This window comes from Podarcis muralis, chromosome 8 (genome assembly GCF_964188315.1).
Source record: "Podarcis muralis chromosome 8, rPodMur119.hap1.1, whole genome shotgun sequence".
NCBI lineage: Eukaryota > Metazoa > Chordata > Lepidosauria > Squamata > Lacertidae > Podarcis > Podarcis muralis.
The window spans coordinates 75,348,184-75,636,541 of NC_135662.1; the positions used below are offsets into that span (position 1 = coordinate 75,348,184).

Genomic DNA, 288,358 nt, shown 5'->3' on the forward strand with positions numbered 1-288,358 from the left:
TTGAACTGAGCTTGGAAACGTACTCTAATCACTACACCAAACTGGTGTACACCAAACTCGCATGCACACACTCCCACTAGATAGAGGTGACAGTGATTTCTCTCTCCATGTTCGGTTGGTAAGAAACAGACCTTGATCTGCAAAGCAGTTAACCTTAAAAGTTTCCATATTTCATGGCTGCCTTGCTGAAAACGTAGTGATTTCGTAACCCCCTACAAGACATGTATTCTGCTAGTAAAAATAATCCTTTTGATATTGAAAGGGGTTCTTTGGGGCTGTGCAAAACGATACTTTTGATGCTAAAGCCTAAATTCATGCGGCAACAAACTGCGGGGGGAAATGTGGCATATATTAGTGGAACGGAGAAGGAACGAGGTCCAAGGAAAACCAAGGATCCTTTGCTATTAAAACAATTGGTGAAAGAATGATGTAATTTCACTTACAAAATAACAGGGTGTTGGTGGGGATCAGGTGTCCCTGAGCTGACTTCCTATATGTAATCCTACCATGCAATTAATTTCCACATTCATGGAAAGGGCTGCGTTTTGGCAGACTTGGATTTCCCTGCTACTGTCAGCCAATTGTTCTGAGAGATCCAAACATGAAAGGCACAAGATGAATGAAGATCCTTTCCATTTAAGTTCCTCTCTTGTTTTTTAAGGGAGTTAGAACAGGATGGGAGTTGTAGCTTTGAATGACCTCTGCTCATTTTCCCTAACATTTCAAGCAAGCCAGCCAGCCAGCCGGTCTCTTAGGAAAATCCCATTATATCCACTGATACCAATCTGCTTATTCGAAGGAGACAGGCAAAATGTCCATCATTATGACAGGAGAGGAGACTGGTCCATTAGCAAGTGGGGGCACTGCCCCACCAGACTCAACTAGCCCCCAGCTGCCTGCTTCCTTGCTTCTAACCAGTCTAGGGGGCTGCTTGCCCTTGTACAAATCAGCAAAGAAGAAGTGAATGGAGACAGAACTAGAATTTATTGGCTCTTCCTGTCAGTGACTCTAGCTCCACCTACTGTTGGCCTCCCTTGCCTTCCATCCTATCAGCATCAGTATTTTATCCTTCAGATCTTCACAGCAGATTATTCTTTGAAGCAGAACTACTTGAAAATGTTTTCCAGATGGTGTTTAACTCTGAGTAGGCTTGTTGAGATGTATAAGATGGAATCAGATAAGTGCTGGGAATGCAAGGAGGTTGAGAGAACGTTTTTCATGTGTTAAAGGGTAAAAGGGTATTGGGAAATAATCCATAATGAATTAAGGGAAAATGTTTAAAAATACTTTCCCCAAAAAACCCAGAGTCCTTTTCGTTGGGGACAATTCAGATGGAAATTCCCAGGTGTCAAAAAAGGCTGTTTATGTATGCCACTACTGTGGCCTGTGTTTTGTTAGCCCAAAAATGGAAAACAAGTGAGTTTCCAACTAAAGAAGAATGGCAACTTAAGCTGATGGAATATGCGTAGCTTGCAGACCTAACATATAGAATAAGAGAGCAAGGAGAACATACATTTAGAGAAGATTGGAAAACGTTTGTTGAGTATATGGGGGGAATTGTGTACACTTGAAACTGTTGGCAGCGTTAAAATAAATTCAACAGTGTAAATAAGTTTTGATGGATGTAAGAACGGAATATTGAATGGTTTCGTTTATGTAAAATATGCAGGGATTTATGGTATGCAAAACGAATCAGGGAAGGGGAAGAAGGGAAGTCATTGATATTTTAAGGATGTTTAAATGGGTATTCAAAATTGTAAAACAGAAAATTTATATATATATATATATATAGTATTTCATCCTTCAGTTAAAATAGGATTGCTAATAAGAATATATTCCGCAAGCAACACTAATGTTGTATTTTAAACTGTTGTGACCTGTCCTTACTGGTTGTTGAGAGCAACTTCTGTCATAAAAGAGCACACTGAACTGTGAAACATATTGAAGAGGCGTTAAAGAACTGAGGTTAAAAGCATTTCAGTTTATTTCTAGAAGAAGGGGAAAAACCAGATCCTCTAAAATACAACCTGCGATTTATTGGCTGGTTCCTGAAAATCCTGCCAATGTGGTACATACCTTATTTGCTGAGTGGCCATTTGGAGCCCGAAACTCTGCTGTGACTGCACTGGGCTCTGTTTCAAATCTCTGTTAATCCTCTAATGAACCTTCATTAAAAGTGGACCGATATTAAATCAGTACTTGGATGTAAATTAAACAGGAGGAGGCACTGAAAGATCTAAATCTCTCTTTCTCTGGGATCAGTTCTAGCGTCTTTCTTGACAACAGCAACATCTTTTTAAAAAAGAAGAAGAAGAAGACAGAAGCATTTGGGAAACCACCCAAGAATTTTTCCCGCCCCCAAGCTTGGCATGGTTTCAGATGCCTTGGACAGGCTCATTCCCTGCTGCACTGCTGCAACTTTGTTTTGAAATGGTAGCCTGAACTTTTAGTTTTGTGGTGTTTCTTTTCACTTGGCGGGTGGGGGAAAAAGGGATCAGCACAAAGCAGATGTCAGGAACCGTGCAGATGCTTCCAAATCAAATAGGGGCATTCTGTACTGCAGTGAGGAGGAAGCTATGGGCCTCCAAACATCAATAAAAGAGGAAAACATTTCTCTATCCAGTTTATTAACACCATGCAGAACACTGGACTACAGCCCCCACCATCCCTAGCCATTGGCCATACTGGCTGGAGCTGATGGGAGATGGAGTCCAACAACTTCTAGAGGGCCACAGATTCCCACTTCCTACAGCATGGGAGCAAGGAGAAAACATCAGACTCGGGACTCAGCTGCACAGCTGCAAATGTAAGTGCATTATACGAATGTGACACTAGATGGTGATGGTGAGCTGATGGCAAATTCAATATAAGTTTGTTGTGTTGTTGTTTTTTTAAAAAAGCATTTTCACTGCATTTTTTATATATGTCTAGATTCCGCCTAAGGTTGGGCTCATAATGCATCATCCTCATTTATCTTCTTCGGCGACCAATCCTAGCAGAGGAAGTTTGTCCTCCATAAACACGGTTTTAATAGTGAGTCAAATACAAATACAAATACAAATACTTTTATTGGCATTATAATACTTATAATAATAATAATTTATTATTTATACCCCGCCCATCTGGCTGGGTTGGGGAAGCCACTCTGGGCGGCTTCCAAAAAAATATTAAAACATCAAACATTAAAAGCTTCCCTAAACAGGGCTGCCTTCAGATGTCTTCTAAAAGTCTGGTAGTTGTTGTTCTCTTTGACATCTGGTGGGAGGGCATTCCACAGGGAGGGCGCCACTACCGAGAAGGCCCTCTGCCTGGTTCCCTGTAACTTCCCTTCTCGCAATGAGGGAACAGCCAGAAGGCCCTTGGAGCTGAATCTCAGTGTCCGGGTAGAATGATGGGGGTGGAGACGCTCCTTCAGATATACTGGGCCGAGGCCGTTTAGGGCTTTAAAGGTCAGCACCAACATTTTGAATTGTGCTCGGAAACGTACTGGGAGCCAATGTAGGTCTTTCAAGACCGGTGTTACGTCGTCTTGGCAGCCGCACCCAGTCACCAGTCTAGCTGCCGCATTCTGGATTAGCTGTAGTTTCTGGGTCACCTTCAAAGGTAGCCCCACGTAGAGCGCATTGCAGTAGTCCAAGCGGGAGATAACCAGAGCATGCACCACTCTGGCGAGGCAGTCCACAGGCAGATAGGGTCTCAGCCTGCATACCAGATGGAGCTGGTAGACAGCCGCCCTGGACACAGAATTAACCTGCGCCTCCATGGACAGCTGTTAGTCCAAAATGACTCCAAGGCTGCACACCTGGTCCTTCAGGGGCACAGTTACCCCATTCAGGATCAGGGAGTCCTCCACACCTGCCAGCCTCCTGTCCCCAAAAAACAGTACTTCTGTCTTATCAGGATTCAACCTCAATCTGTCAATTACGAGTTAAAACATTTCAAAACACTAGGATAAATTTAAAAGGGACAGGAGTGAGGCTGTTGGGGATCACAAGGTACTCGACAGTTCTGCTTCACCCTGTCTATTCCCTAGAGGGATGATTCATTAAGAACCCTTTCAGGTAAGATGGAGATGAAAAAGGAAGCCACTGGGGCAGTAAAGTTCTTGTCCCTATCTGCTAGGAGGAACCTCATTTGGCTCTCTCTAGGAACTGTGGATCACAGGTCCAATATCTTACTCAGTGAGTCCATGACTGTGGAGGCCAATTCTGGATCCACATATCCTTCCACAGTGGGGACATAGGTTTCCGGGCAGGAGCTGATCACAGTGAGGGTTTGCCAATTGTGCCTTCCTCTTAGCATGTTTCTCCCTTTCGTCCTGAGTCTGAGCATCTTCAAAGTCCGCGACACTTTTCGTAAGGGCTGTTCTCCAATTGGAGAGCTTGCAGGCCAGTGTTTCCCAGTTGTCAGGGGTTTATACTACATTTTTAAAGATTTGTCTTAAGAGAATCTTTAGAACTCATTTGCTGACCACCCAGCATTGCGTTTTCCATTTTTAAGTTCAGAATAGAGTAGTTGCTTTGGAAGACGATAATCAGGCAACAACATGACCAGTCCAAAAAAGTTGATGTTGAAGAATCATTGCTTTGACACTGGTGATCTTTGCTTCTTCCAGCACACTGGCATTAGTTTGCCTTTCTTCCCAAGTGATGTGTAAAATTTTCAGAGACACTGTTGATGGAATCTTTCGAGGAGTTGAAGATGGCGTTCATAAGTGGTCCATGTTTCACAAGCATACAGTAAGGTTGGTAGTACAATAGCTTTGTAAACAAGCATTTTGGTTCGTTGTACATATATTTACACCTGGGTCTACTTTGGAGAGAGTTAAGAGTATTGCATCTCAACAGGGGCTTGTTCCCTACAGCAGTAGAGCATCATCTCCCTGCCTCTCTCCCAGCCAGCCAAGATGGTTCTGGCCTTCACAAAAGCTCATGGAGATCTGCCCACTTCCTTTCTTCTTCCCAAGATCCCCTGCTTCAGGTTGACATTTAGCATCCTTTTCATTTTAAAAGAAACATACACACACCAGAGCATCCCTTGTAGTTGCAAGGCTTACATAACAAAGCAGACAGTTAACAGTCCTGGCATACTGTTTACTTAACAAAGAAAATGGCACAGCCATTCTAACAGTCTCCTTTTTCTGCAGAAATCCCATCTCATAGCTATCAATTCAGAGCCTTGGAAGGAACCCCAAAAACCTGTTTAGTCCAAGCCCAAAGTTATTGCACCAGTAAAAGGAACTCTGGATGTTTCCCAGCCAGTAGTTGCCTTCTGAAAACCAACCTCCAAAACAGTTCCAGGAAATAAATAAATAGCTGGGAGACATAGCCAAAGATGTGTCTGCAGGACAGAGATAAGAGTCAAGTCCAAAATGTGGAGTGGCTGAATAAAATTGAATTATGGAGAGCGTACAAAATGGCCTTAAAGAGATGAACCAGTTGTCTTAACAATGGGATGTATGCAGAAAAGGAGGACTGATCTGCAACTGAAAGAGCATCTAACGTTGCCATCTTTTTGTATGAAAACAGGAGAAATCCTATAAGCCTAAACACCTGCTCAAATTTATTACCTCTTAGAAGTAATGCCTGAGCATCCCTCCCATTTATCACATTCCTAAAGATTATTCTCCATCAGCCATACACCATCATTTATTCTTTAATAGTGTTACCTGCTTCCTATATCCAAGGGCACTGCTACCTGGGTTTGGCTTCCTTTGCTAGGTAAAAGATCCCCGGATGATTAAGTCCAGTCAAAGGTGACTATGGAGTTGCGGTGCTCATCTCGCTTTCAGGCTGAGGGAGCCAATGTTTGTCCACAGACAGCTTTCCAGGTCATGTGGCCAGCATGACTAAACCGCTTCTGGCACAACAGAACACAGTGACGGAAACCAGAGTGCATGGAAATGCCGTTTATGTTCCTGCTGTGGTGGTACCTATTTATCTACTTGCACTGGCATGCTTTTAGAACTGCTAGGTTGGCAGGAGCTGGGACAGAGCAATGGGAGCTCACTCCATCGTGGGGATTCGAACCTCTGACCTTCTGATCAGCAAGCCCAAGAGATTCAGTGGTTTAGACCACAGCGCCACCTGCATCCCTTTGCTAATCTATTTAGAAGGGGCATTAACAGAGGCAAACATCATGTGCTGTCCTTCCAGGCAGCAAATCTAGAACTTCTACCTCCAGTGGAAGAAGGTCTCTCATGGCAAATGGGGCACTGCCCTACCAACCTCTGTCTGCCCTCAGCCAGCCCCCACCTTCCTGTCTTCTTACAACCAGTCCTTATTCTTGGTACTGCCCTTGCAGAAGTCAGCAGGGAGGAAGATGGGAACAGAGCTAGAATGAGTTGGTTCTGCCTGCCTGCCTCTTGTTGGTCTCTCTAATGTATTCCCTGTCTGTCCATATGGCACCAGTCACAACTGGCATCGAGGATTTGATTTACTTTTGCTGTTGCTGTTTTAGTCCCTGGCGAACTCCGTCTTAGATGCCATAATTTGCTCAGGGGGACCAGACACTGCACTAGGATACCTGTAGCATCTTCATAATTGAACCCAAGCAGCTTTGTTCTCTTCCTAGCTTGCCCCATCTCCTATTTCATATGTGTCATTTTGGAAAGAAGAATCAAATGCAGAATATGAGAAGCCACCATGTGGACACCTGCAATGTTAGTCTTCCTGCCTTTCGCCCTGCCAGACCCACCACCACCCACATCAGATCTGAACAGAGAAGCACCCTATGACCCAAGGTGTCCCCAGCTTTCAGCTAATTCTCAAATGGCTCTCTTTTTCTGCCTTTCTCCCCCAGGCTGTGCTGTTGCTTGAGTACATAGAGATGAGCCAAAACAGCCACATCCATTTTTGGTGCACCATATTTAGGTGACAACAATGGCAGTGGACAAAAAAAACAACAACAAAAAAACAGAGTACTTTTTGTTGGGTATAATTCAGATGGAAATTCCCAGGTGTTGTAAAAGGTTATTTACGTATGCCACTACAGAGGCCCATGTTTTGTTAGCCCAAAAATGGAAAACAAGCGAGGTCCCAACTAAAGAATAATGGCAACTGAAACTGATGGAATATGCGTAGCTTGCAGATCTAACATATAGAATAAGAGAACAAGAAGAACATATGTTTAAAGAAGATTGGAAAATGCTTATTGAATATATGGGTGGAAATTGTGTTCATTTAAAAACACATTAAGTGTAAACAAGTTTTGATGGATGTAACAATGGATTACTGGATGGTTTAGTTCATGTAAAATATGCAGGGATGTGTGGTATGCAAAATGAACCACGGAAAGAGAAGAAGGGAAGTCCTTGATTTAAGGTTGTTTAAATGAATATTCTAAATTGCAAAGCAGAAAATTTAATTTAAAAGTATATATATTTTTTAAAAAATGGCAGTGGAGGGTCTTTCTGGTCCTTTGGGCATGAGTGGATTGGGGGTGTTAAACTCGCAGGTAGTGGCAAAAGCTAACCAGCCTGCTGTCACTGGCCGCCACTGTTCCTCACAATCCTCCTTTCCAAGTGATGCTATAACTCACAATCACAAAACATCCTTCTGAGAGGGGTTCTGCAGGATGACATTCCCCAGCCTGCCAACCTATCTTAGAATGTCATGATGCAGTATCGCACAGAGGAGAGGGGGGTGGCAACCACCCACCACCAGGGGGAGCACATGTTGTAGGCTGTTTTGTTTTTTTAACTGAACATGTTATACTATTTAATTTAAACCACTTAGGCAATTGCTAAATGGGGGCTGGGAAGAAAGCAGATAACAGCTGTGAGTTTGATCTATTGGGATTCAATGGCAATTTATCGTCATTATGCCCCATTTATATTCCTGAGGATTGAACTGCTCAGAGCAGGGAGAGATAAGGAACCAAAATAAATAAAACACATGAGAAACACACAAACACTACCAAGTCTGGATTCAGAGGATCTAAACTTTCCCACAGATGGGAGGAATGCGGATCCAAGTTTTGTTTAACCTTCGTAAACAATTGAACACTTAGGGGTGCAATTTCATGTCCCCCCTTCCATGGCAAGGCGGAGAGGAAGAATTTAGGTTCAGCAAGGGCCAACATCCCTTGAATATAGATAAATCTGCAAAAGCAACAACAGTCCCCAAAATGGAAACTGCAATTATTTGTTGTGCTTAATTCTTGCTCCCTTATAACAACTCTGGCAACTTGCCTCACCCACAGAAGAGTCCCAACCAGGCCAGATTTAGGTTTGATGAGGCCCTAAGCTACTGAAGGTAATGGGGCCCTTTATATGTCCAGCTGTCCTTTGTCAACAACAAATTGTCACTGTTTTTTGTGTTGAATATATGCTATTTGGTAATTTATGGACCTAATAGGTATCTAAAGCCATTTGCACATAACAAATAGGAGCCTACACCACACAAAACACTGTTGCTGTATGTAGGTTTCTGTTTTTTATTATATTTTAGAAATGTACATCCAGGTTTCTTTTCCTTTAATTTTTTTGGGGACCCCCAAGAGAGTGGGGCCCTAAGCTATAGCTTGTTTAGCTTATACGTAATTCTGGCACTGGTCCCAACCATGTCGCCAAATGGCAGACCACATTTCTTATGTCCCCATATCCAGCGACTTTGTGGAAGCTGAAAGTATGAAATCAGTTCCTTTGCTGAACCTTGAGTTCAGGGATGCCAGCAGGATTTCCTGGGTCTGCTACATCCCCACCACCCTGCACAATTTATAGACAAGAGCTGTTGTATATCTACATATAACAAGCAAAAAAATACTGTATTTTTCGCTCCATAAGGCACACCAGACCATAAGGCGCACCTAGTTTTCAGAGAGGGAAATCAAGAAAAAAAAATATTTCCCCCCCAGCCCCAAAGAGCAAAGAAGACAAGACAGCGAGCGGGATCCATCCAGCCGGGAGAGGCTGCGCATGGCTATGGCAATTCCCCCACCTCCCGCAAAAGCCCACAAGAGCCACGCACCCTTTAAGGAGCGTGCGGCTCCTGCGGGCTTTTCTACGAGGAGGGAGAAGGGACTGACTGGCTGCGTCAGTCCCTTCTCCCTCCTGGGGAAAAGCCTGCAAGAGCCATGTGGAGCTTGTGTGCGGCTCTTGGGGGCTTTTCCTGCCTGCCTCCCCCCTGCATTCACTCCATAAGACACACACACATTTCCCCTTACTTTTTAGGAGGGAAAAAGTGCGTCTTATGGTGCGAAAAATACGGTACATTGAGTACTGTGCAGCTTCACAACTTTGGTGTCTCTCTCAGCCTCGCCTACCGCCCAGGGCTGTTCTGAAGATAAAAGGCAGGTGGGGAATACAATATCTACAGCCTTGAGCTCTTGGAAGGAAAATCAAGATAAAAATCTACAACAAACAATGCATGTGCATTTTCACAACTCAGGAAAATATACACACGCAACGTTTTGCAAACCTTGATAAACACCGAAAAAATCCTTGTGTTAATGTAAGGTCTAAAGGAATTTAACTTGCTGCGGCTCTAAGGTGTTTAATTACTTGATGGTTCTATTTCCTGATTCATTTCGTATTTTATACTCATTGTTGGAAAGAAGCCTTCTTTGTTTCAAGGTGCTGGCTGCCAGATAGAGACCAATAGATCATAATTTACCTTTCCGCAGAAATATTACAGAATTGCAGAAATTTTTGATTCTAAACACAAAAGGCCTCAGATGCTTGTTTCAAATGCTGTTATTTAAAACCTTTCTGAGCTGCTTGAATTGATGTGACATTTAAGCACTCTGTTTTAAAGGCAGAGAAGCCAAGTTATCCATTTGATTGCAATTCAAGGACAACGTACTCAGCTGGATCCAAATTAAACTTCCAAAGAATGTGATGGCCAAAAAACTGAACGAGAAAGGTACCCAAGGATGACAAGAGACTGTTGCTGGAATGACGGGGGAGGTGAGAGGCAGGGGACTAAGAAGGAAGGTAGAAAAGAATCAAAATTACTTTCAAACAATAAAAGCTAATAAACCATTGAAACCCACCCCTATGCTTATCTTGGGCACATTCATGCTTATCTTTAGCTCTGTCCAGCCTACAAATGCCAAAGTAACGAGAAGCAAAGGGCTTGGTGGCTGTTACGGAAGCCATCAATGTTGATCTGCTCTGTGGAAAGAATAGAAAAACCCTTTCATGTGGGCAAGGGATATTGGACATGATATACAATTGGCATCATGGGGAAAAATTATGGAGGGAAGATTTAAAATCTACAGCATGCTGTATGTTGAAAGAGAATTATATGAAAATGATGTTGGTACCTTGTTGTTGTTTAGTCATTTAGTCATGTCCGACTCTTCGTGACCCCATGGACCAGAGCACGCCAGGCACTCCTGTCTTCCACTGCCTCCCGCAGTTTGGTCAAACTCATGCTGGTAGCTTCGAAAACACTATCCAACCATCTCGTCCTCTGTCGTCCCCTTCTCCTTGTGCCCTCCATGTTTCCTAACATCCGGGTCTTTTCCAGGGAGTCTTCTCTTCTCATGAGGTGGCCAAAGTATTGGAGCCTCAGCTTCACGATCCGTCCTTCCAGTGAGCACTCAGGGCTGATTTCCTTAAGAATGGAGAGGTTTGTTCTTCTTGCAGTCCATGGGACTTTCAAGACTCTCCTCCAGCACCATAATTCAAAAGCATCAATTATTCGGCGATCAGCCTTCGATGTTGGTACCTAACTTCTACTAAATTAGCAAAAATGTATAGAACTGCTACAGATACATGTTGGAAGTGTAAAGAGAAAGAAGGCACATTTTACCACATGTGGTGGGCATGCAAGAAGACAAAAGTTACTGGGAAATGATTTACAATGAGTTGGAAAAAAATGATTTAAATTACTTTTGTGAAAAAACCTGAAGCTTTCTTACTAGGAATTTTAGGTCCAGAGACACCTAAAAATAAGAATAGACTATTTATGAATGCTACGACAGCTGCACAAATGCTATTTGCCCAAAGATGGAAGGAGGACAAACTACCTACAAAAGAAGAATGGCTGATAAAGATGATGGACTATGCCGAAACAGCGAAAATGACCGGGGAAATCAGAGATCAAGTGGACTACAAATTTAATAAAGAATGGGGAAATTTTATAAGTTACTTAAAAGAACACTGTAAACAATTAAATACATTATCAGGGTTTTTAAAAAACACTTGCAGCATAGCAAGAACCAATGTAAGAATTGAGTTTGAAGAAAATATGGAGAATATTATAACGATGCAGTTTAGAAAGAACTTCTAGGGGGACCATTGTTAAAAGTGAAAACGAATAAAAAAAATTAAAAGAAAAACTCTTTCATGGTCAATGGACTCAATGGCAGGACTTGGAATCTCAAATTTCAGCAGGCCATGTGTGACACCAAAATTCAGCGCCCCTCCATCTTTTGCATTCAGTTTCGAAAATCATAGTTGAAGTGTCCCCGGCAGCATCCACAAGGCTCCGCGCTTAGTGTGACCAAACTGGTTACACTCCCTTCGAGCATTTCTCTGCTGAAAATTGGGGTGTCCTGTGCCATAATTTTATTATTTATACCATCTGATTAGGTTGCTCCGGCCACGCTGGGCAGCTTCCAACATATATAAAGACTTGATAAAACATTGAACATTAAAGAAAACCTCCCCATACAGCGCTGCCTTCAGATGTCTTCTAAAGGTTATATAGTTACTTATCTCCTTGGATCGGGGATCACACAACCCTCCAACATTTCTCCAGTGAAAATAGGGACAGTCCTGGGTCAAACCAGAAACCGGAATGGCTTTTGTAAATCCGGGACTGTCCCTGGAAAATAGGGGCACTTGGAGGGTCTGTTAACTAAAGCCAGCCTACGTTCTGCCAACATCCCACAGGTATTACTCTTTCTGGAACCTCTCAGTCTGTTTAATAAGTCAGTTATTTTTTTCCTAGTTGAAAGAGGATTTCAAAAAGAAAGGGCAATTGGTGCTGACTCTTGTGAAATAACAGCATTATCCATATGGATATGTATTTAAGACGATGAGAATGTGTCACTTATCTACTTCCCTGAATAAGAACCTGGAAGTAGCAACAGAAGACTGCAGCAAGGTCTACCGCCTGTTGCAACAGAACAAAGATACTAAGGGTGAAGCCATAGCGATATCGGAAAAATACAAACTACCCACAACAAGGTGTGCATATTGCCGCACTTCACCAGTCTTCACTTTGTTAACTGTCTCCCACCACCACCACTGTTAATTAGGTACATATCATAATCTGGACTTTTCTGCATTGCATTTGCCTCTAATCTCACTGTTTACGATTATAAGCCAAGCCACCAGGTGCACTCAAACCTGGGACTCATGCTAAGACTTCATGCATCTGAGGAACTGGACTTAAATGACTAGCATTTAACGAATGCAACGAAACGGCTTTTTGAGGTGTGCTAATAACTTTCAGCAACTTATTACTGGGAGCCAGTCATGTTTTCAGCAGCATTGCAGCATGAGTTTTGTTTGCACGGTTCAATCCAAAATATAATTTGCAAAGACCACTCATTTACTCACAGCGGGGATCTCGATTTCCATTTCCTTAGAGCAGGGGTGGGCAACATAAGGCCCGGGGGCCGGATGCGGCCCAATGACCTTCTCAATCTGCATGTTTTTACATGAGTAGAATGTGTCCTTTTATTTAAAATGCATCTCTGGGTGATTTGTGGGGCCTGCCTGGTGTTTTTACATGAGTAGTATGTGTGCTTTTATTTATCTCTCGCTTGGACTACTGCAATGCACTCTATGTGGGGCTACCTTTGAAGGTGACCCAGAAACTACAACTAATCCAGAATGCGGCAGCTAGACAGGTGACTGGGTGCGGCCGCCGAGACCACATAACACTGGTCTTGAAAGACCTACATTGGCTCCCAGTACATTTCCGAGCACAGTTCAAAGTGTTGTGCTCACTTTTAAAGCCCTAAACGGCCTCGGTCCAGTATATCTGAAGGAGCATCTCCACCCCCATCGTTCTACCCGGACACTGAGGTCCAGCGCCGAGGTCCTTCTGGAGGTTCCCTCATTGCGAGAAGCCAAGTTACAGGGAACCAGGCAGAGAGCCTTCTCGGTAGTGGCACCCTCCCTGTGGAACGCCCTCCCACCAGATGTCAAAGAGAACAACAACTACCAGACTTTTAGAAGACATCTGAAGGCAGCCCTGTTCAGGGAAGCTTTTAATGTTTGATGGATTACTGTATTTTAATATTTTGTTGGAAGCTGCCCAGAGTGACTGGGGAAGCCCAGCCAGATGGGTGGGGTATAAATAATAGATGATGATGGTGATGTTGATGAAAATGCATCTCTGGGTTATTTGTGGGTCATAGGAATTCGTTCATTCCCCCCCCCCCCCAATAAAGTTCGGCCCACCACATGGTCTGAGAGACGGTGGACCGGCCCACGGCTGGAAAAGGTTGCTGACCCCTGCCTTAGAGCAACTTCTTAATAAATGAAAGAATGTCTCTTTTCTGGCTGGTTTCAGATGCAGGGAGGACCTGAATGGAATAGCCTGGAGCTTCTTGCATGTGTTTTGTGAACTTCAGAAGTCCGGGAACATGAGGATGCCTCTCATGCACTTTCCCTTGAACTTCTGTCACGCTGCTCCTCATATTTTAAGACCACGATTGCTTAGATTAAATGGGAACGCTGTGTTTATATCCATGCAGCGCAACGCTAAACAAAAAGCAAACTTGTAGAAAAGCACTTGGATTCAAAAGAGAAATAAAACAGGCCCTGAGCTTTGACTTCACTGCAGCACAAGTGAAACAGCTTTGAGTGCTCAGAAGCAGCTTGGCCCCTTCCATTTGAGCAAAAGCTCTTGGGCAAGTGGACCACTCCACACGTGGGCCACATATTTATCCTGCATCTCAGTTTGTACTTGCTTTCGTGTTTCTTTATGGAACCACCTTCTGATGGTGTCGGAGGACACAAGGCTAAGAGCCAACCTATACAGTCAGCAGAAATAAGTTGCAAATCTTTTCGTGAGCTGTGCCTATTCAGGTTTCAGAGGTGGGTGTTATAAGAATTTTAAGGTCTTATATACAGTGGTACCTCAGGTTACATACGCTTCAGGTTACACACTCCGCTAACCCAGAAATAGTGCTTCAGGTTAAGAACTTTGCTTCAGGATGAGAACAGAAATCGTGCTTCGGCGGCGCGGCGGCAGCAGGAGGCCCCATTAGCTAAAGTGGTCCTTCAGGTTAAGAACAGTTTCAGGGTAAGAACGGACCTCTGGAACGAATTAAGTACTTAACCTGAGATACCACTGTGTGTGTGTGTGTGTGTGTGTGTGTGTGTGTGTGTGTGTGTAATAGTTGTTCATTAATGTACCAAGCAAACACATACAAATGTGTAAACCACATGTCTGAAACTCACAGAAAGGTCCTGAAACCGTTGTCTCTCTCCCCAAAATGACCTCAAATATTTCTCTGCAAGGTCGAAGGAAATACGAAATCTCCCCATTGTCTCTTTCACAAATCCTGTCTTAAGGGCACATTTAAGACATGAATAGGATGTGAGCCTGTGACCTGTGACCAGGATTCAGGAATTGAGTAACAAAAGAGTGGTCAGGATGCCCAGGGGTTCCAATGAAGCAAACTAGCAGACAAGAGGGAAAAAAACACACTCAGATTTCTGTTGTAGTCCTCCCCTCCTGTGATGTATTTATGTATGATGTTTCTGGGGGTGGTCTGGAGTTTGAGGGTGGGCAATTTAAAAAGTCTATATAAGGGCGGGCTCACCTTTGTTCTGGGCTCCTCCTCATTCCTGCTTGTGGTGAGTGAGGACCCTGTTGCAACAGTTTAATAAAGATCAGGCTTAATAGCTGCGTGTTGAGGACCCCCAGGACACCCCCCAAATAAAGACACAGTTCACACAACATTTTTGTTTTGGTTTTTGGCATAATTTTGGCCACAACTTTATTGAATTACAGTATGTGAGTGGTTGCTTAGGCATTGGTTAGCGACTATCTGTTCCCACTTAGAGGTAGGAACAGAACTGACAACTGCAAGCCTGCGGAAGTCAGTAAGCGTTAATAATAATAATAATAATAATAATACATTTTATTTATATCTCGCCCTCCCCAGCCGAAGCCGGGCTCAGGGCGGCTAACAACAATAAAACAGTACAAAAGTACAGCATAAACAACATTCTAAAATCATTCATTATAAAATTAATTAATTCAAGCCACTGGCAACCATTGGGCCAGAGCTCCACGAAGATTGCCGAGGGAGGGAGTCAGGCTGTGCCCTGGCCAAAGGCCTGGTGGAACAGCTCTGTCTTGCAGGCCCTGTGGAAAGATGTCAAGTCCCGCAGGGCCCTGGTCTCTTGTGACAGAGTGTTCCACCAGATCCACCAAAAATATTTTTGGGGAGAGAATAGAGCTGGGTGCCAGGCTCTCACCTCTCCCCAAATGCTCTCAGGGGCTCTTGCGTGGCCCTAGTCCCTTGCCAGGGGTTTGGACAAAAGCATGGCGAGCCCTGGATTCCTTTAATGGAATACCCTTGCAGCAGCAGCATTGGAGGGGCAGGCACAGCCAACCATACCCCTCCACCAACCAAAATTAACCAATGCCTAACTGCAACCTTACAAGTTGTGACGATTTGCTACGCAGTAGGCAAAAACCAAATGGCACCAGCCAATCAGCCAAATGGACAAAATGCCTACCAGGCCCCTGCCCCAGAAGCAGACCACCCCATGACAGGCATAGCAAGGTCAGCATGAACAGCCCTAAATATAGGGAGGGTGGACGGGTGATCCAATGCACGCAGTGGAAAGAGGAAGCTCAATGCTGTGCGCAGGAATAAATAGTACCCCAATCAATCAATCAATCAACTTTGCAACATTAACTTCTCCCCAGCAAAAATTAGAGGTGCCCAATCAAATTTGTGGCCATCCATACTAAGCCAGTGTGGTGTAGTGGTTAAGAGCGGTAGCCTTGTAATCTGGTGAACCAGGTTCGTGTCTCCGCTCCTCCACATGCAGCTGCTGGGTGACCTTGGGCCAGTCACACTTCTCTGAAGTCTCTCAGCCCCACTCACCTCACAGAGTGTCTGTTGTGGGGGAGGAAGGGAAAGGAGAATGTTAGCCACTTTGAGACTCCTTCGGGTAGTGATAAAGTGGGATATTAAATCCAAACTCCTAAGCCGCCCAGCAACAGGGGGTGTCATGGTTGCTCCAACCGCAACACGTGCTCTCCATGAAGGAGAACCCGCTCTGCTTTGCTTCTCAATATTCTCTGGTTGGTCTCTGTTATTTTCTCCTACTGATAGAGATCCTACAAAATAACTCTATATGGGCTCTTGGGTACCCCATAAGGGAAAAGGAGCAGTTTTTTCTCATAACAACACCGAGCTCAGGCGAAAGGCTCAGAGCTTGCTCCATGCTACCACTTTCCAAACGCAAAGGGTTAAGGCAAAGTGACCCTCCTTTGTTGTCTTAATATATGGCAGATACTTGATATCCAGCTACTAGTATCGGCCAGTACTGCTGAAAGGCATAAAGGAACTTGGTTCCTGCAACAGGCGTTCACCCAATAAAGGCTATCATTTTACCCACTTTGTCCTCTAAAAGCCAATACTACTCACAGCTATCAAATGTCCCCACAAACATTAGGACAAACAGTGTGTGGAAGCCATAAAAGGAATGAAATATGTACATATGCATGCTCCTTCTGAAAGCATACGAGGACGGCAAAATAAAAAAATGTGATTTCTGAGCAGCTCGTTCAATACAGGTCCTGCTTAGGTGGAAAGTGTCTTAAAAAGTTATATTTATTCAATTATTCACGAATGTAACGAAAGAAAGGGAGCTGAGCTCTGAGAATATATTTCTAAAACCATGGGGGGGGGGTTCTAAAAAAATGTTTAGGGGGTACTCTCATTTTTGACTCAAGAAAATCACAATTTTTTGGTTCAAATTGGGGAAATAAATACAGTAAACGGACAAAAGTACAACAATTCACAAAATGTTTAGGGGTATGCACACCCCTGCGTCCCCCCGAAAAAAGCACTGCCTAAAATGTAAAATTATCTATCGGATAAAACTTGACAGAGGTGGAAAGTCAAACGTAAAAGAAAACAGGGAATATACTCGAGCTTTGCCAACTTGAGAGGAGGAGTCATTAAAAATTCATAGAGCAATCCCCAAACTGCCGACTTGAAAGACGTCTCATCGGGGATATCCTGTTGGGATTCCTTCTGTCTCTTTTAATCCCTCCTTACAGCCTACTTTCTCTGCAATGTGTTTTTTGCACCCACAATGATCGCCTTTTCTACCACTGAACTCCTGGTGTTTCTGTTCTTGCTGCTCCTTCCTCAAACCTCCAGTCTTTCCCTTTAGGTAAAAAAGGTAAAGGACCCCTGGACAGTTAAGTCCAGTCAAGGGCGACTATGGGGTTGCGGTGCTCATCTTGCTTTCAGGCCGAGGGAGCCGGTGTTTGTCCACAGACAGCTTTCTGGATCATGTGGCCAACATGACTAAACTGCTTCTGGCATAACGTAACACCATGACGGAAACCAGATCCCATGGAAATGCTGTTTATCTTCCCGCCAAATCTGTACCTATTTATCTACTTGCTCTGGCATGCTTTCGAACTGCTAGGTTGGCAGGAGCTGGGACAGAGCAACAGGAACTCACCCCGTTGTGCAGATTTGAACCACTGACCTTCCCATCAGCCACCCAGAGTGGCTGGGGAAACCCAGACAGATGGGCACGGTATAAATAATAGATCATCATCATCATCATCATCATCATCATCATCATCATCAGGGCTTCCTGGGAGAAGCATCCCAGGAAGCTGTGCCCTTTGTCTTGCTCCCGTTCCTTAATTCCCACTGTCTTTTGGATGACATCCTTAAGTCCATTCATAAAGTTTGGTTGGGCCCTTAAGTTCCTTCAGAATTGCCCCTCAAGGCTTAGAAGTAAGCCTGGAACAAGAATTTGGAATCTGAGCAATTTAGAATTGTATTGACTTAAATTACGCTGATCCTGCAGTTAATGTTCAATCTTTCCTTTATCTCATTCAGTCTTGCAAACAATCCTGTGAGCAAATCCTTTGCATACCCGGCTCCTTGCCCAGTGCAAGGCTGCCAACTTATCAGGGAGTTGAGAAACTACTCCTGTGCCATTAACGATCACTTAGGAAGCAGGAACTGGAAGGTGCCTTCGAAAAAAAAGGCAGCGAATGAAACTTTATCCTATTTGTATATCTAGCTGGTTTTAAAAATGGAGGTGGAGGAGAAGATCCAATCGAATCCAAATAACTGAATTCAAAATTGAGAGAGAGAGAGGAAGGAAGGAAGGAAGGAAGGAAGGAAGGAAGGAAGGAAGGAAGGAAGGAAGGAAGGAAGGAAGGAAGGGTTCCCAAATGCATGTTTGGTTTAAAGTGGGATTTAGGTCTAAAAAGGTTGACGTCCACCCATCACCTTGCTTGAATGGACAGAGCTCTTTAAAACACACCTTCTATGCAGCTGTAGAGTGTCGGAGAAAAACTAGGAAGGTTTTCATCTTGTGTTCTTGAACTTGTCACTGTCACCATCAAATCACAGGATTTCTCATGGACTGTTTGACAATCCTGCAGCACAGGAACAGACCCCAGGGGCTTGCGCCATTAAAATAAGATTCCCAGGCAGTTCCTCAGCAGATGCCTCAGTGTGCAAAGGATTCCCTGGAGGTAGAAAGCTTGTAAAATGCCATTCTACAGAATATATATATATATTTTCTAAAGCTAATTCAGATAAAAATTGTGTTACCCACCACCCCAGTGGGAGATTCCAGGCGTTCCAAGCGCTTACCTAAGGTACATGTTTCCTTTTGGAAATGAGACACAATGGAGACTAATGGAATTTCCATGATACATGGATTATTTACACATATATACAGTCGTACCTTGGTAGTTGAACACCTTAGTTGTCAAACAAATTGACTCTCGAATGTCTCAAACCCAGAAGTGAGTGTTCCAGTTTGCCAACGTTTTTTGGAAGCCGAACATCTGACGCAGCTTCCATGGCTTTCATTTGGCTGCAGGAAGCTTCTGCAGACTCCCACAATGGATTAAATTCGAGAACCAAGGTACGACTGTACAGCCTGCATTGGAGGGGTTCACAGCAAAAAGGTCTTATTTCTCCCATAGCCACAGACTTGGATTCAAGCAGAAATCCAGCATGGTGCACTCTTGCGCTCTCTCTCTCTCTCGCTCTCTCTCTCTCTCTCTCTCGTTCTCTCTCTCTCCTTGCTGCTTTCCTTCTAGGCCACATCACTGCTCCCCAAAAACTAAACTTGGGCTTTATATGTTGAGGAAGGAGGCCCCACCCATTTCCCATCTTGCACCATGTCCCTTCATCCCCCTAAATAGTTCATTGCCCAGGTTCATCACCTCACCAGTAGGCTAGCCTGGTCATCCCAAGAATTAGAAGCCTTTGTTAAATTCCAACACCTGCTAGATCCAGGGATTAGAACAGTCTGGCACCCAGCTTAACATCCCAAATTCACAACAGTTGTAAACAGAGCTGCCACCATTTCAGGCTGAGAACATACATTTTAAAGAGCTGTAGCACATGCTGACACTCTGTGAATGATAGATATATCAATGCAGGGCCAGCCCAAGACCCTTTGGCGCCTGAGGCAAACCACCAAATGGTGCTCCCCCCTCACCTACACCAGGATCTGCTACCCCACAATGTGGGGAAAACCAGGAAGCCAGCTAATGCCTCTCCATAGCTCCATCCTTATTTCAGACATCATCATATACTAGTATATTGTGAGGTTTAACCGGTGGTGTTGAAAACCAAATATCACCCAGCCTTACTGTTTGCCTCTACATAGTTCCATCCTTATTTCAGACATCGTGATATATCACCGCATCACAATGTTTAGCTGGTGATATATCACAATGTTGAAAACCAGATATCTCCCAACCCTAATGCCAGCACAGTGGAGGAATTTGCTTCTAGAAGGAGGAGGAGGAGGAGGAGGAGGAGGAGGAGGAGGAGGAGGAGGAGGAGGAGGAGAGTTTGGATTTGATATCCTGCTTTATCACCACACTAAGGAGTTTTAGTGCAGTGGGACACGGGTGGCACTGTGGGTTAAACCACAGAGCCTAGGAGTTGCCGATCAGAAGGTCGGCGGTTCGAATCCCCGCAACGGGGTGAGCTCCCATTGCTCGGTCCCTGCTCCTGCCAACCTAGCAGTTCGAAAGCACGTCAAAGTGCAAGTAGATAAATAGGTACCGCTCCAGCAGGAAAGTAAACAGCGTTTCCATGCGCTGCTCTGGTTTGCCAGAAGCGGCTTAGTCATGCTGGCCACATGGCCAGCTATATAAGCGAGATGAGCACCGCAACCCTAGAGTCTGCCACAACTGGACCTAATGGTCAGGGGTCCCTTTACCTTAAGGACTCTCAAAGAGACTAACAATCTCCTTTCCCTTCCTCCCCCACAACACTCTATGAGGTGAGTGAGGCTGAGAGACTTCAAAGAAGTGTGACTAGCCCAAGGTCACCCAGCAGCTGCATGTGGAGGGGTGGGGAAGCGAATCCAGTTCACCAGATTACAAGTCCACCGCTCTTAACCACTACACCACTCTGGCTCTAGTTCACAACTTCTTCTTTATTTTTATTTTTACCTTACTGTGGAAAAACAAAGCAGGTGTACATTTTAATTAATAATTCTGAATGACGGTCCACTACCACAATGGCAGAAATTCTACCTTAAGGCAGGCTGGGAAGCTAGATGGTTAAGTAGGCATGAAATTTAATTTAGAGGAATGGAACAACAATTCAGGGTAGCTGGCTAGTTTTCCCTACTGAGCTGCGCCTGACTGCAATAGAGATAGTACAAACTTATTTTTCTAAATGGCCTGGAGAGAAAGCCGTTTAAATAATCAGAAACAAGGATAAATGGCAGCTCTAAAAGAATAGCAACTGTTAAACTATGAAATAGTAATAGTATTATTATTGACCTACATGAGGCTACTTTGACAGCCCAGGGCCAGTTTATGCAACCAACAGGATGAATCATAAAGCTTTTCCTGGACCATACCATTTCCAGGTTCAGCTATATGTGTATGTGGACTGTTCCATTTTTGAATGCTTCTCTATCGAAACAAAAGCAATATATTTATTATTTTTAAAAGTACATATCAGGGACAAGGGTTCAGCTTAACTTCCCAATTGTATGTTAAACACTAGCTATTTTATCAAGAATTAACCTTAAAAAAGGTAAAGGAAAATGATTGCTGGACAGCTAAGTCCAGTCAAAGGCGACTATGGAGTTGCGGCGCTCATCTCGCTTTCAGGCTGAGGGAGCTGGCGTTTGTCCACAGGCAGCTTTCCAGGTCATGTGGCCAGCATTGCTAAACTGCTTTTCGCACAATGGAACACCATGACGGAAACCAGAGCACATGGAAACACCGTTTACCTTCCCACCACAGCGGTACCAATTTATCTACTTGCACTGGTGTGCTTTCGAACTGCTAGGTTGGCAGGAACTGGGACAGAGCAACGGGAGCTCACCCCGTCACAGGGATTCGAACCGCTGACCTTCTGATAAGCAAGCCCAAGAGGCTCAGTGGTGTAGCCCGCAGCGCCACCTGCATCCATTCACCTAAGCAGCTAGCCTGCTAATGGGAGGCAATTGGACAAGAGCATGTGACAGTGACACCTCAGCTGAATCATTTGCACTGGTTGCCCATATGCTACCAGGCCATAAGAACATAGCACAGTTTGCTGGATCAGGTCAAAGGCTCATCTAATCTAGCATCCTGTTCTCACAGTGGCCAAGCAGATGCCTTTGGGAAACCTGCAAGCAGGATTCAAGCACAAGAGCATTCGCCCCTCCTGTGGTTTCCATCAACTGGTATTCAGCAGCACAGGAGACAACTCCTAGTGGTTGAGGTCCCTTCGACACCCCCCCCCCCCCAAATTGACGTGGCCGGGGGCAGGAGGGCCAACTTGGCCTTACGACCATGGGCACCTGAGGCCGTGGGTGCCAGGCAATGTGCATCAAAACGTATGGGTGCCTGGCCCCTTCATGGGGAATTTTGTATGTGCTCAGGCACCCAAGGCCCCAGGGAGTTGGCACCTATGCTGGGGGGGGGGGGGCAATGTCAATGAGCATTGCCATTCTAATGTGTGTGTGCATCACGTCGCGTCTGGGGATCAATTATGTGAGGCGAGGCTTACCTGTCCCCCTCAATATTTTATCTAGGTTGGCATTTTATTTTATTTTATTCCCCCTCAATATTTTATCTAGGTTCAGAAGCATTGCTGCCTATGGTTCATCCTCAGACACTCGACTTAATTAGCTTTTGACACTTGGTTTAATTAGTTAAGTCAGGTAAGTCAGGTTCCTCAGAGTGGGTGGGGTACCTTGGCTTAATTAAAGGATTAGAAGGGTCTAGCACACAGCCTAATATACCCAGCTTAATACATAGGGATCTGGTTATTTCCTGGTTTTAACACCCCAGTCCTTAATTAAATTCTAACACCTACTGGACTTGGGAATTTAGGGTGTCTTGCACCCACACATATGGGACGCGGGTGGTGCTGTGGGTAAAAGCCTCAGCGCCTAGGGCTTGCCTATCGAAAGGTCGTGGTTCGAATCCCAGCGGCGGGGTGCGGTCCCGTTGCTCAGTCCCAGCGCCTGCCAACCTAGCAGTTCGAAAGCACCCCCGGGTGCAAGTAGATAAATAGGGACAGCTTACTAGCGGGAAGGTAAACGGCGTTTCCGTGTGCGGCTCTGGCTCGCCAAAGCAGCGATGTCACGCTGGCCACGTGACCCGGAAGTTTCTCCGGACAGCGCTGGCCCCCGGCCTCTTGAGTGAGATGGGCGCACAACCCTAGAGTCTGTCAAGACTGGCCCGTACGGGCAGAGGTACCTTTACCTTTACCTTGCACCCACACATTCCTAACACTATGTAGAACAGCGTTTCTGAAACTTAGGTCTCCAGCTGTTTTTGGACTGAAATTCCCATCATCCCTGACCACTGGTCCTGCTAGCTAGGGATAATGGGAGCATCATTCAAAAACAGCCAGAGGCCCAAGTTTTGGGAAACACTGATGTAGAACAATGTTCACAGGACAGCAATCAGCTTTTTGCATTTGGAAAAGAAGTGTTCATTAACTACAGTTTTGCTTTGCTCCAATCTATTTCCCTTTTGGAGAACAGTAAATTCAGGACCTTATCTGAGGGGATAAACGTACAGCCTTTTATACACCGGCCAATAATCTAATCATGGGAAATGCTGATGTGCCCTTTATTTCTGCTCGTTTCAGCTCTTGCTCAGCTGACTGGAAAATACTCTGGTGCTTTAACATATTACAAAACGTGTAGCTATTTAAGCACCACAGTCTCAGCTGCTAATGTGTCAGTGTGAACTCACTGGGCCAAATGCAGCCGTGATGCAACTCTATCAACAGCCATGGAATTGGCCACATTATCTTGCAATGTATATCAGATCAGCAGTTCAAGGCCCAAGTATTAGGCAAATCACGCTCTCCTCAGGCATGGTGAAGGATATTCTTCCATCACCAGTGTTGAAGTAATTCCATTGCCAGTCCAGTCAAATTGTGTATATGAGATGAAGAGGGTGTTGGAAATGCAAGAGCAGACATCATTCGGTTCGTCACTTAACAGTTAATTCTCTTGTGTTAAAATCAACTAGCCCAAGAAGGAGATGAGCGGAGCTTTGCAAACAGGCATAGTGCCATGATATTTACTCAGAATGTGTTTTGATTGGTTGTGCAGTTGTGAGAGAGTTTTTCTCTCTTATGTTTAGTTGAATGTCTTCCTGCTATGTACAAGGCCTGACCTAAGCAAAAGGAAACGTCTCTGTTCTATTCTCCTCAAATTATACCATTTTTTTTCAGTTTCCTCAATAAAATGTTTCCAAGACTCTCTGCCCTCCATCTGCATTATTTAAGTGGTTTTGCTAACAGAGCAAACCATCTTGTCTTTCATCTCAGGCAGCAAAAGGTCCTGCTGCAGTTATCTAAAATCATGTTTAATACCCCTGACAAAGAAATACAGTGGTACCTCGGGTTACAGATGCTTCAGGTTACAGATGCTTCAGGTTACAGTCTCTGCTAACCCAGAAATAGTACCTTGGGTTAAGAACTTTGCTTCAGGATGAGAACAGAAATCGTGCAGCGGCAGAGTGGCGGTAGCGGGAGGCCCCATTAGCTAAAGTGGTACCTCAGGTTAAGAACAGTTTCAGGTTAAGAACGGACCTCCAGAACGAATTAAGTTCTTAACCAGAGGTACCACTGTATAGTAGAAACATTCAGATTTTAAAAGAAAGAAACATATTTTTGGTTGCACAAGATATAAATCTGTATTGTTATGACGATAATATTAAAAGTAAAACAGGATGAGCACTTGTGGGGAGGAGGATGTTGGGTTCTGCTTCACTTCTGCCAGATGCAAAGGCAGAAACTCTTTTTTTTTCTGACACAGACACTTTCTTTTTAGTTGCATTATTATGCTATCAACCTGTGTGGGCATAGACAGGAATACTTAAAGAAAAAAGCCATACCCAACACTCTCTAACTTCCAATTAAATTTGAAACACCAGCCAACTTCAAAGAGAACACTTTTTTGCCATCAGTAGTTCAATATAGACAGCCGTTGCTCCCGTTTGGAATGCTGACATCTCTGCAAAGGAATGAAGAGGGACTCACATTTGACTGCAATCTGCTGTGACAGATACATTTTTTTTCATTAACCCCCCAAACCTCATGAAATTCCTGACACTTTGCTGGTGGTAATTGCCTACATGTGTGCATTCGTTTCATATTCAGTTGCAAACTGTTGTACTGGAAAAGAAGATTTCAAGGAACTGTGTGCAAATCTACATGTATCAGGATTATTATTATTATTATTATTATTATTATTATTATTATTAATTGAATTTATATATCGCCTGGCACCCGGAGGGGTGGTTCACAGAAAAGATCAGAATATATAAAATAAAAACAATAACCCAATAACACACACACCCAAAAAAGAGCCGTATTTTTAAAGGGTATAGGATTGGCAAGAAAGCTAGTTCCACAATAAGGATGCCAAATTTTGCTTGAAAAGGGTATATTGTCCCCACCCATTCCTGGGATGCTAAGGGGGAGCAGAGCTGGGAGGTGGAAACTGGCAGGTCAGAAGCAAAGCCAAGGCAGAACCAAATGGATCAAAGATGGAAGTAGGTGGGATAAGGATGGGGCATGGTGAAACATGGAGTTTACTGGGTGCAGGGATAGCCCTAGTACTGATTTCCTAACACCTTTTAGGCAAGGAGAGTGCTACGACCTGTTCTTTCAAAATTCGCACCACCCTGAATTTTGGAGTGCAGTTCTGCAACCGAGTAAAATATGCAGAAATTCACTCGCAAGGATAAAGTGTGCATATCAATATTGATAGTATCTAACACCGAGTAAATTGGCAAAAATGTATAAATCTAAATCAAATAAGTGTTGGAAATGTAAAGAGAAAGAAGGCTCTTCAGGTTACAGACGCTTCAAGTTACAGACTCGGGTTAAGAACTTTGCTTCAGGATGAGAACAGAAATTGTGCAGCGGCGGAGCGGCGGCAGCAGCAGGCCCCATTAGCTAAAGTGGTGTCTCAGGTTAAGAACAGTTTCAGGTTAAGAACGGACCTCCGCAATGAATTAAGTTCTTAACCTGAGGTACCACTGTATAATGAATTGAAAAGGATGCTTAAAATAACTTTTGTAAAAAAAACACCCCAAAAAGAAGCTTTTCTTTTGGGAGTTATAGGGACAGAACTTCCTAAACGGTACCAAAACTATACCTAAACTGTATAGAAGCTTATTCATGTATGCTACTACAGCAGCAAGAATGTTAATTGCCCCAAAATGGAAAGAAGAAGTCCCAGCAAAGGAAGAATGGATACAAAAACTTATGGAATATGCAGAAATGGTGAAACTTGCTAGAAAAATAAGAAATCATGTGATGCCTCGTTTAGGATCTTCTCCCACATGAACCTGTCCACCAGTTAAGTAAGTCCTGCTTTAGAAGCCCTTCTTTGGGTGTCCTCACTTCTGAGGTTATACAGGTGGCCCCCAAATTGTGGGCTTCTTTCTTAGACATGCCCACTTGGTGCCAACGTTTGGCAAGGGCAAGACTATGGGAAGGAGGCACAGGGCCCTGCCTCAGCAAATGTGTTGTTGTTGTTGTTTAGTCATTTAGTTGTGTCCGACTCTTCGTGACCCCATGGATCAGAGCATGCCAGGCACTCCTGTCTTCCATTGCCTCCCACAGTTTGGTCAAACTCATGCTGGTAGCTTCAATAACACTATCCAACCATCTCGTCCTCTGTCGTCCTCTTCTCCTTGTGCCCTCCATCTTTCCCAACATCAGGGTCTTTTCCAGGGAGTCTTCTCTTCTCATGAGGTGGCCAAAGTATTGGAGCCTCAGCTTCAGGATCTGTCCTTCCAGTGAGCACTCAGGGCTGATTTCCTTAAGAATGGAGAGGTTTGTTCTTCTTGCAGTCCATGGGACTCTCAAGAGTCTCCTCCAACACCATAATTCAGCAAATGTACCAGCTCCCAAATGCACCAGAGGTGGCTTACCACATTTTGAAGCAAGTGAAATCACGGACATTGGCAAATGTGAATGCTACCACCACTGGCAACGAAATTACCTAACTGCACCACAACCTATTCCGCTTTCACGGCAATCCCAGACCAAATCCATCCTATTCTCTCACATCCTGGATGCCTTTGAGTCAGATTCGAGACCCCTTTAAATTGCTTGCTGCGTTTTATCACTATCTTTGGTTGTATAAGCTGGTTTTATTGCATTCTGCTGCTGCTTTTATGATTTAATTACTGTATTGTAGTTATATATGTCGTGTGTTTAACTCTGCTTCTTGTAAGTCACCTTGAGGCGATGTGCAATAAAAGAGGGATATAAATCATATCAATCAATAAATAGACCAATACATGAACAGAGACTTAAGCATTGCTGGATTTGAACTAGGAAATGTTGATAGCTAATACGCATTTGCTGCCAGCATATAAGAAGACCTATCTAGGAAAATGAGATGTTTCTGAGGGCACCTCCAGACTGTCACTAAGTTGAAAGAGGAATTCAAGCAAATACTGGAACTTTAGGGGAGGAATTCAACATTGTGCTAAATTAATCTCCTAGTTGAACTCCGCAGCCATTATTCTTGCTCTTATGCTAGCGCAACAGCCCTTGTGCTGGCCGTCAGAGAACTCTGAACCCAGACCTAGGTTTCCAAAATTAGAGTGGATTAAAGTGCTCTGTTGTAGTGCAAAAAATTCCACTTTTTAAAAATTGGCTCTCCATCCCCTGGTTGCCCAGGAATTATAAAGACAAGGAAGCATTTCTTACCGTCCTTTTTTATTTCAGTATTTACTGAGAGAGGTCATAGAACCTAGCCTCTTGGATAATGGCATTGTCCTGAGTGAACATCCACCCCTCCATCTCTCCCACTTCCTCATTCGTCATTCTCATCACCTCTTCCACAGGTGCTGCTATGTGTCCTCTGTCTTTGAGCTCTTTGCTCTCCTACTTTTAAGGCTCGCCTGATTCTGGGGGGTGGAGGGTCTGGAATGCTTTCTAATGACATTGTGTCAGCCAGGTGTTGCTCTGGTTCTCCCATTATTTCCCAACTTTCCCCCTCATCTGCCTCTGAGCTGTGACTTCCCACAAACCCCTGTTGTAAATCTATACTGTCTTCCTCTTCCTCCTCCCTGGAAGGGTCCAGATGTGGAGGTGGTCTCCACCATTTCTCCTCTGCCTAGCCCTTGACACTTGGTTATTGATTTATTGACAAACAAACAAAAAAGCACCCAAAGGTTATGCAAATTGCTCTTCTTTATTTCATTTCATTTTTAATTTGTATGCCACCTTTCTATATGGCTAAACACAAGTGGGTTGAACAAATGCCTGATTAGAAGACATGTAAACATCCCGTAAGCAAATCAGAATGAAGGCTCAATAAGGACCAGATACTGCCTTGAAGCATAAACTTTGTTCTAGCAAATCAGGATGCATGTGGGATAAATAAGGATGGATGCAAAGTGAGCTGCTCCCTATGGAGAAAGCAAAAGTGTTTGCCCCATGAATCTGTGCAGCTAAGGGATGACTCTTGGCTGTGATTCAAATGTCTACTAGGTAATGCCGTCCTCTCCAAAGGGTGGAGCTGGAGATATTTCTAGGTGCGATGAGTAACAGAATGACTCTGACGGCCCGCTCGAGAACTGGAGCCAGTGCTGGGAAGCCGAGTCACTAAACTATGTGCCTCATGACTGGCTTGGGCTGTCTGTATGAGTCACCTGACCTCGACATGAGAGCCTGCCAAGGCTGGATTATTTTTTAAAACAAAAAGAAGAAAAATCTGGCTTTATCGTTCCCTCGGGTTTTACATTGCTGAGCTGCCATTCTAGAAAAGGACAACGGTACTAACAAAAACCACCTTCTTGGGTGGGGTAATGTCAATGGGCTCATTCTGGGTGCTCAGATAACATGGCATCAATGCCTTTGTGGCTAAATAAGCAAAGTGCCAATGTGCTAACCATTTACAGAGCTTTTGTAACTAGTCATTAGACGAATCGTCAGCCTTTGTTTTCACACTTAATCCGTAAAACCACTTATTTTATCGCACCCAGCGACGCAGGGGAAGCCAGAGCAAATGAATCAATAACACCGAGCTGAATTATGACAGTAAAAATTCCACCGCTATCAGGAAATGGCTTTGCTCTGGCCCAGCAGGTTATTACCAGCAATGTATCACTTGTTTTAATGGGGAGCTAGGCTTACAGCACACCCAGAGACTGTTCCAAAGCTCTTTGAATTATGGGGGGAGGCTGGTTCATCTTCCAGGAAAGAGACACATGGTGGCATTAGCTGTCTATTGACACTAAACTGAGAAACGCCAAATGTTAAACAGACACTAGGGCTCTTCCAGAAAACCTTGAAGTAGGCTTGGAGGGTGTTGTTTGAAAAGGGAGGAAAGAAAAACCTTGGCAACAAGGGGGAATACACATAGCATAGTCGCAGCAGCTCCTTTTTGCGAAAGAATTCTCTAGTCGTGAGCCAACCTGAACCACCAGCGGTTTTTTAGTACTGTCACCAAAAATTACGATTAGAATTTGAAGCAAATGCAGAGAGAGGTCTCCACAAGTCTAAAATGTCTGGCTGTTCTTACTTTCCTTGTTGGGAAGAATTGCAGCTATAAAAATGAATGTATTGCCAAAGATGTTATTTTTGTTTCAGACCCTACAGATCGTGGACAGAGTGGAATGTTTTGGAAAGTGGCAGAAGGATATTTCTAAGTTTGTCTGGCAGGGCAAAAAGCCCCGAATAAAATTTAAAATACTAACCGATGCAAAAGAAAGAGGGGGGTTTGCCCTGCCAGATTTAAGGTTATATTATGAAGCTGCGGCTTTCTGCTGGATGAAAGATTGGTTATTACTTGAGAACACTGATGTCCTAGATCTGGAAGGGTTTAATAATGCATTTGGATGGCATGCATATCTGTGGTACGACAAGGTAAAGGTTCATAAAATGTTTAAAAACCATATTGTCAGGAAAGCAATATTTATGGTCTGGACAAAATACAAGAACTTACTAGAAGGTAAGACCCCGAGGTGGTTATCACCAGCGGAGGCCAAGGTCCGAAAGAGACCCAATATGGAGGCTGGCTGGCCTAAATATTGGGAAATAATAGAAAAAATTGGAGACAACTGGAGGCTGCAGAGCTTTGAAAAACTAAAGAATAAGGTGCAAGATTGGCTTCATTATGCTCAAATCCAAGAGGTTTTTAAGTTGGATAAAAAAATAGGATTCCAGGTGGAAAAATCGAAATTAGAGACAGAACTGTTGGAACCTAAGACTAAGGTACTTTCGAGAATGTATAACTTGCTGCTTAAATGGAACACTCAGGACGAGACAGTGAAATCAGCCATGATAAAATGGGCCCAGGATATTGGGTACAACATTATGTTTGAAGACTGGGAAAGGTTATGGACCACTGGAATAAAATTCACGGCATGTAGTGCCCTGAAAGAAAACATTATGAAAATGATATATAGGTGGTACATGACCCCAGTCAAACTTGCTAAGATATATCATCTGTCTGATAACAAATGTTGGAAATGTAAGGAGGCTGAAGGGACATTCTTTCACCTCTGGTGGACTTGTCCAAAAGTGAAGGCCTTCTGGGAAATGATATATAATGAGCTAAAAAAGGTATTTAGGTGTACCTTTCCCAAGAAACCAGAGGCCTTCCTACTGGGCATTGTCGGCCAGAAGGTGTTAAAGAAGGATAGAACATTTTTTATGTATGCAACTACAGCAGCAAGAATACTTATTGCAAAACACTGGAAGACACAAGATCTACCTACGCTGGAAGAGTGGCAGATGCAATTGATGGACTACATGGAACTGGCTGAAATGACTGGCAGAATCCGAGACTTGGGAGAAGAGGCGGTGGAGGAGGACTGGAAAAAATTTAAGGACTATTTACAAAAATACTATAAGTTGTATGAATGTTAAAAACTGCACGATTTGGAAGTTTTGGCTCCAGCGATTAGATTTTTGAAACAGGAAATTAAGTTAAAAGCAAGAAAAGGATGAAATTTAAAGTATTACTAAGGGTGATTAAAGGTACAAGTAACTGACAAAGAGTATTTTAAATTTAAAACATTTGAAAGGTACAAATTAAGATGTGAAAAAAGGTAATAATTTGCTGACATTTCTATGGTAAAGAATGCATGGTAGGGGAGATGTGAGGAAGTCCGATTGGTTATGTAAAAATATTTCTGAAATTGGAATTTTTTTCTTTTTTCTTTATTTGTTTTCTTTACTTCTTCTTTGTGAACTTTATACTCTTGTTTGTGTATTTGAAAATGTAATAAAAAATATTTAAAAAATAAATAAATAAAATGTCTGGCTGTTCTTGTTGGAATCCATCAAAGATATTGCGCTCAGGCTGAATGTTCAGGAACTCATGGTTTAGTAATACAGTCATACCTCGAGATGAATACACTTCAGGTTGAGCACTTTCGGGTTGCACTCCACCGCGACCTGGAAGTAACGGAACATGTTACTTCCAGGTTTCGCTGCCTGTGCATGTTCAGACGCTCAAAATGATGTCATGTGCATGCGCAGAAGCGGCAAAACGTGACCCACACACGCGCAGTCGCATATTATGTTCGCTTCAGGATGCGAACAGGGCTCCGGAACGGATTCCGTTCGCATCCAGAGGTACCACTGTACTCATTCTATTTATTTATTTATATTTATTTATTTATTTATTTATTTATTTATTTATTTTAATCCTTTATATGTCATCATGTCATTCAGTATTCTTTTCAGAATACAGTGGTACCTCGGGTTACATATGCTTCAGGTTACAGACGCTTCAGGTTACAGACTCCACTAATCCAGAAATAGTACCTCGGGTTAAGAACTTTGCTTCAGGATGAGAACAGAAATCGTGCTCCGGCGGTGCAGCAGCAGCAGGAGGAGGCCCCATTAGCTAAAGTGGTGCTTCAGGTTAAGAACAGTTTCAGGTTAAGAACGGACCTCCAGAACGAATTAAGTACTTAACCCGAGGTACCACTGCATTGGACATAATGCTAAACTATCAATTGTTCTCCCTTCTGCACTGCCAGGAGCAGTTTAAACAAGCCAGTTTAACAAGCCATTGGGTGGAGTTGTTTTTAACCTAAATGTCGTTCATGTTAACCACAGTTTGTCAGTTCATATGAAACAACAAACGGTGGTTAAGCAAAAGTTCCCAAATCCTTCCAGGCTCCTTCTCACAGAAAAAAACCTGGTTCACTTTGGGGCTACTGGGACACAGCCCTCCCCAAGAGAATGGCAAGCAATTAAAAAAAAATCCTCCCAAATCTCAAAGCCACACGCTCTTTCTCCCCCCCCCCCCATTTTATCCTTCTGTTTGAACTCAGAGAAGCCCTGAAAACATTTTGTTCCATCTCCTGTTCTCTGGCCACCAAGAAAACTATTGTTACAGATCTGGTGTAACAGAGTTTGGAGGTGCAAGGGCACCCATAACTGCTAGAGCTAGTGAACGTTAGAAATCAATAAATGGTAGAATTTAGATAATATTTGGAGCATGGAGGAAAGGTGCCAAACCAGTGAAAAATACAGGCCCAACTATTCCTCCTGTTCAAGAGATTGTGGATAGTGATGCCTTTAAGAACACAAGGAGAACTAAGTGCTGGGCCATTGAAGAACAATTGACTATGCAGATGCTGTACTCACCCGCAGCTGTGTGTTAGTTAGCAGAAGACAATAGTAGAGTTGAGACAGGGAGGTTGCCAGGGTAAAGGGGTGGGCATGTTGTCACACAGGTTATTTTGAGATTTAGAGGTTGGGGAAGAAAGGGGAAAACTGGATGAGCTGGTGTGAAGGCCAGAACCATTTTGGTGGGGTGGCTGAAGGCAGGCTGGGAGAGAGGCACAGAGACATCTGAGAATCCACTAGATGCAATATGGGGACAATGGGCTGCGAATGGGCACTGTTCAACCCGTACTGTCACCTCTTCTCCTTTGATGTGTGTCATTTCCTTCTGATCAGTAATGGACTGGCATGGTGGGGCTGAGCCATTCTCTTGACATCCTTTCAGCTGAATTCCAGCTGCATGCTGGAATGGAGAGGAAAGTGGGGAGGTTGGTGCAGTGAAAACACTGGCAGGAGTGCCAGATTGTCTCCACTTGCTTGTTTGCACTGCACCAGCCACACCACCATCTGACCTCACCTTCTCTGTCCTAGTATGCCATAGTGACTAAGCCAGAGGGAGGTCAGGTAAGTGGTGCAGCCCCTCTGCCACTGCTTGTAGTCTCACTGTTTGTTGTTGTTTAGTCGTTTAGTTGTGTCCGACTCTTTGTGACCCCACGCCAGGCACTCCTGTCTTCCACTGCCTCCCGCAGTTTAGTCAAACTCATGCTGGTAGCTTCGAGAACACTGTCCAACCATCTCGTCCACTGACGTCCCCTTCTCCTTGTGCCCTCCATCTTTTCCAACATCAGGGTCTTTTCCAGGGAGTCTTCTCTTCTCATGAGGTGGCCAAAGTATTGGAGCCTCAGCTTCATGATCTGTCCTTCCAGTGAGCTCTCAGGGCTGATTTCCTTAAGAATGGAGAAGTTTGATCTTCTTGCAGTCCATGGCACTCTCAAGAGTCTCCTCCAACACCATAATTCAGAAGCATCAATTCTTTGGCGATCAGCCTTTTTTATAGTCCAGCTCTCACTTCCATACATCACTACTGGGAAAACCATAGCTTTAACTATACAGACCTTTGTTGGCAAGGTGATGTCTCTGCCCCTTCATGGATCACTGCCTTGCCGCGGTGAAGGGGCTTGAATAACTCAGAGAAGCTATGAGTTATGCCGTGCAAGGCCACCCAAGATGGACAGGTCATAGTGGAGAGTTTTGACCAAATGTGATCCACCTGGCAAGCCACTCCAGTATCCCTGCCAAGAAAACTCCATGGACAAAGACAACAGTTTCACTGTTTACAGCACACAATTCCCTGAAATTATGCATACCTGAAACTCAGAATTGCACTGTCTGCATCTGATGAACTGTAGTCCAAGAAAGCTTATGCCCTAATACATTCATTGATTTTTAAGGTGCTGTGACATTGGATATATGTCTTAATGTTTAAAATAATTTAAAATGCACACATACACACATCCACATTCCCCCACACAATATAAGAACAGGGTTAGAAAATGCATGGAATCCTTTCTTTGCTGCCATGTTTTGTTTGCTGGGGGAAAGATGTTGCCATGCAGTCATAGCTACAACAAAAGAAGTTCGATTTTTCCATTGTTGTCTATTGTCAGCACTAGACTTTGGAACACGTACCGTAAGAATTGTGCAGTGTTTAACTAAAAGCCTGCTGCTATACCCTCTTGTCTCTTTCATGTGCATCATGTATTAAGTTTGCAGCGGCAAGTATTTATAGTTTGTGCAACAGGATAAACCATTTACAGGCTTCACACATGCAAGGCGCTTTATCAGATTTAATGCAAATTGTGGCTTGCGCATACAGACCAAGAATAAACATTTTAGAGAATTGGGGATTTTTTCCCTAAACTTTCACATTTTGCCTATATATTCTAACATCCTTATATGGCAAACATCAAGCAGCTTCTTGTTCACGGCCTCACAAATAACTGTTTTGTTCTTCTCGGATTTGATACGGCTCTGCAAGCACGTTTACAGATGGCACAATCAGGAGGTGTTGCTCAATAGCGCTTAGACTGAGCAAGCAATTCAGGCTTCTTGTTTGAAAAAGATAAAAGTTTGTATTCTTTAGCCAAAGGGAGGCACAGCTACAATTACGCCGTTCTTATGCACCCTGCACAAACAATATGCAGCTAAATATCTAGCATTACAGATACCATTTCACAGATACCAAGGACCCTATCTTGTTCATAAAAATTCTTTTATAAGCAAGGGCCAATGCACACAATCAGAAATCCACCCTCAGCACACAGTGATTTGAAGAGAAAGCCGTGGGTGAAACGGCAAAGCAAACTTCTGAGTGCTGGAGTGTTGGGTTTGGATGGCAGGCCTCTGATCAAGGCCAGAGAGGCTGATCTTCAAGCCTGGTACAGACAGTCCCTCAAAGAGCATGGTTGCGAATCATTTAGAGATTTAAAAGTCAACGCCAGAGCTTTGAATTGATCCTAGAAATCAATAGGTAGCCAATATATCTCGTAGACGTAGAGCAGGGGGTCAGCAAACTTTTTCAGCAGGGGGCCGGTCCACTGTCCCTCAGACCTTGAGGGGGGCCAGACCATATTTTTGGGGGGGAATATGAATGAATTCCTATGCCCCACAAATAACCCAGAGATGCATTTTAAATAAAAGGACACATTCTACTCATGTAAAAACACGCTGATTCCCGCACTGTCCATGGGCCTGATTTAGAAGGTGAGTGGGCCGGATCTGGCCCCCAGGCCTTAGTTTGCCTACCCATGATGTAGAATATTGGTGTCATACAGTGGTGCCTGGTGCCCATTGGCACTGATAGGACGGAAAGCAGGGAGGCAAACAGTAGGTGGAGCCAGAGTAAGAAACCAAATGGAGGCTGTCTAAGGGCAGGCTGAGCTTGGTGAAGCAGTGCCCCATTTGTCTCAATGTATCGGCCTCTTGTAATATGTTGTGAATCTCTGGCTCCCCAAGCATTCTGCAGCTACATTCTATACCAGTTCAAGTTTCCAAATTGTCTTTAAAGGCAGCCCCACACAGAGGGCATTGCAGTAGCCTAATCTGGCTGTAACCACAGTCTGTGTAACTGAGGCAAGGTTCACTTTCTCTTGATAGGATCGCAGCTGGCAAACCAGACTGAGCTGGTTAAAGCTGGGGTGGCGATGTTTAAAAGTACCTTTCAAATGCACACACGCACACAAAACAGAGTCCATTTTGTTGAGGATAATTCAGAGGGAAATTCCCAGGTGTCAAAAAAGACTATTTATGTATGCTGCTACTGCAGCCCATGTTTTGTTAGCCCCAAAATGGAATGCGAGCGAGGTCCCAATCAAAGAAGAATGGCAACTTAAGCCAATGGAATACACACAGCTTGCAGATTTAACATATGGAATAAGAGAAGAAGAAGAATGTACGTTTAAAGAAGACTGGAAAATGTTTACTGAATATATGAGTGGAAATTGTGTTTATTTAAAAACTCTGGTAGCATTAAAATAAATTCAACAGTGTAAATAAGTTTTGATAGATGTAACAATGGATTACCGAATGATTTAGTTCATGTAAAATATTCAGGGATGTATGGTATGCAAAATGAACCAGGGAAAGAGAAGAAGGGAAGTCATGGGTTTAAGGTTGTTTAAATGAATATTTTGAAATGTAAATTAGAAGATTTAATAATAAGATAGAATAGATACTCCTATCTGTGCCTACGCAGAAAACATAAGAGTACAAAATGCCTCTCCAGCTGTGCTTTAGCCATTTTAAGATGGCGTGGTTGTTAACTATAGTTATCTGATTCGATGAGATTGTAAATGCTTGTATGCATTACTATGTGTTTAAATTTGATTGGCTGGTAACTGAATTCAAGAGAGTTCTCTAGTAGTTCTCATGTGATCGGCTAATGTAGTCACATGGGAGGCATCCAGTGAAGGAGAGACTCCGTTTTATGTGAAACAAGATGACTGTGTTTTACAATCCACTGTGAACACTGCTAAATTGAATAGAGTGTTGAATTTCACTCAGCTTACTTCAACAGTGGTTTGTAACAAGCACGCACAAAGAAATCAATTCTGTATATCAGGTTAGATCTGGGTGTCCAATGTTAAGCCCTCCATACGTTGTTGGACTACAGCTCTCACCAGTCGCAGCCAGCATGGCCAAAGGTCAGGAATGATGGGAGCTGGAGTCTAGGAACATCTGGCTATCCCTGGGTTAGATTATCTCAGTGGCGCCTTTTTAATGCTAGCTTAAAATGACAGGGATCACTCAAAGTATGCAATTGAGCAAGGCTTCAACAGGATGATAGTTAAGACTATTGCCAAGTTACATTCTCTCGACTAATAGAGTAATGCAGACTAAGGAGGAGGAGGAAATTGACAGGCAGGGCCATCCTCTGGATTGGTTGTAAGTATGAAGGCTGGCAGGCAGGGGCTGGCTGAAGGCAGATGGAGGTTGGTGGGGCCCTAGTGGACTAGCCTTGTATGTTCTTTAGTATGTAGTAAGGCCATCTGGCTGGAAGGAATCTCTGGGGAAAGTAAAGAATGCCACCCAGCAAACGACTTTGTGGACCCCATGTTTTTGAGATTGCCAAGATAAATAGTGGTGGTGCCAGCTGACCTCAAGGTCAAGGCATGTGACCAGAATTCCCCTTGCATGGCAAACCACTTTTAGTTGGCGCAACATCATCATCCTAGAAAAGCCACCCTCTCTCCAGCCACCTGCCACATACAACCAGGAATACAGGTAGTGCTGTGGTCTAAACCACTGGGCCTCTTGGGCTTGCCGATCAGAAGGTTGGTGATTTGAATCCCCTCAATGGGGTGAGCTCCCATTGCTCTGTCCCAGCTTCTGCCAACCTAGCAGTTTGAAAGCACGCTAGTGCAAGTAGATAAATAGGTACCAAAGCGGCGGGAAGGTAAACGGCATTTCCATGTGCTCTGGTTTCCGTCGTGGTTTCCCATTGTGCCAGAAGTAGTTTAGTCATGACCCGGAGAGCTGTCTGTGGACAAACGCTGTCTCCCTTGTCCTAAAAAGCGAGATGAGTGCCGCAAACCCATAGTCGCCTTTGACTGGACTTAACCGTCCAGGGGTCCTTTACCTTTACCTTTTTACATACAACCTGTTCCAGCCACAGTCAGATGAGATGCTACTGCATGCTGCTGCCCAGGTGACTGCTGCAGTGGACAACCCAGAATTCCTTGCACATTTGTATATAAGAATGCAAAAATTCTTACAGCAAGTGCAGAGGTCCTTGATTCTCATATATGTTTGAGAATTATTTTGTGCCTGGCAGTGCAATAACTTGCAGCAACCCAGGGAGCGCAGCCATGGCAACTTCTAATTTCCAACAACAATATTGGCACTCCTTTTTTGGGTGGGAAACCTGACTCCCTTTCTCTCTCTCTCTGTCTTCAGACTTGGTCAGCCATTACCTCCCAGGGACTATTTCCTGGTAAAGTGGCAATGCAAATATGCAATGCAAGATGTGTTCAACAAAAGGGGTGGTGGAATGTGCTACATAACCTTTTCCCAGTGCTATTTTTTTTAGAAAAAGGTGAGGCAGAAGTAACCATGAACCTTGTTCTCTTAGAATAGAAATGGTACCCACCTGAGATGTGTCGGAACTAAGTTCCGGTGAGTTCCAGCTGGGGGGAAAGCGCTGCATTTACCACATAATGCTCTTTTCTGTTTAGAATGAATACCTTATTCTGCCTAGTAGGGCTGCTACCACTTCTCTGAGGGGAGGTGGGAGACTATTACCATATGAATATGCTAATAAGTGAAAAAAGTACAAATTGAATAGCACTGTGGACGAGCGAGCATAACGCTTTTACACAGAAATGTATTCCAAAATAAACTACACTGGCTCCTAAACATTTTACTGCCTGAAGCACAGCTCAAATTGTGTGCCCCGTTCCTCTTGCTAGGGCCAACATTTTAAAAAGTCTTCCTGTACCATTCAGAAACCAAGTCTGAATTTTGCCCATCATCCCTTCAGAACCATGAGGTTCTGCTTCACATCAAGGTTGGCCCTGAAATACTAGCCAAGCCTGTAAATCCAGAGCGCATTGTAACACTGCGGTCAAAACATACATGCAGTTTTCTAAATGAAAGTACAGGGAATATCACTCAAAGCCAGGCAGGGGAAAGCGCACTAGTCTGTATAAATCTGACCAGAGGAAAATGGAAGTGTTCCTTGCCAGCCTACTTTGACCCACAAAGGGAACAGAAGGCCTGTAGGTCAAAGCTCTCTCAGAATGCCCAACCCAGGTCTTTATAAGGTACAGGATAGGTGAGATAGCAAGAGGGGCGTTGTGATTGTTGACTTCAGAATAACCTTTAAGCATGTTTAGAGCCACCACACGGAGACAGGAAGAGGAAATGTGGCTGTCTTGAAACTGCCAATTCAGGCTCGTAACTGGCCGTTATTTCCTGAAACGATTTCCCTATTTTTAGTGAAAGAAATAAACTTCTCACATAATTTCTCTTTGCTGAGGGAAATGACCCCTCAGTCTGCCGAAGCAAGCGAGCAAAAGCTTCTTTTGTCATACCCTCACCCAGAAGTTTTCAACCTTTTTTGAGTCCGCGGCTCCCTTGACCAACTACATTCTTTCTGCGGCACCCCTGTGGGGCTCAGGAGCCCAGTTATGTCACCCCTTGCCCGCAGAGCTGACAGCCTCTCACCCTTTTCCAAACACCTTCCCTTGTGGAGTGTTCCCTCAGCCTCCTCTCCCCTCTCCTTGGGAGTCCTCTGGGCAGCTTCTGCTGCTGCCCCCCCCCCCACCTGCCCCAAATAAAGATGCTTCCTCGCATTGCCCCATAGGGGCCTGGGAAGAGGATGCCCCCAGCCTTAGTGCCCAATGGAGACTGACCAAAGGTGAATGTGAGGCCAGCATCTTACCTTGGGAGGCAGCAGGGGCAGCAGCAGTCACTGCCCGGGACCCGCATGGCGGAAAGGCTCCGCTTCAGCACCGGGCACTCAGCTCCCAGGCAGGCCTTGCACACAGCAAGCACAAGAAAGACCAGCCTGCTTGCCCGGCCTCCCACTTATCTGTCCATTCCCAACAGCAAGGGCTGGTCGACTGGCTAGCTGGGCTCCTTCACCTGTTTGCTTGCTTACTCCGAGGCCACCTCAGATCCTGGCAACCAGCACCCCCTGGTCAGCCCCAGAGGCACCATTCGCCTGCGGAGCACATTGTAGCCAGGGCTGCTGCAACAAACAAGCCTTTGGGAGGCAGAGACACGAGAGGGCATCAGAGGAGGGAGGGAGGGAAGGAAAGAGGGACAGAGGCCAGTGTTGCCCACGGTATGGAAGTGGTGCAGATCAGGAAGATTCCCCTCCTTTCTCTCATTTATCCATGAGCACCATGAGTCTAGGGTTGTCATATTTCAAGAGGTAAAAATTTGGACAGAAAGTGGCTGAGGTTTCTTTAGGGAAGTTGTAGAGCTTTTTTTTTGGGGGGGGGAGTTTTGAGAACTCAGAAATCCCCCCTGGACACTAATTCCAGATAGCCAACTCTAAAAACGTACACCCAGTGTTTGTCATAAATGTGTGTGTGACTTTAGCGCTTTAAATCAGCCCTGAATGCTCACTGGAAGGACAGATCCTGAAGCTGAGGCTCCAATACTTTGGCCACCTCATGAGAAGAGAAGACTCCCTGGAAAAGACCCTGATGTTGGGAAAGATGGAGGGCACAAGGAGAAGGGGACGACAGAGGACGAGATGGTTGGACAGTGTTCTCGAAGCTACCAGCATGAGTTTGACCAAACTGCGGGAGGCAGTGGAAGACAGGAGTGCCCGGCGTGCTCTGGTCCATGGGGTCACGAAGAGTCGGACATGACTAAACGACTAAACAACAACAAAAGTGCACTGTTCCCACTTTAATTATGCTCATTTCCTGCCACCTTGTAATGTTCTCTGTTTAATGATGAGCAGGTCAGAGAAGTTGAAGAAGTGCAGAAAGAAGAACTGCCATGGTAGATCTGCAACAAAACATGGCTCTCCCATGCTGGTCTCTGCAGCCACGGGCACTGTAACTCTCCAATGGTTTGGCTTCAACCACAAAGGTGCACACTTGAGACAGACGGATGCCAACCAGTTTTATTAAAGAACTAGGCACACCAAGAATTTTCTATTTTAGCCACTTTCTCACGCTGGTGTCTAACCCTGCCTTCTATTTGGGCTTCCTAAAATGGATATTTGAGGTGCCCTTATAGGTATACTCACATTCAACCGTACACACTTCTCCTATCTTTCTGCTCATGCCTTTTCTTTAAAGAAACAGAGGTAATGTTAATTCAGAACAAAAGTGTCCCTGTTTGTGGATAGAGTGCCTTTCCCAAGTTTCATTTTGCATGCTTGGGAATAAAGAGCACAGCTCCTTTGTTTGGCAAACAGTGAGATGCCCACATAGGTTTAGAGTCTACAGTGGTACCTTAGTTCTCAAACGCCTTGGTACTCAAACACCGAAAACCCGGAAGTAAGTGTTCTGGTTTTCGAACGTTTTTCAGAAGCTGAATGTCCGATGTGGCTGTCAGCTATTGTTTCTGGGGCGCCTGCACCAATCAGAAGCCACGCCTTGGTTTTCGAACTTTTCGGAAGTCAAACAGACTTCCGGAACAGATTAAGTTTGGCGCTTTTGTTTTTGCAATTTATTTTGCGTTTTTGTTTTTGTGGCTTTTTCGGTTAATTTGTTTTTGTGACAGTGTGGTACTCAGTTCAGCTACTGATTGATTGATTGATTGATTGATTGTGTGACTGCAGAAATGGATAAAAGCCCCCCATCCAAACAATGACTATCATCAGTGCAGGTAAGGGGAAAAAATAATTTTATTTTTATCATCTACAATGCTGTCTTATTTATTTTATAGTACAGTACAGTACATTGATTATTGCTTTCATTTTATGGATCACCAGTTTCATTGGATGGTAAAATTCATGTTAAATTGCTGCTTTAGGAGTTGTCTTTAAAAGTCTGGAAAGGATTAATCCATTTTGCATTACTTTCTATGGGAAAGCGTGCGTGGTTTTGGAATGCTTTGGTTTTGGAATGGACTTCCGGAACGGATTAAGTTTGAAAACCAAGGTACCACTATACATATTTAGAAATTATGCCCTTTAAAGAAATTATGTCAAGGAGTAAAGTGGGTCTTTTGCGCACAAAGCACAAGTTCTTTCGCTTTCTGGCAGAAATTTGGAATGATGACGAAACTCCAGGTCAGCTTTCGTTCGAGCTTTTTGGTTGGCCTTAAATAAAAAGCAGGCTGTTAGAAGCTGCGGTTCCTGTTCTCCAGTGTGAAACTATTGGCTCTGTCTCAGTGTTGGCCACACATAAACAAAATGCTGACGCACAACTAGTTCTTCAAAAACATAGGCAGAGATGTGCATTAAATCATATATTGAAATGTGCATGCCACAGTAATGGGTGTGCCAATCAGAAGCCCCCTCAGACGTTCAAATTCCAAAAGAACATTCAAAAACAGGAACAGTCACTTCTGGGTTTTGATTGTTCGGTAGCCAAAATGTTCGAGAACTAGGCTATTCGAAAAGCAAGGTACGGCTGTAACATACTTTTGCAGTCTAGCATGTAGCCACAATTGTTTCCATTTCAAATTAAAAAGGTAATAAATAAGGTTTTCACTTCTTCTTCTTCTTCTTCTTCTTCTTCTTCTTCTTCTTCTTCTTCTTCTTCTTCTTCTTCTTCTTCTTCTTCGTGTGGGAATTTGAGCTCGGGTGTGTGTGTGTTTGTGTGTTTCTTTTCCTTTGCCCAGAAGAGCACAAAACAAAAAAGCACACACAGCACAGATTGCTCAGCAGTCAGCAGTGTCCAGGAGGAAGGGATTTTCCGGGGCATTTTTGCACAGTTCATCATGGCAAGTTGGCAAACAGCCGTGCCAGTTCTGTCCAATCAGCATATGCACTTCTTTAAAAAGAGTCTTCCTCCTCATTATTGCCCAGGCTTGCATTGTGAAAGTTCATAGCTCCATGCCAAACCTCATTGTCCCAAGGCTCACTTTCTCCCTAGCAACTACTAACGGGCAAGTTTAAAATTGCCAACTGGAATTTCAAGCAATATTTATTCTGTAAAGGCATGGAGGGAGCTGCAGCAGCAAATGTTTCTGGTTTGGCATTCGATCAATATAGGGTACAAAGCAAATATGTGTAGTTTGTCCTAATGCGATTAGAATTAAAACAAGCCAACCCTCATGATTTGCACTTCTTTTTTCAGATAAAGTTTTCAATGATGTTGGGAAAAGACGTTATTGGCAAGGACAGGGCTAAATAAAACTGTTTCACACATGCACATTATATCTCAGCTTCTCAAAACTGGGTGACTTTCAGCTGAATGTGGAAACTGTCTCCATGGAAAAGTCTTGTATTTAATTTGGCATCAGACAATTTTATTTATCATGTTTCTGCTGGACCCTTCCTCAATTCAGCAGAAGGCAGCAAATATGGGGTACCTTCTCAACAACCTACAAAATAATTTTGAGAGAGTGCAATTGGTCCAAGGCGGCCCAATTAGCTTGATACCTGAGCGAGGTCTCCTAAGTGCATCTCTGTCAAAGATGTGAATGGTCCTATGGAAGTTTTTCCTATGCTAAATGTAGCCTAGGAGGCTTGACTGGTTGGGTCCTGAGTTTGGTTAATGTATCATTGTGCAAGTTGCTGGTCCCCACTGCCTTGAAAGAGGTGGCAATACACCCACTCCTCAAGAAGCCTCTCTGAGCCCACTGAACTCAGAATAACTAAGTAAAGATTTTTTAGGACCCCTGGATGGATAAGCCCAATTGAATTTGACTGTGGGGTGGGGCGCTCATCTCCGCTTTTAGGCCAAGAGAGCCGGCATTTGTCCACAGACAGCTTTCCAGGTCATGTGACTAAACCGCTTCTGGCGCAATGGGACACCTGACGAGTGCCAGAGTGCACGGAAATGCCATTTACCATCCTGCCACAGCAGTACCAGTTTATCTACTTGCACTGGTGTGCTTTTCAACTGCTAGGTTGACAGAAGCTGGGACACAGCAACAGGAGCTCACCGCCATCGCGTGGATTTGAACCGCCAACCTTCCGATCGGCAAGCCCAAGAGGGTCAGTGTTTGGGACCACAGCACCACCCCTTCAGAATAACTACTGAGCAGTCATAGATGCCCCTTTTTATTGGGAAGGTGTTAGAAAGATTTGTGACAGAACAGCTACAGGCGTTCTTGGATGAGCTGGATTATCTAGACCCTGGCTCAGGTTTGGGCCTGGTCATGAGACCATGGCAGCCCTTTAACAAGAGCAGGACATGAGGAGTGTGGACTTGCTCCTTCTTCCTGAACTGTATGGTTTTGGATACTATTGACCATGGTACAGTGGTACCTCAGGTTACAGACGCTTCAGGTTACAGACTCCGCTAACCCAGAAATGGTACCTCAGGTTAAGAACTTTACCTGAGGTTGAGAACAGGAATCACACGCCAGTGGTGCAGTGGCAGCGGGAGGCCCCATTAGCTAAAGTGGTATCTCAGGTTAAGAACAGTTTCAGGTTAAGAACGGACCTCCAGAACAAATTAAGTTCTTAACCCGAGGTACTACTGTATCTTCCTTGGCTGACACTTGGCTGGAATGAGTACTAAGGGCACAGTGTTATAGTGGATACCTATGGAACTGAGTCTAAAGAATACTGTTAGGAGAGCGTTTTTTTATCCCTCTGGCAGTTATGCCATTGAGTGCCATTGCTATTTTATCCCCATGAAGCTGTTGGGAGTGGTCATAGGGAGATTGGGGGCAAGATGTCATCAGTATTTATTTCTCTGGTTGAAGCTGTTGAGAGTATTTATTTCTCTGGTTGAAGCTGTTGAGCCAAAACATCAGGAGGGAACCAGGTTGCAAAAGCTGAAGTGGAGCATGCACACCTTTAAAACTTTCATAGAATCTTAGAGTTGGAAGGGACCCCAATGGTCATCTAGTCCAACCCCCTGCAATGCAGGAATCCCAGCTTAAGCATCCATGACAGATGACCACAGAACCTCTGTTTTAAAACCTGCAAGGAAGGAGAGTCCACCACCTCTCGTGGGAGTCTGCTGAACAGCTCTTACTGTCAGAAAGTTCTTCCGAATACAGTCATACCTCGGGTTAAATGTGCTTCAGGTTGAGGGTTTTCAAGTTATGCTCCACGGTGACTCAGAAGTTACTTCTGGGATTCGCTGCTTGCACATGCGCAGATGCTCAAAATGACGTCACGCGCATGCGCGGAAGCGGCAGAACGTGACCTGTGCATCCGCAGACGCGCAGACGCATCTTACGTTCTACTCAGGATGTGAACGGGGCTAAGGAATGGATCCTGTTTGCATCCAGAGGTACCACTGTATTACTCCGAATCTCCTTTTTTTCCAACTTGAAGCCAGTGTTTTGAGTCCAACCCTCCTGAACAGGAGAAAAGAAGCATGCTCCCTCCTCTATGTTACAGTCCTTAAGATATTTGAAGATGGCCATCATATCTCCTCTCAGTTTCCTCTTTTCCAGGCTAAATATCCTTCAAGCACTCCTCATAAGGCTTCGTTTTCAGACCCCTATTCATCATTTTGTTGTATCCATTACCAATATACAGACAATTTCCACTCAAGTTCCATGAAGAATGATGGCAAAATATTGAAATACAGTGGTACCTCAGGTTACATATGCTTCAGGCTACATACGCTTCAGGTTACAGACTCCGCTAACCCAAAATAGTGCTTCAGGTTAAGAACTTTGCTTCAGGATAAGAACGGAAATCAGGCTCCGGCGGTGCGGCGGCAGCAGGAGGCCCCAATAGCTTGAGTGGTGCTTCAGGTTAAGAACAGTTTCAGGTTAAGAACAGACCTCCGGAACGAATTAAGTACTTAACCCGAGGTACCACTGTAACAGCATTCAATACTACAAAGCCCTGCCCGAAAGGTTATTTGGGTCTAATGAGCGCTTAAACTGCTCTTTTATATCCTAGCAAGTGAGAGCTACTACAGTTCATTTTTTCCAAACAAGAAAATGCTAGCTTGGTAATACTTTCTTTTATTGCAGAAAGAAAGAGAGGGAAAATGAGGTGCAGCTGACAAAGTTGGATAATCTGACAGAGCAGCAGGGCTTAAAACAACAATGTGTTTAGCTCACAGACATGTGATATCTTTTGAAATCTGTTCAGGGACTTGTCCGTTTGTTGTACGCTGTTTTAGAATCCAGGGTTATCAGAAAATAAAAGCACTGCTCTTTTAACCTCGTGCTGTTCTGCATCAGCATAAGAGTCTTTAACCTCTGCCATGTGCACTGTGGTAACATCTGAGTTGGGTAGAGAGCAAAACCTCTCTGGATTCAGCTGCAAAGCTCAACCACATTAGAAAGGCAGGCAAGCAAAGCCTAATCCACTCACTTTAGGGGTGTTCTACCTACGCGGGTAGCGCTGTGGGTTAAACCACTGAGCCTAGGGCTTGCTGATCAGAAGGTCAGTGGTTTGAATCCCCATGACGGGGTGAGCTCCCGTTGCTCGGTCCCTGCTCCTGCCAACCCAGCAGTTCGAAAGCACGTCAAAGTGCAAGTAGATAAATAGGTACCGCTCCTGCGGGAAGGTAAATGGCATTTCCGTGCGCTGCTCTGGTTTGCCAGAAGCAGCTTAGTCATGCTGGCCACATGACCCGGAAGCTGTACGCTGGCTCCCTCGGCCAATAAAGCGAGATGAGCGCCGCAATCCCAGAGTCGTCCGCGACTGGACCTAATGGTCAGGGGTCCCTTTATCTTTACCTTTTTAGGGCAAGGGACGCAGGTGGCGCTGTGGTCTAAACCACTGAGCCTTGGGCTTGCCAATCGGCGGATCAAATCCCTGCGACGGGGTGAGCTCCCATTGCTCGGTCCCAGCTCCTGTCCACCTAGCTGTTCAAAAGCACATCAAAAAGTGCAAGTAGATTAATAAGTACCGCTCCGGCAGAAAGGTAAATGGCATTTTCGTGTGCTGCTCTGGTGTTGGTGTTCCATTGCGCCAGAAGTGGCTTAGTCATGCTGGCCACATGACCCGGTAAAATGTCTGCGGGGCGGACAAATGCCGGCTCCCTCGGCCTGTAAAGCGAGATGAGTGCCGCAACCCCAGAGTCGTTCACAACTGGACTTAACTGTCAGGGGTCCTTTTACCTTTTTAGGGCAACCTTTGCACATTGTCTAGCCTGCCAAGGAACCACTGCATATTTTAGAGCATTTTTGGGTGCACATGGAGCATAAGGTGCTGATCCAAGCCCATTGGACCCCACAATCACTGCAAATGTTACAGAAAATGGCTTCTAGAGAAAGCTGTCGATACGTTCAATTGCTGACGTGCGTTTCTGAAGATCAATAGCAACAAGCTATTTCAGGGACATTTGTCCCTTGTTACTCTTTCTTCAGGTGAGAAATCCTCTATAAGCTTCTCAGGAACCTTCAGGTTCCAAAACATTTTGAAAAATACTAGTGTGGTTCAAAACCTTATTTGCTATATTTTGAGCAGCTAGTTGATGATTCTGCTTAACCGTATATGTTCCATCACTTAACATACTTGTTTCATTTGTTTGATCTTCCTTACTTTGGATATTATTTTGTGGCTTTGCCATAAATCCATCTGTTTTGCACTCCTGTCTCCCCACCCATTATTGTGAAAACCATTTTGCAGTGGAAGATGTCTGTGCCTTTCGTAGTGCCAATTGTGATTTTGGTACACTGTGGCTAGACTCTTGATGAGGACAGACTATTGCCAGGGTGAAGATAAAAGATCACTGGATGGTTATGTCCAGTCAAAGGCAACTATGGGGAACCGGCATTTGTCCACAAACAGCTTTCCAGGTCATGTGGCCAGCATGACTAAACTGCTTCTGGCACAACGGAACACCGTGACGGAAACCAGAGCACATGGAAACACAGTTTACCTTCCCGCCACAGCAGTACCTATTTATCTACTTGCACTGGCGTGCTTTCGAACTGCTAGGTTGGCAGGAGCTGGGACAGAGCAATGGGAGCTCACCCCATCATGGGGATCCAAACCGCCAACATTCTGATCAGCAAGCCCAAGAGGTTCAGTGGTTTAGACCACAGCACCACCCACGTCCCACACCTATTGTCAGGACATTACTCCAGTACTCAGAATCTTGCACTGGCTGTCCACATGCTATTGGTCCACGTTCAAGGTTCTTGTATTAATTGATATGATACTTAACAATTTGGGTTGAAGATACTTCAAGGACCACCTGCTCCCTTATATCCCTGCCTGTTAACTGAGATCTTTGGGGAAGTCACTGTTAGTGATCCCCTATGGCTCAGATGCATAGCTTGTATTCACCAAGAGCCAGGAATTCAGCACTGTGGGTCTAATTTTATGGAACTTCTTTCCTGTTGAAGTCAAACAATGAAGAGCTTTTTCCCCAGCGGGCATTTTAGTTGAATTGCAATTTTAAAGTTTTCACTGATTTTAATTTTCACTGTACAGTGGGACCTCGGGATGCGAACAGAATCCATTCCAGAGCCCCGTTCGCATCCCAAACAGAACGTCTGTGCCTGCACGGGTCTGTGCATGTGCGGGTCGCGTTTCACCGCTTCCACGCATGTGCGTGACGTCATTTTGACCATCTGCGCATGCTTGAGCGGCGAAACGCAGAAGTAACACACTCCGTTACTTCCAGGTCGCCGCGGAGCGCAACCCGAAAGCGCTCAACCTGAAGCGTATTTATCCCGAGGTATGAATGTATGAGTTACTTGCTTGCAGATTATTATAATTAAATGGTATATAAATTCTCCAAACAAACAAACAAAAGAATATGCATGCAGACTTTAAAAAATACTTCTGTCAATACCTCAGGTTTCCAGTGGCATAGTGTGGGAGGGGCCACAGGGGCGGTTGCCCCAGACGCAAAATTGTTAGGGGTGCAAAATTTGAACACCTGGTGCTGCCACAATTCCATTGCTGGTTTCTATTGAAAATTGTTTCTCCATACGAACCAGGAAGCAACCTCTTAAGACAACAGAATGATTCTTCTTTTCTTATCTCTACGGCTACAATCTCCTGGGTGACATGGACGTTGTTAGGCAGTTGAATGCACATGCATACTCCATCCATTTCCCTCCCCACCCATCCCGCCTTGCCCTAGGCCCTGGCAACCCATGCTACGTCACTGCAGGTTTCTTACTGTAATGGGGTAAAAACATAATTGTTGTTGTTTAGTTGTTTAGTCGTGTCCGACTCTTCGTGACCCCATGGACCAGAGCACACCAGGCATTCCTGTCTTCCACTGCCTCCCGCAGTTTGGTCAAACTCATGTTGGTAGCTTCGAGAACACTGTCCATTTCATCCTCTGTCATCCCCTTTTCCTTGTGCCCTCAATCTTTCCCAACCTCAGGGTCTTTTCCAGGGAATCTTCTCTTCTCATGAGGTGGCCAAAGTATTGGAGCCTCAGCTTTAGGATCTGTCCTTCCAGTGAGCACTCAGGGCTGATTTCCTTCAGAATGGATAGGTTTGATCTTCTTGCAGTCCATGGGACTCTCAAGAGTCTCCTCCAGCACCATAATTCAAATGCATCAATCTGGTAGTAGGAGGTATATTGCCTCTGAGTATGGAAATGCCATTGCTAACATAGCTGATAGTTCCTGGAAGATGACAAGGGTTGAAACTAAGGTAAGTTGTTTTTTTCATGGGTCCTAACTTTGTCTGGGGTCATTTTAGCCTTTTTGAGAAGGCTTATAATGGCTAAGCAACTGACCAGCAAATCAGGAAGTCAAGGATTCAATTATTACCTGTGCCATGAACTCACATAGGTGGCATTAGGTAAGCTGCTATCTCATCATCTCAGTTGTTCCCCCTATGTGTAATAAGAAACTAATACTGATGTGATGTGATGCATCTTGAACCCTCTAAAGCTCTACATGAATGCTAAGAATTGTTTAGAAAAGCTAGAAATCACATCTGCATAATTGTAAATTTATAAGTGCCCACACTGTTTTGGTCCAAAGATTAAACAAATCCAAAACTAGTATTCAATGACTGGTACACATGCAAGTGGATTAACACTGGAGTGCCAGTCGGAATGGAAAGCAAACAAGATTTCTATGTAGACCAGACATAGTCTTTGATAGGATTGCTTCAGAGGGAGTGTCTCCATTTTGAGGCTCCCATAAGCATCCACATTACAAGGTCATGGTGGCCAGATTCATCTGTAGAGGGCAGCTTGCCATGCACGAATGGTATACACTGTCAAAGAAGTGCAAGAAAGCTAGTTGTGATGTTCCCTTCCCTGAGTTTTCCCTGTGTCTTGGAGGCAGTCATGTCTAGGCCGATCCATTTAGCACTTTTTAAATGGCTAACTTCCTATGAAGCATGCATTTAAAAAAAGAAAAGAACTAAAAGAAGCTGTGTTGGCTCAACATCAAGGAGCTGTAGCAGAATACAAAGGGAATTAGTCCAAGGTTTGATAGGTCACACAATCTCTTTTCATTCTTAGTGCTTTTAGTGCTTCATCCTTCAAAGTCCTTTCTTCCTAGTTTTCCTGGACATGCATGTGTTTTTGGGGGTGGGAGCATGGCAGTATTATTATTATTATTATTATTATTATATTATTATTATTATTATTATTATTATTATTATTATTATTATTATTATTATTATTATTATTCCTGGCTGCCCAGGAAGACTCCCTGAGTGAGTGCTGGAGGGCCCTGCTCTTGCCACTTACCATCTGGCCTGGGGCGGGGCCTGGGGCCTCATAAGGACTGCGTGCGGCTTGCGGCCTGCTGCCCAGGAAGACTCCCTGAGTGAGTGCTTGAGGGCCCTGCTCCTTCCTGCCACTTACCATCTGGCCTGGGGCGGGGCCTGGGGCCTCATAAGGACTGCGTGCGGCTTGCGGCCTGCTGCCCAGGAAGACTCCCTGAGTGAGTGCTTGAGGGCCCTGCTCCTTCCTGCCACTTACCATCTGGCCTGGGGCGGGGCCTGGGGCCTCATAAGGACGGCTTGCGGCCTGCTGCCCAGGAAGACTCCCTGAGTGAGTGCTTGAGGGCCCTGCTCCTTCCTGCCACTTACCATCTGGCCCAGGGCGGGGCCTGACAGGCCTCACCAGGACAGTTGTTACTGCCGGAGAGGCACAGAGTGTTTTTAAAATGTGTTTTTTTTGTTGTTGTTTTTTAATTCTTTGGATTTTTTGTATGTGCGGGGTGGGGGTGGGATGGATGTTGGTTGGGCTTGGGGAATTATTTTATTTTTTATTATTATTTTGATGTTTTTGTAATTTTTACATTTTTCGTTTGTATTGTTTTATTGGTTTTGTTTGTTTGTTTAAGGTGTTATTTTGTTTTTAGGGGGAGGGTTCAGGGCTGCCGGGGAGTGGGCCCCAGCCCATAAAATGGCTGGGGCATGTTCCACAGGGCGGGATGCACTGGGACAACCGATCTCAGTGATCACGGGTAGGAGGAGGAGTTACGCTAAGACCAGACCCTATCATTACAGAGGAGGCAGGTTTAGTCGTTGTCTGAGGACTATCCCTGCCTCCGGGTCTGGTCCTGACCGGATGGATACTAGAATCAGCAAGGGATACCCACATGACCTGAAGGTGCTGCTGTGCAATGCCAGGTCAATGATTCATAAGACCACTGCCATCCATGACTTGATCATGGATGGAGGATTTGACCTGGCATGTATAACAGAGACCTGGTTGGTTGAAGCAGATGGGCCTGTCCTTGCCACTGCTTGTCCACCAGGTTTCTCTTACGCACAGCAACCCAGGTCATGTGGGCGGGGAGGGGGGGTTGCAGTGATTTTTAGGAAGTCATTAGTTTGCACCAGGCGTCCTGTTGGGAAGACCCAGTTTTCTGAGTGCATGTTCTGGAAGTTGGGCAATAGGGGCAGTACAGGATTCCTTTTGGTGTACCGACCTCCCCGCTGCACCAAGGATTCCCTGCCCGAGCTGCTTCAGGTCGTGGCGGATGTTCTCCTGGAGACACCTAGCTTGGTCGTCCTAGGGGATTTTAACATCCATGCCGACACGACCTTACAAGGGGCCGCTCGGGACTTCGTGGAAAGCATGGCCTCCATGGGGCTGTCCCTGAATAAGTCTGGCCCAACCCATAGCCGTGGACATGCCTTGGACCTGGTGTTTACCTCTATGGATGTTGGTGATCTGACACTAAGTAAAAGCGAAACGAAAGAAGTGCCATGGTCAGATCACTTCCTGGTGCAACTGGACTTCTCTGCGACCCATCCCCTCTGCAGGGAGGTGGGACCAATTCGGATGGTCCGCCCCCGCCACTTAATGGATCCAAATGGTTTCCAGAGAGTGGTAGGGGATGCTTTATCCCATGTTGATGGCCTTTCAGCTGATTCCCTGGTGGCCCGCTGGAATGTGGAGTTAACCAGGGCTATTGACTGTTTGGCTCCGAAGCGCCCTCTCCGATTGCATGGAGCCCGGACAGCCCCGTGGTTTTCCACGGATCTGAGGGCAATGAAACAATCGTTGAGACGGCTAGAGCGCCGGTGGCGGAGAACTCATTCCGAATCTGACCGGACACAGGTTAGAGCTCAACGTCGAGCCTACCAAGTGGCGATAGCGACGGCGAAGAAGAATTTCTTCACCGCCTCTATTGCATCTGCAGAAAACAGCAGCAGGAGACTTTTTCAGGTGGTTCACAATTTAGCGGAACCACCTGCAACATCGGGGCCCAGTACGGGCCACATGTTCTCCTGCAATGATTTTGCAAAGTTTTTTGCAGATAAAATCGCTCAGATTCGGGAAGAAGTAGACTCCACCGTGGGAGCAGGGCCAGGGCGGGAGAGTGCTAGAGTTCTGTCTAGTCAAGTTGAGTGGGATCAATTCCAATCTGTTACCTCCGAGGATGTGGACAGGCTGCTTGGACGAGTGAAACCAACCACCTGTCTCCTGGATCCTTGCCCATCCTGGCTTATAAAAGCTAGCCGGGAAGGACTGGGCAATGGGCTTCGTGGGGTGGTGAATGCTTCCCTCCGTGAGGGAGCCTTCCCAGACCCGCTGAAAGAGGCGGTTATTAAACCGCTTCTTAAAAAACCATCTTTAGATGCGGCCACGATGGCCAACTATCGCCCAGTCTCAAATCTTCCATTCCTGGGCAAGGTGATTGAGCGAGCGGTTGCCGAACAACTCCAGGCACGCCTGGAAGAAGCGGACCATTTGGATCCCTTCCAGTCGGGATTCAGGCCTCATCATGGGACTGAAACTGCCTTGGTCGCACTGGTTGATGATCTCCGGCGGGCTAGGGACAAAGGTGAGAGCTGTTTCCTAGTTCTGCTGGATCTCTCAGCGGCGTTTGATACCATCGACCATAGCATCCTTCTGGACCGTCTTGAGGGGCTGGGAGCTGGGGGCACTGTTATACAGTGGTTCCGCTCCTTCCTCCTGGGCCGTGTTCAGAAAGTGGTGGTGGGGGATGAGTGTTCAGACCCCTGGGCTCTCACTTGTGGGGTGCCTCAGGGTTCTGTCCTCTCCCCCATGCTTTTCAACATTTACATGCAGCCGCTGGGAGAGATCATCAGGAGGTTTGGGCTGGGTGTTCATCAGTATGCGGATGATACCCAGCTCTACCTCTCTTTTAAATCAGAACCAGTGAAGGTGGTGAAGGTCCTGTGTGAGTGTCTGGAGGCGGTTGGAGGATGGATGGCGGCTAACAGATTGAGGTTGAATCCTGACAAGACAGAAGTACTGTTTTTGGGGGACAGGAGGCGGGCAGGTGTGGAGGATTCCCTGGTCCTGAATGGGGTAACTGTGCCCCTGAAGGACCAGGTGCGCAGCCTGGGAGTCATTTTGGACTCACAGCTGTCCATGGAGGCACAGGTCAAATCCGTGTCCAGGGCAGCTGTTTACCAGCTCCATCTGGTACGTAGGCTGAGACCCTATCTGCCTGCGGACTGTCTCGCCAGAGTGGTGCATGCTCTGGTTATCTCCCGCTTGGACTACTGCAATGCACTCTACGTGGGGCTACCTTTGAAGGTGACTCGGAAACTACAACTAATCCAGAATGCGGCAGCTAGACTGGTGACTGGGAGCGGCCGCCGAGACCATATAACACCGGTCTTGAAAGACTTGCATTGGCTCCCAGTACGTTTCCGAGCACAATTCAAAGTGTTGGTGCTGACCTTTAAAGCCCTAAACGGCCTCGGTCCAGTATACCTGAAGGAGCGTCTCCACCCCCATCATTCTGCCCGGACGCTGAGGTCCAGCGCCGAGGGCCTTCTGGCGGTTCCCTCATTGCGAGAAGCAAAGCTACAGGGAACCAGGCAGAGGGCCTTCTCGGTAGTGGCGCCCACCCTGTGGAACGCCCTTCCAGCAGATGTCAAAGTGATAAATAACTACCTGACATTCAAGAGACATCTTAAGGCAGCCCTGTTCAGGGAAGTTTTTAACATGTGATATTTTATTGTATTTTTGGTTTTTATGGAAGCCGCCCAGAGTGGCTGGGGAGGCCCAGCCAGATGGGCGGGGTATAAATAATAAATTATTATTATTATTATTATTATTATTATTATTATTATTATTATTCCCCTCTCATCTGGCTAGGTTTCCCCAGCACTCTGGGCGGCTTCCAGCACATATAAAAACATAATAAAGATTCAAACATTAAAAACTTCCCAATACAGGGCTGCCTTCAGATGTTTTCTAAAAGTTGTGTAGTTCTTTATCTACTTGACATACGATGGGAAGGCGTTCCACAGGCTACCACTAAGAAGGCCCTCTGCCTGGTTCCCTGTAGTTTCACTTCTCGCAATGAGGGCTAAAAGGCCCTTGGAGGTGGACATTGGGCATATAAACAAGCGTCCCATCCCTCCTCAACATTGGGCATATAAACAAGCGTCCCATCCCTCCTCCATTTCTAGGATATCTCTGATGCCAAAGGAGAAACTTATCCCTCTTTCCATTTTATGTGTCATTGTGTAATTTCCCCATCAGGCATGTCATCTTGGAGGAGCCTGGTGTCCACAGCAACCAACTTCTATTATCCAATGACCATCCCTGCATTCAGCCAGTACCCATACCTGAGTTGGAGTTTTTAATTTAAAAAACATGTTCTTGCCCTGTCCCAGCTAGCACAATTACTGCAGTTCATTGGAAACAGGGGCTTTCCTAGGGTCACTGGGACACCAATTAGATGGTCCTCATTACATCATGTGCAAGTCTATCTCCCTCTTTCTTCTCACCATCGCCTATCCCCCCACATAATAGAGGTGTGCATCAGTTTCAGACAAATCCTGAATTCTGAGACGAAGTGTGGTGCCTCAAATGGATTTTTGCCTTGTTGGGTTGCTAATCAGGATTTATATGAGGCAGCAAGAGAGGGAACATGGAGATCTGAAGCAGTCTGTGGAGCTTTGTTGTCTCCAATTTGTAGTTTTCTTACCTAGGAGCACCTATCTCACATCTGCCGTTTTGAGACCAACAGCCCACAAAACACTAAGGGGGCAGAGTAAAGTGGTTCCTTTTCCACCCAGCTCAAAACTGGAATGGCTGTCGCTGTGGGGAAAAACCAATGCAGCTGTTTTTTGAAATTTGACAAGATTTATACACCCTCAGAAGGGGCGACCTTGTCTGCAAAGTTCATCAAACTCTGCCCCAAAATAGAGAGAGAAAAAATCAAACTTCAAAGGTGCCCAGCACAAAAACCTCTAAACACATTTGTCTGTAATGTAAAAGGTAAAGGGACCCCTGACCGTTAGGTCCAGTCATGACCGACTCTGGGGTTGTGGCGCTCATCTTGCTTTATTGGCTGAGGGAGCCGGCGTACAGCTTCCAGGTCATGTGGCCAGCATGACTAAGCTGCTTCTGGCGAACCAGAGCAGCGCACGGAAACGCCGTTTACCTTCCCGCCAGAGCGGTACCTATTTATCTACTTGCACTTTGATGTGCCTTCAAGCTGCTAAGTTGGCAGGAGCAGGGACCGAGCAATGGGAGCTCACCCCGTCGCAGGGATTCGAACCGCCGACCTTCTGATCGGCAAGTCCTAGGCTCTGTGGTTTAAGCCACAGCACCACCCGCGTCCCAGTGTCTATAATGTAGTAGCCTTTATTCACCCTGGAAAGACTGGGGTGCCTGCAAATTTCATCCACTTTTGTCAAAAAAGTTGCTGCCAAAAAATAGTGAAGTAGGGGGGCAGGGATTATGAAGCAGATTTATACAGATGGACCCTGAGCTGAATCAGACAGCTCACAAGGCACTTCTAACTAAAGTAGGCAGTTTTCTGAAGCACTGAACTAGGGTTCTGACTAAATTATGTTGGTGGTGCACACCCATACCAATTAGCACATTTAAAAGTCATTTTAAAAAATTGCATTGTTACTGTTATACAATTGTTTTGGTTATTTCAGAGTCTATGTGCTCAGTCTATGCATTTCTGGTGTATGTATCTCTGCAAATGATTTTTAAAAGGCTTTCTCCAGCTACAATGAAGGCCAAAGTCTGTATTCCTTACCCTCTTCTATACAGGGCTCCTGCTCACTGAGTGGACCCTGCCTTTTTAGCTAATGCGAGCATCGTTCATACAAAAAGACCTTCCACTTAGGATATAGTTTTATCTATGTAGCAAGCATGGTTTAGTTAGCCGAAGCAGATGTAGTCTTGTGATCTGCTTTGTTCAAACCATTCAGGTTATCTGCAAACAAGATGCAATGGCAAATCTCAACATCTCATTGTCTTCAGAAAGCCCAAGTGCTGGTAAGGAATTCAAGTAGGTACAGATCAATAAACCCCCTCAAGGCCTTCCTCACTGATAAATTGCTCAGAATGAAGGAGCATATCAAATCTGGAAGATTTATAGCATCCAGCGGCAATTTCCTGTTCCAACCAGCAATCTTGCTGCTACATGGAGCACCGAGCCAGTCGCTGACTTATAGGGTTGCTGGTTCAAGATCCACTATGGCTTGGCAGCCTGGTATTCTCTCATCCTTTCACATTAGTTGGTTTTTTTAAAAACGTGTTTTATAAAAGTTCAACAGCTTCTCTGTGCATGGGGACTCATATGATTTTCTTCAACTAGGGCAAGTACCAATAGGTGAGCAAAATGCAGCAACAGACACCCCCCAACCACATATCTGCATCTATTTTACAGTAGCATTGGTTGTAGATCTGTGGATTAAGTTCAGCTTTTCCAAGATGCTGCTATGGAACAGGACACAAATCGTGGACATCTGTACCACGGGAAATGACGGTTTCTCAGTTCCACCTACAAGTATCTAGAACAGTATAATCAGGAAAGATGTATGGGTTGTATCTTCAGATATAGCCTTCTAGGACCCAGCCTTACCTGGAAAAGTATGGGTTACAGCCATGGTTCTGACTCCAGGCAGGGATGCCCAACACTGAGTTGTAGCACAGGAACTAGAATGTGAACCACTGACAAGCAACACCTTGAGAGGAAGGGACTCTGTAGGACACCCCCTTGCACCTCCCCCCCCCCTTTGAAATTGTGTGAGAGTGAACACACAGAATGTGTGCATGTATGTCAAGAGTGGCCCCGCCTACCACCAGCAACAGCCACAGCTGCCCATGCCCGCTGCCATGTACCCACCTAGCACCTGCCCAATGCCACACGTGGCTCTGGGTGGCAAAGATGCTGCTGATTCCTGTCCTATGGCAACAGGGATTGAGTCGTTTCTTCTGAGGGGTAAGAGCAGAGGCACCAAGTTGCGCCCAACATTGGGGAGGCTCATAATGCGTGCAGTGTGTGCTGCCACACTTGGCACAATGTTGTGTGACTGCTGCAGATGCTGCAAAGACCAGGGCAACATCTTGCAAGGTTGCACGGCATCTCCCAAGGTGGTGGAAGACAGCAGGAAAAAAAGTAAGAGAGAGGGAGGAGGGAGGGGCAGGTGGGCGAGGAAGGGCTCTGCCTCTCCTGCCCCTTCAAGGTTGAGCAGACTAGGCCCTATCCCAACAGACTTTGGGAAGGCGGAAGACACCTTAGCCCTACAGAGCTGGCACCTATGGGTAAAAGGTAAAGGTAAAGGACTGGACCATTAGGTCCAGTCGTGGCCGACTCTGGGGTTGTGGCGCTCATCTCACTTTATTGGCCGAGGGAGCCGGCGTGCAGCTTCCAGGTCATGTGGCCAGCATGACTAAGCCACCTCTGGTGAACCAGAGCAGCGCACGGAAACGCCGTTTACCTTCCCGCTGGAGTGGTACCTATTTATCTACTTTGACGTGCTTTCTAACTGCTAGGTGGGCAGGAGCTGGGACCGAGCAACGGGAACTCACTCCATCGCGGGGATGCGAACCGCCGGCCTTCTGATCGGCAAGCCCTAGGCTCTGTGGTTTAACCCACAGCGCCACCTGCGTTCCTGGCACCTATGGGTAGGAGTCACCAGACACTCCCTTCCCAAAGTGAGTTTCCACCCAAACAAGCAGCTGGACAGGTCTTCAAAACCAAACTGAATAAGAAGATCTGTAGTCTTCAGGGACAGTTGAGGCTCAAACAAAAGGAGCTGCTAAAGGCCATGTTATGGCACTTCATGTCTAACTGGAACAAAAGCATAAAGCGAGTGGGAACCAGAAAACTTCCTACTTATCCTAAAGGAACACCTACAGGCCTGTGACATTCTCCAGGAGATTGCTGAAGAGCTATGTTGAGGCTGGTTGGTGAAACACCCCATGGCAACAGCTTTAAACAAAACACTAACAATTGATTTCTATTCGTTAAAACAAACATACCGTTTGTTTATTTCATTGTATGCTTCCTTGAAAGGCATGGACTCTTCCCCAGGTGCTTTTTCAAAAGAGTTGCTGAGGAATGAGTGCCATGCTCGATCATTTTGCACCACAATAAACTTCCAAGTTAGCTTTGTGCATACAGCTACTCTGGGAAGAAAAAGGTGCTCGCCTGAGAGGGGTCAGAACTGAGATCTGGCGAGTTCCTGTTGAAAAAAGGCCCTGGTTACCTTGGTTTACAACCACAATCCGTTCCGGAGATCCATTCGTAAGCCAAAACAGGTCGTAAACCAAGGCGCACTTTTGCCAATGGGGCTCCAAAAAAATTGTTCGTAAACCAAAAAAATTGTTCGTAATCCAAAAAAAAAAAAGGGTCATAATCCAAAAAAAGTTAACAAACAGAGACACGCACTTCTGGGTTTGATGTGTTCGTAACCCAAAATGTATGCAAACCAGACTGTTCGCAAACCAAGGTACCACTGTATGTTGATGTGGCAACTGCTTTCCTGAAGGGTATATGGAATCAGTACTGGGCTCCACAAAGGTGGATAAACTGAAGTTCAATCCGGGTTATGTCTGAGCAATATAGTAGATGACTCGCTGAACTGGCTAGCTGGAGAAGTGGCCATTTGGCCGGGATTGCACTCTCCCCTGTGGAACAGGCTCATGGTTTGGAGGCACTCTTGGACTTAGCATTACAGCCAGATTTAGAGTCTCTGATGGAAGCTGTGGCCATTTATTAACTTCAGCTGATTTGCCAGCTACAACTTTTGCTGGAAAACAATGACCTGGCTACAATCCGACATGCTCTAGTAACCTCTAGACAGCACAACTGGAATGCATCCTTTATAGGACTGCCTTTGGAAAGAGTTCAGAACTTTCCACCAGTATAGAATGCTGTCACCTGATTCTTCAAGGGTGTGCTGGAATGAACACACCTCACCAGTTCTGATATGCCTGCACTGGTTATCCGAGTCCAGTAGTAAGTGCTAGTTTAGACCCTTAAAGCCCTACACAGCCTGGGTTCTGGTTATCGGGGAAATGCTTCTCCCTTCAGATATCTTCTAAAGGTTGTATAGTTATTTACCTCCTTGGCTTGGGGAGGTCACATAACTCCATACCCTCCAACATTTCCCTGATGAACATAGGGACGTCCTACCATACCAACATTTCTCTGGTGAAAATAGGGATGTCCTAAGGAAAAGCGGGACATTCCAAGATAAATTCAGAAACCAGGACTGTCTCTGGAAAATGGACATTTGGAGGGTCTGCTACTTCAGCAATTGCCCCTCCATGGGAAACCAGAGGCCTAATTGCCCCCAAGTAGCTATACTGTGTCTTTGCCTTGCTTTCTTCTCTGCCCTGTGATTGGTTATTGCTTATTTCTGTCACTATAGACATTTCCCTTTCTTGTTAGTGGATTATGTCCATTTGACAAAGCACCTAGAATATGTGACTCGCAGAGAACTCCTTGTTCTATCTGCTCTTGCTTTGTTTCATAGCTACATTTCTTTCCCTACTTCTTTGGCCCCACTGATCCTACCACCAACTTGTCTCCACATCCACCAGCACAGCCTTTCGCAAAACTGACCTCAGCTTGCGACTCTGAATTTACTGTAGCCCTTGGTTTGAAAACGGAGAGATCCAAATCTCTCCACTTTCCCCTCTGCTAGGCTCTGTGGACTCCAGTTAACCCCAGCCAGCAGAGTCAAATATCAGGGATGATGGCAGGGGGAGCCATCTTTGAAAAGAGTGGGGCTCACATTTAAACTACCATGGACAGCTCCAAATATTTCTCACTACGGTTCAAGCAAGGAGAGTTAATCTGAATAAATTTGCAACCACTAACACCTTAAATGTTTTTAAATTATTTAACTTTTATTACTGTTGCACCATTTATACAATTACATATAATTTCAATGCATCCATTGTACATTTTGCTTTTTCGTTTGTTTTTGTTTTGTTTTTTTCCCCAATGAGTGGTGTATTGGTGTCTGTGACACAGAATGGAAGAGAAACTGGAACTGCAATGAACGCAGAATTTTTTTTTTCATTTTCACTGACCAATAAACAGAACTACAGGTGCACCCAACCACGGACATGCAATAAACTCGTCATGAGAAATCTAGGTAGGCTAAGTAGGATGAGAATGCGTATTTTTTTTTTGTTTTTTTGTTTTTTTTGTTTTGTTTTTTTAACTCCCAAAAATATTTGGAGAGGAAGAAGAATCAGAGGATTGGCATTGAGAGAAAAAATGTGGACAGCTGTGTGAGTTTCGTCTGAAAGCTGCCGTTCATCCACTGCATAAAAAATACAAAATGATAAAGGCTGTAAATTAAAAAATAAAAAATAAAATACAAACCGCAGGAAATACTGCTTTCATAAAGATCTGATTGGTGTGGCACTGACCCCAACTGGGCCGAATCTTCAATTACATCATCACTCCCAAACCCCCCCATTAGAGAAAAAGAAGAAAGGAAAAGACCCAAAGATTGGTGGAGTGCGTTTACGAAGCAGTTCACGTACAAAAAAAAAAAAAAAAGAGGTACTGCATTTTCGGACATCTGGGTTGCCTTATTTGAACTACTGATTGAAATACAGGACTTTGCAAAGTTGGCAGAAAGTATATTAGATATTTCCCCCACAAAAATACTATTTGGATCCCCACCCCAGCCCGTCCTCTGCCAGAACCAGCACCCCAACCCCCTCCCTTTCAACTTGATGGGACAATCTGTTTTTTTCCTTTTTTATTTTTCCTGGGCAATACATATTGTTATTTCAGATCTGAAATGAGTTAGTAGAGCTGGGGGGGGGGGGGGGAAGAAAGAGAGAGAGAGAGAAAGAGAGAGGTAATAATAATAAAAATACACAGGTTGTTTAAAGTGGTTAATTTGTCGTCGTTGCTGCTGCTGCTGCTGCTGCCGTTTCGTTTCCCAATAGGCTGTCCAAATTTAATCTTTCACTGCTATGGTTTGATCCGAATTAGTTGCCGGGGCTTCAGATGGTTTTGCTTCCTCTGGCGGGGCCGCAGGCTCCGAGGCCTTAGGAGTAGAACTAGGTGCTTCTGTTGTTGCCGGGGTCTCCTTGGAAGAAGGCGCAGCCTCGCTGCTGCTAGGTTTTGAGTCTGAAGCTGGGGCCACTTCACTTTTAGTTTCTTGGGGGGCTGTGGGTACTGCAGGAGCCTCAGTCTTTTTGACTTCCCCTTCCTCCTTGCCCTTGTCATCTACTTTACTAGTAGCTGTGGCTTCTGAAGGCTGGGAAGCTTTTGCATCGCTGCTGGGCTCAGAAGGTTTCGGCGCGTCGCTGCTGGCTGGAGGAGGAGCGGCAGGGCTGGGCTCCTCCGCTTTGGGCGCCTGCTGCTCGTTGTTCTTCGGAGGCTCAGCCTTGGCATCGACGGCAGCCTCAGGCTTCTCCGGCTCAGGTTTCTTGGGCTCTTCCTGGCTCGGGGCAGCCGTCTCTTTCTCCCCTTCTTTCTCTTCCGCCTTCTTGGCCTCCTTGTCTCCCTGCTTATCCTCCTGGTTGTTCTCCTTCACTTCTGCCGTCTCCGTTGTGGTGGCCTGGCTCTGCTCGTTCTCCTTCAGAGCCTCGCCTTCCTCCACGGCCGCCCCCTCAGCCTTCTTGTCCTTGTCTTTGGCCTTTTCGTCATTCACATTGTAGCCCTTCTTCTTCTTGCTCAGTTTGCCTCCCATGTTGGAGCCCTGGGGACAAGGAAAGAGAAAGAGGGTTACCCAGAAAGAAGGCCACCTTGTTTTGAGCCAGGGTCAAAACACAAAACACTCATGAGCTGGCTTTTTTCTCACACCAGCATTGGAATTCGTTGCAGAGAGGGGAATGATGAGCAGTTTACATCACCACAGACTGTGGGCATAACTGGTACCTACATTCCAAATTTATGTTTGTTTTCTACTGGTCTAACTTGTCATGGCTTTCCTTAAATAAGGTTGTAGTTTAAGGACAGCTGATCACTCTCTCTTGGAGCCCCATCCTGCACCCCACATAACAGTGCTATAGTTCCCTGGATTCCTCAGGAGAAAGGAAACAATAGTTACACCATTTTGAGTCTATAGTACAGTGGTACCTCAGTGGTACAGTCTATAGTACAGTGGTACCTCAGTGGTACCTCAGACGCTTCAGGTTACAGATGCTTCAGGTTACAGACTCCACTAGGCCAGAAATAGTACCTCGGGTTAAGAACTTTACCTCAGGTTGAGAACAGGAATTGCATGCCACTGGCGCAGCGGCAGTGGGAAGCCCCATTAGCTAAAGTGGTACCTCAGGTTAAGAACAGTTTCAGGTTAAGAACGGACCTCCAGAATGAATTACGTTCTTAACCCGAGGTACCACTGTACACGTACACGCACAGTAAATAAGGAACTTGTTATAATTAATATTTCACCAGGGGAGAAACACCTAACAGTATCTCTAGAAAGCATTCCTGACCCTGCTTCTCCTAGGCGCAGGCATGACCTGAGAATCAGCCAGCACATGGATGATGTAGAATAGGAGGGACTGAGGGGGTGGCACTTTACTTGGAGCAACGCCATTATCTACGAGAGACCGCATTCCTTCGTCTCTCTTGGTGAATATTAAATAAACTACTGGTAAGAACTCTTATTATTTATCTACTTCTTGGCATCCCACCGTGAGAGGGATAGGATTCCCTGAAGCCTTGACAGGTATAAAAGGTAAAAAGGTAAAGGGACCAGTTGTGACCGACTCTGGGGTTGCGCGCTCATCTCGCTTTATTGGCCGAGGGAGCCGGCGTACAGCTTCCGGGTCATGTGGCTTGCATGACTAAGCTGCTTCTGGCGAACCAGAGCAGCGCACAGAAACACCGTTTACCTTCCTGACGGAGAGGTACCTATTTATCTACTTGCACTTTGATGTGCTTTTGAACTGCTAGGTTGGCAGGAGCTTGTCAGGTATAAATGTATACAATGGAGCATAGGAAGAAAGCCACTGGTTCATCTAGCAAAGTGCTTCCCAAACTTGGATCTCCAGTTGTTTTTTGGACTACAGTTCCCAACATCCCTAACTAGCTGTGACATACCAAGGATTGCACCCAAAACCTTCTGCATGCAAACCTTCTGAGCTACAGCCCCTGACCATATGTGCAAACATCATTAAGCAGATGGCACTTTGCATAAATATGTCCAACCTCCCCACCCTCAATAAATTCCTAACATTTATATCCCACCTTCCTTCTATTATGGAACCCAAGGTGGCAGGTGGGTTGTCACTCACCAGGCACTGACCACACCCAGACTTGCAAGACGGTGGCCTCATGTGCCTTCAGACCATTCCCTGGGACTAATTTCATTATCTACCTTCTCTTTACCTGCCCTCAAAATTCCTACAGATATTCAACCTGAGCAGAACCTGTTGCAAATTTCACTCCAGGCAAATTTTGGAGGAGCCAGAATCCAGAACGCCTTAGAAGACAAAGGTTTGATTAATACAGTGGTACCTCAGGTTACAGACGCTTCAGGTTACAGACTCCGCTAACCCAGAAATAGTACCTCAGGTTAAGAACTTTGCTTCAGGGTGAGAACAGAAATTGGGCGGCAGCGGTGCGACGGCAGCGGGAGGCCCCATTAGCTAAAGTGGTACCTCAGGTTAAGAACAGTTTCAGGTTAAGAACAGACCTCCAGAACGAACTAAGTTCTTAACCAAGGTACCACTGTATAGCCTTCTGCTCCTTCATATAACTGTTCATAGCATAGATCAGAACCACCCAAAGTCCCAATTCTGTCTCTAATAAGACTTTGAACAGTAATACCTTGGCATAGGTGGCTAGTTTAGAAAGCAAGAAAAATGGGAATCTGCAATAGAAGGCACGCCTCTTCTTCCTTTTTCTAACACTCACAGTTGTGGCTGGGAGACTCTGCATTAAAATCTACACATAGCTACAAGCCAAGGCAATGCATATAGTGTCCGAAGCGAGATGTAGCCGAATATCTCTGCCTCTCAGAACATTTTTTTATAGTGGAATCTCATTTTTTGAACGTAATCCATTCTGGAAGACAGTTCAGCTTCCGAAATGTTCGAAAAGCGAGGATCAATGGGCTGGCTGCAAAGTCAATGGGGGGAAATGAAAAACGCGCCTCAGAAGTCATTTGACTTCCGAGGCACATTCAAAAATGGAAGCAATTACTTCTGGGTTTTTGGCGTTCGGGTTCTGAATTGTTCAGCTTCTGAGACGCTCGAAAACCAAGGTTCCGCTGTATTGTTATTTTTAAACACTTACATATTTTCCTTACAAATGAAACGGTGGGTAACATTTTTACCCACCATTATTTAACATTTGATAGGACTGCTTTGTAAACCAGACCCAGGATCTATCAGTGGTATAACTATCTCAAATAATCTCCATCCTATAAAGTAGGCATTCCATAATTCTGAACCTGATATTTCTAGAAAACATAGTCAACCCTTTCATTTAGAAGAATCTGGTTTGGCAAGTCCATGTCCGCATTTGAACACCTAAGGCTTTGTAAATCATGATTTATAAATTCACGCAAGCATCATTCATCCATGGCTACATAAACCACTTACGTTTATGAGCCTGGGACATGTGTCTGACATGGGCAAGGCTGGTTTATACATGGTTATTCTTCGCTGGGACTCCTGTGACACAAGCTTGTGGCCCTCAACTGCAGTGAGATTTCTGAGCCCAAGAAGACGCCTTGGACTCACAGCCCACACTGTGAGTACAATAATCTGTATGCCTTGATTGAACAGGAGAGATTTTGATGCACTGGTGCTCACTGTGAAACAGTTCATAATAAGTGGTAATTTGGCTCCTCTGAAGTTATGAGGTTAGGGGGAGAGCTTCCAAAATGGGCTTCCCACATGCCCACAAGAAAGGGCACCCACCACACTTGGGTCAGCAGCACAGTTACTGGAGTCTAGTAACAATGCAGCCACCCCAGTTCTCACAACTTGCCCATGTAGGTCACAGTGCACTTATTATATAAAGAAAATGGGAGTTTTCATGCCCATCCAGTCACATTGCACTTCAGAGCAGTTTTGCAAATCAGCAGGGAACAAAGATTTTGAACAATAGCGAGAGCTATATTTGCTTGCAGATAGCCAATCCCCAATTAAGCCTCTATTTGTTTGCCCGGCTATGCTTGGATAAAACAAGTGTGCTTTTGTTTGATGTGCCTCTTCCACTTTTTTTCAAAGTCTTTTGCTTTTGACATGGCCAGCAAAATGCCTGCCATCAGGATGGGGGTGGGGAGAAGAAGGCCAAGTAGATGATGATGATGTTGATGATGAGGCTGGGAGGTTGGCTAAGTATCATGAGAAAAGGCTTTGCCACCCCTGCATTGATGACCTCAATGAAGTGCAGCACTTGATTCTTGCCCATAGGAGTGAATGGGAAGCATGCATTCATTTCAACAAGAGGAGGGTTCAAAATAGTCCCGTCACTAACTGTCTATAGCACAATTCAACCATCAATCACAGCACACCCCTTACAGGGAAACCATAAAGTCAGATGATAGGGTATGCAGCATGTGTTTCTATTTCTCTGGTTCCATGTTGTGCACACTTGGAGCTCACAAGGAAGAACAGAGGGGAACCAGGGAAAATGGGACTTTCCACAAGCAGCCTAGCCTACACATAGGGGAGCTTAAGCACATATTTAGCTTTTCTCTGCAAAGAACCCAACATCAGACTCCATTGCAACAAGTGGTCGGTGTGTGTATATACACAGACCCTCCAAATCCTTATTTTCCAGGGATAGTCTCAGATTTACAGAAGCTGTCTCGGTCTCTGATTTGATACCAGAATGTCCCGCTTTTCCTTATCACGTCCCTATTTTCATCGGAGAAATGTTGGAAGGTGTGGAGTTCTGCGACCTCCAAGCCAAGGAGATAAGTGACTAAACAACCCTTAGAAGACATCTGAAGGCAGCCATGTATAGGGAAGGATTCTTTTAAAAAATATTTGATGATTTATTACATTTTTATGTATGTTGACAGCCATCCAGGGTGGATGGGGCAACCCAGTCAGATGGGTGAGGTAGAAATCTTATGACTATTTCAAATGGGATAGGGTACCATATGTTGAGATTCCTGCATTGCAGGGGGTTGGACTAGATGCCCCTCAGTGTCCCTTCCAACTCTACAATTCTATTATTCTATTATTATTCCAAGCTGTTCCACCAGCCCAGTGTTCCTTCCCCAGTGTTACTTGCAAAACTAGGTTTTCCATACAGGCTTCTAGAGACACAAAATATTCAAGGTGTTCCCTGAAGTAGTGAAAGTAAATGAGAGAGATTTCTTAACTTAAATGTTACGATCCCCAAACAAAAGCTCAACAGATGATTGTAATGCAACAGTAGAGCGATGCTTTCATTATAATGAAATAAAGCATCACAAAATAATGAGCAAGCTTTTAAGTTCTTAGAGCTCTTCTTTGGGTTGGTTGTTTAAGGGAAAAATAAAAAGGGCTGCCAGTTTGTTTTGTAACATAAGAAAATTAATAATAATAATAATAATAATAATAATAATAATGGGATGGGGAAGAAAAAAATTGCTAGGTGTGATGCAATAGCCTGCAGCTTATGACGACCTGTATCTATTGCCCCATGGGGCCAATGGAAACTAGGAAGAATTTCCATGGGTGAAAATGATGTGGTCAAAGTGTTGACCCCACTCCCATTGTGCCTGATTTGTTAGGCATTAAAAAAAACTTCTCAGAACTTTTCATGAATTGTGCCACAAGGCTTTGCATGGACTCTGACGATGCTGGGAGCAAAAAAATAAAAAATAAAAAATTAGGCACAAAGAAGAAATGGCTGCTTAGCCTTTGTAAACATAAATGGTGTCTCTAGCACTAATCAGAATGCGTGGATATTTAAGGCCAGGGGCGTATCATGGGGGGGGGGGCGGGACTGCCAGGGAACATTTTTCTGGGGGACACTGGCAGGGTGGCGTGAGAAGACAAAAGGGTGCAGCCTTACAGTGCAATCCTAATAATTGCCCGGTGATTAGGATTTAAGGGAAGGGAGGGTATACTAACCCCTGTGCCAGTACAATGTTTACTTATTTTGGGGCGACGCAGGTGGCGCTGTGGTCAAAACCACCAAGAATCTTTGGCCTGCCAATCACAGGGTCAGACATTTGAATCCCTGTGACGGAGTGAGCTCCCGCTGCTCTGTCCCAGCTCCTGCCAACTTAGCAGTTCGAAAGCATACCAGCGCGAGTAGATAAATAGGTACCGCTGTAGTGGGAGGGTAAACGGCATTTCTGTGCACTGTGGCACTCGTCACTGTGTCCCGTTGCACTAGAAGTGGTTGAGTCATGCTGGCCACATGACCCAGAAAACCTGTCTATGGATAAATTCTGGTTCCCTTGGCCTGAAAGCGGAGAGGAGCACCGCAAAGTCAAATTTGACTGGACTTTACCATCCAGGGGTCCTTTACCTTTTACCTTATTTATTAATAATGTTTAAAATGCTCCCTTCACCCGAAGGTCTCAGTTTGGAAAGCACATACAAATTAAAACACATTTAACAATGAGAAGCTAAAGCAAAATATTGCAGCACTAGCATTCTTTATTGGAAAACCACAAGGCAGTTAAACCGCAGAGCAGTGGCAGAAAAGACATTCTCATTGCTTCATGAAGTGCGCCCCTTCCCAAAGACCTGGACCAAAAGACCCAAAGTCGTGGCTCTTCACCTGCCAACAAATTCAAAGAAAAGTTGTGGCAAAATTCACCCCAAGATAGGAGATTGTTTCAAAGGCCCAGAACTGTTCTCCTATGGATTCCTGCACCATAGAGCTCATTAAGCACAGGGACCACCGGAAAGACATCAGAAGAAATATTGAGGATTGGGAGCACTTCTATATCAGGAACTTGGGATATAAATGGTCCTGTCTAGGATTTAGGGCCAGAGGCCTAGACAATGGCAAGAGAACAGCCAGGACAGCATCAAATGCAGAAGGTCATGGAAAGCGAAAGTCAACTACCGTATTTCATACCCTCCAACGCTTTTCTGATGAAAATAGGGACATCGTACTGCATATCCTCCACCATTTCTCCAATGAAAATAGAGATGTCCCCGCCAACATTTCTCCGATGAAAATAGGGACAGCCTATTCCATACCCTCCAACATTTATTCGATGGAAATAGAGACATGCTGCCATAACCCCCAACATTTCTCTGATGGAAACAGAGACATCCTAAGGAAAAATGGGACATTCTGGGATCAAATCAGAAACCAGGACATCTTCCAAAATGAGATCGTCCTCTGTAAAACAGGGACACTTGAGGGGCGGGGGCTGATATTTGTCTACATCTGGCCAACAGATCAGACAGGCAGTTGAAGCGTGTGTCAGAATGGGAGGGCAGAAATCCACTCTGGTCCCCCAAGGAGCAGGCAAAGCCCACATATGAAGGAGGTTCTCCGAGTGGTGTGCCTATCTGGGCAATATTTCTGACAAGCTGTTCAGTGTGTGAGAAAGGAAGGCTGTAGAGGAAGCGGCAGCCTCTTCTTGGCACTTACAAGTCACCTCACAAGTCTCACTTAGCAGCTTCAATATGTGATGAAGCCTTCAGATGGGGCACCTGACCCACCAGCGTCCTGGTGCAAAGCGTGGGATTTCTTGGCACTCGTCAGCTCAAGTGACAAGAAGCTGCAGTTCTCATAAGTAGTCAAGTGGCCAAATATAACCGAACAAAAGTCTGATAGGGAAGGGTGGAAATGCCACTACAGGAGAAACAAGAAGTGTCATCTGAACCTCTTGTCAGCAGCCGCTGTGTCTGAAACTGGAAAATTATGAAAGTTTCTTCCCCTTGGCAAGAAACCTTGACTCCTTGACTTCCTTTTTTCTTCTTCTCCTCTCTTCCATAGCGGTCTTGTCAGACCACATTGCTCCATATCCTCTTCCACTGTTTCACTAAGCATTACTCCGGTCTCCCTCTCCGTTTCACCCTGTTCACCATTTTCATCTGCTTTCCAAAATAATCAGTTGCTTCTACGCTTGCCCTGAAGCAGTCTCAGTTCTCTCAGTTTCTGTTCTTCCTCGCTTATGGCTCCAGTTCTTCAGGAAAACATTCATTTGGGAGTATCGGCTTCCCTTCTAGTAGTGAGTCTTCCTCGGTGGGAAGAATCTTATCTATATCTCTGAAAATTCTCTGGAATGCTACCTTTGCACCCTTTCTGTTCCTGATGCTGCAGTATTCTCTTCTTACCTTAAATCACAAGGTTTGCCTGTGGGTCTGACAATCGGTTCTCCTTTTCTCAGGGGCAATGAGCTTGATTACACAGCTTGATTCATATAAGTGGGGACCATAGATTTTTCTGCAGCTACTCTGCCCAACCTTGGTCGCACTTCTGTAGATGTGTCCCCACTGTTTGTGGTACTTCTAGTGTGCTGAGTTTATAGACAACTCTGTCATTTCAAAATACGTAAAATAGAACATTACTCAACCCTCAAGATTTCTACACCAGGTTGCCCACCAAAGGACAGGTGGATAAGCACATCTTAAAGTGATGTGCTGGCTTCCAACCCTCTTTTTGCCTCTCCTGACAACATCACCATCATATTATTATTATTATTATTATTATTATTATTATTATTATTATTATTAGCCTCCTATCTGAACGAGTTGCTCCAGACAATCTGGGCGGCTCCCAACAAAGTCTTAAAAGCACAATAAAACACCCCCTGTGAAGATAGCTCAATTGCTGATAACACCAAGGTTGCAGGTTCGATCCCCATATGGGACAGCTGCATAGCCCTGCATTTCAGGGGGTTGGGCTAGATGATCTCCGAGGTCCCTTCCAACTCTACAATTCTATGATTCTCTAATCAAACATTAAAAACTTCCCTACATTTGCTGCTTTTATGCCACAAGTCAACTGTGTCCTATAACTTGTTCAATCTGAACAGCAGGGTCCATGGAGAGCTTCAGGGTGGAGGAGTGGCAGGGAAACTAAGATGCACAATATTGCTCCTCTGCAGTCCATCACTCCCTATAGAAGAGAGGTGAGGCAACTTTTTCAGCTCAAAAGCCACATTCCCTCACGGGAAACCCTTCAGGAGTCAGATGTCTGTCTGTGGAAGTGGCCAGAGGCAAAACTGGTTGCAGCAATGGGTGTGATGCTGACCTTTGTACAACAGACCAAATTCCAGCCATCCAAAAGTCAAGAGGTTTATATACTTCTACTCACATCACTCAATCCTCCATCCAAGTACAGTATGCTTACTGTATACTTGTGAAACGTGGGCCACTTATAAACACCATCTCCAACTCCTTGAAAGATTCCATCAACGGTGTCTCCAAAAATGTTTACACATCACTTGGGAAGACAGGCAAACTAATGCCAGTGTACTGGAAGAAGCAAAGATCACCACTGTCGAAGCAATGATTCTTCAACATCAACTTCGTTGGACTGGTCATGTTGTTCGGATGCCTGATTATCGTCTTCCAAAGCAACTACTCTATTCCGAACTTAAAAATGGAAAGTGTAATGTTGGTGGTCAACAAAAGAGGTTTAAAGACTCTCTCAGGGCAAATCTTAAAAAAATAATCGTATAAACACCGACAACTGGGAAACACTAGCCTGCGAGCGCTCCAATTGGAGAACAGCCTTTACCAAAGGTGTCATAGGCTTTGAAGACGCTCAAACTCAGGACAAAAAGGAGAAACGTGCTAAGAGGAAGGCACGCTTAGCAAACCCTCACCGTGATCAACTCCCGCCCAGAAACCTACGTCCCTACTGTGGAAGGACGTGTGGATCCAGAATTGGCCTCCACAGTCACTTACAGGCTCACTGTTAAGATTGTGTTCATAGAAGACAAACCTCAATCCTCCATCTACTGTAGGTAAAGAAGAGGCATTATTCCAATTCAAACACACACTCCAAGCCAGCCCAAAGCACTCAGGCAAGGCTCAGAGCAGGGCTGGTAAGCGATGTAGACCACATCCGATTCAGCCAGTTCTATTGTGCCTTGTTCTGTGTAGAGCAGCAGTGTTTCTGGAAACTTACCCTGACGGAATTCAAATGTAACAATAAACCATGGTTTGTTGTTCAGGAGACAGGTAGGCGTAAGCTTTAGGTCTTAATGTTCCTTCTTCCTTTTACCCCTTCTTCTACATGGGAAGAGGAGAGATTAGAAGCTTCTGCTTAGTTAGTGGGCAAACCATAGTTTGCCCACAAAGTAGGATTCTAAGTCAAAACTGTGGTTTGAGCAAACCATAGTTTGCTACGTTTGGATGCAAGAGCAAACGTAGAAAGTGGAAGCTTCTAATCTCTTTGCAAAAGAAGCACATGAACCTTAGACTTGTCCTCATGGCAAACCACTGCTTGTCTTTACCTCTGAATTCAGCCTATGCTAATTTCTTTGCATTTGTATTCTAATAGGAAGAAACACCCCCCCCCCCCGTGCATTAGTGTGATAAAATTCATTGCTGAAACTGCAAAGCTGGCCTCTGTACTTCATCCTAATGTTATCCTGGAGGAATTTGACATAAATGGTTCTCTGGGCTTAAGCAGAATTGCTGTGCTTTGCAGAAAACTACTCCAAGCAATAAGACATTTCACAGAACGGTCTGGGCCTTTAACACAGAAAGTTTACAATTGCAGGATGTCCCCAGTGATTTCCTAATGAGATAAGGGTTTGTTTCCCATAACCATCTGGAAACATATGTTGCATTTTATGATCCAGATGCTGCATCTAATAAAGTTTGCACCAAGGGATGTTGCCATTTGTGGGGCCACATTTCCCAAGTAAGATGGATATATTTTTTTTGCCGCAGCAGGATAGCAATGGGAGAAAATGACATATAATTCCCTATAGCAGTATAAAGGGTCAAAAAGTGCAGTGGGGTAACTGCAAGCTTCTCAGTTCCATGAAGAGTCCTAATCAGATAATTACACTACTGGGAAAACACATTTTAACCCTAAAGAGTTCATAATACTAGGAGTCACGCCACCTATCAATCCATCGTGCTGCTTACCAAAATAAAGCAATTAGGCAGAACTCAGTGCGTCACCCTGAAAGAACATAAATTGGAACTGGGTGTTGAATCCCACATCCTTAGAACCTCTTCCCCTCTCATTCCCCTCCTCTCTCTTACAGAGTTGAGTTTCTAGCTCTTAAGCCTATGAAAGTACCCTTGGAAATGTCTAGGCAATGGGAACAGAGCTATACTAGATATTTAAGCCCATTGCCCTTCTCCAGGAATTGTACCAACGGTCAGCCATATTGGGCTTATAGATAAACTGATAGATACAAACACAGATTTTGCTTCATTTGCATATTTTGAAGATTGCAAAAATGGCATCACCATGGCATCCATTTCTGGTTTAGGGTCAGACTATACACAGCTCTTCTATGAGACAGCAGAAGATACAGGGTTGGAGACCGTCTTCACTCTCTCCTGCTGGAGCATCCCTAGAGTGGAACTCCTCCTAGAGGACATGTTCTTCAGCAGAGAGAAGAAGCAACTTTTGCCAAGGCCCCCTTCCCCAAAAGCAATCTATGGATGGAAGGAGTCATTCCATCCATGGAAGGCTAAGTCTAGATCCAAACCACAAAGTCCTCATATGCACACTCCTTATGTCATTCTTATTAGAACATCGTTAACTGCCACCTCACAGGTCCCATGCATAAAAAGCAACATTAATCCTGAAAGACTGGGAAACGATGGGATGAGAAAGTAGGATTTGATGGGATACAACAGATGAATTTGATGGACTAACATTAGGACAAAGCGGCAGCTGCATGGATGTTATTAACCCAGAGATGGAAAGAAGATCCCTGCCAGAGAAGAATGGCAGATCAAGTTGATGGACTATGCCAAAATGACTACAGTGACTGGAAGAATGAGAAATCAGGAGGACCAAAATTTTAATAAGGAATGGGGGGTAATTTATAACTTTTATTAAAGACCATTTCAAACAGTTAAAATTGTTACTAGGATTGGAATATCACTTGTAATTTAATGGTGAATTTTGGATACAGTGGAGAGAGAAAAGATTTGGATTATTATAAAAGATGAAGGAAATGATTAGCAATAGGACCCACAAAGGGGAGGAGGGAAGTCCAAGAGAATATTGTTTTTATGTTGTATGTTGGACATGTGACTATAAAATTTTAATCTGAAAAACCAAATAAATAAATTTACTAAAAAACAAACAAACAATAGGACAAAGGAGAGGGAATTAGCCCTAGTCAAGCCATACAGTGGTGATCAGCTATCCAAGCATAACAACAGAACAGCTATCAAACTGGAAACTGCTGCCAGCTTCTGATATTCCTGACAGCTGGCCAAATTGGCTAGGGATGATGGGAGTTGCAGTCCAACAAAATCTTGAGGGCTGCGGGTTCCCCACACCTAGCTAAGCATTTCAAAACAAGCCAGGATATCAAGTCAACTTCAAACGATGGCGTCTATTAAAATATTCACAACAGGTTATAACAGTATTTGTTTTTTCCCAAAATGGGCTCAGATCATAACAAAAACAGCAAATATAGAAAGCAACAACAGATAGGATACAGTGGTAAGCAGCCCAAATTAGACATACTGTACATATATAGGCGGGACGCAGGTGGCGCTGTGGGTAAAAGCCTCAGCGCCTAGGGCTTGCCGATCGAAAGGTCGGCGGTTCGAATGCCCGTGGCACCCGGGTGCGCTCCCATTGCTCGGTCCCAGCACCTGCCAACCTAGCAGTTCGAAAGCACCCCCGGGTGCAAGTAGATAAATAGGGAGCGCTTACTAGCGGGAAGTTAAACGGTGTTTCCGTGTGCGGCTCTGGCTTGCCAGAGCAGCTTTGTCACGCTGGCCACGTGACCCAGAAGTGTCTCCGGACAGCGCTGGCCCCCGGCCTCTTGAGTGAGATGGGCACACAACCCTAGAGTCTGTCAAGACTGGCCCGTACCGGCAGGGGTACCTTTACCTTTATCTTACATATATAGGATTGTAGAAAGGAATGAATGAACACTCTTTCCCAGGGTTCAGCCCATTCCCAGTGCACCAGCCCATGTGGAAACAACCTACTCAGAAGTTGCTCCCTGCACCAGTGCTGATGTTCCCAGAAATTGGGGCAAACTGGGAGAAGACATCCTAGGGAGCACTCTGTCATCATGCCCTGTGGCTTGTAGCTGCACAGGATGTGAAGTGAGTTGACAAGCGGCTCTGTTTCACTTTGCTGGGCTGGTTTTTGAAGGAGCGCTCTCCTTCCCTTGTACAGTGGTACCTCTGGTTACGTACTTAATTCATTCCAGAGGTCCATTCTTAACCTGAAACTGTTCTTAACCTGAAGCACCACTTTAGCTAATGGGGCCTCCAGCTGTTGCCACGCCCCCGCCATGGGATTTCTTTTCTCATCCTGAAGCAAAGTTCTTAACCCGAGGTTCTATTTCTGGGTTAGTGGAGTCTGTAACCTGAAGCGTATGTAACCTGAAGCGTATGTAACCCGAGGTACCACTGTAGTTCCCAAGATTCTGTAGTCTGGCTGACATTCATCACCCCAGGCTAGAGCGAAAAGTCTACAAACTCAATGTTTGTTTCAACTTTGAACTCAGGCTATGGTCATTCTCCCCTTGTTCGCTCGAGACCTTTCCCACCAAATAAAGAGAGATCTGGTGCATGAGTGAAGCTTGACATTACATGGAAAATATGAACATATTGGTACTAACTGGGAGCTATAAATAGAGGAATGGGGAAATAATACTGGTTCAACAGGACAAAGATGAGCCAAAGTTAAGTCCCCATCCATTTCGATGGAAAAGCTAATCACGTGTTTAACCGACGTTCCACTGGTATCAAAAGGGACTTTTAAATGGATTTACTTTGGCTGGCTCAGGTCCAGTGTTTGGAAACGAGGCATCAACAATCCCCCAGCAATCCCTATCGCTGCTTTGCTTGGAAGTTCAAGCCCAAATTCTGAAAATGGATATCCAGCTGTGCTTTAAGAATGTTTATATGCCCACAGAAGTAAATACTATTTAAAAGGCGCTTGTTTACAGGGAACATTTGAATAGGAGTGGTGGAGCAGGAGGAAGTTCAAACCAGCTTAAAGCATCCCGAGCTAGCACAACATAACACGAGTTAGGAAATAGGGTGCTGAAGCTCTACTGTAAACAGAAATGTTTCAGCTACATTGGCCCGTCTCTTTTCCTCACGTGGGTCTCTTCTTAAGGCCACCCCATGCTTGTTCTGAGAGGAGAGTTTACTTTGAAACTCAAAAAAGTTTCAACTTCACAGTCTGAATTACTAGATTCTCACCAGTTCAAAGCCACGTTGCTGTAAACATGCCATGCAAGATTTAATTTTGTTTGAAGCTGAGTTCCCATCTCGGTTTCAAAACAACAGATACTTTCTGCGGCTTTAAGCAACGTTGGTAGTTTCCATGCATTTCTTCCCACAGTCTTAAAAAAAACCAACACCCTTTTCCCCCCTAGTCCATCCTACTGGGGGTCTCTGTATTGATCAATGAATTCCAGAGTGGTAGATAAATACAGTGGTACCTCGCAAGACGAATGCCTCGCAAGACAAAAAAACTCGCTAGACGAAAGGGTTTTTTGAGCTGCTTCGCAAGACGATTTTCCCTATGGGCTTGCTTTGCAAGACAGAAACGTCTTGCAAGTTTGTTTCCTTTTTCTTAACACCGTTAACACAGTTGCGACTTGACTTCGAGGAGCAACTCATAGAACGCCGTGTGGTAGCCTTTTTTGAGGTTTTTAAACACTTTGGTGATTTTTGAAGCTTTTCCAAAACTTTCCCGACACCGTGCTTCGCAAGACGAAAAAAATCGCAAGACGACAAAACTCGCGGGACGAATTAATTTCGTCTTGCGAGGCACCACTAATAACTAGAATACAAGAAAAGGAGGGGTGAGGAGGTCGATGAAATAAGGTTATGACAGTTAAGGTTTTGGGAATAATGGATTTGTTTTTAAATTTTTGCAGTTTATTTTTCTTTTGGGATTTTTGATGTGTTATGTGTTTTGCTTTTGCTTTTTGTTTTTGAACTTTACTGAGTTGTAATGTTCGACTGTTGTTTGTTTTTCTATTGTTGTTACTTTATTTATTTTTCTTTTTTCTTTCTTTTTCTTCTTGTCTTTTTTCTAATTTCAAAATTCTTAATAAATATCATTTTTTTAAAAAAGAGTTGCGACATTTTGGTTGCAGCAGGGCTTACGTGCCTTCCCAGAGTGCACGGCGTGCATGTCATGACATTACTCAGCACGGTGATGGTCATGCCACCTCTGCATGAACAAAGATGTTGGCGACCCCATTTGCCTTCCGTGCTGTCAGAACTGACCCGATGCTGCTCAGCCAATGGGACCACTTAATTGTATCTCTGCTCTGCTGATTGGATGGCTGATGGCCCCTCCCACACTCGTTCACTTTGGTTATCTTCATGATGAGGAACACACAAAGCTCAGGATCTGTATTTGGGATGGGAAGCCTCCTTTTTTTAGCACACGGGTCGCATTCCCGTTCCCTTGGATTGTTTTGGTTCTTATTTTTATTTTGTATTTTGTTTTTCAATATTGTGATTTTATGTTGTAGCTGCCTTGAGAACAGACAGACAGACAGACAGACAGACAGACAGACAGACAGACATAAATATTCTGAGCAATCTTTTGGGAAGGGGGCACATACTAGAAATGGATGGGGCTAAAGCATAGCTGTCAACTTTTCCCTTTTCTTGTGAGGAATCCTATTCAGAATAAGGGAATTTCCCTTTAAAAACAGGAAACGTTGACAGCTATGGGCTAAAGGCAAAAGTGAGTGGATACATTAATGCACATTTTACCTTTGCACAGCAGGCTAGTTTTTACACACACACACACACACACACACATTCCAGCCATGGAAGGACATGTCGATCCAGAATTGGCCTCCAGAGTCACTTACGGACTAACTGTTAAAACCGTGTTTGTGGAAGACAAACACTCAGCTTTGAGGGATCGGCAAAGAAGAAATAGAATCCAGGATTGGGGTTCCATCACCCAGAAGTGTAGACTGGGCTTCCCCATCCAATTGGAAAGCTGGGACCCAAACCAATCAGGGTGTCAAAACAGAGGAAGAGGAGATGCCTTTACTGCCTCATAACCTTCCTGTGCTGGCTTGAAGCACTGATACCTCTGTCCCAAAGAGATCAGGGTTAACTGTGGGCTGTTAATTGGGACCTCCTCCTTCCCTCCTAACAGCAGATCTTAAAAAAGGGGAGAGAATTTCACTAAACCTAGGACTGCAGAAGTGTATTCTCTAAATTCCATCCCACTGTTGATTGGGCAAGTGTCTCAGAAATGCAGAACACCCCCCCAAAAAATGCTCCAAATCATGCAAGCCCAGCAATTCCTTCTAATACTTTTTACCCCTACTGGCAAAAAAAATGACTGGAAGGCTCAGGAATCAAGAAGATCAAAATTTCAACAAAGAATGGGGGGAACTTAGAATCTATCTTTGAGATCACTGTAAACAGATGAAAACATTTAGCTGGATTGCAACAGCATTTGTAATGTAGCAAGTACTATGGAGTTAATGGAGTTATATAAAACATGGAATATTGAAAAAGATGCAGTAAGAAAGGTGTAATAAAAGGACCCATGGAGGGGAAGGTGGGAAGTCAAGAGATTCGGAAGAATATTTTAACTGTTGATGAGCATGGTTGTATTGTTATAATTTAATATTTGTAAAATTAAATAAAAATTATTTCAATAATAATAATACTTTTTGCGCCCGTCCTGCAGTGGACTATGGAATACTGGTCAGTGTCATAGGTATTTTATGGTGGTATTGTTTATTGCCTGGCTGTTCCAGTATGACAAACACCAGGGTCAGATAAGCTCTGATTAGAAGAGCATGTTTATGCTTGTTATAACAGCGCCCAGATAAGAGTGCTAGAACAGAGTAATGGATCCCAAGAGTCAAGGGTTGAGGAGAAAAATCAGCATAGCTTCACACTTAAAGAAGCTCAGAGTGAATCGCCCACCACCTGGCTACCTGCCTATTGTCAAAGCTAGGCTTATCATCTGTCTCTGACTGATCTTGTAGCTCACATAATGTGAGAAGGGATACCGGCACCTTGAGATCAAAGCGCCCCCAGGGCAAACCCAGTGATAAAAGAGCTGTGCGTTCCTGAAATCAGAGTCATCACATTCACAAATTACTCTCTCAGACTGATGGGCCACTTTGATGAAGGAATAGTGGGCTTGGTGCAAACTCGCTTTCCAAACTCACCCAATACCTCAGCAGTGTGGTCTGGCCATTCCTCAGCAAATGAACCACCAAGGGAAGATAAATTTTCAGATGTGCTGGAAGATTTCAGATGTGCTGGAAGCTTTTCCTTTGCCCTGAAATAATCTTTGCATGTATCCCATACTCATGCATTCCTCCTTAGAACTGCACGGTCCTTTGAAGTACTTCAGGGTCCAGGGTTCCCTGGCAAGAGAGAATGACTCCTAAAACCACCCATATTCTGCATGTAGGTAGATTCTTTTTTTGTGATAGGAAGTAAGGAAGCAGAGCTCACACAGAGATGGAATTATGGGATGTGGAGCATTGTTGCTTCTCGCCTGACTATTGTTTAAAAAGGTAAAAGGTAAAGGACCCCTGGACGGTTAAGTCCAGTCAAAGGCGACTATGGGGTTGCGGCGCTCATTTCGCTTTCAGGCCAAGGGAGTTGGCGTTTGTCCACAGACAGCTTTCCGGGTCGTGTGGCCAGCATGACTAAACCGCTTCTGGCGCAACGGAACACCGTGACGGAAAGCAGAGCGCGCGGAAATGTCGTTTACCTTCCTGCCACAGTGGTACCTATTTATCTACTTGCACTGGCGTGCTTTAGAACTGCAAGGTTGGCAGGAGCTGGGGCAGAACAACGGGAGCTCACTCCATCGCGGGGATTTGAATCGCCGACCTTCTGATCGGCAAGCCCAAGAGGCTCAGTGGTTTAGACCACAGCGCCACCCACGTACCTACACTTGACTATTGAGCAGCAGGTGGCATGATAAGATGCTGGTCCAGGCACAGTCTGAGATTTGCTGCGCCTGTTCTTATGTTTTCATAGAAAAAGTTATGGAGGACAAATGCGTTGGTGGCTAAGTTCAGTTTGGTTATATGCTACCTTGAGAATCATAGGCTGCGGGGAACATCAGTGGGAGCTTCATGCCTTACTTGTGACCTTCCCACAAGCATCCAACTGGCTGTTGGATCTCATTTTATGTTATTATTTTCTTAAGAAAGCAAGTTGCACCAACAGCCATGCCAGTGCAAATACATCAAACCTGGCAGCTAAAATCATGCTTTTTAAAATTTGTATTTTTATTAAATATCTTGAATTACAAAAGTACATACTGTAGAGTGTCTCAGTTTTCTGTTCATAGAATCCTTTCTACAGATCAGCTATCTCCAATGTGAGACACTAATGTTATAGATAAAGGTTGGGAAAGAAGAGAGGTAGTGGGGAGAGAGAGAGAGAAGATTAGGAGAGTAAACTTTCATATTTTTACATAGTGTATGTGCAAGGTTTTTGTGCCAACATCATGTGCCTAGGTTCTCTTTCTATTCACTTATTAGTTTTCGTTGGTGGTGAGAGAAGTGACCTTTTCATTTCAGAGTAAAAATCTTCACAAACACACAAAAAGATGTCAAATAGCCATACCTATATCATGCTCTCCAACAATTCTCTAATGAAAATAGGGACATCCTATTCAATAAGAATAAGAAGAATTTTATACCTCACCCATCTGACTGGGATGCCACTCTGGGCGGCTTCCAACATATTAAAAAACACAATGAAACATTAAACATTTTATTAAAAAAACATTCCCTATAGTACAGAGCTGCCTTCAGACGGCTCAGGGGTCAGATACCTCCATACCCTCCAACATTTCTCCGATGAAAATAGGGACATCCTACCTTTCCTTCCAACATTTCTCCGATGAAAATAGAGGCATCATAAGGAAAAGTGGGACATTCTAGGATCAAATCAGAAATCGGGACAGCTTCTGTAAAGCTGGAATACTTGGAGAGTCTGCGATATTCGGAAAACTAAGTGTTTTTTAAACCAACAGAGCTGGGGTTTTTAAATAGTAACTATTCTGGCAGTATTACAAACTGTCTGGCCTTGCTGAAGAGGTCTGGTTATGCAATGCCCTTTCAGCTAGGCAGCACACTATTTGAACAAGGTGTTGGAAACTTTCATCTAGTTAAGAGCTATCACTCTGTGTTGCTCTTTGAAACCAGCAAAACTGCAAAAGGCTTTCATTTACACAACATGGTGTTATCACCAGCCTTGCAGAGATGGTGTTGTGACTAGCTACACCAAAGTACATGTTTGAAATTGGAGGCACCGACTTATACCAGCCACACAGAAACCAAAATATTTCCCTTTAAGACCATAACGTCTCAAAGGCTACAATTCAGAGTAATGTAAAAGTAATTAAGCTTCGCGGAATCACAGGACTTACAAACAAGAGTTAAGCACATGAATCTCGTGTATTTATTTTGGACCCCAGCTCAGTTCTTTCCTGTATTGCGACTCCAAAGGGACAGTACACACATGGTGAACATCTCAGCATAAAATCCATTGCACCTAAATGCAAATAACAGCACAGTCCTATGCATGTCTGCTCAGACATAAATTCTATTGCGTTGGAGAGGACTTACTCCAAGGTTAGTGTGCACAGCAGATTTAGCAGCCTTCCAGGTGTTTTGTACCACAACTCCTATCAGCTGCTGGCTGGTATGTTACATGTGAATTGACCCTCAGCCTAGTCTACTGGAGACTGCTCAGAAACCCCACCTAAGCCTCTTTGGGCTTCTAAAAAAACCTGAATATAATGAGCAAAGAACCTGGGGAGGAGCAGAGCAGAATTTGCCCCGCCTACTCGTTTGCTGCTTACTTTTGGAACAGGCTTGTCCCTTTATTCCGTGGGAAATTTCATGGTCATAAAATGGCCCTCTGGGCTGTTCTATCTGGCCCCAAGCCATGTTCCCTCCCCCATTTTGCTTGCTGGAATGTGCCCTGGAACGTTGATAATGACTCTATCTTGTCTGGGTGGATGATAGAGAGGGATGTTTGAGGGTGTGCAGAAACTGGCCTGCTATACAAAGGTAAAATTTGCATTCATTGCACTGCCCACTTTTGCCTCGGGCCCTATCCACCGCCTCTCTTGTGGGCCAGAAGCTTCCCACCCTTTGTTTAGTAGGAACAGAGAGAGTGAAAACTGTGTTTAATAAAAGTCCCTTCTGTCCATTTCCAGTCTCTGCCTGCACTGCCAGATTATTGAACAGCCACTGCATGCGGTGCAACGATAGCACTGTCTATAATAGAAGCCTACAATACTTTCTTTGTGGAAATGTGCTAGGGTGGAAATAAGCTATTTGTCAATTTTTTTACCCCATGCCCTGTTGGTAGGATTTCAGACATTTTAGGTCTCCATTGTGAACCTGGGTATTGTCCATTCATGCTGAGTTTTTGTGTACACAGGAAGCTCGCAACGCTTCCAGATTTCTGTTGCATTTCATTTTCAGCCGTGCATGTTCTCTGATGACAACTTATCCCCACTTTCCCCCCTTCTGGATTGTGGTCGAAACCATTGCCTACTGCTTAAACCCACAAAAGAAAAGAGCAAGTTCCTTACAGGGCAAAGGAACCAAGCCAGAGTCCCCTGCTTGCACTGAAGGCAGCGACTCAGAAGATCAAATTCCTCTATTCTGTTCTGCTTTCCCACACATTAGATTAAGGTTCATAGTCATCCATGGGCTTAAGACATTTCGGGGATGAGGTATTGAATATCAAGCTTATTAAGCGGCTTAAAAACACACCTGGGCAGGAGAAGATGACTTGCGTGTCAAAAGAAGACCGTTAAATTATATAATATCTTCTACGATGGTTGCAATAATCAGTGGGACAGGTGGTCTGTGGGTGACAGCAACAGCCCAGTCATGTACATGACGTGCTGGCAACCACAGAGCACCAGGCTGAAGCAGAGTACTTCCCTTTCCCTTCCAGTCTAAACAAGGCCGGTTTCACAACCCATTTCTGAAGCTCATATGATGCTGTGTGCCTTTTCACCACCTCTCGAGTTTCGACATCTCAGAATCGTCTTTTTACCAGCTCGTTTGGGCAATGAACTGCTCATGTCAGTACGTGGTTTATGTGGTGCATGTGAAAAGAATGCACTCACGGAAGTGTCAAGAACACGTTGTACCGAGGCAGTGGGAGAAGCCATTCAACAAAGGCTGCTGCCAGAACGCCAGCAAGTATCCTTGCCTAATGTTATGCAGGCCACCACCCAGTGCAAAAAGACTACTTACAAAAGCAGTATGGTTGTCTGCGCATGTGCACATGTGTGTGCAAATGAGCTGCAGGAAAGCCCATCTGAACTGGATTCGAGTCTAGTTTTACTGGCGATTGTAATCCTAACCCCTCTTGCCTGGGAGGAAACCCCACTGTATTCATTGGGATTTATTTATGAGTAGGAATGGTTAGAATTGCACTGTAAAATGTCATGCTGTGGATCATGGAGCAATGCAGGTGTGATGTATAAATCAACAAAGGCTTGTGGTTAACAGTGATGCTAGCCATAGGGTATATCTAAATCAGGGAGAAGGGAAGAGTTTTTGGATTTGATATCCCACCTTTCACTCCCTTTAAGGAGTCTCAAAGCGGCTAACATTCTCCTTTCCCTTCCTCCCCCACAACAAATACTCTGTGAGGTGAGTGAGGCTGAGAGACTTCAAAGAAGTGTGACTGGCCCAAGGTCACCCAGCAGCTGCATGCGGAGGAATGGGGAAGTGAACCCGGTTCACCAGATTACAAGACTACCGCTCTTAACCACTACACCACACAGGCCCTCCAGGGAAGGAATGCCCTGACTTGGAAAGTTGGAAGTTTAGTTTTTGAAGGTGCAAGATCAGTATTATATTGGCAAGATATAGGGAGGGTGTTTTCGGATATCTCACCCCTTGCCCATGGAAGCCTTGCAAGTGGCTACAGGAAAGGGCCTGTGAGCAACATCATAGCATGATGTTTATGTAATCTTGCTATATTTATAGTATTGAAATGTGGGGGGGGGGGTTTGTATGCTATTATATTTGCTATTGGTTTGCTATGTTATTATGAAATTGTTTTCGTTGCGTTTGTTTGAAATGCATTCCTGTTTTCTTTGTTGTAAGCTACGTTAAAGGTCAGTGCAGGTGCTGACCTTTAAAACCCTAAATGGCCTTGGCCCAGTATACCTGAAGGAGCGTCTCCACCCCTATCGTTCAGCCCAGACACTGAGGTCCAGCTCTGAGGGCCTTCTTGGCCCTCAGAGAAGTGAGATTATAGGGAACCAGGCAGAGGGCCTTCTTGGTAGTGGCGCCCGCCCTGTGGAACGCCCTCCCATCAGATGTCAAGGAAATAAACAACTATCTGACTTTGAGAAGACATCTGAAGGCAGCCCTGTTTAGGGAAGTTTTTAATGTTTGATCTTTTATCGTGTTTTTAATATTCTGTTGGGAGCCACCCAGAGTGGCTGGGGAAACCCAGCCAGAAGGGTGGGGTATTATTATTATTATTATTATTATTATTATTACTACTACTACTACTACTACTACACATTTTGTGTGTGTGGAAAAGCTGCATACAAATGAATGAATGAAGATATGTAGAAGGCTAGATCCAGACTGCCATTTCTCTATCATACAAAATTTCACGATTTTATCTGTTTGCCCCATTAGGGACACAAACTTTCAAAAGGTTGCTTGGTTGCAAGCAAGTGCAAATGGATGAGACTTTTTAGAAGGCTGCACATGTTTTTCACTACTTAACAAAACCAGAAGATGAAAGGAGGGTGGAAATCTGGATATTATAAATCTGGAAAAATCTGGTAGAAGACAAGGAGACCAACAGACAGAGGGAGAACATGAGAAATGGGACCATAAAGAGTCAAGTTGTTCATGAGAATTGGATGGATGGTCTGTTTTTTATGCATTTCCTTCATTCCTGTATGTGGGATGGTCCTCCAGATATTGCTAGACTACAACTCCCATCATCCCTGACCATTCACTGGCCATGCTGACTGGGGCTGATAGGAATTGTGGTCCAAGTCATGCAAGGTTATAAAAGCTTTCTGGGAGATGATATATAATGAAATGAAATAAATGTTTAAAATACAGCGGTACCTTGGGTTACAGACGCTTCAGGTTACAGACGTTTCAGGTTACAGACTCCACTAACACAGAAATAGTACCTCGGGTTAAGAACTTTGCTTCAGGATGAGAACAGAAATTGTGCTCTGGCGACACGGCAGCAGCGGGAGGCCCCATTAGCTAAAGTGGTACCTCAGGTTAAGAACAGTTTCAGGTTAAGAACGGACCTCCAGAACGAATTAAGTTCTTAACCCAAGGTACCACTGTAACTTTTGTTTAAAAAAACAGAAGCTTTTCTATTAGGAATTATAGGTACCGACATTTCAAAGGAACGGAAAAGACTTTTTATGTATGTGACAACAGCCGCTCGGATGCTACTAGCCCAGAAATGAAAAGAAGAAAGAGCCCCTACTAGACAGAAATGGCAAGCCGAGCTGATGAAAACATTAGCAGGATTTTAATCCCATTTGTAATGTAACAAATACTATGGATAACATGGATGGATACAAAATATAGACTATGTAATAATATGCAGTTGTAAAAGTTGACAATAGGACCCATGAAGGAGATGGGGGCAAGTCTAAAGATTCAGAGCAGTCTCTATATATGGATATACATTTGGATTGTTATAAATTTTTATTTGTAAAATCAAATAAAAATGATTTCTTTAAAAAAAAGGGAACTGTGGTCCAAGCCACATATGGAGAGCTACAGGTTCCCCAACCCTGAACTAGGCTATACAGTGGTACCTTGGGTTAAGTACTTAATTCGTTCCAGAGGTCCGTTCTTAACCTGAAACTGTTCTTAACCTGAGGTACCACTTTAGCTAATGGGGCCTCCTGCTGCTGCCGGAGCACAATTTCTGTTCTCATCCTGAAGCAAAGTTCTTAACCCGAGGTACTATTTCTGGGTTAGCGGAGTCTGTAACCTGAAGTGTCTGTAACCTGAAGTGTATGTAACCAGAGGTACCACTGTATTGGCAAGTGATCTCAACTGCAGAGAGAAACACATTGATTTCTGAGCACATCTGTTTTATCGTTGCCGACAGCCATAAACGCATTCATTCATCCCTTGTTGTTTTAAAGAGATTGCTGTATTAAGTTTAATGGTCACGTGGTGACATAAAACCAATGGAAAAGAATAAGTATCGGGTGATGGTCAAATCAGGCACACACTTCCAAGAAAAAGTCACATGCACTTCCTCCTTATGTTTGTTGGAATGGTGTAACTCAACAGAATTATTATACACTCCCTGGATAGAATGTCAGAGCGACCTAAAGGAACCTGGGTATTCATTCCCATTCATGTGAATAGAAATTGGACATTATTCCTCTCCTATGTGATTCTTTTTCAACAACGAAAAAAGCTCAGCCATAAAATTAAACGCATAGCTTTCAGACTGGGAAGTTAATTTATCAGACACAGCTCAGTTGCTCTAGAATTCAGCACAAAATAGATTTCTGTTTTCAGGTCACTTGAACCTCATTTGGTCTTCTTTTTCTTTCTGCTTAGCTTTCAACTGGCATTTATCAGCAGCTCATGAATCACAAATATGCAAAAATGTGAATACTAACTAGAGGGGATTTGTTATTTTCAGTCTTTCATTGGTTCCAGTTCTTTTGGTGTGTGAAGATATCACCACAATGTAACCTGATGTGCTGGAAGAACAAATTCCACGGACTCTGCGTGTGGAAGGGACACTTTCCATTCTCGTGAACACATCTATAGAGATTTGAGAAGCTCAATTCAAATTCCATATGAGGTGTGGTTAACCACAATGCTACACACACCAGGATCAATTCAGGCAGTCATTGTCATAAAACGATTCTCTTTTTCAGTTAAGTTCAAAATGGAACCCATATGCAACTAGATAATTTGAAGGACCCACCATACATACATTCAGATCAGCAACCCGAATTACACCAGTGCGGCGTAATGGTTAAAGCAGGGGTCAGCAACCTGCAGCCCATGGGCCACAAGCAGCCCATGGGGGTCTTTTAAATAGCCCACGAGCCGCCCCTGAACCAAGCCACCCGCTTGGCAAGTCCCCCCCGCACTGCACTAAACCGGCACAGCACAGAGCGGGGACTCACTTCCGCAGCACCAGAAATCACATCTGTGTGGATGCAGATGCCGGAAATCACATCTGCGCAGACGCGATCCAGCCCATGGAGCGATCTCCGTGGGAGTGAACGGGCCCAGGCGAGGTAAACCTTGCTGCCCCCTGGGTTAATGTGTTGGATCAGGACCTAGGAGAACAGGGTTCGAATCCCGACTGTGTGACCTTGTGCCAATCACCATCTCTTAGCCTAACCTACCTCACAGGGTTGCAGGAAGGATGAAATGGGGTAGAGGAGAACCATATTAACCACCTTGAGCTCCTTGGGAGATAGAGGTGACATATAAACGTAGCAAATATATATAAATAACCTGAGCTAAAAATTGAGTCTGCTGAACACCTACAGGCCTGAGATCTGCCCAGTTCACTAGACTAGGATTCCGCTGGATCTACAGGATGTAGCAGATGCAAAAATCACGTGCAACGAATGCTTAGGGACAGTCACCCAATCACATTAGAAAAAGTGCTCAGTGAAAGTGCATGGAGTAAACATTAGAATTACAAGCTCATTGCTGTGTCCTAATGAAGGAAGCAGAGGGAGAAAATTGCAAGGTGCAAGAGTTCTGTGTTAATCAAACAAGGAGTCTTGTTTGCAAGGTATGTTTGCAAACATGTGTATCACAGACATCTATTTGTCGGGAAGCCAGAAACAGCATTGTACTAACAGTGGCAAAACTGGTTTTCCCACTCGCACATAAGATATGCCCAGCACAAAAAGAGAAAGATATGTGAATTTATGGTGCAATGAGGCTTTTCACGGGACTGCCTGGGGGCACGGGGGGTATTTATTTGTTGAAATGCATTGTTTGAGTAATTGTAGGTCTGAAACCTTTTGAAAATTGGACTGGAAGGGCAAAGGTTAACACAAACCCAAAACTTGACCTCTTCTTGCTGGGTTGAGAAGGAACCATCTGAAAAAGCCTCTAAAATGAGGGAAGTCTGCTTTTCAAGTGGCTTTGTTTTTTCCTAAAATTTATTTGATTGACTATGTGTTTAATTACAGCAATCTCTTCTCATAAATGACAGGGGGGTGATTTTGAGCACCCTTCTCACTGGGGATATTTGGGGTAGCAAACCCAGGTCTGTCTGTGTGCAACAAAGCTTATGCGCTGCAATTAAGCTATGGTTCCTTCATTTTGCTCTTTTTATTTTCCCCCCATTCACAAAAGCAATCTTCAGAAATCACCAAGGCACTTTCCTCTGGCAAATGTACTAGTTAACAGAAGAATTTCTACCTTTTTCCTTTCAATCCAGTCCACAAAGGAAGGGTGGGAAAGAAAAAAATGGACCAACTGGACTCCCTGTGCTCTGACTAATTTGAGCTAGGCCAACTCTGTGCCCCAATCTGTCATGGTCAGAAACCACAAAAATGCCATTCCAATCTTAGTGCTTCCCTTCTCATTTCCTTATCTGATTTTGGTGGGCTTACTTCCATGTGTTTACTGCCATTTCGGACAGGAAAAAATAAATCTTGCACTGGCATCAGTACAGTTCTTCTATGGAATTTATTTATTTTTTAAAGCACCCCATAGTGGCCTTGAAAGATTAGAAGGTTTATGCACTCCTGTTGTTTTTAATAAGACTTCTGTTGAAAGAGGATTAACTTTAAATATAGAAACCAGGCACAGACTTGGGCTTGAAGGGTGAAGCTGTCAGTTTGGGGCTGACTTTGCTGAGGGAAAAGTTCAGTTTTGCTGCTGACTTCAACAAGTACAAGACTGAAGTTCAGAAGGCACACAACCGAGGAGCTTTTCACAATCCGCTGATCCCGCCAACGGCACGTTTCACTTACTAACTGCCTTGCCAATTGCAAGGCGGCTCTTTTAAAATGAGATTCAGAGGCAATAGAAACAGAGTGGGAAGATGAAAGATTTTACTCTAAACAGCAAGCATTACAGTGGTACCTCGGGTTACATAAGCTTCAGGTTACATACCCTTCAGGTTACAGACTCTGCTAACCCAGAAATAGTACTTCAGGTTAAGAACTTTGCTTCAGGATGAGAACAGAAATTGTGCTCTTGTGGCGTGGCAGCAGCAGGAGGCCCCATTAGCTAAAGTGGTGCTTCAGGTTAAGAACAGTTTCAGGTTAAGTACGGACCTCTGGAACGAATTAAGTACTTAACCCGAGGTACCACTGTTTATACATTACCAAGCATGCACTTTGACCTGCCACTTGGAAGCCCTCAAGAAGTGGCGAAGGGACTCCACCAAGTAGCCTCAGTTTGCACAGCACTGTGATCGATGAGTCTGGGCACAAGCTTCTGAAAAACTATGCCCAACACCATCCGTTTTATAGAGAACGCTATATAGCTAGCCTGTGGCTTGCCTGACTGGCGACAGATTATTCATTAGCCACCCTCTCCCAATGCCTTACTTTCTCCAAACAATGTCCAACATCAAAGAAGGTACCCAGTACTATCGCTTCCTTCCAACAGATTAGAACATTAAAGGCTGTTCTCAGGGATCAAAGAATTTAACAAGAGAAAGGGAGGGGGAAGGAACAGGGGTCAGGAAGGATAACCATGTTAGAGAACTATCTCCTCGAAATACAAACATCTTCCGGATAGATTGCCCACACACTAACTTTTTCTCAATCATCCTCTTAGTAGATCAACTAGGCAGGTCCTTAAATATTCCCATTTTGCAGATTTGGAGCTGAGGTTTAGAAATATTGGATTGCACAAGGCCACCTAGTTAATCTAGGGTGGGGCAGTGTTAGTCCTTTTGTCTCGCTGAATTCCTGGGCCTTTAATTACCACGCAGAACTTCAGGAAGAAAACACAATTCTGATCCCTTTTGTCCATGTCAAGGAACATTTCTCTGCTCTGCGATATGTTTACCTGTTAAAAGGTAAAGGGCCCCCTGACCATTAGGTCCAGTCGTGGCCGACTCAGGGGTTGCGGCACTCATCTCGCTCTACTGGCCAAGGGAGCTGGCGTACAGCTTCCGGGTCATGTGGCCAGCATGACAAAACCACTTCTGGCAACCAGAGCAGCGCACAGAAACGCCATTTACCTCCCCGCCAGAGCAGTACCTATTTATCTACTTGCACTGCGTGCTTTTGAACAGTCAGCTGTTAAAGGCACAGGAGTCATACCAAAAGCAGGATTATTGTAAGAACCCGCAGTTTCATAAGAGTATATATATTTAAAGTAGATACAGTGGTACCTCGGGTTACATACGATTCAGCTTACAGATGCTTCAGGTTACACACTCCACTAACCTAGAAATAGTACCTCGGGTTAAGAACTTTGCTTCAGGATGAGAACAGAAATCGTGCTCCGGCGGTGCGGCGGCAGCAGGAGGCCCCATTAGCTAACGTGGTACCTCAGGTTAAGAACAGTTTCAGGTTAAGAACGGACCTCCAGAACGAATTAAGTACTTAACCAGAGGTACCACTGTATATAATTTTCTGTTTTGCAATTTAAAATACTCATTTAAACATCCTTAAAATATCAATGACTTCCCTTCTTCTCTTTCCATGGTTCATTTTGCAGATCCTAAATCCCTGCATATTCAGTATTCCATTATTACATCCATCAAAACTTATTTATACTGTTGAATTTATCTTAATGCTGCCACTGTTTTCAGGTGTACATAATTTACCCTCCATATATTCAATAAACATTTTCCAATATATATATATATATATGCATGACTTGGGACCCATCATGGGACTCACATGAGGTCTAGTGGCTTAGCCCCAATTGCCTCAGAGACCCTCAAAGTGGGAATACCAAGAATGATGGAGGAGGGGGGAGGAAAAATGGATCATGCTATTTCTGATTATGTGTACAAATTTTCTTGAATGCAATTATATTGTGCAAATATTTGGAAACCAACTTGAGAGCCTCAAGGAACAACAAAGTGGGACAGAAGTATGCTAAATAAATGCTATAAATATCTTTGGCGAACAGGAAGCATTTCTTGAACGCTGGCCTTTCACCTTGGTTTGGAACTTGTAGGTTGAAGGCAAAAAAAATGGTCTTCATTCTCTGAGCAAATACCACTGCCAGAAGACTGGAATGACTGGAATGTATTCCAAAAAACCAGCACCCTGGGGAGCTGTCCCTAAACTGGCAATGGTAGATGTTTAAGAACAGAATATAGCATCGCCCACATTCCAAGCATTCAGGTGCCAAAGCATTAAGTTATAGCCCACATTAAGCTATTGTAGCCTGAGGTGAAGGAACTCTCAAAGAATCCCAGGAATATTTGGGAGGGAAGAAAAGGAGATCAAAAAGAGAGAGGTGGCAAATTGGCTTTTCTTGACACATTTTTAACTAGAATAAGCTAAGTCACAGTCTGAGAATCCTTTGCAGGAGCAGTGCTTTTGAACAGAAGATCCAGTACCACCCTGTTAAAGAGTTTTCCCTAAGCTTGAAATAAGTTGTTTGTCCTGTGCTTTGGGGCAGAGGGCAGAATCTTTTGACAGAATCTTCTTTTGGTCTGGAATGTCATTTCCTTTCTGTTGAGATTGACTGCATGCTAGCTAAAGGCAAGGCTACTTAAAGTGGTATGATACTGCTTTGAACATTAAGTGTTACCTTTGTCTTTTATTTAGCCCTGCTGCAACAGGGATTCTCATTCTTTTCCCAACTCCTCCTAACAACAGCATTGTGAAGTAAACCACTGCAATAGATTCAGCTGCTGCCGTGTGTACTCTGTTTACAAGACGTAGGAGTGACGTAGATGAATAGGGACGGAGGGGGGAGTATCCCTTAATTGGGAGCACCGCCATTTCTAGGGGACGTGTTCTTTATTCTCTTGCTGTGATTATTAAAGATTATAACTGGTAGGGCGTTCCTTTCGTTTGATCTCTTATCTACTGCCATGGGGAAAGGAAACAGATTCCCCAAAGCCTGACATGGTACCAGATTCAATCCCAGGAATCTCCCGTAAAACGATATTGGATAGCAGGTCTGTAAAAGGATCCTGGAGAGCCACTGCCAGTCAGTGTGGCAGCTAGACCATCAGGCCCACAAGGTGACTGCTAGGGTCATCCACACACCCCAATGCATCATTGTGAGGAAGAGAACTTTAATTTGTGGTGAGGCATTGAAGTGATTGCCTGAGCCACCACTGCTTTGCAAACTGGTGGTGCTGCAGGCAAGCTCTGTGGCCACCTCAGCCACCCAGTGGCATAGCGTGGGTTGCCATCACCCAGGGCAAAGCAAGCATCATTGCCATTGCCCACAGACAGGCTGGAACGAAAGGGCAAAAACTCGGTGGCCTACCCAAGTGGCTGATGCATGAGCATCAAGCACGGCAGATGGGAGATTGGTCGGGAGCAGGTATCTTTCTAAAATAATTTTTATTTGGTTTTACATATTCAAAATCATAATCCTACCATAACATATCCACAGCTGGAAGATTCCTCCGAAACTCTGGAATTCCCACCTTCCCCTCCATGGGTTCTGTTGTTAAACCTTTTCTACTGCAACTTTTTTCAAAAATCCCAAGTTTTTTTATAACTCCATTATATCCAAAGTTCTCATTACATTACAAGTAATGTCCTGCTAGTGTTTTCAACTGCTTTAAGGTAACTTAGAAATTTTCCACATTCCTTATTAAAGTTTTGGTCCTCCTGGTTTCTGAGCTCTCCAGTCCGTTTTGCCATTTCAGCATAGTCCAACAACTTCATTTTCTGCTCCCTTGGAATTTCAGCACCCACAATTCCTAATAGAAAAGCCTCTGGCTTCTAAAATAAGTTATTTTAAACATTTATTTTTTTCAGTTCAGGAAGCAGGTATCTTTCGAAAGCCCGTGCAGAGGGTGCCCTAGCAAGCAGCCATTGCCCAAATCCATTCCTCAGTCTGCCAATGAACACTGAGAGATTTTCTGTGTGATGGAGAGGGCACGCTATTTTTTATTACTTTTTAATAATAATAATAATAATAATAATAATAATAATAATAATAATGTGCCTCTAAGACTTTTACACTCAGGGCCCACCCACACTATGCCACTGCAACCACTTAAGAGGTTTTCTTACAAGGAAGCAGCAGATACATTTTGTCCAATAAATAGCATAGTGCAGTTTTGCCCTGAACTTGGGTCTCCCGTTGTTGTTGGACTACAACCCTCATCATTCCCTAGCTAGCAGGACCAGTGGACATGGATGATGGGAATTCCAGTCCAAAAACAGTTGGAGACCCAAGTTTGGAAAACTCTACATCACACTGGCCCTGCACTGTTTATGGCCAGGGGGTGAATGAGTGGTTTTAATGTGGGATCAACAGTTAAAAGAAAAGTCCATATTTAAATCTAAGTTACAATCTTGCCAGTGCAAGTTTCCATTACAAACTGATAGAAACAAAACATGATTCCAGGCTAATGTTTTTGGAATAAGAATACAAAGCAGAAAACCCAAAATAAATAACGCCACGTTACTGGTTTTGCTCCTCAGGATATCAAGTCTTCCTACATTTTTATTCTTTTTGTTCATGGGCATTAAAGCACTTGCGTGTTAAAACAACATTTCCCCCACAGTCTATCTGCACCGATTCAACAAGGCAGGATGTCGGTGAACTAAAATTAAGCATTTCGGCTATGCATGTTTAAGATGATCGAAAAGTTGCAAAGTAAACTGGCAGCTGGAGTTTACACTCCGTAGAGAAAGAGGAAATAAAAGGGAAAGTGTTTTCCATAAAAGGACATTTTATAAACCACTTGACTGCCCACATACACACACGTGCACACGGTAGCCAGGCTCAGCCACAGCTCATTATTTCAAATGTCTCTCTCCCCCACCCCCTCACTGAGGCTGGGAGAACATCATGGTGACTTAGCAGCAGCAGCTGTGAAGATTGCTCTCACACCCGTTTCCATGTGCAGCTCCTTTACTGTGCACTAGGTAAAAAGGTAAAGGACCCCGGACGGTTAAGTCCAGTCAAAGGCGACTATGGGGTTGCGGCGCTTATCTCACTTTCAGGCTGAGGGAGCCGGTGTTTGTCCACAGACAGCTTTCCAAGTCATGTGGCCAGCATGACTAAACCGTTTCTGGCGCAATGGGACACTGTGATGGAAACCAGAACACATGGAAACCCCGTTTACCTTCCTGCCGCAATGGTACCTATTTATCTACTTGCACTGGCGTGCTTTCGAACTGCTAGGTTGGCAGGAGCTGGGACAGAGCAACAGGAGTGTGGATTTGAACCGCCGGCCTTCTGATTGGCAAGCCCAAGAGGCTCAGTGGTTCTGACCACAGCGCCACCCGCATCCTTGAACTAGAATCAACTGTGCACTAGAATGCATGCGCTCAGCATATCTTATCTGCCAACACGAGCCACAAGAGCAAATAGGAAATTGTTGTCATTAGCTGTGTCTTGCTCTTCCTGCTAGCCTCACCCAGATGCCTCGATGTTTGAAAGCTAAACATTGGCAACCCTAATGACAAGCTCCTGCAAATTATAAAATGCCAACTGAGGGTGAATGGGAAAATCTGTAAGAGGCAAGGCTAGCTCCACAACTCAAAACACCCAAGAAGGGTACCAGGGTGTTCAGTACCTTGAAAACTCAGGCTCACTCACACATTAATTGATTGGTTGGTTGGTTGGTTGGTTGGCTGGCTGGCTGGTTGATTTTGTATGCCACCCTATACCCAGAGGTCTCAGGGCGGTTCACAGAATAAAATCATAATCCATAAAATCAAAATAAGAACAATAACCCAATAACACTACCCCCAAAAGAGCCACATTTTAAAAGCGCAATAGATGTCCATCAGGTCAACCAAAGGCCTGGTTAAAAAGGAACGTTTTGCCTGTCGCCTAAAGGTGTATAATGAAGGCGCCAGGCGAACTGCCCTGGGGAGAGCATTCCACAGACAGGGAGCCACTGCAGAGAAGGCCCTGTTCTCGTGTTGCCACCCTCCAGGCCTCTCAAGGAGGAGGCACACAAAGTAGGGCATCAGAAGATGATCTCAGGGTCTGGGTAGGTTCATATGGAAAGAGGTGGTCCTTGAGGTATTGCGCTCCTGAGCCATTGCTCCATATGTTCTCCAGCTGCCACTAAATGTGGTCCTAGACCACTCGATGAGTGTTACCCCTGTGAACCAAATGCTCACATACATCTGCCCAATCCTTCTGAAAACTGGCAAAATGGCTAAGCAGCAGGAAAAGAAACAGAAAGCCACATGTTTTAGAAGAGATTCCTGATATCCCGTATGTAGCAATTTGCACAGCTAGAATTGGCCAAGTACAATGGGCTTGCATGCAACAGTCGCCAACACACACACCCTTCAGCAAAGCGCATGCTGCCTGGGGCACCTGAGATGCTTGGACCACACTGGAGCTGCCACATGAAGAGCAATTAATGGTCCATGGTTACAATGGTCCAGCCATTGGCCCAGCAACCAGCCTGGCTGATGTAGGCCACAGCTGCTGGAAGCTTCTGCCTTGTTGTCTTCTGGGGTTTAAAAGGTGGTGGCATTATTGCAGAATGTGCCAGGGGTTTCCTAAACTTAGAAAAGTGCAAGGCAAGGAGCACTCCTCCATATCTCTCCAAGAGCACGCAGGAGGCAGATGCAAGGAAGAAGAGAAGAATGGCGATAACGCACAATTTCATTGCCCTGGCAAAACGTGAACTAGGACCCTAAGGGTGGCGACAACACTTTCCTTCCTCACTTTTCCACAACATTCCCGCCCCACTCTGAGCTGGTAGCAGGGGGACCAATGTCATGTGCTTAAACATCAGGGAAGGTGCCTGAAATATACTCGGAATCGAGTGTGAATTTCATGCTCTTTATTCAGCTCGTAGTAGCAATGAATGCAATTTTCCCCAAAACGTCTAGCTATATATATATTATTTACACAATGGGTCCTGCGTGATTGGCTAATTCCAGGCTGCTCCTGTAGGCCAATCAGGTTGCGGATTCACCTCCTCCAGAAGCCTGATTAGCTGCTCCTGCAGGCCAATCAGGTCGCTGATTCACTTCATCCAGGAGCCTGATTGGGTGGCTCTGGCGGACCAATCAGATTGCTGCATTCTGGATCCTATTGTTCTAGGATTCAGCTCAGTACATAACAGTGCCACACATCTCAAGCAAACTGGCCTGTGCAGTAGGATTCCATCACTATTGATTGAAAAATTCACAATTTGGGCAGTGTTCATAACTAATTGCTCTTTCAATGTTTCCATGGTTGGAGTAGAGAGAGCTTTGTTTTCCTTCTCCCTGTTGGAGTTCCTCGGGGCTCTGTTGATGCCCCTTTACAATGTACATTGTACCCAAGTAGCCTCATCCCACCCCATGGCTTTCAGTTCCACACAGAACTTTTTTCCAGCCAGAACTCACTGGAACTCCGTTCTAGCACTTCTCAGTGGGCAACATAATAAGAGAACAAGGGGAGTGTTCATGGTGAGTTCTGGCACCTTTTTCTAGGAAAAATGCACTGGTTCCACCCATATGCTCAGAATATTCTCCCTTCCTCTTGCCCCCAATCTGCAACTTCCTCTGCTGTTTCCATACTTTGTGACCATCTCAAAGCGCCAGATATGTCCAAGACCAAACATCTCATCAATCATTCCAATGATGATCACTGTTCACCTCTGTGGGTCACAGTAAAGTTCTTCCCATTTTGAAGCTACTAGTTTGCCTTGTGAGTTTATTATTGACATTTTGCTATCATTTCACAGTATTGTATTCCGAATTTTTACACCAATGATTTCCCCCGTGCAAAACAAAAAAAGGTTAGTTAATATTTTAAAACACATTGATTCCCCCCCAATATAAATATACACAACTCAAGGTTCTGGCACACAGATATGCTTGCCAGACATAACAGTATCCAGGCCGTAGCTGATAGATTTAGAAACACAGTAGGCAGCGACATAAAACAGATCTCCACTGTTTGGAGTTCTGGGTTGCTTGCTACCGAATCTGCAGAGCAGGTCATTGACCCACAACCCATAGGAACCAAGTGCCTCACAAACAAAGAGTGTCACAAGGACTGTGTGAACAGTGTAGTCTAGAATTAATTTCTGAATTGGGGAACTCAGCTGATGCAAAGTGGGAGAGCTTCCTTGAGGGAAGAAACTTTAAATCACTGTTGCTAGAACTTTTAGCCACATTGGGCGTCGAGCCTAGGGGGCGCCACAACTAAGACAGAAATTGGGAGGTGAGGGAGCACCAAATTTTGGCCTTGCATGGAATTTGAAAGACCAAAGTCTTTCCCTACTGTCAAACAAACCACCAGTAAATTCTTCTGTGAAAGAACCACTGAGATCAATGGCAGCTCGGCAGGTCAGGCAAGAAAATTCTATTTGAGATCAGTTATACATGCTGTGGTCTAAACCACAGAGCCTAGGACTTGCCGATCAGAAGGTCGGCAGTTTGAATCCCAGCAACGGCGTGAGCTCCCGTTGCTCAGTCTCTGCTCCTGCCAACCTAGCAGTTTGAAAGCACATCAAAGTGCAAGTAGATAAATAGGTACCACTCCGGCAGGAAGATAAATGGAGTTTCCGTGTGCTGTTCTGGTTCACCAGAAGCAGCTTAGTCATGCTGGCCACATGACCCAGAAGCTGTACGCCGGCTCCCTCGGCCAATAAAGGGAGATGAGCCCACAACCCCAGAGTCGGTCATGACTGGACCTAATGCTCAGAGGTCCCCTTACCTTTTTATATGTGGTGGACTTGTAAAAGGGTAAGAGAGTATTGGGAAATGGTATATAATGAACTGGGGTGGGATGTTTAAAAGTACCTTTCCAAAAAACCCCAGAGTCCTTTATGTTGGGGATAATTCAGAGGGGAACTCCCAGGTGTTAAAAAAGACTATGTGTGCTACTACGGCAGCCCGTGTTTTGTCAGTCCCAAAATGGAAAACAAGCGAGGTTCCAACCAAAGAAGAATGGCAACTTAAACTAATGGAATATGTGCAGCTTGCAGATTTAACATATAGACTAAATGAACAAGAAGAACATACGTTCAAAGAAGACTGGAAAATGTTTACTGAGTATATGGGTGAAAATTGTGTTTGTTTAAAAACGTTGGCAGCGTTAAGATAAATTCAACAGTGTAAATAAGATTTGATGGATGTAACATTGGATTACCGAATGGTTTACTTCATGGGTAAGCAAACTAAGGCCCGGGGCCGTATGCTGCCCAATCGCCTTCTAAATCTGGCCCACGGACAGTCCAGGAATCAGCGTGTTTTTACATGAGTAGAATGTGTCCTTTTATTTAAAATGCATCTCTGGGTTATTTGTGGGGCATAGGAATTCATTCATTATTATTTTTTCAAAATATAGTCTGCCCCCCCCACAAGGTCTGAGGTACAGTGGACCGGCCCCCTGCTGAAAAAGTTTGCTGACCCCTGGTTTAGTTCATGTAAAACATGTCTGCACCATCCCCAAGATTAGATTATGGTGCGAATCATGGTTGCAGTTATGATTCTAGGGATAGAAAAGCCTATTACTCTTGAGTTATGTATGTTATCTGATTTCATTCCGCTGTGACATTTTGTACAAATAAATCACTGTTAATTCTGCCGACTGGTCAGACCAGGTAACTGCCATTCTTTTTCCATATGGAAAATCAGCTCCCCGCCCCCACACACAAACACAAAGATTGTTAGCGTGTGCAACATTCTTCAGACAATGCTTCAACACAGTTTAAGGAAAGTTGAGCGACCGAAATGAATTTTACAGGGAGGATGAGTTTTATAGAGGGAAATGTCTTTCTACTCCTCTAATTGGGTAGACACATCAGCCCTTGTTAGAGTACCTCATTAAATCATTTGTTGTTTATTGAGGCATGCACTGGAAGATTTCATTGGCTGGCTTTCAAGGGTCACTGAGAAACCTTTTCCCATTGAAATCAGAAATTAAGTTGTCTTTCAATGACTTTTTGATAAACATCATTTGCATTTAACCCATGTTGGATGCATGTTTTATTGAGATTTGTGGTGTTGTCTTCCAAGAAAGCTGAACATAGCTTCTCGTATCTTTGTCAATAAGTAGCTATTAAAGTCTTAGTTACTTTGGATAGAAAATTAAAATAATTTGTTTAAGATTGCCATATTTTCTTACTGCCTTTGCTCCTCTGCCTTCAACAGTGGCTCAATCCACCAACATATTAACACGTGCCAACTCTCATCGCCAAACTGCGAAAAACTTAACTTCACGATTCCTGCTGAACTAGCTTTAATTAAGACCCCCTTCAACCAAAACACTCAACATCTCTAGCAAGTTTGTTAAAGGCTCAAGGTGCATGGCAGATTATATTTTCTGGTCATTCATCAATTCTATGCTCGCTGATAAAAAAAGTTTTCCTACATCAATTGCAGTAACGGCAATTGGATCCTGGTTCAAAGCTTCTTAAAAATCCGTCCATTGCCATTGAAGGACATTAGGTCCCCTCCATCAATATTTCACATAACACCAAAATAATGGACATATTCTACTCCAAACCTACCTTTTGGGACATCCCTGAGCTGGGTTATCATTTCAAGGCTTGCATCAGCTGCCTTCACCCAAAGGAATTACTTCATGGGATTATCATATCAGTTACAGGCAGGTGGCTGGTAAGTATCTGATCATGAGGGGTGCTAATCAACAAAGAAGGGAGGGCATCTCCATAATATTTTTTAACCCCTGGTCCAAGTTGTCAGATTAGGTAAAGGGACCCCTGACCATTAGGTCCAGTCGTGGCCGACTCTGGGGTTGCGACGCTCATCTCGCTTTATTGGCCGAGGGAGGCATTATTGTTTAGATTTAGGGTTCAATGATTCTTCGTAACAGAATTACTACAACTCTGTGTGTGGTGTTTTCTTTTTGATTGTGGTATATATTATTGTTTTTATACTGTAAATCACCCTATGATCTTTGGATGAAGGGTGGTATAGACCAGGGGTCAGCAACCTAAGGCCCATGGGCCACAAGCAGCCCATGGGGATCGTTTAACCAGCCCATGGACCCCTGCCACCCGCTAGGTTGAATCCCGTGCGCCGCACTAAACCAGCGCGGAGCAGAGCGGGGACTGCCTTCCGTGACGCTGGCTGGCTTCCCATTGGCTACAGGAAGCTCCTGCAGCCAATGGGAAGCTGTGCACGCTTCCTCCACAATGGAAATAGCGTTTGCACATGTGTGCGTGCACGCACACTCTAGCCAACCACAGCGTCTGCGGGACCATGAACTGGCCCAAGCCACAAAAACTTTGCCAACCCCTGGTATAGTAGACTGTTGTTGTAGTTGTTGTTGTTTTAAAAGATAAAGGACCCCTGGACAGTTAAGTCCAGTCAAAGGCAACTATGGGGTTGTGGTGCTCATCTCGCTTTCAGGCCGAGGGAGCAGGCGTTTGTCCGCAGACAGCTTTCCAGGTCATGTGGCCAGCATAACTAAACAGCTTCAGGTGGAATGGAACACATGATGGAAACCAGAGTGCACAGAAATGCTGTTTACCTTCCTGCCACAGCAGTACCTATTTATCTACTTGCACTGGCATGCTTTCAAACTGCTAGGTTGGCAGGAGCTGGGACAGAGCAATGGGAGCTCACCCCGTTGCGGGGATTCAAACCGCCAACCTTCTGATTGGCAAGCCCAAGAGGCTCAGTGGTTTAGACGACAGTGCCACCTGCATCCCTTTTACCTATTATTATTACAGCTGTGATGTCTGTTGTAGTGACCAAGGATAAAAACCATGAACTGCAGTTTCTCCATTTTCTTTGTAAGTTAATGCCTTGGCCTCTGTGATGAATTGGATGGTAATTTCTCAAGGACTAAACTAAGCATCTTAAATAAGTACTGTAAGCAGATGAAGAGATGTCTAGTTCTCACCAGAAGCTTACTCAACAATCCCAGCTGGATTCGGTGCAGCCACATTCCCCTACTCTTCCAAATTTCAATCAGTTTGAACAACAAAAACTGACTGTTCAAAATACTGATGCTTTCATTGCCTAAAAGAATAATGAAATTGAACAAGATGATGGATGTCCAATGCAGTTTATCTTGCAAACAGACTGACCGCTTCTGTAAGTCCCATAAAACACAACCTAAAACTAACTTCTGAATCAACATGCAAAGGATTGTGCTGTGAAACAGAAGAAGTGGGACTTAAAATGTTACTGGTGTATCTCCTCCCTATTTACAGGAGTGTTCCTGCTCAGAGTTCCAGCCACCCATTCTTTCCAAGCAGAGCATTCCCACCCACTAGGAATGAAAGTTTTAACTCCACTGTTTCCTTGCATATCTGCATTTCTGGTCAGGTGTGCAAGTTCGCTGAAATTATTCTTGTTGCCTGGAAGGATGATACACAACAGGTTCCCAAGGGCCCATATGCACACTCGCGTAAATTAGCACTCAGTAAATACTTCTCTCTAATCACCCTCTGATAGTCCCTATGCTTTTTTGCAGCTAGAATTCACCATAGCTTAGTTCTGGCACCTCTCAGGTGGACACCATTGTCACTACAGTGGTACCTCGCTTTAAGTACTTAATTCGTTCCGTAGGTCCGTTCTTAACCTGAAACTGTTCTTAACCTGAAGCACCACTTTAGCTAATGGGGCCTCCTGCTGCTGCTGCGCCGGCGGAGCACAATTTCCGTTCTCATCCTGAAGCAAAGTTCTTAACCCGAGGCAATATTTCTGGGTTAGCAGAGTCTGTAACCTGAAGCGTATGTAACCTGAAGCGTATGTAACCTGAAGGTACCACTGTATAAGAGAACAAGGTTCTTATCCACCACCTCTTTTTTTCTAGAAAAATAGCACTGCAGCCTTCTTAACCTGGTATCCTCCATAAAGTTTGAGCTACAATTTCCATTATATCTGGTCTTTGACCAGGGATGTTTTGGAGCTGATGGGAGCTATACATAGGGTATGTCATTTTAGAGCATGGGTAGGCAAACGAAGGCCTGGGGGCTGGATGTGTCCCAATCGCCTTCTAAATCCGGCCCGCAGATAGTCCGGGAATCAGTGTGTTTTTACATGAGTAGAATTTGTCCTTTCATTTAAAATGCATCTCTGGGTTATTTATGGGGCATAGGAATTTGTTCATTTTCCCCCTCCAAACTATAGTCTGCCCCCCCCCCCCAAGGTCTGAGGGACAGTGGACCGGTCCCCTGCTGAAAAAGTTTGCTGACCCCTGTTTTAAAGGGTGAAACTTAATTTTTGCTAATTTCTTTAGTGAGGGGTCTAAAAAAAATTTGGGGTGTGTGTGAGGAAATCACTGTTATTTTTGTGATTGGACAACATTTAGCTTGGTAAGTCTACGCTTGGTGAAAAAGCACTTAAACTTCTTTCAGAAAACCAAAGAATTTTAATTTTACCTTCTGAAAATGTCAGGCAGTGCTAAATAGTAAATAATTATGATTGTAATTATACATAATATAACTGAAAATACTTGGCAATCATTTTTAATGATTTCTATGCAGTTTTGCACACAAGAAAAACTAATGTATATTCATTTAACCAAAATATATTTTGAATTCCCAAGTCATGCTGCAACTTTTTAACCCCCTCATTTTTGTAATTTGAAAGTTGAAAAAATCAGTATGCCCTAGAGCTATAGACCCAAACATCTAGAGTGCATCAAACAGGGGGAGGTTGTCCTACAAAAATCAACCCAGCAAACTTAGGTTTGAATCTAGAGCAAGCTTGACTTCTCCATTACCATTTTGCCTCCATATTTTCAGAATCTATACACCTTCATTTTAGGATTGTCTAAAGCCATTTCGATACAGTACATATAAAATTAAGACTATAAATATTTAAAATATTTAAAACAACCCACTAAGAGAGGCCATGACCATTACCTACACAGCACTGACGAGAATGATGTTAAGAGAAAAGTGGCTAGTTTTTCATTACTTTCTGGAAAAAAGCTTCCCTTATTAATTTCTTCTCAATTGTGTCATCATACAGTCTTACACGATTTATGTCGGCCCATCCACCACATGATCATTGCTTGGGTGAGATCACCTATGTGACTATTCCAGGAAAAGATAAAACAGCCAGAAGACAAAATAATAACAAACAAGTTTTTTAAAAAGGAAATATCTGTACAATCTTAAGTACCGGGAAGCAAACAAATTTCAACCCACCGAAACTGCTAGTGAAAATTGAAACTGGAGAATATTCAGTGCGGCTATCATTTCTAGCACCTGAAGACGAAAAGCAAACTGAAACAGTGCCAAGTCATGTTATTCCACAAATCAGGCCAGAAGTCAGTAAAAATGACTGCTCTAAAAACATACTGCAAATTGCCAATATGTAGGCAGCGGTGGGCCTGAAGGTTAAATAAATGCCACGTCTACTTCAGGGACAAAAGTAAGACAGGTTAAGCCAGTTGTATAATATCCACAGAAAGGACTGCTCCGAAACGAGGGAGTTATCATTTGAACAGTCCACCTGCACAGAAAACTGGGCCAGACAGAGGTGTTTGCATTGCCAAACGTTCAGCTTATTCAAACAACTTAGAACGCAGGTGAGCAATTTCCCTCCTGCACCAAGTTCAGCCTTGCAAAGCAACTGTGATCACTATTAAGTTTGGCCAGCCATGTGCTTCAAACGTTTGTATATACTGTAGCTTGGTTTTAAACAGTCTTGCTTCTCCACTGACTTCTCACATGAATACATTTCTTCCGGAGAGCAGATAAGAATAGGTGTGTTGCTATTGCTGCCATTTAAATTATATATACAATAGTACCTCGGGTTACATACGCTTCAGGTTACAGACTCCGCTAACACAGAAATAGTGCTTCAGGTTAAGAACTTTGCTTCAGGATGAGAACAGAAATCGTGCTCCGGCGGCGTGGCAGCAGCAGGAGGCCCCATTAGCTAAAGTGGTGCTTCAGGTTAAGAACAGTTTCAGGTTAAGAACGGATCTCCGGAACAAATTAAGTACTTAACCACAGGTACCACTGTACAGTGGTACCTCTAGATGCGAACGGGATCTGTGCTGGAGCCCAGTTCGCATATAGAAGCAAACGTAACCAGCGACAACACGTCTGCGCATACACGCATCGCTTTCTGCCGCTTCTGCGCATGACGTCATTTTGAGCGTCTGCACATGCGGAAGTGGCGAAACCGAGAAGTAACGCGTTCCGTTACTTCCGGGTTGCCACAGAGTGCAACTCGAATGCGCTCATCCCAAAGCACATTCAACCCGAGGTAGACTGTACTGTAATCAAAATTATTAAAAGTGTAGACTGGGTTCAACAACCAGGCCTTTCTTACTGAGGTCAAAGATTTGGGAATAAGCAGGAAGGCTTAAGAAACCATCTCCATAAAAAACTAATCCCCATACAGTGGTACCTTGTTTCTTCAACTTAATCCGTTCCGGGAGTCTGTTCGACTCTCGAAATGGTTCAAAAACCAAGGTGCGGCTTCTGATTGGCTGCAGGAGCTTCCTGTACTCAGTCAGAAACTGTGGAAGCCATGTCGGACATTTGGTTTCCAAAAAACTTTCACAAACCAGCACACTCACTTCCGGGTTTGCAGCGTTCAGGAGCCGATTTGTTCGAGAGCCAAGCTGTTTGGGAACCAAGGTACCACTGTATATAGAAATCGATAGTGTTGGGTGTGCCTAGATTTTTTCCACACATCCTTTATAATACAAATCTTAATAGGAGTTAACTGATTTGTTACTGAATCCCTTGACCCAGACTTACTATGAACATTTGGTTTTTCCTGCCAAGATCTGCTAACCACTTGCCATAGCTGACATTGGTGGGAAGTGAGCCTCCTTAAGGAGGTGCAGATATTTGCCAAGGGAGACATCTTGTTCTTGACCCAGTCCAAGTTATGCATTACAGAAAATACAGGATTAGCTTTCTGTCTGTCCACCCATCGCAATATTTACAGCTGCCCAACCTGACTTTTGCTGAGACAATGCCCTAAGAAATTAAAAGGTTTGTTAAGTATGCACTCTTGCTTCCTATAGTAGGCTAGATCCATAACTGTCCTTCCGTCAATAAGGTGGATATAACCAGCTCCACATTTCCGTGTGCTGCTCTGGTTGCCAGAAGTGGCTTAGTCATGCTGGCCACATGACCCAGAAGCTGTACGCTGGCTCCCTTAGACAATAAAGCGAGATGAGCGCCGCAACCCCAGAGTCGGGCACCACTGGAGCTAATGGTCAGGGGTCCCTTTACCTTTACCTTTTAACCAGCTCCATGGGGCTGCAGGTACTAGAACCATCAAAGGATTGGCTTTTTCATGCACTCTGTCCCACCTCATCTTTTTCTAAGATGGATTTTCTTAGAATTTTCTAAGACAGAAGAGCCTTTCTGAGAACATGCAGTGGTACCTCGGGTTAAGTACTTAATTCGTTCCAGAGGTCCGTTCTTAACCTGAAACTGTTCTTAACATGAAGCACCACTTTAGCTAATGGGGCCTCCCACTGCACCGCCGGAGCACTATTTCTGTTCTCATCCTGAAGCAAAGTTCTTAACCTGAAGCACTATTTCTGGGTTAGCGGAGTCTGTAACCTGAAGCGTATGTAACCCGAGGTACCACTGTAATAGGAAGGAAGGAAGGAAGGAAGGAAGGAAGGAAGGAAGGAAGGAAGGAGAAGAAGAAGAAGAAGAAGAAGAAGAAGAAGAAGAAGAAGAAGAAGAAGAAGGCTTTAAAGGTCAGCACCACCACTTTGAATTGTGCTTGGAAACGTCCTGGGAGCCAATGTAGGTCTTTCAGGACTGGTGTTATGTGGTCCCGGCGGCCACTCCCAGTCACCAGTCTAGCTGCCGCATTCTGGATTAGTTGTAGTTTCCGGGTCACCTCAAAGGTAGCTCCCATTCATATCAAAAAGGGCTTGTGCAGAATCGTTTCAAGTATGTCGTGCCATTCATCACCCTTTCCTAGATATTCAAAAATGGCCCAGAGAAGGAAAGAAGATAAAATCCCTACCAGAGAAGAAGGGCAGATCCAGTTGATGGACTATGCCGAAATGGCTAAAACAACCAGAAGAATCAGAAATCAGGAAGACCAAAATTGTAATGAGGAATGAGGAAAATTTATAACTTGTCTTTAAGACCATTGTAAACAGTTAAAATCGTTAGTACACTTGGAATATCACTTGTAGTTTAATGGTGAATTTTGGATACAATGGAGAGATAAAAGATTTGGATTATTATAAAAGATGCAGGAGGAAATGATTAACAATAGGACCCACAAAGAGGAGGAGGAAAGTCCAAGAATCTTGTTTTTATGTTGTATGTTGGACATGTGACTGTAAATTTTTAATCTGAAAAACCAAATAAATATTTATTTTTTTAAAAAATAGATATTCAAAAATTTGAAAGAATCTACAGCATTTCTTCCTATTCTATTTGCCAGCATCCTTTCCCCTCCCACGTCTACATATGCATTCATCATATGTAGGATGATGTCAAATCAAACCCTTTACAGCAGCCACCACTGCTTACTGTAGGTGCTGAGCAAATTCCAGCTTTCGGGAGCTCTCCAACTGCAGCAAATATGATTACATGCTTACCTTACCTGGGGGCAAGATTTATCCTGCCTCCCTTTAGCTTCTTTCAGTCTCTCAAAAGCAGAAAAGAAAACATTCACCATGAAATGGTCATTACATTGTCACCCGATCAAACGGAGAGGATATATCCTAATTGGGCATGATGAAAGTGTCAAGCAGTTCAAAAGCACCTGAAAAATAGGTGAGCTTGTGCTATTAAAATCTGAGCCAGCAAAGCATCCAAAACGGACTTTAATGAATGTGCAGTCTTGCAAAGCCATGGCTTGGCAGAGAAAGCCTCCCGTCCCTAATGTGATGGCTGTTTCTGCAAGGCAGGCAAGTTTGTAAAGTGCTTTGACAGCCATTGTAGTGCGGTTAATTTGCAATTGTCCTGCAATTGGCTTACAATTTACTACGAAAATCACACAGGTGCTACTGTTCTGTAATGAAACCTGCCAATCTCTGCCAATATCTATGTTAAGGGGAGGAGAGGGAGACTGCCCTGTCCAAAAGGTGAATTGGCTGCTTGCCCTGAAAAGTCTATACAGTGGTACCTTGGGTTAAGAACTTAATTCGTTCCGGAGGTCCGTTCTTAACCTGAAACTGTTCTTAACCTGAAGCACCATTTTAGCTAATGGGGCCTCCTGCTGCTGCTGCACTGCCGGAGCACGATTTCTGTTCTCATCCTAAAGCAAAGTTCTCAACCCGAGGTAATATTTCTGGGTTAGCAGAGTTTGTAACCTGAAGCCTATGTAACCTGAAGCGTATGTAACCCGAGGTACCACTGTACTTGGGTTACTAGGAACTGTGGGGTGCTTAATTCTCTCTTAAATATTAAGCTACATGTGCCTTGAGTATAGATCTAATATATATACAAGGGAACCAAAAACATGGCATTGACACCTTGCAAAAATTATTCATAATTCTATATGTATATCCTTTTTCCTTCAGTGAGATTAGGATGATGTCAACAAACCTAATTGCGTGATACCTGCCCACAGACTGTCTCGCCAGAGTGGTGCATGCTCTGGTTATCTCCCGCTTGGACTACTGCAAGGCGCTCTACATGGGCTACCTTTGAAGATGACCTGGAAACTACAACTAATCCAGAATACAGCAGCTAGACTGGGAGAGCAGCAGGAGGAGGAAGCACCAGGCGAGTGACAGCTGATGGACACAGTATCTTTAGAAAGCATCCCAGACCCTCAACACATACCTTGCATAGTGGGTATGTGTGTGTGCAATTGCACTGAATAGATATATATCGCTTCTGATGGGGGGGGGGGATTTGAATCAATGTCAGGGACAGTGTTGAGGAGGGCTGCACTGAGGAGGAATGGTGGGAGCCCCCTCCCCCTGCTCTGGATCCTGAATCTTCCCAGGAGCAGGAGGACAGTATAGATTTGGACCAGTGGTTTGCAGAGGGGCATAGTTCAGAAGGTAGAAGCTGGGAAATACTGGATGAGGAACAGCTAGCAGAAGAAACGCCAGAAGAGATAGAGTTAACAGATTCACAGTCTCTAGACAGGATTCCTCCGCTCAGCCCAAGGTCAAGAAGAGCTCAGAAAGTGTCAGAACAGAGAGCACAGAGGGTACAAATTTAGATTACATGACATAGATTAATAGGGACGGAGTGGGGAGTGACCCTTAATTGGGAGCACCGCCATTTCTAGGAGATGTGCTCTTTGGTCTCTCACTCTGGTTATTAAAGTTTCTAACTGGTAAGACATTCCTTTCTTTGATCTTCTTATCTACTGCCACGGGGGAAGGAAGCCAATTCCCCGAAGCCTGACAATCGGTTCATTTCGGTCACTGACCAGAGTGCTGATGGGGGGGGGGGGAGGATCTGGTCTACCACATGGATCCCGTTCCCCACCCCTGCTATGAAGACAAACCTATAAGAAGCTATTTCCAGTTTGCTGCCCTTTAACGGTACTCCAAAATCTGCAACTGTGGTTGCGCATATCTCACCCACGCTTAATGGGTTTTTCACTAACATCTAGACATACCAGTAAATAGGGATAGGTATCCAAAGTTCTCACTCTTGTGTGTCTTAGAAGCAGGTGGGATCTATCTGTATTGGTCAACTAAAAGTTGTGTGCCTGAAAATTCTTTGAGGCACTTGACATGTTTTACTAAAAATGAAGGCATATTTCTCTGGGCTAACTCTGGTGGCTGTGGTTGGTTGAAGCACATCTAAATGGGGCAGGATTTACTGGACAAGAAGAAGCTGACACAACCAAATATAGGTGATAAATGTGTCTCTGCTTAGTGATTTATCACATGGATATCTATCACCTCTCACAGGTATTGATCATGCTTTGGCTCCATTGTACTCCAAACAAAACAAAAAAATGCCATGTTCAACAACACAGAGAGGAGTAAAATAGAATGTTGTCTATGAATGGTTTATCGGAATCTTTCTTAGAAAAGAGGATGTGTGCTAAACTGCCCTTTCCCCTTGTGCCCCTCTATTCAGTGAGAATTATCCAGTCAATGTTAAGCCAATTAAGTCTGATTGATTTCAATGGGGAGTTAAGCATGTGCTTATCTCCTTTTATTCAGATGCGGGCAAAGCTGTGGAAGTGCTGAATCGATGTCTGAAATCAGTACCAGACTGGCTGAGAGCCAACAAACGGAAGCTCAGTCAAGGCAAGATGGAGGCATTACTGGTGCAACCTGCTTCGGAGGAGCTTGAAGTGCTCCTCCCCAATCAGGTTCACCACCTAGAAGTTGTGTCTGTTTATTTAAAGGTAAAGGTACCCCTGACCATTAGGTCCAGTCGTGGCAGACTCTGGGGTTGCGCCGCTCATCTTGCTTTATTGGCTGTGGGAGCTGGCGTACAGCTTCCGGGTCATGTGGCCAGCATGACTAAGCTGCTTCTGGCGAACCAGAACAGCACACGGAAACGCCGTTTACCTTCCCACCAGAGCGGTACCTATTTATCTATTTGCACTTTGACGTGCTTTCGAACTGCTAGGTTGGCAGGAGCTGGGACCAAGCAATGAGAGCTCACCCCATCACGGGGATTTGAACCGCCGACCTTCCGATCAGCAAACCCTAGGCTCAGTGGTTTATACCACAGCACCACCCATGTCCCTTCTGTTTATTTAGGACATCAATAATAACAATTATAAACTGCTTGCTCACAAAAGAAGTCTCCAAGTCCAATTGTATCCAGCTCTGGCCTTGTCTTTTGAGACCCATATAGCATCCATGACACAAAGTACTTTTCACCAACTTAAGATGGTACCCCAATTCCAGGGACAGCCTAAATGACGATAGCCTGGCCACAACTGTCCATACTCTGGTAGCAACCCAGAGCTTGTACCAGATCCTGCCAAAGCTTAGCAGTTCTAATTCCATTTATTTGCTAAGTTAGAAGTTTTCAATCTTTTTAGGTCCACGACTCCCTTGACCAACTACATTCTTTCTGCAGCAGTCCTGTGGGCCTCTCACCCTTTTCCAAACACACTTGCTTGTGGAGTGGTCCCTCAGCCTCCTCTCCTCTCTCCTTGGGAGTCCTCCGGGCACCCACAGCTGCTGCCCCTGGTCTCTTGAGTTGCCCCCCACAAGGGCGTGGGAAGCACCACCTGGCCAGCCCCATAGGCACCATTCACCTGGGAAGCTTGTAGCTGCTGCAACCAGCAGCTGTGCAAGCCTTTGTGAGGCAGAGACGTGAGAGGGCATCAGAGGAGGGAGGGAAGAAAAGAGGGACAGACGTCAGTGTTGCCCGCTGCACCCCTGACCATCATTCAAGGCACACCAGGGTGCCACGGCACACTGGTTGAAAACCACTGTGCTATGGGATTGCCGACATAAATGAAGTCCACCTAACACTTTAAAGGCACTATATAAATAAGGGACACTATCAACTACTGGGGATTGAAAGTCACTAACTTATGCTTTGCAGCTGCAAACTCTAAACCCAAACTTGGATGCAATTTTAAATGACCTAGCTCTATTTAGATTAGACAACTTGCATGGAGTGGCACTTAATCCATATTTCAAGGGCAGGCAGTCCCCCTTTGTACAAACCAATTTAACAGCGAAACTGATTCCGGAGAAGACACAACAGCCTTCTGTTGCAAGCAGATGACTGCACAGTTTGCCGGGTTCAGGAGTCCTAACAAGGCCTTGGACGCAAATCAGTATGCCCCGAAGGCCATTCCTCCCTTTAGCGAGCTATCTGACAGTTATGTCTGTGCCCTGTTGTACAGCATTCTTAGCTTCAAAACTATTTAGGCCTCCAATTTTTTTAATATGATGGCTTGAAATCTGCTTGGTCCCAGTATCTGTTTCTGGAGCAAGTAGTTTCATCTGCCCGGAATTAAATGTTGCACTCCACTTTACCAATTGCTCCATCTGTGCAAGCACCTCAGCTTGCCTGACGGAAGCATCTCCCCTTCATCGTCCCAATATCTCAGTTATGTCTGGAGATACAGGCAGCTGCGGAGAGCAGTCATGGCTGCAGAGGCAGATATAGGGCAGCGTGACTGATTCTCCTGCTCAGGGCACAGGAGTCAAGTGCTTTTTTCAGGAGTAGTAAGTGCTTGTTTCAGGAAGGAGGCACAATGACTCGTCCTTCCCAAAGCCTAGTTACTGCTTGCCCAGCTTTGGGAAGGAGTTAGGAAGGCTATAAAGGTTAAAAAGGTAAAGGTAAAGGACCCCTGGATGGTTAAGCCCAGTCAAAGGTGACTATGGGGTTGCGGCACTCATCTCACTTTCAGGCCAAAGGAGCTGGCATTTGTCCACAGACAGCTTTCCGGGGCATGTGGCCAGCATGACTAAACTGCTTCTGGTGCAATGGGACACTGTGATGGAAGCCAGAGCACGTGGAAATGCCGTTTACCTTCCCACCGCAGCGGGACCTATTTATCTACTTGCACTGGCGTGCTTTCGAACTGCTAGGTTGGCAGGAGCTAGGACCGAACAACGGAAGCTCACTCCGTCACGGGGATTCAAACCACCGACCTTCCGATCAGCAAGCCCTAGGTTCTGTGGTTTAGACCACACCACCACCTGTGTCCCTATATATATATATATATATATATATATATATATATATATATACACACACACACACACACACACACACAATAGGGTTGCCATATTTCAAACACTTAAAATCCAGAAAGAAAAGTTATTTGGGGGGCCAAATTGTTGAGCTTTGCCCAAGGAGTTATTTTAAGGGGAAATCGGCAAAATCAGCACTGCCAACATGGGCTGCCATATGTCCAGAATGTCCTGGACATTTGACCGATTTCTGCCAGGACACTGCTGACAAATGCGGGAAATGTATGGTGTGTCATTCACAGCCTTTGTCAGCCAACGGGAACTAGGTGGTTTTGTTTGGCTGTGATACCTAGGTAACAATACCATCAGAAAGGAAGGCAGAAGAGAAGTGTTAACATCGCACGGCACTTTCAGACAATCCCCACCATCCCCAGAGAATGGCCTTCGACTCAGCACAGCCTCAGGGATAAGACCAAGAGGACAGTGCGCCTTAATGGACTCTGTCAATGCAGCACATTGTCTTGGCCAGGTTCAGAGCCTCCACACAAGAAGCCCTGCAGTTCAGTTGCCATCACTATCAATAATTTGTTTAGAAATCAGTTTGTCAGAGAGACCAACTCGTCTGGAGAAGTACATGACAGCTGAACTCCCAGTGACCTGGTAATTATTCAAATGCCTGTGAAAAGCTACTGTGCCTCACATTTTCTGGAGACTTGCTGGAGTCTTTTATTCAAGGTTCTATGAATAGAATTCCCAGAGCACATTTGAGCGCACCAGAGCACATCTCCATCCCTGGCCAAACAATACTGAATGTAGCTTCTGAAATCATCTTATGATCGTGGTGGGATAGAGATTTGGGGTTAAGTCTCTCTATGATTTTTCTTAATATCCTTTAATCCATTGGTCTTCATTGGAGGGAGTTGGAGACCCCAAAGTGGGACACGATGGAACATACCAGTGACTTGAGTGCAGTTTTCTCTCTCAGGTTATACAATGAGGAGAGAAAGGCAGGCATATGTGGCAGGGAACAAAAGAGAAGCTGATCTCATGCTGTAAAAGGTAAAGGTACCCCTGACCGTTAGGTCCAGTCGCGGACTCTGAGGTTGCATGGTCATCTCGCTCTATAGGCCGAGGGAGCTGGTATTTGTCCGCAGACAGCTTCTGGGTCATGTGGCCAGCATGACTAAGCCACTTCTGGTGAACCAGAGCAATACACAGAAACACCGTTTAGCTTCCTGCCAGAACGGTACCTATTTATCTACTTGCACTTTGATGGGCTTTTGAACTGCTAGGTTGGCAGGAGCAGGGACTGAACAATGGGAGCTCACCCCGTCACGGGGATTTGAACTGCCGACCTTCTGATCGGCAAGCCCTAGGCTCTGTGGTTTAGACCACAGTGCCACCCACGTCCCTTCTCATGCTGTAGGTTGGGGTTAAAGCTGGCTTCTGGGTGTGAAAAACGTGAGGACATTCTCAATGTTCCTCCACCTTAGCCTCCCAGGAAGGCAAAGGACTACATCTCAAGAACACTACTCATCAGATGGAGGGTCAATTGACACAGCCATTGTGACTTGCAGGGATATATTTCCAGCTTGTTGTGCTTGCATTCCTCCATTTGCCTTTGGCAAAGCAGCCGTCTGCACGCTCTCCATTTTGCAGTGATTGCTAGCATTCCCAATATTGTAGGAAAAACTCCACGGGAGTTTACTGCTGATCTATGCTTATGATACAGCAATAACATGGCCAATTTACCCTGGATAAAAACGAACACAATGCTGCTATGCCAGAACTGTGTGAACTGGCCCAGAAGTACAACAGCCAACCCTGTTTGTCTCAGGTTAGACCCAGGTGATCCAAATGCATTTCCCCCCCCCCCCTCTTATGCCTCTGCATCTTATTTGAGGACAAAGCCAGGCTCTTTTGAGCAAGGGTGCATGGCCTGGGGGGAAAAGAACAAACTCCCGTCAACACCTCAAAAAGAGAGGTTATTTCCCAGCTTTCTTCCTCATCTGCCTCTGAGCTGTGATCTCCCTCAAACCCCTGTTGTTATTCTGAACTGTCTTCTCTGGAAGGGTCAGGCTGGGGAAGTAGTCTCCACCATTTCTCCTCTGCCCAGTCCCTGACACTTATGCACCCCAAAGTACATTCCTTTCCGCCTTGGGGTTGGTTGTTCCTCCATTGAACTGCAGAGTACGGAAGTTGAAAGGCAAGGAGACTTGACCTTAAGCAGCTACCTTCCTGTTCCTGTTCCTGTATGCTACAAGCTGCAATTTGCCAGCCATGTCGCAGCACGTTAAACCCCACAGTACCCCACCTCCTTTGATGACATTGGGCAGGTGTGTGCTGTTGCATGCTAAGAAGAAGTCTCCCTCTCCCCTATGCTCATGCCTTCTTCCTGAACAGGGTACATTCAGTGCCTATGAAACTGATCAAACCATTGTGAGGGCATTGCCCAATGCAAGCAAGATGTTCTAAGACTTACCGTAAGTACAGACATGCATCAAAATGTTTTATCTTTAAAATCTATATTGCATTGGTCACGGGCCATGACAAGCACATGTCAAAACTACTGAATGTTCTTGCATTTCCCTATGTTTGTGGCAACAGAAGCTTTAAAGAATCATGGTCAATTGGGGGGGGGGGGGTTAAATGTTAGAGCATGGGTCAGCAACCTTTTTCAGCCATAGGCCAGTCCACCGTCCCTCATACCATTTGGTGGGCTGGACTATATTTTTTTTTTGGGGGGGGGATATGAACGAATTCCTATGCCCCACAAATAATCCAGAGATGCCTTTTAAATAAAGGACACATTCCCATCCACGGGCCGGATAGAGAAGGCGATTGGGCTGCATCCAGCCCCCGGGCCTTAGGTTGTCTACCCCTGCGTTAGAGTATGGTTTAGGAATACAATGGCAAGATACCAAGTTGGCGAAAATGTTAAGTCTCAGTCCCATCTGAACAGCAAACATCTTTGAAAAGCATCGGACAGAGGTATGCATCAATATCATCACCTTTGTAAAATAGATATGACCCATGGCTTGAATGTTTTGTTGTGGGTTTCTGCTGCAATTGTCAGCCTTCCATTTGCAGTTTTGTCTCGATGTGGCAACTAATCAAGGTGAAAAGAGCTGATGGACACACTTACCTGAGATGTGAGGATGACTCTGTGTATAGAACACTGCTTTTTGACAGATAGAATGAAGGGAGAGCATGGCAGCGGGGAGTGGCAAACGAAAAAGATTTGTCAACCCAAAAAGCATACCCAATGTTTGGGAGGGCAGGGTTCAACTCTGCTGTGGTCCACTTTGCCAGTGCATTCCCTACAGAGAAGAAGAGCCTTGCAGCCAGCAGAATTGAACCCTCCACTCATCAGCTGATGAGCTGTGGGTTTCATCCTGCTCAGTTTGGCTGCATGCACCTGTTCCCTGCTGGTAGGCTCAAAAAGCTGTGCAAGCTGTTTGAAAGCCCTTTCGCAAACACTCTGCTGAGCTTTGAAGTCCTAGTGGTCGGGGCTTCAAAGCACAGCATCACCTGAAGTCACTGTGATGCCAGGTGATTGACAGGCGGCCCTCCAGGTGTGGGGAGATGAGTGTCCGACCACTAACCAGAAAATATTCTGTACCCCCGCTTTGGAAAGCCATTGACGACTTTGTTAGTTAGTGAACCTATACCTCATTGCCCAGGTCGTGAAAACGATAATGAGCCACTTCATTTGCAGCTGTTTTCGTTTTTTGCCTGCATTGATGCATTTTGAAGATGTCGTAGGATGTTTTCATTATTATATCCATATCTGTATCTATTTTGTTTTATTGATGTCTTGCTTCTCTACTGTTGTGGTTCCACCAGGGGCCAGGTGGTGAAGAACAGGTTAGAAACAAACAAATAAATCTTATGATTTGTAACTAGGCTAAATACGGCCTCATTCAACAAATCTTTGGAGAGGGGATAGAATATATTTGAAAATCCTTGCAGACTTAAAGAAAAAGAGTGAAAAGGGATCGAAAAGAAATCCTTACCTGTCTTCTCTCTGTCTACACTCTGGTCTATATTACCTCTGTGGGTGTGTTTTTAGCAACTCCCATGTGAGACAGGATATACGGACAGGTAAAAATACTCTTCTCTAAGGAGCATTAGTTGAAGTTTGGGGTGCTTGCTTACTGGAATTCAACAGAAATTCCTTCCTGCTCTCTGTCTGTGGTCTGATCATGGAAGCCATTTTTCTCTTATGTAAGCTGATCTGAGAGGGATGTTTTGAGCACAGTATTTCCTGCTCCTGTGCCGATGACTTGTGCTAAATGACCCATGAGGCCCTTGCAAGTTATAATTCTCTACATGCGCAGGAATCGGAGAGAAAGTGAAGAAATTATTTATGTTCTTGGGGAGGATCAGTTACCGTATTTTTCGCTCTATAACACGCAGATTTTTTCTCCTAAAAAGGAAGGGGAAATGTCTGTGCGTGTTATGCAGCGAATGTGTGGTCCCTGGAGCCGAAAAATGAGGCAAAAATCAAACCGCGCTTCAGGGAGAAGGGAGCTCCGTGAGAGAGGAAGTGGTGGCTTTCCTGCATTCTGCCTCAGGGTCTTACTGCCCACCCTGCTCTGTTTCGTTACTGTGTTTGCTCAAACGGAACAAAGAGCAGGGAAAGCCCCTCCCCTCCAGGCAAGTAGAGGGGAGAGCAGAGCGTCCCTCGTTCTATCCTCTCCCTGCTCCGGAGGGAACAATGTTTGTGAAGGGAAGAGAGATTACAGGTTCGGCTTAAAATTCTGATTTGACTTCCTGCTTTTTGTTTTTGGAGACACACAGCATTCAAATATGCTTTCTTCCATTTAAAAGGATGAAATCCTTAAACAGTGTTTTGCCTGTAAATTCATGCGATCTGGAAGATTACAGTGTCTGTACCTCTTAAGGGATGGCAAAGCTTAGGTTTCGCTGCTAAATAGTTCTTAATGCAGTTAAAATGCTTTCTTCTGTCATGCTGGTGGGAGGGAGAGGGAGAGAGAGAGAGCGCAGGCTGGCTGGCTTGTGTGGGTGGGTGGGGGAAAACTTTTGCCTTCCTTTCCTCACGTTATAGCCCTCCTGCATTCTTAGCCTTCTGTGTTTTTCCTTCCCTCCCCACTTAAAATGTGGTTACAAAGCATGGATCCACATGGATCCTCAGGATCTTTGCATTGGGTCACCCCAAATTCACCATCAGAGCACACAGCATGTCCATGGCTACAGCCTGCCCCCCCAAAATCACACACCCATTGTTGCCTGGGGCTGCAATGGTGCAAAAACGTGGTTACAAAGCATGGATCCACATGGATCCTCAGGATCTTTGCATTGGGTCAGCCAAAATTCACCATCAGAGCACATAGCATGTCCATGGCTACAGCCTGTCCCCCCCCCCAAAAAAAAATCATGCACCCACTGTTGCCTGGGGCTGCAATGGTGCAAAAACGTGGTTACAAAGCATGGATCCACATGGATCCTCAGGATCTTTGCATTGGGTCAGCCAAAATTCACCATCAGAGCACATAGCATGTCCATGGCTACAGCCTGTCCCCCCCCCCAAAAAAAAATCATGCACCCACTGTTGCCTGGGGCTGCAATGGTGCAAAAACGTGGTTACAAAGCATGGATCCACATGGATCCTCAGGATCTTTGCATTGGGTCAGCCAAAATTCACCATCAGAGCACATAGCATGTCCATGGCTACAGCCTGTCCCCCCCCAAAAAAATCATGCACCCACTGTTGCCTGGGGCTGCAATGGTGCAAAAACGTGGTTAAAAAGTATGGGTCCACATGGATCCTCAGGATCTTTGCATTGGGTCAGCCAAAATTCACCATCAGAGCACATAGCATGTCCATGGCTACAGCCTGCCCCCCAAAAAAAATCACGCACCCACTGTTGCCTGGGGCTGCAATGGTGCAAAAACGTGGTTACAAAGCATGGATCCACAGGGATTCTCAGGATTTTTGCATTGGGTCACCCCAAATTCACCATCAGATCACATGTCTGTGGCCACAGCATGAAGCACAAAAATGATACGTCCACTGTTTCATTCAGAATATTTTTTCCCTTGTTTTCCTCCTCTAAAAACGATGTGCGTGTTATGGTCAGGTGCGTGTTATAGAGCGAAAAATACGGTAAGTCCTGCTGAATTAGAGCACATCCATTCTTTTGAGACACTTTCTCCCTCTGTCTTCCAAAACAAAGGATTGGTGCGGTCTGGGAGTGCACTGAGAGCTGTGACCATGTTTATATCCTTTTCATTTACAAGAACAATAAAAAAACGTTCTTAGCAACCCTAATATGGTTTTCTTAAGAATGTGCTGCGAAAAGGAATCCTACACGGAATACTTCAAAACAAACATATTTTCTTTCTTTCTTTCTTTCTTTCTTTCTTTCTTTCTTTCTTTCGTTCTTTCTCTGTCTCTGTGCCTGTCTCTCTCTTGTCCACACATTATTATCCTATTATCCTCATTGGCTTGGATTTTTATTTTTATTCTTATTTATACCCCGCCCATCTGGCTGGGTTTCCCCAATCACTCTGGGCGGCTCCCAACAGAATATTAGGTAAAGGTAAAGGTACCCCTGCCCGTACGGGCCAGTCTTGACAGACTCTAGGGTTGTGCGCCCATCTCATTCAAGAGGCCGGGGGCCAGCGCTGTCCAGAGACACTTCCGGGTCACATGGCCAGCGTGACATCGCTGCTCTGGCGAGCCAGAGCCGCACACGGAAACGCCGTTTACCTTCCCGCTAGTAAGCGGTCCCTATTTATCTACTTGCACCTGGGAGTGCTTTCGAACTGCTAGGTTGGCAGGCGCTGGGACCGAACAATGGGAGCGCACCCCGCCGCGGGGATTCAAACCGCCGACCTTTCGATCGGCAAGCCCTAGGCGCTGAAGCTTTTGCCCACAGTGCCACCCGCGTCCCATAACAGAATATTAAAAACACGTTAAACATCAAACATTAAAATTTTTCCTAAACAGGGATGCCTTCAGATGTCTTCTCAAAGTCAAAAAAAAATAAAAAAAAAATCCTTCCAGTAGCACCTTAGAGACCAACTAAGTTTGTTATTGGTATGAGCTTTCAGATACACTGAAACAGAAGTCACCAGACCCTTATATATAGTGAGAGGGTGCGGAGGGGTATTACTCAGAAGGGTGGTGGGAATGGGTGATTGGCTGATAGGTGTGGTAAACCTGTTGACGACTGTCAAGACTGCAATTGGTCTTACAGGAAAAAGCAAGGGGTGAGATGGCTAAAAATAGCTTTACCATGTATAATGAGATAAGAATTCAATGTCTCTATTCAGACCAGGTCTCTCCATGGTTTTAAGTTTGGTAACAAGCTGCAATTCAGCAACTTCTCTTTCCAGTCTATTTCTGAAATTCTTTTGTAATAAGACAGCTAATTTGAGATCTTGTATAGAATGTCCTGGGAGATTGAAGTGTTCTCCTACTGGTTTCTCTGTCTTGTGATTCCTCGTGTATCTGAAGAAGTGTGCATGCACACGAAAGCTCATACCAAGAACAAACTTAGTTGGTCTCTAAGGTGCTACTAGAAGGATTTTTTTAATTTTGTTTCGACTACGGCAGACCAACACGGCTACCTACCTGTTTCTCAAAGTCAGATAGTTGTTTATTTCCTTGACATCTGATGGGAGGGCGTTCCACAGGGCAGGCAACACCACTGAAAGGCCCTCTGCCTGGTTCCCTGTAACCTCACTTCTCACAGTGAGGGAACCGCCAGAAGGCCCTAGGAGCTGGACCTCAGTGTCTGGGCTGAACGATGGGGGTGGAGACACTCCTTCAGGTATACTAGGCTGAGGCCGTTTAGGGCTTTAAAGGTCAGCACCAACACTTTGAATTGTGCTTGGAGATGTACTCAGAGGCAATGTAGGTCTTTCAGGATCTTAAGTAGCTCATCTGTTCACACAAGCGGGGGGTGATTTCCACTAAGTCTCCATCCTCTTACAAGGTATCACCCACCACTTACAAGGGTCCCCCAGCTCCTAGGAAGAGAGACTTGTGGTCGGTGGGAGATGTATGAACAAGGAACTGAAGAGGGAAGGCAGGAAGGCTTCATTCTGTGAATGTAATCTCTTGCTGCATCTGCAGTTATGATCCAAACCCTCACCTTTCTTATGCAGAAATGCTGATGTAAGGAGCTGCCTAATAATAAGTTACATTATTGGTTGGTTAAGCCCTGTCCGGTCACCTCTGACTGCCTGAAAGGTTCTTTACCAGCCCCACTGCCAAATATCCTTTCAACTGGGATTGACCCTAGTGCCTTCTATATTTAAAGCCCAGAGGCATATCACAGGCATAAGTCTGTAGCATCTCTGTTTCACTGGTGCATAGGAGTATGGGGAATGTGATTGGTTAACTCATGTGCACTGGTTGTTAGCACATTTTGGATTCCTAGCTTGAACTGACTGACCACCTTTCTGCAAAAGGCTGGAAGCAGAGAATCCTACATCTGCAAGTGGCCCACCTATTTTATAAATATTCCCGTCCTATAGACACCTGCAGTAAACAAATCCCTGGCTGGAATCCAAAGAACTCATTTGTGTGCATCTCAGGCCTGTGGATTTGTCATTTTTATTCTTTCTGACCAAATTCTGCTGCACCATATACGAAACTCCCCTCAGGTTTCATAAAAGGCTTGCTATTCTGTTCAAGGACCTAAACCCCCAAATGAGTCCTAGGACTCTGGATGCAAATTTCTGACTTGGGTGCTGCCAAAAGAGCACAGCCAGCTGGCTTTGCCCCACCCTGTCCCCTCATCCATACAAAACAAACGTTTACTCTGCTGTGCAAAGAAAGAAGAGAGCCTAGAGGGATTTGATGCAAATATACTGACATAATTCATTTCCCAGCAGAGTCTCACCATCCCAAGAATTGTCATGCACTTACCAGGGCACAATAAGTGTGGATTCAGCTGCAATCCACACACTACACCCAAAGCTTTTTATTATTCCATGGATATCCCATCTTTCCTCCAAGGAAGGAGGAATGCCTATCCCCCTCTCCATTTTATCCTCGCAACAACTTCGTCAGACTGTAGGCAAGGCTGAGGTACTGTGACCATCTCAGGATCACCAAGGGAGCTTCATGACTGAGTGACTATTTGAACTCTGATCTCACAGATCCTAACACAACAACCTAACCACACTGTCTGAACGCTGTATGGATCCTCTGAGTTCACATTCTCAACAACAAACCACAGTAACATGGAGAACAAGTTCCTGTGAAGATGGGTTTGAAGCAGGAATTGGGGAGGCTCAGCTGACAGAAAATGTGGCTTTATGTTTAACTTTGCGGAGGTAGAGTCTGATGAGGAACTCAGACTTAAGTGAGACACTTGAGAGATGGATAAAGTGCCATTAGATAAAAGTAGCTGGATAGATGACAGAAAACTAGTATTACAAAAAAAGGTTTAAAAAAAAAAAGTAAAGGATCCCGGCATGGTTAAGTCCAGTCAAAGGTGACTATGGGGTTGCAGTGCTCATCTCGCTTTCAGGCCGAGGGAGCTGGCGTTTGTCCACAGACAGCTTTCCGGGTCATGTGGCCAGCATGACTAAACTGCTTCTGGCACAATGGGACACCGTGATGGAAACCAGAGCGTGTGGAAACGCCGTTTACCTTCCCACCACAGCAGTACCTATTTATCTACTTGCACTGGTGTGCTTTCGAACTGCTAGGTTGGCAGGAGCTGGGACAGAGCAATGGGAGCTCACGCATTGCGGGAATTCGAACCACCGACCTTCTGATCGGCAAGCCCAAGAGGCTCAGATGGCCTCTAATGAGGTGTGGCAGGGCACAAGAACTGTATAAAGGGAGCTGAGAAATGTAGCTGGAAAGTAAGAGAATAGAGTGTCAGAGGAAAACTACACCACAACACGTATCATTTATATTCCAGTTTCATGGCTTGCTCCAAAGACTCTTGGGAAAATATAGCAACTCATCTCTTGAGAACTGCACTTCCCAGGATTGCTTTGGGTGGGGAATGACCATTAAAAAAAGTTTTAAGTATGTAATTCAGATATCTTGTTTAGTGAAAGGATGCTGAGCTTCAAACAGAAGGGAAGTAGTGCCGAAGCATTAAGAAGTACAGTGGTACCTCGGGTTACATACGCTTCAGGTTACAGACTCCGCTAACCCAGAAATAGTACCTCGGGTTAAGAACTTTGCTTCAGGATGAGAACAGAAATTGTGCTCCAGCGGCGCAGCAGCAGCAGGAGGCCCCATTAGCTAAAAGTGGTGCTTCAGGTTTAGAACAGTTTCAGGTTAAGGACGGACCTCCGGAACGAATTAAGTACTTAACCCGAGGTACCACTGTAAATGAAGGAGATAGATGAAAGGAGAGAGGACAAGCCAGGAGGAGACCACATCCATCAAGACAAAAGATCGCCAAGACACAAGCAGGAAGTTTAGCAAAAGCAGAAGACAAGTGGAGCAGATCTTTGGAGAAGTTGAAAAGCAGCAGCAGCAGAATTTGGCAGACGTCTGCAAGAGGTTGCAGTGAAAAGAGGAGTACATGCTATGTGCTATGGGGAGGAAGGAGATAAAATGTCAGGTAAAAGGCAGAACTCCCTGGTCACAATGCTAGATATAGGATGACAGCAAGACATCCACTGGGGGGGGAGGGCAAGAGAAAAGAAGAGGAAATAGATTATAGAGGAAGGCCATCTGTACAGCTGGGCATTCATAAATATGTGGGTTGCTGATTCCATGTGCATTCGTGAACCTTGATCGCTTTCAGTTTTATGCCTCCACAATCTATCTCAAGTGTTTTCTATCCACACCAGTACGTGGTGCCCGGTGGGGGTTTTTTGTGCTGCATGTTGCTCTCCCTTCTCTTAAAATGGTAGTTCCCCAATCAGCACAAGTTTCAGAGAAACCTGAGATCCACTGTGGGCATACACACAGACTTGAGTGGTTTAAACCAATTTATTGGTCCAGGTTTTCCTGATCTGGTGTGTGGTGTCGCTCAGGAAGACCCCAGTTAAAAATCTCACAGCACTTTAGTAGGATTGGAATATCACTTGTAGCTTAAGGTTGATTCTGACCATAATGGAAGAGGCAAAGGGATTGGGATTATCATAAAAAGATATAAAAGGAAAGGATTAATAATAGGACCCACAAAGGGGAGGATGGAAGTCCAGGAGATTGGACTTTGTATGATTTATGTTTGTTATATCTCTGTAAAATTTTAATTTGGAAAACCAAATAAAGAAATTTTAGAAAAAATCTCACAGTAGCCATAGACTCACAAGATGGCCTCCGATGAGCCAATGTCCCTCAGCCTCAGCACCCAGCTTAAGGGACAACCTAAATGCATATTTTGTGCTCTCGGTGTGTTTCACTTATCTGGAATGTAATACAGAAGCACCTACACCTTTCGCTTATCATGTTAATAATAATAATAATAATAATAATAATAATAATAATAATAATAATGTATTTATATCCCGCCCTCCCCAGCCAAAGCCAGGCTCAGAGCGGCTAACAACAGTAAAAGTAACACAGTTTACATAAAATCACAATCAATTAATTGAAATGCATTCTAAAATCAGTTCATTCTAAAATCAATTCTAAATCAAATTAATGGCAACCATTGGGCTAGAGTTCTATGAGGATTACCAAAGGAGGGGGTCAGACTGTGCCTTGGCCAAAGGCCTGGTGGAACAACTCTGTCTTGCAGGCCCTGTGGAAAGATGTCAAGTCCCGCAGGGCCCTAGTCTCTTGTGACAGAGCGTTCCACCTGTTCAGAGCCACAGCCGAAAAAGCCCTGGCTCTAGTTGAGGCCAGCCTAACCTCTCTGTAGCCTGGGACCTTCAAGATGTTTTTGTTTGAAGGCCGTAAGGTTCTCTGTGGGACACACCAGGACATTGACACCACATGTTGTTCCTTTTAAAAATGGATTCCTTGCCTGAAGAGGCCTTCCAAGAGTTTCACCACAGAAGCTTAACCTCTACAACCATGCACCAGTGGAGCATCAAACCACCTTCTAGACTTGCCAGGAGAAGTGCCAGCAGCTTGTCAGGAGAAGGGCACATTGCCAAATCCTCTCCTGTCATCAGTCACCTGAAGGGACACAGCATGAAGCCTTCTCATGATTTCCATATATTTATACACTCCGGTGTCGTTGTTGAGCCTTGCGTAAAAGCATGGGAAAACAACTAGTGCCGTGGCACACACACAGTCAGGATGTGTGTAGTTTGGCCAACTGGGCAGCAGGGAATCTGGCATCTGCTACAACATTCTGTGGAGAACCCGTGCTGTTTTCTTTCTCAAGGCATTGTGGCTTTTTGAAGAGGACACGGAAAAACACATGGTCGCTGTGAAGAAATGGTTCAAAAGACACAAGGAGCTCTGGGCAGACTGTCTAGATCCGATATGAATTTCTCCCAGGAGGTAGAACACACATGGCATGTCAAAAATGTACAGCTACACATAAAAATGTCAACAGGAAAAACCATTTGTTTGTTAAGCCATGTGCCAGATAGATGTTTTCAGCACAGAGCCAGGACTAGCCCTGAGTCCCTGCTGAGTGCACAGTGGTTGGAAACCCAGATCTGCAAACACATCATATGTAAAAAAAAGACACCAAGTCTCTGCTTTCCCATTGCTGCTTCTCCTTCCTTCCTCTTTGCATTTGACTGTATCAGGGCATTCCCCCCAAACCTAAATTAGGTGACAACTTGACTTTTGCACTCAAAATACCACCTTGCAACTAATTAAGTGCATGCATGCAAATGATTTTAATTTGCATACGCCTTCTTTTCTCTATACAGGAGTGTAAAATGTAGATTCCCCCACCACCATATAAAGTACATTGAGCTCCATACATGCTTCCAGATCCAAAACTTGATTTTTGTGCCGAGTTCTCAGAAGACCAGGATAGAAGGAACAGAAGCTATATTACTTTCTTCTTGTTGCATGCCCCAGTATAACCAACAGTCAATTAATTAATGAGTCATGCAAAGAAATAAGCTTCTTAGAGAGGAAGCAAAATCTTGTTCCTTGGGCTTTTTAAATAAATGGTTGCACTGGGGCTTGCATTGCAAGTTTTATTTCCCAGCATTCTAGCTGCTACACAGTAAGTCTCCTATTCCGGCATCTTCCCATTTTTTGATCACAGCTCTATACAGTCCAGTATATTCCATGAAGTCAAGCAGATTCTTCTGTGGGTGCCTGATTTTTACTGCACCATAAGCATTCTCTGATTGCAAAATGAGAACCCCTTTGCAAAACAGTCACCAAAAGCCAGCACTGCATACCTCGCAGTTAGGAACAGCAAACTCCTCCGAAATCCTTGTCTCTCCCCTCAATGCCCAATTTAACCAGCAGAGCCTAATTTCACCTGCTATCCATGTGCTGTATGTAACTAGAGACAAAGGCACAGATTTTAGTGTGCACACACTCAGGGAGAGAGGGAGAGAAATCTGTAGCAAGTCTGCGAATACAGTGGTACCTCAGGTTACATACGCTTCAGGTTACAGACTCCGCTAACCCAGAAATAGTACCTCGGGTTAAGAACTTTGCTTCAGGATGAGAACAGAAATCTCACAGCAGCAGCGCAGCAGCAGCAGAAGGCCCCATTAGCTAAAGTGGTGCTTCAGGTTAAGAACAATTTTCAGGTTAAGAACAGACCTCCAGAACGAATTAAGTACATAACCAGAGGTACCACTGTACAAGCAAGGGGTGGAGAATGAAGCTAAACTGCAGGATCTAAGATTTACAATAAGCCACATTTGCTTGGGAGTGGGACATGAGGGAGGGATTGCCCAAGAATATTAGTTGGCAGAGAGCAAGCCATGGGGTCCATGCAATATTTAAGAATGTGTTATCTGTCTTTGCATAAAGAAGAAACACCCTCCATAATACGGCTTCCTTCCAAGTGTTTGTTGTGGGCATCCATTTGTGCATTTGGGAGTGAAGTCAAACTGTTGGAAGGTTGCAGTGCCTGCTGCGGTTGTAGAGACTGATACGGGAGAGACATGTTCTGTTGCAGCTGGAGCAGGTGAAGGTGTCCGGTTGTGCTGCTGCTGAAGCACCATGGCGTTTCTTCTCTCTGCGCTCCTCCCAGTGGTCTTTCCTCCTCTGGTCACTGTTGTGGATACAGGACCTGACCATCTGTCTCCAGGCACTGTGGTCATCTGCAAGGGATTCCCACAGGGTTGGATTGATGCTGCCAGCCTTCGTGTCACATTTGCTGAAATCTTTGTAATGTGGAGTTGGTCTGCCGACATACCCGAAGCAAACTGCCCATGGAGCAATACTTTGGGGGTCCTGACATCTTCCATTCTGCGGACATGACCAAGTGAGCATAGACATTGATGGGACAGAAGTGCAAACACGCAGAGAATGTGGGATTGAGAGGACACACTTCTGTTTGAGGCTCTGTCCTGCCATGTGATGCCCAAAATCTTCCTGATGGCATTGCTCCTGGTGGTTGCAAGCTGCCCAAGACTCACTTCCATAAAGCAGTGTGCTAAACACACATGCCTAGTAGACCTTCAACATGATATTGGACATTAGCATCACATTCTCCCATACTCCCATACGCCTTCTTCTGAATCAGCATCGAGGGAGAGGCTGCAGCTTACGGTGGAACCCAGGGAGACAAAATTGTCTACCACCTCAAGTGTGTGGTCACAAATGCTGATGTCTGGAGTGCTGGTGATGTCCTGACCCAAGACGTTGGTCTTCGTAAGCCTGATGGTAACACCGAACTCCCTGCAGGCTTGGGGAACAACCAATGAGTCTGTGTAGAGCTTCCTATGAGCTTGGATTACCGCAATGCACTCTACGTGGGGCTACCTTTGAAGGTGACCCAGAAACTACAGCTAATCCAGAATGCGGCAGCAAGACTGGTGACTGGGAGTGGCCGCCGAGACCACATAACACCGGTCTTGAAAGTCCTACATTGGCTCCCAGTACATTTTCAAGCACAATTCAAAGTGTTGGTGCTGACCTTTAAAGCCCTAAATGGCCTCGGCCCATTATAACTTAAGGAGCGACTCCACCCCCATAGTTCAGCCCAGACACTGAGGTCCAGCACCGAGAGCCTTCTGGCGGTTCCCTCACTGTGAGATGTGAGGTTACAGGGAACCAGGCAGAGGGCCTTCTGGGTAGTGGTGACCGCCTTGTGGAACGCCCTCCCATCAGATGTCAAGGAAATAAACAACTATCTGACTTTGAGAACACATCTGAAGGCAGCCCTGCTTAGGGAAGTTTTTAATGTTTGATGTTTTATCGTGTTTTTAATATTCTGTTGGGAGCCGCCCAGAGTGGTTGGGGAAACCCAGCCAGATGGGTGGGGTATAAATAATAAATTATGATTATGATTACTATCATCTGCAAACTGAATCTCTCAGATAAGGACCATCACACTTGCCTTGCTGTGGAGACATACTAAGTTGAACAGACCCCCCACTACTCCTTGAATGGATGTACACACTGTCTTCAGTAAAGTTGAAGCCATATGAGAGTAACAGGGAGAAGAATATGTCAAAGAGAGTTGCTGCAGGAACACAGCCCTGTTTCACACAGCTCTTTGTAGGGAAAGCGTCTGTGGATGAGCTGTCCTATTGGACGGCCATGCATGTTCTTGTGAAAGGACACCATCATCTTGTGATGCTTAGGTGGGTATCTCTTTTGGCTAATGAATACTTTTCGGCCTTCCAAATACTGCTAGACCCAAAATTGGCATTCAGCTACAGTAGGTGATCTCTATCAGCACCACCACAGTGCCCAAGAACCAGGAATCCCATATAATCCATTGCATTTGAAGGAGGATGTAGAGGATCTTCATCTTTTCTGGTACGGTGCTTTGTAGCTTCCTGTCATTGTGTGTGTGTGTGTGTGTGTGTAGGGGGACCTTTCCATCATTTAAGCTCCCATCTGCAGTTTTAATCCACATGGCTTCCATCTTTTTAAGAACTGTGCATAATTAAGCCAAAAGTAAGAAATTTCCAGCTACACTGATTTCAGTGGGAAAGATTTAATTTCATCTATCTCGACAGGATAGATAAATAAAATGTCCTGGCTGTGACCATTCATAGCAAGTAAGTTCAAACATTTACTTTTTTTTGTTCACACATATTTGGGGCGTGAGGGATAAGCATTCCTTATGTCAGCTTGTGAGATGTTGGGGAAAGAATGGAAAAGTTTCGTATTTGAAAAAAGCAGAAAAACTGGAAGGCAAAAGACACTGTGGAAATAGGAAGTTTCTATTTTCTTCTTAGTTTCATTCATTTGACAGGTGCAGATTGTAGTGAAACAATCACCTCTCTCTTTAAATAAGATGTCAAGATGCTATCCGTATCCAGAGAGCAAGAAAATTGTGGCACATGTGATACTGAAACGCTGCAGGGGAGAGATCCATCGTACGAGTGCTTTCCATTCTCCACAGGCATTTTTTCATACGGTATCTTGAAACCACTTCTTAATGCATTAAGCCTCCATTACACGTTGCATATGGTTTCTATTTTCAAATCTCCAATGCTTTTAGGAATTTGTTCCTTGACTTCATTCATTGGTGCCTGGCTGCAATTAGCGTTGATTGACAAGAAGAAGGCCAGCCGTTTCTCTCCCCCTTACCCCACTTCCCAAATTTTCTGTTTCCTGACTCAGCTCAACAACTTAATCCAAAACATTCATCTTTTAGAAGGGATTGTTGTCTGGCAGGAAGACATCTTCTCTAGCGTTTTTCCTGTTTGGGCACTTTTATTTTTTCTTCACAAGATGGAGCCAGAACCAGAGAGAAAAGGAAAACAACGAAGCATATGTGATGTCTCTATGAAAAAACAATTTGTATTATTCATCATCGTCAGGTGGAACCAGATATTTAAAGAGGGTGCAAATCTATTGTCGATTTGACTGCATAGGATGTTTAAAGATTTGTATTAGCGCATGGTTTTCCGTTAAGTGCTTCTTTTTGCACCATTAACAGTGGCGTTGCATTACTTTCCAGGTGCTGTGCCGTAAATGACACACACAGCAGCAAATTGAATATGGAAAGCAGCTAGGAACAATTAATCCTACTGCAGCAATTCCTACATTTGTGTGCCACAAGAGAACTGCTGGCATGCCACATGAAATAAATTAATGGCTTCTTTCAGCCCCAAGTACCCGCCCACGGCTGCCTCAGCGCATCATTCGCTGCTTGCACTGGCCTGGCCACTTTCCCATTGGTTCTGCTGGTGCAAGGTAATTCAGCCACATCTTTACATTGGTTGTGACTGGATCGTTTTATCACACCAAAACGGAGACTGGGCAGAAGGCCCTGACTTCAGAAGAAGCTGCTCACTGTATCTCTGCCCTGGTCCAGTCGAGAACAGTGGCTCAGGGCTTTTCCACGCTTACTTTTTGGCCCACTCTTTCCAGACAAAGGTCCTTACTTTAACGCTCCGCACCCAAGCGTAATTTTTCTTTTTCTTTTGCCCCGAAATTTCCCCCACGAAAACTCACTCTCTCCAGCTGAATTGGAGCAAATGTCAATTCGGGTTTTGCAGAGATTGACGTTTGTTCCAATTGAGCTTTTAAAGAGCAGGTTTGCTAAGGGAAGATAAGCCTTCATCTTGCAGACTCTCAATGTAAAACTTTGCAAATGTTCAGAGTGAAATGTGCCTCCTACAAAGGTGGATTTAGAGGAGTTTGAGTAGTTTGCCTGCACTGGACGCCAAGACGAGAGGGAGCTGCAGGGGGGCACCGCAAAAATGACTTAGAAAAGAAAGCAAGAGAAAGGGAGGTACCAAATTTTGGCATCGCACAGGGGACTGCTGAAATTTGAATGCCCATAGTCTGCCACTGCCTCCAGTTTCAATTCAGACTAAAATGTGACTTGGTTGTCAGAAGCTTGGGAAACACTTGCTTGCCGGCATGCAAGTAGTACATTACGTTGACCATGGGTGGAATTATAAACTGCAAACATACCTGTGTAACCAATGTTCACTTTCCAGAGCAGAAAATCAGCTTTGGGAGTGTTCGAAATCAGTGTTGGAAACTCCCATTGTTCTAGGGGCATTTTGTGACAGGGAATTCCATTGGCGTGAGAGGTTTCTGAGCTCTGGGCGCAGTACTGTGCCTAAGATTTCAGATTAAAACTGCAGAGTGGAAGGAAAGGAGGTCCTTTTCCTGCCTCCCCACTTCCAGCTGCTCTCTGAAGACTGGAGAAGAGACCATCTTAAGAATATTAGGGGTGTGGGCAAGGGGAGGACAATACCATGTTAAAAATGAACATAATATTTTAGCTGCAGTTCATTCATGTTCAGCTTTGTATTCTTGTTATTAAAAAACCATGCCTAGACATTGCATTGTTGTGCCCATAACCTAGGTTTAAGGTGCCATTTAGCTCCTAGCTTCCATATCTCAGTTTCTAACAATGCGCTTTATAATTATTTTCTGCTTTCACCTTATAACTGTAAGAACACCAGCAACCTCTTTACATTGCAAGTCTGCAGGTGGGACTTGCTTTTAACATCATCCTTGTACAGTGCCTACATTTTCAAGACATTTTGTAGACCCTACATTATGATTACTGCCACAGCCACCAAGTGAGATTCACGGGTGGAAGGCTACACAAATGTTATTGGCCCAGAGATGGAAAGAAGATAAATTTCCTACCAGAGAAGAATGGCAAGATGAAGCTGATGGACTATCCAGCGGTTCTCAACCTGTGGGTCCACAGATGTTGTTGGACTACAACTCCCATCATCCCTGAGCTCTGGCCTTGCCAGCTAGGGGTGATGGGAGTTGCAGTTCAACAACATCTGGGGACCCACAGGTTGAGAAAGGCTGGACTATGGCTAAAATGACAGAAAGAATCAGAAATCGGGAAGACCAAAATTTTAATAAGGAATGGGGGAAATATAGAACTTATCTTAAAGACCATTGTAAACAGTTAAAATCGTTAGTAGGATTGGAATACTACTTGTAGTTAAGGGTAAATTCTGGATACAATGGAGCTGTAAAAGATTTGGATCATCATATAAGATGCGGGAGGAAAGGATTAATAATAGGACCCACAAAGGAGAGGATGGAAGTCCAGGAGATTCCTTAGAATCTTGTTTTTATGATTTATGTTTGATATATCTCAGTAAATTTTTAATTTGAAAAACCAAATAAATAAAAATTGAAAAAAGAGATTCGTGGGTGGGGATGGAGTCTGAGGAACTATTCTCCAGAACCACCGAGGAGGCTGTTTCCTGCCACTAAAAAAAAAGTTTATCTAAATCAACTCCTTCTCCAACACCATTATCTTACCCTTACTGTTCTGCTCAATTCTGGCTTCCCTCAATATTCTTCTGGACTGTGAGTGGACATTTTGCCACATGCAGAGGAGCAATACAGGTAACCAAGCTAACTTAAGAAAAGACAACGTGGTCTCTACGAAGTATCAGGTCAACATAGAATCACAGTTCCAGAACCACCTAGGCTCTAACCATAATATCCAGCCCAACACACCATACCCATCAACTGTCCCGGGCATCCAGTTTTGGGGGACCGTTCTCTCATGCAGGTCACCTGACTCGCATGGAAGTGCAGCCCTGGAAGATGGCCGTCCTGGTTTTCCAGTGGGACGTGTTGGAGGCTATGCACACTGGTCAGGGGTCCCTGCATTTATCTCTTAAATGAGGGGTAGAAGACATGCTAATTAATCCAGAAGGCGGCAGCTGGACTGGTGACTGGGAATGGCTGCCAAGACCATATAACACCAGTCCTGAAAGACCTACAATGGCTCCCAGTACGTTTCCGAGCACAATTCAAAGTGTTGGTGCTGACCTTTAAAGCCCTAAATGGCCTCAGTCCTGTATACCTGAAGGAGCATCTCCACCCCCATCGTTCAGCCCGGACACTGAGGTCCAGCTCTGAGGGCCTTCTGGCGGTTCCCTCACTGCGAGATGTGAGGTTACAGGGAACCAGGCACAGGGCCTTCACGGTAGTGGCGCACGCCCTGTGGAACGCCCTCCCAGCAGATTTCAAGGAAATAAACAACTATCTGACTTTGAGAAGACATCTGAAGGCAACCCTGTTTAGGGGAGAGTTTAATGTTTGATACTTTATCGTTGTTTTTAATATTCTGCTGGGAGTCGCCCAGAGCAGCTGAGGAAACCCAGCCAGATGGGCGACTCTAAATATGATGATGATGATGATGACTTCTCACCCAGTCTTCGTGCTGTGGCATACATAGGCATTTACTGCATGGAGTGCCACTGTCTTCATACTCTGGCAGCTACTACTGGTAGTGTGAGGCTCCACTATGGTGATAGTCTATGCTATAAATGATACAGAAAGGGAAAGACCAGGTGTCAGTTTTCCCCATGGCACCTGCAATATGTTCCAACCTCAAGGCAAGGCTTATTTTCCCTATTTACTGGTAGCAGTAATGTAGGTCTCTTGTCCTGATGGGGATTAGGGGGAAAGAGGACCACTTTAGTCATTCTGTTACTGGTTGAAGATCAAGGTGCGGAGGTATGAAACATAAGGCCATGCTCAGGAGGAACTTCTAAATGCATCAAGCTCTGCGTAAGTGTGTGTAAGCTACCTAGCGCTATTACTCAGTGACAGGACAAAGGAACTCTGCACATGCCCAGTAGCACTGTATTGTTATTTCATATTATTGCTATTTAGACAGAGTGTGGGCCCTAGAAATTGTTCCTTGCCAAGAACAGAAAACCGCCTGCACCACTTACAGATACGACCTAGGACCCTCGTACCTACAGGACCGCCTCTCCTGGTATGTCCCGCGGAGGACCTTACGGTCTTCAAACAAAAACACCATGGAGGTTCCGGGCCACAGAGAGGATAGGCTGACCTCAACCAGAGCCATGGCTTTTTCAGCTGTGGCTCCGATCTGGTGGAACGCTCTGTCACAAGAGACTAGGGCCCTGCGGGACTTGACATCCTTCCGCAAGGCCTGCAAGACAGAGCTGTTCTACCAGGCCTTTGGCCAAGGCACAGTCTGACCTCCTTCGGTAATCCTCATAGAACTCCAGCCCAATGGTTGCCATTAATTTGATTTGAATTGATTCTAGAATGAATTGATTTTAGAATGCTGTATTATTTTACTGTTGTTAGCCGCTCTGAGCCCAGCTTTGGCTGGGGAGGGCGGGATATAAATATTTATTATATTATTATTATTAATTCACTAGTTAGGTAAAGGACTAGATAAATTAGCTCATAGTCATATACATGTATTAGCCAGGCTACAAGCATCTCATGGGTCAGTTAAAATTCACTAGCACTACCTAAAGCCTATAATCAGGGCTGATCTCTATGTTAGCTACAGACAGGCTTATCTCTATGTTAGCTACAGACAACTCAGTATTGCAAGACTCCATACACTACTCCATTTACTGATTCAGCAGGCAAACTCTGGCACTGGTTAGGCTCACCTCGGGCTCTGAATTGCACCCTTGCCACTCTGTGGGTCTCCCTTCCATTTTGCCACCCCCAGCAGCATCCACACCTGGGAACCTTTATTCCTCTAGATGCTGATGAACTCCAACTCTCATCGGCCCCACCAAGCTTGGCCAACAGCCAAGGATGATGGGAGTTGTATCTCAGCAACATGTGTAAGGCAAAATGTTCCCCACACCTGTCTGTACCCTTTCCCCCTCTTCCCAATGTCTACACTTGGCTGTAGCACTGCCAGCGAGAGACTCCATGTGCCTTCTCCATTTTGTCTACTCTGAAGTTCTTGGGCCTTCTCTTTACAACTCTTCCCTCAGCTTCTCTCCTTGCCACTGCTTGCTTCCTTATTTTCAGTAGCCAACACACCCACACGTGACCTCTGCTCCAACTTCTTCCTAGCTTCTCCTACCAGGGGCTGTTCCTCGTACCACCGAGACAAATTGCATTGCTCCATTTTAGTAGGATCATTTATCCTCCCCTCAGCTGTAACCCCTGAAAAGGGAAAATATACTTCCTCTCGTTTCTGGGGAACAACAGAAAATACCTCCAAGTTTTCATGGGAGAAGGAAGGGCTGGATTTCCTTAATTAAATCCTGTTTGTGAACAAGTCCCAGAGCAAGCATGAAGCACCTAAGAACCTCCCCATTCTGCTGTGGTTCCTCTGCTAGTGGTGACCAGGAGTTCCCCTTGGCATATTGGCCTGCCTCCAACAGAAAACAGGACCGGAAGATCTTGTCACGCCTTGCAGAGACGATGGGCAGCCAGGTGATTTCCACCCCCAATTTTTTTAAAAAAACAAACAAACCACCACCTCATTTATGTAAGGCAAACCAAGCCCTTCCCCACAACAACCACCACCACCACACACACATTAGATAAAGTCTCCTGCACCACCTCTGGTTTGTGAGTGATTTCTTTTCATTCCCACTCTAAATTGCTGAAAAAAGCTGGGCCAAAAATCCTGGCCCTGCTCTAGTCAATGGCCTCAGATTCCTCTTCTTTCTGTTCCTGCTGGTGCCTTGGGAGCTCATTCATTTCTAGCCCTACCTGGGGATACCAAGAGCTTGAAGCTGGGGGCTTCTGCATGCAAAGCAAATGTTCTCTATCTTTACATGCACTTGCGAGTTGTGCATCCTATATCCTGGTTGCAAAACAGAACATAGTCTCATCATGTCAAATGTTCTTTTGGGAACGGGAGGGCAAAGGACAAGGAAGAAGTGTGGGATGTAACATAAGCAGTCAAATACAACATTTCCTGTTTGCCTAGAGTGGACATGCAGGGAATGTCGGTCCAACCAGTTGAACTTCCTGTTACACCTGGTCTGGAACATCCTCCCTTTTCATGTGATCAGGTAAGGTGGGCATGACCCTTCCAGACCCCACAAAAGGTCCGTTCACGCAGCCACCTTCCTGTTTTTATGCCTTTTCTTCTCTTGGACTACACAGCAGCATGTGGGATGAATTCCCATATGGGATGAACTAAAACCCTCTTCTGTAACCCTAAGCTAAAGCCTGCCTTCAGGGCTCCAACTGTGAACTGAATGTGAGTAAACTTAGTACTTTTAAAAGAAGACTGTTGTGTTTTTATTCTTTTAGGAGGGAATCAAAGGGGTCTTACCAGGAATAGTAGAACTTAAGAGATTCTAACGAATCTGCAACTAGCTTCCTGCTGTGTAAAGAGGGGAATGTACTCTGCTGTGTGAATAAACTCACTGGTGTGAGTTAGGAAGGATAATATTTAATCAATATATCCTCTCCTACTACCCACAACATTCCAACAAGAAGTGCAGACATGGCTGTGTGGGTGGCAAAAGGAAAGAGGAAATAAGAGATTTAGGAGAACGAGAAGTTCTACCCCCTTCCCTACATTTAGTTTCTGATCTTTCAGGTGGCATGGTTTGGACACACTTTTCTTGGAAACCATGTGGGCTAGGAATCTTTTCAAAACAAAGAAGTGAAAGCCCTGTGCTCTCGCTCGGTGAAATTTTGCACATCAGAATCACATCTGTAGAATTAAGGGTCTACTAGAATAAGGCAATTAGCAGCCCAATACCCAAGCAAGCTTACTTGGAAGCAAATCTCATTGATTTATGTGGGTTTATGTCCATGATTACTTGGAAGTGTGCCCTACTGACATTTATTTGGAAGTAAGCTCATTTGAACTCAGTAGAACTTACTTCTAAGGCATGAGATCAGGCCATGTTACTTCTCCAGATGACACTTATCAACAATTGTTCCTCAGGAGGTCTTGTTTAGTACTGGCTCTTAACTGTTAAAAATGACCATAAGAACTTCATCAGTCAACTTGCACCCAATCCTACATATTATGTAGAAGCAAGTTCCACTGATTTCAGTGAGATATACTTCTGGTTGCTATGTTAAGGATGCAAGCACCAACCACTTACTCAAAAGTAACATAGCTAAAAAGGTAAAGAGAATTTATGATGCGAGAGGAGGAATCCATTTTATATTGTGGGTTTCAGCAATTGCTTATTAATAAAACAAACCTACTTCTGTTTTCTGTGGAAAAGATGTTTTTAGAAGTCCAACTGATGACACAAATTACTTGGTCAGCAGATCAAAATGTCAGCTGCAACAAGGGATTGCAAGAAAGACAGATGAATACAGGTTGCTTTAGAAAATACAAATTTTATTTGTAGCTTCCGGTTGCAGTTACTAACGCTGCCATTTTTGCAGATGGCCATGATTTCACAGAACACATGGGCATGGTGCAGTTTTGGAACAATGCTATATTTCAGGACAGTTTTAACAAAAACTGAAATATTTCTTATCTTCTACTCTCTTTTGATACATGGGGAGGAGGGGAACAAGAAAGGCTATGAACAATATTGCAAGCAGAAGATTCGGCAAGTTTGGGCAGTGTTGGTAAACAGCATGCAGAGCAGTGTTGTGTGATGTGCTTCCCCAACAGTTATTTCACTAACAAATTTCCTGAGTTACCCAATCAGCTGTTTTGACAAGTTAACATGTGGGGAGCTGCTGGCTTCCTGTCAGCAGTTTTACTTGACTGGGGAAAGCAGCTTTCACCATTAATATGCAGCCACTAATAGGTGACAAAAAAACAAGTGGTAGTGGTGACTTCTTTCCTTCGATTCATGCTCCTCCTCTCCATCTAAAACTTCACTTTCTGTTTTCTTCTCCAAACCAGCTGTGGCGTTCAGTAAAACAAAGGGAAATAATCCTACCCACATTCTATATGTCTGACCAACTATTGATCAGTTATTGGGTCAATACACTAGGCATTCCAAAAGCACAAATTTTTACTGATGTTTGTTTGTTTAGGTGACTGATTAACCTGCAGTGAGGGGTGTGTGTGTGTGTGTGTGTGTATACTACTACAGCTGTTGTTAAAATATACCATGCTACTGTTTGTACTCTAATAAATCTGGGAATCTTGTACCAGCCTTTAGCAAAGTCCCCTCCCCTCTTCCCCACTCTGAGACTGTGGTTCTCAGATATATTCTGTCACTTGGTGTGTTTTTTTAATGTCCTGTGGGCAAGGCAATAAACTGTTGATGGACTGACTCTGTGGCCTGTGGACAGACATTACCCAATCAGCATTCCAAGATATCTCAAAATCCAGTGTTTGGCCGGATCAACAGTTCAAATACATATATTTTTTTAGTTGGGCCTAGAAGTAGCAATTCAGATGTGACAGTTCCTCTGTGTTGGCAAATTCTTGATTAGATCTGTGCCTGGGTAAAGCTGCAAATCCAACCAGTCCATCACTGTGGTTTCCTCTAGACTAACTAGCCAAGGTTGAGCCTGGTCATTTGCATCAGCCTCCCATGTGAACAAGACAATGTTAACACACATAGGCGTATGGTAAACTTGTCGTCTCAATTCCCACATTGTGCGCAGATGTTTGAACCTCCCAAACTGCTGTGTCTAAGCAAATGGTGCTTCTGCAAATCCTTCCCCCAGCTCTTATAAATGGAAGAATTTGAGTATGGTAACAAGGTTTTCACCAGGAACCAAAATCTGAGTGTGGGCTCACTACTAAACTAATTCATCCATATTATCCTGCCAAAGTGCTGCCTGTGGAGGGTTTTGCCACACTTCAATTGCAGATGTGGGGGCGGGGGGGATGGGTATCTGGATCCAATGTACAGTACATCTTGGTAAATCCCATTCCTTGAAATGAATGGAGAGAAAGTTGGAAAGAAGAGAACTAAATGAAGAAAACAGGACTGTACAGGAAAAAATGCGAGAGAGGAGGAGAGTGTCTCCCTCTAGGTCAGTGTTTCCCAACCTTTTTTGGGCAAAGGCACACTTGTTTCATGAAAAAAATCTCGAGGCACACCACCATGCCAGATAGGGAAAGGTCACTTTTTACTTATGTAAAAAAAAAATAGTAACAGTATAGAAGGTAATGGTAGATGACTGTTAGGGTCTCCCCCCAAATGCAGAATTCTATTAATATCTTCCTTAGCGAGCCGCGTTAACCCCTGTAATGCTTTCTATAGAGTAAGCATAGGGGACACTGGGGGATGTGGAACCAAGGGGGCAGTGGGCCAAAAGAGTTCGGGATCTACTGCTTTAAACAGAAATAAGAGCCAGTGGGTTCTTCCTTTTTTAAAGTATCGTTTCAGCGGGGACAGCAGTCCGGATTTCAAGCGTCTGAGCAAAGAAGAGAGAGAGGGGAAAAAAGAGAGAGAGATTGATTTGTGGCTGCGCAAAGGGGGGAGGAGCCCAGGAGTAAAAGTAGGAAGGACGAAGGGAGGGGAAAGGAAAGTTAATAGAAGGAAAGGCGGGTGGGAGAGAAAGAGAAAGAAAGAGGGAAGGAAGGGGGGAAGAGAAGTGGAAAGGAGGGAGACCGAGGCGGGGGAGAAGCGTCTGGAGAGTTGCTCCGAAGTTTGGGGGGCCGCGGGGGTGGGCGCGCGTCCCAGGAGGCGGAGGCCAGCCCGGGCTGGGAGCCGCGCCGCGGCCCGGGGGCGGTAGGCAGACCGCGGCTCCTAGGATGTGGAAAGGGGACAGCGGCGCAGGGGGAGGAGACTCGCACGGCTAGGGCAGCGCGCAGGGGGAGGGGAGCGGGACGGAGGCGGGCGAGGGGGGCCGCGATCCCGCGCGCCGCGAACATGGCCTCCTTCCCCACGGGCCCCGCCGAGCCCCCCGGCCGGGGAGGGCGGCGCGCCCCCGCCGCCGGAGGAGAGCAGAGGCAGGAGGAGGAGGACGAAGGCGCTGCCGAGGAGGCGCGCCAACTTCTGCCAACTTCAGCGCCCGCCCCGTCGCCGCAGGCTCCTCCCGGCCGAGTCACGTGGCCAGCGTGACGAAGCTGCTCTGGTGAGCCAGCAGCAGCGCAGCACACGGAAACGGTCCCTATTTATCTACTTGCACATAAGGGTGCTTTCGAACTGCTAGGTTGGCAGAAGCTGGGACTGAACGACTGGAGCTTGCCCCACCGCGGGGATTCGAACCGCCAACCATGCGATCGGCAACCCCTGGGTGCTGAGGTTTTGCCCACAGCGCCACCCGCGTCCCTAGTGCTGCATGGTACAGCATAATTTATCATCTCCCCACTTCTGATATAAATGATATACAGAGGATGTAATTGTACTAAAGTTACATGAAGAGAACTTTTAAAATAAGGTTGTCTACAACTGCTTGTCGTCCCCCCCCCCTGCACTGGATCAGGGGTAGGGAACCAAGCTTCTTCTGCCTAATTTTATGCTGATAGGGGAAGTCTGGAGAGAAAGTTGAAAAAGAAACAGGGGGGGGGGGCAGTCAAGACAGACAGAATGGTGGAAAGCAGGGAAGCCTCTCAAGTCCATCACATCTGACCTCTGGCAAGAGCAATCTGTTCCTCTCCAGGCAGAGAAAAGAGATGGCCTGGCATTTATAGCTAAATAAAAAAGATAAAAAATGTAACTTATTGATTAGTGTCAAAAGGATGTTAAAGATATCCTCCTGGGCCAGGTGAGGGGGACGTTGGCTTTGCCTCTTGGCGGTTTGAGAAGCATCCCTGACCTTTGCGGGTGTCCACACACTTCCACGTCGCGCTCCTGGGATCGTGTGGGGACTAAGAGACGGCCGGAGGGGGATCTGGCGAGCCCCTGGGCACGATCACCCTCGATTACGGGGAGCAGGGGGCTCTTCTGAGGGGAAAGCGGAGCGCAAGGGGGGGGAGCGCGCTCCCCGCCAGAACCGAAAGGAAGAGCCGGTTCGGGGCGGGGGGGAGCCAGAGCAGCGGCTGCCCCCCTCCCGGCTCCCACGGGACCTTCCGCCTGAGGGAAACCCTTTTCCCGCCCCCGGAGAGCCTCGCGCGCGGGGTCCAGAGGGGGGAGGGGGAGAGAGGCAGAGAGCAGAGGGCGCGCACCCCCCCAGCCACGCATGCGCGCCTCAGCCGCGCCTGCTGGGCGGTCCTTTCCCCTGGGCTCCGCCCCTCGCGACACAGGGCCGCCCGTCGCAGCGTCGTCCCGCGGGGCTGGCGCCGGGCGCGGCCACGGATAGAGCGAGCGAGGAGCGAGAGCGCGCCCGCCCTCGGCTGGCTGACTGGCTGGGCCGGCGCGGCGAGGGGCAGAGGCGAGAGGCTGCGCGCGGATCTGCCAACTTCGGCGCCCGCCCCGTCGCCGCAGGCTCCTCCCGGCCGAGAGCCAGAGGACGGCGGCAGAGCAGGAGGAGGAGGATCGGGTTTGGCGACGGCTGCTGCGTCCTCTCCAAGCGCGGGGCTGGCCTCCGCCGCGCCCGATCCTCTCGCCTCTCGCCGCCCGACTCGCCCGCCTCCCTCCCACGGCACACCAGGCAAGGTCTCACGGCACACCAGTGTGCCGCGGAACACCGGTTGGGAAACACTGCTCTAGGTGGAGGAATTTGGCAGACAGTGTCAGCCGGGTGTGCTTCCTATAGCGACAGATTCTTCACAGTATCATTAAACACGGACTTTAATTGAACTAGGTACACGGAAGTTGCCTAATTGTCCTCTTCTAATGGATTGGCCTCATTAGTGCAGTTCATTTGGTACCCCCAAAATGTTTGCAGAAAAAATGGCCAGCCTAGCAGATAAGAGACAGGGCATGGAGAAACGCATTGAAATGGTTGCCCCTATTTCCTCAGCACAGTTCTTTGAAGGCCATTTTGCAAGATACTAGACAGTGAAGATTTTCCAGAGCCTACACCCCAGCATGGCCATTTCTTTACCCTCCCCCCCCCCATTCATCTAGATTAGAAGCATTTTTTTCACTGCTACATTGGAAAAAGGAGTTGTGATAGTATGGCTGGACTGATGCACAATCTTAACAGCGAACAGAGATCACCACCGCTTAATATTAAGCAGAATTTCATTCACATGGGTTTGTAAAATTGATGCTGAGTCTACAATCTCCCTCTCCCTCTGCCCCTTTAAATCCACTGGAGCATTTAACAAGGTGCTTATGCAAGATGGATCTGCTGGCAAAAAAAAAAAGGATTCCCTCCAATGCTGTCCTACAGGTCTGGGGAGATCCTTATCTCAAGATGCCTGCCTTTGTTCTGCCAATTCTGATAAGTGCCTGACTAACGATGGAGAGAGACTTGCCTCGTCCGTCTTCCCCACCCTGCTCTGCTACGCATGCGCGAGGCGAAGACAAAGGAATAGGTAATTACAAGAGAGTTTCATTCATTTTCCCTGCAGTATCGCCAAAAGAGGAGCCCAGCTGGGAGGTTTTCTCACCCAACGCAGACCCGGTGTCGTAGACGACGTGTGAATGCGCTGACCTCGGGGACGGCTACTTTAAAAGGCATCCCCAAAAAAAGAAAGCGTGGTACCCGGGAGCCTCATCTCCGGGAGCCACTAAGATGCGCTCGTTTTCATGTGCCATGATTCGGTGGCTAACGCAGCAGAGGGGTGGAGAACGGAGAGAAACTGCAGGATCTCTGATTTACAAGAAATCACATTCGCTTGGGGGTGGGGAGAGGATGCCGCGAGGGGGCTTGCTATGCATATTCATGGCGGAGCGACGGGGATCCATGCAGTATTCCTAAACTCCATGGAGATGGTGTGGATCTTTGCATTGAAGCAAAAAAAATCCCCAAACCAAGACACAAACGCTTCTGGTCTTGCAGGCTTTTCATTTAAGCAGGGTGGGAGATTAAAATGTTTGTGGCCACTGCTATCATATCCCCCCCACCCCGCCCCCTCCTCGTCTGTCTTTCTTTTTCACCCCACACTGGTGACCAATAATAAAACCAGAAGCTCTTTTCTTCAGGATCGCTTAAGAAAGAACAATCACACAGTGTAATACCCCAGGATGGTTTTAAAATAAAAAATTGGCAGGCATCCACTTTACACCTCGCCCGCCCTCTGCTAAGTGAAGATTGAAGGGGTGATTTTTTAAAAAGGAGGAGGAGGGGAAACACGTTTAGCCAAAATACACACGCACAGATCGTTTAGGAGTTTTCTCCAAAGTGCTCCACAGGTAATATAACTGCGAAAAACCATCCTTTCAAGCCCAAGCTGAGGCTCTCATGCCATGTTATCTCGCATTTACGCTCTTCCCCCCCTCCTTCCTCTCCCCCCTCCCCTGCATGATCTTAACATGGATGTACGCCCCCCTCCCCAATATGCCTTCTTCGAGATATCCATGCTATGCAGTCCATATTTATTTATTTATTTATTTATTTATTTATTTATTTATTTATACTGTACATATAGATAGATATATATTAAAAAGATGGGGAAAGAAATCTGTAACATCCCCTCCAAAAAAAAAAAGTGGCTTTAAAAAAATTAAAGAGAAAAAGAACCCCAAACCCTCCATCCCGATTCCCCACATCCATCCCTTTCTCCATCATGCCCGTGGACGTCTCCATGCAAAGATTTCAAGACATAGGCACTGACTTAAATTTCTCCCTTTCATAGAAACCCAGGCATGTGGGCTACCTAGATTTTGCTTCTCCCTCTTTTAAATATATATATAGCTCAGAAAATCTCCCAATACACATACACACACACACATTTAAAATTTCGAGAGAACAAGCGGTTTTCATTTTTGGAGGCGGGGGCGTTTGTTTCAACAGCGATAAGAACCGGATCGACCAGCTGGCTGCCGCGTAAAAAAACACAGAGGGGGGAAACAAGAAAATCCAAATTGTCTCCAGCCTCTCGGATGGCTCTTACCTCGTTCCTTTGCTCCTCTGTCCCCTTTGGCGCGGCTGCGAGGCTGGGGTCACAAAGAGAGAGAGAGAGAGCGGAGTCCCGGCTCGCCCTGGCGCCCGCTGAGTCTCGCCGGAGATCTCCCTCGCTCGCTGGCTGGGAGTGTAGTGGCTGGAGCTGTGGCTGCTTGGAGTAACGCCGGCGCCGCCGCTACTGCTGCCGCTGCATTTCTCCCCCTCCCTCCCGCTTCTCTCGGTGACAGTCTGTGGGCAGTTCAAAAGCCACACATGCACACGCACGCACGCGCGCACAGACACGCGCACCGGGTTTGGTTCCTCTCTCTCTCCTCACCCCCTCCGCGCGCGCGCGCACCCACCCACCCACCACTCCCTTACCTTTTTTTTTTTCTTCTCTCCCCCCCCCCCAATTATTTCACCCAAAGCTCATCAGCTTCAAGAGATGCCTCCTTTCGCCCTTAGGGGGCGGTCCCGAGCCAAGGTTTTAAATATCCGCTTTGCGCGTTTCAAGACGGAGTCTTGTTTTGGAAGGCGCGTAAACATGCCCACCGAGCTTCCAACCCCCACGTGAAAGGATGGATCCCGCGGTGGGGAGGAACAGCAAGGGCAGATCTCTCTGCTGGTGGATTCTGACTCCTTTCCTAAGAGATCTTGCAAGCCTTCAGAGGTGCTTTTTACTTCGCTTCCCCTGCCTCTTTATATATTACTAATATTATTGTGGTTTTTACGCACGGGGCGGAGCGCAAGCGGTCGTCGTTGTTGGCATTCTGGCACCGCGCGGCTGGATGGGGAATGGGAGAGACGCGCGCCAGCAGAACGGGCTTCTTCTGCGCGCTCTGGGCTTCCTCGAAGGAACGGCAGCTTGTGGCCAAGGGATGGCAAACGCGGATGGCGAAGGGATGAGGAGAGGACCACCCCGGGGAGGCTTCCGCGCAGGAGTGCGCGGCGTGCTGCGTTGGGTTGCAGGAGGGCCGGAATGCTTGCATTTAAAAGTGCCACCTGCTTGGGACATCGAGGAAAACCTTCCTCTGGTGATGGGACGATTGTGAGACAACGGAGAGAAGGAGAGGGCTGCGTTTTAATCTCGAAAGCATGGAGGCAACTGTACTCGAAAGAGTGTGGGAAAAGGATGCTTAGGAACTGGAGTATGGACATGTTGTAAGGGCAAGCAGGATACTTCGCCATGCACGAAAGATGTGTACGAACTGTCTGAGATATAAGCAACCGCTTATTAAACTAGCTACAAATTGTCTCCAAATGTTCTGCAAGCTGGCGACCGCCCCCTCCTTCAGTGAGCAACGTGAAGGCAACGATTTTGTGTTTTTTCCTATCACAGAGCAAGCAGTGCGTGCGTTTAGCATGCTGCTAAACAGAGATTTTTTTTTAATTGGCGTGGGGTTTGTATTTGTAGTTCTGTAGCGCCCTCTGCTATTTAAATGACTGCATAGCAGGGCATACTTTTAATGATTATTTTTTAAAGTTAAAATAATGGGGCATTAAACTTTGCATATTTTATTGAAGAATATTCAGAAATGAAAGTGAAGCCGTCCACAAAGTATATGCCAATCTGAAAAATTTCTTAGAATAAGCAGATCTATTGCCGCATGACACTGGCTAAACAACTTCAAACAATTGCAACATAAAGATACAAGCCAAAATCTTCTTTTTCAAAATATTTTTAGAAAATATGTATATATGGCAATGTATTGTTGCTTTTGGTTCGTTATGAAAAGTACAATACAAAATTGTGCCTGCAAATTGAAGAGCAGGAATTCTATACAAATGAATTTAATTAACTTGAAGTTGATAAAAGTAATTTGTACTAAGAATTTTGTCTAAGGCACCTGTTTCATTGCTGATATATATTACACCAAAGCATGGTTTCATGCATGGCACCAAAAACACTTGCATTTCCTTCATCTGTAATGTGAATGTAAAATTGCCTAGAATGTATATTGAATTTTAAATGGCATTTCCCCCTCTCTCCTGCACTGATTTTCACACATATCCACAGCAACAATATGAGAGGCTCAAAAGTGCTTTGTTTGCTCAGCATGTTTGCTCAGAAGCAAGTTCCATTTAGTTCAATGAGATATACTCCCTAGTCAGTGTGCTTAGCAGCCTATTCCTGTTTTACTAGAAGAAAGTCCTATTGTGTTCAACGGGACTTACTCCCAGGTAAGGTTTGCAGCATCAGTAATGTGCGCAACACACCCTAGCGTAATTTCTTCTGAAATCAGTGGAAATTACTCCAGTGGCTTCTGCCAGTGGGCTAGGATGAAAGTTTGCAACTTTCATGGATCGAGTATATATTATACTGGATCCAACTTTCATGGATCCAGTATAAAAAAGATAAGGCACTGAGGAAGGAGACAAAACACTGCATAGCAACTACATCAGAATGGTAAATGGGTCCTTTCAAATTCAAAGACTTAATATTCACCTATTCTGTTCTATACCATAAAGCTTATCAGGAATGTCCATCCAGTATTTACTTAAGCTTTGGTAAACGGAATTAGTGTAGAAAGCTTAACAGGTGATCAAAAATACAGACTATTGGACCTCCTTCCCAAGACTTCTGGTAAAGGGGGAAAAATGATATGTAAAATTCATTGTTTCGGTGTACAGAGCTGCATGGCTGCAGAAGCAACAAGCCTGTTAAAATTATTTACATATAAATCACCACCAACCATATTAGAACATACGGAAGTAGCTTGTACGATCGAGAAGAAAAAATGCACTGGAGAATGCAGCTCTGTTTTCTTGGAGAGAGCAATAGAAAAAACTATTAATTTCTCATTTGTAGTAAGCATGCTAGACAAATTCCGGCTGCCGAGAGCTATGCCAATAAAGCAATGTTCACCTAGTGTGGTATCTAATTTCTTCTGAAATTATGAGTCGGCGTTCTGAAGAAATGCACACAAGCAAAGTTGCTCCATTGATATATCCCCATTCAAATATCCAGTGAATCCGACTCTTTATTTTAGAGTTTGCCATGCCACATCATTCCCCAAAACGCACACGTACTAAGTAACTGGCTCTGTTTTCCTGATGGAGACAGCAAGCCCAGCAGACAGCGTGATTGGAATATAGATCTACTCATTGCTATGGAAACAAGAGACAAAGCCTGCATGAGGATTAAGAAATGCAAATCCACTAGAATGTGGTTTGTGCTTTTCTATTAAGCTGTCCCTGCACAGGCTATAAAAGACCTGTAATATATTTATGTACGACTAAGTGACTGGTATGAATTGATAAAACCGTTAACTCCAGTATTCAAATTATTGTAAATCAGTGCTAAATGTCATTTATTTGTTTCTCCTTGACACCAATGTACAGTTAACTACCTTGTAAAAATCAATTCAGAAGTGTCCTAAGCATGAATAGCTAACACATTTATGCATTAGCCTTCTAAATATATTTGTGAAAAGATTTTTCTGCAGCCATAGCTACTACATTTCCACTGAGAAAGCAGTATTTCCCCCTTGGAAAGCTGGCAGCATTTTGACGTGTTTCCTGGACTCTAGACTATGCTACCCCTATTTATCCAGAGTGCTTTGAGGAGTGTGGTCTATGGCTGCAATCCTATACTACTTACCTTTCCTGAGCAAGGTTCTGGAGCAAGTGGTTGCAGACCAGATCCAGGTGCTTTGGGAAGAAACTGATTTTCTGGATCCATTTCAATCGGTATAGGCCCGGTTTTGGCACAGAAATTGCTTTGGCCGTCCTGTATGACGACCTCTGTCGAGAGAGAGACAAGGGAAACCTGTCCCTGTCAATTCTTCTCGACCTCTCAGTGGCTTTTGATACCCTCAACCATGTTATCCTTCTGGAGTGACTCTCAGAACTAAGTGTGGGTGGCACTACTTTGCAGTGGTTCCAGTCCTACTTGGATGGTAGCTCCCAGAGGGTGTTACTTGGGGAGTGCTTTTCATCCCCTTGGAACCTTCAATGAGGGGTTCCGCAGGACTCAATTCTATCCCCCATGTTGTTTAAAAGATGTTGTTGGACTCCAACCCCCATAAGGACCAGACAGCATAGGTGATGGTCAGGGATTATAGGAGTTAAGAGTCTAACAGCAACTGGAAGACCACAGATTCCCCTGAAGGTCTAATCTAGATTTGCATTTGAGTCAAAATTAGGTGTGCTAATAAGAGCATACTATTCCATGTCAAGAGATGGTACCGGCCCATAGCTAACCTCATAAGTAGAGCTCCAGACAAAGCATAGGATAATCCACCTAAGGTTATCAGGACAGTGGTGTCTCGGGCTACCATAGGAATAACACAGGTCAGCCTGAGCTGTTTCATTTGAAAAGGGTGATGCAGGGAACAGCAGCTTATGAACACTTCTCCATGTGTTTCGTGCTCTTGGTAGCACTTGTGTCAACAGAGTCTGCCCCAAGTAAGAAACCTTTTTCTTGCAGATGCCTTGAAAGCACAACTTAGGTGCTCCTTTATTACTTCAGAGAATTCTACAAGGCAGAAATGCAGAGTCCTGTTCTTTGATCTCTGTTAAGGCTGAATTGTTTCTTGTGTGGTATTTGTGGAAACATCATTGTAAGAGGTCTGAGTTATTCTTCCCCAGAATGTGTAGTTTCATTCATTCTCACCGGGCGCAAACCGTCAGCTTCTCTCAGTTGTTCATGTTTGGGTGCCACCACATTTGCGGCACGGTCGTGCTCTTCAACGGTCCCGACCCCTTCTTTCACGCTCTCCATGGCCAGCTTGACAGGTATTGGTGGATCCGGCATGGGTTTGAAAAAGGAGATATTTGGCAGGTTCAGGGCAAGGGGAGCCGAAACGGGAGCTTCCAGGACTGGCATTGCCTCGGCAAGGTCTCCCTCGCACTCCTCCTGTAATCATATCAAATATACCACATAGTCAGGATGAAAAGTCCAGTGAAACAATAACTTTCCAAGAACCACCCTTTCCCTTCTTATTCCAGGTGCTGCTACTGGATGTGCCTTGATTGGTATTGATTGAGGGCCCTCTCGGTGGCAGTTCCCCACCTGTCAAATGCACTCCCTGGTGCAATGGGAACATGGTCACCCAGTGAGTTTTAGAACTCAGTGTGGATTGGAACCCTGGTCTCCCCTGGCCTAACACTCAACTGCATCACACTCACTCACTTGTGACCCCACAAAAGGAGGGCATTTTCAGCCCAATATTTAACTCTGGGGTAAATAGCAACCCTGGGGAGGCAGCTGTCAACGTTTCCCTTTTTTTGAGGGATATTCCCTTATTCCGAATAGGATTCTTCGCAAGAAAAGGGAAAAGTTGACAGCTATGGGCAGATCAGAACTGGGGGGGGGGGAGGGGTTGAAACCCCTCTAAGCAACATCATGTGTGAACATCCCCTCTTAATTGCGGCTCTTTAGTTAAAAAGCAACTGTGGAAGGGCACATCATGTGCTGACAGTGCAGCCCTGTGTGTGCCTCTTTTTTCAGACTTCTTGGGTTCAAGGGGGCTTACTCTCAGGTAAGTTGGCATAGTAGAGGATGGGGAGGGAGCACCAGGCTGCACCACAATTACCTGAATACCCTGGGCAAGAGCTGCAGCTTCACTACCTTCCTTTTCATCTGCACCCACTAGCTGCTCCTTGGCATCAGACACCTCAGTTGTTACTTTTTCTAAGAGAAACACAATTTTCTCCGTTTCTGCGGAGGTCTGAATCCATATCGGCTGAAGAGCTGTCAGGGGCGCCTTGGTGACCTGGTCAAACTCCTCCAAGTAGTATTCCACTTGAAATCCATTGAGTAAAAACTTGAAATTGCTTGAGTACTCAAGAACGTTCTCTCTCAGTCTCTGTTCATAATACTGAGCTTGCAACAGATACGGCAGATAATGAAAACAGATACAAATTTCCATAAAATCTACCTGTTTCAACATAACCAGAGACATGGGCTCCTTGGTGACATGGTGAGACTCCTCCAAGTAGTATTCCACTTGAATTCCATTGAGTAAAAACTTGAAATTGCTTGAGTACTCAAGAACGTTCTCTCTCAGTCTCTGTTCATAATACTGAGCTTGCAACAGATATGGCAGATAATGAAAACAGATACAAATTTCCTTAAAATCTACCTGTTTCAACATAACCAGAGACATGGGCTCCTTGGTGACGTGGTCAGACTCCTCCAAGTAGTATTCCACTAGAAATCCATTGAGTAAAAACTTGAAATTGCTTGAGTACTCAATAACATTCTCTCTCAGTCTCCTGTACTCTACACCCTGCTGTTTGAAAGTTGCCATTAGCAGCACTGGCTCTGAGAGGGCACCCAACCCTTCCTCGCCGATATTTTCAAGCAAGACTAGGGTTCCAAACTGGATGGCGTTCTCCAAAGTCCTTACGTAAGTGGAGTCAGACACCTTGATAATGGAAAGATTATAGCTTGCTGCTTCCGTGCCCCTATCCTCTTTTCCTCCCAAGCTCATCTTTTCAGCCCTTTCCAGCTTATTAGAGTATTCCTCAATACTGTTTTCAAGTTCTTTCTTCCGGTTATTAAGTGATTCAAGTTCATCGTTCAGGTCCCGGAGGCGGTCAATTACTTTCTTTAGTTCGTCTCTGTCCGAATTGAGCTTCTGCATCAGTAGAGTGTGCAACCCTTCCTCTTTCCTGAGTAGTGGATGTTTTGGGGCCACCACCTTTGCCACCCGGTCGTACACTTCCATGGATCCAACTCCTTTGCACATTCCTTTGCAGGCAGATGATACAGTTGGCTCTATGAAAGATGGCTGAAAGTCCACATGGCTGAAAGTCCACAACTTCTCTCTACTTCTCTTCATTACAGCTGGGAGGAAATTCTCTTTGTCAGAAGTCTTCAAGGAGTCGAGGAATTTCAGGTCCCTTGCAACCATTTTGGAACTACCTGAAATTTGAAATAAATACATATATATTAAAATGTTGTCAAAATATAAATATCTCATTTTAAAAATCTGGAAGACTTTCAACCTTGCTGTTCTTTCCCCTGTAATAGTTTTGGGAGCATCCAGGTGATTCTTAAGCCAAAGGAAATGGATAAGGTCATAAAATGACACTTGTATCTATGGTTCATTTTATTGCATTGAATGCAGGGGGAGGGGCTGATGCCCATTGGACTTGTAGGGCAGAATACGGGAGAGTCAACAGTAGTGGGGAGTTGGAGCCAATGACAGGCAGAGTGAACTAATTCTGGCTTTGTCCTCAGCCTGCTGAGTTCTAGAACAGCAACACTGCAGCTAAGGAGGAGCAGGAGCAGATGGGGGCTGGCTAAGGACAGGCTTAGCTTGGTAGGGCACTTCCCCACTTGCCCTAATGCACTAAGTCTACTGGTTCAATGTCTTAATGTATGATATAAAGGGATACAATGACAATGCTCAATATCAGCAAAGAAGCACCTGACAACCCCTCCCAATAGAGGATTAAAAAAATAAATTACCGCTTCCAGTTGAATCAGGTTTTCTTTCTGGCTTTTTTCCCACGTTTTCCATGCCCAACTTGGCAGGTCCTGGTGGAACGTTTATGCAGTTGACAAATGAGGTGTTTGTCAGCTGCAGGGTATGGAGAGCTGAAAACGGACCTTCCAGGGCGGGCATTCGCTCCACCAGGTCGCTCTCGCACTCCTCCTGTAATGACATCAAATATATTCTCAGTAGGGATTTGATAGCCCTGGTCTCCCCCGGCCTAACACGCTAACTGCATCACACTCACTCTCTTGTGACCCCACCCACAAAAGGGGCAATGGTGGAGCTTCATGCTCTGTACCGGGGGGCAGAAAGAAGGCGGGGCGGGGTGTGCATCCTGGGGGCGGGAAGCGCTGCCTGTGGGGGTGGGGTGCCCAGCGCGGGGGCAGCTGCAATGGCACCCTGCCAGGATCATGCTGCCGGGGATGGTGTGCTCCCCCTGCACTCCTCTTCCTCTGCCAGTGAAAGGGGGGGCATTTTTAGAAATTTTTAGAAATAAATGCAAATGTTTTACCTTTAAAGATAAAGGGTAAAGGGACCCCTGACTGTTAAGTCCAGTCGCAGACGACTCTCGGGTTGGGGCGCTCAACTCGCTATACTAGTTGAGAGAGCCAGCGTCCAGCTTCCGGGAACGTGGCCAGCATGACTAAGCCGCTTCTGGCAAACCAGAGCAGCATACAGAAACGCCATTTTCCCTCCCACCAGAGCGGTACCTATTTATCTACTTGCACTTAGATATGCTTTTGAACTGCTAGGTTGGCAGGAGCAGGGACCAAGCAATGGGAGCTCACCCCGTCATGGGGATTCAAACTGCCGACCTTCGTATCGGCAAGCCCTATGCTAGTCACATGTTTTTCTTACCTCAGCATGTTTGGTGCCAGAAATTGACACCAAGAGAATTATCCAGAAAATCGACATCGTAATCTATGAAAAAAGAAAAGCAGATGAATATTGTTTTTAGACAGCTTTTAAATCCCAGAACACTTTCCCTCCCAGGCTGTTCACCTAACAACTTACCTATTTGCAGCTCATTTGCTGAAATGCCCTCTGTGCACCAGATAACCCCAATATAAACTTAACGTTGGATTGTGATGTAATCTGGCACCCCTGTCTTGAATTATTATGCCAAGATGGGAAAAGTTAAAATTGTCATTGCTAGGCAAAATTTCAGTGATAAAAATGAATGCTTTGCCTAGAATGATATTTTTATTTCAAATAATACCTCTTGTGACTGATTCACTATTTAAAGAATGGCAAAAGGGGTTTATCTAAGTGTTGTGGCAATGAAAAAAACCACAAGTTAAAATGAAATTACTGCAAGATGTAAAGCAAAGGGGAGGATTGGAACTGCCTGATTAGAAATTGTATTTTGCCACCTATTGCTTAGCGTGGATGAAGGAGTGAGTGATCCTAAGAAATAGGGGGATTTTGGAATTAGAGGGTCATGATTTAAGGTTTGGGTGACATGGATATCAGTGGTATGACAAGGTCAAAGTGAATGTGGACTTTCAAAATCATTTTGTTAGATGCACTATATTGAGAATCTGGAGTAGAGATAAACCTAGGTTGTAGGTGAAGATACCCCTATGGAGTTCAGTGCAAGACCATTTCATATGGAAACAGGTGACAGGTAAAGAGAAATGGTTAGCCTAGGGAGGCCAGATGACTTCACCTATTACAACTTTCCTTTTTATAGGTTTATTAGATTTGTGCATTGCTTCCCACTAAGAAAGTGTCAATGCTATGTACAGCTCTTCTTCTGGTTTGTGCCAGAGCATTCCTACATCCCACTCTTCCTGAATTCTGGGTGAACTAGAATAATTCCAGAACAAAAATTCCAGAACAGCAGCACATGTCCTTTACTACAGTTTTACGTTTCCCCAGTTCATTCTTTTGCATACACATACCAGTGTGCTCTGCACTTTTAGCATGACGCAGCACAACATGGGCTTCCTCTGTGACATTTCCATATCTTTCTAGGGCACAAATGAGATGGGAGAACTAACGCAGTTGCTCCCTCAGTCTTAGGGCGCAACAAGGTGGAGGTGGGCGAGCGGGAAGATGAAGCTCACAGGATCCTTATCAAACAAAGCAATATACAGTGTCATCATGGAAAGAGTGAGATGGATGGGGGATGTCTTAGCCATGACCCTGCAATGATGGCAAAGAAATTCCAAACAAGTCTGAACTGGCCCCATGAATAAGTCGTCAGCCTGAAAGTTGGAAAAGGGTAAATGGCTTTCAAATGCAGCCAAAGTGACATTATTACCAATAGGAACAGTTTGCTATCAGTCAATATGCAGAGTCAGACCAATACATTTTGCTGCCTGAAGCAAAAAGCAAAAACAAAACGGTGCCTCTTCAATCCCATTCCACGTACAGCAGCCAATTGAGCTGGCAGCTGAGTCTTACAATGGGGCAGACAAACTCCAGACAAAGCATGGAATAACCCACCTAAGGTTATCAGGACAGTGGTGTCTCGGGCTGCCATAGGAATAACACAGGTCAGCCTGAGCTGTTTCATTTGAATAGGGTGATGCGGGGAACAGCAGCTTATGAACACTTCTCCAATTGTTTTGTGCTCTTGGTAGCACTTGTGTCAACAGGGTCTGGCTCAAGTAAGAAACCTTTTTCTTGCAGATGTCTTGAAAGCACAACTTAGGTGCTCCTTTATCCCTTCAGAATATTCTACAAGGCAGAAATGCAGAGTCCTGTTCTTTGATCTTCGTTTAAGGCTGAATAGTTTCTTGTGTGGTACTTGTGGAAACATCATTGTAAGAGGCCTGAGTTACTCTTCCCCAGAAGAAGAAGAGTTTGGATTTGATATCCCGCCTTTCACTCCCCTTCAGGAGTCTCAAAGCGGCTAAGATTCTCCTTTCCCTTCCTCCCCCACAACAAACACTCTGTGAGGTGAGTGGGGCTGAGAGACTTCAAAGACTGGCCCAAGGTCACCCAGCAGCTGCATGTGGAGGAGCGGAGACGCGAACCCGGTTCCCCAGATTACGAGACTACCGCTCTTAACCACTACACCACACTGGCTCTCAGAATGTCAGTCATTGCACACGTCCTCTAAAATGTGTCCAGCCCATTCACTGCATGAGAGATATGTTGTCCCCCTTTGAATCTCCATCTTTTGAGTTCTGGCCTTAAAGGAACTAAAAGGTTGAATACTGCAAAGCATATCCATAAGACAAATGAGCTGGTGCAATAGGGTATTGTATGGCCTAATTAGCCGAGCCAATATTACTATCTGGTTATGGCAAAAGCTAAGGGGTGGAACAAATATTCTGACATGCAGCCCATGTTTCATATTTGACTCATCCTCTTCTTTCTTCTATATCCAATCCAGTCATTTCTTCCTGTCCAACTGACTATAATAATAGCTTTCCCCTTTCAAGTTGTGCCTTACATATCCTACTGTTTTTTTGCTGCTGTTGCTGTCTGTCCCATAGAAAATAAACAAAAGAGTGTGTGCGTCTGTGTGTGTGTGTGTGTGTGTGTGTGTGTGTCCTGACTAATCAAACAGCAACATAAAACAAAATAGGGGAAAAAATAAAATAAAAGTAGCAGACTCAAATAAACTTTGTGATCCATCAATATATGCCCAAAATCTAATAGCTGTGTTCCCCTCACAGAGCTGCAAGCTCCAGAGTTCCCTAGGAAGAGAAACTAACCTCTCAGCATCCTTAATAAACTCCAGTTCCCAGGATTTTAGAGGGGGGATTCATGACTGTGTAAATAGGTATCATATTGCTTTAAATGTATGGTGCAGATGGGGCCTAAAACCACCAGAAGATTAATATCTGGGGCAGAGAGAGGAAGGCAGAGGGCAAGGAAGACCTTACACAGGAATGGATGAAGTCACAGAATCAAAGAATCATAGAGCTAGAATGGAATAGAGGGTCATCTAGTTCAACAGCCTGCAGTGCAGGGGCTCAAAGCCATGACCCTTACCTTAAAATAAAAGCCATGGTAGGAACTGGGGAAAGCCAGAAGCGAAGTTGAATGAAATGACAAAGCAAAGAGTTGGGCTCAACCCAAGAAAGCAAACTGGGAGCACAGTAAAGAGGACTTCCAGACCAGCGTTAGTCTTGGGTGGGATTCAGCCACATCCCAGCAAATCCCGGTTGTGCAGTCAAGGTGATTGGGAGGCCTTGAACAACAAACCCACTCCTCCCAAAAGAATGGACTTTTTACAAAATATTCCCCCTCTGGGGAAAGCTGATAGTTTTCCAGGACTTCTGCAGCTTTACAATATGCAATTGGAAAGAACAGAGAGCTGGAGAAGCTTGTCCTTGTCATCCAGTAATCTCCTTCCATAGTTAGATTCACCTAGGAATAGAAACAACGCATTGGAATGAAATGGTAAGGTGTTTATAGAGCATGCAGAGATACCTTCTGATTAAAACAGAAGACTAAATAAGACTCTGCTCACAAGGTGACCGGAGCCCTAATACAGTGGGCACAGGGGGGAACTGGAAACTACAGTGGGACACTTTTAATAAGCAGCCAGATGTTAGCTGGCCTTGCGTTACTAGGGATGATGGAGGTTTGTCACAAATCCCAATATACTATGGGGTTTGTGAGGGCGTTTTGTGACAGGCTGAGGTGGGGTTTGTGATGGCCCTTTGTGAGTGGGCTGAGGCGGGGTTTGTGATGGCCCTTTGTGAGTGAGCTGAGGCGGGGTTTGTGATGGCCCTTTGTGAGAGGGCTCAGGTGGGGTTTGTGATGGCCCTTTGTGAGTGTGCTGAGGTGGGGTTTGTGATGGCCCTTTGTGAGTCTGCTGAGGTGGCGTTTGTGATGGTGCTTTGTGAGTGGGCTGAGGTGGGATTTCTGATGGCCCTTTGTGAGTGGGCTCAGGTGGGGTTTGTGACTCAAACCCTTAGGATGAGTCCCCAGTAGCATTTCATCTTTCAGCCTTGTAGATGTTAGCATTTATGGAAGTGGACAATAGCCCTTTAAAGAACACAGCAAGCTCCTCCGCAAAGGCAGGGCTAATTGCAGGGCAGGGTTTGCCAACCTCAACCTCTTTGCTGAGACAACATCCACCCATTAACCACAATCAAGAGAAAACTGCAGCCACTGGAGGTCACAGGACCTGTCCATGGTCCTGATAGGGCTTGCCTAAATCTGGGTGTATTTTTATTTTTATTTATTTCTTAAGATCTATACACCACTTGATTGCAAGAAAAGCTCAATGCAGCTTACAAAAAGAGTAAAACCATAAAATCATCTAAAAAAAGGAAACAACTATTGAAAACATTGAAAAATAAATAAGATCAACGATGGGCAGGGAGCAAATTAAAATGTATGTCAAGATTCTACATTTATGGATGTTTTTAGCAGGCTCCAAAAAGAGTAGAATGAAGGTACCTGCTTGGGAGTTCCAACTGAAAATATCAATTTCTGGGAAGAGATATTTACCTAATATTGCCTTAAAAAAAAAAAAAAGCCTGCTGCCACTTTCTCTGTGACCCCAGAGCCCCAGGGGATCAGAACTTTCATTGCACCCCTTTCCTGATCAGCATAAGAGGATGTCTGGAGCCCAGGAAACAGGATTTGTACAGCATTTATGTAGACTGATTAATAGATACTGAATTCTTGCCTGAACTTGTCATGAGTACTCTCAGGTACTATGACCTCTTCACCATTTTTTTCCTGAAGCAGACATCCAGCTGGTTGAGAGATGGCAGTTCTGCAGCACAACCCAAGTCCCATCCACGATAGCCTGATTAATCATCTTTGCTGCGATTGTTCCTTGGCCCTGGCCAAGTGAAGTAGTCTGGATGCTTTCCAAGCTGAAATCATCAAGCCTAGGGTCAAATATTTAAATACAAATTGTTTTAATAAATGTGCAGGGTTTTAGTGTCAGGAGCGCTATTCAAGAAACCCAAACCGAATCTTCTCATTTTTTTTTTATTTTTTTAAATATTTTTATTGAGTTTCTTTTCTTAGGTTCATATACACAAGATAGAAATAAGAAAGTACAAGAAACAAATACAAAGAAAAATAATAGAAAAAAAGGTTATTTCAATCCAACTTTCAATAGTTTTTTCAATATTCCAAAAGGACTTCCCCACATCCTCCAGACTCTGCGTTCTTTGCAATAAAAGTTTCAGCAAATTGTTACCTTGTTTCTTAACTTACTGTATCTTTCAGTTATTATGTTCCCAAATTCACAATCTCGTATCCCAACTTTGTTCATTTAAAATTAACATAATAAAGTTGATTCATATTACTACCTCTTTTTTCTTGTCTTAATTTCCAGTTTACCTAAACAAGTTGCTAAAGCAAAAATTTCCTAATCGTGCATATTTCTTAACATTCATACAACTTATAATGTTTTTGCAAATAGTCCTTAATTTTTTTCCAGTCCTCTTCCATTGATTCCTCACCCAGATCTCGGATTCTGCCAGTCATTTCAGCCCCGAATCTTCTCATTTAAAGTAACTGTCACCTTTAGAAGACATCTGAAGGCAGCCGTGTAAAGAGAAGCTTTTTAATATGCAATGTTTTATTATGTTTTTAGATATGTTGGAAGCTGCTCATGGTGCCACACAGTCAAATGGGTGGGGTACAAAGAAAATTATTATTATTATTATTATTATTATTATTATTATTAAAGTGCTTTTTTGAGGACTTTCAGGCAAGCTGCTGTTGGAAAGACTTCTGCACACAACATACAGCTAAATTAAGGAATGTCAGTAGGAAGCTACTTTATTTATACAGAGTCAGAACATGGGTTCATCTAGCCCAGTTAGGGTAACACGGACTGGCAACAGCTCTCCACGGCTTAAGGCAGATTTCTCTCCAAGCCTTACCTGGAGATGCCAGCAACTGAACCTGTGAACCTCTCCATGAAAAGGGTACCATGAACTGTGGTCTTTCTCTGATGAGTTCCCTTGGCTGCATTTTGTGTGCTGGAGAACAGGCCCTGGGGCAGAAGGGAAGGTTGGACCTACAGATGAATCTGACCCCGGAGATGCTGTCTCTGGGGATCCCAGTTTGGGAGTCTCATAAGAGCATAATAAGAACCAATGGCCCACCTAGTCCCGAATCCTGCTCTCATAATGCTCAACCAGATGCCTGTGGGCAACTTGCAAGTAAGTCTTGAACACAGCAGCACTGTTGCAACTGGCATTGAGAAGCATTACTGCCACTGGCCATGGAATCTCTGGCTCAAGTTTAGAATGGGGGACCCAGGTCTGGGTCCAGCACCTCATTGAGAGCCAGTGTGGTGTAGTGGTTAAGAGCAGTGGACTCGTGATCTGGTGAACCGGGTTCGCTTCCCCGCTCCTCCACATGCAACTGTTGGGTGACCTTAGGCTAGTCACACTTCTCTGAAGTCGCTCAGCCTCACTCACCTCACAGTGTTTGTTGTGGGAGAGGAAGGGAAAGGAGATTGTTTGCTGCTTTAAGACTCCTTAGGGTAGTAATAAAGTGGGATATCAAATCCAGACTCCTCCTCCTCATCTGCTTGCACTGCCATTTTTTTTTTTAAAAAAAGGGCTGTGCACTCCTCCTCTGGGTCAGAGTTTGAGCTGCTGCTCAGGGTGTGGGTAGTGAAAGATGCAGATTATAGCCTTGTTCAACTGGAAAGGCAGTATCATAAAAGAAGGATTTCATGTTGGGTATTTAAGAAACCAACATGCCATGGGATCAGCACCTGGCAACAGAACAAAAATAAGAGGTGGGGGGTTTGATATTTATCTTCACCATGTTGTCTGTGATGAAGAGTTGGGTGGCTGGGATGATTTTATCTTGTCTCAGGCATTGGAGGATGACCATGCGGTCAAGACCTGTGACCAGATTCCATTCACCAGGAAACTCTTCTTCATGAGGTTTGGCAGAACCATAAATCGTTTTCCACTCCACAACATTGGACTCCACATGATGCAACAGCCCATGCAAGTTTTTCAGCCCTGAGGAATGCACAATTTCAGCCCATGATTTGTCAGACAACCACTCTGGGGCAGGATTCGCATCCGGGTTCTTGAGCGCAACCTTACCTGTCAGTAGGAAACGCCAGACCTCACCATCAATCTCATCTCCTCCTTTCACGATCCCTATAGTCAGAAGGAAGGAGAAAAGAAGCTTGACCTTCTCAAACGGGGATCGGCAGTCATTGTAGATGCTGATTGTGAAATGTTCAATTATGAAGTCAATCCTTTCTTCCAAAATGTCGCTTTTCCTGCTATTGGCAAGAGACTGGAAATAGCAGTTAATAAACCATATCAGGGAATATTGATACATTGGTTCCATGTCAGCCAGATCAGACACGCAGAAGACTATTGCAAAATGAATGGGCACTGGCTTGTACCCAAATTCAGGTGGTAGCTATTTCCATTTCAGTAATAGTGGCAATTTCTTGCTTTTCAGAGATTTCTTCAGACAACTCTTTGGAGGAAGAGATGATTTTAATAGCTGTTTCATCTTCTTAGAGATTTCCTTCTGACTTGGAAAGAACTTCCAGGATTTCGTCTTCAATCTCCTCCAGCTGTTTCTTGTTTGCTGCACTTTCTACAATCAGCTTGTTCTTCTATTTCAGCTCAGGCTTTTCCTGAAGCTGAACTTTATGGTGACGATGGTGCCCTTGTTGAAGAAATAAAAGCAAGTGTAGCTTTCACAGGTGCAAATGGGTATGGTGGCAGAGCAACACTCCTCTGATGACCCAGGAGAAATTGCGCAGGTTGAAGACGTAGTGAGATTTTGAAGGAATCAGGAGAAGGTTTTCCACAGCCATTGTTTTGCCAATCCTTTGAAAAGGAGCAAAAAAAGTTAAATGTAACCCTGACCTTTCTTTCCAACGTACCCCACCCCTAGGTTCTCTTCTCCCACTTTGCCATGGTGAAGAGTTGCAGACATCACGAGGGATGAGCAAATCCGTTAATTTCGGTTTCTCATTTTCCCAATTTTATGTTCAGTTCTGCTGATTTCCACACCGGTTTGCAATACGCACCCCCCCGCCCCCCCAAAAAAAATCATTAGCATTTGAGTGCTAATTTCCCCCAACATACACATTTTTGTATGTATTTGCCTAATATATCCATTTTTGCAAGCCATTTCCCCCAACATAATTCATTTCTGCATGTTATTTTCAGAAATATATGCATTTTGTGCACTGATTACCTTAGTAATAATATGAAAATAATAATAAATTTTATTTATTTATATTTTATTTATACTCTGCCCTCCCAGGCCAAGACCGGGCTCACGGCGGCTAGCACCAGGTATAAAAACAATTGATTAAAATACAACTTAAAAAACAAGATTAAAATGCAACATTAAATTGCAGCCTCATTTCAGTAGAAACTCAAATCAAAAACTTTTTTGGGAATGAAAACGTCAAGTGTTCACCAAGGCTAACTATCCAGACTGGTCCTACATGAGCCAGAAAAAAGCCAGGGAAGTCCCCAAATAGGAGTTCCATCACAGGAGGAGAGGGGGGGGGAGAAAGAGGGGGAGGGGATCAAGATGATTCCAAGCCAAAGGCCAGGTGGAACAACTCTGTCTTAAAGGCCCTGCAGAAAGAAATCAGGTCCTGCAGGGCCCTGGTCTCATGAGACAAAGCGTTCCACCAGGCCAGAGCCAGTGTAGTATATGCATTGTGTGACCAGTCAGCAACAGCCCCAGCCACCAGGGATCATAAGGAAGGAATAAAGACTCTGACGTTATGTGGAATTAAAATTAGGCCACAACTTTATTAAACTTCCGAATGTAGGAAGACCTTGGCTTAGGCCTTGGGCGTGTATCCCTCCCAGCCCCCCAGCTGGGGGGAACTGGGGCTCATCAGAGTAAATGGGATATGGGGGTGCTCTGCGAGATGTACCATATTTTTCGTTCTATTGGAGGCAGTTTTTCCCCTCCAAAAATTGAGGGGAAATGTGTGTGCGTCCTATGGAGCGAATGCAGGCTTGTGCCATAGCCACATGCAACCCCTCTGGCAGGGAGAGGCTGCACGCGGCTATGGCTTCTTTAGCCCTGCACAGCGTCTCCCGGCAAGGAGAGGCTGCACGGGGCTAAAGGGGAAGCCAAAACAGCGAGCGGGATCCATCCCGCTCGCTGCCTTGCCCTCTTCCATAGCTGCTCGCAACCCCTCCGGCAAGGAGAGGCTGCACGGGGCTATGGATTCTTTAGCCCCACGCAGCCTCTCCCAGGAGGTAGAGGTTGCACGGGGCTAAAGGCGAAGCCAAAACAGTGAGCGGGATCCATCCCGCTCGCTGCCTTGGCTTGTTCCACAGCTGCGCGCAACCCCTCTGGCAGGGAGAGGTTGTGTGCAGCAAGTACGCTGCTCTTTGGGGCTGGGGGGGGGGAATATTTTTTTTCCTGATTCCCCCCCCCCCTAAAAACTGGGTGCGCCCTATGGTCCGGTGCGCCCTATGGTGCGAAAAATACGGTAAGTGTAGCAGGGCAGCCAAGCCCATATCCCCGCATGCAAGGTAGTTCACTGATGACCTTTCGGTGTATGGCCAGTGACACCCATATCTATAACCCCTTTAAGAGGGGGACCCTGGAATCGCCGCCGCAAAGGGGTGAGTCACCACTTCACGCCCTGCCCCCCACCATATAGGGAAGAAAAGACACAAGGATTCCACCCAAGGCCATAACTGCCACCCAAGACCACGAACTTGCAGTCTTGATGCCAAGGCCACCTACATCCGGAAAACCATTCAACTTACCTCCAACCACTCCATCAGGCCATGCCTGATGTCGCACAACAAGAGCTCCCTCAAAGGGCACTCCTGTGAACTGGTAATGAGTTAAAGGGTGGCCGGATGCATGAACAAGGAACTGGCCAGGCTCCTCAGGGGCGGGCTCTCATAAATTAACACGTGTCTGCCACAGGGCAAGGCCCAGGCTGCGAGACTAGAGCAGGCCAGAAACAAAGAGAGAATGAAATGACATGAATGCTAGCAAGCCAATGCACAGGGCTATAAATGGCAGGTAGACAAATCCAATTTGCAAGGGGGACCCCAGAGGTCATCCAGACCAACCCCCGGTCCTCCCAGCAAGAAACTTGGGCATGGTCAGCCAATTGGTGTTAAAGAAGGACAGAACTTTCTTTTTGTACACCACAACAGCAGCGAGAATACTTATTGCAAAGTATTGGAAGACACAAGATCTACCCACCCTGGAAGAATGGCAGATGAAGGTGATGGACTATATGGAACTGGCGGAAATGACTGGCAGAATCCGAGACCAGGGAGAAGAGTCGGTGGAAGAAGATTGGAAGAAATTTAAAGACTATTTACAGAAATACTGCAAAATTAAAGAGTGTTAAAATGATGTTGGATTGAAGCATGGGGGTTTCTAGCTGTAATGCTATAAAGGAATATGAAAAAATGGATCATTAATAGGTAAAAATTTAATGCTATAATATTTTAAGATTAAAGACTAGGTTAAATAAAGAGGGAAAGGATTTGCTGAACTAATAAAATGAACTGGAATACAAAAAAGGGAGGTGTGAGGAGGTCCGGGAAACAAGCAAATGAAAGTTAAGTAATGGAAAGTGGATTGTTTTTAATCATTTTTATTTTGTATCTTTCTTTTTTCTGTTTTCATTTTGTAATAATTTGAAAATCTTAATAAATATCTTTTTTTAAAAAAGGGACAGCAGCGGGACATGGCGCTGGGATAAGGGACTGTCCCGCCAAATAAGGGACACTTGACAGCTATGGTCAGTGCAGACAACACTAAGTTAGATGGACCAACAACAGCTTTCTATTTTGCTAACCATGGAGGTTTTTTATCAGCCTCCTGATCCTAAATCAAGTGTCATTTCAGATAATAAACACACAACAGTATAGGATTCTATAGCAAGAGCAGTGGCAGTGGTAGATAGTGGCTAGATGTTGTTGGGGAAAATGCATTATGGAAGGAGTTGATGTGGTCTGGAATCCTAGGATGTCACCACAGCAGGCAGTTCTTTTCAGTTAGGTCTGTTATCAAGTGCAGAGAGTGAGAGAGGGAGTTTTACTATGTGCCTCAGAATAAGTTTGTAAAATCTCATGTCTGCCAGTTTCGTGTGTGTGTGTGTGTGTGTGTGTGTGTGTGTGTGTGTGTTTTCAGTACTTTTTCTGCGGGACGCAGGGGTACTCATACCCCTAAACATTTTGTGAATCAAACAGAAGAAACTAAAAATTTTAAACATTTTATTTTCTTCTCTAGCACGGTGAATCCTCCATTCTGTTGCTACCCCCGATGGCGGTCTCATTTCCTGAGTCTCAGACTGAACAAGCATTTAATGTGTGAAGTAGAAGTTGGAATCTAGCATGAGGTAGTACATGTTCCTTGTACTTTTGTCCATTTATTGTATTTAGTTTCCCCAATTTCAAGTATAAAATGGTGATTTCCTTGAGTCAAAATGAGAGTACCCCTAAACATTTTTCCACCCAGAAAAAAGCACTGTATGTTTTATCGTACCAAAGAAAGTTATGTGTTATGTTTAAACTCCTGGGGCAGCTTCTGCACATACAAATACCACGACATGTGCTCTCTTGAAGAGAAGCACATTTCTCAGAATAGTGGCCTCAGAATACTGGTCTCAAATCTCAAATCTAAAGTTTGATCATCAAAGGCACTGATGGAAACAATGGCCAGGTGCCTTGTGAAACGCCCTGTGAGACACAAAGGAAGGCAGAGTAAGTCTCAATGCAGCTTTGCCATTCCTTCTGGTGACCCCAGGCAGATAGTTGAAACTGCTGGTGAAGGTGGCAAGGTCATAGCTGTCAACTTTCAGATTTGAAAATAAGGGATCAGCAGCCTCACCTGTCCCGGGGACAGTCTACGGGATATCTAACAATCCGGGATAGCAGCGGGAAGCAGCGGGAAACAGCAGGAAAAGGTGCTGGAATAAGGGAATTTCCCGCAAAAAAAAAAAGGGGAAGGTTGACAGCTATGGGCAAGGTCACGTCTACACCATACATTTAAGGTACTATTATGCCACTTTAAATTGCATGGGCTTCTTCTGCCAAAGAATCCTGGGAACTGTAGTTTGTTAAAGGTGCTGAAAGTTGTTAGGAGAGCTACCATTTTTAGGCTGATATTGCTTTAAGACTGATTGACACGCAACTACCTGAGTCTGAAAGTAGAAGGGGAAAGATGTTGGGCACCCTCACCTTCTAATATGAGTGCTCTTGATAAGGTTTCCAGTCAGGGTGACCCCCTCCTTCCTCCATGTTTTCCACCTCCCCACCCCAATTAATTATTCCCTGGGTAATGAGCATGTCCAGTTCTTATGGCACCAGCTTTTGTGTTTGTACATTTCCCCCATTGCCTTTAGATTTTCTTCTTTCTCCATGGCTCTTTCTTAGCTACAAGTCTAACATTCACCTGTTGAGTTTGCTATTAAAGGGAAAGATGGTGCCCCTTTGCAGCCCTTCTCAACCTTGGGTCCCCAGATGTTGTAGGTCTACAACTCCCACCATCCCTGACCACTGGTCCTTCTAGTTAGGGATGATGGGAGTTGTAGTCCAACAACATTGGGGACCCAAGGTTGAGAAAGGCTGTCCTATTACATTTAATCTGACATCATGCCGGTAATATCATTCCTTCCACCTCCCGGAGGCCCCTTTGCTGAAAGGAACAGAACATCAACAATAGCAAGCCTTGAGGTGTCCTTCTTGTCATACCAGTGGCGGTGATCAATCCATTGCCTAAGGAATTCTATAGAAGGCTAGGCTCCATATACCTCCTTGACAGACATATTTAAGTCATCTAGGAAGAATATTGATGCATTTATCTTCCAAAGACAAAAAATAACTCCCTCTACCCCTCTCCCTCTCCCCATCAACACAAGCAAGCAAAGAAAGGGAGAGGATGAGAATGAGAATGAGAATGAGTTAGAGTGTTAGGCCAGGGGAGACCAGGGTTATCAAATCCCCACTGAGTTCTAAAACTTACACCTTCCCGTTGCACCAGGGAGTGCATTTGACAGGTGGGGAACTGCCACCGAGAGGGCCCTCAATCAATTCCAATCAAGGCACATCCAGTGGCAGCACCTGGAATAAGAAAGGAAAGGGTGGTTCTTGGAAAGTTATCGTTTCACTGGACTGTTCATCCTGACAATGTGGTATATTTGATATGATTACAGGAGGAGTGCGAGGGAGACCTTGCCGAGGCAATGCCAGCCCTGGACTCTCCCCTTCCGGCTCTCCATACCCTGAAGCTGACAAATACCTCATTTGTCAAATCCCTACAGGATCCACCAGGACCTGTCAAGCTGGTCATGGAGAGTGTGAAAGAAAAGCCAGAAAGAAAGCCTGAACCAAGTGGAAAGGGGGGATGTTTTTCAGCCAACTGGGATTGGGAACAGCCATCCTTTATAGGCTGGGGGCAGACCGGAGTGAAGCCCCGTCCACTTAGCCTGGCTGTATTGGCCACCAAATGGATGGTGGAAAAGCCTGCCAATCCAAGTGGCCGACATAGGAATTCCCCAGCTGACGGCCATCTTGTCACAGCGTTGCTTCCTGGGGGTCAGAGCCTGCCACGATAGGCCACAATAGCTGCCCAGCCCGTGTCTGGGTAAGCTGCCATTCTCTCTGGCCACCTCCTTGTTAGTATTTTGTGGGAGGGATTGCAGTGTACACTGGAGATTTAGGTTGGCGCAGTTAAAGTGGATTAAAGTGCTCTGTCATCCAGCTTGCTCCTTAAAGTCCAGATATAATCTGACTTCTGCATAAGCTTTGTGCAAGCAAATCAAGATGCATGCCCAATAAGTGGCTTGTCGGGTGGAGCTCACTGATCCAGTTGTTGACGATGCCTTCTGTCTAAGAGCAATCTTCATCTGCTCTTCTTTTTTAAATAGATGACCATGTCCATTCTGTGGCTCCTTGGTCTTTTCCTATTCGCTGTGGTGCGGACCATGGTTGGCCCCACCAACTCTTGATTCCAGGTGTAGGTTGGATTTGGCTTAGGCATTGGAGGGCTGGCACATGATAGAGTCTGTGTAACAATAGCAGCAACTCCCCATCCCACACACCACTTTCAAATTACACTGCAAAAGTAAAGAAAAAGTAAAGCAAACTGTAGGGAAGGCCAGGGATGGATTTTCTGTGAAAACAAATTCCTAGGTGGAAAAACTGCAGTCAGAGGCAGGGATGGAAGGCTCTGTCAGTTTCAGTTCTCTTTCAGTTAGTCTAAGGCTATCAGAGAGTTCCTATGACTTTCCAGTTTTGTTGAATATGAACTCTCATCATTCTATTATAATTATTTTTTTAAATATATATATTTTATTCAGATTGTTGCATTTATGACCTTTTTATTGACATGCAATATTTTATGATTTGTTGCATACAACCCTAGTAAAAGAGAATTATATGAAAATGATGTATTGGTGGTATCTGGTTAAATTAGCAAAAATGTATAGAACAGGATCTAATAAGTGTTGGAAATGTAAAGAAGCAGGGTATACAAGATGCCATGCTAACAAAGTGATAATTACTCCTTGGCTATGAGACATAAATGAGAGCTATTACATGACCATCCACGTCTTAGGACAAGCTTACAAGAGATAGACCCTTCTTGGTGGTGAGGCCAAGATGGCAGAACCATTGGTTCCAAAATGGTTACATTTTTAAACGGCTCTACCATCAATATGTTTCTCCCAATGTGAAAACAAACTCTGCTGAGTTGTCACATAAGAGGCAAAAAGAGAGTTTTCTAGCTACGAAGCCACAGCAACAGCACAATTTCCCCCCATATTGCCTTCCACCCACTGTGGAACGCGCTGTTTGTACCGCCAAACTTTGCAGTGGGCAATTTGCAGGTGTTGGCACCCTTTTCAAGTGAATCGGACGACTTTGCAGCAGGCAATTTGCAGGGGTTGGGCACCATTTTCCAAGTGAATCGGACGTCAGATTTTTTGGTAAAAACGTGACCCGTGGGTCAGGGCACCGAGGGCTCATTTTATGGCCTACCATGAAGCGTGGTGTTTTCACCACCCAAATGCACCCTTGCTTTGACCCACTCTCTTGCTCTAGCCAACATGTGGGAAGTTGTTGCGTGGCAAGTCCCCTCCCCCATGTGAAATGAAGACACGGGACACATTATTTAAGGTTAATGGGCATAAAAAGGCCACAACTTTATTGATTACAGGAATAGGAAGGTATTGGCCTTAGGCATTGGCTCCTATCGACTACCCGGCATGGAGACCGGGAAGGGTTATCCACAAGCCGTGGGGGTCCTGTTGAAGTACGCCAACTAGGATCCCACGGGTGTCACCGCTTGGGGGCGTGCCGGAGGCCCTTACCTCCCTAGGTTTCGGACAAGGCAACGCCCCCCGGAGTCCTCTACCGGACTACCCTTTTCATTGGGGGAAGGTGATGGTGCTTCCTTCCCCCCTTCATTTGCATAACAATTACCCCTGCCAATGCCTAACCGCCAATACCGAGGAAGTTGTGACATTTGCTACGAGGTAGGCGAAAAAACCAAAAGGCTGGAAGTGCGCCAAGTTGGAAAAATTCCTACCAGGCCCCTTGCGGCGACCAACCGGAGTCCATAGCAAGGTCATACCTAGCTAAGCCTAAAGGGTGGGTGGGATGGGAAAACCGGTCAGCTGGAAGGGGGCAAAGAGGGTGGTCCCCAGTCGTGCCTGGCCTTAAATGGGCTAGGCCACGCCTCCCTAGCCCGCCCGATTGGCGGGCAGGGTTGCAGGCACGCCCGGGGATTCCCCTGTTCTCACGGGGGCAAAAGGCCAGCCCCCGCGAGTGTGGGAGGGGTTAACCCGCAACCCCCTCTCCTCTCCAGTTCGGAAATGGCTTTACTGGCATTGGCCTATCTGAAAGTCTTCAGTGCAACCAGAAGATAGTCCTGTGGCACCAATACCTAGTGGTCACCCCCAGCCCATACTTTGAAAAATACTGTGCTGCATCATTTTCTTGGCTTCTGCAGAGAGCCACTGTGATCCAATGCATGGAATTTTGGACTCGCTTTGAGTATAGCAGGGTTCAAATCCAGGCTCATGTTATGAACCACCCAGGCCCACTGGATACTGGAAAACCATGGGAAGGAAAATAAGCTTCAATTTATTGGACACTGATCTTTTCTGTCAGTTTTTCCTGAATCACTTCAAGTTCAGTGACTTGACCACAAGGTGGAACACTCAGATCACTGCGCTTCTCATACGAGGACGTTGCCATTGCTAGAATTCCCATTTCAACATAACTTGCATTCATTTCTCCTCTTCCTAGTTGTGAATACAAAAGAGCTTTCTTCTACGGCTGCCAGATTTGCCAGTTGGCCCTTTCAGCTTGACACACATTTCCAAAAATGCAGAATGCAGCTTTTGCAAGTGAAATCTTTCACTGCCCAGGCACCCCGATATAGAAATAATCCAAATCTAAGAAATGACCAGATATTCATGCAGTGAATTTTAAAATACCTTGGCCTTTTTGGCTGCCTCCAGATGAGTGTCTCCAAGCATTACCGAGTCATTGTTCACCTGAATCACAACTGACATTCTATGCTGTTTAGAGTCTGACACTTTTAAACCTAAGTCTATAAAAAGAGCCTGGCAAGATCGGACCTAAAACACACCTGCTTTAGTATCCTGCTCTCTCAGTGGCCACGCGGGTGCCTATAGGAAGCCCTCGAGGGGATCATGAGCATACTCCTCAATTAAAATTCCAGCAAGTGGAATATTGCCTCCAATAGAGGGGTATCGGGGACTGTTTGGACACTGAGCAGTGGTGGCTGGGCAGAAGGAGAGTTGCAAGACTGACTTGGAAGAAAGCAGAAGTGATCTGGGGGAGCCTGTAGCAGCCAGGAGATGAGAGTCAGAGGCAGGAGATGATGCAGGATAGAAAATCATCATCATCATCATCATTTATACACCGCCAATCAAACATTAAAAACTCCCCTAAACAGTGCTGCCTTCAGATGTCTTCTAAAAGTCAGATAGTTGTTTATTTCCTTGACATCTGCTGGGAGGGCGTTCCACAGGGTGGGTGCCACTACCGAGAAGGCCTTCTGCCTGGTTCCCTGTAACCTCACTTCTTGCAGTGAGGGAACCACCAGAAGGCCCTTGGCACTGGACCTCAGTGTCCGGGCTGAACGATGGGGGTGGAGATGCTCCTTCAGGTATACTGGGCCGAGGTCATTTAGGTTTTTAAAGGTCAGCGCCAACACTTTGAATTGTGCTCGGAAACGTACTGGGAGCCAATGTAGGTCTTTCAGGACCTGTGTTGTACGGTCTTGGCAGCCACTCGGAAAGTGAAGAACAGGTGTGGAGGAGGGAGGGATACGGCAGGCTGTGTTGGGTCAAGGACTTCCACACCTCCTCCTCCAGCCCCCTGCTTCTCCTGTTCCACTGTCTCCCAGGTCAAGAAGAGGATTGAAGAGGGAGGAGCAGGAAGAGGTTACACTCAGACGGAGTCTGCGTCTACTTGCGCACAGCTCAGATAGTGGAGATACATAAGCTGAAGCCCAGGGTGGAACTTCTCCATTGCAGCAACTGCCTCGACAGCTGCATGCCTGGGAGTAGCCGAGAGACGAAGGACTGATGAGCATGTTATTGTCTTCCAGCTGCACCAGTGGCTATGACACAGCTGCTGTGGACTGGACCCTTTGGGGATTCGAGAAATCCTATGTTGAATGCCATTCTATGACCCGATTTCAACCATGCGTGTCTGAAAGCTGTCAAAATTGCCCAAATCAACTGCTTCTTTGTGCTGGGCTTTCCTGGTGTGGAAAGAGCTTTGAAGCTCTCTGGCTCGCTTCCTAGGCTCTGGGGTGCTCTTGTGAGATCTTACGGGAACTCAGACAGCCCCTTCAAGGTTTTGCGAGAGTGCCCCCAGAGCCCACACACTGAGCAGGACTTGCCCAAAAGCAAGGAGGAGAGCTTAAAAGCTCCCAGCTTGTTTGGTGGGGAGGATTAAGGCCCTCTTGGCATGCCTGCTCTGGAAGAAAAGTTTGCTTGAGTAGGGTAGTTCCAAGGGGGCAGGTTGTGTATACACGGTTTTGCGTATGTGCACCACCCCCAAAGCATAACCCTTGCGCAAGATGCAATCATACTGTATTAAGGGCCATAATGAAATGTCAGTGCTTTCCTTTAAAGCACCAATAAATAACAGCCACTTTGGGGGGGGTGGGACTTGAGTGCTCTATAGGAGACATTTGCACAATCAGTCCAGTAATGTATCTGCTATCTGAAGCTCTCCCAATGCAACACTCAGATTTCTATGGGTGGAGTGGTTTTCAAGGAGTGGCATGGCAGCTGAGATGCCAGCTTTTGGAAACAGACACTGTTGCAGAGTGACAGATGACAACAAATTCTTACATGGAGGATTCTTGAAATGCAGTCACTCCTTGATTCTTTTGTCTTGCTTTGAAATTTTACCCCTTTGACTAAGAGAGATTTGATTTCATCTGATATTTTTAGGTACAGAAGTTTGTTTGCTTTTTGCAATTGGGCATATTAAAAAGGGGACTTCTGTCTTGCAATGAATGTCATGATATGTATCACCAGCTGTCCATTTCTAAGAAAGTAAGGGGCCTTTAATAGCTACACTTTGTGCCTATATAAGGTAAAGGTTGGGCATGCCACTCATTAAGGATTCCATGGAGAAGTCTAAAGCAAGTGATACGATCAAGACCATTTTTTGTATTGTAAGTAAACATATACATATGCATGCACACGGACTCTCATTTTGGAAGATTATAGCATCCTCAGCAGACTGGGTTAAGATTTCAGCTCACTCCACAATCTGGAGCAAACCTTCCCAGTCTGCAGCCAATAGATTATGCTCTGCTCAGAACACAAACATATGGATTCGATTGCATGCCTATGTGTTGGAGAAAAGCAACTACATTTCCTTTTCTTGAGTTCGTAGTTAAGGCATGTGTTACTTAAACCATCAGAGGGCACTGTTTGTGTATCAGTGTCGCCACCATTTCTTGTAACGCCACCCTTAAAAGCTGAGCCATTTGGTTTGTTCTTCTCTGCAGACAAGATATCTTCTATTTTCTCTCATCTCCACCCACCCTGTAAATAGTTCCTGCATGAATAAAGCCTTTGAACTCCAGAAATTATTCCAATCTGATTCACACAAGCTGCAAGGTCTGCTGACACTATGCAGCTATCCAAGAATGGTTTGTCCATCTTAAGCTGAATTACACACTCCTGTTTACTCTGCATCCAATGTACCCCCACTGCTGGTTTGAGAAGCAGTGTGCACACAATATTAGCCACAATCCATATCTATCCTGTTGCTTCTTAGGAAATACTGCGTCTTAATGTGTTTTTCCCTAAATCAGATTTGATTAAAATTGAGAAAGAGAAAAACATAGCTGTGTTTTAAACTAGTTGCTCTAAATTCAGTGGAAAGTTCATAGTTCAGAGGCAGAGCATCTGCTTTCCATGTAGAAAATCTCCAGGAGACAATCTTGCTGGGATAAAACCCTGGAATCTTGGAGTCAGTGAGGTAAGTTAGGCTGAGAGTGAGTGACTAACCAAAAGTCACCCAGTGAGCTTCATGGCTGAGTGGGGATTTATGCATGCCAAAGACAGAAATCCTTTCTAAAATTAAAGCAAAATGGATCATATTTGTTAATAACATTACTGCAGTTATAGTATGTAAAGTATAAAGAAGTAGCAGCTGTGAATGCTCTTCAAATGCAGTATTTTGGAGGTTTTGCAAATTTAATTGGGAATATATCCAAGATTGGGCTTCCAAAGCTTGTTTGGCGTTTTGCCCCTCTATCTGAAATCTTTTTCTTATACGCGCCCCCACCCCTCAATCTGAAATGGTTCCCCTATTCAGACAGAATAATATACAGTTTTAAGAAAGTGAAATATCCCTCGTCACGAAGATATCTGGGCATGATCCATTGGCAAGGCTTCTTGACATTTGTCGTTCTTTTTTTCTGAAGAACAGGGCCGAAAAGTGTACTAACAGGAAATTCCATTCACAAGATAAGCAGCTGCTCAGTTCAAACATTTCAGCTGACGGTGCAACCGCGAAGGATCTTTTGTACAACTCCCAGCTTCAAGAATAGTCAGCATTCCTTGAATACCCAAAGGAAATGCTCAGAGAACAATTCGTCAGGATGCCTCTACGATTTCGTGTGTTTGTGAAACAGCACATTTGAGAAACCAGAATGGTGGCAGTTGTGTTTGTTTTTTGATCGTTACGGTTTTGCCATATAAATGTTCCCACTATGGAAACTTAGGAAAAGACCAGCGTGGCCCAATGACAAGTAATTTGGTTTACAACAAGTGCTATTTTTCTAGAAAAAGAGGTGCTGGAACTCACTAGGAAAACCTCGCTTGTTCTCTTAGGATGGCAATGGCGCCCACCTAAAAGGTAACTCAGTTCTGGCCAATTCTGGCTGGGGAAAAAAGCTCTTTTCACAGCAAAGAAAGAATGGATACAAAAACTTATGGAAGATGCAGAAATGGCAAACTTACCAGAAGAATAAGAAATCACGATAACAAACTTTTTATAAAAGAATGGAAATGGTTTATTGAATATTTACAGATAAATTGCAAACAGATAAAAACATTGGCAGGATTATGGTAATAACCTGCAGTTTCATAAGAGTATATATTTAAAGTAGATAATTAAATGAGCAAATTAAATGAATTTGGATATGCAGAAAATATTAAAAATTAAATTTAAGGAACCGCAGAAAGAGGGGGAAGGAAGTCAAACTTTGAAATGTTAAATTGGTTGTAAAACTAAATGAAATGTATAAACTTGAAAAGTATAGCTAAAAACTTCACTAGAAGTATAGATTTGCCCAGTAAAATGAAGGTATGCAGTTCAATGAATTTGGGATGGTCACATAAGGAGTACAGTCGTACATTGGTTCTTGAACGCCTTGTGGCTCGAACATTTTGGCTCCTGAACACCGCAAACCCGGAAGTGAGTGTTCCAGTTTCCAGATGTTTTTTGGAAGCCAAACATCCGATGCTGCTTCCGCAGCTTCCGATTGGCTGCATGCAGGAAGCTCCTGCAGCCAATCGGAAGCTGCGCCTTGGTTTTCAAACATTTTTGGAAGTTGAACAGACTCCCGGAACGGATTCCGTTTAAGAACCAAGGTATGACTGTAAGTCGTTACTTTTTATCATGCGATTCCTCAGAACGTGAGGCGTCACGGTTGTGAATTCTTGGCATATTTTTGACATCTAGCTCATGTTCAATAATAGTGCCTCTTTCTGTCTATATAATAGAATTGGATACAGGTGTTCAAAGAATGAACCTTCACTGCGGTTTCCAGATGATACGGTGGAACCAACTCACAAGCATTATGCAGGATTCAAATCAAAATAGAACTGTTGCAGAAGATGTGTTCTATTTGTAATTAAGCAAAGAAACTTTAGAGCCCAAATTCCTACCAGTGGAAATAGTCTATAAGGAGCCTGGCATTTACACACCCTAAATCCAGGAATGTTACGGGATTAGCAAATCATGCTTTCAGCAGGAAGTAAGGCGTGAGGGAGTGATAATTTAAGAGTAAGCAATCTTTTCAATCCAACTGATGAAGAATGCAACTGAATGTTACAGGCAATACCCTAATCTGTTTACACTGATACAGAGCAGAATCCTGTCAGTTTGTGATTAAACAAACCTTTAAAAATCCATTTTTTTTAAAAGGAGCTAGAAGAAAAAATGTACCTGAAGAGATGAAAGACTCTACGGAGTGTAATGAATTCAGGGCAGCTTTTATCTTTACCTGCTGACAAAAAGCAGAAGTTACGTTTGCATTCGCATGCCCCTACTGTTTTGTTATTCTATTACTTAGAAAAATCCTGCAAGGTAAGATCCATTTGTCATATTTGTAGTTGAGCGAATACAATGTCCTTATGCTGCTGTAAACAGCTACACTCATTGGACATACAATTTTCTGAAAACTGGAACTATAATCCTAAGCATGCTTCCCAGGAAATAAGGCACAATTTGTACTTGTAAAAGGGTAAAAGAGTATTGGGAAATAATTTATAATGAATTGAAAAAAATGTTTAAAAGCACTTTTCCAAAACCAGAGTCCTTTTTATTGGAGATAATTCAGATGGAAATTCCCAGGTGTCAAAAAAGGTTATTTATGTCTGCCACTACTTTGTCCGTGTTTCGTTAGCCCAAAAATGGAAAGCGAGCGAGGTCCCAACTAAGAAGAATGGCAACTTAAACTGATGGAATATGCGCAGTTTGAGGACCTAACATATAGAATAAGAGAACAAGAAGAACATACATTTAAAGAAGATTGGAAAATGTTTATTGAATATATGGGGGGGGTGTACACTTGAAAACGTTGGCAGCATTAAGATAAACTCAACAGTGTAAATAAGTTTTAATGGATATAAATCCAGCATCGCCTGAGCTCTGAGAGTGCGGCTTTCTCCCAATTGAAGTGCAGAGTGTTTGAGGACCAGGACATTCGCAGGGAAACCAAAATGCTTGTTTACAAACTATTGTACTACCAACCTTACTGTATGCTTGTGAAACATGGATCACTTACAAACGCCATCTCCAACTTCTTGAAAGATTCCATCAACAGTGTCTCCGAAAAATCTTACACATCACTTGGGAAGACAGGCGAACTAATATCAGTGTACTGGATGAAGCAAAAATCACCAGTGTTGAAGCAATGATTCTTCAACATCAACTTTGTTGGACTGGGCTTGTTGTGCGGATGCCTGATTATCATCTTCCAAAGCAACTGCTCTATTCCGAACTTAAAAATGAAAAGCGTAGTGCTGGTGGTCAGCAAAAGAGGTTTAAAGACTGTCTCAAGGCAAATCTTAAAAAAATGTAGTATAAACACCGACAACGGGGAAACACTGGCCTGCTAGCACTCCAGTTGGAGAACAGCCTTTACCAAAGGTGTCATGGACTTTGAAGACACTCGAACTCAGGACGCCAGGGAGAAACGTGCTAAGAGGAAGGCACGTTTGGCAAATCCACACCGTGATCAACTCCCACCCAGGAACCAATGTCCCCACTGTGGAAGGACGTGTGGATCCAGAATTGGCCTCCACAGTCACTTACGGACTCATTGCTAAAACCCTGTTTATGGAAGACAATCTTACTCAGCTACGATTGATCGCCAAAGAAGAAAGAAGGAGTGTCAAAAGAAAATGTGAGAGTAGCAGATCTTTGTTTTCAAATGTGGCTTTGCTGCTGCGAAGTAGTGGTTGGGAGAGATTTCAAGCAGAAAGCTTTGCTAAACCCCCTTTGGTTCCTTTTCCTGCAATATCCTCCCAATTTCTTTCTCGCTCCCCTCCCTGTCCCCCAGCTCTCAGAGTCTTTAGTAGGTGAAAATAGGCTAGGGAGAAAGAATGGGAACAGGAGAGTATTGGGGGAAGAAAGGGTCCGGCACTCCCACTGACTGCTTTTCTGATTAAAATCGCCACAGCGATTTCGTTGGATTTTGTTTAGTGCAAACTTTATCTGAAGAATGGGGCTGCCAAGGTCATCTCAAAGTTGCTTCTTACATATTGATCCAACTATAATTAAGGTTGAACCTGAATATAAGATAGAAAAGTCTGTGTTTCTCTTTGTGTGAAGCCATCTGTTTCCCTATTTCCTAAAAAAGAGTGGTAATGAACATCTTGTTTTCAAAATCAGAATCCTTTTGCTGGGCTAATATAACTAATTCACTGGATTTCAGTAGATGAGCTTTCCGTGACCTATTGCTCTATTTACAGCTGCCTTGAGGCTCTTTCTTCATACTTCAACCCCTACGGAGAGTTCACTGGGTTAATTAGAATTCATTCGAATTGATTTTTATCTCTTCGTTTTCCTGCTAGGATGCAAACAGTGATACCCACTTAATATGTATGCACATTCCAGGGACTCTAAAGTTACTCAATGTGTTGAAATGCTTCTCCCACAGGAAAACATGCAATGAAATTAACACACACCAGGCTTTCAAAAACAGAAATGAAGTGTTTACTTAAATGCATATCCAAAGCCCATTACATCCCATAGACCCTGGCCAGGCAACAACCCAATGGTTAAAGAAGAAAACTTGTCCCAAATATTGATTAATACTTGATTAAACGAGTTTTTAAAACATAAACAAAAACAAAATTCCTTTTTGCCCTCCAAGCTCCTGACATAAAAAAAAGCAGCTTGGAATTTACAAGGTTGCCACAAACTTCAGTTTTGCCAAGTTTTCAAGTTTGTTTACTTGGTTAACATTTTCCATGTTGGAGAAAAGCTCCAGTTGTGGGAGCTATTTCACATTTCAATAGCAGGAAAAGAGATCAAGTGAACAGGCCTGCTTGTGGGTTCCATTCACAGCTCCCCCCCCCCCCCACACAATTATGCCGAAGAGCATTTGATTTTAAAAAACGTCTTATAACAGCAGAATGGTTACTAATACAGGACTTCTGGGAACAGGAGTCGAAGCAAATGGAAGAGGGTCTTTGGCATGCACATAGGCTCATTTATAACTAGGTAGGGACGCGGGTGGTGCTGTGGTCTAAACCACTGAGCCTAAGGCTTGCCAATCATAAGGTCGGCAGTTTGAATCCCCACGATGGGGTAAGCTCCTATTGTTCGATCCCAGCTCCTGCCAGCACGTTTGAAAGCACGTCAAAGTGCAAGTAGATTAATAGGTACCGCTCTGGCGGGAAGGTAAACAGCATTTCCATGCGCTGCTCTGGTTCGCCAGAAGCGGCTTATTCATGCAGGCCACATGACCCAGAAGCTGTCTGCAGACAAATGCCGGCTCCCTTGGCCTATAGAGCGAGATGAGCACGCAACCCCAGAGTCATCCATGACTGGACCTAACAGTCAGGGGTACCTTTACCTTTTTAAGGTAAAAGGTAAAGGACCCCTGGACAGTTAATTCATACAAAGGCGACTATGGGGTTGTGGCACTCATCTCGCTCTCAGGTTGAGGGAGCCAGCGTTTGTCCACAGACAGCTTTCTGGGTCATGCGGCCAGCAGGTCTAAACTGCTTCTGGCACAACAGAACACTGACGGAAACCAGAGCGCACAGAAACACTGTTTACCTTCCCACCACAGCAGTACCTATTTATCTACTTGCACTGGTGTGCTATTGAACTGCTAGGTTGGCAGGAGCAGGGACCGAGCAATGGGAGCTCACCCCATCATGGGGATTCAAAATGCCAACCTTCTGATCAGCAAGCCCAAGAGGCTCTGTGGTTTAGACCACAGCGCCACCCATGTCCCTTTTCCATTTATAACTATACAGTGGTACCTCAGGTTACATACGCTTCAGGTTACATAGACTTCAGGTTACAGACTCCTCTAACCCAGAAATACTACCTCGGGTTAAGAACCTTGCTTCAGGATGAGAACAGAAATCGTGCTCCGGAGGCCGGCAGCAGCAGGAGGCCCCATTAGCTAAAGTGGTGCTTTAGGTTAAGAAGAGTTTCAGGTTAAGAACAGACCTCCAGAACAAATTACCTAAGTTCTTAACCCGAGGTACCACTGTAATTGTATTAAAGGTAAAGGTACCCCTGCCCGTACGGGCCAGTCATGTCCGACTCTAGGGTTGCTCAAGAGCCCGTGAGCCGGCACCGTCCGAAGACACTTCCGGGTCACATGGCCAGCGTGACAAAGCTGCAGCTGGCGAGCCAATTGTATTAATTGTATTAGTTATTGCATTTGTATTAGTGTATTAGAGTAATTGTATTAGTTGGGGTCAAAAGAGCTCCTTCAGGCACATCAGAGGGTTTGCATTCGCCCAGTCAGATTCTTTACTCTGAACAGCAGAAGTCCATGTCTTATCACAAGCTGTCTGGCATCTCTTCAGCTTCAGAAGCATTTTGCATTGGTGTTGCCCAGCTGTGCCGCTCAAGAAACATAGGAGTGAAGCCACAGGAGGAAGGAAAGAGATGGAGGTTTGGGAAGAGATTACAATTAATCCTTCCATTTACAATTGGGTGAGTTGGGCAGCAAACACAAGCACATCCACACACCCTTTGAAGCCAAATGTACAAGGGGTTCGGCTTATGTGCTACAATTCCTGGGATATCCCACTTACCACCCGCTTGTGGAAGAGGCCACAAATATCCACACATGCCACAGGTCCCTACATACTACATTCTAAAGACAGGATTAAGTGGTTGTCTACCAGAATGAGAAAATGAGTGTGATATTCACTGCCAACTCAATGATCCTATTAGGTAAAGGACCCCTGGACATTTAAGTTCAGTCAAAGGAGATTATGGGGTTGCGGCGCTCATCTTGCTTTCAGGATGAGGGAGCTGGTGTTTTTCCACAGACAGCTTTCTAGGTCATGTGGCCAGCATGACTAAACCACTTCTGGTGCAACAGGACACCGTGATGGAAGCCAGAGCTCACAGAAATGCCATTTATCTTCCCACCGCAGCGGTGCCTATTTATCTACTTGCACTGGTGTGCTTTCGAATTGCTAGCTTAGCAGGAGCTGGGGCAGAACAACGGGAGCTCACTCCGTCACGGGGATTCAAACCGCCAACCTTTTCACAAGCCCAAGAGGCTCAGTGGTTAAGACCACAGCGCCATCCACCTTAGCCCCAATCCTGAAGGGTAGCCATTCACCAGACAGCAAAAGAGCAAGTGATGTAGCTCAGCCAACAAAGCAGTCTATGTGCTCTGTCATAAATTGAAGTTGGGAATGTGTCTACCAGCCTTTGAAGGACACCAGCCTTTGTTATTTTAGGATTCTGTTGTCATTTTAGGGCTATAGCTGAGATTAGGATCCCTGCCTCCAACACGGACATTACGCTTATCCCAAGTGGGCAAGAACAGATTGTCACACGTAACCCAATCCTGCCCTGATCTTTATGTTTGGCTAATGTGTTGGAGCCAATCCTATTTCCCCTGCGAGGCCAATACAGGTAATAATCTCATCATGACTCGCACATCACCTGCAATCATAGCTAGACCCCTGACTGACACGAGCAGGGCACCCATCAAACAACCACATCAACAGCAACAACAAAACGTTTTATTTTTTTATTTTTAAAATATTTTTATTAAACCATTTTAGCATAACAAATTATCAGTCCAAATAATCAATTACATTATTTTTTCCCTTTTCCCCCCATCCCTCCCTCTCCCCCACGCCCAGGACTTCCCTCAGCTCCCCTCTCTGGTTTCTTTGCACATATTGTTCTCTGCATGTTATAAAATTGTACATTTCCTTGCCTTATCTATCATGTGTTCAACTAATAAATTTGTGGATGTTTATTCAAAACCTGCCAAGGAGTCCAGATCATTTTGTTGTCTTTTTAGGTAATTTGTAAAAAGTTCCCATTCTTCCTTGAAGTCACAATTGTCCTTATCACACAGTTTGTATGTCAGTTTGGCCAATTCCGCATAGCTCATCAATTTTTCTTGCCACCGTTCTTTCGTTGGGATTTCCTCATTCTTCCATCCTTGTGCTAACAAGACTCTTGCCGCTGTTGTAGCATACATAAACAAGTTCTTTATTTTTCTTGGCAGGTCTTGTCCTACAATCCCTAACAAAAATGCTTTTGTTTTGTTTTTTACAAACGTCATTTTAAACGTTTTTTTTCAATTCATTATATTATCATTTCCAAAAAAAAAAATTAACTTCTCTACATTCCCACCACTACAACAAAAAGTTTTACAGCAGGAAGATTGGAAGAGCCTGGTGGGCTAGAGTTGACTTGGTCACAGGCTTCCCAAGCAGAGTGAAATGTATCTTATTCCGTGCTATTTTTCTTTTTTTTAAAAAAAAAAAAGTGGTGCCAGAGCTCACCATTAACCCTTCAGTGGCGGAGGAAGGGGCGGTGGGGGCGGTTCACCCCCGGGTACCATGTCTGAGGGGGGTGACAAGAAGGCACCCCACGGGGTGCTTGTTTTGCCGCCCCCGGGCACGGCGGCACAAGCAGCCATTGCGCCACCACAGCTGCATGTGAGGGGAGGATCCCGCCACCATCCGTACGCCGCTCGAACGCCGCCAGTGGCAAACTGCTATGTACAGCGCATAAAACAGACTGCAAATCCTAGTCACAAAGGAAATAATATTTTGGGTGGGTGCTCAGCTTTATAGATATGTTTTGAGCAGGAAGGAAATCTTGGTGCCAAACTTCAGGTTAAGAAAGGTAAATACAGTGGTACCTCGGGTTAAGTACTTAATTCGTTCCAGAGGTCCGTTCTTAACCTGAAACTGTTCTTAACCTGAAGCACCACTTTAGCTAATGGGGCCTCCTGCTGCTGCCACGCTGCTGGAGCACGATTTCTGTTCTCATTCTGAAGCAAAGTTCTTAACCTGAAGCACTGTTTCTGGGTTAGCGGAGTCTGTAACCTGAAGCATATGTAACCTGAAGCGTATGTAACCCGAGGTACCACTGTAAAGGTAAAGGACCCCTGACAGTTAAATCCAGTCGCGAACGACTCTGGGGTTGCGGCCCTCATCTCGCTTTACTGGCCGAGAGAGCTGACATTTGTCCACAGACAGTTTTTCCGGGTCATGTGGCCAGCATGACTAAGCCACTTCTGGTGAAACCATAGCAGCGCATGGAAAAACCGTTTACCTTCTCGCCAGAGTGGTACCTATTTATCTACTTGCACTTTGATGTGCTTTTGAACTGCTTTATTATTTCTAAAAGTGCTAAGGATTAAGCGCTGTAATGAATGTGTTTTTGTTGTTTTTCGTTACAAGCTTTCCACGCTTTATTTCAGACTGTTTAATATTATACAATATTATACGATGCATATTATATTATACATATTTATTTTACGGAAGCACATGACCTAAAAGGAAAGGAAAAGGTTATTCAAATAGTTTCGAGTTGTGTCCTCAATTTTGAAATGGGGATTAAGTTCAAAGAGATGCTTTGCCAGCTTGCGGAGCCAGCAAAACAGGCTGGATTATTTGTTCTCAACGCCCAGTGACAGGATAGTAAGCAAGGGAAGGCACACAATGAAAAGCACACTAACTGCCATAACTTGAGATCTGCTGTGCCATCAAATAAATGTATTACCGTTAGTGCTTGGGTTACATGCTTGCTTGGCTGCCAGACGAGAGTGAAGTTCGCACGCCTGAATGGATAAATCCGGGGTCAATAAAGTCTAAGGGTGTATTTGTTTTGATCCTGGCTCAGAGACAAATGGAGGGCAAGGTCATGGAGCCAGTTAAATTCATCCAGACAGGACTGCGAGGAAGATAGGAGGGGGGAAGCAAGTTAAAACAGGGCAAGACAGACACATAAGGCAGGAGAGCAAGGAAGTTGTCATGTGCCCACATAAAGCCAATCACGGTGCAGTCAAGAGAAAACTGCAAGTTCAGATTATTATGAACTAGATGCTCTCATCATCTCCAAAGTGGGTAGATGATGATGACGACGATGATGATATTCATTCATTCATTCATTCATTCATTCATTTCATACCCCGCCCATGTGGCTGGGTTGCTCCAGCCACTCTGAGTGGCTTCCAACACATAAAAACATAATAAAACACCAAATATCAATAGTAACAATCTGATCCAAGGTAAAAGTCACAATAACTTTAAAATAAACAACTTATACCAAAAAGCAGAGACATCACCTTGCTGACAAAGGTCCGTATAGTTAAAGCCATGGTTTTCCCAGCAGTGATTTATGGAAGTGAGAGTTGGACCATAAAGAAGGCTGACTGCCGAAGAATTGGTGCTTTTGAATTATGGCGCTGGAGGAGACTCTTGAGAGTCCCATGGACTGCAAGAAGATCAAACGCATCCATTCTGAAGGAAATCAGCCCTGAGTGCTCACTGGAAGGACAGATCATGAAGCTGAGACTCCAATACTTTGGCCACCTCATGAGAAGAGAAGACTCCCTGGAAAAGACCCTGATGTTGGGGAAGATGGAGGGCACAAGGAGAAGGGGAAGACAGAGGATGAGATGGATGGACAGTGTTCTCGAAGCTACCAACATGAGTTTGACCAAACTCCGGGAGGCAGTGGAAGACAGGAGTGCCTGGCGTGCTCTGGTCCATGGGGTCACAAAGAGTCGGACACAACTAAACAACTAAACAACAACAACAAAATACCAAACAGAGCTACCGTATCCCCCCGTATCACGATTTAAATCACTAGTCAGTAAGGCTTGATTTAAATCATATTTTTTTTCACAGAAAGACTCGTTCTTGCTGGTATAATCTTAATATTTACAACCAGATGAAGGTTTCACTTTTGGAAGAATAAATTTTCAGAGTAGCTTTTACAGTTCCATCAAAAATTAATAATTTGGTTATACTATTAGAAACACATAGACAGATAATTATGAAATTATTGTGAGGCTTAAAAAGTTAACTTTATATTTGGACAACTTTCTGCAGTACTTTATTGGAAGGAGAAAAATAATCATTTCCTTAATAACAATTTAAACAATTTATTTAACTAAAACAATAACATTATAGCATGTGTATCCATGTTTGTTAACTGATGTGGTTAAACTGTTTTTAAAACAAACAAAAAATAGACTGAGTTTTAGCACACATGAAAAACTTTTAAAAAATCCTTATTTCCTGATGAATAGCCTTTGAACTATAATTTAACTTAAATAGAAAACTATCTGTAGATAGATTTTTTCTTCCAAAAGCATTTTATTTTAAAAATCCCTCGAAAGAAATTTGATTTTTATCCACCCTGCATCCAAGGCACCTCAGTTCAGATCCTCCAATTGGGAAGAGATACATTTCAAACATGACATGCCCTGGCCTGAAGAGAGCTTCACCAAAGGATTCTTAACACTTGCCTTTTCAAATATGACATTCTGGCAAAATATTTGGTTCTCCCGGGTGGCAGATCATCTCCTTGATACAACAAGGCCTCAGCTCCCTTGCCAAGATTTTGGTTTCTTCCACCCCCCACCCCACCCCGGACTATGCTAAAAAAAGCATTTCTACAACACACATACTATTTTCACGTCACCTTGCAGCCTTGGGGTACCCCTTTCATCATCCAGATTTGGCTGCAGGCCTAGATATACATAGCAGAACTACACGAAGACCTGCTTCTTGTACATACTCCAGGAGAAGTGGCTTTCCATAAATGAAATGCTTGTTGGAAAAATATCAAGGGAAAAGACAGCCGGTTCAAAAGTGACAGGTCTAGAATACTCATCGCGAAATATTGGAAGACACAAGAGTTACCCACCAGGGAAGAATGGCAGATGAAATTGATGGACTACATGGAATTGACGGAAATGACTGGCAGAATCCGAGACCAGGGAGAAGAGTCAGTGGAAGAAGATTGGAAAAAGTTTAAAGACTATGTACAGAAATACTGTAAAATTAATGAATGTTAGAAAAATGTTGGAATGAAGTTATATGGCTTTAGTAGAAATGTTATAAGGAATTAAGTTTAAATAGACTATTAGAGCATTAAAAGCAAAATAAGGTTAGAATGTGTTAAGACAATTATAGGATAGAAAATAGAGGAAGATGGAAAGGAATTGCTGAAACAATCAATAGAAGTGGAATACAAAAAGGGAGGTGTGAGGAGGTCGTGGAAATTAGTGAAAGGAGGATAAAACATTGAAATTGGACTGTGTTTTAAATGGTTTTTGTTTTGTTAGTTGTAGGCTAGTGTTTTGTTGTCTTTTTTCTTTTTTTGTTATCATTATTATTGTATCCTTTTTTTCTTTTTTGGTTTTTTGTAGTGTTGTGTTTAATTTGTTGGGAAATTAATAAATATTATTATTTAAAAAAAAAACAAAAGTGACAGGTCTAAAAAGTTCCACCTTTGATAGGGAAAGGAATTTGAAATCTAAACAGGCTGCTCCCCATAGCTCTGAAGGTACCGACTTCAAACCAGGTGCCTCCATACAGCAAACTCTTCCAAGGATAAGAGATCCAGGGTGCTCTCAGTCTCCGACTGGCTTCCCTGTTTCTTTCTGTGGAAAGATTGCAGACCCACGCACAGCACCCCCCACCCTCGTGGGAGAAGACATTAACCAAAAAGAGGCGGAAGAACTTTGAGAGAGCTGTGGGGTATTTACAATACGGTAAAAATGAACAATACATGTTTGCTAGACAGGTGCATGCTGAGGGTTGCCATATTGCAAAACTCTGGAGAGAGAAGTTGCTGAGCCTTTGTGGGGGGGTTGTTGAGCTTTCTTTTACAAAATTGCTAAGAATTTTGACTTTTTTGCCAAACATTTCAGGGGAGCATTTGCATCCGTTTGGCACCATTTTTGAGTGAATTACCGAAAGTCAGATTTTTGATGGAATTGTGACCCCGGGGCTTAGGGATTTTTTCAAAAAAATATTTTTCTGCTGGTTAAGTTGTCGAGGGCTGATTTCTTGTCCTGTGATAAAAAGCCTTCTGTTTCGACTGCAAAACCTCTCAGGGGAGCATTTGCAACCGTTTGGCACCATTTTTGAGTGAATTGGAGAATGTCATATTTTTGTTGAAATTGTGCTTAGGCTTTTTATTATAGTACCAGAAATCAGCCCTCGACAACTTCACCGCAGAAATTTTTTTCTTTAAAAAAATCCCTAAACCCCGTGGTCACAATTTCATAAAAAATCTGACTTTCAGCAATTCACTCAAAAATGGCTGTCGAAGCATAAGGCTTTTTATCATAGGAAAAGAAATCAGAACTTGACAACTTAACCGGCAGAAAAAGATTTTTTTTGAAAAAATCCCTAAGCCCCGGGGTCACAATTCCATCAAAAATCTGACTTTCAGCAACTCACTCAAAAATGCTGCCAAACGGCTGCAAATGCTCCCCTGAGAGGTTTGATGGTCCAAATAGAAGGCTTTATGTCACAGGAAAAGAAATCACCCCTCGACAACTTAACCAGCAGAAAAATATTTTTTTGAAAAAATCCCTAAGCCCTTGATAACCTAACCGGCAGAAAAAGATTTCATAAAAAATGTGACTTTCAGCAATTCACTCAAAAATGGTGCCAAACGGTTGCAAATGCTCCCCTGAAAGGTTTGGTGGTCGAAACAGAAGGCTTTTTATCACAGGAAAAGAAATCAGCCCTCGAAAATTTAACCGGCAGAAAAAGATTTTTTTGAAAAAATCCCTAAGCGCCGGGGTCACAATTCCATCAAAAATCTAACTTTCAGCAATTCACTCAAAAATGGTGCCAATCGCTTGCAAATGCTCCCCTGAGAGGTTTGGCGGTCGAAACAGAAGGCTTTTTATAACAGGAAAAGATATCAGCCCTTGACAACTTAACAGGCAGAAAAAGATTTTTTTTAAAAAAAAACACCCTAAGCCCCGGGGTCACAATTTCATGAAAAATCTGACTTTCAGCAATTCACTCAAAAATGGTGCCAAACGGCTGCAAATGCTCCCCTGAGAGGTTTGGCGGTCGAAACAGAAGGCTTTTTATAGCAGGAAAAGATATCCGCCCTCGACAACTTAACAGGCAGAAAAAGTTTTTTTTTTAAAAAAAAAAAAAACACCCTAAGCCCCGGGGTCACAATTTCATGAAAAATCTGACTTTCAGCAATTCACTCAAAAATGGTGCCAAACGGCTGCAAATGCTCCCCTGAGAGGTTTGGCGGTCGAAACAGAAGGCTTTTTATTATAGTACCAGAAATCAGCCCTCGACAACTTCACCGGCAGAATTTTTTTCCTTTAAAAAAATTCCTAAGCCCCGGGGTCACACTTTCATTAAAAATCTGACTTTCGGCAATTCACTCAAATATTGTGCCAAATCGTTGCAAATGCTCCCCTGAGAGGTTTGGCGGTCGAAACAGAAGGCTTTTTATCTCAGGAAAAGAAATCATCCCTCGAAAACTTAACCGGCAGAAAAAGATTTTTTTGAAAAAATCCCTAAGCCCCGGGGTCACAATTCCATCAAAAATCTGACTTTCGGCAATTCACTCAAAAATGGTGCCAAACGGTTGCAAATACTCCCCTGAGAGGTTTTGCAGTCGAAACAGAAGGCTTTTTATCACAGGACAAGAAATCAGCCCTCGACAACTTAACCAGCAGAAAAATATGTTTTTGAAAAAATCCCTAAGCCCTTGATAACCTAACCGGCAGAAAAAGAGTTCATAAAAAATGTGACTTTCGGCAATTCACTCAAAAATGGTGCCAAACGGTTGCAAATGCTCCCCTGAAAGGTTTGGTGTTCGAAACAGAAGGCTTTTTATCACAGGAAAAGAAATCAGCCCTCGAAAATTTAACCGGCAGAAAAAGATTTTTTTGAAAAAAAAACCCTAAGCCCCGGGGTCACAATTCCATCAAAAATCTAACTTTCAGCATTTCAATTAAAAATGGTGCCAAACGGTTGCAGATGCTCCCCTGAAAGGTTTGGCGGTCGAAACAGAAGGCTTTTTATTATAGTACCAGAAATCAGCCCTCGACAACTTCACCGGCAGAATTTTTTTCCTTTAAAAAAATTCCTAAGCCCCGGGGTCACAATTTCATCAAAAATGTGACTTTCGGCCATTCATTCAAAAATGGTGCCAAACGGTTGCAAATGCTCCCCTTGGAGGTTTGATGGTCCAAATAGAAGGCTTTATGTTACAGGAAAAGAAATCACCCCTCGACAACTTAACCAGCAGAAAAATATTTTTTTGAAAAAATCCCTAAGCCCTTGATAACCTAACCGGCAGAAAAAGATTTCATAAAAAATGTGACTTTCGGCAATTCACTCAAAAGTGGTGCCAAACGGTTGCAAATGCTCCCCTTAGAGGTTTGGCGGTCGAAACGGAAGGATTTTTATCTCAGGAAAAGAAATCAGCCCTCGACAATTTAACTGGCAGAAAAAGATTTTTTGGAAAAAATCCCTAAGACCCGGGGTCACAATTACAGCAAAAATCTGACTTTAGGCCATTCACTCAAAAATGGTGCCTACTGAAGAAAGTAGGAAAAACCACTGAGCCGGTAAGATATAATCTAAGTCAAATCCCTTATTTTGACTACGTGCTCCTCACACAGCTCCTGACTCACGACAGTGTGTTGCCCATCGCTCAGTTCTGACTACAGGATTTTATGCAGCCACTGCTGGTGGGGACATTTTGGGACCCAAAATATCCAACGCCACTAAATTCTGGTGTACTTTTTAACATAATAGTGTAAACAGGGATCAACATACAAACACTGAAAAGCCTTTCCCCCCGCCCACTACTTTATATGGAAAGAACTGGAAAAACCTCTGTGAACCTCTGGAAAAACCTCGGCTTTACTACTACTTTGCTACTGCTTTACTACCGCTTTACTACTACTTTACTACTGCTTTACTACTGCTTTACTACTGCTTTACTACCATTTTACTACTACTTTACTACTGCTTTACTACTACTTTACTACTACTTTAGGTAAAGGTAGAGGTACCCCTGCCCGTACGGGCCAGTCTTGACAGACTCTGGGGTTGTGCGCCCATCTCACTCTAGAGGCCGGGGGCCAGCATTTCCGGATCACGTGGCCAGCGTGACAAAGCTGCATCTGGCGAGCCAGCGCAGCACACGGAAACGCCGTTTACCTTCCCGCCAGTAAGCGGTCCCTATTTATCTACTTGCACCCGTGGGTGCTTTCGAACTGCTAGGTTGGCAGGCGCTGGGACTGAGCAGCGGGAGTGCACCCCGCCGCGGGGATTCGAACTGCCGACCATTCGATCGGCAAGCCCTAGGCGCTGAGGCTTTTACCCACAGCGCCACCCGCGTCCCTTACTTTACCACTACTTCACTACTTCTTTACTACTACTTTACTACTACATTACCTTTGCTTTACTACTACTTTATAACTGCTTTACTACCATTTTACTACTGCTTTACTACCATTTTACTACTACTTTACTACCATTTTACTACTGCTTTACTACTACTACTTTACTACTGGTTTACTACTATTTTACTATCATTTTACAACTGCTTTACTACCATTTTACTACTGGTTTACTACTGGTTTACTACTGGTTTACTACTACTTTACTACTACTTTACTACCAATTTACTACTACTTTACTACTGATTTACTACTGCTTTACTACAACTTTACTACTACTTTAAAGCTATTTTACTACTACTCCACACTTTACTATTGGACCATTTTACTACCGCTTTACTATTACTGTACTACGATCTTACTGCTGTTTCACTACTGCCTTACTACCATTTTAGGTAGTGTCCAGAAAGTGGTGGGAGGGGGGTGAGTGTTCAGACCCCTGGGCTCTCACTTGTGGGGTGCCTCAGGGTTCTGTCCTCTCCCCCATGCTTTTTAATATCTATATGAAGCCGCTGGGAGAGATCATCAGGGGGTTTGGACTGGGTGTTCATCAGTACGCAGATGACACCCAGCTCTACCTCTCCTTTAAATCAGAACCAGTGAAGGCGGTGAAGGTCCTGTGTGAGTGCCTGGAGGCAGTTGGAGGATGGATGGTGACTAACAGATTGAGGTTGAATCCTGACAAGACAGAAGTACTGTTTTTGGGGGACAGGGAGCGGGTTGGTGTGGGGGATTCCCTGGTCTTGAATGGGGTAACTGTGCCCCTAAAGGACCAGGTGCGCAGCCTGGGAGTCATTTTGGACTCACAGCTGTCCATGGAGGCGCAGGTTAACTCTGTGTCCAGGGCAGCTGTCTACCAGCTCCACCTGGTACGCAGGCTAAGACCCTACCTACCTGCGAACTGTCTCGCCAGAGTGGTGCATGCTCTAGTTATCTCACGCTTGGACTACTGCAACGCGCTCTACGTGGGGCTACTTTTGAAGGTGACCCGGAAACTGCAATTAATCCAGAATGCGGCAGCTAGACTGGTGACTGGGAGTGGCCGACGGGACCATATAACACTGTTTCTGAGAGACCTGCATTGGCTCCCAGTACGTTTCCGAGCACGATTCAAAGTGTTGGTGCTGACCTTTGAAGCCCTAAACGGCCTCGGTCCTGTATACCTGAAGGAGCGTCTCCACCCCCATCGTTCAGCCCGGACACTGAGATCCAGCGCCGAGGGCCTTCTGGCGGTTCCCTCCTTGCGAGAAGTGAGGCTACAGGGAACCAGACAGAGGGCCTTCTCGGTAGTGGTGCCCGCCCTGTGGAACGCCCTCCCATCAGATGTCAAAGAGATAAATAATTACCTGATATTCAGAAGACATCTTAAGGCAGCCCTGTTCAGGGAAGTTTTTAATATGTAACGCTGTACTGTTTTTAACACTGATTGGGAGCCGCCCAGAGTGGCTGGGGAAACTCAGCCAGATGGGCGGGGTATAAATAATAAATTATTATTATTATTATTATTATTATTATTATTATTATTATTATTATTATTATTATTATTATTATTATTATACCAACATGGCGCCTTTCTGTACAACGAACACTTCTGAGATCATTCTTACTGCTGCTTTACTACTGTTTTACTACTACTTTACTACGGCTTTACTACTACTTTGCTACTGCTTTACTACCGCTTTACTACTACTTTACTACCATTTTACTACTACTTTACTACTGGTTTACTACTATTTTACTACTGCTTTACTACCATTTTACTACTGGTTTACTACTGGTTTACTACTGATTTACTACTGATTTACTACTGATTTACTACTGATTTACTACCATTTTACTACTGCTTTACTACAATTTTACTACTGCTTTACTACTACTTTAAAGCTATTTTACTACTATTCCACACTTTACTATTGGACCATTTTACTACCGCTTTACTACTACTGTACTACTATCTTACTGCTGTTTCACTACTGCCTTCCTACCATTTTACTACTCTTTTACTACTGCGTTACTACTACTTTACTGCTATTTTACTACTATTCCACCACTTTACTATTGTTTTACCATTACTTAACTGCTACTTCACTACTGGTTTACTATTGCTTTACTACCACTTTACTTCCACTTTACTACTGCTACTTTATTACTTATACTACTTTACTATTTATACCCCTATTTATACAGTAGACCTTCCTGAACAATGGCATGCCTGTCTATAGTAACAAATAGTATTGTTACTATTTTATTAATTGTATATGCTGCCCTTCATCCGTAGATTTAAGGTTGGTTTACAACTTAAAAATGCAAGGTAAAAAACACAAAATACACAATAAAAACAAGAACAAGAACAAACCAATAAGCCTCCTCCCTCAACCTCTCCTTTGGCTTGTCCTTCACTCATGACTTCTCTCTTGTTCCTTGATCTTAACTTCCCCACTTTTGCAAACCTTCCAGTTGCCCCTAATTTTGCCGGGACAGTCCGAGATTTATTGAAGCTGTCCTGGTTTCTGATGTTATCCTGCTTTTCCTTAGGACGTCCCTATGTTCATGGGAGAAATGTTGGATGGTATGGAGTTATACATAGAATAGAATGATAGAATGATCTCGATACGAATCCAAGGCAGACCTTTTAACATCACAGTAATCCAAGTTTATGCACCAACTACTGGTGCTGATGAAACTGAAATTGACCAATTCTATGAAGACTAACAACACCTTATAGAAGTGACACCAAAGAAGGATGTTCTTCTCATTATAGGGGATTGGAATGCTAAAGTAGGGAGGCAAGAGATCAAAGGAACAACTGGCAAGTTTGGCCTTGGAGATCAAAACGAAGCAGGGCAAAGGCTCATAGAGTTCTGTCAAGAGAACAAGCTGGTCATCACAAACACGCTTTTCCAACAACACAAGAGACGACTCTACACATGGACATCACCAGATGGGCAGCATCGAAATCAGATTGATTATATTCTCCGCACCCAAAGATGGAGAAGCTCTATACAGTCAGCAAAAACAAGACCTGGAGCTGACTGTGGCTCAGATCATCAGCTTCTTATAGCAACATTCAAGCTTAAACTGAAGAAAGTAGGAAAAACCACTGGGCCGGTAAGATATAATCTAAGTCAAATCCCTTATGAATACACAGTGGAAGTGACGAACAAGTGACGAACAGGTTTAAGGATTTAGATTTGGTGGACAGAGTGCCTGACGAACTATGGATGGAGGCTCGTAACATTGTACAGGAGGCAACAATGAAAACCATCCCAATGAAAAGGAAATGCAAGAAAGAAAAGTGGCTGTCCAACAAGGCCTTACAAATAGCGGAGGAGAGAAGGCAAGCAAAATGCGAGGGAGATAGTGAAAGATACAGGAAATTGAATGCAGATTTCCAAAGAATAGCAAGGAGAGACAAGAAGGCCTTCTTAAACGAGCAATGCAAACAATAGAGGAAAACAACAGAATGGGAAGAACCAGAGATCTGTTCAAGAAAATTGGAGATATGAAAGGAACATTTTGTACAAAGATTACCATATTAAAGGACAAAAGTGGTAAGGACCTAACAGAAGCAGAAGACATCAAGAAGAGGTGGCAAGAATACACAGAGGAATTATACCAGAAAGATATGGATGTCTCGTACACCCCAGGTAGTGTGGTTGCTGACCTTGAGCCAGACATTCTGGAAAGTGAAGTCAAATGGGCCTTAGAAAGCACTGCAAATAACAAGGCCAGTGGAAGTGATGGTATTCCAGCTGAACTATTTAAAATTTTAAAAGATGATGCTGTTAAGGTGCTACACTCAATATGCCAGCAAATTTGGAAAACTCAGCAGTGGCCAGAAGATTGAAGAAGATCAGTCTACATCCCAATCCCAAAGAAGGGCAGTGCCAAAGAATGCTCCAACTACCGTCGATGCTACGTGTGCAATTCGGCGGAACATCTGCGTGGCAATTGCCCCCACCGGAGCAGAGAGCCACGGCAGGATGTTGGCAAGGACACTTCTCACACTTCTCATGGGAACCAGGCGGGTTTCCATGGCAACAGGCCTGGGAAGGCAGGCAGGCGTGGAGCTGAACCAGGTGGTCGTGGTAAACAACACGAAGAGTCTTATCAAGTCTCTGCGAGCATGGCTTTGTTCGAAGACAGCCGTGTGGAAAATTCCGAGCTCTGCTTTGTTATTGACTCTGCAGCTAACCGCAACATGGTTCCAGAGACCCCTGCAGTCGAGATGTGGAATTGCAAGGCAGTTCCAAAAGGACAAACTGTTAAGTTCGCAAATGGACAAAGAACAAAGATTTCTAAGTTTGCTAATGTTTATCTCTCTGTTTTGCAGGAAACGATGGAGTTTTGTATTGTTCCAGAGGTGCATCACTGTTTGTTATCTGTGCCTTATTTGTTAAAAAAGGGTTTCCAGGTTTGTTTCCAGGGGGATTTCTGCACAATTTCCAGAGGAGGGAAACGCCTTGTCGAAGTGAAAAGGGGACAGAATGATCTTTTCATTCTTAAAACGTCTCTTGGGGGTGAAGGGAAGACTGAGAAAGCACAAGCGTTGCGTGCTACAGTTCCCAATCAGCATACTACAATTCCCGCTCATGATGTTAACTGTGCATGCGTATGGCATCAGAGAACAATTCATGGGTCGGTAGAGGACTTGCAGACTCTGCCCGAGGTTGCCAAGGGGTGTAGAATTAAAAATTGTGGAAGTGCCATTAATTGTGACACTTGCAAGCAGGCGAAGGTAAAAGGGTGCAGTTACCCGAAGGTGGAAAGGGTAGCCACAGAACCCTTTGAATTGGTTCACATTGATTTGTGGGGTCCTGTGAGGGAAGCGAGTCTGGGAGGTGCCAGGTTTCTGCTGACGATTCAAGACAGTTTTTCGCAGAATTCCTGGAGTTTTGGTCTCAAATCCAAGGAGGATGCAGCACAGCTGATCAGGAGCTGGATTGAGGGAGTGGAACTAAGGTTTTCCACCAGAGTGCAAGCGATCATCAGTGACAGAAATGCTAAGTACACTGGTTCTGCTCTGCAGAAGTTCTTTCACAAGAAAGGGATACGTCACACAGTTACAGATCCCCAGCAGAGGGGGGTAGCAGAGCTTAGAAGTGAGGCTCTGGTCAAAGCTGCACAGGTGTTGCTGAAAGAGTCTGGGTTACCTCCAAGGTTTTGGCTGGAGGCAACCAGGTACGTATGCTTCACCTGGAATAGGACCTACAATTCGCTGGTAGGTGACACACCGTTTTCTTTGTTGAATGGCAGAAAGCCCCAGGTTCACTTTCTGCGCAAGTTTGGTTCATCTGCGGTTGTCCCTGTGCCCAAGGCTTTGCAAGGGCCAGATGGAGCCAAGTTCCAGAAAATGATCTTCTGTGGGTATGAGCCAGAAGCTCGTGCATGGCGGTTTGCTTACCCGTCAGGTGATCAGATTAAAGTGCTGATCAGTAAACACGCTGAGTTCTTTGAGCAGAGTGAGAAGCCAAAGGTTGTTGTCCAGCGTGATCTTCTCTCAGATTGTCTCTCTGATCCAGAGGACAGTTCTGATGAGGAGGAAGGAGAGGCTGAGCCTGCTGATGACGACCAGGTCACTGACCAGGGTCAAGAGCAGGATGGAGCATCTCCACAAGTTGCCAAGAGTGAGCCTAGTTCTCCTGTGAATGTGATGGAAAGGATTCGAAGACGCTTTAAGTCAGAGGGGGAATCCCGTGATGCAGAGGTCACACCTGCTGGTGACGGTGAGCCAGAGGAAACACCTGAGTTTGTGCCTAGGCGATCCAGTTGCACAACCAAGGGTATTCCACCTGAGAGGTACCAAGCCACAGGTGCGTGGGTAAGTTTCGCACAGTGCGTTTCTGAGGATTGTGAGGTGGTTCCACAAATGCCAAACAGGTCTGCCAACGGAGGGCACGAGGCATTGGGGATAGGATTGATCTCACAAGGTGTTACTGAAGGGGTTCAACAGGTGCCTGGGAAAGACGCCGGAAAGAGGCACAAGGCAAAGGGAAAGGTGTTGAACTCAAAAAGGTCTTGTCAGAATGCTCGGCAAGGGGGGGGGGTGTGGAGTTTGGAACTTAATAGGTTAAGTTCTTCCCATGATGCCTCAACATTCTGACGTCAGCTTTCGAAGCTGGGAGGAGCTGGGAGGAGTTACGTTCAGTTCTCTCTGTGTGTCTGAGAGAGAGAGACATGTTTGCAATGGCTGCCAGCAGTGATGGCTGAAATCTTTCAATAAAGAGCTGTAAATAGACGGAGTTGTCTGCGTATGCTTGCTTGAAGGAAGTAAGACTGTTTTACACCGCTGTGTGTACTACTCTGCTAAGCCGTGACCTGAAGGGAGCAACAGTGGCGCAGCTTTTGAAGAAGTGTGCCGGACCCGTTATAAACTGCTGATTGACGATGGTAAAGTAATCAGAGGTCACGGCTCATCGATCAAGCTCGGCAGATCGATATCACAACATGCTTTTGTCCTCACCTCAGTTTTAACTACGGGCTCCTCACAAAGCTACTGACTCAGGACAGTGTGTTGCCCATCGCTCAGTTCTGACTAGAGGATTTTATGCAGCCACTGCTGGCGGGGACATTTTGGGACCCAAAATATCCAACGCCACTAAATCCTGGTGTACTTTTTAATATAATAGTGTAAACAGGGATCAAGATACAAACACTGAGAAGCCTTTCCCCCCGCCCCACTACTTTATATGGAAACAACTGGAAAAACCCCTGTGACTGAGGCTACCAATATGGCGCCTTTTTGTACAACGAACACTTCTGAGGTCATTCTTACTACTACTTTAATACTGTTTTACTACTACTTTACTACTGCTTTACTACTGCTTTACTACCCCTTTACTACTACTTTACTACCATTTTACTACTACTTTACTACTACTTCACTACCATTTTACTACTACTTTACTGCCATTTTACTACTGCGTTACTACTACTTCACTACTGTTTTACTATCATTTTACTACTACTTTACTACAATTTTACTACTATTTACTACTACTTTAAAGCTATTTTACTACTATTCTACCACTCAAAAATGGTGTCAAACGAATGCAAATGCTCCCTTGAGAGGTTTGGCGGTCGAAACAGAAGGCTTTTTATTACAGGAAAAGAAATCAGCCCTTGACAACTTAATCAGCGGAATTTTTTTTTTTTGAAAAAATCCCTAAGCCCCGGGGTCACAATTTCATCAAAAATCTGACTTTCGGCCATTCACTCAAAAATGCTGCCATACGGTTTCAAATGCTCCCCTGAGAGGTTTGGCGGTCGAAAAAGAAGGATTTTTATCTCAGGAAAAGAAATCAGCCCTCGACAACTGAACCGGCAGAAAAAGATTTTTTTGAAAAAATTCCTAAGCCCCGGGGTCACAATTTCATTAAAAATCTGACTTTCGGCCATTCACTCAAAAATGGTTCCAAATGGTTGCAAATACTCCCCTGAGAGGTTTGGCGGTCGAAACAGAAGGCTTTTTATCTCAGGAAAAGAAATCAGCCTTCGACAACTTAACCGGCAGAAAATTTTTTTTTAAAAAAAATCCCTAAGCCCCGGGGTCACAATTTCATAAAAAATCTGACTTTCAGCCATGCACTCAAAAATGGTGCCAAACGGTTGCAAATGCTCACCTGCGAGGTTTGGCGGACGAAACAGAAGGGTTTTTATCACAGGAAAAGTAATTAACCCTCGACAACTTAACTGGCAGAATTTTCTCTTTTTTTTGAAAAAATCCCTAAGCCCCGGGGTCACAATTTCATCAAAAATCTGACTTTCGGCCATTCACTCAAAAATAGTGCCAAACGGTTGCAAATACTCCCCTGAGAGGTTTGGCGGTCGAAACAGAAGGCTTTTTACCTCAGGAAAAGAAATGAGCCCTCGACAACATAACCGGAAGAAAAAGATTCTTTTGAAAAAATACCTAAGCCCCGGAGTCACAATTTCATCAAAAATCTGACTTTCGGTCATTCATTCAAAAATCGTGCTAAACGGTTGCAAATGGTCCCCTGAGAGGTTTGGCGGTCGAAACAGCAGAGTTTTTATCTAAGGAAAAGAAATCAGCCCTTGACAACTTAACCGGTAGAAAAAGATTTTTTTCAAAAAAATACCTAAGCCCCGGGGTCAAAATTTCATAAAAAATCTGACTTTCGGCCATTCACTCAAAAATGGTGCCAAGCGGTTGCAAATGCTCCCCTGCGAGGTTTGGCAGACGAAACAGAAGGGTTTTGATGACAGGAAAAGTAATTAACCCTCGACAACTTAACTGGCAATTTTTTAAAAAAATAAAATCCCTAAGCCACGAGGTCACAATTTCATCAAAAATCTGACTTTCGACCATTCACTCAAAAATGGTGACAAGCGGTTGCAAATGCTCCCCTGCGAGGTTTGGCAGACGAAACAGAAGGCTTTTTATCACAGGAAAAGTAATTAACCCTCGACAACTTAACTGGCAATTTTTTATTTATTTTTTTTGAAAAAATCCCTAAGCCCTAAGGGGTCACAATTTCATCAAAAATCTGACTTTCGACCATTCACTCAAAAATGTTGCCATATGGTTGCAAATGCTCCCCTGAGAGGTTTGGCGTTCGAAACAGCAGGGTTTTTATCTCAGGAAAAGAAATCAGCCCTCGACAACTTAACCGGTATAAAAAGTTTTTTTTGAAAAAATCCCTAAGCCCTTGGGTCACAATTTCATCAAAAATCTGACTTTCGGCCATTCACTCAAAAATGGTGCCAAATGGTTGCAAATGCTCCCCTGAGAGGTTTGGCTTTCGAAACAGTAGGGTTTTTATCTCAGGAAAAGAAATAAGCCCTCGACAACTTAACCGGTATAAAAAGATTTTTTTGAAAAAATCCCTAAGCCCTGGGGTCACAATTTCATCAAAAATCTGACTTTCGGCCATTCACTCAAAAATGGTGACAAGCGGTTGCAAATGCTCCCCTGCGAGGTTTGGCGGATGAAACAGAAGGCTTTTTATCACAGGAAAAGTAATTAACCCTCGACAACTTAACTGGCAATTATTATTTTTTTTGAAAAAATCCCTAAGCCCTAAGGGGTCACAATTTCATCAAAAATCTGACTTTCGACCATTCACTGAAAAATGTTGCCATATGGTTGCAAATGCTCCCCTGAGAGGTTTGGCGTTTGAAACAGCAGGATTTTTATCTCAGGAAAAGAAATCAGCCCTCGACAACTTAACCGGTATAAAAAGATTTTTTTGAAACAATCCCTAAGCCCTTGGGTCACAATTTCATCAAAAATCTGACTTTCGGCCAATCACTCAAAAATGTTGCAATATGGTTGCAAATGCTCCCCTGCGAGGTTTGGCGGTAGAAACAGAAGGCTTTTTATCACAGGAAAAGAAATCAGCCCTCGACAACTTAACCGGGAGAAAAAGATTTTTTTAACAAAATCCCTAAGGACCGGGGTCACAATTTCATAAAAAATCTGACTTTCGGCCATTCACTCAAAAATGCTGCCAAATGGTTGCAAATGCTCCCCTGCAAGGTTTGGCGGTAGAAACAGAAGGCTTTTTATCACAGGAAAAGAAATCAGCCCTCGACAACTTAACTGGCAAATTTTTTATTTTTTTTTTGAAAAAATCCCTAAGCCCTGAGGTCACAATTTCATCAAAAATCTGACTTTCGACCATTCACTCAAAAATGTTGTGAAATGGTTGCAAATGCTCCCCTGAGAGGTTTGGCGTTCGAAACAGCAGGGTTTTTATCTCAGGAAAAGAAATCAGACCTCGACAACATAACCGGTATAAAAAGATTTTTTGGAAAAAATGCCTAAGCCCTGGGGTCACAATTTCATCAAAAATCTGACTTTCGGCCATTCACTCAAAAATGGTGCCAAACGGTTGCAAATGCTCCCCTGTGAGGTTTGGCGGTCGAAACAGAAGGCTTTTTATCATAGGAAAAGAAATCAGCCCTCGGCAACTTAACCGGCAGAAAAAGATTTTTTTCAAAAAAATACCTAAGCCCCGGGGTCAAAATTTCATCAAAAATCTGACTTTCGGCCATTCACTCAAAAATGGAGCCAAATGGTTGCAAATACTCCCCTGCGAGGTTTGGCGGTCGAAACAGCAGGGTTTTTATCTCAGGAAAAGAAATCAGCCCTCGACAACTTAACCGGTATAAAAAGTTTTTTTTGAAAAAATCCCTAAGCCCTTGGGTCACAATTTCATCAAAAATCTGACTTTCGGCCATTCACTCAAAAATGGTGCCAAATGGTTGCAAATGCTCCCCTGAGAGGTTTGGCTTTCGAAACAGTAGGGTTTTTATCTCAGGAAAAGAAATAAGCCCTCGACAACTTAACCGGTATAAAAAGATTTTTTTGAAAAAATCCCTAAGCCCTGGGGTCACAATTTCATCAAAAATCTGACTTTCGGCCATTCACTCAAAAATGGTGACAAGCGGTTGCAAATGCTCCCCTGCGAGGTTTGGCGGATGAAACAGAAGGCTTTTTATCACAGGAAAAGTAATTAACCCTCGACAACTTAACTGGCAATTATTATTTTTTTTGAAAAAATCCCTAAGCCCTAAGGGGTCACAATTTCATCAAAAATCTGACTTTCGACCATTCACTGAAAAATGTTGCCATATGGTTGCAAATGCTCCCCTGAGAGGTTTGGCGTTTGAAACAGCAGGATTTTTATCTCAGGAAAAGAAATCAGCCCTCGACAACTTAACCGGTATAAAAAGATTTTTTTGAAACAATCCCTAAGCCCTTGGGTCACAATTTCATCAAAAATCTGACTTTCGGCCAATCACTCAAAAATGTTGCAATATGGTTGCAAATGCTCCCCTGCGAGGTTTGGCGGTAGAAACAGAAGGCTTTTTATCACAGGAAAAGAAATCAGCCCTCGACAACTTAACCGGGAGAAAAAGATTTTTTTAACAAAATCCCTAAGGACCGGGGTCACAATTTCATAAAAAATCTGACTTTCGGCCATTCACTCAAAAATGCTGCCAAATGGTTGCAAATGCTCCCCTGCAAGGTTTGGCGGTAGAAACAGAAGGCTTTTTATCACAGGAAAAGAAATCAGCCCTCGACAACTTAACTGGCAAATTTTTTATTTTTTTTTTGAAAAAATCCCTAAGCCCTGAGGTCACAATTTCATCAAAAATCTGACTTTCGACCATTCACTCAAAAATGTTGTGAAATGGTTGCAAATGCTCCCCTGAGAGGTTTGGCGTTCGAAACAGCAGGGTTTTTATCTCAGGAAAAGAAATCAGACCTCGACAACATAACCGGTATAAAAAGATTTTTTGGAAAAAATGCCTAAGCCCTGGGGTCACAATTTCATCAAAAATCTGACTTTCGGCCATTCACTCAAAAATGGTGCCAAACGGTTGCAAATGCTCCCCTGTGAGGTTTGGCGGTCGAAACAGAAGGCTTTTTATCATAGGAAAAGAAATCAGCCCTCGGCAACTTAACCGGCAGAAAAAGATTTTTTTCAAAAAAATACCTAAGCCCCGGGGTCAAAATTTCATCAAAAATCTGACTTTCGGCCATTCACTCAAAAATGGAGCCAAATGGTTGCAAATACTCCCCTGCGAGGTTTGGCGGTCGAAACAGCAGGGTTTTTATCTCAGGAAAAGAAATCAGCCCTCGACAACTTAACTGGTATAAAAAGATTTTTTTGAAAAAATACCTAAGCCCTCGGGTCACAATTTCATCAAAAATCTGACTTTCGGCCATTCACTCAAAAAGTGGAGCTAAATGGTCGCAAATGTTCCCCTGCGGGGTTTGTCGGTCGAAACGGAAGGGTTTTTATCACAAGAAAAGTAATTAACCCTCGACAACTTAACTGGCAGAATGTTTTTTTTTTAAAAAAAAAATAAATCCCTAAGCCCTGGGGTCACAATTTCGTCAAAATTCTGACTTTCGACCAAACACTCAAAAATGTTGCCAAATGGTTGCAAATGCTCCCCTGAGAGGTTTGGCGGTCGAAACAGCAGGGTTTTTATCTCAGGAAAAGAAATCAGCCCTCGACAACTTAACCGGTATAAAAAGATTTTTTTGAAAAAATACCTAAGCCCCGGGGTCAAAATTTCATAAAAAATCTGACTTTCGGCCATTCACTCAAAAATGGAGCCAAGCGGTTGCAAATGCTCCCCTGCGAGGTTTGGCAGACGAAACAGAAGGGTTTTTATCACAGGAAAAGTAATTAACCCTCGACAACTTAACTGGCAGAAATTTATTTATTTTTGAAAAAAAACCCTAAGCCCCGGGGTCACAACTTCATCAAAAATCTGACTTTCGACCATTCACTCAAAAATGGTGCCAAACGGTTTCAAATGCTCCCCTGAGAGGTTTGACGGTCAAAACAGAAGGCTCTTTATCACAGGAAAAGAAATCAGCGCTCGACAACTTAACCGGCAGAAAAAGTATTTTTTGGAAAAAAATACCTAAGCCCCGGGGTCACAATTTCATAAAAAATCTGACTTTCGGCCATTCACTCAAAAATGGAGCTAAATGGTCGCAAATGCTCCCCTGCGGGGTTTGTCGGTCGAAACGGAAGGGTTTTTATCACAGGAAAACAAACAACTTAACATGCAGGAAAAGTTTTTTTTTTGAAAAAATCCCTAAGCCCCGGGATCACAATTTCATAAAAAATCTGACTTTCGGCCATTCACTCAAAAATGGTGCCAAGCGGTTGCAAATGCTCCCCTGCGAGGTTTGGCGGTTGAAACAGTAGGCTTTTTATCACAGGAAAAGAAATCAGCCCTTGACAACTTAACCGGCAGAAAAAGATTTTTTTGAAAAAATCCCTAAGCCCCGGGGTCACAATTTCATCAAAAATCTGACTTTCGGCCATTCACTCAAAAATAGTGCCAAACGGTTGCAAATGCTCCCCTGCGAGGTTTGGCGGTCAAAACAGAAGGGTTTTTATCACAGGAAAAGAAATCAGCCCTCAACAACTTAACCGGCAGAAAAAGATTTTTGTGAAAAAATCCCTAAGCCCCGGGGTCACAATTTCATCAAAAATCTGACTTTCGGCCATTCACTCAAAAATAGTGCCAAACGGTTGCAAATGCTCCCATGTGAGGTTTGGCGGTCAAAAGAGAAGGCTTTTTATCACAGGAAAAGTAATCAGCCCTCGACAACTTAACCGGCAGAAAAAGATTTTTTTGAAAAAAAATACCTAAGCCCCGGGCTCACAATTTCATCAACAATCTGACTTTTGGCCATTCACTCAAAAATGTTGCCAAACGGTTGCAAATGCTCCCCTGAGAGGTTTGGCGGTCGAAACAGCAGGGTTTTTATCTCAGGAAAAGAAGTCAGCCCTCGACAACTTAACCGGTATAAAAAGATTTTTTTGAAAAAATCCCTAAGCCCCGGGGTCACAATTTCATCAAAAATCTGACTTTCGACCAAACACTCAAAAATTGTGTTAAATGGTCGCAAATGCTCCCGTGTGAGGTTTGGCGGTCGAAACGGAAGGGTTTTTATCACAGGAAAAGTAATTAACCCTTAACAACTTAACCGGTATGAAAAGAGTTTTTTGAAAAAATACCTAAGCCCCTGGGTCACAATTTCATCAAAAATCTGACTTTCGACCATTCACTCAAAAATGTTGCCAAATGGTTGCAAATGCTCCCCTGAGAGGTTTGGCGTTCGAAACAGCAGGGTTTTTATGTCAGGAAAAGAAATCAGCCCTCGACAACTTAACCGGTATAAAAAGATTTTTTTGAAAAAATCCCTAAGCCCCGGGGTCACAATTTCATCAAAAATCTGACTTTCGACCAAACACTCAAAAATTGTGTTAAATGGTCGCAAATGCTCCCGTGTGAGGTTTGGCGGTCGAAACGGAAGGGTTTTTATCACAGGAAAAGTAATTAACCCTTAACAACTTAACCGGTATGAAAAGAGTTTTTTGAAAAAATCCCTAAGCCCCGGGGTCACAATTTCATCAAAAATCTGACTTTCGGCCATTCACTCAAAAATAGTGCCAAACGGTTGCAAATGCTCCCCTGTGAGGTTTGGCGGTCGAAACAGAAGGCTTTTTATCACAGGAAAAGAAATCAGCCCTCGACAACTTAACCGGCAGGAAAAGATCTTTTTCAAAAAAATACTTAAGCCCCGGGGTAAAAATTTCATTAAAAAATCTGACTTTCGGCCATTCACTCAAAAAATGGTGCCAAGCGGTTGCAAATGCTCCCGTGCGAGGTTTAGCGGATGAAAGAGAAGGCTTTTTATCACAGGAAAAGTAATTAACCCTCGACAACTTAACTGGCAGAATTATTTTTTTTTTTGAAAAAATCCCTAAGCCCCGGCGTCACAATTTCATCAAAAATCTGACTTTCGGCCATTCACTCAAAAATGTTGCCAAACGGTTGCAAATGCTCCCCTGTGAGGTTTGGCAAACGAAACAGAATGCTTTTTATCACAGGAAAAGAAATCAGCCCTCGACAACTTAACCGGCAGAAAAAGATTTTTTTTAAAAAAATACCTAAGCCCCGGGGTGACAATTTCATCAACAATCTGACTTTCGGCCATTCACTCAAAAATGTTGCCAAACGGTTGCAAATGCTCCCCTGCGAGGTTTGGCGGTAGAAACAGAAGGCTTTTTATCACAGGAAAATAAATCAGCCCTCGACAACTTAACCGGCAGAAAAAGATTTTTTTTGAAAAAATCCCTAAGCCCCGGGGTCACAATTTCATAAAAAATCTGACTTTCGGCCATGCACTCAAAAATGTTGCCAAACGGTTGCAAATGCTCCCCTGAGAGGTGTGGCAGTCGAGCAGAAGGCTTTTTATCTCAGGAAAAGAAATCAGCCGTCGACAATTTATCCGGCAGAAAAAGATTTTTTTGAAAAAATCCCTAAGCCCCGGAGTCACAATTTCATCAAAAATCTGACTTTCGGCCATTCACTCAAAAATGGTGCCAAACGGTTGCAAATGCTCCGCTGTCAGGTTTGGCGGTCGAAATGGAAGTTTTTTTATCACAGGAAAAGAAAATAACCCTTGACAACTTAACCGGTATGAAAAGATTTTTTTGGAAAAATCCCTAAGCCCCGGGGTCACAATTTCATCAAAAATCTGACTTTCGGCCATTCACTCAAAAATGGAGCCAAGCGGTTGCAAATGCTCCCCTGCGAGGTTTGGCAGACGAAACAGAAGGGTTTTTATCACAGGAAAAGTAATTAACCCTCGACAACTTAACTGGCAGAAATTTATTTATTTTTGAAAAAAAACCCTAAGCCCCGGGGTCACAACTTCATCAAAAATCTGACTTTCGACCATTCACTCAAAAATGGTGCCAAACGGTTTCAAATGCTCCCCTGAGAGGTTTGACGGTCAAAACAGAAGGCTCTTTATCACAGGAAAAGAAATCAGCGCTCGACAACTTAACCGGCAGAAAAAGTATTTTTTGGAAAAAAATACCTAAGCCCCGGGGTCACAATTTCATCAAAAATCTGACTTTCGGCCATTCACTCAAAAATGGAGCTAAATGGTCGCAAATGCTCCCCTGCGGGGTTTGTCGGTCGAAACGGAAGGGTTTTTATCACAGGAAAACAAACAACTTAACATGCAGGAAAAGTTTTTTTTTTGAAAAAATCCCTAAGCCCCGGGATCACAATTTCATAAAAAATCTGACTTTCGGCCATTCACTCAAAAATGGTGCCAAGCGGTTGCAAATGCTCCCCTGCGAGGTTTGGCGGTTGAAACAGTAGGCTTTTTATCACAGGAAAAGAAATCAGCCCTTGACAACTTAACCGGCAGAAAAAGATTTTTTTGAAAAAATCCCTAAGCCCCGGGGTCACAATTCCATCAAAAATCTGACTTTCAGCAACTCACTCAAAAATGCTGCCAAACGGCTGCAAATGCTCCCCTGAGAGGTTTGATGGTCCAAATAGAAGGCTTTATGTCACAGGAAAAGAAATCACCCCTCGACAACTTAACCAGCAGAAAAATATTTTTTTGAAAAAATCCCTAAGCCCTTGATAACCTAACCGGCAGAAAAAGATTTCATAAAAAATGTGACTTTCAGCAATTCACTCAAAAATGGTGCCAAACGGTTGCAAATGCTCCCCTGAAAGGTTTGGTGGTCGAAACAGAAGGCTTTTTATCACAGGAAAAGAAATCAGCCCTCGAAAATTTAACCGGCAGAAAAAGATTTTTTTGAAAAAATCCCTAAGCGCCGGGGTCACAATTCCATCAAAAATCTAACTTTCAGCAATTCACTCAAAAATGGTGCCAATCGCTTGCAAATGCTCCCCTGAGAGGTTTGGCGGTCGAAACAGAAGGCTTTTTATAACAGGAAAAGATATCAGCCCTTGACAACTTAACAGGCAGAAAAAGATTTTTTTTTAAAAAAAACACCCTAAGCCCCGGGGTCACAATTTCATGAAAAATCTGACTTTCAGCAATTCACTCAAAAATGGTGCCAAACGGCTGCAAATGCTCCCCTGAGAGGTTTGGCGGTCGAAACAGAAGGCTTTTTATAGCAGGAAAAGATATCCGCCCTCGACAACTTAACAGGCAGAAAAAGTTTTTTTTTTAAAAAAAAAAAAACACCCTAAGCCCCGGGGTCACAATTTCATGAAAAATCTGACTTTCAGCAATTCACTCAAAAATGGTGCCAAACGGCTGCAAATGCTCCCCTGAGAGGTTTGGCGGTCGAAACAGAAGGCTTTTTATTATAGTACCAGAAATCAGCCCTCGACAACTTCACCGGCAGAATTTTTTTCCTTTAAAAAAATTCCTAAGCCCCGGGGTCACACTTTCATTAAAAATCTGACTTTCGGCAATTCACTCAAATATTGTGCCAAATCGTTGCAAATGCTCCCCTGAGAGGTTTGGCGGTCGAAACAGAAGGCTTTTTATCTCAGGAAAAGAAATCATCCCTCGAAAACTTAACCGGCAGAAAAAGATTTTTTTGAAAAAATCCCTAAGCCCCGGGGTCACAATTCCATCAAAAATCTGACTTTCGGCAATTCACTCAAAAATGGTGCCAAACGGTTGCAAATACTCCCCTGAGAGGTTTTGCAGTCGAAACAGAAGGCTTTTTATCACAGGACAAGAAATCAGCCCTCGACAACTTAACCAGCAGAAAAATATGTTTTTGAAAAAATCCCTAAGCCCTTGATAACCTAACCGGCAGAAAAAGAGTTCATAAAAAATGTGACTTTCGGCAATTCACTCAAAAATGGTGCCAAACGGTTGCAAATGCTCCCCTGAAAGGTTTGGTGTTCGAAACAGAAGGCTTTTTATCACAGGAAAAGAAATCAGCCCTCGAAAATTTAACCGGCAGAAAAAGATTTTTTTGAAAAAAAAACCCTAAGCCCCGGGGTCACAATTCCATCAAAAATCTAACTTTCAGCATTTCAATTAAAAATGGTGCCAAACGGTTGCAGATGCTCCCCTGAAAGGTTTGGCGGTCGAAACAGAAGGCTTTTTATTATAGTACCAGAAATCAGCCCTCGACAACTTCACCGGCAGAATTTTTTTCCTTTAAAAAAATTCCTAAGCCCCGGGGTCACAATTTCATCAAAAATGTGACTTTCGGCCATTCATTCAAAAATGGTGCCAAACGGTTGCAAATGCTCCCCTTGGAGGTTTGATGGTCCAAATAGAAGGCTTTATGTTACAGGAAAAGAAATCACCCCTCGACAACTTAACCAGCAGAAAAATATTTTTTTGAAAAAATCCCTAAGCCCTTGATAACCTAACCGGCAGAAAAAGATTTCATAAAAAATGTGACTTTCGGCAATTCACTCAAAAGTGGTGCCAAACGGTTGCAAATGCTCCCCTTAGAGGTTTGGCGGTCGAAACGGAAGGATTTTTATCTCAGGAAAAGAAATCAGCCCTCGACAATTTAACTGGCAGAAAAAGATTTTTTGGAAAAAATCCCTAAGACCCGGGGTCACAATTACAGCAAAAATCTGACTTTAGGCCATTCACTCAAAAATGGTGCCTACTGAAGAAAGTAGGAAAAACCACTGAGCCGGTAAGATATAATCTAAGTCAAATCCCTTATTTTGACTACGTGCTCCTCACACAGCTCCTGACTCACGACAGTGTGTTGCCCATCGCTCAGTTCTGACTACAGGATTTTATGCAGCCACTGCTGGTGGGGACATTTTGGGACCCAAAATATCCAACGCCACTAAATTCTGGTGTACTTTTTAACATAATAGTGTAAACAGGGATCAACATACAAACACTGAAAAGCCTTTCCCCCCGCCCACTACTTTATATGGAAAGAACTGGAAAAACCTCTGTGAACCTCTGGAAAAACCTCGGCTTTACTACTACTTTGCTACTGCTTTACTACCGCTTTACTACTACTTTACTACTGCTTTACTACTGCTTTACTACTGCTTTACTACCATTTTACTACTACTTTACTACTGCTTTACTACTACTTTACTACTACTTTAGGTAAAGGTAGAGGTACCCCTGCCCGTACGGGCCAGTCTTGACAGACTCTGGGGTTGTGCGCCCATCTCACTCTAGAGGCCGGGGGCCAGCATTTCCGGATCACGTGGCCAGCGTGACAAAGCTGCATCTGGCGAGCCAGCGCAGCACACGGAAACGCCGTTTACCTTCCCGCCAGTAAGCGGTCCCTATTTATCTACTTGCACCCGTGGGTGCTTTCGAACTGCTAGGTTGGCAGGCGCTGGGACTGAGCAGCGGGAGTGCACCCCGCCGCGGGGATTCGAACTGCCGACCATTCGATCGGCAAGCCCTAGGCGCTGAGGCTTTTACCCACAGCGCCACCCGCGTCCCTTACTTTACCACTACTTCACTACTTCTTTACTACTACTTTACTACTACATTACCTTTGCTTTACTACTACTTTATAACTGCTTTACTACCATTTTACTACTGCTTTACTACCATTTTACTACTACTTTACTACCATTTTACTACTGCTTTACTACTACTACTTTACTACTGGTTTACTACTATTTTACTATCATTTTACAACTGCTTTACTACCATTTTACTACTGGTTTACTACTGGTTTACTACTGGTTTACTACTACTTTACTACTACTTTACTACCAATTTACTACTACTTTACTACTGATTTACTACTGCTTTACTACAACTTTACTACTACTTTAAAGCTATTTTACTACTACTCCACACTTTACTATTGGACCATTTTACTACCGCTTTACTATTACTGTACTACGATCTTACTGCTGTTTCACTACTGCCTTACTACCATTTTAGGTAGTGTCCAGAAAGTGGTGGGAGGGGGGTGAGTGTTCAGACCCCTGGGCTCTCACTTGTGGGGTGCCTCAGGGTTCTGTCCTCTCCCCCATGCTTTTTAATATCTATATGAAGCCGCTGGGAGAGATCATCAGGGGGTTTGGACTGGGTGTTCATCAGTACGCAGATGACACCCAGCTCTACCTCTCCTTTAAATCAGAACCAGTGAAGGCGGTGAAGGTCCTGTGTGAGTGCCTGGAGGCAGTTGGAGGATGGATGGTGACTAACAGATTGAGGTTGAATCCTGACAAGACAGAAGTACTGTTTTTGGGGGACAGGGAGCGGGTTGGTGTGGGGGATTCCCTGGTCTTGAATGGGGTAACTGTGCCCCTAAAGGACCAGGTGCGCAGCCTGGGAGTCATTTTGGACTCACAGCTGTCCATGGAGGCGCAGGTTAACTCTGTGTCCAGGGCAGCTGTCTACCAGCTCCACCTGGTACGCAGGCTAAGACCCTACCTACCTGCGAACTGTCTCGCCAGAGTGGTGCATGCTCTAGTTATCTCACGCTTGGACTACTGCAACGCGCTCTACGTGGGGCTACTTTTGAAGGTGACCCGGAAACTGCAATTAATCCAGAATGCGGCAGCTAGACTGGTGACTGGGAGTGGCCGACGGGACCATATAACACTGTTTCTGAGAGACCTGCATTGGCTCCCAGTACGTTTCCGAGCACGATTCAAAGTGTTGGTGCTGACCTTTGAAGCCCTAAACGGCCTCGGTCCTGTATACCTGAAGGAGCGTCTCCACCCCCATCGTTCAGCCCGGACACTGAGATCCAGCGCCGAGGGCCTTCTGGCGGTTCCCTCCTTGCGAGAAGTGAGGCTACAGGGAACCAGACAGAGGGCCTTCTCGGTAGTGGTGCCCGCCCTGTGGAACGCCCTCCCATCAGATGTCAAAGAGATAAATAATTACCTGATATTCAGAAGACATCTTAAGGCAGCCCTGTTCAGGGAAGTTTTTAATATGTAACGCTGTACTGTTTTTAACACTGATTGGGAGCCGCCCAGAGTGGCTGGGGAAACTCAGCCAGATGGGCGGGGTATAAATAATAAATTATTATTATTATTATTATTATTATTATTATTATTATTATTATTATTATTATACCAACATGGCGCCTTTCTGTACAACGAACACTTCTGAGATCATTCTTACTGCTGCTTTACTACTGTTTTACTACTACTTTACTACGGCTTTACTACTACTTTGCTACTGCTTTACTACCGCTTTACTACTACTTTACTACCATTTTACTACTACTTTACTACTGGTTTACTACTATTTTACTACTGCTTTACTACCATTTTACTACTGGTTTACTACTGGTTTACTACTGATTTACTACTGATTTACTACTGATTTACTACTGATTTACTACTGATTTACTACCATTTTACTACTGCTTTACTACAATTTTACTACTGCTTTACTACTACTTTAAAGCTATTTTACTACTATTCCACACTTTACTATTGGACCATTTTACTACCGCTTTACTACTACTGTACTACTATCTTACTGCTGTTTCACTACTGCCTTCCTACCATTTTACTACTCTTTTACTACTGCGTTACTACTACTTTACTGCTATTTTACTACTATTCCACCACTTTACTATTGTTTTACCATTACTTAACTGCTACTTCACTACTGGTTTACTATTGCTTTACTACCACTTTACTTCCACTTTACTACTGCTACTTTATTACTTATACTACTTTACTATTTATACCCCTATTTATACAGTAGACCTTCCTGAACAATGGCATGCCTGTCTATAGTAACAAATAGTATTGTTACTATTTTATTAATTGTATATGCTGCCCTTCATCCGTAGATTTAAGGTTGGTTTACAACTTAAAAATGCAAGGTAAAAAACACAAAATACACAATAAAAACAAGAACAAGAACAAACCAATAAGCCTCCTCCCTCAACCTCTCCTTTGGCTTGTCCTTCACTCATGACTTCTCTCTTGTTCCTTGATCTTAACTTCCCCACTTTTGCAAACCTTCCAGTTGCCCCTAATTTTGCCGGGACAGTCCGAGATTTATTGAAGCTGTCCTGGTTTCTGATGTTATCCTGCTTTTCCTTAGGACGTCCCTATGTTCATGGGAGAAATGTTGGATGGTATGGAGTTATACATAGAATAGAATGATAGAATGATCTCGATACGAATCCAAGGCAGACCTTTTAACATCACAGTAATCCAAGTTTATGCACCAACTACTGGTGCTGATGAAACTGAAATTGACCAATTCTATGAAGACTAACAACACCTTATAGAAGTGACACCAAAGAAGGATGTTCTTCTCATTATAGGGGATTGGAATGCTAAAGTAGGGAGGCAAGAGATCAAAGGAACAACTGGCAAGTTTGGCCTTGGAGATCAAAACGAAGCAGGGCAAAGGCTCATAGAGTTCTGTCAAGAGAACAAGCTGGTCATCACAAACACACTTTTCCAACAACACAAGAGACGACTCTACACATGGACATCACCAGATGGGCAGCATCGAAATCAGATTGATTATATTCTCTGCAGCCAAAGATGGAGAAGCTCTATACAGTCAGCAAAAACAAGACCTGGAGCTGACTGTGGCTCAGATCATCAGCTTCTTATAGCAACATTCAAGCTTAAACTGAAGAAAGTAGGAAAAACCACTGGGCCGGTAAGATATAATCTAAGTCAAATCCCTTATGAATACACAGTGGAAGTGACGAACAAGTGACGAACAGGTTTAAGGATTTAGATTTGGTGGACAGAGTGCCTGACGAACTATGGATGGAGGCTCGTAACATTGTACAGGAGGCAACAATGAAAACCATCCCAATGAAAAGGAAATGCAAGAAAGAAAAGTGGCTGTCCAACAAGGCCTTACAAATAGCGGAGGAGAGAAGGCAAGCAAAATGCGAGGGAGATAGTGAAAGATACAGGAAATTGAATGCAGATTTCCAAAGAATAGCAAGGAGAGACAAGAAGGCCTTCTTAAACAAGCAATGCAAACAATAGAGGAAAACAACAGAATGGGAAGAACCAGAGATCTGTTCAAGAAAATTGGAGATATGAAAGGAACATTTTGTACAAAGATTACCATATTAAAGGACAAAAGTGGTAAGGACCTAACAGAAGCAGAAGACATCAAGAAGAGGTGGCAAGAATACACAGAGGAATTATACCAGAAAGATATGGATGTCTCGTACACCCCAGGTAGTGTGGTTGCTGACCTTGAGCCAGACATTCTGGAAAGTGAAGTCAAATGGGCCTTAGAAAGCACTGCAAATAACAAGGCCAGTGGAAGTGATGGTATTCCAGCTGAACTATTTAAAATTTTAAAAGATGATGCTGTTAAGGTGCTACACTCAATATGCCAGCAAATTTGGAAAACTCAGCAGTGGCCAGAAGATTGAAGAAGATCAGTCTACATCCCAATCCCAAAGAAGGGCAGTGCCAAAGAATGCTCCAACTACCGTCGATGCTACGTGTGCAATTCGGCGGAACATCTGCGTGGCAATTGCCCCCACCGGAGCAGAGAGCCACGGCAGGATGTTGGCAAGGACACTTCTCACACTTCTCATGGGAACCAGGCGGGTTTCCATGGCAACAGGCCTGGGAAGGCAGGCAGGCGTGGAGCTGAACCAGGTGGTCGTGGTAAACAACACGAAGAGTCTTATCAAGTCTCTGCGAGCATGGCTTTGTTCGAAGACAGCCGTGTGGAAAATTCCGAGCTCTGCTTTGTTATTGACTCTGCAGCTAACCGCAACATGGTTCCAGAGACCCCTGCAGTCGAGATGTGGAATTGCAAGGCAGTTCCAAAAGGACAAACTGTTAAGTTCGCAAATGGACAAAGAACAAAGATTTCTAAGTTTGCTAATGTTTATCTCTCTGTTTTGCAGGAAACGATGGAGTTTTGTATTGTTCCAGAGGTGCATCACTGTTTGTTATCTGTGCCTTATTTGTTAAAAAAGGGTTTCCAGGTTTGTTTCCAGGGGGATTTCTGCACAATTTCCAGAGGAGGGAAACGCCTTGTCGAAGTGAAAAGGGGACAGAATGATCTTTTCATTCTTAAAACGTCTCTTGGGGGTGAAGGGAAGACTGAGAAAGCACAAGCGTTGCGTGCTACAGTTCCCAATCAGCATACTACAATTCCCGCTCATGATGTTAACTGTGCATGCGTATGGCATCAGAGAACAATTCATGGGTCGGTAGAGGACTTGCAGACTCTGCCCGAGGTTGCCAAGGGGTGTAGAATTAAAAATTGTGGAAGTGCCATTAATTGTGACACTTGCAAGCAGGCGAAGGTAAAAGGGTGCAGTTACCCGAAGGTGGAAAGGGTAGCCACAGAACCCTTTGAATTGGTTCACATTGATTTGTGGGGTCCTGTGAGGGAAGCGAGTCTGGGAGGTGCCAGGTTTCTGCTGACGATTCAAGACAGTTTTTCGCAGAATTCCTGGAGTTTTGGTCTCAAATCCAAGGAGGATGCAGCACAGCTGATCAGGAGCTGGATTGAGGGAGTGGAACTAAGGTTTTCCACCAGAGTGCAAGCGATCATCAGTGACAGAAATGCTAAGTACACTGGTTCTGCTCTGCAGAAGTTCTTTCACAAGAAAGGGATACGTCACACAGTTACAGATCCCCAGCAGAGGGGGGTAGCAGAGCTTAGAAGTGAGGCTCTGGTCAAAGCTGCACAGGTGTTGCTGAAAGAGTCTGGGTTACCTCCAAGGTTTTGGCTGGAGGCAACCAGGTACGTATGCTTCACCTGGAATAGGACCTACAATTCGCTGGTAGGTGACACACCGTTTTCTTTGTTGAATGGCAGAAAGCCCCAGGTTCACTTTCTGCGCAAGTTTGGTTCATCTGCGGTTGTCCCTGTGCCCAAGGCTTTGCAAGGGCCAGATGGAGCCAAGTTCCAGAAAATGATCTTCTGTGGGTATGAGCCAGAAGCTCGTGCATGGCGGTTTGCTTACCCGTCAGGTGATCAGATTAAAGTGCTGATCAGTAAACACGCTGAGTTCTTTGAGCAGAGTGAGAAGCCAAAGGTTGTTGTCCAGCGTGATCTTCTCTCAGATTGTCTCTCTGATCCAGAGGACAGTTCTGATGAGGAGGAAGGAGAGGCTGAGCCTGCTGATGACGACCAGGTCACTGACCAGGGTCAAGAGCAGGATGGAGCATCTCCACAAGTTGCCAAGAGTGAGCCTAGTTCTCCTGTGAATGTGATGGAAAGGATTCGAAGACGCTTTAAGTCAGAGGGGGAATCCCGTGATGCAGAGGTCACACCTGCTGGTGACGGTGAGCCAGAGGAAACACCTGAGTTTGTGCCTAGGCGATCCAGTTGCACAACCAAGGGTATTCCACCTGAGAGGTACCAAGCCACAGGTGCGTGGGTAAGTTTCGCACAGTGCGTTTCTGAGGATTGTGAGGTGGTTCCACAAATGCCAAACAGGTCTGCCAACGGAGGGCACGAGGCATTGGGGATAGGATTGATCTCACAAGGTGTTACTGAAGGGGTTCAACAGGTGCCTGGGAAAGACGCCGGAAAGAGGCACAAGGCAAAGGGAAAGGTGTTGAACTCAAAAAGGTCTTGTCAGAATGCTCGGCAAGGGGGGGGGGGTGTGGAGTTTGGAACTTAATAGGTTAAGTTCTTCCCATGATGCCTCAACATTCTGACGTCAGCTTTCGAAGCTGGGAGGAGCTGGGAGGAGTTACGTTCAGTTCTCTCTGTGTGTCTGAGAGAGAGAGACATGTTTGCAATGGCTGCCAGCAGTGATGGCTGAAATCTTTCAATAAAGAGCTGTAAATAGACGGAGTTGTCTGCGTATGCTTGCTTGAAGGAAGTAAGACTGTTTTACACCGCTGTGTGTACTACTCTGCTAAGCCGTGACCTGAAGGGAGCAACAGTGGCGCAGCTTTTGAAGAAGTGTGCCGGACCCGTTATAAACTGCTGATTGACGATCGTAAAGTAATCAGAGGTCACGGCTCATCGATCAAGCTCGGCAGATCGATATCACAACATGCTTTTGTCCTCACCTCAGTTTTAACTACGGGCTCCTCACAAAGCTACTGACTCAGGACAGTGTGTTGCCCATCGCTCAGTTCTGACTAGAGGATTTTATGCAGCCACTGCTGGCGGGGACATTTTGGGACCCAAAATATCCAACGCCACTAAATCCTGGTGTACTTTTTAATATAATAGTGTAAACAGGGATCAAGATACAAACACTGAGAAGCCTTTCCCCCCGCCCCACTACTTTATATGGAAACAACTGGAAAAACCCCTGTGACTGAGGCTACCAATATGGCGCCTTTTTGTACAACGAACACTTCTGAGGTCATTCTTACTACTACTTTAATACTGTTTTACTACTACTTTACTACTGCTTTACTACTGCTTTACTACCCCTTTACTACTACTTTACTACCATTTTACTACTACTTTACTACTACTTCACTACCATTTTACTACTACTTTACTGCCATTTTACTACTGCGTTACTACTACTTCACTACTGTTTTACTATCATTTTACTACTACTTTACTACAATTTTACTACTATTTACTACTACTTTAAAGCTATTTTACTACTATTCTACCACTCAAAAATGGTGTCAAACGAATGCAAATGCTCCCTTGAGAGGTTTGGCGGTCGAAACAGAAGGCTTTTTATTACAGGAAAAGAAATCAGCCCTTGACAACTTAATCAGCGGAATTTTTTTTTTTTGAAAAAATCCCTAAGCCCCGGGGTCACAATTTCATCAAAAATCTGACTTTCGGCCATTCACTCAAAAATGCTGCCATACGGTTTCAAATGCTCCCCTGAGAGGTTTGGCGGTCGAAAAAGAAGGATTTTTATCTCAGGAAAAGAAATCAGCCCTCGACAACTGAACCGGCAGAAAAAGATTTTTTTGAAAAAATTCCTAAGCCCCGGGGTCACAATTTCATTAAAAATCTGATTTTCGGCCATTCACTCAAAAATGGTTCCAAATGGTTGCAAATACTCCCCTGAGAGGTTTGGCGGTCGAAACAGAAGGCTTTTTATCTCAGGAAAAGAAATCAGCCTTCGACAACTTAACCGGCAGAAAATTTTTTTTAAAAAAAAATCCCTAAGCCCCGGGGTCACAATTTCATAAAAAATCTGACTTTCAGCCATGCACTCAAAAATGGTGCCAAACGGTTGCAAATGCTCACCTGCGAGGTTTGGCGGACGAAACAGAAGGGTTTTTATCACAGGAAAAGTAATTAACCCTCGACAACTTAACTGGCAGAATTTTCTTTTTTTTTTGAAAAAATCCCTAAGCCCCGGGGTCACAATTTCATCAAAAATCTGACTTTCGGCCATTCACTCAAAAATAGTGCCAAACGGTTGCAAATACTCCCCTGAGAGGTTTGGCGGTCGAAACAGAAGGCTTTTTACCTCAGGAAAAGAAATGAGCCCTCGACAACATAACCGGAAGAAAAAGATTCTTTTGAAAAAATACCTAAGCCCCGGAGTCACAATTTCATCAAAAATCTGACTTTCGGTCATTCATTCAAAAATCGTGCTAAACGGTTGCAAATGGTCCCCTGAGAGGTTTGGCGGTCGAAACAGCAGAGTTTTTATCTAAGGAAAAGAAATCAGCCCTTGACAACTTAACCGGTAGAAAAAGATTTTTTTCAAAAAAATACCTAAGCCCCGGGGTCAAAATTTCATAAAAAATCTGACTTTCGGCCATTCACTCAAAAATGGTGCCAAGCGGTTGCAAATGCTCCCCTGCGAGGTTTGGCAGACGAAACAGAAGGGTTTTGATGACAGGAAAAGTAATTAACCCTCGACAACTTAACTGGCAATTTTTTAAAAAAATAAAATCCCTAAGCCACGAGGTCACAATTTCATCAAAAATCTGACTTTCGACCATTCACTCAAAAATGGTGACAAGCGGTTGCAAATGCTCCCCTGCGAGGTTTGGCAGACGAAACAGAAGGCTTTTTATCACAGGAAAAGTAATTAACCCTCGACAACTTAACTGGCAATTTTTTATTTATTTTTTTTGAAAAAATCCCTAAGCCCTAAGGGGTCACAATTTCATCAAAAATCTGACTTTCGACCATTCACTCAAAAATGTTGCCATATGGTTGCAAATGCTCCCCTGAGAGGTTTGGCGTTCGAAACAGCAGGGTTTTTATCTCAGGAAAAGAAATCAGCCCTCGACAACTTAACCGGTATAAAAAGTTTTTTTTGAAAAAATCCCTAAGCCCTTGGGTCACAATTTCATCAAAAATCTGACTTTCGGCCATTCACTCAAAAATGGTGCCAAATGGTTGCAAATGCTCCCCTGAGAGGTTTGGCTTTCGAAACAGTAGGGTTTTTATCTCAGGAAAAGAAATAAGCCCTCGACAACTTAACCGGTATAAAAAGATTTTTTTGAAAAAATCCCTAAGCCCTGGGGTCACAATTTCATCAAAAATCTGACTTTCGGCCATTCACTCAAAAATGGTGACAAGCGGTTGCAAATGCTCCCCTGCGAGGTTTGGCGGATGAAACAGAAGGCTTTTTATCACAGGAAAAGTAATTAACCCTCGACAACTTAACTGGCAATTATTATTTTTTTTGAAAAAATCCCTAAGCCCTAAGGGGTCACAATTTCATCAAAAATCTGACTTTCGACCATTCACTGAAAAATGTTGCCATATGGTTGCAAATTCTCCCCTGAGAGGTTTGGCGTTCGAAACAGCAGGATTTTTATCTCAGGAAAAGAAATCAGCCCTCGACAACTTAACCGGTATAAAAAGATTTTTTTGAAACAATCCCTAAGCCCTTGGGTCACAATTTCATCAAAAATCTGACTTTCGGCCAATCACTCAAAAATGTTGCAATATGGTTGCAAATGCTCCCCTGCGAGGTTTGGCGGTAGAAACAGAAGGCTTTTTATCACAGGAAAAGAAATCAGCCCTCGACAACTTAACCGGGAGAAAAAGATTTTTTTAACAAAATCCCTAAGGACCGGGGTCACAATTTCATAAAAAATCTGACTTTCGGCCATTCACTCAAAAATGCTGCCAAATGGTTGCAAATGCTCCCCTGCAAGGTTTGGCGGTAGAAACAGAAGGCTTTTTATCACAGGAAAAGAAATCAGCCCTCGACAACTTAACTGGCAAATTTTTTATTTTTTTTTTTAAAAAATCCCTAAGCCCTGAGGTCACAATTTCATCAAAAATCTGACTTTCGACCATTCACTCAAAAATGTTGTGAAATGGTTGCAAATGCTCCCCTGAGAGGTTTGGCGTTCGAAACAGCAGGGTTTTTATCTCAGGAAAAGAAATCAGACCTCGACAACATAACCGGTATAAAAAGATTTTTTGGAAAAAATGCCTAAGCCCTGGGGTCACAATTTCATCAAAAATCTGACTTTCGGCCATTCACTCAAAAATGGTGCCAAACGGTTGCAAATGCTCCCCTGTGAGGTTTGGTGGTCGAAACAGAAGGCTTTTTATCATAGGAAAAGAAATCAGCCCTCGGCAACTTAACCGGCAGAAAAAGATTTTTTTCAAAAAAATACCTAAGCCCCGGGGTCAAAATTTCATCAAAAATCTGACTTTCGGCCATTCACTCAAAAATGGAGCCAAATGGTTGCAAATACTCCCCTGCGAGGTTTGGCGGTCGAAACAGCAGGGTTTTTATCTCAGGAAAAGAAATCAGCCCTCGACAACTTAACTGGTATAAAAAGATTTTTTTGAAAAAATACCTAAGCCCTCGGGTCACAATTTCATCAAAAATCTGACTTTCGGCCATTCACTCAAAAAGTGGAGCTAAATGGTCGCAAATGTTCCCCTGCGGGGTTTGTCGGTCGAAACGGAAGGGTTTTTATCACAAGAAAAGTAATTAACCCTCGACAACTTAACTGGCAGAATGTTTTTTTTTAAAAAAAAAAAATAAATCCCTAAGCCCTGGGGTCACAATTTCGTCAAAATTCTGACTTTCGACCAAACACTCAAAAATGTTGCCAAATGGTTGCAAATGCTCCCCTGAGAGGTTTGGCGGTCGAAACAGCAGGGTTTTTATCTCAGGAAAAGAAATCAGCCCTCGACAACTTAACCGGTATAAAAAGATTTTTTTGAAAAAATACCTAAGCCCCGGGGTCAAAATTTCATAAAAAATCTGACTTTCGGCCATTCACTCAAAAATGGAGCCAAGCGGTTGCAAATGCTCCCCTGCGAGGTTTGGCAGACGAAACAGAAGGGTTTTTATCACAGGAAAAGTAATTAACCCTCGACAACTTAACTGGCAGAAATTTATTTATTTTTGAAAAAAAACCCTAAGCCCCGGGGTCACAACTTCATCAAAAATCTGACTTTCGACCATTCACTCAAAAATGGTGCCAAACGGTTTCAAATGCTCCCCTGAGAGGTTTGACGGTCAAAACAGAAGGCTCTTTATCACAGGAAAAGAAATCAGCGCTCGACAACTTAACCGGCAGAAAAAGTATTTTTTGGAAAAAAATACCTAAGCCCCGGGGTCACAATTTCATAAAAAATCTGACTTTCGGCCATTCACTCAAAAATGGAGCTAAATGGTCGCAAATGCTCCCCTGCGGGGTTTGTCGGTCGAAACGGAAGGGTTTTTATCACAGGAAAACAAACAACTTAACATGCAGGAAAAGTTTTTTTTTTGAAAAAATCCCTAAGCCCCGGGATCACAATTTCATAAAAAATCTGACTTTCGGCCATTCACTCAAAAATGGTGCCAAGCGGTTGCAAATGCTCCCCTGCGAGGTTTGGCGGTTGAAACAGTAGGCTTTTTATCACAGGAAAAGAAATCAGCCCTTGACAACTTAACCGGCAGAAAAAGATTTTTTTGAAAAAATCCCTAAGCCCCGGGGTCACAATTTCATCAAAAATCTGACTTTCGGCCATTCACTCAAAAATAGTGCCAAACGGTTGCAAATGCTCACCTGCGAGGTTTGGCGGTCAAAACAGAAGGGTTTTTATCACAGGAAAAGAAATCAGCCCTCAACAACTTAACCGGCAGAAAAAGATTTTTGTGAAAAAATCCCTAAGCCCCGGGGTCACAATTTCATCAAAAATCTGACTTTCGGCCATTCACTCAAAAATAGTGCCAAACGGTTGCAAATGCTCCCATGTGAGGTTTGGCGGTCAAAAGAGAAGGCTTTTTATCACAGGAAAAGTAATCAGCCCTCGACAACTTAACCGGCAGAAAAAGATTTTTTTGAAAAAAAATACCTAAGCCCCGGGCTCACAATTTCATCAACAATCTGACTTTTGGCCATTCACTCAAAAATGGTGCCAAATAGTTGCAAATGCTCCCCTGAGAGGTTTGGCGGTCGAAACAGCAGGGTTTTTATCTCAGGAAAAGAAGTCAGCCCTCGACAACCTAACCGGTATAAAAAGATTTTTTTGAAAAAATACCTAAGCCCCTGGGTCACAATTTCATCAAAAATCTGACTTTCGACCATTCACTCAAAAATGTTGCCAAATGGTTGCAAATGCTCCCCTGAGAGGTTTGGCGTTCGAAACAGCAGGGTTTTTATCTCAGGAAAAGAAATCAGCCCTCGACAACTTAACCGGTATAAAAAGATTTTTTTGAAAAAATCCCTAAGCCCCGGGGTCACAATTTCATCAAAAATCTGACTTTCGACCAAACACTCAAAAATTGTGTTAAATGGTCGCAAATGCTCCCGTGTGAGGTTTGGCGGTCGAAACGGAAGGGTTTTTATCACAGGAAAAGTAATTAACCCTTAACAACTTAACCGGTATGAAAAGAGTTTTTTGAAAAAATACCTAAGCCCCTGGGTCACAATTTCATCAAAAATCTGACTTTCGACCATTCACTCAAAAATGTTGCCAAATGGTTGCAAATGCTCCCCTGAGAGGTTTGGCGTTCGAAACAGCAGGGTTTTTATGTCAGGAAAAGAAATCAGCCCTCGACAACTTAACCGGTATAAAAAGATTTTTTTGAAAAAATCCCTAAGCCCCGGGGTCACAATTTCATCAAAAATCTGACTTTCGACCAAACACTCAAAAATTGTGTTAAATGGTCGCAAATGCTCCCGTGTGAGGTTTGGCGGTCGAAACGGAAGGGTTTTTATCACAGGAAAAGTAATTAACCCTTAACAACTTAACCGGTATGAAAAGAGTTTTTTGAAAAAATCCCTAAGCCCCGGGGTCACAATTTCATCAAAAATCTGACTTTCGGCCATTCACTCAAAAATAGTGCCAAACGGTTGCAAATGCTCCCCTGTGAGGTTTGGCGGTCGAAACAGAAGGCTTTTTATCACAGGAAAAGAAATCAGCCCTCGACAACTTAACCGGCAGGAAAAGATCTTTTTCAAAAAAATACTTAAGCCCCGGGGTAAAAATTTCATTAAAAAATCTGACTTTCGGCCATTCACTCAAAAAATGGTGCCAAGCGGTTGCAAATGCTCCCGTGCGAGGTTTAGCGGATGAAAGAGAAGGCTTTTTATCACAGGAAAAGTAATTAACCCTCGACAACTTAACTGGCAGAATTATTTTTTTTTTTGAAAAAATCCCTAAGCCCCGGCGTCACAATTTCATCAAAAATCTGACTTTCGGCCATTCACTCAAAAATGTTGCCAAACGGTTGCAAATGCTCCCCTGTGAGGTTTGGCAAACGAAACAGAATGCTTTTTATCACAGGAAAAGAAATCAGCCCTCGACAACTTAACCGGCAGAAAAAGATTTTTTTTAAAAAAATACCTAAGCCCCGGGGTGACAATTTCATCAACAATCTGACTTTCGGCCATTCACTCAAAAATGTTGCCAAACGGTTGCAAATGCTCCCCTGCGAGGTTTGGCGGTAGAAACAGAAGGCTTTTTATCACAGGAAAATAAATCAGCCCTCGACAACTTAACCGGCAGAAAAAGATTTTTTTTGAAAAAATCCCTAAGCCCCGGGGTCACAATTTCATAAAAAATCTGACTTTCGGCCATGCACTCAAAAATGTTGCCAAACGGTTGCAAATGCTCCCCTGAGAGGTGTGGCAGTCGAGCAGAAGGCTTTTTATCTCAGGAAAAGAAATCAGCCGTCGACAATTTATCCGGCAGAAAAAGATTTTTTTGAAAAAATCCCTAAGCCCCGGAGTCACAATTTCATCAAAAATCTGACTTTCGGCCATTCACTCAAAAATGGTGCCAAACGGTTGCAAATGCTCCGCTGTCAGGTTTGGCGGTCGAAATGGAAGTTTTTTTATCACAGGAAAAGAAAATAACCCTTGACAACTTAACCGGTATGAAAAGATTTTTTTGGAAAAATCCCTAAGCCCCGGGGTCACAATTTCATCAAAAATCTGACTTTCGGCCATTCACTCAAAAATGGAGCCAAGCGGTTGCAAATGCTCCCCTGCGAGGTTTGGCAGACGAAACAGAAGGGTTTTTATCACAGGAAAAGTAATTAACCCTCGACAACTTAACTGGCAGAAATTTATTTATTTTTGAAAAAAAAACCTAAGCCCCGGGGTCACAACTTCATCAAAAATCTGACTTTCGACCATTCACTCAAAAATGGTGCCAAACGGTTTCAAATGCTCCCCTGAGAGGTTTGACGGTCAAAACAGAAGGCTCTTTATCACAGGAAAAGAAATCAGCGCTCGACAACTTAACCGGCAGAAAAAGTATTTTTTGGAAAAAAATACCTAAGCCCCGGGGTCACAATTTCATCAAAAATCTGACTTTCGGCCATTCACTCAAAAATGGAGCTAAATGGTCGCAAATGCTCCCCTGCGGGGTTTGTCGGTCGAAACGGAAGGGTTTTTATCACAGGAAAACAAACAACTTAACATGCAGGAAAAGTTTTTTTTTTGAAAAAATCCCTAAGCCCCGGGATCACAATTTCATAAAAAATCTGACTTTCGGCCATTCACTCAAAAATGGTGCCAAGCGGTTGCAAATGCTCCCCTGCGAGGTTTGGCGGTTGAAACAGTAGGCTTTTTATCACAGGAAAAGAAATCAGCCCTTGACAACTTAACCGGCAGAAAAAGATTTTTTTGAAAAAATCCCTAAGCCCCGGGGTCACAATTTCATCAAAAATCTGACTTTCGGCCATTCACTCAAAAATAGTGCCAAACGGTTGCAAATGCTCCCCTGCGAGGTTTGGCGGTCAAAACAGAAGGGTTTTTATCACAGGAAAAGAAATCAGCCCTCAACAACTTAACCGGCAGAAAAAGATTTTTGTGAAAAAATCCCTAAGCCCCGGGGTCACAATTTCATCAAAAATCTGACTTTCGGCCATTCACTCAAAAATAGTGCCAAACGGTTGCAAATGCTCCCATGTGAGGTTTGGCGGTCAAAAGAGAAGGCTTTTTATCACAGGAAAAGTAATCAGCCCTCGACAACTTAACCGGCAGAAAAAGATTTTTTTGAAAAAAAATACCTAAGCCCCGGGCTCACAATTTCATCAACAATCTGACTTTTGGCCATTCACTCAAAAATGGTGCCAAATAGTTGCAAATGCTCCCCTGAGAGGTTTGGCGGTCGAAACAGCAGGGTTTTTATCTCAGGAAAAGAAGTCAGCCCTCGACAACCTAACCGGTATAAAAAGATTTTTTTGAAAAAATACCTAAGCCCCTGGGTCACAATTTCATCAAAAATCTGACTTTCGACCATTCACTCAAAAATGTTGCCAAATGGTTGCAAATGCTCCCCTGAGAGGTTTGGCGTTCGAAACAGCAGGGTTTTTATCTCAGGAAAAGAAATCAGCCCTCGACAACTTAACCGGTATAAAAAGATTTTTTTGAAAAAATCCCTAAGCCCCGGGGTCACAATTTCATCAAAAATCTGACTTTCGACCAAACACTCAAAAATTGTGTTAAATGGTCGCAAATGCTCCCGTGTGAGGTTTGGCGGTCGAAACGGAAGGCTTTTTATCACAGGAAAAGTAATTAACCCTTAACAACTTAACCGGTATGAAAAGAGTTTTTTGAAAAAATACCTAAGCCCCTGGGTCACAATTTCATCAAAAATCTGACTTTCGACCATTCACTCAAAAATGTTGCCAAATGGTTGCAAATGCTCCCCTGAGAGGTTTGGCGTTCGAAACAGCAGGGTTTTTATGTCAGGAAAAGAAATCAGCCCTCGACAACTTAACCGGTATAAAAAGATTTTTTTGAAAAAATCCCTAAGCCCCGGGGTCACAATTTCATCAAAAATCTGACTTTCGACCAAACACTCAAAAATTGTGTTAAATGGTCGCAAATGCTCCCGTGTGAGGTTTGGCGGTCGAAACGGAAGGGTTTTTATCACAGGAAAAGTAATTAACCCTTAACAACTTAACCGGTATGAAAAGAGTTTTTTGAAAAAATCCCTAAGCCCCGGGGTCACAATTTCATCAAAAATCTGACTTTCGGCCATTCACTCAAAAATAGTGCCAAACGGTTGCAAATGCTCCCCTGTGAGGTTTGGCGGTCGAAACAGAAGGCTTTTTATCACAGGAAAAGAAATCAGCCCTCGACAACTTAACCGGCAGGAAAAGATCTTTTTCAAAAAAATACTTAAGCCCCGGGGTAAAAATTTCATTAAAAAATCTGACTTTCGGCCATTCACTCAAAAAATGGTGCCAAGCGGTTGCAAATGCTCCCGTGCGAGGTTTAGCGGATGAAAGAGAAGGCTTTTTATCACAGGAAAAGTAATTAACCCTCGACAACTTAACTGGCAGAATTATTTTTTTTTTTGAAAAAATCCCTAAGCCCCGGCGTCACAATTTCATCAAAAATCTGACTTTCGGCCATTCACTCAAAAATGTTGCCAAACGGTTGCAAATGCTCCCCTGTGAGGTTTGGCAAACGAAACAGAATGCTTTTTATCACAGGAAAAGAAATCAGCCCTCGACAACTTAACCGGCAGAAAAAGATTTTTTTAAAAAAAATACCTAAGCCCCGGGGTGACAATTTCATCAACAATCTGACTTTCGGCCATTCACTCAAAAATGTTGCCAAACGGTTGCAAATGCTCCCCTGCGAGGTTTGGCGGTAGAAACAGAAGGCTTTTTATCACAGGAAAATAAATCAGCCCTCGACAACTTAACCGGCAGAAAAAGATTTTTTTTGAAAAAATCCCTAAGCCCCGGGGTCACAATTTCATAAAAAATCTGACTTTCGGCCATGCACTCAAAAATGTTGCCAAACGGTTGCAAATGCTCCCCTGAGAGGTGTGGCAGTCGAGCAGAAGGCTTTTTATCTCAGGAAAAGAAATCAGCCGTCGACAATTTATCCGGCAGAAAAAGATTTTTTTGAAAAAATCCCTAAGCCCCGGAGTCACAATTTCATCAAAAATCTGACTTTCGGCCATTCACTCAAAAATGGTGCCAAACGGTTGCAAATGCTCCGCTGTCAGGTTTGGCGGTCGAAATGGAAGTTTTTTTATCACAGGAAAAGAAAATAACCCTTGACAACTTAACCGGTATGAAAAGATTTTTTTGGAAAAATCCCTAAGCCCCGGGGTCACAATTTCATCAAAAATCTGACTTTCGGCCATTCACTCAAAAATGGTGCCAAACGGTTTCAAATGCTCCCCTGAGAGGTTTGGCTCTTTATCACAGGAAAAGAAATCAGCGCTCGACAACTTAACCGGCAGAAAAAGTATTTTTTGGAAAAAAATACTTAAGCCCCGGGGTCACAATTTCATCAAAAATCTGGCTTTCGGCCATTCACTCAAAAATGGAGCTAAATGGTCGCAAATGCTCCCCTGCGAGGTTTGTCGGTCGAAACGGAAGGGTTTTTATCACAGGAAAAGAAACAACTTAACATGCAGGAAAAGGGTTTTTTTTGAAAAAATCCCTAAGCCCCGGGGTCACAATTTCATAAAAAATCTGACTTTCGGCCATTCACTCAAAAATGCTGCCATACGGTTGCAAATGCTCCCCTGAGAGGTTTGGCGGTCGAAACAGAAGGGTTTTTATCACAGGAAAAGAAATTAACCCTTGACAAGTTAACTGGCTGAAAAAGTTTTTTTTTTAAAAAAAAAAAAATCCCTAAGCCCCGGGGTCACAATTTCATCAAAAATCTGACTTTCGGCCATTCACTCAAAAATTGTGCTACAGTAGTGCCTCGCAAGACGAAATTGATTCGTTCCGCAAGTTTTTTCTTCTTGCGAGTTTTTCGTCTTGCGAACCACGGTTTCCCATAGGAATGCATTGAAAATCAATTAATGCGTTCCTAGGGAAACCGCTTGCCAGGCTGGCGGTGCGGAGAAGGGCTTTTCTCCCCACCGCAAGCCTTCAGGACAGGTACGGGAACAGAGGGGAAGGCGCGCAGCGCTTTCCCTCTGTTCCCGGGGCTTGCGTGGGAGGAGGGATTTTCCTCCCCACCGCCAACATTCAGAACAGCATTCTGAATGTTGGCGGTGGGAAGGCAAACCCTCCTCCCACCCCATGTCTTCAGGAAAGCCATCCGAAGCCGGGCGGCGGGAGGTGTCCCCGCCCCCCCGCCCGGCATCGGAGCTTCGTTCCGACGGCGGGCGGCGGGAGAAGGTGTCCCCGCCCCCCCGCCCGGCATCGGAGCTTCGTTCCGATGGCGGGTGGCGGGAGAAGGTGTCCCCGCCCCCCCGCCCAGCGGGAGAAGGTGTCCCCGCCCCCCCGCCCGGCATCGGAGCTTCGTTCTGATGGCGGGCGGTGGGAGAACGTGTTCCCGCCCCCCCGCCCGGCATTGGAGCTTCGTTCCGATGGCAGGCGGCGGGAGATGGTGTCCCCGCCCCCCCGCCCGGCATCGGAGCTTCGTTCCGATGGCGGGCGGCAGGAGAACGCGTTCCCGCCCCCCGCCCGGCATCGGAGCTTTGTTCCGATGGCGGGTGCCGGGAGGAGGCGGTCCCGCCCCGCCGCCCGCCATAGGAGCTTCGTTCCGATGCCGGGCGGCGGGAGGAGGTGCGAGGACAGTGGGGAAGACATGCTGCGCTTCCCCGCTGTCCCAGAGATTTCCCTATGGGCTTTCGTCTTGCAGAGCAAGCCCATAGGGAAATTCGTTTTGCGAAGCGCCTCCAAAACGGAAAACCCTTTCGTCTAGCGGGTTTTCCGTCTTGCGAGGCGTTCGTCTTGCGGGGTACCACTGTAAATGGTCGCAAATGCTCCCCTGTGAGATTTGGCGGTCGAAACAGAAGGGTTTTTATCACAGGAAAAGAAATTAACCCTTGACAACGTAACCGGTATGAAAAGATTTTTTTGAAAAAATCCCTAAGCCCTGGGGTCACAATTTCATCAAAAATCTGACTTTCGGCCATTCACTCAAAAATGTTGCCATATGGTTGCAAATGCTGCCCTGCGAGGTTTGGCGGTCAAAACAGAAGGGTTTTTATCACAGGAAAAGAAATCAGCCCTCGACAACTTAACCGGCAGAAAAAGATTTTTTTGAAAAAATCCCTAACCCCCTGGGTCACAATTTCATCAAAAATCTGACTTTCGGCCATTCACTCAAAAATAGTGCCAAACGGTTGCAAATGCTCCCCTGTGAGCTTTGGCGGTCGAAACAGAAGGCTTTTTATCACAGGAAAAGAAATCAGCCCTCGACAACTTAACCAGCAGAAAAAGATTTTTTTCAAAAAAATCCCTAAGCCCCGGGGTCACAATTTCATAAAAAATCTGACTTTCGGCCATTCACTCAAAAATGGTGCCAAGCGGTTGCAAATGCTCCCCTGCGAGGTTTGGCGGACGAAAGAGAAGGCTTTTTATCACAGGAAAAGTAATTAACCCTCGACAACTTAACTGGCAGCATTTTTTTTTAAAAAAAAAATCCCTAAGCCCCGGCGTCACAATTTCATCAAAAATCTGACTTTCGGCCATTCACTCAAAAATGGTGCCAAACGGTTGCAAATGCTCCCCTGAGAGGTTTGACGGTCGAAACAGAAAGGTTTTTATCTCAGGAAAAGAAATCAGCCATCGACAACTTAACCAGCAGAAAAAGATTTTTTTGAAAAAATCCCTAAGCCCCGGGGTCACAATTTCATCAAAAATCTGACTTTCGGCCATTCACTCAAAAATGTTGCCAAACGCTTGCCAATGCTCCCCTGTGAGGTTTGGCAGACGAAACAGAAAGCTTTTTATCACAGGAAAAGAAATCAGCCCTCGACAACTTAACCGGCAGAAAAAGATTTTTTTAAAAAAATACCTAAGCCCCGGGGTGACAATTTCATCAACAATCTGACTTTCGGCCATTCACTCAAAAATGTTGCAAATGGTTGCAAATGCTCCCCTGCAAGGTTTGGCAGTAGAAACAGAAGGCTTTTTATCACAGGAAAATAAATCAGCCCTTGAAAACTTAACCGGCAGAAAAAGATTTTATTGAAAAAATCCCTAAGCCCCGGCGTCACAATTTCATCAAAAATCTGACTTTCGGTCATTCACTCAAAAAAGGTGCCAAACGGTTGCAAATGCTCCCCTGCGAGGTTTGGCGGACGAAACAGAAGGCTTTTTATCTCAGGAAAAGAAATCAGCCCTCGACAACTTAACCGCCAAAAAAAAATTTTTTTTTGAAAAAATCCCTAAGCCCCGGGGTCACAATTTCATCAAAAATCTGACTTTCGGCCATGCACTCAAAAATGTTGCCAAACGGTTGCAAATGCTCCCCTGAGAGGTGTGGCAGTCGAGCAGAAGGCTGTTTATCTCAGGAAAAGAAATCAGCCGTCGACAATTTATCCGGCAGAAAAAGATTTTTTCGAAAAAATCCCTAAGCCCCGGAGTCACAATTTCATCAAAAATCTGACTTGCGGCCATTCACTCAAAAATGGTGCCAAACGGTTTCAAATGCTCCCCTGAGAGGTTTGGCGGTCAAAACAGAAGGCTCTTTATCACAGGAAAAGAAATCAGCGCTCGACAACTTAACCGGCAGAAAAAGTATTTTTTTTGAAACATCCAAAAAAGCCTCGGGGTCACAATTTCATCAAAAATCTGAGTTTCGGCCATTCACTCAAAAATGGAGCTAAATGGTCGCAAATGCTCCCCTGCGAGGTTTGTCGGTCGAAACGGAAGGGTTTTATCACAGGAAAAGATACAACTTAACCGGCAGAAAAAGATTTTTTTGAAAAAATCCTAAGCCCCGGGGTCACAATTTCATCAAAAATCTGACTTTCGGCCATTCACTCAAAAATTGTGCTACAGTGGTGCCTCGCAAGACGAAATTGATTCGTTCCGCAAGTTTTTTCTTCTTGCGAGTTTTTCGTCTTGCGAAGCACGGTTTCCCATAGGAATGCATTGAAAATCAATTAATGCGTTCCTAGGGAAACCGCTTGCCAGGCTGGCGGCGCGGAGAAGGGCTTTTCTCCCCACCGCAAGCCTTCAGGACAGGTACGGGAACAGAGGGGAAGGGGCGCAGCGCTTTCCCTCTGTTCCCGGGGCTTGCGTGGGAGGAGGGTTTTTCCTCCCCACCGCCAACATTCAGAACAGCATTCTGAATGTTGGCGGTGGGAAGGCAAACCCTCCTCCCACCCCATGTCTTCAGGAAAGCCATCCGAAGCCGGGCGGCGGGAGAAGGTGTCCCTGCCCCCCCGCCCGGCATCGGAGCTTCGTTCCGACGGCGGGCGGCGGGAGAAGCTGTCCCCGCCCCCCCGCCCGGCATCGGAGCTTCGTTCCGACGGCGGGCGGCGGGAGAAGCTGTCCCAGCCCCCCCGCCCGGCATCGGAGCTTCGTTCCGACGGCGGGCGGCGGGAGAAGCTGTCCCCGCCCCCCCCGCCCGGCATCGGAGCTTCGTTCCGATGGCGGGCGGCGGGAGAAGGTGTCCCCGCCCCCCCGCCCAGCGGGAGAAGGTGTCCCCGCCCCCCCGCCCGGCATCGGAGCTTCGTTCCGAAGCTGGCGGCGGGAGAAGGTGTCCCCGCCCCCCCGCCCGGCATCGGAGCTTCGTTCCGAAGCTGGGCGGCGGGAGAAGGTGTCCCCGCCCCCCCGCCCGGCATCGGAGCATCGTTCCGATGGCGGGCGGCGGGAGATGGTGTCCCCGCCCCCCGCCCGGCATCGGAGCTTCGTTCCGATGGCGGGCGGCGGGAGAACGCGTTCCCGCCCCCCCCCCGCCCGGCATCGGAGCTTCGTTCCGATGGCAGGCGGCGGGAGATGGTGTCCCCGCCCCCCCGCCCGGCATCGGAGCTTCGTTCCGATGGCGGGCGGCGGGAGAATGCGTTCCCGCCCCCCGCCCGGCATCGGAGCTTTGTTCCAATGGCGGGCGGCGGGAGGAGGCGGTCCCGCCCCGCCGCCCGCCATAGGAGCTTCGTTCCGATGCCGGGCGGCAGGAGGAGGTCCGAGGACAGTGGGGAAGACACGCTGCGCTTCCCCGCTGTCCCAGAGATTTCCCTATGGGCTTTCGTCTTGCGAAGCAAGCCCATAGGGAAATTCGTTTTGCAAAGCGCCTCCAAAACGGAAAACCCTTTCATCTAGCGGGTTTACCGTCTTGCGAGTCGTTCGTCTTGCGGGGTACCACTGTAAATGGTCGCAAATGCTCCCCTGTGAGATTTGGCGGTCGAAACGGAAGGGTTTTTATCACAGGAAAAGAAATTAACCCTTGACAACTTAACCGGTATGAAAAGATTTTTTTGAAAAAATCCCTAAGCCCTGGGGTCACAATTTCATCAAAAATCTGACTTTCGGCCATTCACTCAAAAATGGTGCCAAACGGTTTCAAATGCTACCCTGAGAGGTTTGGCGGTCGAAAAAGAAGGCTCTTTATCACAGGAAAAGAAATCAGCCCTCGACAACTTAACCGGCAGGAAAAGTATTTTTTGGAAAAATCCAAAAAAGCCTCGGGGTCACAATTTCATCAAAAATCTGACTTTCGGCCATTCACTCAAAAATGGAGCTAAATGGTCGCAAATGCTCCCCTTCGAGGTTTGTCGGTCGAAACGGAAGGGTTTTTATCACAGGAAAAGAAACAACTTAACATGCAGAAAACGGTTTTTTTTTTTGAAAAAATCCCTAAGCCCCGGGTCACAATTTCATCAAAAATCTGACTTTCGGCCATTCACTCAAAAATGGTGCCAAACGGTTGCAAATGAGAGGTGTGGCGGTCGAACAGAAGGCTTTTTATCTCAGGAAATGAAATCAGCCCTCGACAATTTATCCGTCAGAAAAAGATTTTTTTGAAAAAATCCCTAAGCCCCAGAGTCACAATTTCATCAAAAATCTAACTTTCGGCCATTCACTCAAAAATGCTGCCATACGGTAGCAAATGCTCCCCTGAGAGGTTTGGCGGTCGAAAAAGAAGGGTTTTTATCTCAGGAAATGAAATCAGCCCTCGACAATTTATCCGTCAGAAAAAGATTTTTTTGAAAAAATCCCTAAGCCCCAGAGTCACAATTTCATCAAAAATCTAACTTTCGGCCATTCACTCAAAAATGCTGCCATACGGTAGCAAATGCTCCCCTGAGAGGTTTGGCGGTCGAAAAAGAAGGGTTTTTATCACAGGAAAAGAAATTAACCCTCGACAAGTTAACTGGCAGAAAGTTTTTTTTTTGAAAAAACCCCTAAGCCCCGGGGTCACAATTTCATCAAAAATCTGACTTTCGGCCATTCACTCAAAAATGGTGCCAAACGGTTGCAAATGCTCCCCTGAGAGGTGTGGCAGTCGAACAGAAGGCTTTTTATCTCAGGGGAAAAAATCAGCCATCGAAAATTTATCCGGCAGAAAAAGATTTTTTTGAAAAAATCCCTAAACCCCGGAGACACAATTTCATCAAAAATCTGACTTGCGGCCATTCACTCAAAAATGCTGCCATACGGTTGCAAATGCTCCCGTGAGAGGTTTGGCGGTCGAAACATAAGGCTTTTTATCACAGCAAAAGAAATTAACCCTCGACAAGTTAACTGGCAGAAAAAGTTTTTTTTTAAAAAAAAATCCCTAAGCCCCGGAGTCACAATTTCATCAAAAATATGACTTTCGGCCATTCACTCAAAAATTGTGCTAAATGGTCGCAAATGCTCCCTTGAGAAGTTTGGCGGTCGAAACGGAAGGCTTTTTCTCTCAGGAAAAGAAATCATCCCTCGAAATCTTAACCGGCAGAAAAAGATTTTTTTGAAAAAATCCCTAAGCCCCGGAGTCACAATTTCATCAAAAATCTGACTTTCGGCAATTCACTCAAAAATGGTGCCAAACGGATGCAAATGCTCCCCTGAGAGGTTTGGCGGTCGAAACAGAAGGCTTTTTATCTCAGGAAAAGAAATCAGCCGTCGACAATTTATCCGGCAGAAAAAGATTTTTTTGAAAAAATCCCTAAGCCCCGGAGTCACAATTTCATCAAAAATCTGACTTGCGGCCATTCACTCAAAAATGCTGCCATACGGTTGCAAATGCTCCCCTGAGAGGTTTAGCGGTCGAAACAGAAGGGTTTTTATCACAGGAAAAGAAATTAACCCTCGACAAGTTAACTGGCAGAGAAAGTTTTTTTTTTGAAAAAATCCCTAAGCCCCGGGGTCACAATTTCATCAAAAATCTGACTTTCGGCCATTCACTCAAAAATGGTGCCAAACGGTTGCAAATGAAATGTTTGGCGGTCGAAACAGAAGGCTTTTTATCTCAGGAAAAGAAATCAGCACTCGACAACTTAACCGGCAGAAAAAGATTTTTTTGAAAAAATCTCTATGCAACGGGGTCACAATTTCATCAAAAATCTGACTTTCGGCCATTCACTCAAAAATGGTGCCTACTGAAGAAAGTAGGAAAAACCACTGGGCCGGTAAGATATAATCTAAGATCTAAAATCCCTTATTTTGACTCCTGACTCCTCACACAGCTCCTGACTCACGACAGTGTGTTGCCCTTCGCTCAGTTCTGACTAAAGGATTTGATGCAGCCACTGCTGGCGGGAACATTTTGTGACCCAAAATATACAACGCCACTAAATTCTGGTGTACTTTTTAACATAATGGTGTGAACAGGGATCAACATATAAACACTGAGAAGCCTTTCCCCCTGCCCCACTACTTTATATGGAAACAACTGGAAAAACCTCTGTGATTGAGGCTACCAACCCTCTCCGCAACCCTTCCCCTCTGCAGGGAGGTGGGACCGATTCGGATGGTTCACCCCCGCCACTTAATGGATCCAATTGGCTTCCAGAGAGTGGTAGGGGATGCTTTATCCCAAGTTGATGGCCTTTCAGCTGATTCCCTGGTGGCATGCTGGAATGCGGAGTTAACTAGGGCTATTGACTGTCTGGCTCCAAAGTGCCCTCTCCGATTGCATGGAGCCCGGACAGCCCCGTGGTTTTCCCCGTAGCTGAGGGTGATGAAACAATCGTTGAGACGGCTAGAGTGCCGGTGGCGGAAAACTCATTCTGAATCAGACCGGACACGGGCTAGAGCTCAACGTTGAGCCTACCAAGTGGCAATGGCGACGGCGAAGAGGGCCTTCTTCGCCGCCTCCATTGCATCTGCAGAAAACAGCAGCAGGAGACTTTTTCAGGTGGTTTGCAATCTATCGGAACCACCTGTACCACCGGGGCCTGGTAGGGACCCCAAGATCTCCTGCAATGCTTTTGCAAAGTTTTTTGCAGATAAAATCGCTCAGATTCAGAAGGAGGTAGACTCCACCGTGGGAGCAGGGCCAGGGCGGGAGAGCGCTGGAGTTCTGTGTGGTCCTGTTACATGGGGTCAATTCCAATCTGTTACCTCCGAGGATGTGGACAGGCTGCTTGGACAAGTGAAACCGACCACCTATCTCCTTGATCCTTGCCCATCCTGGCTGATAAAAGCGAGCCGGGAAGGGCTGGGCGATGGGCTCTGCGGGGTGGTGAATGCTTCCCTCTGTGAGGGAACATTCCCAGATTCGCTGAAAGAGGCGGTCATTAAACCGCTTCTTAAAAAAACATCGTTAGACCCGGCCAATTTGGCCAACTATCGCAAAGTCTCAAATCTGCCATTCTTGGGCAAGGTGATTGAGCGGGTGGTTGCTGAACAACTCCAAGCATGCCTGGAGGAAACGGACCATTTGGATCCCTTCCAATCGGGATTCAGGTCTCACCATGGGACTGAAACTGCCTTGGTCGCGCTGGTTGATGATCTCCGGCGGGCTAGGGACAAAGGTGAGAGCTGTTTCCTAGTTCTGCTGGATCTCTCAGCGGCCTTTGACACCATCGACCATAACATCCTTCTGGACCGTCTAGAGGGGCTGGGAGCTGGGGGCACTGTCATACAGTGGTTCCGCTCCTTCCTCCTGGGTCGTGTCCAGAAAGTGGTGGTGGGGGATGAGTGTTCAGACCCCTGGGCCCTCACTTGTGGTGTGCCTCAGGGTTCTATTCTCTCCCCCATGCTTTTTAATATCTATATGAAGCCGCTGGGAGAGATCATCAGGGGGTTTGGGCTGGGTGTTCATCAGTACGCAGATGACACCCAGCTCTACCTCTCCTTTAAATCAGAACCAGTGAAGGCGGTGAAGGTCCTGTGTGAGTGCCTGGAGGCAGTTGGAGGATGGATGGCGACCAACAGATTGAGGTTGAATCCTGACAAGACAGAAGTACTGTTTTTGGGGGACAGGGAGCGGGTTGGTGTGGGGGATTCCCTGGTCTTGAATGGCGTAACTGTGCCCCTAAAGGACCAGGTGCGCAGCCTGGGAGTCATTTTGGACTCACAGCTGTCCATGGAGGTGCAGGTTAACTCTGTGTCCAGGGCAGCTGTCTACCAGCTCCACCTGGTACGCAGGCTAAGATCCTACCTGCCCGCGAACTGTCTTGCCAGAGTGGTGCATGCTCTAGTTATCTCACGCTTGGACTACTGCAACGCGCTCTACGTGGGGCTACCTTTGAAGGTGACCCGGAAATTGCAATTAATCCAGAATGCGACAGCTAGACTGGTGACTGGGAGTGGCCCCCGGGACCATATAACACTGGTTCTGAGAGACGTGCATTGGCTCCCAGTACATTTCCGAGCACGATTCAAAGTGTTGGTGCTGACCTTTAAAGCCCTAAACGGCCTCGGTCCTGTATACCTGAAGGAGCGTTTCCACCCCCATCGTTCAGCCCGGACACTGAGATCCAGCGGCGAGGGCCTTCTGGCGGTTTCTCATTGCGAGAAGTGAGGCTACAGGGAACCAGACAGAGGGCCTTCTCGGTAGTGGCGCCCGCCCTGTGGAACGCCCTCCCATCAGATGTCAAAGAGATAAATAATTACCTGATATTCAGAAGACATCTTAAGGCAGCCCTGTTCAGGGAAGTTTTTAATATGTAACGCTGTACTGTTTTTAACACTGATTGGTGTTTAACACTGATTGGGAGCCGCCCAGAGTGGCTGGGGAAACTCAGCCAGATGGGCGGGGTATAAATAAATTATTATTATTATTATTATTATTATTATTATTATTATTATTATTATTATTATTATACCAACATGGCGCCTTTTTGTACAACGAACACTTCTGAGGTAATTCTTACTGCTGCTTTACTACTGTTTTACAACTACTTTACTACGGCTTTACTACTACTTTGCTACCATTTTACTACTGGTTTACTACTACTTTACCACCACTTTACTACTGGTTTACTACTACTTTACTACCACTTTACTATTGGTTTACTACTACTTTACTACTGGTTTACTACTACTTTACTACTGGTTTACTACTACTTTACTACCATTTTGCTACTACTTTACTACCACTTTACTACTACTTTACTACAATTTTACTACTGCTTTACTACTACTTTAAAGCTATTTTACTACTATTCCACACTTTACTATTGGACCATTTTACTACCGCTTTACTACTACTCTACTACTATCTTACTGCTTTTTCACTACTGCCTTCCTACCATTTTACTACTCTTTTACTACTGCGTTACTACTACTTTACTGCTATTTTACTACTATTCCACCACTTTACTATTGTTTTACCATTACTTAACTGCTACTTCACTACTGGTTTACTATTGCTTTACTACCACGTTACTTCCACTTTACTACTGCTACTTTATTACTTATACTACTTTACTATTTATACCCCTATTTATACTGTAGACCTTCCTGAACAATGGCATGCCTGTCTATAGTAACAAATAGTATTGTTACTATTTTATTAATTGTATATGCTGCCCTTCATCCGTAGATTTAAGGTTGGTTTACAACTTAAAAATGCAAGGTAAAAAACACAAAATACTCAATAAAAACAAGAACAAGAACAAACCAATAAGCCTCCTCCCTCAACCTCTCCTTTGGCTTGTCCTTCACTCATGACTTCTCTCTTGTTCCTTGATCTTAACTTCCCCACTTTTGCAAACCTTCCAGTTGCCCCTAATTTTGCCGGGACAGTCCGAGATTTATTGAAGCTGTCCTGGTTTCTGATGTTATCCTGCTTTTCCTTAGGACGTCCCTATGTTCATGGGAGAAATGTTGGATGGTATGGAGTTATACATAGAATAGAATGATAGAATGATCTCGATACGAATCCAAGGCAGACCTTTTAACATCACAGTAATCCAAGTTTATGCACCAACTACTGGTGCTGAAGAAACTGAAATTGACCAATTCTATGAAGACTAACAACACCTTATAGAAGTGACACCAAAGAAGGATGTTCTTCTCATTATAGGGGATTGGAATGCTAAAGTAGGGAGGCAAGAGATCAAAGGAACAACTGGCAAGTTTGGCCTTGGAGATCAAAACGAAGCAGGGCAAAGGCTCATAGAGTTCTGTCAAGAGAACAAGCTGGTCATCACAAACACGCTTTTCCAACAACACAAGAGACGACTCTACACATGGACATCACCAGATGGGCAGCATCGAAATCAGATTGATTATATTCTCTGCAGCCAAAGATGGAGAAGCTCTATACAGTCAGCAAAAACAAGACCTGGAGCTGACTGTGGCTCAGATCATCAGCTTCTTATAGCAACATTCAAGCTTAAACTGAAGAAAGTAGGAAACACCACTGGGCCGGTAAGATATAATCTAAGTCAAATCCCTTATGAATACACAGTGGAAGTGACGAACAAGTGACGAACAGGTTTAAGGATTTAGATTTGGTGGACAGAGTGCCTGACGAACTATGGATGGAGGCTCGTAACATTCTACAGGAGGCAACAACGAAAACCATCCCAATGAAAAGGAAATGCAAGAAAGAAAAGTGGCTGTCCAACGAGGTCTTACAAATAGCGGAGGAGAGAAGGCAAGCAAAATGCGAGGGAGATAGTGAAAGATACAGGAAATTGAATGCAGATTTCCAAAGAATAGCAAGGAGAGACAAGAAGGCCTTCTTAAACGAGCAATGCAAACAATAGAGGAAAACAACAGAATGGGAAGAACCAGAGATCTGTTCAAGAAAATTGGAGATATGAAAGGAACATTTCGTACAAAGATTACCATATTAAAGGACAAAAGTGGTAAGGACCTAACAGAAGCAGAAGACATCAAGAAGAGGTGGCAAGAATACACAGAGGAATTATACCAGAAAGATATGGATGTCTCGTACACCCCAGGTAGTGTGGTTGCAGACCTTGAGCCAGACATCCTGGAAAGTGAAGTCAAATGGGCCTTGGAAAGCACTGCAAATAACAAGGCCAGTGGAAGTGATGGTATTCCAGCTGAACTATTTAAAATTTTAAAAGATGATGCTGTTAAGGTGCTACTCTCAATATGCCAGCAAATTTGGAAAACTCAGCAGTGGCCAGAAGATTGGAGAAGTTCAGTCTACATCCCAATCCCAAAGAAGGGCAGTGCCAAAGAATGCTCCAACTACCGCACAATTGCACTCATTTCACACGATAGCAAGGTTATGCTTAAAATTCTACAAGGAAGGCTCAAGCAGTATGTGGATCGAGAACTCCCAGAAGTGCATGCTGGATTTAGAAGAGGCAGAGGAACCAGAGACCAAATTGCAAACATGCGCTGGATTATGGAGAAAGCTAGAGAGTTCCAGAAAGACATCTACTTCTGCTTCATTGACCATGCAAAAGCCTTTGACTGTGTCGACCACAGCAAACTATGGCAAGTTCTTAAAGAAATGGGAGTGCCTGATCACCTCATCTGTCTCCTGAGAAATCTCTATGTGGGACAAGAAGCTACAGTTAGAACTGGATATGGAACAACTGATTGGTTCAAAATTGGAAAAGGAGTACGACAAGGCTGTATTTTGTCTCCCTGCTTATTTAATTTATATGCAGAATGCATCATGCAAAAGGCTGGGCTGGATGAATCCCAAGCTGGAATTAAGATTGCCGGAAGAAATATCAACAACCTCAGATATGCAGATGACACAACCTTGATGGCAGAAAGTGAGGAGGAATTAAACAACCTTTTAATGAGGGTGAAAGAGGAGAGCGCAAAATATGGTCTGAAGCTCAACATCAAAAAAACGAAGATCATGGCCTCTGGTCCCATCACCTCCTGGCAAATAGAAGGGGAAGAAATGGAGGCTGTGAGAGATTTTACTTTCTTGGGCTCCTTGATCACTGCAGATGGTGACAGCAGCCACGAAATTAAAAGACGCCTGCTTCTTGGGAGAAGGGCAATGACAGGCCTAGACAGCATCTTGAGAAGTAGAGACGTCACCTTGCCAACAAAGGTCCGTATAGTTAAAGCCATGGTTTTCCCAGTAGTGATGTATGGAAGTGAGAGCTGGACCATAAAGAAGGCTGATCGCCAAAGAATTGATGCTTTTGAATTATGGTGCTGGAGGAGACTCTTGAGCGTCCCATGGACTGCAAGAAGATCAAACGCATCCATTCTTAAGGAAATCAGCCCTGAGTGCTCACTGGAAGGACAGATCGTGAAGCTGAGGCTCCTGTACTTTGGCCACCTCTTGAGAAGAGAAGACTCCCTGGAGAAGACACTGATGCTGGGAAAGATGGAGGGCACAAGGAGAAGGGGGCGACAGAGGACCAGATGGTTGGACAGTGTTTTCGAGGTTACCAGCATGATTTTGACCAAACTGCGGGAGGTAGTGGAGGACAGAGGTGCCTGGTGTGCTCTGGTCTATGGGGTCACGAAGAGTCGGACACGACTAAATGACTAAACAACAACAACATAGGGAAGTTTTTTAATGTTTACTTTTTTATTACCTTTTTATATGTTTTGGAAGCCGCCCAGAGTGGCTAGAGCAACCCAGGCAGTTGGATGTGGTATAAATACAGTGGTACCTCGGGTTACATATGCTTCAGGTTACACATGCTTCAGGTTACAGACTCTGCTAACCCAGAAATAGTGCTTCAGGTTAAGAAATTTGCTTCTGAGAACAGAAATCGTGATCCGGCGGCGCAGCGACAGCAGGAGGCCCCATTAGCTAAAGTGGTGCTTCAGGTTAAGAACAGTTTCAGTTTAAGAACGGACCTCCGGAACGAATTAAGTACTCAACCTGAGGTACCACTGTAGTAAAATTGTTGTTACAGAAAAGGGCACCCCTATTTTCATCGGAGAAATGTTGGAGGGTATGCTTTTGTCCTCACCTCAGTTTTGACTATGGGCTCCTCACACAGCTCCTGACTCACGACAGTGTGTTGCCCATCGCTCAGTTCTGACTAAATGATTTGATGCAGCCACTGCTGGCGGGGACATTTTGGGACCCTAAATATCCAATGCCACTAAATTCTGGTGTACTTTTTAACATAATAGTGTAAACAGGGATCAACATACAAACACTGAGAAGCGTTTCCCTCTGCCCCACTACTTTATATGGAAACAACTGGAAAAACCTCTGTGATTGAGGCTACCAACATGGCGCCTTTTTTTACAACGAACACTTCTGAGGTCATTCTTACTACTACTTTAATACTGTTTTACTACTACTTTACTACTACTTTACTACTGCTTTCCTACTACTTTGCTACTGCTTTACTACCACTTTACTACTACTTTACTGCCATTTTACTACTACTTTACTACTTTACTACCATTTTACTACTACTTTACTGCCATTTTACTACTGCTTTACTACTACTTCACTACTGTTTTACTATCATTTTACTACTACTTTACTACAATTTTACTACTAATTTAAAGCTATTTTACTACTATTCCACGACTCAAAAATGGTGCCAAACGGATGCAAATGCTCCCCTGAGAGGTTTAGCGGTCGAAACAGAAGGCTTTTTATCTCAGGAAAAGAAATCATCCCTCGACAACTTAACCGGCAGAAAAAGATTCTTTTGAAAAAATCCCTAAGCCCCGGAGTCACAATTTCATCAAAAATCTGACTTTCGGCCATTCACTCAAAAATGGTGCCAAACGGTTGCAAATGGTCCCCTGAGAGGTTTGGCAGTCGAAACAGAAGGCTTTTTATCTCAGGAAAAGAAATCAGCCTCGACAACTTAACTGGCAGAAAAAGTTTTTTTTTTGCAAAAATCCCTAAGCCCCGGGGTCACAATTTCATAAAAAATCTGACGTTCGGCCATTCACTCAAAAATGGTACAAAACGGTTGCAAATGCTCCCCTGAGAGGTTTCGCAGTCGAAACAGAAGGCTTTCTATCACAGGAAAAGAAATCAGCCCTCGACAACTTAACCTGCAGAATTTTTTTTTTAAAAAAATCCCTAAGCCCCGGGGTCACAATTTCATCAAAAATCGAACATTCGGCCATTCACTCAGAAATGTTGCCAAACGGTTGCAAATGGTCCCCTGAGAGGTTTAGCAGTCGAAACAGAAGGCTTTCTATCACAGGAAAAGAAATCAGCCCTTGACAACTCAACCTGCAGAAAAAGATTTTTTTGAAGAAATACCGAAGCCCTGGGGGCACAATTAGATAAAAAATCTGACTTTCGGCCATTCTCTAAAAAATGGTGCCAAACGGTTGCAAATTCTCCCCTGAGGGGTTTGGCGGTCGAAACAGAAGGCTTTTTATCTCAGGAAAAGAAATTAACCCTCGACAAGTTAACTGGCAGAAAAAGATTTTTTTTAAAAAAAAATCCCTAAGCCCCGGGGTCACAATTTGATCAAAAAGATGACTTTGGGCCATTCACTCAAAAATGCTGCCAAACAGTTGCAAAAGCTCCCCTTGGAGGTTTGGCGGTCAAAACAGAAGGATTTTTATGACAGGAAAATAAATCAGCAAACGACAACTTAATCGGCAGAAAATTTTTCTTTGAAAAAATCCCTAAGCATCGTGGTCACAATTTCATCAAAAATCTGACTTTCGGGCATTCACTCAAAAAGGGTGCTAAATGGTTGCTAATGCGCCCCTGAGAGGTTTGGCGGTCAAAACAGAAGGCTCTTTATCACAGTAAAAAAAATCAGCGCTCGACAACTTAACTGGCAGAAAAAGTATTTTTGGGAAAAATCCCTAAGCCCCGGGGTCACAATTTCATCAGAAATCTGACTTTCGGCCATTCACTCAAAAATGGTGCCACCCGGTCGCAAATGCTCCCTTGAGAGGTTTGGCGGTCGAAACAGAAGGCTTTTTATTACAGGAAAAGCAATCAGCCCTCGACAACTTAACCGGCAGAATTTTATTTTATTTTTTGAGAAAATCCCTAAGCCCCGGGGTCACAATTTCATCAAAAATCTGACTATCGGCCATTCACTCAAAAATGGTGCCAAACGGTAGCAAATGCTCCCCTTAGAGGTTTGGCGGTCGAAACAGAAGGCTCTTTATCACAGGAAAAGAAATCAGCGCTCGACAACTTAACCGGCAGAAAAAGTATTTTTCGGAAAAATCCATAAGCCCCGGGGTCACAATTTCATCACAAATCTGACTTTCGGCCATTCACTCAAATATGGTGCCAAACGGTAGCAAATGCTCCCCTTAGAGGTTTGGCGGTCGAAACAGAAGGCTCTTTATCACAGGAAAAGAAATCAGCGCTCGACAACTTAACCGGCAGAAAAAGTATTTTTGGGAAAAATCCATAAGCCCCGGGGTCACAATTTCATCAAAAATCTGACTTTCGGCCATTCACTCAAAAATGGTGCCTACTGAAGAAAGTAGGAAAAACCACTGAGACGGTAAGATATAATCTAAGTCAAATCCCTTATTTTGACTACGTGCTCCTCACACAGCTCCTGACTCACGACAGTGTGTTCCCCATCGCTCAGTTCTGACTACAGGATTTTATGCAGCCACTGCTGGCGGGGACATTTTGGGACCCAAAATATCCAACGCCACTAAATTCTGGTGTACTTTTTAACATAATAGTGTAAACAGGGATCAACATACAAACACTGAGAAGCCTTCCCCCCCGCCCCACTACTTTATATGGAAACAACTGGAAAAATCTCTGTGATTGAGGCTACCAACCCTCTCCGCAACCCTTCCCCTCTGCAGGGAGGTGGGACCGATTCGGATGGTTCGCCCCCGCCACTTAATGGATCCAATTGGCTTCCAAAGTACCTAGGGGTAAACATGACAGCAAACAATCTGAGTCTATTTAAGGATAATTATGAAACATGCTGGTCAGAAATTAAGAGAGATTTAGACAGTTGGACAAAATTGAAACTTTCTTTCTTGGGCCGAATTGCTGCTATCAAGATGAATGTATTGCCAAGAATGTTGTTTTTGTTTCAAACACTTCAGATTGTGGACAAGGCGGAGTGTTTCCAGAAGTGGCAGAGAGATATTTCGAAGTTTGTCTGGCAGGGCAAAAAGCCCAGAATTAAGTTTAAGATATTAACTGATGCGAAAGAAAGAGGGGGCTTTGCCCTGCCGGACTTAAAGTTGTACTATGAGGCCGCAGCTTTCTGCTGGCTAAAAGACTGGCTACTTCTCGAAGACACTGACGTGTTGGATTTGGAAGGGTTTAACAATGCTTTTGGATGGCATGCATACTTGTGGTATGATAAGGTTAAAATCAATAAGGCCTTTAAGAACCATATTGTCAGAAAATCAGTGTTTAATGTCTGGACTAAATATAAAGACTTGCTGGAAAATAAAACTCCAAGGTGGCTTTCACCTTTGGAAGCAAAGGCCCGAAAAAGACCCAATATGGAGGCCAAATGGCCAAAATACTGGGAAATATTAGAAAAAGATGGAGACAATTGGAAATTGCAGAGTTTGGAGAAAATGAAGGATAAAGTGCGCGACTGGTTACACTATGCTCAGATTAAAGAAGTTTTTAAAAATGACAAGAAATTAGGGTTCCAGGTGGAGAAATCGAAACTAGAAACAGAACTGTTAGAACCAAAGACTAAGGTACTTTCTAGAATGTATAACTTGCTGTTAAAATGGAACACACAAGATGAAATAGTTAAATCGGCTATGATAAGGTGGGCGCAGGACATTGGGCACAATATCATGTTTGAGGACTGGGAAAGGTTGTGGAATATTGGGATGAACTTTACTGCATGTAATGCTTTGAAAGAAAATGTAATGAAAATGTTATATAGATGGTATATGACCCCAGTCAAACTTGCAAAAATATATCACCTGTCTGACAATAAGTGCTGGAACATGCCCTAAAGTGAAGGCTTTCTGGGAAATGATCTATAATGAACTGAAAAAGGTATTTAAGTATACCTTCATTAAGAAACCAGAGGCCTTCCTTCTGGGTATTGTCGGCCAAGGGGTGGCAAAGAAGGACCGAACATTTTTCATGTATGCAACAACAGCAGCAAGGATACTTCTTGCGAAGCACTGGAAAATCCAAGATCTACCCACACTGGAAGAGTGGCAGATGCAATTGATAGACTATATGGAACTGGCTGAGATGACTGGCAGAATCCGCGACCTGGGAGAGGAGAGGATGGAAGTGGATTGGAAGAAATTCAAGATTTATCTACAAAAATATTGTAATTTGATTGAATGTTAAGCAAGATGCTAGATCATAAACAACTGAGCACCACTAAATTAGATGATTTAGGATGATAAGTGAGACTGAGAAAATATAAATCTTTTATCTTTGGAGAATTATTAAATTATAAATAAATAGATGGGATATAAGAATGCAAACAAGATGACGAACTGCTGGTAAAAGTTTATAACGATGAAAGTGGGAGCGGGAGATGTGAGGGAGTCCAAAGAAGATATGAAACTATGTTATGACATATGTTACATTGTGTATTATATCTATTTGTACTTTAAACTTTAATAAATATTCATATATATAAAAAAAACAACAATTGGCTTCCAGAGAGTGGTAGGGGATGCTTTATCCCAAGTTGATGGCCTTTCAGCTGATTCCCTGGTGGCACGCTGGAATGCGGAGTTAACCAGGGCTATTGACTGTCTGGCTCCGAAGTGCCCTCTCCGATTGCATTTAGCCCGGACAGCCCCGTGGTTTTCCCCGGAGCTGAGGGTGATGAAACAATCGTTGAGACGGCTAGAGCACCGGTGGCGGAAAACTCATTCTTCATCAGACCGGACACGGGCTAGAGCTCAACGTCGAGCCTACCAAGTGGCAATGGCGACGGCGAAGAGGGCCTTCTTCGCCGCCTCCATTGCATCTGCAGAAAACAGCAGCAGGACACTTTTTCAGGTGGTTTGCAATCTATCGGAACCACCTGTACCACCGGGCATAGGCGCCGACTCCATGGGGCCTGAGGGGGCCCGAGCCCCCTCAAAAATTCGTTTGGGGGGGCTCCGCCCCCCCAATAATCTCGGGCGCCCCTCCAGCAGAGCGCCGCCACCGTGCGGTTGGAACCGAGCGGCGCTGCCTTGAAACAATGCAGCACCGGCAGTCGGGAGACTGGGATCGAGGCCCCACCGCCCAGAGAGCCACCCAAGTTCGGGCAGAGTGGGACTTGGGCGCCGGAGAGGAGACAGCCGCGCAGAAGACTGGGCTGCCCCGGAGCTGGTGTGCGCCTAGTGTCTTCCTGAGCAGCCGACGGGGTGCGCTTTCGGGTATCACTTAATGCTCCCTCCCGCGGAGAGATGCAAGCGCCTTTTCCCTCCCAGCCCCCCCCCCCGAAGCAGAGGGTGACTCCCGGCCGGGATGATGCGCTTTTGTGCCTCCTCCTCCTGCGGCTCGCTGCGCACCTGGGCAGCCGGCACTCCCTTGTAGCTGCTGTACCTTAAAGGGACGGGCGGAGACGCAGCTTGCCCGAGCAGCCTCTCTTGAGAATGCCGGGGGCGCCGCAGACCGACGGGGCTTTGCCGAGAGGGGTGGCCGAGGGAGGGGCCTGGCCCAGGGCAGGAGCCGGGAGGTGTCATCCACGGGGAGGTGCGGAGCCAAGCCCGGATGCCAGGTCTTTCCCCGCCTCGGCAGAAGGAACGCAGCTGGGAGGCGCCCAAGGGACACAACACAAGGGAAGGCGGCCCGACGGCGCGCAAGGCGGACGGCTTTGCGCACTGCCCGAGGGGCGCGGCGGCCCTGTTCTTGTGGCGGGGTCTGTGCCTTGGAATTTGGCCATCTGGGCCTTTGCTCGACAGCAAATCCCACCGGCCGGCAACAAACCCGGGTTTGCCTTCTTTTGCTCATTTAACAGGAAATCCTAATTCGCCCGCTGCGTTTCACCACGCTTGAGCACTGCGACACTTTTGTAAGACTACACGGATGCTATACGTTTAAAGCAAAAGTCGAGGCACATTCTTTGCCCTCGAAGAATTCTGAGCGCTGTCATTTGCTACTGGTTGCTGGGGGTTGTAACTCTCTGAGTCCAGGGGGAAACTGCAGCGCCCAGAATTCTTCGAGGGCAAAGAATGTGCGTCGAAGGAATAATGTGTACGCCTACCAGTTAGTTCATTCCCTCCAGTGGGTAGGAATCCTGCAATGGATGTTAGCAGTTTGGAGGGCTCCTGTGCACCAGCACTCTCAGGAAAGGGAGGCAAGCGGGTTGATCCTCACGTGCATTTACTTTGAAGTAAGTCTGCCTTTGTTCAATGGGACTTTCATCTCATTGCAGGGGAGGGGGGTTGACATTTTTGGGCTCCAGGACCACACGCACCTTCGGCCAACCATCCAGGGGCCGCTGGCAGTGGCAGGTGTGCCTCCCCCAGGCTCGCTCTCTCCTGCAGGCAGGCTCGTATACACACACCTCTCCTCAAGGGATCCCTGCAGATCAGCTGTGGGGGCGGGGCTAGGGGATCGTCTCTGCTGGTCAAATAATTGAACTGACGACCAGCAAGGGGGCAGGTTGCATCCCCATCACAGCAGTCACTGTGTGAACTTTCATTTTTCTTTCTTGCGACTGCCAAAAATCAGTGGGGCTTTATTTGGGCGGGGGGGGGGGTTGATTGAGGTGGCTGGATCAGAGGCCCTGGATTGTGGAGTTAGCATTGCAGTATTTGGCTGCAATCCTTTACCTGAGAATAAGACTCATCGTACTCAATGGGAGGTACTTTTGAACAGACATGTACCCCCGCCTCCTCCCCACCTGCTCCGTCGCCAGCCAGCCAGCCAGCCAGCCGCGCGCCCTAGCCGGAGAGCCCCGGCCGTCCCCGTCGTGCAGTCGGCTGGATCTCCCTTCAGCAGGCCGTGCTCACAACTCGGCCCAGGGACCCCCCCAGCAGCGGATCTCCGGCCCAGCTGAAGAATCCGGCAACAAGCCCCCTCCTCCCCAATCGCTCCGCCGAAATACGCTCCAAAACCCCCCAGATAGGCAGCCGGCCGCCAATTCTCGTGGCGCCCTGAGCGAGGCTCTCTCCCCAACACCGCCACCTCGAACTGCGTTCTCCCGGCTACCTGAGCGAACCAGCAGCAGGACCGCAGTATGGGCCCCCCCAATATTTTTTATAAGTCGGCGCCCCTGCCACCGGGGCCTGGTAGGGACCCCAAGATCTCCTGCAATGCTTTTGCAAAGTTTTTTGCAGATAAAATCGCTCAGATTCAGAAGGAGGTAGACTCCACCGTGGGAGCAGGGCCAGGGCGGGAGAGCGCTGGAGTTCTGTGTGGTCCTGTTACATGGGATCAATTCCAATCTGTTACCTCCGAGGATGTTGACAGGCTGCTTGGACAAGTGAAACCGACCACCTATCTCCTTGATCCTTGCCGATCCTGGCTGATAAAAGCGAGCCGGGAAGGGCTGGGCGATGGGCTCTGCGGGGTGGTGAATGCTTCCCTCTGTGAGGGAACATTCCCAGATTCGCTGAAAGAGGCGGTCATTAAACTGCTTCTTTAAAAATCATCGTTAGACCCGGCCAATTTGTCCAACTATCGCCCAGTCTCAAATCTGCCATTCTTGGGCAAGGTGATTGAGCAGGTGGTTGCTGAACAACTCCAAGCACGCCTGGAGGAAACGGACCATTTGGATCCCTTCCAATCGGGATTCAGGTCTCACCATGGGACTGAACTGCCTTGGTCGCGCTGGTTGATGATCTCCGGCGGGCTAGGGACAAAGGTGAGAGCTGTTTCCTAGTTCTGCTGGATCTCTCAGCAGCCTTTGACACCATCGACCATAACATCCTTCTGGAGGGGCTGGGAGCTGGGGGCACTGTCATACAGTGGTTCCGCTCCTTCCTCCTGGGTCGTGTCCAGAAAGTGGTGGGGGGGTGAGTGTTCAGACCCCTGGGCTCTCACTTGTGGGGTGCCTCAGGGTTCTGTCCTCTCCCCCATGCTTTTTAATATCTATATGAAGCCGCTGGGAGAGATCATCAGGGGGTTTGGACTGGGTGTTCATCAGTACGCAGATGACACCCAGCTCTACCTCTCCTTTAAATCAGAACCAGTGAAGGCGATGAAGGTCCTGTGTGAGTGCCTGGAGGCAGTTGGAGGATGGATGGCGACTAACAGATTGAGGTTGAATCCTGACAAGACAGAAGTACTGTTTTTGGGGGACAGGGAACGGGTTGGTGTGGGGGATTCCCTGGTCTTGAATGGGGTAACTGTGCCCCTAAAGGACCAGGTGCGCAGCCTGGGAGTCATTTTGGACTCACAGCTGTCCATGGAGGTGCAGGTTAACTCTGTGTCCAGGGCAGCTGTCTACCAGCTCCACCTGGTACGCAGGCTAAGATCCTACCTGCCCGCGAACTGTCTCGCCAGAGTGGTGCATGCTCTAGTTATCTCACGCTTGGACTACTGCAACGCGCTCTACGTGGGGCTACTTTTGAAGGTGACCCGGAAACTGCAATTAATCCAGAATGCGGCAGCTAGACTGGTGACTGGGAGTGGCCGCCGGGACCATATAACACTGGTTCTGAGAGACCTGCATTGGCTCCCAGTACGTTTCCGAGCACAATTCAAAGTGTTGGTGCTGACCTTTAAAGCTCTAAACGGCCTCGGTCCTGTATTCCTGAAGGAGCGTCTCCACCCCCATCGTTCAGCCCGGACACTGAGATCCAGCGCCGAGGGCCTTCTGGCGGTTCCCTCCTTGCGAGAAGTGAGGCTACAGGGAACCAGACAGAGGGCCTTCTCGGTAGTGGTGCCCGCCCTGTGGAACGCCCTCCCATCAGATGTCAAAGAGATAAATAATTACCTGATATTCAGAAGACATCTTAAGGCAGCCCTGTTCAGGGAAGTTTTTAATATGTAACGCTGTACTGTTTTTAACACTGATTGGGAGCCGCCCAGAGTGGCTGGGGAAACTCAGCCAGATGGGCGGGGTATAAATAATAAATTATTATTATTATTATTATTATTATTATTATTATTATTATTATTATTATTATACCAACATGGCGCCTTTTTGTACAACGAAGACTTCTGAGGTCATTCTTACTGCTGCTTTACTACTGTTTTACTACTACTTTGCTACTGCTTTACTACCGCTTTACTACTACTTTACTACCATTTTACTACTGCTTTACTACTGCTTTACTACTGCTTTACTACTGCTTTACTACTGCTTTACTACTACTTTACTACCATTTTACTACTGCTTTACTACTGGTTTACTACTACTTTACTACTGATTTACTACTGATTTACTACCATTTTACTACTGCTTTACTACAATTTTACTACAACTTTACTACTACTTTAAAGCTATTTTACTACTATTCCACACTTTACTATTGGACCATTTTACTACCGCTTTACTACTACTGTACTACTATCTTACTGCTATTTCACTACTGCCTTCCTACCATTTTACTACTCTTTTACTACTGCGTTACTACTACTTTACTGCTATTTTACTACTATTCCACCACTTTACTATTGTTTTACCATTACTTAAATGCTACTTCACTACTGGTTTACTATTGCTTTACTACAACTTTACATCCACTTTACTACTGCTACTTTATTACTTATACTACTTTACTATTTATACCCCTATTTATACAGTAGACCTTCCTGAACAATGGCATGCCTGTCTATAGTAACAAATAGTATTGTTACTATTTTATTAATTGTATATGCTGCCCTTCATCCGTAGATTTAAGGTTGGTTTACAACTTAAAAATGCAAGGTAAAAAACACAAAATACACAATAAAAACAAGAACAAACCAATAAGCCTCCTCCCTCAACCTCTCCTTTGGCTTGTCCTTCACTCATGACTTCTCTCTTGTTCCTTGATCTTAACTTCCCCACTTTTGCAAACCTTCCAGTTGTCCCTAATTTTCCCGGGACAGTCCCAGATTTATTGAAGCTGTCCTGGTTTCTGATGTTATCCTGCTTTTCCTTAGGACGTCCCTATGTTCATGGGAGAAATGTTGGATGGTATGGAGTTATACATAGAATAGAATGATAGAATGATCTTGATACGAATCCAAGGCAGACCTTTTAACATCACAGTAATCCAAGTTTATGCACCAACTACTGGTGCTGATGAAACTGAAATTGACCAATTCTATGAAGACTAACAACACCTTATAGAAGTGACACCAAAGAAGGATGTTCTTCTCATTATAGGGGATTGGAATGCTAAAGTAGGGAGGCAAGAGATCAAAGGAACAACTGGCAAGTTTGGCCTTGGAGATCAAAACGAAGCAGGGCAAAGGCTCATAGAATTCTGTCAAGAGAACAAGCTGGTCATCACAAACACGCTTTTCCAACAACACAAGAGATGACTCTACACATGGACATCACCAGATGGGCAGCATCGAAATCAGATTGATTATATTCTCCGCACCCAAAGATGGAGAAGCTCTATACAGTCAGCAAAAACAAGACCTGGAGCTGACTGTGGCTCAGATCATCAGCTTCTTATAGCAACATTCAAGCTTAAACTGAAGAAAGTAGGAAACACCACTGGGCCGGTAAGATATAATCTAAGTCAAATCCCTTATGAATACACAGTGGAAGTGACGAACAAGTGACGAACAGGTTTAAGGATTTAGATTTGGTGGACAGAGTGCCTGACGAACTATGGATGGAGGCTCGTAACATTCTACAGGAGGCAACAATGAAAACCATCCCAATGAAAAGGAAATGCAAGAAAGAAAAGTGGCTGTCCAACAAGGCCTTACAAATAGCGGAGGAGAGAAGGCAAGCAAAATGCGAGGGAGATAGTGAAAGATACAGGAAACTGAATGCAGATTTCCAAAGAATAGCAAGGAGAGACAAGAAGGCCTTCTTAAACGAGCAATGCAAACAATAGAGGAAAACAACAGAATGGGAAGAACCAGAGATCTGTTCAAGAAAATTGGAGATATGAAAGGAACATTTTGTACAAAGATTACCATATTAAAGGACAAAAGTGGTAAGGACCTAACAGAAGCAGAAGACATCAAGAAGAGGTGGCAAGAATACACAGAGGAATTATACCAGAAAGATATGGATGTCTCGTACACCCCAGGTAGTGTGGTTGCTGACCTTGAGCCAGACATCTTGGAAAGTGAAGTCAAATGGGCCTTAGAAAGCACTGCAAATAACAAGGCCAGTGGAAGTGATGGTATTCCAGCTGAACTATTTAAAATTTTAAAAGATGATGCTGTTAAGGTGCTACACTCAATATGCCAGCAAATTTGGAAAACTCAGCAGTGGCCAGAAGATTGAAGAAGATCAGTCTACATCCCAATCCCAAAGAAGGGCAGTGCCAAAGAATGCTCCAACTACCGCACAATTGCACTCATTTCACACACTAGCAAGGTTATGCTTAAAATTCTACAAGGAAGGCTAAAGCAGTATGTGGATCGAGAACTCCCAGAAGTGCAAGCTGGATTTAGAAGAGGCAGAGGAACTAGAGACCAAATTGCAGACATGCTCTGGATTATGGAGAAAGCTAGAGAGTTCCAGAAAGACATCTACTTCTACTTCATTGACTATGCAAAAGCCTTTGACTGTGTTGACCACAGCAAACTATGGCAAGTTCTTAAAGAAATGGGAGTGCCTGATCACCTCATCTGTCTCCTGAGAAATCTCTATGTCGGACAAGAAGCTACAGTTAGAACTGGATATGGAACAACTGATTGGTTCAAAATTGGAAAAGGAGTACGACAAGGCTGTATTTTGTCTCCCTGCTTATTTAATTTATATGCAGAATGCATCATGCAAAAGGCTGGGCTGGATGAATCCCAAGCTGGAATTAAGATTGCCGGAAGAAATATCAACAACCTCAGATATGCAGATGACACAACCTTGATGGCAGAAAGTGAGGAGGAATTAAAGAACCTTTTAATGAGGGTGAAAGAGGAGAGCGCAAAATATGGTCTGAAGCTCAACATCAAAAAAACGAAGATCATGGCCACTGGTCCCATCACCTCCTGGCAAATAGAAGGGGAAGAAATGGAGGCAGTGAGAGATTTTATTTCTTGGGCTCCATGATCAATGCAGATGGTGACAGCAGCCACGAAATTAAAAGACGCCTGCTTCTTGGGAGAAGGGCAATGACAGGCCTAGACAGCATCTTGAGAAGTAGAGATGTCACCATGCCAACAAAGGTCCGTATAGTTAAAGCCATGGTTTTCCCAGTAGTGATGTATGGAAGTGAGAGCTGGACCATAAAGAAGGCTGATCGCCGAAGAATTGATGCTTTTGAATTATGGTGCTGGAGGAGACTCTTGAGAGTCCCATGGACTGCAAGAAGATCAAATGCATCCATTCTTAAGGAAATCAGCCCTGAGTGCTCACTGGAAGGACAGATCGTGAAGCTGAGGCTCCTGTACTTTGGCCACCTCTTGAGAAGAGAAGACTCCCTGGAGAAGACACTGATGCTGGGAAAGATGGAGGCCACAAGGAGAAGGGGGCGACAGAGGACCAGATGGTTGGATAGTGTTTTCGAGGTTACCAGCATGATTTTGACCAAACTGCGGGAGGTAGTGGAGGACAGAGGTGCCTGGCGTGCTCTGGTCCATGGGGTCACGAAGAGTCAGACACGACGAAACGACTAAACAACAACAACATAGGGAAGTTTTTTAATGTTTACTGTTTTATTAACTTTTTATATGTTTGGGAAGCCGCCCAGAGTGGCTAGAGCAAACCAGGCAGATGGATGTGGTATAAATACAGTGGTACCTCGGGTTACATATGCTTCAGGTTACATATGCTTCAGGTTACAGATGCTTCAGGTAACAGATTCCGCTAACCCAGAAATAGTGCCTCAGGTTAAGAAATTTGCTTCTGAGAACAGAAATCGTGATCCGGCGGCGCGGCGACAGCAGGAGGCCCCATTAGCTAAAGTGGTGCTTCAGGTTAACGAATTAAGTACTTAACCTGAGGTACCACTGTAGTAAAATTGTTGTTACAGAACAGGGCACCCCTATTTTCTTTGGAGAAATGTTGGAGGGTATGCTTTTGTCCTCACCTCAGTTTTGACTACGGGCTCCTCACAAAGCTACTGAATCAGGACAGTGTGTTGCCCATCGCTCAGTTCTGACTAAAGGATTTTATGCAGCCACTGCTGGCGGGGACATTTTGGGACCCAAAATATACAACGCCACTAAATTCTGGTGTACTTTTTAACATAATAGTGTAAACAGGGATCAACATACAAACACTGAGAAGCCTTTCCCCCCGCCCCACTACTTTATATGGAAACAACTGGGAAAACCCCTGTGATTGAGGCTACCAATATGACGCCTTTTTGTACAACGAACACTTCTGAGGTCATTCTTACTACTACTTTAATACTGTTTTACTACTACTTTACTACTGCTTTACTACTGCTTTACCACCCCTTTACTACTACTTCACTACCATTTTACTACTACTTTACTGCCATTTTACTACTGCGTTACTACTACTTCACTACTGTTTTACTATCATTTTACTACTACTTTACTACAATTTTACTGCAATTTTACTACTATTTACTACTACTTTAAAGCTATTTTACTACTATTCTACCACTCAAAAATGGTGTCAAACGGATGCAAATGCTCCCTTGAGAGGTTTGGCGGTCGAAACAGAAGGCTTTTTATTACAGGAAAAGAAATCAGCCCTCGACAACTTAATCGGCGGAATTTATTTTTTTTGAAAGAATCCCTAAGCCCCGGGGTCACAATTTCATCAAAAATCTGACTTTCGGCCATTCACTCAAAAATGGTTCCAAATGGTTGCAAATACTCCCCTGAGAGGTTTGGCGGTCGAAACAGAAGGCTTTTTATCTCAGGAAAAGAAATCAGCCTTCGAAAACATAACCGGCAGAAAAAGATTTTTTTGAAAAAATCCCTAAGCCCTGGGGTCACAATTTCATAAAAAATCTGACTTTCAGCCATGCACTCAAAAATGGTGCCAAACGGTTGCAAATGCTCACCTGCGAGGTTTGGCGGACGAAACAGAAGGGTTTTTATCACAGGAAAAGTAATTAACCCTCGACAACTTAACTGGCAGAATTTTTTTTTTTTTTTGGAAAAAATCCCTAAGCCCCGGGGTCACAATTTCATCAAAAATCTGACTTTCGGCCATTCACTCAAAAATAGTGCCAAACGGTTGCAAATACTCCCCTGAGAAGTTTGGCAGTCGAAAGAGAAGGCTTTTTACCTCAGGAAAAGAAATCAGCCCTCGACAACATAACCGGAAGAAAAAGATTCTTTTGAAAAAATCCCTAAGCCCCGGGGTCACAATTTCCTCAAAAATCTGACTTTCGGCCATTCATTCAAAAATGGTGCTAAACGGTTGCAAATGGTCCTCTGAGAGGTTTGGCGGTCGAAACAGCAGGGTTTTTATCTAAGGAAAAGAAATCAGCCCTCGACAACTTAACCGGTAGAAAAAGATTTTTTTAAAAAAAATACCTAAACCCCGGGGTCAAAATTTCATAAAAAATCTGACTTTCGGCCATTCACTAAAAAATGGTGCCAAGCGGTTGCAAATGCTCCCCTGCGAGGTTTGGCGGACGAAACAAAAGGGTTTTTATCACAGGAAAAGTAATTAACCCTCGACTACTTAACTGGCAGAATTTTTCTTTTTGGAAAAATCCCTAAGCCCCGGGGTCACAATTTCATCAAAAATCTGACTTTCGGCCATTCACTCAAAAATGGTGCCAAACAGTTTCAAATGCTCCCCTGAGATGTTTGGCGGTCAAAACAGAACGCTCTTTATCACAGGAAAAGAAATCAGTGCTCGACAACTTAACCGGCAGAAAAAGTATTTTTTGGAAAAATCAAAAAAAGCCTCGGGGTCACAATTTCATCAAAAATCTGACTTTTGGCCATTCACTCAAGAATTGTGTTAAATGGTCGCAAATGCTCCCGTGTGAGGTTTGGCGGTCGAAACGGAAGGGTTTTTATCACAGGAAAAGAAATTAACCCTTAACAACTTAACCGGTATGAAAAGAGTTTTTTGAAAAAATCCCTAAGCCCCGGGGTCACAATTTCATAAAAAATCTGACTTTCAGCCATTCACTCAAAAATGGAGCTAAATGGTCGCAAATGCTCCCCTGCGGGGTTTGTCGGTCAAAACGGAAGGCTTTTTATCACAGGAAAAGAAATCAGCCCTCGACAACTTAACCGGCAGAAAAAGATTTTTTTGAAAAAATCCCTAAGCCCCGGGGTCACAATTTCATCAAAAATCTGACTTTCGGCCATTCACTCAAAAATAGTGCCAAACTGTTGCAAATGCTCCCCTGAGAGGTTTGGCATTCGAAACAGCAGGGTTTTTATCTCAGGAAAAGAAATCAGCCCTCGACAACTTAACGGGTATAAAAAGATTTTTTTAAAAAAATACGTAAGCCCCGGGGTCACGATTTCATAAAAAATCTGACTTTCGACCATTCACTCAAAAATGTTGCCAAATGGTTCCAAATACTCCCCTGAGAAGTTTGGCGGTCAAAACAGAAGGGTTTTTATCACAGGAAAAGAAATCAGCCCTCGAAAACTTAACCGGCAGAAAAAGATTTTTTTTAAAAAATACCTAAGCCCCGGGGTCACAATTTCATCAAAAATCTGACATTCGGCCATTCCCTCAAAAATGTTGCCATATGGTTGCAAATGCTCCCCTGCGAGGTTTGGCGGTAGAAACAGAAGGCTTTTTATCACAGGAAAAGAAATCAGCCCTCGACAACTTAACCGGCAGAAAAAGATTTTTTTAACAAAATCACTAAGGACCGGGGTCACAACTTCATCAAAAATCTGACTTTCGGCCATTCACTCAAAAATGGAGCTAAATGGTCGCAAATGCTCCCGTGAGATGTTTGGCGGACGAAACAGAAGGCTTTTTATCACAGGAAAAGAAATCAGTGCTGGACAACTTAACCGGTAGAAAAAGATTTTTTTCAAAAAAATACCTAAGCCTCGGGGTCACAATTTCATAAAAAATCTGACTTTCGGCCATTCACTCAAAAATGGAGCTAAATGGTTGCAAATGCTCCCCTGCGGTGTTTCTCGGTCGAAACGGAAGGGTTTTTATCACAGGAAAAGAAACAACTTAACATGCAGGAAAAGTTTTTTTTTAAAAAAAAAATCCCTAACCCCCGGGGTCACAATTTCATCAAAAATCTGACTTTCGGCCATGCACTCAAAAATTGTGTTAAATGGTCACAAATCCTCCCGTGTGAGGTTTGGCGGTCGAAACGGAAGGGTTTTTATCACAGGAAAAGAAATTAACCCTTAAGAACTTAACCGGTATGAAAAGAGTTTTTTGAAAAAATCCCTAAGCCCCGGGGTCACAATTTCATAAAAAATCTGACTTTCGGCCATGCACTCAAAAATGGTGCCAAGCGGTTGCAAATGCTACCCTGAGAGGTTTGGCAGTCGAAACAGAAGGCTCTTTATCACAGGAAAAGAAATCAGCGCTCGACAACTTAACCGGAAGAAAAAGTAATTTTTGGAAAAATTCAAAACAGCCTCGGGGTCACAATTTCATCAAAAATCTGACTTTCGGCAATTCACTCAAAAATGGAGCTAAATGGTCGCAAATGCTCCCCTGCGAGGTTTGTCGGTCGAAACGGAAGGGTTTTTATCACAGGAAAAGAAACAACATGCAGAAAAATTTTTGTTTTGAAAAAATCCCCAATTTCATCAAAAATCTGACTTTCGGCCATTCACTCAAAAATGGTGCCAAATGGTTGCAAATGAGAGGTGTGGCGGTCGAACAGAAGGCTTTTTATCTCAGGAAAAGAAATCAGCCATCGAAAATTTATCCGGCAGAAAAAGATTTTTTTTGAAAAAATCCCTAAGTCCCAGAGTCACAATTGCATCAAAAATCTGACTTGCGGCCATTCACTCAAAAATGCTGCCCTACGGTTGCAAATGCTCCCCTGAGAGGTTGGGCGGTCGAAACAGAAGGCTTTTTATCACAGCAAAAGAAATTAACCCTCGACAAGTTAACTGGCAGAAAAAGTTTTTTTTTAAAAAAAATCCCTAAGCCCCGGGGTCACAATTTCATCAAAAATCTGACTTTCGGCCATTCACTCAAAAATTGTGCTAAATGGTCACAAATGCTCCGCTGTGAGGTTTGGCGGTCGAAACGGAAGGGTTTTTATCACAGGAAAAGAAATTAACCCTTGACAACTTAACCGGTATGAAAAGATTTTTTTTGAAAAAATCCCTAAGCCCCGGGGTCACAATTTCATCAAAAATCTGACTTTCGGCCATTCACTCAAAAATGGTGCCAAAAGGTTTCAAATGCTACCCTGAGAGGTTTGGCGGTCAAAACAGAAGGCTCTTTATCACAGGAAAAGAAATCAGCTCTCGACAATTTATCCGGCAGAAAAAGATTTTTTTGAAAAAATCCCTAAGCCCCGGAGTCACAATTTCATCAAAAATCTGACTTTCGGCCATTTACTCAAAATTGTGCTAAATGGTCGCAAATGCTCCCCTGAGAGGTTTGGCGGTCGAAACGGAAGGGTTTTTATCACAGGAAAAGAAATTAACCCTTGACAACTTAACTGGTATGAAAAGATTTTTTTGGAAAAATCCCTAAGCCCCTTGGTCACAATTTCATCAAAAATCTGACTTTCGGCCATTCACTCAAAAATGGTGCCAAAAGGTTTCAAATGCTCCCCTGAGAGGTTTGGCGGTCGAAACAGAAGGCTCTTTATCACAGGAAAAGAAATCAGCGCTCGACAACTTAACCGGCAGAAAAAGTATTTTTTGGAAAAATCCAAAATAGCCCCGGAGTCACAATTTCATCAAAAATCTGACTTTCGGCCATTCACTTAAAAATGGTGCCAAACGGTTGCAAATGCTCCCCTGAGAGGTGTGGCAGTCGAACAGAAGGCTTTTTATCTCAGGAAAAGAAATCAGCCATCGAAAATTTATCCGGCAGAAAAAGATTTTTTTGAAAAAATCCCTAAGTCCCAGAGTCACAATTTCATCAAAAATCTGACTTGCGGCCATTCACTCAAAAATGCTGCCATACGGTTGCAAATGCTCCCCTGAGAGGTTTGGCGGTCGAAACAGAAGGCTTTTTATCACAGCAAAAGAAATTAACCCTCGACAAGTTAACTGGCAGAAAAAGTTTTTTTAAAAAAAAAAATCCCTAAGCCCCGAGGTCACAATTTCATCAAAAATCTGACTTTCGGCCATTCACTCAAAAATTGTGCTAAATGGTCACAAATGCTCCCCTGAGAGGTTTGGTGGTCGAAACGGAAGGCTTTTTATCTCAGGAAAAGAAATCATTCCTCGAAATCTTAACCGGCAGAAAAAGATTTTTTTGAAAAAATCCCTAAGCCCCGGAGTCACAATTTCATCAAAAATCTGACTTTCGGCAATTCACTCAAAAATGGTGCCAAACAGATGCAAATGCTCCCCTGAGAGGTTTGGCGGTCGAAACAGAAGGCTTTTTATCTCAGGAAAAGAAATCAGCCGTCGACAATTTATCCGGCAGAAAAAGATTTTTTTGAAAAAATCCCAATCCCCGGAGTCACAATTTCATCAAAAATCTGACTTTCGGACATTCACTCAAAAATTGTGCTAAATGGTTGCAAATGCTGCCCTGTGAGGTCTGGCGGTCGAAACGGAAGGGTTTTTATCACAGGAAAAGAAATTAACCCTTGATAACTTAACCGGTATGAAAAGATTTTTTTGAAAAAATCCAAAAAAGCCTCGGGGTCACAATTTCATCAAAAATCTGACTTTCGGCCATTCACTCAAAAATGGAGCTAAATGGTCACAAATGCTCCCCTGCAAGGTTTGTTGGTCGAAACGGAAGGGTTTTTATCACAGGAAAAGAAACAACTTAACATGCAGAAAAAGTTTTTTTTAAAAAAATCCCTAAGCCCCGGAGTCACAATTTCATCAAAAATCTGACTTTTGCCCATTCACTCAAAAATGCTGCCATACGGTTGGAAATGCTCCCCTGAGAGGTGTGGCAGTCGAACAGAATTCTTTTTATCTCTGGAAAAGATATCAGCCATCGACAATTTATCCGGCAGAAAAAGATTTTTTTTTTTTGAAAAAATCCCTAAGCCCCGGGGTCACAATTTCATCAAAAATCTGACTTTCGGCCATTCTCTCAAAAATGGTGCCAAACGGTTGCAAATGAAATGTTTGGCGGTCGAAACAGAAGGCTTTTTATCTCAGGAAAAGAAATCAGCCCTTGACAACTTAACCGGCAGAAAAAGATTTTTTGGAAAAAAATCTCTATGCACCGGGGTCACAATTTCATCAAAAATCTGACTTTCGGCCATTCACTCAAAAATGGTGCCTACTGAAGAAAGTAGGAAAAACCACTGGGCCGGTAAGATATAATCTAAGATCTAAAATCCCTTATTTTGACTCCTGACTCCTCACACAGCTCCTGACTCACGACAGTTTGTTGCCCTTCGCTCAGTTCTGACTAAAGGATTTGATGCAGCCACTGCTGGCGGGAACATTTTGTGACCCAAAATATACAACGCCACTAAATTCTGGTGTACTTTTTAACATAATAGTGTAAACAGGGATCAACATATAAACACTGAGAAGCCTTTCCCCCTGCCCCACTACTTTATATGGAAACAACTGGAAAAACCTCTGTGATTGAGGCTACCAACCCTCTCCGCAACCCTTCCCCTCTGCAGGGAGGTGGGACCGATTCGGATGGTCCGCCCCCGCCACTTAATGGATCCAATTGGCTTCCAGAGAGTGGTAGGGGATGCTTTATCCCAAGTTGATGGCCTTTAAGCTGATTCCCTGGTGGCATGCTGGAATGCGGAGTTAACTAGGGCTATTGACTGTCTGGCTCCAAAGTGCCCTATCCGATTGCATGGAGCCCGGACAGCCCCGTGGTTTTCCCCGTAGCTGAGGGTGATGAAACAATCGTTGAGACGGCTAGAGCGCCGGTGGCGGAAAACTCATTCTGAATCAGACCGGACACGGGCTACAGCTCAACGTTGAGCCTACCAAGTGGCAATGGCGACGGCGAAGAGGGCCTTCTTCGCCGCCTCCATTGCATCTGCAGAAAACAGCAGCAGGAGACTTTTTCAGGTGGTTTGCAATCTATCGGAACCACCTGTACCACCGGGGCCTGGTAGGGACCCCAAGATCTCCTGCAATGCTTTTGCAAAGTTTTTTGCAGATAAAATCGCTCAGATTCAGAAGGAGGTAGACTCCACCGTGGGAGCAGGGCCAGGGCGGGAGAGCTCTGGAGTTCTGTGTGGTCCTGTTACATGGGGTCAATTCTGTTACCTCCGAGGATGTGGACAGGCTGCTTGGACAAGTGAAACCGACCACCTATCTCCTTGATCCTTGCCCATCCTGGCTGATAAAAGCGAGCCGGGAAGGGCTGGGCGATGGGCTCTGCGGGGTGGTGAATGCTTCCCTCTGTGAGGGAACATTCCCAGATTCGCTGAAAGAGGCGGTCATTAAAACGCTTCTTAAAAAAACATCGTTAGACCCGGCCAATTTGGCCAACTATCGCAAAGTCTCAAATCTGCCATTCTTGGGCAAGGTGATTGAGCGGGTGGTTGCTGAACAACTCCAAGCATGCCTGGAGGAAACGGACCATTTGGATCCCTTCCAATCGGGATTCAGGTCTCAACATGGGACTGAAACTGCCTTGGTCGCGCTGGTTGATGATCTCTGGCGGGCTAGGGACAAAGGTGAGAGCTGTTTCCTAGTTCTGCTGGATCTCTCAGCGGCCTTTGACACCATCGACCATAACATCCTTCTGGACCGTCTAGAGGGGCTGGGAGCTGGGGGCACTGTCATACAGTGGTTCCGCTCCTTCCTCCTGGGTCGTGTCCAGAAAGTGGTGGTGGGGGATGAGTGTTCAGACCCCTGGCCCCTCACTTGTGGTGTGCCTCAGGGTTCTGTTCTCTCCCCCATGCTTTTTAATATCTATATGAAGCCGCTGGGAGAGATCATCAGGGGGTTTGGACTGGGTGTTCATCAGTACGCAGATGACACCCAGCTCTACCTCTCCTTTAAATCAGAACCAGTGAAGGCGGTGAAGGTCCTGTGTGAGTGCGTGGAGGCAGTTGGAGGATGGATGGCGACCAACAGATTGAGGTTGAATCCTGACAAGACAGAAGTACTGTTTTTGGGGGACAGGGAGCGGGTTGGTGTGGGGGATTCCCTGGTCTTGAATGGGGTAACTGTGCCCCTAAAGGACCAGGTGCGCAGCCTGGGAGTCATTTTGGACTCACAGCTGTCCATGGAGGTGCAGGTTAACTCTGTGTCCAGGGCAGCTGTCTACCAGCTCCACCTGGTACGCAGGCTAAGACCCTACCTACCTGCGAACTGTCTCGCCAGAGTGGTGCATGCTCTAGTTATCTCACGCTTGGACTACTGCAACGCGCTCTAGTTGGGCTACCTTTGAAGGTGACCCGGAAATTGCAATTAATCCAGAATGCGACAGCTAGACTGGTGACTGGGAGTGGCCGCCGGGACCATATAACACTGGTTCTGAGAGACCTGCATTGGCTCCCAGTACGTTTCCGAGCACGATTCAAAGTGTTGGTGCTGACCTTTAAAGCCCTAAACGGCCTCGGTCCTGTATACCTGAAGGAGCGTCTCCACCCCCATCGTTCAGCCCGGACACTGAGATCCAGCGCCGAGGGCCTTCTGGCGGTTCCCTCATTGCGAGAGGTGAGGTTACAGGGAACCAGACAGAGGTCCTTCTCGGTAGTGGCGCCCGCCCTGTGGAACGCCCTCCCATCAGATGTCAAAGAGATAAATAATTACCTGATATTCAGAAGACATCTTAAGGCAGCCCTGTTCAGGGAAGTTTTTAATATGTAATGCTGTACTGTTTTTAACACTGATTGGGAGCCGCCCAGAGTGGCTGGGGAAACTCAGCCAGATGGGCGGGGTATAAATAAATTATTATTATTATTATTATTATTATTATTATTATTATTATTATTATTATTATTATTATTATTATTATACCAACATGGCGCCTTTTTGTACAACGAACACTTCTGAGTTATTCTTACTGCTGCTTTACTACTGTTTTACTACTACTTTACTACTACTTTGCTACCATTTTACTACTGCTTTACTACTACTTTACTACTGCTTTACTACTGCTTTACTACCATTTTACTACTACTTTACTACCACTTTACTACTGGTTTACTACTACTTAACTATTGGTTTACTACTGGTTTACTACTACTTAACTATTGGTTTACTACTACTTTACTACTGGTTTACTACTACTTTACTACTACTTACTACCATTTTGCTACTACTTTACTACTACTTTACTACCATTTTACTACTGCTTTACTACAATTTTACTACAACTTTACTACTACTTTAAAGCTATTTTACTACTATTCCACACTTTACTATTGGACCATTTTACTACCGCTTTACTACTACTGTACTACTATCTTACTGCTGTTTCACTACTGCCTTCCTACCATTTTACTACTCTTTTACTACTGCGTTACTACTACTTTACTGCTATTTTACTACTATTCCACCACTTTACTATTGTTTTACCATTACTTAACTGCTACTTCACTACTGGTTTACTATTGCTTTACTACCACTTTACTTCCACTTTACTACTGCTACTTTATTACTTATACTACTTTACTATTTATACCCCTATTTATACAGTAGACCTTCCTGAACAATGGCATGCCTGTCTATAGTAACAAATAGTATTGTTACTATTTTATTAATTGTATATGCTGCCCTTCATCCGTAGATTTAAGGTTGGTTTACAACTTAAAAATGCAAGGTAAAAAACACAAAATACACAATAAAAACAAGAACAAACCAATAAGCCTCCTCCCTCAACCTCTCCTTTGGCTTGTCCTTCACTCATGACTTCTCTCTTGTTCCTTGATCTTAACTTCCCCACTTTTGCAAACCTTCCAGTTGTCCCTAATTTTCCCGGGACAGTCCCAGATTTATTGAAGCTGTCCTGGTTTCTGATGTTATCCTGCTTTTCCTTAGGACGTCCCTATGTTCATGGGAGAAATGTTGGATGGTATGGAGTTATACATAGAATAGAATGATCTCGATACGAATCCAAGGCAGACCTTTTAACATCACAGTAATCCAAGTTTATGCACCAACTACTGGTGCTGAAGAAACTGAAATTGACCAATTCTATGAAGACTAACAACACCTTATAGAAGTGACACCAAAGAAGGATGTTCTTCTCATTATAGGGGATTGGAATGCTAAAGTAGGGAGGCAAGAGATCAAAGGAACAACTGGCAAGTTTGGCCTTGGAGATCAAAACGAAGCAGGGCAAAGGCTCATAGAGTTCTGTCAAGAGAACAAGCTGGTCATCACAAACACGCTTTTCCAACAACACCAGACATCACCAGATGGGCAGCATCGAAATCAGATTGATTATATTCTCCGCACCCAAAGATGGAGAAGCTCTATACAGTCAGCAAAAACAAGACCTGGAGCTGACTGTGGCTCAGATCATCAGCTTCTTATAGCAACATTCAAGCTTAAACTGAAGAAAGTAGGAAACACCACTGGGCCGGTAAGATATAATCTAAGTCAAATCCCTTATGAATACACAGTGGAAGTGACGAACAAGTGACGAACAGGTTTAAGGATTTAGATTTGGTGGACAGAGTGCCTGACGAACTATGGATGGAGGCTCGTAACATTGTACAGGAGGCAACAATGAAAACCATCCCAATGAGAAGGAAATGCAAGAAAGAAAAGTGGCTGTCCAACAAGGCCTTACAAATAGTGGAGGAGAGAAGGCAAGCAAAATGCGAGGGAGATAGTGAAAGATACAGGAAATTGAATGCAGATTTCCAAAGAATAGCAAGGAGAGACAAGAAGGCCTTCTTAAACGAGCAATGCAAACAATAGAGGAAAACAACAGAATGGGAAGAACCAGAGATCTGTTCAAGAAAATTGGAGATATGAAAGGAACATTTTGTACAAAGATTACCATATTAAAGGACAAAAGTGGTAAGGACCTAACAGAAGCAGAAGACATCAAGAAGAGGTGGCAAGAATACACAGAGGAATTATACCAGAAAGATATGGATGTCTCGTACACCCCAGGTAGTGTGGTTTCTGACCTTAAGCCAGACATCCTGGAAAGTGAAGTCAAATGGGCCTTGGAAAGCACTGCAAATAACAAGGCCAGTGGAAGTGATGGTATTCCAGCTGAACTATTTAAAATTTTAAAAGATGATGCTGTTAAGGTGCTACTCTCAATATGCCAGCAAATTTGGAAAACTCAGCAGTGGCCAGAAGATTGGAGAAGTTCAGTCTACATCCCAATCCCAAAGAAGGGCAGTGCCAAAGAATGCTCCAACTACCACACAATTGCACTCATTTCACACACTAGCAAGGTTATGCTTAAAATTCTACAAGGAAGGCTCAAGCAGTATGTGGATCGAGAACTCCCAGAAGTGCAAGCTGGATTTAGAAGAGGCAGAGGAACCAGAGACCAAATTGCAAACATGCGCTGGATTATGGAGAAAGCTAGAGAGTTCCAGAAAGACATCTACTTCTGCTTCATTGACTATGCAAAAGCCTTTGACTGTGTCGACGACAGCAAACTATGGCAAGTTCTTAAAGAAATGGGAGTGCCTGATCACCTCATCTGTCTCCTGAGAAATCTCTATGTGGGACAAGAAGCTACAGTTAGAACTGGATATGGAACAACTGATTGGTTCAAAATTGGAAAAGGAGTACGACAAGGCTGTATTTTGTCTCCCTGCTTATTTAATTTATATGCAGAATGCATCATGCAAAAGGCTGGGCTGGATGAATCCCAAGCTGGAATTAAGATTGCCGGAAGAAATATCAACAACCTCAGATATGCAGATGACACAACCTTGATGGCAGAAAGTGAGGAGGAATTAAACAACCTTTTAATGAGGGTGAAAGAGGAGAGCGCAAAATATGGTCTGAAGCTCAACATCAAAAAAACGAAGATCATGGCCACTGGTCCCATCACCTCCTGGCAAATAGAAGGGGAAGAAATGGAGGCAGTGAGAGATTTTACTTTCTTGGGCTCCTTGATCACTGCAGATGGTGACAGCAGCCACGAAATTAAAAGACGCCTGCTTCTTGGGAGAAGGGCAATGACAGGCCTAGACAGCATCTTGAGAAGTAGAGACGTCACCTTGCCAACAAAGGTCCGTATAGTTAAAGCCATGGTTTTCCCAGTAGTGATGTATGGAAGTGAGAGCTGGACCATAAAGAAGGCTGATCGCCGAAGAATTGATGCTTTTGAATTATGGTGCTGGAGGAGACTCTTGAGAGTCCCATGGACTGCAAGAAGATCAAACGCATCCATTCTTAAGGAAATCAGCCCTGAGTGCTCACTGGAAGGACAGATCGTGAAGCTGAGGCTCGTGTACTTTGGCCACCTCTTGAGAAGAGAAGACTCCCTGGAGAAGACACTGATGCTGGGAAAGATGGAGGCCACAAGGAGAAGGGGGCGACAGAGGACCAGATGGTTGGATAGTGTTTTCGAGGTTACCAGCATGATTTTGACCAAACTGCGGGAGGTAGTGGAGGACAGAGGTGCCTGGTGTGCTCTGGTCTATGGGGTCACGAAGAGTCGGACACGACTAAATGACTAAACAACAACAACATAGGGAAGTTTTTTAATGTTTACTTTTTTATTACCTTTTTATATGTTTTGGAAGCCGCCCAGAGTGGCTAGAGCAACCCAGGCAGTTGGATGTGGTATAAATACAGTGGTACCTCGGGTTACATATGCTTCAGGTTACACATGCTTCAGGTTACAGACTCTGCTAACCCAGAAATAGTGCTTCAGGTTAAGAAATTTGCTTCTGAGAACAGAAATCGTGATCCGGCGGCGCAGCGACAGCAGGAGGCCCCATTAGCTAAAGTGGTGCTTCAGGTTAAGAACAGTTTCAGTTTAAGAACGGACCTCCGGAACGAATTAAGTACTCAACCTGAGGTACCACTGTAGTAAAATTGTTGTTACAGAAAAGGGCACCCCTATTTTCATCGGAGAAATGTTGGAGGGTATGCTTTTGTCCTCACCTCAGTTTTGACTATGGGCTCCTCACACAGCTCCTGACTAACGACAGTGTGTTGCCCATCGCTCAGTTCTGACTAAATGATTTGATGCAGCTACTGCTGGCGGGGACATTTTGGGACCCTAAATATCCAATGCCACTAAATTCTGGTGTAATTTTTAACATAATAGTGTAAACAGGGATCAACATACAAACACTGAGAAGCCTTTCCCTCCGCCCCACTACTTTATATGGAAACAACTGGAAAAACCTCTGTGATTGAGGCTACCAACATGGCGCCTTTTTTTACAACGAACACTTCTGAGGTCATTCTTACTACTACTTTAATACTGTTTGACTACTACTTTACTACTACTTTACTACTGCTTTCCTACTACTTTGCTACTGCTTTACTACCACTTTACTACTACTTTACTACTTTACTACCATTTTACTACTACTTTACTGCCATTTTACTACTGCTTTACTACTACTTCACTACTGTTTTACTATCATTTTACTACTACTTTACTACAATTTTACTACTAATTTAAAGCTATTTTACTACTATTCCACGACTCAAAAATGGTGCCAAACGGATGCAAATGCTCCCCTGAGAGGTTTAGCGGTCGAAACAGAAGGCTTTTTATCTCAGGAAAAGAAATCATCCCTCGACAACTTAACCGGCAGAAAAAGATTCTTTTGAAAAAATCCCTAAGCCCCGGAGTCACAATTTCATCAAAAATCTGACTTTCGGCCATTCACTCAAAAATGGTGCCAAACGGTTGCAAATGGTCCCCTGAGAGGTTTGGCAGTCGAAACAGAAGGCTTTTTATCTCAGGAAAAGAAATCAGCCTCGACAACTTAACTGGCAGAAAAAGTTTTTTTTTGCAAAAATCCCTAAGCCCCGGGGTCACAATTTCATAAAAAATCTGACGTTCGGCCATTCACTCAAAAATGGTACCAAACGGTTGCAAATGCTCCCCTGAGAGGTTTCGCAGTCGAAACAGAAGGCTTTCTATCACAGGAAAAGAAATCAGCCCTCGACAACTTAACCTGCAGAATTTTTTTTTAAAAAAAAAATCCCTAAGCCCCGGGGTCACAATTTCATCAAAAATCGAACATTCGGCCATTCACTCAGAAATGTTGCCAAACGGTTGCAAATGGTCCCCTGAGAGGTTTAGCAGTCGAAACAGAAGGCTTTCTATCACAGGAAAAGAAATCAGCCCTTGACAACTCAACCTGCAGAAAAAGATTTTTTTGAAGAAATACCGACCCCCTGGGGGCACAATGAGATAAAAAATCTGACTTTCGGCCATTCTCTAAAAAATGGTGCCAAACGGTTGCAAATTCTCCCCTGAGGGGTTTGGCGGTCGAAACAGAAGGCTTTTTATCTCAGGAAAAGAAATTAACCCTCGACAAGTTAACTGGCAGAAAAAGATTTTTTTTAAAAAAATCCCTAAGCCCCGGGGTCACAATTTGATCAAAAAGATGACTTTGGGCCATTCACTCAAAAATGCTGCCAAACAGTTGCAAAAGCTCCCCTTGGAGGTTTGGCGGTCAAAACAGAAGGATTTTTATGACAGGAAAATAAATCAGCAAACGACAACTTAATCGGCAGAAAATTTTTCTTTGAAAAAATCCCTAAGCATCGTGGTCACAATTTCATCAAAAATCGGACTTTCGGGCATTCACTCAAAAAGGGTGCTAAACGGTTGCTAATGCGCCCCTGAGAGGTTTGGCGGTCGAAACAGAAGGCTCTTTATCACAGTAAAAAAAATCAGCGCTCGACAACTTAACTGGCAGAAAAAGTATTTTTGGGGAAAATCCCTAAGCCCCGGGGTCACAATTTCATCAGAAATCTGACTTTCGGCCATTCACTCAAAAATGGTGCCACACGGTCGCAAATGCTCCCTTGAGAGGTTTGGCGGTCGAAACAGAAATCTTTTTATTACAGGAAAAGCAATCAGCCCTCGACAACTTAACCGGCAGAATTTTTTTTCTTTTTTGAGAAAATCCCTAAGCCCCGGGGTCACAATTTCATCAAAATTCTGACTATCGGCCATTCACTCAAAAATGGTGCCAAACGGTTGCAATTGCTCCCCTGAGAGGTTTGGCGGTCGAAACAGAAGGCTTTTTATCTCAGGAAAAGAAATCATCCCTCTACAACTTAACTGGCAGAAAAAGATTTTTTTTAAAAAAATCCCTAAGCCCCGGGGTCACAATTTCATCACAAATCTGACTTTTGGCCATTCACTCAAATATGGTGCCAAACGGTAGCAAATGCTCCCCTTAGAGGTTTGGCGGTCGAAACAGAAGGCTCTTTATCACAGGAAAAGAAATCAGCGCTCGACAACTTAACCGGCAGAAAAAGTATTTTTGGGAAAAATCCATAAGCCCCTGGGTCACAATTTCATCAAAAATCTGACTTTCGGCCATTCACTCAAAAATGGTGCCTACTGAAGAAAGTAGGAAAAACCACTGAGACGGTAAGATATAATCTAAGTCAAATCCCTTATTTTGACTACGTGCTCCTCACACAGCTCACGACAGTGTGTTCCCCATCGCTCAGTTCTGACTACAGGATTTTATGCAGCCACTGCTGGCGGGGACATTTTGGGACCCAAAATATCCAACGCCACTAAATTCTGGTGTACTTTTTAACATAATAGTGTAAACAGGGATCAACATACAAACACTGAGAAGCCTTCCCCCCCGCCCCACTACTTTATATGGAAACAACTGGAAAAATCTCTGTGATTGAGGCTACCAACCCTCTCCGCAACCCTTCCCCTCTGCAGGGAGGTGGGACCGATTCGGATGGTTCGCCCCCGCCACTTAATGTATCCAATTGGCTTCCAAAGTACCTAGGGGTAAACATGACAGCAAACAATCTGAGTCTATTTAAGGATAATTATGAAACATGCTGGTCAGAAATTAAGAGAGATTTAGACAGTTGGACAAAATTGAAACTTTCTTTCTTGGGCCGAATTGCTGCTATCAAGATGAATGTATTGCCAAGAATGTTGTTTTTGTTTCAAACACTTCAGATTGTGGACAAGGCGGAGTGTTTCCAGAAGTGGCAGAGAGATATTTCGAAGTTTGTCTGGCAGGGCAAAAAGCCCAGAATTAAGTTTAAGATATTAACTGATGCGAAAGAAAGAGGGGGCTTTGCCCTGCCGGACTTAAAGTTGTACTATGAGGCCGCAGCTTTCTGCTGGCTAAAAGACTGGCTACTTCTCGAAGACACTGACGTGTTGGATTTGGAAGGGTTCAACAACGCTTTTGGATGGCATGCATACCTATGGTATGATAAGGTTAAAAGCAATAAGGCCTTTAAGAACCATATTGTCAGAAAATCAGTGTTTAATGTCTGGACTAAATATAAAGACTTGCTGGAAAATAAAACTCCAAGGTGGCTTTCACCTTTGGAAGCAAAGGCCCGAAAAAGACCCAATATGGAGGCCAAATGGCCAAAATACTGGGAAATATTAGAAAAGGATGGAGACAATTGGAAATTGCAGAGTTTGGAGAAAATGAAGGATAAAGTGCGCGACTGGTTACACTATGCTCAGATTAAAGAAGTTTTTAAAAATGACAAGAAATTAGGGTTCCAGGTGGAGAAATCGAAACTAGAAACAGAACTGTTAGAACCAAAGACTAAGGTACTTTCTAGAATGTATAACTTGCTGTTAAAATGGAACACACAAGATGAAATAGTTAAATCGGCTATGATAAGGTGGGCGCAGGACATTGGGCACAATATCATGTTTGAGGACTGGGAAAGGTTGTGGAATATTGGGATGAACTTTACTGCATGTAATGCTTTGAAAGAAAATGTAATGAAAATGTTATATAGATGGTATATGACCCCAGTCAAACTTGCAAAAATATATCACCTGTCTGACAATAAGTGCTGGAACATGCCCTAAAGTGAAGGCTTTCTGGGAAATGATCTATAATGAACTGAAAAAGGTATTTAAGTATACCTTCATTAAGAAACCAGAGGCCTTCCTTCTGGGTATTGTCGGCCAAGGGGTGGCAAAGAAGGACCGAACATTTTTCATGTATGCAACAACAGCAGCAAGGATACTTCTTGCGAAGCACTGGAAAATCCAAGATCTACCCACACTGGAAGAGTGGCAGATGCAACTGATAGACTATATGGAACTGGCTGAGATGACTGGCAGAATCCGCGACCTGGGAGAGGAGAGGATGGAAGTGGATTGGAAGAAATTCAAGATTTATCTACAAAAATATTGTAATTTGATTGAATGTTAAGCAAGATGCTAGATCATAAACAACTGAGCACCACTAAATTAGATGATTTAGGATGATAAGTGAGACTGAGAAAATATAAATCTTTTATCTTTGGAGAATTATTAAATTATAAATAAATAGATGGGATATAAGAATGCAAACAAGATGACGAACTGCTGGTAAAAGTTTATAACGATGAAAGTGGGAGCGGGAGATGTGAGGGAGTCCAAAGAAGATATGAAACTATGTTATGACATATGTTACATTGTGTATTATATCTATTTGTACTTTAAACTTTAATAAATATTCATATATATAAAAAAAACAACAATTGGCTTCCAGAGAGTGGTAGGGGATGCTTTATCCCAAGTTGATGGCCTTTCAGCTGATTCCCTGGTGGCACGCTGGAATGCGGAGTTAACCAGGGCTATTGACTGTCTGGCTCCGAAGTGCCCTCTCCGATTGCATTTAGCCCGGACAGCCCCGTGGTTTTCCCCGGAGCTGAGGGTGATGAAACAATCGTTGAGACGGCTAGAGCACCGGTGGCGGAAAACTCATTCTTCATCAGACCGGACACGGGCTAGAGCTCAACGTCGAGCCTACCAAGTGGCAATGGCGACGGCGAAGAGGGCCTTCTTCGCCGCCTCCATTGCATCTGCAGAAAACAGCAGCAGGAGACTTTTTCAGGTGGTTTGCAATCTATCGGAACCACCTGTACCACCGGGCATAGGCGCCGACTCCATGGGGCCTGAGGGGGCCCGAGCCCCCTCAAAAATTCGTTTGGGGGGGCTCTGCCCCCCCAATAATCTCGGGCGCCCCTCCAGCAGAGCGCCGCCACCGTGCGGTTGGAACCGAGCGGCGCTGCCTTGAAACAATGCAGCGCCGGCAGTCGGGAGACTGGGATCGAGGCCCCACCGCCCAGAGAGCCACCCAAGTTCGGGCAGAGTGGGACTTGGGCGCCGGAGAGGAGACAGCCGCGCAGAAGACTGGGCTGCCCCGGAGCTGGTGTGCGCCTAGTGTCTTCCTGAGCAGCCGACGGGGTGCGCTTTCGGGTATCACTTAATGCTCCCTCCCGCGGAGAGATGCAAGCGCCTTTTCTCTCCCAGCCCCCCCCCCCGAAGCAGAGGGTGACTCCCGGCCGGGATGATGCGCTTTTGTGCCTCCTCCTCCTGCCGCTCGCTGCGCACCTGGGCAGCCGGCTCTCCCTTGTAGCTGCTGTACCTTAAAGGGATGGGCGGAGACGCAGCTTGCCCGAGCAGCCTCTCTTGAGAATGCCGGGGGCGCCGCAGACCGACGGGGCTTTGCCGAGAGGGGTGGCCGAGGGAGGGGCCTGGCCCAGGGCAGGAGCCGGGAGGTGTCATCCACGGGGAGGTGCGGAGCCAAGCCCGGATGCCAGGTCTTTCCCCGCCTCGGCAGAAGGAACGCAGCTGGGAGGCGCCCAAGGGACACAACACAAGGGAAGGCGGCCCGACGGCGCGCAAGGCGGACGGCTTTGCGCACTGCCCGAGGGGCGCGGCGGCCCTGTTCTTGTGGCGGGGTCTGTGCCTTGGAATTTGGCCATCTGGGCCTTTGCTCGACAGCAAATCCCACCGGCCGGCAATAATAATAATAATAATAATAATTTATTATTTGTACCCCGCCCATCTGGCTGGGTTTCCCCAGCCACTCTGGGCGGCTTCCAACAAAGATAAAAAATACACTAAAATGTCACATATTAAAAACTTCCCTGAACAGGGCTGCCTTCAGATGTCTTCTGAATGTCAGGTAGTTGTTTATCACTTTGACATCTGATGGGAGGGCGTTCCACAGGACGGGCGCCACTACCGAGAAGGCCCTCTGCCTGGTTCCCTGTAACTTGACCTCTCGTAGTGAGGGAACCGCCAGAAGGCCCTCGGAGCTGGACCTCAGTGTCCGGGCAGAACGATGGGGGTGGAGACGCTCCTTCAGGTATACTGGACCAAGGCCGTTTAGGGCTTTAAAGGTCAACACCAACACTTTGAATTGTGCTCGGAAACTTACTGGGAGCCAATGTAGGTCTTTCAAGACCGGTGTTATATGGTCTCGGCGGCCGCACCCAGTCACCAGTCTAGCTGCCGCATTCTGGATTAGTTGTAGTTTCCGGGTCACCTTCAAAGGTAGCCCCACGTAGAGCGCATTGCAGTAGTCCAAGCGGGAGATAACCAGAGCATGTACCACTCTGGCGAGACAGTCCGCAGGCAGATAGGGTCTCAGCCTACGTACCAGATGGAGCTGGTAAACAGCTGCCCTGGATACAGATTTGACCTGTGCCTCCATGGACAGCTGTGAGTCCAAAATGACTCCCAGGCTGCGCACCTGGTCCTTCAGGGGCACAGTTACCCCATTCAGGACCAGGGAATCCTCCACACCTGCCCGCCTCCTGTCCCCCAAAAACAGTACTTCTGTCTTGTCGGGATTCAACCTCAATCTGTTAGCCGCCATCCATCCTCCAACCGCCTCCAGGCACTCACACAGGACCTTCACTGCCTTCACTGGTTCTGATTTAAAAGAGAGGTAGAGCTGGGTATCATCCGCATACTGATGAACACCCAGCCCAAACCTCCTGATGATCTCTCCCAGTGGCTGCATGTAAATGTTGAAAAGCATGGGGGAGAGGACAGAGCCCTGAGGCACCCCACAAGTGAGGGCCCAGGGGTCTGAACACTCATCCCCCACCACCACTTTCTGAACACGGCCCAGGAGGAAGGAGCGGAACCACTGTATGACAGTGCCCCCAGCTCCCAGCCCCTCAAGACGGTTCAGAAGGATGTTATGGTCGATGGTATCAAACGCCGCTGAGAGATCCAGCAGAACTAGGAAACAGCTCTCACCTTTGTCCCTAGCCCGCCGGAGATCATCAACCAGTGCGACCAAGGCAGTTTCAGTCTCATGATGAGGCCTGAATCCCGACTGGAAGGGATCCAAATGGTCCGCTTCTTCCAGGCGTGCCTGGAGTTGTTCAGCAACCACTCGCTCAATCACCTTGCCCAAGAATGGAAGATTTGAGACTGGGCGATAATTGGCCATCGTGGCCGCATCTAAAGATGGTTTTTTAAGAAGCGGTTTAATAACCGCCTCTTTCAGCGGGTCTGGGAAGGCTCCCTCACGGAGGGAAGCATTCACCACTCCACGAAGCCCATCGCCCAGTCCTTCCCGGCTAGCTTTTATAAGCCAGGATGGGCAAGGATCCAGGAGGCAGGTGGTTGGCTTCACTCGTCCAAGCAGCCTGTCCACATCCTCGGAGGTAACAGGTTGGAATTGATCCCACACAACTTGACTAGACAGGACTCTAGCACTCTCCCGCCCTGGCTCTGCTCCCACGGTGGAGTCTACTTCTTCCCAAATCTGAGCGATTTTATCTGCAAAAAACTTTGCAAAATCATTGCAGGAGATCATGTGGCCCATACTGGGCCCAGATGTCGCAGGTGGTTCCGCTAAATTGTGAACCACCTGAAAAAGTCTCCTGCTGCTGTTTTCTGCAGATGCAATAGAGGCGGCGAAGAAGGTCTTCTTCGCCGTCGCTATCGCCACTTGGTAGGCTCGACGTTGAGCTCTAACCTGTGTCCGGTCAGATTCGGAATGGGTTATCCGCCACCGGCGCTCTAGCCGTCTCAACGATTGTTTCATTGCCCTCAGATCCGTGGAGAACCACGGGGCTCTCCGGGCTCCATGCAATCGGAGAGGGCGCTTTGGAGCCAAACAGTCAATAGCCCTGGTTAACTCCGCATTCCAGCGGGCCACCAGGGAATCGGCTGAAAGGCCATCAACATGGGATAAAGCATCCCCTACCACTCTCTGGAAACCATTTGGATCCATTAAGTGGCGGGGGCGGACCATCCGAATTGGTCCCACCTCCCTGCAGAGGGGATGGGTCGCAGAGAAGTCCAGTTGCACCAGGAAGTGATCTGACCATGGCACTTCTTTCGTTTCGCTTTTACTTAGTGTCAGATCACCAACATCCATAGAGGTAAACACCAGGTCCAAGGCATGTCCGCGGCTATGGGTTGGGCCAGACTTATTCAGGGACAGCCCCATGGAGGCCATGCTTTCCACGAAGTCCCGAGCAGCCCCTTGTAAGGTCGTGTCGGCATGGATGTTAAAATCCCCTAGGACAACCAAGCTAGGTGTCTCCAGGAGGACATCCGCCACGACCTGAAGCAGCTCGGGCAGGGAATCCTTGGTGCAGCGGGGAGGTCGGTACACCAGTAGGAATCCTGTACTGCCCCTATTGCCCAACTTCCAGAACATGCACTCGGAAAACTGGGTCTTCCCAATAGGACGCCTGGTGCAAACTAATGACTTCCTAAAAATCACTGCAACCCCCCCTCCCCGCCCACATGACCTGGGTTGCTGTGCGTAAGAGAAACCTGGTGGACAAGCAGCGGCAAGGACAGGCCCATCTGCTTCATCCAACCAAGTCTCTGTCACACATGCCAGGTCAAGTCCTCCATCCATGATCAAGTCATGGATGGCAGTGGTCTTATGAATCATTGACCTGGCATTGCACAGCAGCACCTTCAGGTCATGTGGGTATCCCTTGCTGATTCTAGTATCCATCCGGTCAGGACCAGACCCGGAGGCAGGGATAGTCCTCAGACAACGACTAAACCTGCCTCCTCTGTAATGACATGGTCTGGTCTTAGCGTAACTCCTCCTCCTACCCGTGATCACTGAGATCGGTTGTTCCAGTGCATCCTCCCCTGTGGAACATGCCCCAGCCATTTTGTTGGCTGGGACCCACTCCCCGGCAGCCCTGACCCCTCCCCTTAAGAACAAGATAACACCTTAAAAAAAACAACTAATAAAACAATACAAACAAAAAACAGTAAAAATTACAAAAACATAAAATCAAACAGATTCCCAGGCCCAGTAAACATCCATCCCACCCCCACCCCCCCACTTACAAAAAATTCAAAGGAATTTAAAAACAACAACAAAAAAAAAACCCCAAAACAAAACATTTTAAAAGCACTCTGCACCCCTCCAGCAGTAACAGCCACTGTTCTAGTGATGCCCGTCAGGCCCTCTGCAGCAGAGCGCAACAAACCTGGGTTTGCCTTCTTTTGCTCATTTAACAGGAAATCCTAATTCGCCCGCTGCGTTTCACCACGCTTGAGCACTGCGACACTTTTGTAAGACTACACGGATGCTATACGTTTAAAGCAAAAGTCGAGGCACATTCTTTGCCCTCGAAGAATTCTGAGCGCTGTCATTTGCTACTGGTTGCTGGGGGTTGTAACTCTCTGAGTCCAGGGGGAAACTGCAGCGCCCAGAATTCTTCGAGGGCAAAGAATGTGCGTCGAAGGAATAATGTGTACGCCTACCAGTTAGTTCATTCCCTCCAGTGGGTAGGAATCCTGCAATGGATGTTGGCAGTTTGGAGGGCTCCTGTGCACCAGCACTCTCAGGAAAGGGAGGCAAGCGGGTTGATCCTCACGTGCATTTACTTTGAAGTAAGTCTGCCTTTGTTCAATGGGACTTTCATCTCATTGCAGGGGAGGGGGGTTGACATTTTTGGGCTCCAGGACCACACGCACCTTCGGCCAACCATCCAGGGGCCGCTGGCAGTGGCAGGTGTGCCTCCCCCAGGCTCGCTCTCTCCTGCAGGCAGGCTCGTATACACACACCTCTCCTCAAGGGATCCCTGCAGATCAGCTGCGGGGGCGGGGCTAGGGGATCGTCTCTGCTGGTCAAATAATTGAACTGACGACCAGCAAGGGGGCAGGTTGCATCCCCATCACAGCAGTCACTGTGTGAACTTTCATTTTTCTTTCTTGCGACTGCCAAAAATCAGTGGGGCTTTATTTGGGCGGGGGGGGGGGGGGGGTTGATTGAGGTGGCTGGATCAGAGGCCCCGGATTGTGGGGTTAGCATTGCAGTATTTGGCTGCAATCCTTTACCTGAGAATAAGACTCATCGTACTCAATGGGAGGTACTTTTGAACAGACATGTACCCCCGCCTCCTCCCCACCTGCTCCCTCGCCAGCCAGCCAGCCAGCCAGCCACGCGCCCTAGCCGGAGAGCCCCGGCCGTCCCCGTCGTGCAGTCGGCTGGATCTCCCTTCAGCAGGCCTTGCTCACAACTCGGCCCAGGGACCCCCCAGCAGCGGATCTCCGGCCCAGCTGAAGAATCCGGCAACAAGCCCCCTCCTCCCCAATCGCTCCGCCGAAATACGCTCCAAAACCCCCTAGATAGGCAGCCGGCCGCCAATTCTCGTGGCGCCCTGAGCGAGGCTCTCTCCCCAACACCGCCACCTCGAACTGCGTTCTCCCGGCTACCTGAGCGAACCAGCAGCAGGACCGCAGTATGGGCCCCCCCAATATTTTTTATAAGTCGGCGCCCCTGCCACCGGGGCCTGGTAGGGACCCCAAGATCTCCTGCAATGCTTTTGCAAAGTTTTTTGCAGATAAAATCGCTCAGATTCAGAAGGAGGTAGACTCCACCGTGGGAGCAGGGCCAGGGCGGGAGAGCGCTGGAGTTCTGTGTGGTCCTGTTACATGGGATCAATTCCAATCTGTTACCTCCGAGGATGTTGACAGGCTGCTTGGACAAGTGAAACCGACCACCTATCTCCTTGATCCTTGCCGATCCTGGCTGATAAAAGCGAGCCGGGAAGGGCTGGGCGATGGGCTCTGCGGGGTGGTGAATGCTTCCCTCTGTGAGGGAACATTCCCAGATTCGCTGAAAGAGGCGGTCATTAAACTGCTTCTTTAAAAATCATCGTTAGACCCGGCCAATTTGTCCAACTATCGCCCAGTCTCAAATCTGCCATTCTTGGGCAAGGTGATTGAGCGGGTGGTTGCTGAACAACTCCAAGCACGCCTGGAGGAAACGGACCATTTGGATCCCTTCCAATCGGGATTCAGGTCTCACCATGGGACTGAACTGCCTTGGTCGCGCTGGTTGATGATCTCCGGCGGGCTAGGGACAAAGGTGAGAGCTGTTTCCTAGTTCTGCTGGATCTCTCAGCAGCCTTTGAAACCATCGACCATAACATCCTTCTGGAGGGGCTGGGAGCTGGGGGAACAAGCTGGTCATCACAAACACGCTTTTCCAACAACACAAGAGACGACTCTACACATGGACATCACCAGATGGGCAGCATCGAAATCAGATTGATTATATTCTCTGCAGCCAAAGATGGAGAAGCTCTATACAGTCAGCAAAAACAAGACCTGGAGCTGACTGTGGCTCAGATCATCAGCTTCTTATAGCAACATTCAAGCTTAAACTGAAGAAAGTAGGAAACACCACTGGGCCGGTAAGATATAATCTAAGTCAAATCCCTTATGAATACACAGTGGAAGTGACGAACAAGTGACGAACAGGTTTAAGGATTTAGATTTGGTGGACAGAGTGCCTGACGAACTATGGATGGAGGCTCGTAACATTATACAGGAGGCAACAATGAAAACCATCCCAATGAAAAGAAAATGCAAGAAAGAAAAGTGGCTGTCCAACAAGGCCTTACAAATAGCGGAGGAGAGAAGGCAAGCAAAATGCGAGGGAGATAGTGAAAGATACAGGAAATTGAATGCAGATTTCCAAAGAATAGCAAGGAGAGACAAGAAGGCCTTCTTAAACGAGCAATGCAAACAATAGAGGAAAACAACAGAATGGGAAGAACCAGAGATCTGTTCAAGAAAATTGGAGATATGAAAGGAACATTTTGTACAAAGATTACCATATTAAAGGACAAAAGTGGTAAGGACCTAACAGAAGCAGAAGACATCTAGAAGAGGTGGCAAGAATACACAGAGGAATTATACCAGAAAGATATGGATGTCTCGTACACCCCAGGTAGTGTGGTTGCTGACCTTGAGCCAGACATCTTGGAAAGTGAAGTCAAATGGGCCTTAGAAAGCACTGCAAATAACAAGGCCAGTGGAAGTGATGGTATTCCAGCTGAACTATTTAAAATTTTAAAAGATGATGCTGTTAAGGTGCTACACTCAATATGCCAGCAAATTTGGAAAACTCAGCAGTGGCCAGAAGATTGAAGAAGATCAGTCTACATCCCAATCCCAAAGAAGGGCAGTGCCAAAGAATGCTCCAACTACCGCACAATTGCACTCATTTCACACACTAGCAAGGTTATGCTTAAAATTCTACAAGGAAGGCTCAAGCAGTATGTGGATCGAGAACTCCCAGAAGTGCAAGCTGGATTTAGAAGAGGCAGAGGAACCAGAGACCAAATTGCAAACATGCGCTGGATTATGGAGAAAGCTAGAGAGTTCCAGAAAGACATCTACTTCTGCTTCATTGACTATGCAAAAGCCTTTGACTGTGTTGACCACAGCAAACTATGGCAAGTTCTTAAAGAAATGGGAGTGCCTGATCACCTCATCTGTCTCCTGAGAAATCTCTATGTCGGACAAGAAGCTACAGTTAGAACTGGATATGGAACAACTGATTGGTTCAAAATTGGAAAAGGAGTACGACAAGGCTGTATTTTGTCTCCCTGCTTATTTAATTTATATGCAGAATGCATCATGCAAAAGGCTGGGCTGGATGAATCCCAAGCTGGAATTAAGATTGCCGGAAGAAATATCAACAACCTCAGATATGCAGATGACACAACCTTGATGGCAGAAAGTGAGGAGGAATTAAAGAACCTTTTAATGAGGGTGAAAGAGGAGAGCGCAAAATATGGTCTGAAGCTCAACATCAAAAAACCGAAGATCATGGCCACTGGTCCCATCACCTCCTGGCAAATAGAAGGGGAAGAAATGGAGGCAGTGAGAGATTTTATTTCTTGGGCTCCATGATCAATGCAGATGGTGACAGCAGCCACGAAATTAAAAGACGCCTGCTTCTTGGGAGAAGGGCAATGACAGGCCTAGACAGCATCTTGAGAAGTAGAGACGTCACCATGCCAACAAAGGTCCGTATAGTTAAAGCCATGGTTTTCCCAGTAGTGATGTATGGAAGTGAGAGCTGGACCATAAAGAAGGCTGATCGCCGAAGAATTGATGCTTTTGAATTATGGTGCTGGAGGAGACTCTTGAGAGTCCCATGGACTGCAAGAAGATCAAACGCATCCATTCTTAAGGAAATCAGCCCTGAGTGCTCACTGGAAGGACAGATCGTGAAGCTGAGGCTCCTGTACTTTGGCCACCTCTTGAGAAGAGAAGACTCCCTGGAGAAGACACTGATGCTGGGAAAGATGGAGGCCACAAGGAGAAGGGGGCGACAGAGGACCAGATGGTTGGATAGTGTTTTCGAGGTTACCAGCATGAGTTTGACCAAACTGCGGGAGGTAGTGGAGGACAGAGGTGCCTGGCGTGCTCTGGTCCATGGGGTCACGAAGAGTCGGACACGACTAAACGACTAAACAACAACAACATAGGGAAGTTTTTTAATGTTTACTGTTTTATTAACTTTTTATATGTTTGGGAAGCCGCCCAGAGTGGCTAGAGCAACCCAGGCAGTTGGATGTGGTATAAATACAGTGGTACCTCGGGTTACATATGCTTCAGGTTATATGCTAACCCAGAAATAGTGCTTCAGGTTAAGAAATTTGCTTCTGAGAACAGAAATCGTGATCCGGCGGCGCGGCGACAGCAGGAGGCCCCATTAGCTAAAGTGGTGCTTCAGGTTAACGAATTAAGTACTTAACCTGAGGTACCACTGTAGTAAAATTGTTGTTACAGAACAGGGCACCCCTATTTTCTTTGGAGAAATGTTGGAGGGTATGCTTTTGTCCTCACCTCAGTTTTGACTACGGGCTCCTCACAAAGCTACTGACTCAGGACAGTGTGTTGCCCATCGCTCAGTTCTGACTAAAGGATTTTATGCAGCCACTGCTGGCGGGGACATTTTGGGACCCAAAATATACAACGCCACTAAATTCTGGTGTACTTTTTAACATAATAGTGTAAACAGGGATCAACATACAAACACTGAGAAGCCTTTCCCCCCGCCCCACTACTTTATATGGAAACAACTGGAAAAACCCCTGTGATTGAGGCTACCAATATGGCGCCTTTTTGTACAACGAACACTTCTGAGATCATTCTTACTACTACTTTAATACTGTTTTACTACTACTTTACTACTGCTTTACTACTGCTTTACTACCCCTTTACTACTACTTCACTACCATTTTACTACTACTTTACTGCCATTTTACTACTGCGTTACTACTACTTCACTACTGTTTTACTATCATTTTACTACTACTTTACTACAATTTTACTACGATTTTACTACTATTTACTACTACTTTAAAGCTATTTTACTACTATTCTACCACTCAAAAATGGTGTCAAACGGATGCAAATGCTCCCTTGAGAGGTTTGGCGGTCGAAACAGAAGGCTTTTTATTACAGGAAAAGAAATCAGCCCTCGACAACTTAATCGGCGGAATTTATTTTTTTTGAAAAAATCCCTAAGCCCCGGGGTCACAATTTCATCAAAAATCTGACTTTCGGCCATTCACTCAAAAATGCTGCCATACGGTTTCAAATGCTCCCCTGAGAGGTTTGGCGGTCGAAAAAGAAGGATTTTTATCTCAGGAAAAGAAATCAGCCTTCGACAACTGAACCGGCAGAAAAAGATTTTTTTTGAAAAAATTCCTAAGCCCTGGGGTCACAATTTCATCAAAAATCTGACTTTCGGCCATTCACTCAAAAATGGTTCCAAATGGTTGCAAATACTCCCCTGAGAGGTTTGGCGGACGAAACAGAAGGGTTTTTATCACAGGAAAAGTAATTAACCCTCGACAACTTAACTGGCAGAATTTTTTTTTTTTTTTTTGGAAAAAATCCCTAAGCAATTTCATCAAAAATCTGACTTTCGGCCATTCACTCAAAAATGTTGCCAAATGGTTGGAAATGATCCCTTGCAAGGTTTGGCGGTCGAAACAGAAGGCTTTTTATCACAGGAAAAGAAATCAGCCCTCGACAACTTAACCGGCAGAAAAAGCTTTTTTTTGAAAAAATCCCTAAGCCCAGGGGTCACAATTTCATCAAAAATCTGACTTTCGGCCATTCACTCAAAAATGGTGCTAAACGGTTGCAAATGGTCCCCTGAGAAGTTTGGCAGTCGAAACAAAAGGCTTTTTACCTCAGGAAAAGAAATCAGCCCTCAACAACTTAACCGGTAGAAAAAGATTTTTTTCAAAAAAATACCTAAGCCCCGGGGTCAAAATTTCATAAAAAATCTGACTTTCGGCCATTCAGTCAAAAATGGTGCCAAGCGGTTGCAAATGCTCCCCGGCGAGGTTTGGCGGACGAAACAAAAGGGTTTTTATCACAGGAAAAGTAATTAACCCTCGACTACTTAACTGGCAGAATTTTTTTTTTTTGAAAAATCCCTAAGCCCCGGGGTCACAATTTCATCAAAAATCTGACTTTCGGCCATTCACTCAAAAATGGTGCCAAACAGTTTCAAATGCTCCCCTGCGGTGTTTGTCGGTCGAAACGGAAGGGTTTTTATCACAGGAAAAGAAATAACTTAACATGCAGGAAAAGTTTTTTTTTTTAAAAAAAAAAAATCCCTAAGCCCCGGGGTCACAATTTCATCAAAAATCTGACTTTCGGCCATTCACTCAAAAATAGTGCCAAACTGTTGCAAATGCTCCCCTGTGAGGTTTGGCGGTCAAAACAGAAGGCTTTTTATCTCAGGAAAAGAAATCAGCCCTCGACAACTTAACCGGCAGAAAAAGATTTTTTTGAAAAAATCCCTAAGCCCCGGGGTCACAATTTCATAAAAAATCTGACTTTCGACCATTCACTCAAAAATGTTGCCAAATGGTTGCAAATGCTCCCCTGAGAGGTTTGGCATTCGAAACAGCAGGGTTTTTATCTCAGGAAAAGAAATCAGCCCTCGACAACTTAACCGGTATAAAAAGATGTTTTTTAAAAAATATGTAAGCCCCGGGGTCACAATTTCATAAAAAAAATCTGACTTTCGACCATTCACTCAAAAATGTTGCCAAATGGTTGCAAATACTCCCCTGAGAAGTTTGGCGGTCAAAACAGAAGGGTTTTTATCACAGGAAAAGAAATCAGCCCTCGAAAAGTTAACCGGCAGAAAAAGATTTTTTTAAAAAAATACCTAAGCCCCGGGGTCACAATTTCATCAAAAATCTGACATTCGGCCATTCACTCAAAAATGTTGCCATACGGTTGCAAATGCTCCCCTGCGAGGTTTGGCGGTAGAAACAGAAGGCTTTTTATCACAGGAAAAGAAATCAGCCCTCGACAACTTAACCGGCAGAAAAAGATTTTTTTAACAAAATCACTAAGGACCGGGGTCACAATTTCATCAAAAATCTGACTTTCGGCCATTCACTCAAAAATGGTGCCAAACGGTTGCAAATGCTCCCCTGCGAGGTTAGGCGGACGAAACAAAAGGGTTTTTATCACAGGAAAAGTAATTAACCCTCGACTACTTAACTGGCATAATTTTTTTTTTTGAAAAAATCCCTAACCCCCGAGTCACAACTTCATCAAAAATCGGACTTTCAGCCATTCACTGAAAAATGGAGCTAAATGGTCGCAAATGCTCCCCTGAGATGTTTAGCGGTTAAAACAGAAGGCTCTTTATCACAGGAAAAGAAATCAGCTCTCGACAATTTATCCGGCAGAAAAAGATTTTTTTCAAAAAAATACCTAAGCCTCGGTGTCACAATTTCATCAAAAATCTGACTTTCAGCCATTCACTCAAAATTGTGGTAAATGGTCGCAAATGCTCCCCTGAGAGGTTTGGCAGTCGAAACGGAAGGGTTTTTATCACAGGAAAAGAAATTAACCCTTGACAACTTAACTGGTATGAAAAGATTTTTTTGGAAAAATCCCTAATCCCCGGGGTCACAATTTCATCAAAAATCTGACTTTCGGCCATTCACTCAAAAATGGTGCCAAAAGGTTTCAAATGCTCCCCTGAGAGGTTTGGCGGTCAAAACAGAAGGCTCTTTATCACAGGAAAAGAAATCAGCGCTCGACAACTTAACCGGCAGAAAAAGTATTTTTTGGAAAAATCCAAAATAGCCCCGGAGTCACAATTTCATCAAAAATCTGACTTTCGGCCATTCACTCAAAAATGGTGCCAAACGGTTGCAAATGCTCCGCTGAGAGATTTGGCGGTCGAATGGAAGGGTTCTTATCACAGGAAAAGAAATTAACCCTCGACAAGTTAACCGCTATGAAAAGATTTTTTTGAAAAAATCCCTAAGCCCCGGGGTCACAATTTCATCAAAAATCTGACTTTCGGCCATTCACTCAAAAATGGTGCCAAAAGGTTTCAAATGCTCCCCTGAGAGGTTTGGCGGTCGAAACAGAAGGCTCTTTATCACAGGAAAAGAAATCAGCGCTCGACAACTTAACCGGCAGAAAAAGTATTTTTTGGAAAAATCCAAAATAGCCCCGGAGTCACAATTTCATCAAAAATCTGACTTTCGGCCATTCACTTAAAAATGGTGCCAAACGGTTGCAAATGCTCCCCTGAGAGGTGTGGCAGTCGAACAGAAGGCTTTTTATCTCAGGAAAAGAAATCAGCCATCGAAAATTTATCCGGCAGAAAAAGATTTTTTTGAAAAAATCCCTAAGTCCCAGAGTCACAAATTCATCAAAAATCTGACTTGCGGCCATTCACTCAAAAATGCTGCCATACGGTTGCAAATGCTCCCCTGAGAGGTTTTGCGGACGAAACAGAAGGCTTTTTATCACAGCAAAATAAATTAACCCCCGACAAGTTAACTGGCAGAAAAAGTTTTTTTAAAAAAAAAATCCCTAAGCCCCGGGGTCACAATTTCATCAAAAATCTGACTTTCGGCCATTCACTCAAAAATTGTGCTAAATGGTCACAAATGCTCACCTGAGAGGTTTGGCGGTCGAAACGGAAGGCTTTTTATCTCAGGAAAAGAAATCAGACCTCGACACCTTAACCGGCAGAAAAAGATTTTTTTGAAAAAATCCCTAAGCCCCGGAGTCACAATTTCATCAAAAATCTGACTTTCGGCAATTCACACAAAAATGGTGCCAAACGGTTGCAAATGCTCCCCTGAGAGGTTTGGCGGTCGAAACAGAAGGCTTTTTATCTCAGGAAAAGAAATCAGCCGTCGACAATTTATCCGGCAGAAAAAGATTTTTTTGAAAAAATCCCAATCCCCGGAGTCACAATTACATAAAAAATCTGACTTTCGGACATTCACTCAAAAATTGTGCTAAATGGTCGCAAATGCTGCCCTGTGAGGTCTGGCGGTCGAAACGGAAGGGTTTTTATCACAGGAAAAGAAATTAACCCTTGATAACTTAACCGGTATGAAAAGATTTTTTTGAAAAAATCCAAAAAAGCCTCGGGGTCACAATTTCATCAAAAATCTGACTTTCGGCCATTCACTCATAAATGGAGCTAAATGGTCACAAATGCTCCCCTGCAAGGTTTGTTGGTCGAAACGGAAGGGTTTTTATCACAGGAAAAGAAACAACTTAACATGCAGAAAAAGTTTTTTTAAAAAAAATCCCTAAGCCCCGCGGTCACAATTTCATCAAAAATCTGACTATCGGCCATTCACTCAAAAATGCTGCCATACGGTTGCAAATGCTCCCCTGAGAGGTGTGGCAGTCGAACAGAATTCTTTTTATCTCAGGAAAAGATATCAGCCATCGACAATTTATCCGGCAGAAAAAGATTATTTTTTTTTGAAAAAATCCCTAATCCCCGGGGTCACAATTTCATCGAAAATCTGACTTTCGGCCATTCTCTCAAAAATGGTGCCAAACGGTTGCAAATGAAATGTTTGGCGGTCGAAACAGAAGGCTTTTTATCTCAGGAAAAGAAATCAGCCCTTGACAACTTAACCGGCAGAAAAAGATTTTTTTGAAAAAATCTCTATGCACCGGGGTCACAATTTCATCAAAAATCTGACTTTCGGCCATTCACTCAAAAATGGTGCCTACTGAAGAAAGTAGGAAAAACCACTGGGCCGGTAAGATATAATCTAAGATCTAAAATCCCTTATTTTGACTCCTGACTCCTCACACAGCTCCTGACTCACGACAGTTTGTTGCCCTTCACTCAGTTCTGACTAAAGGATTTGATGCAGCCACTGCTGGCGGGAACATTTTGTGACCCAAAATATACAACGCCACTAAATTCTGGTGTACTTTTTAACATAATAGTGTAAACAGGGATCAACATATAAACACTGAGAAGCCTTTCCCCCTGCCCCACTACTTTATATGGAAACAACTGGAAAAACCTCTGTGATTGAGGCTACCAACCCTCTCCACAACCCTTCCCCTCTGCAGGGAGGTGGGACCGATTCGGATGGTCCGCCCCCGCCACTTAATGGATCCAATTGGCTTCCAGAGAGTGGTAGGGGATGCTTTATCCCAAGTTGATGGCCTTTCAGCTGATTCCCTGGTGGCATGCTGGAATGCGGAGTTAACTAGGGCTATTGACTGTCTGGCTCCAAAGTGCCCTCTCCGATTGCATGGAGCCCGGACAGCCCCGTGGTTTTCCCCGTAGCTGAGGGTGATGAAACAATCGTTGAGACGGCTAGAGTGCCGGTGGCGGAAAACTCATTCTGAATCAGACCGGACACGGGCTAGAGCTCAACGTTGAGCCTACCAAGTGGCAATGGCGACGGCGAAGAGGGCCTTCTTCGCCGCCTCCATTGCATCTGCAGAAAACAGCAGCAGGAGACTTTTTCAGGTGGTTTGCAATCTATCGGAACCACCTGTACCACCGGGGCCTGGTAGGGACCCCAAGATCTCCTGCAAAGTTTTTGCAAAGTTTTTTTGCAGATAAAATCGCTCAGATTCAGAAGGAGGTAGACTCCACCGTGGGAGCAGGGCCAGGGCGGGAGAGCGCTGGAGTTCTGTGTGGTCCTGTTACATGGGGTCAATTCCAATCTGTTACCTCCGAGGATGTGGACAGGCTGCTTGGACAAGTGAAACCGACCACCTATCTCCTTGATCCTTGCCCATCCTGGCTGATAAAAGCGAGCCGGGAAGGGCTGGGCGATCGGCTCTGCGGGGTGGTGAATGCTTCCCTCTGTGAGGGAACATTCCCAGATTCGCTGAAAGAGGCGGTCATTAAAACGCTTCTTAAAAAAACATCGTTAGACCCGGCCAATTTGGCCAACTATCGCAAAGTCTCAAATCTGTCATTCTTGGGCAAGGTGATTGAGCGGGTGGTTGCTGAACAACTCCAAGCATGCCTGGAGGAAACGGACCATTTGGATCCCTTCCAATCGGGATTCAGGTCTCACCATGGGACTGAAACTGCCTTGGTCGCGCTGGTTGATGATCTCTGGCGGGCTAGGGACAAAGGTGAGAGCTGTTTCCTAGTTCTGCTGGATCTCTCAGCGGCCTTTGACACCATCGACCATAACATCCTTCTGGACCGTCTAGAGGGGCTGGGAGCTGGGGGCACTGTCATACAGTGGTTCCGCTCCTTCCTCCTGGGTCGTGTCCAGAAAGTGGTGGTGGGGGATGAGTGTTCAGACCCCTGGGCCCTCACTTGTGGTGTGCCTCAGGGTTCTGTTCTCTCCCCCATGCTTTTTAATATCTATATGAAGCCGCTGGGAGAGATCATCAGGGGGTTTGGGCTGGGTGTTCATCAGTACACAGATGACACCCAGCTCTACCTCTCCTTTAAATCAGAACCAGTGAAGGCGGTGAAGGTCCTGTGTGAGTGTGTGGAGGCAGTTGGAGGATGGATGGCGACCAACAGATTGAGGTTGAATCCTGACAAGACAGAAGTACTGTTTTTGGGGGACAGGGAGCGGGTTGGTGTGGGGGATTCCCTGGTCTTGAATGGGGTAACTGTGCCCCTAAAGGACCAGGTGCGCAGCCTGGGAGTCATTTTGGACTCACAGCTGTCCATGGAGGTGCAGGTTAACTCTGTGTCCAGGGCAGCTGTCTACCAGCTCCACCTGGTACGCAGGCTAAGACCCTACCTACCTGCGAACTGTCTCGCCAGAGTGGTGCATGCTCTAGTTATCTCACGCTTGGACTACTGCAACACGCTCTAGTTGGGCTACCTTTGAAGGTGACCCGGAAATTGCAATTAATCCAGAATGCGACAGCTAGACTGGTGACTGGGAGTGGCCGCCGGGACCATATAACACTGGTTCTGAGAGACCTGCATTGGCTCCCAGTACGTTTCCGAGCACGATTCAAAGTGTTGGTGCTGACCTTTAAAGCCCTAAACGGCCTCGGTCCTGTATACCTGAAGGAGCGTCTCCACCCCCATCGTTCAGCCCGGACACTGAGATCCAGCGCCGAGGGCCTTCTGGCGGTTCCATCATTGCGAGAAGTGAGGCTACAGGGAACCAGACAGAGGGCCTTCTCGGTAGTGGCGCCCGCCCTGTGGAACGCCCTCCCATCAGATGTCAAAGAGATAAATAATTACCTGATATTCAGAAGACATCTTAAGGCAGCCCTGTTCAGGGAAGTTTTTAATATGTAACGCTGTACTGTTTTTAACACTGATTGGGAGCCGCCCAGAGAGGCTGGGGAAACTCAGCCAGATGGGCGGGGTATAAATAATATATTATTATTATTATTATTATTATTATTATTATTATTATTATTATTATTATACCAACATGGTGCCTTTTTGTACAACGAACACTTCTGAGTTATTCTTACTGCTGCTTTACTACTGTTTTACTACTACTTTACTACTACTTTGCTACCATTTTACTACTGCTTTACTACTACTTTACTACTGCTTTACTACTGCTTTACTACCATTTTACTACTACTTTACTACCATTTTAGTACTGGTTTACTACTACTTTACTACCACTTTACTACTGGTTTACTACTACTTTACTACTACTTTACTACTACTTTACTACTGGTTTACTACTACTTTACTATTGGTTTACTACTACTTTACTACTGGTTTACTACTACTTTACTACTACTTACTACCATTTTGCTACTACTTTACTACTACTTTACTACCATTTTACTACTGTTTTACTACAATTTTACTACAACTTTACTACTACTTTAAAGCTATTTTACTACTATTCCACACTTTACTATTGGACCATTTTACTACCGCTTTACTACTACTTTACTACTATCTTACTGCTGTTTCACTACTGCCTTCCTACCATTTTACTACTCTTTTACTACTGCGTTACTACTACTTTACTGCTATTTTACTACTATTCCACCACTTTACTATTGTTTTACCATTACTTAACTGCTACTTCACTACTGGTTTACTATTGCTTTACTACCACTTTACTTCCACTTTACTACTGCTACTTTATTACTTATACTACTTTACTATTTATACCCCTACTTATACAGTAGACCTTCCTGAACAATGGCATGCCTGTCTATAGTAACAAATAGTATTGTTACTATTTTATTAATTGTATATGCTGCCCTTCATCCGTAGATTTAAGGTTGGTTTACAACTTAAAAATGCAAGGTAAAAAACACAAAATACAGAACAAGAACAAGAACAAACCAATAAGCCTCCTCCCTCAACCTCTCCTTTGGCTTGTCCTTCACTCATGACTTCTCTCTTGTTCCTTGATCTTAACTTCCCCACTTTTGCAAACCTTCCAGTTGTCCCTAATTTTCCCGGGACAGTCCCAGATTTATTGAAGCTGTCCTGGTTTCTGATGTTATCCTGCTTTTCCTTAGGATGTCCCTATGTTCATGGGAGAAATGTTGGATGGTATGGAGTTATACATAGAATAGAATGATAGAATGATCTCGATACGAATCCAAGGCAGACCTTTTAACATCACAGTAATCCAAGTTTATGCACCAACTACTGGTGCTGAAGAAACTGAAATTGACCAATTCTATGAAGACTAACAACACCTTATAGAAGTGACACCAAAGAAGGATGTTCTTCTCATTATAGGGGATTGGAATGCTAAAGTAGGGAGGCAAGAGATCAAAGGAACAACTGGCAAGTTTGGCCTTGGAGATCAAAACGAAGCAGGGCAAAGGCTCATAGAGTTCTGTCAAGAGAACAAGCTGGTCATCACAAACACGCTTTTCCAACAACACAAGAGACGACTCTACACATGGACATCACCAGATGGGCAGCATCGAAATCAGATTGATTATATTCTCCGCACCCAAAGATGGAGAAGCTCTATACAGTCAGCAAAAACAAGACCTGGAGCTGACTGTGGCTCAGATCATCAGCTTCTTATAGCAACATTCAAGCTTAAACTGAAGAAAGTAGGAAAAACCACTGGGCCGGTAAGATACAATCTAAGTCAAATCCCTTATGAATACACAGTGGAAGTGACGAACAAGTGACGAACAGGTTTAAGGATTTAGATTTGGTGGACAGAGTGCCTGACGAACTATGGATGGAGGCTCGTAACATTCTACAGGAGGCAACAACGAAAACCATCCCAATGAAAAGGAAATGCAAGAAAGCAAAGTGGCTGTCCAACGAGGTCTTACAAATAGCGGAGGAGAGAAGGCAAGCAAAATGCGAGGGAGATAGTGAAAGATACAGGAAATTGAATGCAGATTTCCAAAGAATAGCAAGGAGAGACAAGAAGGCCTTCTTAAATGAGCAATGCAAACAATAGAGGAAAACAACAGAATGGGAAGAACCAGAGATCTGTTCAAGAAAATTGGAGATATGAAAGGAACATTTCGTACAAAGATTACCATATTAAAGGACAAAAGTGGTAAGGACCTAACAGAAGCAGAAGACATCAAGAAGAGGTGGCAAGAATACACAGAGGAATTATACCAGAAAGATATGGATGTCTCGTACACCCCAGGTAGTGTGGTTGCTGACCTTGAGCCAGACATCTTGGAAAGTGAAGTCAAATGGGCCTTAGAAAGCACTGCAAATAACAAGGCCAGTGGAAGTGATGGTATTCCAGCTGAACTATTTAAAATTTTAAAAGATGATGCTGTTAAGGTGCTACACTCAATATGCCAGCAAATTTGGAAAACTCAGCAGTGGCCAGAAGATTGGAGAAGATCAGTCTACATCCCAATCCCAAAGAAGGGCAGTGCCAAAGAATGCTCCAACTACCGCACAATTGCACTCATTTCACACACTAGCAAGGTTATGCTTAAAATTCTACAAGGAAGGCTCAAGCAGTATGTGGATCGAGAACTCCCAGAAGTGCAAGCTGGATTTAGAAGAGGCAGAGGAACCAGAGACCAAATTGCAAACATGCGCTGGATTATGGAGAAAGCTAGAGAGTTCCAGAAAGACATCTACTTCTGCTTCATTGACTATGCAAAAGCCTTTGACTGTGTCGACCACAGCAAACTATGGCAAGTTCTTAAAGAAATGGGAGTGCCTGATCACCTCATCTGTCTCCTGAGAAATCTCTATGTCGGACAAGAAGCTACAGTTAGAACTGGATATGGAACAACTGATTAGTTCAAAATTGGAAAAGGAGTACGACAAGGCTGTATTTTGTCTCCCTGCTTATTTAATTTATATGCAGAATGCATCATGCAAAAGGCTGGGCTGGATGAATCCCAAGCTGGAATTAAGATTGCCGGAAGAAATATCAACAACCTCAGATATGCAGATGACACAACCTTGATGGCAGAAAGTGAGGAGGAATTAAACAACCTTTTAATGAGGGTGAAAGAGGAGAGCGCAAAATATGGTCTGAAGCTCAACATCAAAAAAACGAAGATCATGGCCACTGGTCCCATCACCTCCTGGCAAATAGAAGGGGAAGAAATGGAGGCAGTGAGAGATTTTATTTCTTGGGCTCCATGATCAATGCAGATGGTGACAGCAGCCACGAAATTAAAAGACGCCTGCTTCTTGGGAGAAGGGCAATGACAGGCCTAGACAGCATCTTGAGAAGTAGAGACGTCACCTTGCCAACAAAGGTCCGTATAGTTAAAGCCATGGTTTTCCCAGTAGTGATGTATGGAAGTGAGAGCTGGACCATAAAGAAGGCTGATCGCCGAAGAATTGATGCTTTTGAATTATGGTGCTGGAGGAGACTCTTGAGAGTCCCATGGACTGCAAGAAGATCAAACGCATCCATTCTTAAGGAAATCAGCCCTGAGTGCTCACTGGAAGGACAGATCGTGAAGCTGAGGCTCGAGTACTTTGGCCACCTCTTGAGAAGAGAAGACTCCCTGGAGAAGACACTGATGCTGGGAAAGATGGAGGCCACAAGGAGAAGGGGGCGACAGAGGACCAGATGGTTGGATAGTGTTTTCGAGGTTACCAGCATGAGTTTGACCAAACTGTGGGAGGTAGTGGAGGACAGAGGTGCCTGGCGTGCTCTGGTCCATGGGGTCACGAAGAGTCGGACACGACTAAACGACTAAACAACAACAACATAGGGAAGTTTTTTAATGTTTACTGTTTTATTAACTTTTTATATGTTTTGGAAGCCGCCCAGAGTGGCTAGAGCAACCCAGGCAGATGGATGTGGTATAAATACAGTGGTACCTCTGGTTACATATGCTTCAGGTTACATATGCTTCAGGTTACAGATGCTTCAGGTAACAGATTCCGCTAACCCAGAAATAGTGCCTCAGGTTAAGAAATTTGCTTCTGAGAACAGCAATCGTGATCCGGCGGCGCGGCGACAGCAGGAGGCCCCATTAGCTAAAGTGGTGCTTCAGGTTAAGTACAGTTTCAGTTTAAGAACGGACCTCCGGAACGAATTAAGTACTTAACCTGAGGTATCACTGTAGTAAAATTGTTGTTACAGAACAGGGCACCCCTATTTTCTTTGGAGAAATGTTGGAGGGTATGCTTTTGTCCTCACCTCAGTTTTGACTACGGGCTCCTCACAAAGCTACTGACTCCGGACAGTGTGTTGCCCATCGCTCAGTTCTGACTAAAGGATTTTATGCAGCCACTGCTGGCGAGGACATTTTGGGACCCAAAATATCCAACGCCACTAAATTCTGGTGTACTTTTTAACATAATAGTGTAAACAGGGATCAACATACAAACACTGAGAAGCCTTGCCCCCCGCCCCACTACTTTATATGGAAACAACTGGAAAAACCCCTGTGATTGAGGCCACCAATATGGCGCCTTTTTGTACAACGAACACTTCTGAGGTCATTCTTACTACTACTTTAATACTGTTTTACTACTACTTTACTACTGCTTTACTACTGCTTTACTACCCCTTTACTACTACTTTACTATCATTTTACTACTACTTTACTACTACTTCACTACCATTTTACTACTACTTTACTGCCATTTTACTACTGCATTACTACTACTTCACTACTGTTTTACTATCATTTTACTACTACTTTACTACAATTTTACTACAATTTTACTACTATTTACTACTACTTTAAAGCTATTTTACTACTATTCTACCACTCAAAAATGGTTTCAAAGGGATGCAAATGCTCCGTTGAGAGGTTTGGCGGTCGAAACAGAAGGCTTTTTATCACAGGAAAAGTAATTAACCCTCGACAACTTAACTGGCAGAAATTTTTTTTTTTTTTTGAAAAAATCCCTAAGCCCCGGGGTCACAATTTCATATAAAATCTGACTTTCGACCATTCATTCAAAAATGTTGCCAAATGGTTGCAAATGCTCCCCTGAGAGGTTTGTCGGTCAAAACAGAAGGGTTTTTATCAAAGGAAAGGAAATCAGCCCTCGACAACTTAACCAGAAGAAAAAGATTTTTTTGAAAAAATTCCTAAGCCCTGGGGTCACAATTTCATCAAAAATCTGACTTTCGCCCATTCACTCAAAAATGGTGCCAAACGGTTGCAAATGCTCCCCTGCGAGGTTTGGCGGTCGAAACAGAAGGCTTTTTATCTCAGGAAAAGAAATCAGCCTTCAACAACTTAACTGGCAGAAAAAGATTTTTTTGAAAAAATCCCTAAGCCCCGGAGTCACAATTTCATAAAAAATCTGACTTTCGGCCATGCACTCAAAAATGGTGCCAAACGGTTGCAAATGCTCCCCTGCGAGGTTTGGCGGACGAAACAGAAGGGTTTTTATCACAGGAAAAGTAATTAACCCTCGACAACTTAACTGGCAATTTAAAAAAAAAAAAAAAAATCCCTAAGCCCCGGGGTCACAATTTCATCAAAAATCTGACTTTCGACCATTCACTCAAAAATGTTGCCAAATGGTTGCAAATGCTCCCCTGAGAGGTTTGGCGGTTGAAACAGAAGGCTTTTTATCACAGGAAAAGAAATCAGCCCTCGACAACTTAACCGGCAGAAAAAGATTTTTTTCAAAAAAATACCTAAGCCCTGGGGTCACAATTTCATAAAAAATCTGACTTTCGGCCATTCACACAAAAATGGTGCCAAGCGGTTGCAAATGCTCCCCTGCGAGGTTTGGCGGACGAAACAGAAGGCTTTTTATCACAGGAAAAGTAATTTACCCTCGACAACTTAACTGGCAATTTTATTTTATTTTTTGAAAAAATCCCTAAGCC

At 44.6% G+C, this 288,358-nt stretch overlaps 1 protein-coding gene and 1 long non-coding RNA gene across 2 annotated transcripts; one reads left to right on the forward strand and one right to left on the reverse strand.

Moving 5' to 3' along the window:
• Positions 1 to 59,750: 59,750 nt before the first annotated feature.
• Positions 59,751 to 141,340, reverse strand: BASP1 (brain abundant membrane attached signal protein 1). Its single transcript, XM_028737939.2, has 2 exons — positions 141,070 to 141,340; positions 59,751 to 61,591 (listed from the first exon to the last, which is right to left on the reverse strand). Exon 2 carries the CDS (start codon positions 61,580 to 61,582, stop codon positions 60,845 to 60,847), a length of 738 nt encoding a protein of 245 aa, XP_028593772.2. The 5' UTR covers positions 61,583 to 61,591; positions 141,070 to 141,340; the 3' UTR covers positions 59,751 to 60,844.
• Positions 141,341 to 158,906: 17,566 nt separating this feature from the next.
• On the forward strand, positions 158,907 to 163,823 carry LOC114601003 (uncharacterized). Its single transcript, XR_003707713.2, has 3 exons — positions 158,907 to 159,256; positions 160,673 to 160,781; positions 162,597 to 163,823. It is a non-coding gene; the product is annotated as an uncharacterized LOC114601003 (long non-coding RNA).
• The last annotated feature ends 124,535 nt before the right edge of the window (positions 163,824 to 288,358 follow it).

Coding starts and splice junctions, on each gene's coding strand:
- BASP1 (XM_028737939.2), bottom strand. CDS start 61,582: ATGGGAGGCAAACTGAGCAAGAAGAAGAAGGGCTACAATGTGAATGAC.